Consider the following 268,701-nt stretch of genomic DNA (forward strand, 5'->3'; position numbering starts at 1 on the left):
CTGCAGGGAAGGATATGGGAGGGGCAAGGAAGCGTGAGGTGTTTACTGCGCAAGCGTCTTTTTGTTCCCCTTTCTCCCTACACTTCCCCACCTCCGGCTCTGACGGAGAATCCCGGGCAAAGGAAACTTATCTGATCCCATTAATCAGGGATTAAAACTGAGGTCAAGAGAGGTTGAATGACTTGCCCAAGTTCACACAGCTAGGTAGGTAGTGTCAGCTGGACTTAAACTATATGTTGGCTTTGAACCACTATTCAATATACAATTCCTTTTTTTTTTTCTGCAATCATAACGTCATTATACAGCTATCAAGTAAAAATTGTGAGCCTCTTCTTCACCAGACTTGGAGCTCCTCAGCAGGAAGGGGATTTGGTGCTGAAGAATGCTGATGAAAAGTATGAGGTGGGTCTGTTGTGTTTGACTCAACCACCACCCTTCAGCGCCCCAGAGACCTGCTTTGGTTGAAGGGCTTTTAGGAAGGCAAAGCATCCGGAACTGTACCGCCCCGGGCCATTGCGAAATTTGGGGCAAAGGGTACTGGAAGAATCCATTTCTGTTACCTCAGGAGCTAAACCCCACCCACGACCCTTTTCTAATCTCTAAAGCCTCGTATTCCTGGAATGATCCTTGGGGGAGTGTCCTGGCTCCTGGTAACGTCCATTCTGAGTCCTGGGGGGATGGAAATGAGGGTGAGAAGAGCCCACCTTCCAGAGTCAATGGGTCTGTCCATTTAGGTTTTCAGGAAGAGACTTTGGAAGGGACTTGGGAAAGTCCCTTCTGGATTCTAAGAGGACGGACATCGCTCAGCTGTTTTAGCAGCCAAGAGAAGCCATTCCTAAAAACGATTGGCGCGGGGCGGGGGGCTGTCTGCCCCTAAAGAACATAGAACGGCACCATTAAAAACAAAAACAACACAAAAATCATTAGGACCAGGTGTTGGAAAAAGTCCTTAGTATGAAAGATATAGTAAGCATCTCAAGGACAGAAGGAGTGCATTCGTGACATGTGAGAAAGCACTTTCTCCCTAAGGATATATATATTATATATATTTTATAAACACTATATATATATATATATATATATATATATATATATATATATATATGGTAGTAGTGGGTTTCGAATTAGTACGCTTTTTGAGGGATATGAAAAGGGACATCCAGAGTCCCAAGAACAGGAAAGGTCTGTTTCCAAAGAAGGCGGAAAAGCCATTCTGCTCCGCGCTTCAACTCTCCGCCTCCCTCTCCCCAAGCTCTTCCAACCCTTCGCACACTGCTGCCCACTTGGGACCAGATGGACTTAACTCTGGGATTTAGGTGTGGGTATGTTACAGATACAGGGGAGTCCAAAACCAAACCCCAGAGTTTGCGGCTGGGAGATAGGGAGCAGGAAGCAGCTTTCAGGATGCCCTTGCATGCCTGGGGCTAGTGGCTGGATACATTGTTGCAAAGTTCCGCTTTACTTCCAAGACTCAGGGAGATGGGAGGGATCTTGGACTGTGGGCTGGTAGGGAAGAAGCAGACAGAGCCTACGTAGGGTTCTGTGAATGGTCAGAACTGTTTGCAACACCCACTGCGTGAGAAGACAAGGGGAGAGAGGAGGCAGGGAGGAAGAGAGAAGGAGCTGCGGACATTTTGGGCTGGCTCTGGCTCTAGGAGGCTCTCTCTCTCAGGCTCTCTCTGGCCCTCACACCCTCACTCTCTGGCTCTTGTGGGCTCCCTCCATCTGGCTTGGAGCAGGGGTCTCCAGGCGGCTTTGAGAGGAGGCTCTTGCCAGACTGCTTTGAGAAGAAGAGGAGATCCATGCGGTTTGCAGGAAGAAGGCAGTTTACAAGGAGGCTGAGAATCCAGGCGGTCCTGCATTGAGAGCTGGAGGGCACCACAGTGCAGAAAGGACCTCCCCAATCAGAACTGAGTGATTGGCAGCTACGGGTAAAGCTGAACTGTGCCTAGGAAGTAGGGAAACGGTGCTTCTGACTTTCCTAAGACTGGCCAGGTCTGGGAGGGGGAGGCAGGACTTTGTGTAAATAAACAGTTCTTTTTATTTTCACCAAACTCTGATATTCAGAGTTATGATTCTGGCGGCGGGCAGTCGGACCCCTAACTAAACAGCCCGTGGGTTCTGTTTCAATCGGAGCAGCCCAGGGGTTCTGTTACAGGTATATGGGGGAACTCGGTCCTTTCCGGCCCCCTCCGGAGCCCATAAATGTGCCAAAACTTAATTTTCAAGACTGGGCCTAAGGCAAAGTCATTCTGAAACCTGGGGCTGTTTGGCCACCTACAGGAGCAGGGGGACCTTACCCCTGTTGAATCAGAGTGGCGCTTACCAATGGAAATACGGTGGGAACCCCAGACGTAATTTTCAATTTACTCCAGCGACGTTTAAAAAGAAAAAGAAAAGGTGGGCTAAATCTTAATAATCGTCGGCAGCCGTCCGTCTCGAGAGACGATGGTGTAGCTTCTCAAGAGTCTATCTGCACCGCCGAGAATGGCTGCGCAGTCCGACTCGGGAGTGACATGGTATCTGTCTCCTCCCGTGTTGAATCGACATCTTGTGATGACGCTGAAGCTACAGAGCCTGGGCAGGGTAATATGGAGGGTCTGCTGTTGCCCATGCAGCAGACCCCCCCTCTCTTCGCAGCTGAAGGGTCCAAGGGAAAGACGGAGTCAATACAGCTTGGCTTCAGGTGCGCCGCAGGAGTTGCCGGTGTTGACTACAACGTCAAACCGCCTTAGGGACTCCGGCTCCGGATTTTCTGTCGGGGTTTACTCCCTTAGCCTTTCCCCTGAAGAGGTATGCCGCAAGGCAGCGGAGGTTTTTTGGAGTCAGAGTTTTCCTTCTCTGATGTACCCTGACTGGAAGATCGAACCAGCGACACTTGGCTCGCAGGCCGACGCTCAATCCACTGAGCTAAACCAGCCAGGGCATAAATCTTAATAATATATTTTATCTAACCCAACATACCAAAATACGATCATTTCAACATATTTGACACTCTTAACGTTTCTGTCTGTGAAATCCGGTGGTGTTCACTTATACCACATCTTAGTTGTGATTTGCCACAGTGAATTTCACAGTGCTCAGTAGCTATAAGGCATTGACCGTGGCTGTGGCAGCAAGACCATTCTGGGGCTCAGGGGCTGACCCATTGCTAAGTCTTCAGACCAGACCATGAACAAATCCCTGTTTGAGGGTCTAGTGAGGTTTGGGTAAGTCCTTTTTGATTTTAAGGCAGAGCACTAAGAGGGAACCCCAGAATCCCCTTGAGGAGTTCATGGGTTGAGCCATCCAATAGCTTCTAAGACTTTGACCTGAGCAAACCAACTCTTGGTTTTATTAAAAATAAAAAAAAAAAAAAAAAAAAGATTCACCACTTCACTTCCCCTTTTTCCCATTTTTGCAAATGGGCCCTCCGTCAATCACTTAGGCACCTTGCCAGAATGCCTCCCGTCCCTCACCCCAAACCAAGGCCAGAACATCGCAGAGCTGGCCACCTCCCTCCATCGCCATTGCCTCTCCCCATGCGAGCCACCGTCACCACCATCTCTTGCCTGGAACTGTGCAGTGACACCCCTTGTTGCTCTCCCTGCTTCCATCCTAAGCCATCCACGGTCCACACACACTCAAGGTGCTTTTTACAGTATCAACCAGCTGGTTCCTTCCGCAGCTTAAACGATCCTGCCACACTGGCCTCCTCTTGACTGTCCTGGAACTCCTGACACATTCCTACACCCCAACCCCCATTCCAGCTTTCTCGGTTGCTACCCCTCATCCTTCAAGTCTCAGTTCAATGGTCTCTTGCTTTGGAAAGAACTTCACACTTAGGGATTTATTTGTTTTTTAAGATTTTATTTATTTTTAGAGAGAGGGAAAGGGAGGGAGAAAGAGAGGGAGGCACATCACTGTGTGGTTGCCTCTTGCGTGCCCTATCCGGGGACCTGGCCCACAACCCAGGCATGTGCCCTGACTGGGAATTGAACCAGCGACCCTTTGGTTCACAGGCCAGCGCTCAATCCACTGAGACACACCAGCCAGGGCCATACTTAGGGATTTAAAGTAACCCCTCCCTCTGACCTTAGACTGCACCTCCTAGGAGGCCCCAGAGCCAGCACACCTGGTGGAGAACTTCAGACCACATTGCAGCTTTATCCAACCACCTCCACAGGCGACACACTCGCGGAGTGTACGCAGTGGCTACCAGAGCCCCCCCCACTAAAGCAAGTTGTGTTCAGTGAGGTGAGTCCCTGCACAGCTAATTCTCCATGGTGGTCACAGCCAGTCCTGTAGCCCATTGGCCTGGGGGTAAATCCCTCCCACTGAGGTCCCAACAGCAATCAAGGCTCAACTACAACAGGAGGGCACACACTTGGAGTGCCCAGCTCGGCTGATCAGGGAGGCTGTGCCACTGAGCCCTACAGGACACCTACTACATTAGACAATTCTAGCAAGCCAGGGAGACATAGCAGCTCTACCTTAGAAACAAACACAGGGAGGCTGCCTAAATGATGAGACAAAGAAACATGTTCCAAATGAAAGAACAGAACAAAACTCCCGAAAAAAAAACTAAACAAAGTGGATACAAGCAATCTACAAGATGCAGAGTTCAAAACACTGGTTATGAGGATACTCAATGAATTTAGGGGAAGAGCAGAGGAACTTAGTGAGAACATAAACAAAGAGATCGGAAACTGAAAAACAGAAAAAAGAAACAGAGATGAAGAATACACTACAGGGAATCAACAATGGAGTAGATGAAGCAGAGGATCAAATCAGAGTATTGAAAGATATGGAAGCAGAAAGCACTCAATCAGAACACCAAAAAGAAAAAAGAATTTAAAAAGATAAGGATAGTATAAGGTGCATCTGGGACAACTTCAAGTATACTAACATTCATATTATGGGGGTGTCAGAAGGAGAGGAGAGAGAGGAGGAAATTGAAAACCTATATGAAAGCCCTGACTGCTGTGGCTCAGTGAATTGAGAGTCAGCCTGTGAACCAAGTGTCACTGGTTCGATTCCCAGTCAGGGCACATGCCTGGGTTGCACGTCAGGTCCCCAGTTGGGGGCGTGAGAGGCAACCACACAGTAATGTTTCTCTCCCTCTCTTTCTCCTTTCCCTTCTCTCTAAAAATAAACAAACAAATATTTTTTTTTAAAGAGAGAGAAAAAAAGAAAGAAAGAAAACCTATATGAAAAAATAATGATGGAAAAACTTCCCTAACCTAGTAAAGGAAATAGACATACCAGTCCAGGAAGCACCAAGAGTAGCAAAGAAGGTGAACCCAAAGAGGCCCATACCAAGACACACAATTAAAATGGCAAAGATTAAAGACAAAGAGAGACTCTCAAAAGCAGCAAAAGAAAAGCAGTTAGTTATCTACAAGGGAGCTCCCATAAGACAGCTGATTTTTCAACAGAAAATTTGCAGGCCAGAAGGGATTGGCAAGAAATATTCAAAGTGATGAAAAGCAAGGACCGCTGTGGCTGATGGGGCTCACTTGGTTGGAGCATCGTCCCACGAGCCAAAAGGTTGCGGGTTCAATTGCTGGTTGGGGCACATGCATAGGCTGCAGGTTTGGTCCCCATACAAGAGGTTCCTGGTTGGGGCACTTACAAGAGGCAACCAATTGATGTTTCTCTCTCAGGTCAATGTTTCTCTCTCTCTCTCTCTTCCTCCCTTCTGCTCTCTCTAAAATCAATGGGGCCCTGGCTGGTGTGGCTCAGAGGATTGAATGCTGTCCTGTGAACCAAAGGGTCACTGGTTGGATTCCCAGTCAGGGCACATGCCTGGGTTGTGGGCCAGGACCCCAGCTGGGGGCGCCAGAGAGGCAACCGCACATTGATGTCTCTCTCCCTCTCTTTTTCCCTCCCTTCCCCTCCCTCTAAAAATAAATAAATAAAATATTTAAAAATTAAAATAAAATAAATGGGCATGTCCTCGAGTGAGGATTCAAAGAAGAGAGAGGGAAAAACAAGGACCTACAACCAAGATTACTCTACCCGGTAAAACTACCACTTAGAATTAAAGGATAAAGAGCTTCCCAGACAAGAAAAAGCTACCAAACCAGTATTACAAGAAATGTTAAAGAAGAACATTTAATAAGAAAGGTTTAAGAAAAAACATGCAAACTGCTCATGTTGGCTCGCTTCAGCACTTCGGTGTTGGGGACCTTATCCTGCCAGGCGACATGCAGGACGCGTCGCAGGCACCTCATGTGGAAGCTGTTGAGTTTCCTTTCATGCCTTGCGTAGGTGGTCCACGTCTCGCTGCCATAGAGGAGAGTGCTGAGTACGCAGGCTTGGTAGATGCGCAGTCTGGTTTTCTCAGTGAGGCTGAAATTGTTCCACACTCGCCGGTTCAGTTTGGCCATAACTGTGGCTGCCCTGGCGATTCTCCGGTTGACCTCCAAGTCGACTGACAGAGAGCTCGAGATGGTGGACCCGAGGTAAGTGAAGTCGTTGACAACCTCCAGGGTGTATCCGTCGATGGTGATGCATGGGGGAGTCCCCGTGCCTTGAGCCATAACGTTCGTCTTCGTCAGGCTGATGGCTAGTCCGAACTCCTTGCATGCGTGGGAAAGGCAAGTGACTAGCTGCTGGAGTCCCTCTTCAGAGTGTGATGTCAAGGCTGCGTCGTCGGCGAAGAGCATCTCACAGATGAGCACCTCTTTGACTTTGGTCTTGGCTCGTAGACGGGCCAGGTTGTAGAGCTTGCCATCGGATCTGGTGTGAATGAAGACACCCTCGCTGCAGTCCTTAAAGGCGTATTGGAGGAGCATGGAGAAGAAGATTCCGAACAGCGTAGGCGCGAGGACGCAGCCCTGCTTTACTCCGCTGCTGACTGGGAAGGCCTCAGAGGTTGCGCCGTTGTAGGACACCGTGCTGTGCATGTTGTCGTGAAAGGACATGACCACAGCAAGCAGATGTGGTGGACAGCCAATCTTCCGTAGCAAGCTGAAGAGTCCGCTTCGACTGACCAGATCAAACGCCTTCGTGAGGTCGATAAAGGCGAGGTAGAGTGGTTTATGCTGCTCGTGACACTGCTCCTGCAGCTGGCGTAGGGAGAAGATCATGTCCACTGATGATCGGCCAGCTCTGAAGCCACACTGGGACTCTGGGTAGACGCGGGAAGCAAGGGTCTGCAGGCGGGCAAGAGCGACCCGGGTGAATACTTTGCCGACGACGCTGAGGAGAGAGATGCCCCGGTAGTTATTGCAGTCGCTGCGGTCTCCTTTGTTTTTGTACATGGTGATAATGTTGGCGTCTCTCATATCCTGGGGGATGTAACCCTCCTTCCAGCAGAGACAGAGTAGATGGTGGAGCGGCTGTAGCAGGACTGGTTTCCCGCTCTTTAGGATTTCTGGAGGGATTCCGTCGCTTCCTGGTGCTTTCCCGCAAGCGAGGCGGTCGATGGCTTTGCCGAGCTCTGCCGCAGTAGGTGGGGTGTCTAGCTCCTCCATGACTGGTAGGTCTGGGATGGCGTTAAGAGCAGTGTCTGTTACGGTGTTCCTCGTCGCGTACAGCTCGAGGTAGTGCTCAGTCCACCGCCGCATTTGCTGTTCCTGGTCAGTGATGACCTCACCTGTCTTGGACTTAAGGGGGGCGATCTTGGAGGGGATTGGGCCTGTTGCCTTCTTGATACCCTCATACATTCCTCGTGCGTTGCCTATATCGGCGGCTTCCTGGATGCTTCTGCACAGGTTTAGCCAATAGGTGTTGGCACAGTGGCGGGCGGTCTTCTGGACTTTGTTCCTGGCAGCCCGTAGAGCTTGAAGTGTACTGGGAGTGGGCGTGACCTTGTAAGCCAGTAGGGCCTTCCTCTTAGCCTCGATCACGGGTTCCATTTCTTCCCAGTGAGCCTCGTACCAGTCAGCGTTCTTCCGCTCTTTCTTCCCGTAAGCAATAATGGCGGAGTTGTATATGGCGTCGCGGAGACGTGGCCAATTGGATTCGATAATGTCATCTGCCGCCATTCCCTCGCCGAGTGCATCTTCCATCCTGTTGATGAATTGCTGGGTCTTAACTGGGTTGCTGGCACAACTGGTGTTGATGCGTGGGCGACCCTTCATCTTGGAGTGGTGCAACCTCTTCGGCATTATGCGCACCTTGCTTACCACGAGGGCATGGTCCGTGTCGCAGTCTGCACTGTGGTAGCTGCGGGTGAGGAGGGTGCTGCCAATATCCGTTCTTGTGATGACGAGGTCAAGCTGGTGCCAGTGGCGGGAGCGGGGGTGCCTCCATGACACCTGGTGGATCTCTTTGCACTTGAAGAATGTGTTTGTCACGCACAGGCCGTGGTGACACAAAAGCTCAAGCAGTCGCTGACCATTCTCATTGATCTTTCCTCTCCCAAAGTTTCCGAGGCAGGTGGGCCAGGCCATGTGGTCGGCTCCTACTCTTGCGTTGAAGTCTCCAAGGAGATAAAGAGCGTTACTTCTGGGGATCTTGGATAACGCTTCGTCCAGTGCATGGTAGAACTGTTCTTTCTCTTCAGTGGTGGCGCAGAGGGTTGGGGCATACGCGCTAAGAATGCTGACTGGGCCGAAAGTTGTTGACAATCGGAGGGTAAGTAATCTCTCTGTGCCTCCTGTGGGTGGCTCTATGGAGTTAACAAGCGTGTTCTTCACAGCGAACCCAACACCGTGCTGTCTTGGTTGGTCCGGAGACTGGCGTCGGCCATGTCAAAAGAATGGATGCAGGCCGTATTCCCAAAGACCTCCTCTACGGCGAGCTAGCAGAAGGCAAGAGGATGACAGGGCGCCCAAAACTGCGGTTCAAAGACATCTGCAAAAAGGACATGACACAATGCTCCATCAATCTCAACACATGGGAAGTTCAAGCAGACGACCGCCTAGCCTGGAGGCTCGCGGTCAGACAAGGTACGTCACGCGCAGAGGCTGCGCGCAACGAGGAGGCGGCCCAGAAAAGATCGAGGCGGAAGCAGCGTCAGCAGCAGCAACAACGGCCATCTGCCTTCACCTGTAACAAGTGCGGCAGGGATTGTCACTCCTGAGTCGGACTGCACAGCCATTCTCGGCGGTGCAGATAGACTCTCAAGAAGCTACGCCATCGTCTCTCGAGACGGACGGCTGCCGATGATGATGATGATGAAGAAAAAACATAAGAATAATAAATTGGCAATAAATACATATCTATCAACAATTACTTTAAATGCACCCAGCTCCAATAATGACCAATACAGGCCTTTGTTCCATCTATAAATCCATAACCTCCTCCATTTAATTTCTCCACCCCGACTGGATTATTTTAAAGCAAGCCTGCCTTCATCACACCATTTTATCCCCATCATCCAGTTTCTTCCCCGACATTTTATTATGAAAATGTTTAAATATTCCAAAAGGTGAAATAACCTGTACAGAACACCCATATATGCCCCCTCCCCTCAATTCTTCCATTAACATTTCTCTCCACTGGCTCTACTGCCTATTTGTCCAGCTGGTTCGATTCCATTCAGGACACACACCTGGGTTGCAGGCCAGGTCCCTAGTTGGAAGTGTTTGAGAGGAAACCAATAGATATTTCTCTCCCTCTCTTTCTCTCTCCCTCCCCCACCCCTCTGAAAATAAATAAATAAAATCTTTAAAGAAAAGAGTCAGGATATGAATGTGGGGGTCTGGGTGACCCCATGGTTACTCCCAGGGAGAGGGAAGTGGGACCCCTCTCGAGAACTGGGATCCCTCCCATCTGTTGTAAGTTCTAGACTAGAATGAATAACTCCATTGTGGTTCCAAAGGGAAGGGACATATGGGTTTAGAACTAGAATCTGGACAGGAGGAGCTCACTGAGACCCCCTGGGGGTACCTGCTGAGCCAGCACTGCCCTCCCCACCCCCTTAGTGAGGCCCAGTGGTTGGGTCCTTTGTGAGGCAGGCTTGTGGAGACAGGAACTTGAGGGCCAGTGGTCAGAATAGGTGGAGAGCCCCTGGGAGCAGGGCCCCCACACGCCATGGCCAGCGTGGTGGTGAAGACAATCTGGCAGTCCAAAGAGATCCATGAGGCGGGGGACCCCCCTGCAGGGGTCGAGAGCCGCTCCCAGACAGTCCCTGAGGCCCCTGGGGGAGTGACCAGCCCAGCCAAGGGGATCGCGAAGAAAAAAAAGGCTGTGTCTTTCCACGGGTGAGTTTGTCCCATCCTATTATGGACGGTCCTAGTGCCTAGTACTGCCGTGGGTGCTGCAGGAACGGGGAGAGGGGGGAAAGAGGAGGGGGCAGAGGAGAGGCAGGCAAGAGGGTGGTGGCAAAGGAGAAATAAAGAGAGCGAGAGTAGGAGGTAGAGTGGAAGAAGGGAGTGGGGACCAAGGGAGGGAGGTTAAAGTCAGTGGGGAAGGAAAAAGTTGGGGGTGGGGAGCGGGGAGAGAAGAAGAAAGGAGCCCTAGCCGGGCTGCTCAGTTGGTTAGAGTAGCATTCTGATAGGCCAAGGCTGCGTTGTGGGTTTGATCCCCATCAAGGCGCAAACAAGAACCCCTCAATGAACGTGTAAGTAAGCGGAACAACAAATTCATGATTCTCTCTGTCGCTCTCAAATCCATAAATACATTCTTAAAAGAAGAGGAAAAGAGACAGAGTAGGCGATGAGGTTGGAGTCAGAGAGGAGGGAAGCCACACACCCCTGAGGCTACATCTTGACCCCCCGACTGTCTCTCCTCCCCAGGGTGGAGCCTCGGATGTCCCACGAGCCCATGCACTGGTGCCTGAACCTCAAACGGTCCTCGGCCTGCACCAATGTGTCCCTGCTCAACCTGGCCGCCATGGAGCCCACTGACTCCTCCACGGCAGACTCGATCACAGACAACAGTGACTTGCTGGCACTGCCCGAGCTCCCCGCCGCCCCCACCCCGCCCTGGGCGGCAGATGACCCAGATATTGCAGAACTGCTGGTGAGGGGCCCCCAGCTGGGAAAGGCGGTCCTCGCAGGGTGGTGGGCAAATACTGAGGATGGAGGGCTGTCTTCTTGGTTCTGGTCACCCTTCAAAGCCGGGAGGAAGCGTCTCCTCCTCCCCTAACAGCCAGCCACGTATCTGGTCCACCTTTTGTGAATGCTGCTGCTGCCTGGGAGTCAGTCTTAGTTCATCTAGTCACTTCCCGATGTCCTGGGTAAGGCCAGGGTCACAGACTGGAGTCCAGCTAGGTCCCCACCCTGGAAAAGCTCCCAGTCTGATGGGGGTGACAGACACAGACTGGGGGTGATAACATTCCATAATGGAGGTAATACTGGGGATCCCCAAAATGGGATCCTCAAACAAGGCTGTGGGTATCAGGGAAAGCTTCCTGGAGGAGACAGTGTTAGAACTGGGCTTTGGCAGATGAGTAGGAGTTCTCTGAGGGGCTCACCTAAGAATCTAGGGCCAAACTAGGAGGTGAGCAAGATCTAGGAGAATTTAGAGAACTTCCCCCTGGAGCACAGAGTACTACAGCTTGGTCCCTTTAACTCTCCCTCCAACTCCCACCCCCCTGTCGGGCTTCCCCTGGGCCAGGCCCAGAACTGGGCTAATGCAGACACTGAGAATTACACCAACAATTAACCATGCTCATAACAATGCTAACAGGATTGACGAGCATTTACTGAGCACTTTCTATGTTCCAGGAGCCTCACTTTCCTCTTCTGTAAATGGAGATGCATGTGTTTGTTCTTACAACAAATCTCTCTTTTCATTTTTTGGGTTTTTTTTTTTTACAGGTTTTATTCATTTATTTTTAGACAGAGGGGAAGGGAGGGAGAAAGAGAGGGAGAGAAACAGTGTCATTGCCTCTTGAGTGTCTCCTAACCGGGGACCCAGCCTGCAACCCAGGCGTGTGCCCTGACTGGGAATCAAACCGGCAACCTTTTGGTTCACAGGCCTGCATTCAATCCACTGAGCCACACCAGCCAGGGCTGTTTGTTATTTTTGTTTTCATCTTTAAATGGGTAATGACACCACTTCCCACTTCCCTTACAGGACTTCTAAGAGAGGAAAATGAGGTCCCCGCTGTAGGGATGTGGCACAGTGCCCAGCACGTACTAGTTGCTCAGTAAATGGGAGTGAAGCCAATACCCTAAGTTGCTCCTCTCTCTCCCTTGCCCATGAACCTTTCGTGGCTCCCCATTACCCTCCGAGAACACCTACATTTCTCAGCCTGTGTGGCCTGTGCCCTGACCCCTCTCCAGCCTCATCTCTCACACACCACGCTCCAGCTGCTGGGACCATTTTGCCGTTACCCGCATTCCCTGGGATCTTTCCAAATCCTGGCCCTTTGCTAGCTGGAACACCCTGCCCTATCTTCTGCCTGGGGGACACCTTCCTTTGGGATCCAGCTTGTGTTTGGCCTTCTGTGGAAAGCCGTCCTTGACCGTGGCCGGCTGGCCCAAGGCCTCCCTTTCCAGGGCTCTCATAGTGACCTCACTGTCCTCATCAATGCAGGGTGCCCCGCCCCCTAGCCATGACCCATGACCCCTGAGCCTGGCTCCTCTGCTTACCAGCTACGGAAACTTGAGCATGCTCTTTAACCTTTGAGGGCCTCCCTGTGTTCAGCTGTGACATGGGGGTAGGTAATAATAACAGTAATAACAGCCAACACTTATTCCTGGCTGACTGCTGGCTACAGTGCTCAACAGTTTACGTGAATGAACTGCACTTCGTCGGTATGACAACAGCGTGAAGTGGGTATGGTTATATCCAGGAGTCTGCCTGGGCTAGTGCTACACCTCTGCTTCTAGACCAGTGCCTGGTACATTGGAGGTGTTTAAGAAACATTTGTTGAGCCCTGACTGGTGTGGCTCAGTGGGTTGGGCGTCATCCCACAAAGCGAAAGGTCACCGGTTCAATTCCCGGTCAGTGCACATGCCTGGGTTGCAGGCCAGGTCCCTGGGTCAGGGCATGTACAAAAGACCACTGATCCAGCTGGGGGCGTGCGAGAGGCAACCACACATTAACGTTTCTCTCCCTCTCTTTCTCTCTCCCTCCTCCTCTCTCTGAAAGTAAAATAAATAAAATCCTTTTTAAAAAATCACAAACAGGTCTACTAAGGTGGAGTGCACTCTGCACGTTGACAGAACTTGTAAGAAACAAGTAGAAGCCTTGGGGGACCGACACTAAAGCAGAAGTCCTTTCTTTCCCTGGAAGACTCTTCTGGGACTGGGCGGGAGACCTTTGAAGGGTAGAGGCTGGAGACAGGGAGGCTGGATGAGGGTCCAGGGGACGAGGACCAGATGGAGGGAAGGGAACAGGGCAGGCTGAATCCTGGGAGGAATGGCCCGGGAGACATCCCCTCCCCTGGCCAGGCTGTTCTCCCTCCCTCCCTCTCTGTATGCGCGTGGCTCAGGCTGCACGTGCAGAGGTTCACCTCCCACCAGAGCTATTTCTGAGCCACGCTGCCCAGGGGAGTGTGCTGCCTTGGGAAGAGGCCTGGGCAGCTTGGATCAAGGCCTGAGGCAGCCGCCAGCTTGCTGTGGGGCTGCAGCAGCGCATCAGCCTCCTACGGGGCTTCAGGTTCCCTCTCTGTGAAATGGAAGAAGTAATAAGAGCCGGGACCTCAGGGCACGTGCAGGAGCCATGAGAAGGCAGGGACAGTAAGACTTACTGACGTCCAGCACCTGAGCTACGTCAGGAGAGAAGGCAGAGAGTAGGGGGCAGAAACCCAGAGAGGGGCACAGAGACCCAGAGAGACGGGGCAGAGGTCCAGCAAGGGGGCACAGAGATTCAGAAAGGAAAGGGGCAGACACCAGAGAGGGCAGTGGGACAGACGGCTAGAGTGAAAGCCTAGAGAAACGGGGCACGGGGACACTCGTTGAGTGACAAGTTCAGATTGCACAGACAGTGGGAGAATAAGCAATGACATCTTTTATTGTTTTAGAGAGAGAGAGATACTGATTTGTTGTTCCATTTGTCTGTGCATTCATTGGCTGATGCTTGTGTGTGCCCTGACTGGGGATTGAACCCACAACCTCAGAGTTATTGGGATGACACTAACCAACTAACCTACCCAGCCAGCGCCAAGCTATGACATATTGATGAGGCCGAAGGATGTAACTGAAAAGGTGGCACTGCTCTTTGGGAAGGTCTATGAATCAAGGCACCGGTGGACATGTCATTTGACCCCTGCTTGGGAAGTGTCCTGCTGTGTGCAGTCTTCCCTGAGGTCCTTTCCTGGTAGCTCCCATCCTGTTGTCCTTATTTTTAACGATGCCGATACTAATCCCTGCGCTTGGCTTACTGATCATATCTGTTGACCCTTCCTCACTGCCACCTGATCCATTTTATAAGAAAGGAAACTGAAGCAGCCTTGAAGTATGGAACTGGATTGCTAAGTCACAAGGTGCATGGGTAGCCAAGGAGGACTTTGTCCCCAGGTCTCTGGCTCCCCCTGTCATGCCATTCACTTCTCGGCCAAGGATGACAGGCTCTGCCTTCACCATACGCCTCATCTGTGCTCAGTGAAGCTAAATCTTACCGCCAGGGACCCCAGCTATCGTTTTTCAAAGAAATATTGACCCAAGGGCCTTTCTGGGTCAGCCTCTGTCCCTCTCAACAGCAGCCCTGTGAAGGTAGCTTGCAATCCCATCTCCACTTTGCAGGTAGGGAAACAGGCACAGAGAGGTGAAGTCCCCTCACTGAGGCCGACAGCGAGTAAGTGAGAGAACTGAGTTTCCCAGAACAGCTCCCTGTGGGGAAATCTGAGATCTTCAGGGTCTTCAGTTTTAAAAGATTACTTTGTGTATTAGTTAGCTATTGCTGCAAACCAAATTATCCCAACATTTAGAACAACAAACCTGTAGTAGCTTAGCTGGCTGGTGCTGGCTTAGGGTTTCTCATGAGGCTGCAGTCAAGATTTCTGCAGGGGCCCAGGCTGGTGTGGCTCAGTAGGTTGAGCATCGACCTGTGAACCAAAGGGTCGCTGGTTTGATTCCCAGTCAGGGCACGTGCCTGGGTTGTGGGCCAGGTCCCCAGCTGGGGGCGCCAAAGAGGCAACCACACGTTAATGTTTTTCTCCCTCTCCTTCTCCCTTGCTTCCCCATCTCTCTAAAAATAAGCAGACAAAATCTTTTTAAAAATTAAAAAAAAAAAAAAAAAGATTTCTGAAGGGGCTGCAGTCATCTGAAGGCTTGACTGGGGCTGGACGTCTTGCTTCCAAGATGGCTCACTCACCTGGCTCTTGGTTCGTGGCCTCAGTTCCCTACCACATGGGCCTCTCCATAAGTGGGTGCTGAAGACATGGCAGCTCTTATTTTGCAGAGTAAGAGAGAGCAAACCGGAGGCCATGGTTTCTTTTAGAAACAAAGTCACATATCATCTATTCTGCCTTATTCTATTTACTAGGTATGAGTCACTAAGTCCAGCCCACACTCAAGTAAGGGGAATAAGGCTCACACTTTAAAGGAACATCAAAGAATGTATGGGAATATTTTAAACCACCACAGTTTGTTTGTTTTTTTTTTGTAGATGCCCTTCATCAGGATGAGGAAGTCCCATTCTATTTCTAGTTAGAGTGTTTGTATCATGAATGCTGGGTTTTGTCAAATGTCTTTCGATTGACATGATCATGTTTTTTCCCCTTTATTCTACTAATGTTACATATTGCATTGGTTAATTTCTCTATGTCAAACCAACCTTGCATTCCTGGGATAAACCCTACTTGATCATGCTGTGTAATCCTTTTTATATGCTGCTGGAATTGATTTTAGTCAAGATTTCAGTCAAGATTTTGTGACTGTTTTCAGAAGGGATATTGGTCTGTAGTTTTATTTTCTTGCCGATGTCTTTGGTTTGGGTATTAGGGTAGTGCTAGCCACACTGAATCAATTAGGAACTGTTCTTTTTTTTTTTTTTTTCTTTTTTTGAAGTTGAGATGGATTGGTAGCAATTCTTTTTTAATGATTCGTATAACTCATCAGTGAAACCATCTGGTACTGGGCTTTCCTTTGTGGGAAGTTTGATTATTAACTCAATCTCTTTACTTGTTATGGATCCATTCAGCTGTCCTAGTTCTTCTTGAGTCTGTTTCAGTTGTTCGCATTTTCCTAGGAATTTTCCCATTTCATCTAGGTTATCAAATTTAATGGCATGCAGTTGGTCACCATTTTCCCTTATAATCCTTTTCCTTTCCTTAGATCAGTAGTAAGTCCCCCTTTCCTTTCTAATTTTAGTAACGTGTGTCTTCTCTTTTTCACAATCAACAGATATTTGTGAAGGCTGGTTGATTTACAGTGCTGTTCAAATTTTCTATCTCCTTGCTGATCTTCTGTCTAGTTGTTCTGTCATTAAAAGTGAGGTATCGAAGCCAACAATGAATGCTGAATTGTCCATTTCTCCCTTCAGTTCTGTGAGTTTTTGTTGCGTGTGTTTTTAAGTCCTTTTAGGTACATATATATTTATAATTGTTGTATCTTCTGAATGACTTGACTGTGCATTTGAAGAGTAAGTCTGCTATACTTGTTGAGGTGTTTTTGTTTTGTTTTGTTTTTAAGATTTTATTTATTTTTAGAGAGAGGGGAAGGGAGAGAGAAAGAGAGGGAGAAAAACATCGATGTGAGAGAAACATCCATCGGTTGTCTCTTACAAGCCCTCAACTGGGGACCAAACCCGCCACCCAGGCATGTGCCCTGGCTGGGACTCAAACCGATGAACTTCCGCTTTGCAGGACTGTGCTCAACCAGCTGAGCCACATGGATCAGGGCTACTTGTTGAGATCTTATCTGAGAACAAACTATCCTCCTTAAACGGGTAATTTTGGTTTCTTTCACAATTTCTGAACTGATACACAAGAGAACAAGTTTCCTGCATTGTAAGATCGGGACAGCATCACGTTCCTTGCTTGCTTTCTGTGGAGGACATGTGTGATAAGAAATATTGTGTTAGGTGAGAGCATAATGATGGGGTCAAAAACCCCCAAACCACCCCTCCATAGAAAGAATCAAACCGGCAACCTTGCGCTTTGCATGACAACGCCCGATCCACTGAGCCTCAGGGGTCAGGGCGACCGCAAAGGCTTTTATCTCAGTGTTTGGTTGAGACCATCTTCCTTCCTCCACATGTCTGAGTGCTCCCCATAAACCCCACTTCCTCCTGGTCCTACTTATCTTTCTTCCCAACCACCAAGCAGAAACAAGTCCACCCCTGGTTTGTCGGAGCATGAATACCAAGGATCAAAGAGGCGCAGCCCTGGCCCCAAGCCACACAGCCACTCCAGGGCAGAGTCGAGGTGTAAACCGAGCACCCTCCCAGCTCTAGACTTGGTCTTGTGGTTGGAGTTTGCGCCCACACACCTATGACCCACCTGTTTCCCATTCTTCCCCAGACGGGGGTCAACAGTGGATTGGTTCGCGCCAAAGACTCCATCACCAGCTTGAAGGAAAAGGCAACCCGGGTTAATCAGCACGTGCAGACTCTGCAGGTGCGAGGACCACCCTCTCCCAACACCTGCTCTCCCTCCAGGCCGCGGCGCCCTCTTAGGCAACCTTCTCCAACTCAGTGCACCCACAGTCCAGTCGGGGAGGTAGAGGCTCAGAAAGGAAGGCGCCCTTCCCAGGCCCAGCCTCTCCTCCACACGGCGTGTCCCCTCGTGGCCCGGGCTAACCCTGCCTCTCCTTCATGCTCCAGAGTGAGTGCTCTGTGCTGAGCGAAAATCTAGAGAGAAGGCGGCAAGAGGCAGAAGAACTGGAAGGATACTGCACTCAACTCAAGGTGAGCCGCTGGTGGGAAGGGAGTGGACTTAGGGAGAGGGTTGGAGGGAAACTGGGGAGGAATGGAGTGGGGGGATGTGAGAGGGGGGAGCAGAAAAGTAGCACAGGAGAGGCTGAAGAAGAAAGCCAAGGAACCAGGCCCCTATGGAGCAGACTATGGCGGAGAAGGCAGACTCTGGGGGCAGGGGTCGGGGGTAGGGGGAGTGGGTGTGCCTTGTAGCAGGGTTGGCGCCTGTAAGGACACAGAGGGTAGGGACTAGGAGGTGGAACTGGAATGGCAAGGCAGGACCCCTGCCCTTGTGTCCTGACCCAGGAGAACTGCCGGAAGGTGACCCTGTCGGTGGAAGATGCGGAAATAAAAACCAACGTCCTGAAGCAGAACTCTGCCCTGCTGGAGGTAAGAGGGAGCAGGGTCCCACGTCTGCAAAGAGGATCGGATGCATGAAGTACTCGAGTAGACTTCAGGTGGAACTTTCCTGCCCTGCCACCACCCCATCCCTTCACATTCATGGTCATACTCCTCCATGCACAGTAATATTCACGTCCCGAAGAGGGGTTTGTGTCGGATTTCCAGTGGGAATATCTGTGGTGCCCAAATGCCCACATATTTCCCAACAAAATGTTGGAAGAGCTTCAGTTGTTCTTCGAAAACAGGGGGCGGGGGGGTGGGTACTGGAATCTGACACCTTGGAGGATGGCAGTGATGGTGGATGGCTGGATGGGGACAGCGAGGCAGGCATTAGGAGGTTAAAGTAGTTGAACCTGAAATGGGAAAAAGTCCCCAGTAACAGCAAGAGAGAGTCCATTGAGACTCCGAGGTGGACTTGTCAATACCTTATTCCCCACATCCATTTACTTTCCAATCTCGGGGACCTACTGGGTGCATCTGGGGGTGGCGGTGGTTGTGGGAGGCCAGGGGGTAGACTCAGAACCCTGCCCGCCTTCCCCACCCAGGAGAAGCTGCGCTACCTTCAGCAGCAGCTGCAGGAGGAGACGCCTCGGAGGCAGGAAGCCCAGCTGCACGAGCTGGAGCAGAAGCTGGAGGCCGGTCTCTCCCGGCAGGGCCTGAGCCTCGCTGCCGAGCCGCTGGGCTGCTCTGGCCCGCCTGGGAGCCCTGATGACCCCCCACGACAGCGTAGCCTGGCCCCAGGCGGCTGGGGACTGGGGCCCCGGGCAGGGGAAGGCCTCATCATGAGCGACCAAGAGTTGCAGAAAGTGACTGCCAGCCTTGAGGAGCTGAGGTGAGTGGGGTCCGGGGCAGGGTTGGAGCCTGGAAGACCTTAGGGGGCAGCCCCTAGGGCGTGGAGCCTTGAAGAACCCAGGATAGGGTGTTCTGGGGGTGGTGACCTAGAAAGGCAGGAGGCGGAAGAACTTCGTTTCGAGTACAACTGAGGTGGACGCGGGCTAAGTCCTTGGAGGCTCCAAGTTCAAGGGGGCAGGGATGGGGTGAGCTGTGCCTTGAGGAGGCGGTGAGCGTCTGGAGGAGCTGAAAGGCACGAGTGGCCAGGATTCCTGTTAAGAGGACAGTGGCAGGGTTCTCGAGGACATGGGAGGATTCCGAGAAATGGACAGGATGGGAGAATTTGGGGACGGGGTGGGTCTGGAGCCATAGCCGTGGTCCTGGCGGAGGGGGGTAGGTGGGGGCGAATCCAAACTTAGCCCTGACCGGTTCCTTACCTCCGCCCTTCCAGGAGGGAGGTGTCCTCCTTGACCGTCCGGTGGCATCAGGAGGAGGGGGCGGTGCAGGAGGCCCTGCGGCTGCTTGGGGGCCTGGGTGGCAGGCTCGACGGCTTCCTGGGCCAGTGGGAGCGGGCGCAGCGCGAGCAGGCGCAGACCGCGCGGGGCCTGCAGGAACTGCGGGGCCGGACCGAGGAGCTGTGCACGATGTAAGGACCGACGCTCCAGATGTGAGCAGGCAGGGCCTTAAGGGAAAGGGTAGACCAATCCGCTGGGATCAAGGGTGGGCCCCGACCATATACTGGCACGAGAAAGCTCCAATTAGAGAGTAAGAAGGGGGCTTTCCATACCTAATAAGGACTGAGGGGCGGAGCCAATTAGAGAAGGTTTTCCACACCTTAAAAGGACAAAGGGAGGAGCCAAGTAGGAACAGGGAAAGCCAATTAGAGATTAAAGAACGAGGAGGAGGGGCCAATCAGAGCAGAGAGGGTCAGGGCCTGGTGGGTTATCGCAGACTCGTGGGCTTCCACACGGCCTGGTTAGGAGAGGCGATCTCACGGCACTGGTTATTCTCACGCTTCAGGGTGGAGCGGTCGGCAGTGTCTGTGGCTTCACTGAGGAACGATCTGGAGGGGCTGGGCCCAATGAAACCGATTCTGGAGGAGCTGGGGCGGCAATTTCAGAGCTCTCGAAGAGGGTCTGACCTTGCCATGAATTTGGATCGAGCCCCCCAAGGCTCCTGCACCCGCTGTGCCAGGTAAGGGGCCCCGACCTGGCTCCGGGTGCATTCAGTGAAGACATAGTATTGAAGAAGATGGGGCATTGGCGAGAGTGGGAGGGAGGGAGTTTCATTGTGGGAGACAGGGCATCCCCATGAATGCATTGTAGGATCAGCAAGTTTGGTGCATTATGGGATCCACATGTCTTCCCTCCCCACAAGGTAGAGTCAGTGTCTGTGAAACACAAGAAAGTCTTGATATAGTTCAAGCATCCTGAATTTCTAGTGCATGGTGGGAAGGTTGGGATGTGGCTCTTGGTGGGAAGTTGGGTTTCTCATTGCATTGTGGGAAAGGTGAGACCTTGGTGTATGGGGGAGCCAAGGGATACCATGCTCGGTTCATATTAGGAAGGGAAGGACTTCCAATACAACGTGGGATTGGGTTTAACTAGTCCATTGTGGGAAATAGGAGTTTTTGATGAACTGAGGCCCATCAGGTGCATTCTGGGAGCGAGAATCCCCAAGCACTGTGGGAATTCTCACACTGTGAAAACTGAAAGACATCTCATGCACTGTAGACTGGCCCCAGTGCATGGTGGTAAGGTTGCATGGGTGCAGAGTGGAAAAGGGACCTGGGCAGAGGCTGGGCAGACAGGCATCCTGGGAATGGAGTTCCTACAAGGCCTCTTGCACCTAGTGACTACTCCTCCCCCAGCCAGGGGCAGCAGTTGTCCACAGAGTCCCTGCAGCAGCTGCTGGAGCGTGCCCTGACCCCGCTCATGGACGAAGTGAAGCAGAGGGGCCTGGCTCCTGCTTGCCCCAGCTGCCAGAGGCTACACAAGAAGATTCTGGTATCAGGGACCATGGGCCGCCATGCCCCACTTTTCTGTCAGGGCAGGGGGAGGGGAGCCCCAGGCATAAAGTACTGCTGGTGTGTGGCAGGAGGGAAAGATGTGAGTTGTGGGCAGCTGATGTTGGGAGGACACTGAGCTTTAATGCATGGGGTGGGGGGAGGGGCAAGCAGTTTGGAACCTTGAATTTGCAGACAGATTTTGGAAAAGGACATCCATTGTGGACCAGCACAGGTTCCACTGGTCAATCATTTTGGGTACTTGGGTGATGAGCATTGCCCAAAGCATGATGGGACATTGGAGAGAGGGCATTTGTGGGACGCAGGAGATAGACACATCTACAACGTCATGAAATACAAGCCTGATTTTCTGTAGACCTTAAAGAGAGGCCCTGCATTATGTGGGGTCATTGAGGTCAGACCAGGAAGCGAGCCAATGCAAGTCACATAAGCTAGTGCATTTTGGGAAGCGGAACAACAGCGCTTCATGGGGCATTGCACCGCAGACTCAAGTCCAACAGCTAATGAACTTGAGGCCAGTGCACACTGTGAAACAGAGAGATCTTAAGTATTATGGGATAGGGCTTAATGATGGAATAGATGCTGGTCTCTAGGAGATGTGAGGTCTTAGGAATTACTGGGGCCCAGACACATACCCAATGGGGGGAAATACGGTAGACATTGATGTAGTGCTTGCTGGGACATGAAAGGCCAGTGCTTTAGGGGCCAGGCAATGGGACAGACATAGATTCAGCACACAATGAAATTTGGAAGGCCAGTGCATTGGGGGATGCTAAGGTCAGACTAGAGGCATGAGAGGATACCCTGCGGGAGGAATATGGGCCCCAGGGGACCCTGCCCCTTGCCCTCCGCGATCCAGCTCCCCCTCCACCCCCAGCCCAGTCAGGCAAGCCCAGCCGCGCCTACACTCCTCTCCCCAGGAGCTGGAGCGCCAGGCCTTGGCCAAACACGTCAGGGCAGAGGCCCTGAGCTCCACCCTCCGGATGGCCCAAGACGAGGCCTTGCGGGCCAAGAACCTGCTGCTGACGGACAAGATGAAGCCGGAGTGAGGAAGGAGGCTGAGGGCATGGGAGGAGGGTGAGGTCTTGGGGCTCGGGCCTGGGTACCCCTCTCCACCGGCCCCATGGTGTCTGGGGCCACCAGCACCAACTCCCCACTCTCTGTCATTACAGGGAGAAGGTGACCTCTCTGGACTATCTGCACTTGAAGATGTGCTCCCTCCACGATCAACTCAGCAACCTGCCACTTGAAGGGTCCACAGGGGCAATGGGGGGAGGAGGGAGTGAAGGGGGAACTCCCCCAAAACGTGGGGGGCCCAACCCCTGAGCAATAAATGGCTCCTCATGCTGGCATGAATTCTGTCTCCTTTTGGGCACCCAAAGAGGGCTCGGGAAGCGGCTGCACACCGTGCGCCCCTTTGTGTGCTCACTGGGACTCAGTCCTCAGCTAACAGGCCGTCTTGATTCCAGAGAGAGGCTGACAATGGTCCAGTTCTTTGAAAGGCAGTTGGGAGTAAAAATAAGGTTCTATGGTGCAGTTTGGGCCAGTCAACCAACATTTTTTAGGGTGATTGTTAGTAGATAATTGTCTACTGCTGTGTAAAAAATTACCCCCAAAACATAGCTGCTTAAAACAATATCCATGTATTTATCTGACAATTTCTGAAGATCAGGAATCTGGGATCTGGGAGTGACTTAACTGAATGGTACTGAATGGTTTCAGTTCTGGCTCAGGGTCCTCATGCGTTTGCAAGATGCCAGCATGATGCCCGCTGGGGCTGAAGGCTTGACTAGGGCTGGAAGGTGTGCATCCAAGAAGGCTCGCTCACGTGGCTGCTGGCTGGGTGTGGATGTCTCCGTTGCTTGCTGTCCTTTAGCTGGAAGCCTCAGGGTTTTTTTGTTTTTGGAGAGAGAGGGAGGAGAGAGAAACATCAATGTGTGGTTGCCTCTCATGTGCCCCCAACTGGGGACCTGGCCCACAACCCAGGCATGTGCCCTGACTGGGAATCGAACCGGCCACCCTCTGGTTTGCAGGCCAGCACTCAATCCACTGAGCCACACCAGCTGGGGCTGAAAGCCTCGGCTTCTCACGGCAGCTAACTTCCCCCACAGCAAGCAGTCTGAGAGAACAAGCGCCTTGAATGACCTCGTCTGTCAAGGTGCATACTATCATTTCCTCCTTTTCTTTCAAAAGATTTTATTCATTTATTTTCAGAGAAAGGGGAAGGGAGGGAGAGGAACATCTATTGGTTGCCTCCTGTACACACCCATCCGGGGACAAAACCGCAATCCAGGCAAGATCCTTGACCGGGAATCGAAACTGGCGACCTTTTGCTTTGTGGGACAACGCCACCCAACCAACTGAGCCACACGGGTAGGGGCCATTTCCCCTTCTTGTATTCCTTAGAATTGAGTCCAAATCTTCCCCAAGGGGCATGTTAGAGAATTCACAAACATTTTGTAGAGAATGTCAATTTGTGGACATATTTTAAACCACCAGTAATGCTCTTTCAAGCTTTTAATTGAAGTATAATATAAACAGAAAAGTTCACACATTAAAGGCTTCATGGATTATCATAAAGTGGACATCTTCATGGAACCACCACTAATGTTTAAAATTCAGCTTAGGCCCTGGCCTGGTACTCAGCTGGTTAGAGTATCGTCCCAATACACCAAGGTTGTGGGTTCGATTCCCAGTCAGGGCACATACAAGAAATAACCAATGAATGCATCAGTAAGTGGAACAACAAATTGATCTCTCTCTCTCTCTTTCCCAAATCAATAAATAAAATTTTTAAACATTAAAAAAGTTAAAATTCCGCTTACAGCCACCCGTCACTCCCCTCTCATGTCCCCTCCCAATCACTACCCTTTTCTTCTATCCCAAAGGTAACCCCTATTCCAACTCATTGCAATAAGTTAAGAAAAGATGGAGTATAAGGATAGGGAAGAAGAAAGCTATCATTATTCTGAGATGGCATAATATGAATATAGAGAATCATAAAGAACCAAAAACCAGCTTCCAGGTATGGTACCCCATACCAAGCCCCCAACTCCACTGGGACAGAAGCTCCTTTGCCGGTCGCTATGCCTGATGTATCTCTTCATCTGGCTGTTGATTTGTATCCTTTAACATTTCCTTTGTAATAAACTGTTCATGTAGTAAGAAAAGAATCCAATAGAATAAATTATTAAAAATCAGTGAGTTTGGCAAGCAAGCTGAATAAAAAGGTGAACATCAAAATATCAATGTACTTCTGTATGCCAATGATAAAAAGTCAGAAAATGAAAAATTTTAAGGTCCTATTTCTAAAAAATTTTTCAAGAACCTTGCAAATAACATAAGAGAAGTTAAAGACCTTAGTAAATGGAGGTTATACCATATTCATGGTCTGTAAGATATTATAGGCCTGGCTGGTGTGGCTCAGTGGATTGAGCACCGCCCTGTGAGCCAAAAGGTCGCTGGTTCGATTCCCAGTCAGGGCACATGCCTGGGTTGCAGGCCAGGTCCCCAGTTGGGGGCATGTGAGAGGCAACCACACATTGTTTCTCTCCCTCCCTTCTCCTGTCCCTAAAAATAAATAAATAAAATATTTTTTCAAAAACCTATTAAAGTTCACTTAAAAAAAAAAGATATTATAAAGATGCTACTTCTTCCCAGTTGCTTTATAGACTCCAAGTTAGTGGATATAAGATTTATTTACATGGCTTCATTTGTACCCACGAGGTGATGGAACTGAGGGGAGGTGTTTAAAACCCCTCGGAGGATGAATAATCATTGTCATTTTACAGAGTGCTATGGACCATATGTTTGCATGCCCACAAAATCATATGTTGAAACCTTAATCCCAAGTTTGATGCTATTTGGAGATGGGACCATTGGGAGGCAACTGGGTTTAGATGAGTTCATGAGGGTGAGGCCCCATGATGGGATTAGTGCTCCTGTAAGGAGAGACACACACTCTTTCTCTCCCCACCATGTGAGGATAGAGCAAGAAGGCAGCCATCTGTAAACCAGGAAGCAGGCTCTTTTTAGACACCAAATCTGCCAGCACTTTGATCTTGGACTTTGATTTTGGACTTCCTGACCTCAGGAACTGTGAGAAATGCGTGTCTGTTGTTTAAGTTGCCTGGTCTGTGGTATTTTTTAAAAAGATTTTATTTATTTTTAGAGAGAAGGGAAGGGAGAGAGAAAGAGAGGAAAAGAAACATTAATGTGTGGTTGTCTCTCATGCGCCCCAAACTGGGAACCTGGCCCACAACCTAGGCATGTGCCCTGAGTGGGAATTGAACCAGAGACCATTTGGTCCACACACCGGCACTCAATCCACAGAGCCACACCAGCCAGGACTATGGTATTTTTTTATAGTAGCCCAAACTGAGACACAGAGAAAGAAATAGGTCTAGAGAGGGTAAATCATTTACATAAGGATACATATGTAATGGGTAAAGAACCAGTACTGCAACACATTCATCTCCCCTCAAGTCCCTTTTACATTCCTCCTAGAGACAATGCTTCTAGGGATAACTACTCCCATTTTCCACTTGCAAATATATCACCATTTCATTACAGCTCCAACAGATGGCCCCGACTGGTGTGTCTCAGCTGATTGGGTGTCATTCCGCAAACCTGTTTGATTCACAGTGGGCACATGCCTGGGTTGCTGGTTCGGTCCTTGGTCGGGGCACGTACGAGAGGCAACCAATCGACGTTTCTCTCTCACATCGATGTTCCTCTCTTTCTCCCTCCCTTTCCGTCCCTCTAAAAATAAATAAATAAAATCTAAAAATAAAAATAAAAAAGCTCAAACAGATGAACAACAAAACCCCAGAATCCCATCTTCAGGATCTGTTTCCCGAGGCCACTCTTGCTACCAAGAACAACTACAACAGTCAAGGCCCAACCAACAAATAAATACTTTGAACACTTAAAACAGAATTTGATGTAGGGGATTGGCTGCCTAGGTGATGGAAGACCTGAGGGGCTGAAAGTGGGTGGTGAGGGAAGCCAGAGATGAGCATCAGCAGGAAGGGTTGACCATCCCTGGGATGAAGAACAGAGCAGGGGTGATGTCGGAGTCAAGGGACTGAGTTCACCTGATGGAGTCAGAAACCACAGCAGGTCTATCAAGAGCTGCAGCCACTTCCAGCCCTGGCTGGTGTGGCTCAGTGGACTGAGCAATGGCCTGCGAACTAAAGGGTCGCTAGTTTGATTTCTAGTCAGGTCACATGCCTGGGTTGGAGGCCAGGTCCCCAGTTGGAGGCGTGTGAGAGGCATCCAATGTATGTTTCTCTTGTACATCAATGTTGCTCTCTCTAAAGGTAAATAAATAAAATTAAGTAACAGCAACAGAAAAAGCTGCTGCCACTTCCAGAGAAGCACCCTGAAATGGAGGACCCTGAAGAAGAGGCAGTGGAACAGACCCTGTCGTGTCCCTGCCACATCATTCCATCTCCAGCCCGTGTCTCAGCAAAAGCCACTGAATACCACTAACCTCATGGCCACTGTCAGTACCGTAATGGTCAACTGCAGCCACTTGATCCCCCGTCACTCACTTCAGTTGGAACTGCATCACTGTCAACATGGGTGATAATATATTGAACATAACCTGATGCCACTGTGGGTTACTACCATCCCATCTCTAGCTGGCAAGGAGCTCATCCCTGTATCTTCAGGTGACAAAAATCACACCAGTAATTTTAACAGAGATGATTTCACATGAAGAAACGCTACAGCAGTCCCCCACCCCTTTATTCATAGCGTCACTTTCCATTGTCAACCGCAAGCCAGAAACATTTAATGGAAAATTCCAGAACTGAACAATTCATTCGTTTTAACTTGGGCACCATCTCGAACGGCATGATGATATCCCCTGCGGTCCAGCTCCATCCTGCCGGGACCATGAATTATCCCTTTGTTCAGCATCTCTGCGGTTAGTCACTGAGTAGCAACTTGGCTATCAGATCGGCTGTGGTCGGATCGCAGTACTTGGTTCAATTAACCCTGTTTTATTTTATTTTATTATTTATTTATTTATTTATTTTTAATTTCTTGACCCTATGAACCCTGTTTTATTTTATAATGGCCCCAAAGCCATTCACATTGCTTTTATTACAGAACAGGTTGCGGCAAAAGTAGGTTTACAGTTGTGAGTATGCAAAGCACAAGAGTTTATTCTTGTATTATTTATTAATTATTGTATTATTTTCCATATAGACAACTGTATGCCTAGTTTTGTTCTATTAGTACTTATATTTGTTCTATTATTAATTACTGCTACTCTCTTACTGTGCCTAATTTATAAATTAAACTTTATCATAGGTATGTATAGGAAAAAACATAGTATATATAGGGTTTGGTATGTATTTGGTATTATACCTGGCATGAGGTTTCAGGCATCCACTGGGGATCTTGGAACATATTTCCCACGGATAACAAGGGACTACAGTAGGTAGGTATAAAGTGTTGGTAACTAGGTAACCAAAAAGGCAAAATGAGAGCCCTGTGGTATCACAGTATGAGTAACTACAGGAAGCAGCTATCGCCCCTGGGGCAAGAAAAACAAACTATAGACCTGACCTGACCGTGTGGCTCAGCTCGTTCGATATTGTCCAGCAAAGAGAAAGGTCGCCGGTTCGAATCCCGCTCAGGGCACATGCCTGGGTTGGGGGTTCGGTCCCTGTTCGGGGCACACAGGAGAAGCACCCAATTCATGTTTCTCTCCCTCTTTCTCCCCCCCCTTCTCTCTAAAAGGTTAAATAAAATGTATTTTTTTAATATCCAAAGGATAACATTTAGAGTTACTGAAACTAAACACTTGGATGAGGTTCCCACTGGAGATAAAACTCAGATGCTGCCCAGCGAGTGCGGGCGTGTCTGAGCTCAGAGGACCACCAGGCACTAGGGCTTTCTCAGGAAGCGTGCCGGTGAAATGGTGCGGTGCTGGCATTTCTGAGAAGGCGCAAGTTTTGAAAAAACTGCAAACTAGACTTACCAGCAGCTACAAGAAGAAACCGCCTCCGCCAGGGTGAATAAGCTGTGCTGGATGGTGCTGATGGGAACGAGAAACTGACTGGAAATAAGCATTGAGCAAAGAGGAAGGAGGAGTCCTTTTTTACTCCCCCCAGGCCCCTGCAGTCTCTTTGGTGCCCCCTACTGGCAAAGTGTAGCACAGCTGGTGGGCAAAGCGGAAGTGCGGTTCTGAATCCCAACGTCAGATTCACAAAACCCAGAAGAGGGGAATGGATTTGAAATGGAGAGATAATGGCTTAATAACTGGCACACAATAGAGCGAATCAGGGACCAGCAACGACGAGTAATCAAATTCCGTACCCCTAAGGCCCAAGTATATTTTTAAAAGGTACTTGTCTACATGAAAGTCCTTTTCTGTACAGGTAGTCTGAATGGTGTGCTGATGTTAAGTCTACCCACATGACACCTTTAATACTAATGCAATTAAAATGTCAATTAGATTATTTTTTTAATTGACTTTAGATTGAGAGAATAAAGGAAAGAAACATTGATTTTGTTGTTCCACTCATTTAGGCATTTATTGGTTGATTCCAGTATGTGCCCTGACCGGGAATTGAACCTGCAACCTTGATGTATCAGGATGATGTTCTAACCAGCTGAGCTACCCAGCCAGAGCCCCAAATTAGTTTATATTTCTTAGGATTTAACCCAATTATTTATTTCTGAAGAAAGAAAGGAAGAAGAAAAGCAAAGACTTCTTTTTTCTTTGAAGAATAAGATAGGTCTAAAGCCAATATATTAAAATATAAGGTAACACTAATCAGTGTGATCCTGAAAGATTAAAAATGATAAACATTAAAACTTCATATATAATATATTTAACAAAAGTTACCATACAGCAACAAACAATAATGAAATTACTCAAAAATATTATTTTGGGGGTAAAATTGTACAATTCAGCGTATTAATTACACTCACAATGTTGTATAATCATCCCTACTATCTCTTTCCAGAACTTTTCATCATTTCAATGAGAAACTGTGCCCGTTCAACAAAACCTCCTCGTTCTCCATTCCTCCCTCCTCCCAGCTCCTGACAGCCAGCAGGAACATCTTTTCATGTGCTTATTGGGCCATTTGTTTATCTTCTCTGGAGAAATATCTATTCCAGTCTTTGGCCCAGTTTTTAATGAGGTTGTTTTTTTGTTATTGTTGCTGCTGTTGAGTTGTAGGCTTTCTGGATATTAACACCTAGTCAGAGAAATACTTCGTAAATATTTTCTCTCATTTTGTGGGTTTTCTTTTCACTCTGTGGATTGTCTTTTGATGTACAACTTTTAATTTTGATGTAGTCCAATTTATCTATTTTTTCCTTTCACTGCCATATCCAAGAAATCATTGCCAAATTCAGTGGCATGAAGTTTTTCTCCTATGTTTTAAGAATGTCAAGTTTTAGCTCTTACATTTAGGCTTTTGATGCATTTTGAGTTCATTTTTTGTATCTAGGGCGAGGTAAGGGTCCATCTTGGCTCTTTTACATGTGGGAATCTGGTTTTCCCTGCCATTTGTGGAAAACTGTTTTTCCCCCACTGAGTGATCTTGGCATGCTTGCCAAAGTCCATCTGACCACATACACGAGGGTTGATTTCTAGGCTATTCTATTCCATTGGTCCATATGTCTCTCTTTATGCCAGGATCGCACTATTTTGCTTACAGTAACTTTCTAATAAGTTTTGAAATCAGGAAGTGTGAGATTGCCAACTTTGTTCTTTTCCAAAATTGTTTTGGCTCTTCAGAGTAGAGTGGATTTTTCTATTTCTGCCAAAAATACCACTGGGCTTTTGATAGGGACTGCACTGAATCTGTAGAACACTTTGCATAGTAGTGACATCTTAGCAATGTTAAGTTTTCCAACCCAGATTCACAGAATGTTAACAATTTTAAATTACATACATGGCTCACAGTACGGGCTTAAATATTCCCCACAACACCACATTGGTTGACTCTATCAATACTATCACGTTAATTATACAAGAATCGGTAAGTGCATTGGAGGTATTGATAAGACATGTGCCCTCCAGAGTGTGGGCAGCTGGAGCTGTGGCAGCAGGAATTGGGCTTAGAGCCTGTGGGATTGTTTAACTGGGACTGGCCTTGGATGGCTGGGCTGGCGTGACTGGAGGTGGGAATGTAGTAAACTGGGCTGGTATTAGGGGTTGTCACTGAAGCCGTGATTGCAACTGGGAATTCCTGGGTGGGCCTGGGGGTGGATGGGACCTTTGCTCGTCCTCCACCCCTGCCCAGACCAAGAGCATAGCGATACCACACACCCAGCTCACGCATCTTTATTGGACCAGAAGTGGGATTTCCTGCACCAGCCCAGCCGTAGAGACCCTCCCACTAGTTCCTGGGGAGACCAGCTCCCCATTGGCAGGGATCAAAAGTTGGTGGATGGCGTGGGTGCCCTGGAGCCCCTAGTGTGGCAAGGGAGAGATCCACACCTGCTCCCTGAGTCCTCCTGCCCTAGCCCTCTGCTCCCTCGCTTAAGACGCTGCCCCTCCTGGAACAGGGAGGCCACATCCAACAGTGCATCCTCAATGTGCTGCCCCAGCCGGTGGGAATCCTGGAAGGAGAAACACGTCACGTCCAGGGGAAGCTGGAGAGGGGCCCATGCAGGCTGAGAAACGAGAGGGCTGGGGTCCCTGATTCTTGGGTCTGAGGGAGAAAGGGCTGGGGACTGGGAATCCTGGATTGTGGGGCAGGAAGGGGCTGGGACTCTTAGGTTGTATGAGAGCAGGGAGCTAGCAGTCCCAACTCCTGGGTCCAGAGGAAAGAGGTGGCAGGGTAGTGGTGCTGTGTAGTTCAAGTTTGTCTCACCGTTTTTGCGCTTGATTTTTTGCTGGAGATGTGGAAGGTGATCATGTTATCCCCCATGAAGATGTAAGAAACACCATAACCATGGTCATCAACCTGAAAAGAGGACGGAGTGAGGGGAAAAAATTATCCCCAGGTTTCCCCCTACACCATGATGCAGGAGTGGAGGCCCCCAGCCCCCTCTTCCCTCAGGGCCCAGGGGGTTCAGGGAGCCAAGGTCCGGCCAAGACCCACTCACAGGCCCAAATCCACCACCAGAGGAAACGTAGTCGGGGTAATTGTGGACGTCAAACAGGTGGGTTTGCTGAACAGGGATCTGACTGGTGGCCAGCAACCACTGCTCCGAGTGAACCTGAGGACAGGAGACCGTCACACATGCAATAAAGACAAGCCACAAGTCCGCGCCCCCTTCGCTCAACTCCACTCCTCAGAGCCCTACCCCTTTCTGACCTCCTGCCCAGGATGCCCACTTTCACCAAATCTGCCTGCATCTGCAGCTCTGCCCTTCCCCTTTCCTGACCACACCTGCCAGCTCCCCTCCCTGAACCCCCCCTTCTCTCCTTCTCCTTCTGACCCCACCCCCTTTTCCCTCCGACCACGCCCCTCTTTTCTCCACCCACCCTCCCTCTTTGCCCCTCTCCTTCCCCGGACACGCCCCTTTCTCCATGACCACGCCCCATACCCCTCTCCTCTCCTCCAACCAGCCCCTTACGTTTTCCTATGACCACGCCCCTCTCCCCTTCTCTCCGCCCTTTTTCCGTCCCTGCCCACTCCCGTTCCTCTCCTGTCCCGGTCTCCCTAGCTCTCCGCTCTGCTGACACCTCCTTTTTCCAACATCACCCTCCTTGCCCCCTAACACCTCCTCTTCTCACGTGGTTCACCACTTCCCTGTACCCAAACCTGATCCAGAAACGGCGACTGCAAGTGGAGGAACTGGGAGACGATGTAGAGAGCGAAGAGGTGGCGGTCGACTCCCTGTCCGCTCATTGCTGCCCTCAGCAAAGCCTGGTGCTTATCCACCGCCAAGCGAAACAGGGCAAGGCACTGCGGGTCCTGGGGTCCCCGGGGAGGTCACAGGTCATGGAAAAACAGGAAGTGGGCTTACTGCTGGGGTCCGTCACACCCCTGGCCTCAGCCCAGCAAGGCACAGATAGCAGCTCTATTTTGCAGAGGGGAAACAGGCTCAGTGAGGGGGCACGACACGGGCCCAGGGAAGCCCGGCAAGGCCGAATCAGATGGGTTCCCAGGTCTGTCTGACTCTCCTGAAACTCCTTCCACTGAGCCACAGAGGCAGGGGGAGAGGGAGCAGAAGTGGCTGGGGGTTCTGAGCAGTGAGGTTATACAGGAAACATGAACAATGGTGCAAATCGAAGTCACAAGGTCACATAGAGGTTAAATCATCAAAGAGAGCTGCATATGGCAAAAGGGCTCCACTCCCTCTTGGGTGCTCCCCCAGTGTCCTGTGAGACCCCCATTAAAACATGTATCACACTATGCCGAACTATCTCTGCTTCCCCCGCCCCCCCAGTTGGTGAGCCCCTTGAGGTCAGAGGCCAGGCTTGGTTCCTCCCTGTCCTGAGCGCTCGTCATGCAGCCTTGGCCCCCAGAAGGTGCTCCATAAACATCTGCACATGTATGAGTGAGGGTGGGGAAAGGACCGAAGCCGCAAACAAGGCTCACACCCACTGTCTTCTCTTTGTCCGCCATGGCCCTCACGAAGTTGCACGCTTCCCTTGTGCAAGACCGCACTGTCTCCGTCCGGCCTTCAAGGAACAAGCGGGTCATGGTCGACTCATAAGTCAGGCAGAATTGACCCCTGTCCTGGGGGACAAAGAGAAGAGGAGCCAGTCATCCTGCCTCAGGAAGTCTTCACAGACTTGATCCTCCTCTGGACACCCTAGCCTCCTCCCGCCCGGGAATGTGTGGTTGAGAGAGAGAAATCAAGATGGCGGACCCACCATGGCCAAGAAGAGTCATGAAAGGGACTGATAAAGCTGGTCTTGGAGAACCAGGGAACCGAGGTCCTGAGAGGGGATTGGGGTCAGGGAACCCAACTGACCCGGAAGTGGGCAAGCTGCAAGGCCACCTGGATGAAGCTGTCTGAAGAGAGGTGGCAGCATTTGATGAAGCTCTTGCCAAAGTGGGAGAAGGGAAAGACGTGGCAGTCAATGTCTCCAGACAAGATCTTGGCTCCCCTCAGGGCGAGAGAGATGGAGAAATGGATCTGCCAGAGAAGGAGGGAGTGGGGAGTGGCCAGGGTTAGAGATGGGGGTGGGGTTAGAGATGGGGGTAGGGTTAGAGTTGGGAATGAGGCTGGAAGTGGCTGCGGGGAATGCAGTTAGGGTTGGGGTGGATAATGGGACAAAGAAGGGAATGAAGCTGAAGGGTTCGGTTAAAGATGGAGACAGTGATGTCACTAAAGGTCGGGATGGGGTTGCGGTTGCGGTTGGGACTGGGATGAGTTAGGGTTGGGGTTTCCGATGGATTTGGTGTGGGAAACAGGACTGAATTTAGATACGGTGATGGTGCTGGGATGGAGATGAGTCTGGGGTGAAGGTGGAGTTGGGGTAGGACTGGATGGAGAGATGGGGGTGGGGTTGAGGGTGGCTTTGGTGGTGGGGACAGGGTTAGAGCTGGGGCTGGGGATGGAGTAAGAGAGGTGGTTGATCTTGAGGTTGAGATTGGGCATGGAGATGAGTTTAGAGTCAAAGCCAGGGATTTGGGGATTTGGAGGAGAGGCCTGGAAATGCTTACTCACCTTGTCTGGAACGTCCCAGTGTAGCCGCTGGGGCTGGGGCAGTGAGGGGTCAGGATGTCCCTTGCAGTGGCCGTCCACCGAGTAGCCCAGCTGAAAGCATTCTGTGGCCAGAGTGAACTGTGTACAAATGCAGACTGTCAAAGTCCCTTCCTCTTTCTGTGGTCCAAGGGCCATCTAACCAGGGACCTTTTGGATCAGTCCCTTCTGGGCATGGGGTCAGTCCCTGAGAAGGAGAAACCCCTGATACTCACAAGTGGGTTCTCAGGTTCTAGTTCACTGAGAGCAGGACTGACACTAATACCCAGCTGGCGCTCAGTAACCCTGTCCGCCCCCAAACTGAGCACCCACTACCCTCCAGCCTCCCATCTCTCTTTATCTTACAACATCTCTTCACTTAAAGTTGATATGCAGAGACAAAATATTGACATGAAGTGTCTGAAGGGTCTGAGGTTGAACTGAATTGAGAGTTTCATTTACCAATATCATCAAAGGGAAAAAAACACTTCCAGTTTACAAACAAGAAACGGGCACATAAGGGCGGGTCTGTGCCAATCTGGGGCTGCTCCCGAGGTCTGGGAGGGGCCTCCCTTCCCCTCACACATGCCTGATCCCCACCCTGGGCCCCATGCAACCCCTCATGCTGCACCACTGGGAACCTGATGGGGGGACTGACTCCACCCCCTATGATTTAGGAGTTAATAAAATAGAGACGCAAAGGTTCTCATGACTGGACAGGACATAAAGATAAAAGAACATCCAGCCCTTTCACCTGATGAAGGGGGGAACTCAGGCTCAGAGGAGGGGAGTAACTCCCCCAACATCACATAGCCAGCCAGAGCTGAAAGATGGTTTGGATTCAGTGCGATGGGATTGAAAGGCCTCACATTCTGGTCTCAGGACATCCTAGATTCCTATTCCCACTCTGCAACTCCTGGCTCTGGGACTCGGGGCAAATCACCTCCCTTCTTTGAGCCTCATTTGTCAAAGGAAGGTTATAATCCCAAACCCCCTTCTTTGCTGGGTGGCTCCGGTCTGGTCTCTGCCTCTCTCAGCCTCTGCTTTTCCCCCGACCCTAAGTCTCTGGAGAGGAAGGTCTTTGGAAATGGGGGTGGCAGTCCCCAGGGATGGGGGTGGGCTAGCTGCCCTACCTCCCACATGTGTCCCGAGATGGGGCAGTCTGCCCAGGAGTGCTCCACGCTGAGGCCCAGCTTCCCATTGGAGAAGACAATGAGGGTGAAGGATTTGTCACACCAGCTACAGGCAGAGAGTGCAGAGCGGTCACCAAGGAGCGGAGGCCAGGAGGGAACTCGGGATGCTGAGGGACTTGTGGGGATTTCAGGGCGGGAAGATTCTTCTGGATTCAGGGCTGGTGTGGGGATCTCTAAGAGGGTGGCGTCTCCAACTGCTGGTTCCGGGTGGGCTCTGAGACATGTCTAAGGTCTGCAGAGTTGGGGGATTTCGAGAGAACGTACTGAGTAAGGTTCATGGCTTATGAGGTCCTTGGAGGCTAGGGGGACATTCCCAGGGGCCTCCGAAATCAGAGTGAGGACGGTGGGTGTCTGGGAAGTTGTCTGAAGATCTCTGGGCCTGGGGGTCCCCGGTCTGGGGTCTTGGGTTTAGGGTGCCGTGGTTCTGAGTCAGAGGTTTCCCCAGGCTTGAGGTTCTGGCTCTGGGGGTCTCTGGTTCTGATGGTCCAGGTCTGGGGTTTGGGGTCCCAGAATCTGGGGTTCTGGACCTAGGGGTTCCCTGGATCAGAGGTCCCCAGGTCTCAAGGCATTGAGTCTGGGGTTCTCAGATCAAGGGGGTCCTTGCGTCTGGAGATGCCCAGGTCTGGGGACCAGGGTCTGCTTGTCCGGTGTCCAGAGTCTTAGATCTAAATCCTGCGTTCTGGTCTCAGGGCGGGATGGGGTCGCAGGCTCACCCACCGGTCGTGGCCTTTGCCAGCCAGCAGGGCGTGGGCATACGCATCCAGCGACGCTGCAGGGTCTTCCCGGGTGAGCCCCGCAGGCTCAGAGTCCAGCGATACAAAGAAAGCGGCCCCTTCCACCGCCTCCAGGGCGTCCTCTGCCTGGCTTTTCAGGGACCTCCGCACCTGGGCCCACATGTCCCTGTTGGGGGACGTGCCTGAGCCCTTCACCCTGCCCAGGCTCCCCTGCGTTCCCAACCCTGCCCTTCCGTAACCTTGCGCTGGGCGCTGAGCCTCTGGGCCCCCAGACGTCCCGCCCACACCTGGGAGCCGCGGTCAGGGCCGCCAGGTGCTCTTCGTGAGGGCCAGCGGGTGAGGGGTCGTCCAGGATGCGCTGGAACTGCTGCTCCAGGGCCCGCGGGGACAGCAGGCCGCTTTGCGAGTGGGTCCCCACGCGGAAGAACCGGCCCCGGTGGAAGACGGCCACGTGTCGGCTGTCACGGAGGTGGCGGATGTGGTCTTGCGGAGGCGTGGGCAGGAGCGTGGAGGGCAGGAAGGTCGGAAACATTGTAAGAAAAAGAACAGCAGCCACTTATTATTCGGCGCTTCTTTGTGGCTTGCATTTCTGTAAGCGTCCATTCGTTCCTCACGCCCCGTTTCTTTATTATCCCGTTTTAGAGATGGGGAAACTGAGGCTCAGAGAGGGTAATACCTTGCTCAGGGTCACACAGCCAGGGAAAAGAGGCTGGAATTCAACCTAGGCAGGCTGGCTCCTGCGAATATCCTCAGCTACTACCTCGTTCCGCCTGTCAGTCAGGAGGGGGGCGGGGCTCACCTTTCTGGACGCCAGGAATACGCGTGGTGTTGAATATCCTTTCATACTGGGCAGAGCATAAGGGACGCATTCCCATCAGCAGAGTCTGCAGGAGACCATGGGCTCGTGAACTGCCCCCCCCCAGGACCCACGTGGCCCCACGGCCACAGGACCACGGCCTCTGTCCCCAGCCCACGGGGGCGGCCCTCTCACCGGCAGGATCTCCTGGCGGTTCAGGTGGTAGCGGTAGAGGAGGAGGGCGTGGACAGCATTTCCAGCGCGAGCAGCCTGCACTGGCGTGGGGGTGACGTACAGGAAGTCCTGGGGACCAGGCGAGGGGACAGCAAAACGCGCGGGGTCAGGTTCGCCCCAGGTGGGGACCCTGACCCCCAAACACAGGCCCGGACCCTGACCCTAACCCTCACATTCTACCCAAACATCTCAGTCCTAGACCCAGGAACGACGCACCCCGCCCCCTCCGCAGCTCCTAGCCCCCTTCTCCCCTTCTCACCATCATGTAATAGTTGCTATTCACCATCAGCGAGTTCCGGGAGCGTAGGTACACAAATTCTTCCCACCAGTCACTGACCTGGGAGTGGGGAAGAGAGACACGATGCTGAGGTGGCTGGGGCCAAGGTAGGGGGAGGGAGGCGGGAGACAGTGGGAGGGTCGAGCCACCCAAGACTTTACTGTGTCCAACAGGGAGGGTGGAGCTCAGTGAAGGAGGCCAGCAGGATCACTAACCAGCAATAAACTACAAGCTATACTTACTCTGTGGAATACTACACAGCTGGCAAAAAGACAAAGGCTCATCTATCACTAACACGGAATGAGCACCAATGCATCTGCCAAGTGTGAAAGGCTGGGCACACAAGATATGCTTATTGACACCACCAGAGATTTAAAAAAAAACAGCAACCAAGTCCCAAATGTCCATTTTCACAGATGAAGGGACCATCAAAATGTGGTCTATTCATACAATGGATTGTTAATATCAAAAGGAATGAAGTTCTGATGGGAGCTACAACATGGATGAACCCTGAGAACATTACGCAAAGTGAAATGAGTCAGACACAAAGGACAAATAGTGTCTGATTCCAGTTACACAGAAAATATAAAACAGGCAAATTCCGAGACAGAAAGTAAATCAGAGATTACCTGGGACCGGGGGGTAAGTAGGAATGGGGATGTTTTGCCAAATGGATAAAGTTTCTGTTTGGTATGATGAACACTTTCTAGAAAAAGTAGTGATGATTACATGACATCGTGAATGTACTTAACACTGAATAGCACGCTTGAAAATAGTTAAAATGGTAAAATTGTTAAAATGCTTTGTTTATTTATTTTTAGAGAGAGTGGGAGGGAGAAAGAGAGAGAAACATCGATGTGTTGCTTCTCGCACGTCCCCAACTGGGGGCCTGGCCCGCAACCCAGGCACGTGCCCTGACTGGGAACTAAACCAGAGACCTTTCAGTTCACAGGCCAGCATTCAGTTTACTGAGCCACACCAGCCAGGGCTAAAATGGTAAATTTTGTATATATTTTAACACAATAAAATTATATATTATATTTATGTTATGTATATTTTACATATTCAATATATTTTCTATATTATATATAACTACATTATATTATATAATTTTAAATTATATGTATTATATACGAATAAAAGTTATATAATATAAATTTATTACATTTATATGATATAAATTAGTTATTTTATTTATATATCTATATTTTGTCCAGAAGTTATCCAGTCATGTAATATGAAAAGGAGACATTTATTGAAGAAGATACAAGATACAAGAAACATTGCACATAGGATAATGATGCCTCAGTCTCCTTCAAAGCAGGCACCTTGGACCTCACACAGTTCTCCCAATTGCCATCAGCTGCTTCCATCGTATTTTCCTGAATCTCATCAATGTTCTGAAATCTCTTCCCTTTCAAAGGTGATTTAAGTTTTGGAAAAAGCTCGAAGTTGCAGGGTGACAAATCTGGGTTGTAGGTGGGCTAAATCACCTGGGTGATTTAATGTTTCACCAAAAAACTCTGCACGAGACGTGATGCATGAGTAGGTGCATCATCGTGATGAAGCTGCCAATCACCAGGTGCCCATAGCTGCGGCCTTCAGAATCATCTGAATAGTTTCCATGGAGGAATGTTCAAGCTTAACGCAAAATCTGATGCAGATTCATTGCTCTATTCGCTCTGTTATGTTGAATGCAACGGCCATACAGTTAACATGCTCACTCAACGTGTCTACCACCCCTACTGACTAGTACAGTGAAGTCGTCATTGTTCACGCATGCCCATTCCAGTCCACTCTTTGGTTGCCAGGTTACATTGATGTTGCACAAACCGTTCTCATTATATTAACAATGGCTGGACATTTTCCAGACAGACCTCATATATCCCTGGGAATAAATATATGTATATATATGCTCAGAAAAACTGACCAAAGTGTTTTTCACAGACGATGGTGGGAGGGACAAGAATTAAAGGGAGGTGATCAGCCCTGACTGGTGTGACTCAGTTTGTTGGGCATAATCCCACAAAGTGAAGGATTGCCGGTTGGATTCCCAGTCAGGGTACGGGCCTAGGTTGTGGGTTCAGTCCCCAGTCAGGGCATGTACCAGAAGCAACCAATCAATGTTCTTCTCTCACATCAGTGTTTCTCTCCCTCTTTCTCCCTCCTTTCCTCTCTCTCTAATAAATGAATAAGTGGATATTTTTTAAAACTAAAGAGAGGTGAAAATAAAGAGGGAACATGAATGTTTTCTAGATGTTTTCCTCTCTTCTATGTCATAGAATACCACAAAATCTATAAAGATACACATGTTTGCTTGTGCCTTAAAGTCAATGGCATCTTACATTTCCTTATACTTAGACCAGGTGGGATGGAGTTGTCATTCTCTGGGAATGTGCAACATCTTCTGGAAAAATCCAGAAGTTCCCAGTAAATGCTAGAAAAATTTTATACCTTGATCTAGGAAGCAGTTATATAGTTATATGCATACATAAAACTTTACCAAGCTGTACACTTAAGATCTGTGCATTTTACCATATTTATAACATTATAATATATGTATAACTTTAAATGTTTATTTATTTATTTATTTTTAGAGAGAAGGGAAGGGAGGGAGAAGGAGAGGGAGAGAAACATCGATGTGTGAGTTGCTTCTCACACGCCCCCAACTGAGGACCTGGCCCAAAACCCAGGCATGTGCCCTGACTGGAAATCGAACCAGCAACCTTTCAGTTCGCAGGCCAACACTCAATCTACTGAGCCACACCAGCCAGGACTATGACATAACTTTTTAAAAAGAAAACATCAAAGCTCACTGAAAGGTGTCTCTGTCTCAGAAGAAAATCCTGGAGACAACACAGGAGCAATATTTTAAGCACCAGGTACCACATGGTTGGGGGGTAAGGAGGAGGTGGTAATGAATCAATCAGACCTGGTTAGAAATTCTCCAAAGCAAATCCAAATTATGTTGATTTTACTAAAAACCACTCTAGCGCCTGCAACCAAAGGCTTTGGTTATATCACAGAATCTTTCAGGAAATGCTATATCACAAAGTTTTTGACACCGGAGAGGATGAAACTGTGTGGAAAATGGGAAAATAGGGGCACTTCTAACTCAAAACACAAGTGGAAAGAATTGGATTTTGAATATGAAAGTCTTAGGGGTGCCTTGGCCAATTTATTATATTTACAGCTTCCTTTTTAAGTTTGCTCAGGAGTGATATTTGATACAAACCTATGCCCAAGTAAGTCTAGATGCTCATTACCCACAGTAGCTATGCTCTATAACGTCCTGGGAACACTGAATTAGTGAATTCTGAACACGAACCACTGTTCCTGGGGAAGTACAGGGTTAGGTTCCTGCGAACCTCTGGTCACCACCACATTTTCATCAAGGAATCAATGCATAAAGTTGTTTTAGCCCTGGCTGGTGTGGCTCAGTGGCTTGAGTACCGACCTGAGAACCCAAAGGCCACCGGTTCGATTCCCACCAGGGCATATGCCTGGGTTGTGGGCCAGGTCCCCAGTTGAGAGCGCACGAGAGGCAACCACTAGATGTAACATATGTTTCTCTCCCTCTCTTTCTCCCACCCTTGGCCCTCTCTCTAAAAATAAATACAGCAGTCCCTCTCTATATCGCGGTTCACTTATTGCGGCCTCACTCTATCGCGGGATTTAAAAAAATATTATATTTAATTATTTATCGCGGATTTTTTGCTATAGGGTTAATAAGGGACTGGGAACGGTATATAATTGTATGGGAGGGGTTTATAAAGCCTTAAAACATATATAAACACTAAAATAAATGTAAGGTTCCTACTTTGCGGATTTTCACCTATCGCAGGGGGGTCTAGAACGTAATACCCACGATAAGTGAGGGAATAAAATCTTTGTTTTTGAAAAGGAAAGGATAGTCATAAAACATGGTAATGAAAATATTGAAAAGCTAGCTACCTTGTGTGATTAGAACATTAAAATATATATTTCTTTAAAAATTGTTGTAGGTGTGTTACTGCTTAAAGATTCCTTATTTAATATACATTGTTGATTCATTCATATTAAAGTTACGCCAACAACTCACGCCTGAAGGAAGCTCATCTAATGCATGTAAACATTTTCTCCATAAGGCCCAGCGCAGCCTCCCCCGCTTCGGAAAGCTGGCCAGCACTTCAGCGCTGTACTTGAGGGACGTAAGTGAGAAATCAACAACAGCAAGCGCATAAAAATGCGAACAACGTGAAACTAAATATCCCCAGAAAAGACGTGTTTTCAGTATGAGAGCCGCAACGAGGCCGAGCCTTATTCAACCTCAGCTGGGAAAGCCGGCCGCACCTCAAATGCCTTTCCGCTCTGCGCGCGCCCGCATCCACGAGTACCCCGGAAAGTGCCCCAGTACTGATTTGGGGGGTTACAAATAAACGTTAGCAAGTAGACAAATTTGCAAATCCAGAGTCTATGAATAAGAAGAATCTGATCTACATAAAAAGTCTAGGGGATAAAAAAGCATTGTGTTTATGACCTTGTTTTCTTTTTCCTTTGTTATACATGAGATAATCGTGTATGTTACAATTGGCAGTGCCTTAGAGGTACAATGAAACACATACATGTTATGTGTATAAGTCTTTTTAAGGGCCCTGGCCAGGTAGCATGGTCCTGATACACCAAGGTTTCTGATTTGATCCCGAGTCTGGGCACATACAAAAATCAACTAATGAATGCAAAAAATAAGTGGAGCCCTGGCTGTGGTGTGGCTCAGTGGACTGAGCGCTGGCCTGAGAAACAAAGGGTCACCGGTTTGATTCCCAGTCAGGGCACACGCCTGGGTTGCCCGCCAGGTCCCCAGCTGGGGGCGCGCGAGAGGCAACCACACATTGATGGTTCTCTCCCACTCCTTCTCTCTCTGTTCCCCTCTCTCTAAAAGTAAATAAATAAATAATATATATTTTAATACGTAGAACAACAAATTGATGTTTCTCTCTCTATCAAATTTTTTTTTTAAGTTTTAAGAGCAGAATTTGGTCCAACAGCATGAAGAGTGGGAGAAAAATGTAAAAACTGAGGTCTGCTTCCATTGCACCTCTCCACACATGGCTCAGTGCCCTCCATCCAGCTGCTCTGACTGACCCTGCCATGGTGCTGCCCCTTGGAGCTCTGTCCCAGCCCCTCTTCCATTCTCACTCTATATCAGTGGTTCTCAACCTTCCTAATGCTGCGACCCTTTAATACAGTTCCTCATGTTGTGGGGACCCCCAACCATAAGATTATTTTTCTTGTTACTTCATAACTGTAATTTTGCTACTGTTATGAATCGTAATGTAAATATCTGATATGCAGGATGTATTTTCATTGTTACAAATTGAACATAATTAAAGCATAGTGATTAATCACAAAACAATATGTAATTATATATGTGTTTTCTGATGGTCTTAGGCAACCTCTGTGAAAGAGTCGTTCGACCCCCAAAGGGGTCGCGACCCGCAGGTTGAGAACCGCTGATCTATGTCCTTGCCTCTGATATTCTCATCCAAGTCTAAAGTTTCAATTTCCTTCTGTAGCAGAGGATCACAGCCCCAGCCTGTCTCCTGAGGCCTTACCCAGTTCTCTGGGTGTCTCTCCCAGGCCGGCCAAACCTACATCCACAGAGCCCAGCGCCATAACCACTAAGCCTCTCTCCTTCTCCCCACCAATCACCAGGTGAGACCCAGGGGTGCCCTATCGCTATCTCCCTCCCCCTCCTCCCCCCAGTTTGGCAGTGCCCCGCCCCACCCGCCTGCTCTCTGACACTCTCTGCCGACTCCTGTCTGACCCCCAGCAGCCTCTCGGGCCTTGTCCCGTTCCCCTGGACCCTCACCCAAGCCTCCCAATTACCAGTGTCCCCCTCACCCCAGCCTTCCCTCCAGCCCAGAGCTGACTGTTCCCTTTCCTGCTCAGAACCCTCCCGTGGCTCCCTAGCACCCCGAGATATAAAGTCCAACGTCCTCAGCAGAGCCTAGGCCTCCCCCACCCCTCCGCCATCACCCCTCATGACCACTTCCCTTCAGTTCCTTGCTCCAGTCAGAGCAAAGCCCACTGGCTCCCAGCCCACACCCAACAACATTCCTCCTTCCGCACCTTTGCTCAAGCCGACAGGTTCAGATTCTCTTCCACCCTCAAAACAGCCCCACTACGTTCTCCTCCTGGAACCCTGATCTTCCCCTGCAGCTGCAGCCTCCTCTGACCACCCCGCAGACACTCACCCCAGCCCACCGGTCCCTTCACTGCCACCCCCACCTGCTCTCCCCGCCTGACCAGGCCTTGCGGCTGTTACTGGAGGCTTTGTAGGACTGCTTTGGGGCTCTGTGCCTCACTTTTCCAAGGACCTCAACTGACTGTGCAATCAAGGGCCCAGCTCCCGAACGCAGAATAGAATCCCAGGTGAGGACGGTGTTTTCCGGGAGACGATTCTGGGGGCGGGGCTCAGGGTGTTGGCTGACCAGGGGGCGGGGCCGAAATGTTGGACGGGTCCTGCAATTCTGGTTCACATCCTGGAGGGTTAAGGGCAGAGCTCTGGATGTGGGCGGACCCTGGAGGCGCATCTTAGATTATTGGGGAATCTGGTTTACAATGTGGGAGCACTGAAAAAATAAATATATAAATAAAGATTAAATGTAAAAAAAAAAAGGAATGTGGGAACATGGAGGGAGGGGCTCAAACTGTTGGCGGATGATGGAGTGTTCATAACACTGGAGAGTACAGGGGAGCTTGGAATATTGGAGCATCTGGGGCTTGGTTTATATTATTAGAGCGTGGGGCGGGGCTCAGAATATTGAGCAAGGGGTGGGCTCAGATTACAGAGTATTGGGTGGGTTCAGAATCGGGTGTCCAGGGTCTCCAATCGCCGCAGGGCCTGGGGTTGTGGGCGGGGCAAGGTCAGGCTAGCGGGCTCAGAACTCTTGCCTTCCCAGCGCAGGGACTCACGTAATTGGACGCCCACCAGGATTTGAGCCGTAGGTACCACTGCAGCAGCGATGCCTGCAGCCTCAGGAATTCCTGTGCTAGGACCGCAGTCCAGTCGAAGTCCTCGTCCGAAAGGACAGGCCGGATAGACTCTAGGTACTGGGGGGAGAGGCAGAGAAGAGAGTAGGTGGGTCACGTCCCCCACCTGCCTCTCTTCCCATCCCCAGGTCCCAGGCCCACCTTGCGTACGGTGTCCTGCACGGAGGGCACCGGCTGGCGCGGCAGGGAGCGCTGGTAACTGAAGAGCATTGGGTGGCGGCCGGAGAAGATGCGGACCAGGGCCTGGAGGGAAGTGGGAGTTAGTGGGTCATTAAACCCCTCACTGTGACTGGGGACCTGGGTGGGGTGTGTGTGGCAACCCAGAGAGAATGGGACAGATACTCCGCCCCCCCCAAAAAAAGGGGGGACAGAGACCCAGAGAGATCCAGAGAGAAGGGGACAGACACTCCCCCCCCCAAAAAAGGGGGGGACAGAGACCCAGAGAGATCCAGAGAGAAGAGGACAGAGAAGTGGGCCCCGGGAGGGCCTGAGCAGGGGCCCTACCCCTCACATACCAGCCAAGTCTTGGTGGGTGAGGACATGGCTCCGTGGGGTTCGAGGAGCCAGCCGTGATAGGACAGAAGCAGCCTCAGAGCCACGTGCAGTGTGAAGATCAGGGCTCCCCACAGACACGAGGCGAACAGCGCAGCAGCCAGGACCCCTCGAAGCCTGTGGTGCGGTCCGCCCCTGGGGGGAGAGGAAGAGAGGAGGGGCCTTCCTCTCCGGGCCTCAGAATCCCCTCCCCTCCAGCCTCACTCAGCCCCTGCCCTCCCTAATATTCTCCGACTCCGGTCTTTGGGCTGTGGGAGGCTTTTCCTGCAGAATTAGTCAGAGAAGTCCAGTTTCCTCATTTTGTAAAGTAGGCATGATCCTCTCTAGGCACCCTCCTCCTCCCAGGACTGTGGGGACACCAAGTCTGAAATCACTTCTCATAGAAATTGGTAGGTGCTTAATAAGTGGTATTTCTGTTAAAGGGACACTTTTCCCTCCCAGACAGCATATTAGACTCTTAGGCGTGGCCCTTGGACCAGAAACATCAGCACCCCTGGGAGGTTGCTGGACATGCAAATTCCCGGGCCCCACCCAGACCTAGTAAGACAGCCTCTTGGGATGGGGTCCAGCAATCCGTGTTTTAACAAGCCTTCCCAGGTGCTTCCAAACCAAACTCAAGTTTAGGAAACTCTGGTCTACAATAAGTCGACATGTTTGCAAAGTTGCAAACAGATGTGGGAGCAAATCCCACCTGGAGGACTTGGGGCGAGTCATTCCCCTCTGTACACTGGGTAAATCTAGCCTTCCTGGGAATTTTGACCTCCGTTCCAAGATCTGCCCTCTGGGGCTGTCTGCATAAAATTGGCGTTCCTTCCCAGGGCGACTAATCTGAGGGTTAGAACCTGCCACTTCACCGTCATCTGGCCGCCCAACTTTCCCAAAGGTGACAGCGACAACTGTCACAACCACTCCTATTGAGCAGCCTCCTGGCACTGTACCGAATATTTCACATCCATGGTTTTAGTTCTTCCAACCACCCTAAGAAGCAACTATTTTACCCCTATTCAACAGCTTAAGACCCTGACCCCTAAGTTGAAGTCTCTTGCCTGAGAGTGCACCAGAGACTGACAGTTCACTCTTGCATTAGCATACATAACCATATCTGGGCATTTTCTACTTTGTTACCATCCCTCTTTTATATTTTTTATTCTTTTTATTTTTAATTATTTATTTATTTATTGTTTTTCTATTACAGTTGTCCCACGTTTTTCCCCCCATTGATTTCCCCCCCCAGCCCACCCCCTCTCCCACAGTCAATCCCCACCCCGTTGTCCATGTCCGTGGGTTACTTATACTAGTTCCTTTACTAAACCCTTCCCCTACTTACCCTGTCACCATCCCTCTTAACAAAAAGCAGCCAGGATAGAAAATGTACACAGAGGAGAGAGGAAATCATCTCCTTTTTATTAATGCTGTACCTTGTGTAATCTGTCCCAGAATAGGTCTCAGAGGTTCCTTCTCTTTAGCAGACCTGTACAGCACACTGATAGAGAAACTTACCGGGTGAAGGGAAGGGGAGCAGGAAGGTTACTGGGCTAAAGTGGGCAGCTCACCAGTCTGGCAGCAACTCTTTAATCTTCTCTGTCAGTCCTAGGGAAGGATCCAGCTGGAGGAACCAGGCAAGCTGGAATGCACTGAAGAGGAACAGCCAGCTGAGGGGGCTGGCAGGGAACACACCCGTGAGAAAGTCATTCTGTGGGGAAGAAAGGACATCCATTCAATCCCATCCTCTAAGCACAATCCTTAGGTATTGATTGAGCACCCAGCGTATGCTGGGTCCTGAGCTGGGTGAAGTCAGGGGAATAAATAACAGAAAAGCCCAATCAGGGCCAGACCATTCTAAGATAGAAGTAAAGCAGGAAGTTGACCAGAGAATGATCCCAGACTCTCCTACAGGCTCATTTTGATTCATCAGCATATCAAAGGTCACGCCTGGAAAGGTGTTGAATAGTTTGTTGATGCCCTCCCCTGAGACCTCCCCTAAACTCCTTCTTTTATTTATTTAATTTATTTTTAGAGAGAGAGGAAGGGAGGGAGAAAGAGAGGGAGAGAAACATCAATGTGTGGTTGCCTCTCGTGCGCCCTCAACTGGGGACCTGGACCTCAACTCAGGCATGTGCCCTGACTGGGAATCGAACCAGCAACTATCTGGTTTACAGGCCAGCACTCTACCCACTGAGCCACACCAGCCAGGGAAAAATTCTCACCTTTAGACAACAGATAAAAACACTTAAGATAAAGGACCCAGTGCAAACTCTCCCTTGAGCACGCCTGCACCCCCTCTGCTCAGGCGTGTATTTTTGCTTTCTCCTGAACTCTAAGGGTTTCAGAGACTTTCACCCAGGGGAGCAGTGGGCAGTGGTAGCTCATCCTGGTCTCACCTCCTGAACCTCTCTCCAAGGCCCTCCTTTTGCTTCTGTAATTTATTTCCTGTGTCCGCACAGCCCAGCATGGCTCACTTTCTCTATCTCTGTGACTTCCTTTCCTTTGTGCAGGCAGCCCAGCCTAGGCTCACTCCCGTTGCTGTGACCTTGCCTCTTCCATCCGAAGCCCCTCCTCTGTCTCACTGTCCCCAGCTTTAATAAATGCACTCTCAAACCACCTGGACTCATATCATGAAATCTGTCCTGCACGAAGTCAAGAATCCACACATTCCAGACTGTGTCAGGGAAGACCTGCCTCGGTCCCAGTCCCTTCGTGGTAACAAAGAAACTGAGAAAGGAATTTTGAAGAACTCATCCAAGGCCACACAGCCAGGAAGTGGTGGAGCTAGGATTTGAACCGAAGTCCTCTGGCTCCAGAGTCCACTATCAACCACTCAGACCATTGGGTGCCTTGGGACCCTAATGCAACAGGATGTGCTACACATTCATTTGGGTCCTATTTCAGGGAGCACTGTGTCCCCTTGCTGATGAACTACCTGCTAAGTGCTGGATGCCATGCCACATGCTTGGCCCACTTCACACAATTCACAACAACCTCATTGACATAGGTACTGGGACTACATCCCAGAAAAGCAGCCCAGGAGAGTGGGCATCATCAGGGCTCTAGAACCAGACTGTGATTCTGGCTCTGCCTCTAGTTCTGCATCTTAACAGCTGTGTGACCTTGGGAAAGTGAAAGCACCTCTCTGGGCTTCTGTTTATTCATCTGTGAAATGGGACTAATGATGGGTCTACTTTAGAAGGCCCTAATGAGCAATAGTTTTAAAGGGCTTGGTTAGTGTAGAGCCTGGGACACACGACTCTGCAACGTGATTTTAGAAATCAGGAAGCAGCCCTGGCCCGTGTGGTTTAGTTGTATGTGGCATTGTCCTGTAAACGAAAAGTTGTGAGTTCAATCCCTGGTCCCAGTGTGTACAGGAGGCAACTTATCAATGCTTCTCTCTTGCATCAATGTTTCTCTCTCTCCTTCCTCTCTCCCTTTCTTTCTAAAAACAATGAATGTCCTTGGGAAAGGAGAAAGAAAGAAAGGAAGGAAGGAAAGGAGAAGAAAAGGAAGGAGAAAGGAACAAAGAAAAGGGGAAGCATGAGCCCAGAGAGGTTACAACATGCCAGAGGTCACGCAGCACCTACACGGCACTTAAGAATGACGACGCTGGAGTGGTCACTTCTGTGAACCAGGTCTTCTGCTTGGACAACTACACTTACAACACCTTGAGGCAGCAACTGCTAAGCTTCCCATTTTATAAATGAAACCACTGAGGCTTGGCAACGAATCTACGGAATCACAGCGCTGGTGTTGCTGCGGGTACACCCTGGGACCAAGTTCCAGGAACTACAGCTTCAGGGGGGCTCCTGGGGTCCCGGAGTAAAAGAGGAAGGACATGAGGGCTCCAAGTGACCATCAGGGAGAGAGGTGGCTATGGGGTAGAAAGGAAAGAGTGGTCATTATTAGAATGATCATTTAATACTCATGTGAAGGTCGGGTGGAGGCCATTGGCCATAGGAGACCGACTCTGAAAAGAGCCTCTGGTTCTGCCTCTTATGCAGGGGTGCTGGTCAAAATACTCAACAAGGCAATTTTAGTCAAAATCCATCTGTAAGCACAGAAAGTAGAACAGTGGGCGTAGGGGTCTGACCGGAAAGGAGCTCAAAGGAACATTCCAGAATGGTGGTAATGCCGTCTTTATGGGGAGTTGGTTACAGAAGTATTGTAACCAAGAAAATTCACTATACACTTAAAAAATCTACGTACTTTTCTGTATAAATTATATTTTAATTTAAATGTATATATGCTTATTTTTCTTCTTTTTTTTGTGACCGGATGGAGGTTGTCTGTCTTACCCCTCCCATATCCTCAGTTCCTCAGTGTAAGGCCCTGAACAAATAACTCACAGGTATTGGAATAAAGAACAATGTTATTAAGAGCTAACACTGCCCTGGCCGAGTTGTTCAATGGCTTGGAGCATCATCCCATTCAACAAAAGGTTGCAGGTTTGACCCCCAGTCAGGGCACACACCTAGGTTGCAGGTTCAATCCCTAGTCCCCTGTCGGGGAGCATGTTTCTCTCTCTTACTTTCTTTCTTCCTTCCTCTCGCTCTCAAATCAATGAACATGTCCTTGGGTGAGGATTTAAAAAACAAACAAACACCTAACACTTACTCAGCCCTGGCCATGGGCCAGGTACTTAACTCAGTGCTTACGTGTAAGATTTAATTTAATCCTTGTGACTGTCCTGTGAGGAAGGGACCGTCATTGCCCCTGTTTTGCATGTGGGGAAACTGAGGCTCAGAGAGGAGTCCTTGCCCAAGGCTAGTAAGCGGCAGAATCAGGATTCACAATCAGTGCTGGCTGACCCCACAGGTGTTCAAAGAGGAGGTAAGCAGCAGGAAGAGGCTGTATGTGCCAGAGTTCTAGAAGCAGGGACCTGGAGGCAGACTTGGCTTCTGGTTAGGCGGTGGGCATGGGCTTTCCAGAACCGGGCAGCAGGGTTTGTAGTAATGGAGAGTGCAGAATGCAGACATTGGGGGTGCACAACCTGGACCTGAGGGCTCCCCAGGATTGGGGTGCAGGCTACCCAAAATCTTGATTGGGTCTTGGGGTTCTGGAAAGGGGAGCACCCAGTTTAGAGCAGCCTGGAGATGAAAGGGTAAGATGACCAGTGCCCTACGGGAAGGAGACTGAGTTGTAGAAAATGGGATGGAAGTTGTGTTTGAGGGCACAGAAAAAGTGAGGGTGAGGCGTCCCGGAACCGGGTGCAAGAGGTAAATAGGGGTTCCCTGGAGGTGAGGTTGAGAACCCTGGAAGTGAGCCACACATCAGGAAATGGCTTTGGGAAGTCCTGGAAGCGGACAGCGGAATCGCCAGGACTGGGTGATCCCAGAAGTGGGCCCCAGGCATCCCGGGAGCAGGTAACCGGCTTCCCGGGAGGAAACCAAGCCGCAGCCTTCCTCACCCAGAAGCGGGAGAGATGCCTTTTCCAGGAGCGCAGTCCGGACAGATAGATCTCCTGCAGCACCGGGCCGCTGAGCTCCACTTCCGCGCCGTCCGACGTCAGTGAGGGTCGGAAGCCCACGGCTTGGCGCGCTTCAGCCATGCCCGCTAGACTCCTGGGAGGAGGACAGAGGGTCATTCTCTCAGTCCCCGGAGCCCTCCTCCCGCAGGCCTAGGAACATAGGACGCCAGCTCACCCTTCCTAAGCACCCGAGGGACCTTGAGGGTCCCGGCCCTACATTCCGGTGTAGGGAAGGGACCTCAGCGGGGACCTCTGTGAACGGAGGGATAACTCGTGTTAACCCCTTATGTGACTGCCGAGAATGTGATGCGGGGGCAGTGCCTCCCCTCAATACAAGACTTTCAAGATTCGGGGGTGGAGGGTGAGTTACGGGGTCTCGAAAAAAAATTAGTCCTAGACCCGTCTGAATCGAACACCTGCCGGACACTGGCACTGTCCACCTTATTTCCGTTTCCCATTCCAAGGCCAAGGGTGGGGTGGGGGTGGGGGAACTGTCCATCAATTCATCCGCGCTGGGTGGCCCACGGTCCCCTCCCCCTCAACCGGGGCTGGAGGGGATGGAGGCGGGAACACCCTACTGCGCATGCCTCGCGGCCAGGGATGCTGAGGCTGGGAGCCGAGGCAGGCTTCGAGGACGAGTGATGGAGGAGCTTGTACGCCCAACCCAAGACGCAGGCCTCCAGCCCCCGCAGCAGCTCGGGCCCCTCAGGTCCGGTACTTACTACGCTGAGTCAGGGGTCCGCCGATCGCATCCTGGGACCAAGCCCGAGCACACCTCCCTGACCCCTGATTTAGAGCTGCGGACCCGCCTCCCACTTGCCTATGTCCAGCCCGGGGCCAGGAGTCCAGGACTTGGTCTACTGGCCTCCGGAGCTCCTGCCTGGCCCGGATTATCCAACATCCAGGAACCCCGATTTGTCTCGTCTCGCGTGTGCTCCCCCGGTATTCAAGTGCCTGGTTTTGTCTCCGCCCCCTTCCAATCCCTCAGCCTTCTATTCCCGCCCCCTTCCAACCCCAGCGTCCAATCCCCTTCCTCCGTTCCACCCGAGCCTCGTCTCTTTCTACCCCGCCTGATTCTCCGTTTGGCCTCCTGCGTCCGATGCAGAATCTGTCAGCTGAGTCCCAGGTTCTTGGGCTCCCCAGTCCACTCTCTCAAAGAGCTCGCTCCTCTCCTCAGCGAATGAGGCTCAGCTGGGAACTCACACTCTACCTACGGGTGCATTTAAGTCATGCCCGTGGGGTATAGAGCTGGAGCCAGAGCGCATCTCAGTCCTACCTTCCCACGGAGGGAGGAGGGCTGCTTTGGGGTCGGACCCGCCCACAGAAACCACCTACAGAAGGGGCAGCTGCTCGGACTGAGTTGGTGCGGAGGAGCTACAAAGGACTGGATTCAAGTTAGACAGTCTAAGGGACTTCCGTGAGGGAAAACGTGCATGACAAAGGGGAAAAATACATTAGGGACCAGGCACGGAGACTGAAACACAGAATTGACCTTGTATTTGCCTCTGGACATTAATATTCTTTGTCCGTGCTGGCTCGGGTGTGCCTGAGTCCAGGCTAGTCACAATGGGGGTGGGGTGGGGAGGAAAGGAGGAGGTGATCTCTGGGTGAGCATGTGAAATAAAGGCAAAAAAAAAAAAAAAAAAAAAAAATTTAAGATCATGGCCCCAATATAAGATGGGTATACTGAGGCCAGGGGAAGTCCAGAGATGTGTCCAGTGTCACAGGGCAAGCTGGCACTGTGCTGGCCTCCTTGCTGCAGGCCAGGCTCCTGGAGGTCAAAGGCAGTAGGTAGGGCTGCAGGGGTGCTGGGCTTGTGGCCAGACTTCCGAGAGCTCCTTGGTGGAGGCAGAACGGAGCTAGTACATGATCTCCGGCAGGTAGTGCATCTGGCATGTGCCCAGGAAACAGGGGGCCCCCACAGTGCTGGGAGACCTGGTGTTAGGGCACCTGAGGAGGGAGCGTGACAACAGGGTTCAAACAGAAGCCACTGTAGAAATGGGGATCAGTAGGGCAGAGAACCCAGAACTCAGAACCTGACATGGCACAAGCTGCCTACCTCCACATTCCACCGAAATTGAAAACCCTGGGTCCCCCCACCTCCATGGCCCAGAGAAGCAACAGCTATGGGTGGTCATCATGGGGTGGGCAAGTACCAGGAAGACCTCAGGTTGTGCCAGCCCTCTGAGGTGCAGCCCCACCCCATTCTGGGCCGGATAACCCTCTTCCTCTTTGCTGTAGCTCAGGGGAGTCAGGGGCCAGTACCCACTTCCCAAAGGGTAAAATAGGCCCGTCTCCAAGGCCACACCACACCTAAGGGCAGGACTAGAGAGCCCTCATGGATATGCCGGTGGTTCTGGGGGCTATGGAACCCCCCCTCAGGAGAGGTAAGCTTTTTAGGCCTGGAGAGTGGGGTGGGACAGCTGATGCCAAGTGGTGGGTCAGCACAAGGTTCCCAGGAAAGGGGTGCAGGAGGGGAGGCTTGGGGCTCCTATGCAGGCCTGACTTCACCCCCTCCCCTGGAGAGACTCCGGAGTCTCGGAGGCCAGGGGACTTTCTGAGAGGGGCCTGGACAATGCAGGACATGTGCAGACAGACTCCTGCGAATAGGGACTAAGGGAGTCTGGGCCTTGGCATAAGCGGTGTGGACACCATCCTGGAAGAACAGGACAAGTGCAGGCAAGTGAGGTGCCCTCCAGGCTGCAGCTCCAGCTGCACGGAAGCAGGTGTGGCAATGGCTGCGGGGAAGCACGGACATGTCCTGGGGATGCAGACGCCATGCCTGCAGCAGAGGGCGGGCAGACAACTCTGGGGAGCTGTGAAGGTCAGGGGGGCCCTGGTGTCCACCTGAGGTGGGGAGGCTCTGCTGTCCTGAGATGGGACGACCTCACTGACACCCCCCCCCCCAAGGTTCCAAGCCAGGCCAGAGGTGGCAGGCACACCCCCAAGAATTTCTATCCCCTAACACTGCACCACAGCTGCTTCCCCAGCTGCAAGGGACAGAGCAGCAGTCCCTGCCAGACAGCCCTGGCGTGGCCTTTGAGGGTCACGGACAGCAGAGGAATGACATGTGCTGGGGGTGGCAGGGGGACTGCCTTCTGGGAAACTTAAGGGCCCAGCTGTACTGGAACCCACACCCCAACCCCCCACCCCAGCCTGGCAGTGCACTGGGGGGCAGAACCGTACCCATTGGGAACAAGAAGGGACATGACCCCTGGGTGCAAGAAAGAATGGGGGGACCTAGACTCCCCCCAGAGGGCTGGGGTGAAGAGGTCCTGGGAGAGAGCTAAGGGGTGAGTTGGGACAAGACTCAGAGGGACACAAGTGAGGACCAAGACCTGCAGTCACCTCCCATGTACCCCCAGCTGCTCAGGCTGGCAGCATAGCCCCCGCAGAGGGAGCCCCAACCCCACTTTGCCCCCAGGAAGCCAAGCTGCCCAGCGGAGGATTTATTGGCGTAAATGTAACCATATAAAAACATAAGTTATGAAAAACACAGTCACGATGTGCCCTCCCCCCCCACCCCCTCACCCTGGGCCCAGGCCCCTAAAGCTCCCTTCCAAGGGAGCAAGGGGCAGCCCCAAAACTGCCTAAGAAGGCCACAGCCCCTGGGCCTGTGTCGGGCCCGTCCGGCTGGGGTGGGAGAAACCAGGCGCCGTCTCAGCGCATCCGGTAGTCGGTGGAGCAGGACAGCTCACACAGCTGGCCCTTGAAGTCCAGGTCAATGGTGAAGTCCAGGTCACGCTGTGGGGAGAGGGCGGACATGAGGGGCACCGGAGACGGGGCACGGAGGGACCCAGAAGCGGCCGGGTCAGGAGGAAGCGGGGAGTGCAGGCCTCACACACGGGAGACACTCTGTGTCCCACCAGCTGTCTAAAACCCCTCCCTGGAGACCCAGCGAGGCCCTGCTTTTAGCCCATGTCCAGGAAGGAGACCCCGCACAGCTGGCTCCACCCCCGGCACCTGCCCTGAACCCTGACTCCCAGTGACAACCCCATGTAACAATGTCAAACCCACTCAGTCCCTCTGGGGTAGAGTTCAGCGGCCCTGCCTCTTGCTTCATGACTATTTCCCTACCAGAACCATTCCCATCAGCAAGTGGTTTTCTCCTTGTCTGAGAACAGAACCGTGCCCTGGCTGGTGTGGCTCAGTGGACTGAGTGCCAGCCTGCGAGCCAGGGGTCACCGGTTCGATGCCCAGTCAGGGCACGTGCCTGGGTCGTGGTTCAGGTCCCCAGCTGGGGGCGTGCAAGAGGCAATGGATGCTTCCTTCCCTTCCCCTCTCTCTAAAAATAAGTAAAATTAAAAGGAAAAAAAAAAAGATGAGAACCCCCCTCTCAAGCACAGTTCCTCTTCCTGAAAAACCTGAGAGCAAAATTCCACTGTCCCCACTTCCACTCCTCCCGAGCGTCCTGGAAGCCAGTGTAAGTCCCCAATCACCTCAACGGCCTTGTACCCCAGGCTTCTCGTTCCTCCCCCACCTCCCACCCCGCCAGGCTGTCTCTGTCTCTTTAGTTGGGTTTTCTTAGCCTTCCCACTACTGACGTTTAGGGCCCTTCTCTGTCCTGTGCACCCCCCCACCTCCACTCACCAGGCGCCAGTAGCACCCTTTCTTCAGGTTGGGAAAACCCCAATGACCCCAGGGACAAGTGTCCTCTGGGCCGCAGCAAAGCTGCCCCTGGCTGCATGTCCCTGCTTTAACAGGCGTGTCTCCTTGACTCAGAAAGTGGGTGCAACTCAGGCCACACCCCTCCCAGCTTCATCCAGCCTCACCGCCCCCCCCGCCCCCCCCCCCCGTGGATACTTCTGGCACAGACCGCTGCCCCTCACTGAGGAGTCCAGACTCTTCCTCCTCCCACCCACTGGCTGAGCAGAGCCCCTGACTTTGCCTGGGACCTGTGTCCCCTACGTCCCAGCTGACAGCAGCAGCGTCCTGCCACCTGCTCAAGAGAACAGCCGTCCTTTCTGTCCCGCAAGCCCCACGCCTAGGCTTGTAAACCCAGGTTCTCCTTCCGGCCCCTTCTCACCTGGCCCGCCCCTTCCCAGCTGGCCAGAGTCACCTCCAGGTGTCATTGACCACTTGACTATGTCCCATGTCTACCATCAGGAGGACAGGGGGTTCAACCTGATCATGGCTGGGTCCCCAGGGCCCCACTTCTGGTAGGCACTCAACATAATCCAGGCTCCACAGACACCCCGGGAGCCCCGGACAGGCAGACACTGCCCCAGTCCACCCCCCAGCTGCCCCCAAGTCTCACGTTATTCTTGGCGTTCGGTCGCATGCCAATGGTGCCAAAGATCTCCTCGCCCGTCTTCACCGTCAGGTAGTCCTCCATATAGAACACCGTCTGCTTCCAGTGCGTGTACGGGGACTCGGGGCCTGCGGAAGGAGCCTGGTCGGCTGCGCCATGGCCAGCCCACTGTTCTCTTACCGCCCCCCCCCAAATCCCAACCTTGGCCTTGCGCTTTACTCTGCCTGGCACGCACCACCCCCCTAAATGACTGTTTACTGAATGCTGACTGTGGTCAATTTGCCCATGAATCCCGTCACCCACCCCCAAGCCTCGGAGGGACCTGTCCAGGTTTGGTGGATCGGGAAACTGAGGTGCGGCATGCTCAGGTCAGCTGGCAGAGCTGGCGTGGGAACACGGTCCGCACTGTCCCCAAGAGCGGCTCCCTCTAGCCGCTCCCGTCGCCCTCCGCGTCCCGGGAACTCACTGGTGGAGAAGCCGGTCCGCTTGTGGCAGCGGGTGAACTCGATGTTGAAGTAGGCCACCAGGGCGTGCACGTAGTCGTTCCGCTTCACTTGCAGGCAAAAGGGGGACGTGAAGGTCAGGTCTTCCACCTTCACCGTGTAGATGTCCACCTCCTGCGGGACAGGCCTCGTGAGCCCCATGTGACAACACGCAGCCGGGGGTCCCAGGGCCAACAGGGGTGGGCGTGGGCATGGGGGACACACGGGGCCAGGTGTTGGGAGTCCCCGTCCCTTCTCTCCCACATCCACACCCCAAACCTGAGTTTACTTCCTGGATCTACTACTCTACCCGAAGAACTGCCCGTTTTCTTCCCGCCCCAGGCTGCCTCGGCCTTCCCACTGCAGCAGCCCCCCAATGGGACTGCCGGCTTCTGCCCCCACCCCCCCGTAACTGGACATCTCCATCAGCCAAGGTGACAATCTAAAAACGAGTCCATCAGATCCCACCCAGAACCCACTGTGGCTCTGACGCAGGCCACGGGGACTGGCCCAGCCTGGACGCCTGCCTGTCCCCACTCCCTCCGCCCCCCTCCTTCTCTGCCCAGTTTTAGCTGCCTCATGCTAGTGATGTGTGGGAGTGGGACAGGGCAGGGAGGGGCTCGAACAATCACAGCCGCAGTCCTCTTGTTGGTGTGGACGCTCGCTCCTGGCCCCGGCTTCTTGCCCTTGGTGTGGGGGGCTTAGAGGCCGGCCTCAGGAGTGCCCCACGGACTACGCGCCCCTGGGGCAAGGCCAGCCCTTCTCAGTGGGGCCTTGGCTGTCTCACAAAGCCTTTCAACGGACGCGTGGTTTCTCTGGGCCTCTAGTATCACCCTGGCTGGCAGGTCAGGCACCTAAGTCCTCAGGCCAGCACTCTGTGCCCTGATGTCCTCCCCCAAGTGGGACAGGTGCTGACCTTTCTTTGGTTCCAACCCTGGGGGGGCCTGGCCATGCCCATCCCCTCACCTTTATGAGGCAGGCGTTGGTGACCAGCTGCTTGGGGTCGACCACATCCACCAGGGGCTCCTTGATGGCCACGTCCTTGATGCAGGACATGTCGAAGCCATACACGTTCTCCCACCCTAGGGAGGAGGCAGGGAAGGGTGAGCCCACCGGGGCACCCAGGCAAGGCCGAGCCCACCGCACCCCAGGAGCTCCCTGGGCCTGAGCTCACAGTGAATCTTGTAGTCTTTGTATTGCCGGTCCTCAATGGCCGTCACATACAGTGTGGCTCGGTCTGGGAAGATGAGGCCATCGGGCGCCTGTGGAAGGGGAGGGCGAGGGCATGAAGGTTGGGTGGGCCTTGGCAACACTGCCCCCCAAACTCGCAGGCTTGGTCTCTATCCACCTCCTCTGCTCCACTCTGGTCTGGGCCACGACCCTTGCCACCTCGGCTCCTGCAGTGGCCTCAGGAGTTTCCGGACTCTGCCTTTATCCTTAAGCCTACTCCCCATATGGCCGCCAGGGGGCACCCACGAGCACCTAAGTCAGACCCTGCCCTTCACAGGCACCAAGGGATCATGAGAACCCTCCCTGGCTCCTCTGAGAGGCAAAGCAACATCTCATGAGGGTCCACAAGGCCCTCTACCCTCACCTCTAACTTCATCTCCTACAGAATCTTCCAGACCCTCATTCCACTCTAGCTTCCCTACTGCTCCTCAGCACACGGCATGCACTCTCCTGCCCCAGGACCTTTGCACTGGCCAAAATCCTCTGTCAGCCTGTTCTCCTCCTCAGACCCAGATCCTGTGCGGCTACTTCCCGTCCTTTGATCAGGTCTCGGTCACTTCTCTTGGGAGGCCTCCTCCCTCTGACCTGAGAGCCTGAAGGGACCACGCTCCCCTTTGCTCTGCTATGGTTTTCTTCCCAGCACTACCTCCTTCCTGACACTACCATCTTCTTGTCACCATCTAGGCTGCAAAGCTGTTATACTCTGTCCTGGCTGTGGGCCTTCCCATACCTGTGCTGTCAATCCCGTGTGTTAGGTCCTCTGTGTGGGGACTACTTAGCACGGCTTTTGTTTGCTGCTCAGCCCCTGGCTGACACATGCAACAAACACCCTAAGGACCCCAGATTGCTGTTCCCACCCTGCCGGGGCCTCACCAGCCACTTGTCTCGGGCATAGAGCACAGTGTTGAGCATCGACTCGTAGAAGAGACAGTAGCCCATCCACTCGCTGATGATGATGTCAACCTTCTCCACCGGAAGCTCCACCTCCTCTACCTTCCCCTTGATGATGGTCACCACTGTGGGGGCAGACAGGGGCACGTGCCATCAGCCCTGAGGGGTCCCTCCGATTGCCTCCCCTGGGGATCCAGGGCCTGGGAACCCTACTAGGAAGGCCCTTGTCTTCTAAGAAAAAGCTAGGGGCTACATTTGGGCATCTTCAAACAATACTGCAAGACGAAGCCACAACCTGTTCACTCCATTTTAAAATTCATTCACTCTAGCCCCGGCTGGTGTGGCTCAGTGTATTGCGTGCTGGCCTGCAAACCAAAAGGTTGCTGGTTCAATTTCCGGTCATGCCTGGGTTGTGGGCTGGGTTCCTAGCTGGGAGCGTACAAGGAGCAACCAATTGATGTATCGCTCTCACATCGATGCTTCTCTCCTTTTCTCCCTCTCTTCCCTTCTCTCTATAAAAACTTCATTCACTTTAGCTAGTTTTGAGGCAGAAGCATGATTTCTACATGAACTAGGTGTTAGGCGAGGTTAAGGCTTTACCACTAACAACATGTTCATTCATCTTACAGACACACACACACACGGGAGGATTTCAATGGCATCACAGTTGGAATTTGCTTCCAATCACATATTTAAAGCTGAGTAATGGATACTTGGGTTGTTAGCTAAACTAGTGTTTCAGGAAAATCAGAAACAAAGAAGTCACTTCAGTTACTAAATGCTAGGAGCCTTCTCCTCTAGAACACTCACCATCTTCCCATGTTCTCTGCCCCTCAAACTGTGCGGGTGGGAACCCAAGCGCAATCTGGCAACATCTACCCAACGTCCATCTCTGACCCACGTGATCCTACTTGTACGAACTGACCTCGCAGATATGCTAGCTGGTTTATGGGATGACATAACGCACAGGGGGATGAAAGTCTCTGAAGCTGTTAAACGCCCATCCCCAGGAGCCTGGTTAAGAAAGCCAGGCTGTGTGCACACACTGGAGTCATCAAAAGAACAAGATCCACCCTGACTGGTGCGGCTCAGTGGACTGAGCGCCGGCCTGTGAACCAAAAGGTCTTAAGTTCGAGCCCCAGTCAGGGCACATGCCTGGGTTGCCGGCCGAGAGGCAACCCATCAATGTTTCTCTCACACATTGATGTTTCTCTGCCTCTCTTTCTTTCTCCCTTCCACTGTCACTAAAAATAAGTAAATAAAATCTTTTTAAAATTAACCTTTCTTTCTTTCACGAAAAACAGAAAAAGAACAAGATCCTCTCAATGCCCCGCAACATGTCAAACCACACAATAAGCAGACAGAAAGAGCACAGGGGAAAGACTCGTAGGAATTGCCATTTGTGTAAAAATGATGACATCAACGTAAAAGCATTTACATGTGTGTGTGCTTGTAGGTACAGAGTGCTTTCTGGGCGTGTTGGCTGACCTCAGAGAAGGGCAGCTGAGCAACTCCTCACTACGGGCCCTCAGGCCTCAACCATGTGACTCTACTCACTGAAAAAGACTGCTTCCTGTCCTAACATTTTAAGAGAGAGGCACTAAGCTTGCAACTGCAACTCTCAAATTCTAAGGCAGCTGAACCCGCTAACTGGATTATGGACTCTGAGAAGGTTGTATTATTGGACTGTTGGCAGCCCAGGGCCCACGGGGCAGGAAAAGTGGAATTTGTGTTCAGTGCCCCCCATTTTGCCAAGGGCCCAGGGAAGCCGGGATTACCCGCTCCAACCCCACAAACCCATTCTCTTCCTGGGCTCACCATGGTCTAACTTGTTGGCTTTGACGATCTTCACCGCATAATCAGAGATACTGGAACACTCGATCTGGGGTCCGGGAAGAAGGGAGGGTGAGACCCCCCCCAGCCCCATCCTCAGCCCCAACCCCCTCCAGCCAAACCCTGAGCCCTGAGGGGCCCCCTTTCCGTCCCAAGGCCCAAGCCCACCCAGCCGCCCAGGACACTCACCCCGATGACCTTGCGGGCCCCGGCCTTGGCAGCAAACATGCAGAGAATCCCTGTTCCTGAGCCGACGTCCAGCACCACCTTGTCCTTGAAGAGGTGCCGGTTGTGAAACATGGAGTTGCGGTAAGTAAGGGTGCGCACCTCATCTTTCAGCATCTCCTGGGGGGAGGGGGGAGAAGGTACAAAGATATCACGAGGGGGCCTGCACTCCCAGTTGGAAAACAGGGTGCCCTGGCCTCTGATACTCGGACAGTTTTGTGAGCCAGAGTTCTGTCCTCCCACTTGCTTAGTCCCTTTGGAACAACTTATTTCCCTTCCACACACCTAAGTTTCCCTTTTTGTAAAACCGGGACTGGATAGACTAAACTCCCATCTTAGCCAGGTTCTACCACTGCTTCCTAAGGCCCAAGTGATCCTTGGCTTTAGAAAGTCCTCAGTAACTTCATCCACTAACCCATATACTTAAAAACCGTAAAGCTTGTTATGCATATTTTACCACAATTAAAAACAAAAAGAAAAGGGAAAATGTCCCCAGAACGCCATCGCAGCTGCCTTCTGGGACCTCAGCCTCCGGTGCACAGAGCAGGGAAGCCATCTGCACACCAGACAGGAGCAGCCGGGAGACAGTACCGCCGCCGGCCACTAGGGGGCGGCAGACACCGCCAGGCCCCGACCTGCTGCAGTCTCAGCCACGCATGCGCGCTCCCACCCCTGCTTCCCAGGAGCGGTCCAGGAGAGCACCAGGCTAACCTCGGTCTCCAAGGCAACCGCTGGGAGAGGAGACCCCGGGGTGAGCGCCAGGCTTGCGCAAAAGGCAGCCTGCTGACAGGAAAGGCAGTGCGCATGCGTGGGACATTAAGTTCCACTCCTCCCAAATATTAACCTCTTAATATTCAGGGGGGGGGAAAAAGACTGAGCAGTTTTAGGAGCCGTCCATACTCACCTCATGGATGCCAAAGTGAGCGTAGGAGTCAAAGTAGTAATCTTTGGACGTCATGTCCTCAGCGTTGGGCTTCTCGCTGCTTTCTGCTTGGCCACAGGAGACCTGGGAGAGGGAGGATAGGAGCATGGGTCAAATCTGGGGGCTCCCCAGGGCCTCTTAAACCTCCAGGTCCCTACTTCTCCCTGAAATAAATCCCTCAAAATCATACCATGGCAACCCTACAGCCCTCCCTGCCATCTTGCCTCCCCCAGAGCCCCCAAAGCTAAAACCCCTATTCCTATTGCAGGACCCCCCCCAAAACACCATCCAGGGGAGAACCCCGATACCTCAGCCATGCCTACCATCTCTCCAGTCTCTCTGCCCCCGTCTCTAGCTCAGCCCACAGCTGAGGAGGGGAGGGGAAGGCAGAACTGGGGCAGACACAGGGAAGGGCAAAGGGGGGCTGGAAATGGAGTTAAGGAAGCAGCCACAGTATTGGGGAAGGCCAGCTGGTGGCCACAAACCTGGAGGGAGTTGGTACTAAGTGTGTGGGGGCATGGGATAAACTGGTATGAAGCAAGAGGGATCATAGTAAGAGTCCTAGAAGGGCCTGATGTGGGGGGGCAAGGTATCTTAATGTGGGGAAGGGTCTCACAAAAGGATATTTACTTCTTCAAGAGGCGGCTGGAGGCTCATCCCATTAGCCAAGGTGGCTACAAAATTCTAGGAGAGAGTAACAGGGAAAAAGGATTAGCTACTGGGAGTGGCTAAGGGCGGCCACGCCAGGGCACCCTGGCTTTGGGGGAGGGAAGGTGTTTCCTGCAATTTTCCTTTTGCTTGGTGGGGAGTGGTGGCAGAGGGAGCAAGTAATGAGGCAGGGTTGTTTTTAAAAGGGATGGGACAAGTGGGGGGAGAAGAGAGGGGACTCTGTCTCAGCTGTGGCTGGAGAGATGGCGGACAGCTCCCAGGTTGCCCCCTCTGGCCAGGCACTTGACCATACACACCTCCCCCATTCAGCCCCGAGAAACTGGCACTCACTGGGCACATAGGCACTGCCAGCTGTCACTCCCCCTCATCATCTAATCCCCCCAGATTAGGTGACACTTCCTGACACATACCCCGTGCTGGGGTGCCACGAATAGCTGGGGGAAGGGGGGTTCTGGCAGGGTGTACCCACAGGGCATCTGCCACTTCTACAAACCAGTCTCTTTTGTGAGGATTATAGGATGGGGGTGTGGCACACAGGCACCCCCACCAGAACTGGCACCCTGACCCCTAGCACCTGCTTTGGGCTCAGGAAACCTCAAATAAAACCAGATGGAACCAATCTTTTCGCTTATTATCCTCCACCTAGGAAGGCAGAGTCCCTGGAAAGATGCCAGACTCTGGACCCTGGAGCCCATCTCCCCGCATTCAGACAGCCATCCCAGGCCTGGAAGCGACCAGGTGTGAGGCCCTGTCCTGAGGCAACCTCTGGGGAAGATGTTTCCTCCACCCATACAGGCCCTGGTCCTGGAGAGTGAGGGGGATGGGAGTCATTGGAGTGACCCTGGAGAGCGGACTTTCCACTCCAGAGAATGCCACAAGGTAAGGGTGGGAAATTTGAAGGCCCCATCAGATTACATCTCTCCCAACTGTGACCGCCCTCCAGGCTCCAAGAAGCGTGAAGTCAGGGACATGAGCCTCCCCCATTCTCCCAAGCAAGCAACAGTGCCTATATAAAGGGCGGCTGCTGAGGGGATTTCCCACTGGGGTCCATTTCTCAGTATCACTGATACAACCGCCAGACAACACAAATCGCTTGAAACACAGCGCCGGAACCAACCCCACGTGGCTGCACAAGAACCAACATCTTGAGAAATCATTTCAGGGACCCAGGCTCAGAACCCTCCAACAGGGTTTGTGGAAGGGGGAGTCCATCTCCCACCCTTCACGAATGCCGAGGGAAGGGAAATGGGGGTAAAGCTCGCAGTTTCCATCACATCCCCTTCCCAGCAGACGGACTGTCCCCCCACCCCCACCCCAGGAGAGCTCCGATGGGGAGGTGGGCTTTGGAACACGCCCCATGAAAAAGATGTCCCTCCCACACACCCAGAAATGGCCACAAGGGGGTGCCTGGCGCCTCATCGGGAAGGATCTTCAGCTAGAGGCCCCACCACCTCCCAGAGGGAGGTCACAGGGGCATGCCCCATCCCCCCAGCTCCCAAAGTCCCGGGCGGGGGAGCATCCAGGGACAGGAAACGAGGAGGCCAGGAGAGAATCAATTCTTCGTCTTCCTCCAATCCTAACTCAAAAATGCACGAAACCTGGACCAATGCCTAAGTAAACGCCCCGGTCCTGGGAAGGGGGTTATAGAGCGTCGAGAGAAACTGCCCCTCCTAAGAGATTCTTTACTTCTGGGAGGCTCCCAAGTCAATCCCATCGGAAGGTGTAGGTCGCGATCCCCCGGGAGAAAGGCTGGGGGGTCTCCGAAGAACATTGAGAACCTCCTCCCCGCCCCCCCCCCGGGGCGCCCCTCCCCCGGCCGGGGGCGGGGCCTTTGTCCCGCACGTGGAACCCGCCGGGCCACCGGGCACGGCACACCCCCTCCCCACCCACAGCGCCGCGGCCACGTGGGGGCCAGGCCGGAAGCGCCCCCCAGTCCTCCTCCACGTGGGAGGGGGCACAAGACCATCGGCTTGGCGGGATACCGCAGATCTCCGAAAGCTAGGGAACCCGCACTCAAACGGTATCCCCGAATCCAGAGCATGCGGCCTTCTCTCCGTACAGCTGGAGACCTTTAGCCCCAATCCGCCGACTCAGAGCCCCTTCTCTGTGACGGAGCCATAAAACACCGACCCTGAAAGCGACCCCCGCCTCCGGCGGCGTTCCAGACGCTCACCTCCATGATGCAGTTCGCGGCCTCGGCTGCCGCCATCTTCACCCGCACCTACTCCTCGAGCCGCCGAGGCCCCCCCCTTTCTCCGCACTCCCCCGAGACCGCCTTATACTGGAGGATCTAGGCCCGCCCACTATAACTTCGCCAGGAGATCTCATTGGCAATAGAGCCGACCCGTCTCCGACTACCTGTAAGGAATTGGACAATACAGACGCCCATCAAACTTTAGGGACCCGCCCAGTCTGGCGAGCAGAGCCCCGCCCCCTTAAGTCGACAGGGATGGGAAAGGCTGCCCGTCTATCACAAGAAACGCGACTGATGATTGAGCACAGTCAACTAGGAGTTCCCGCCCGCTCCCTTCAGCACCGCCCCAAAGTTTCCCGGCGGGCCCTGCGCTAGCGGACATTTTGAAATAGTTCTGTCCATCACCAAAATGACCCGCCTTCCATTAGCTGCTACTGGTTTACCCAAAATGTGACGTCCCCTGGTCTTTAGCTAGCTCTCCCTGAGCTGCTGGTCTCAAGAACAAGGCGACTGGCCCACGAGGAAGGAGGGCTTTATCCTCCAGCGATTGGCTCAAAATAACTGTAACTCATCATCCATTCGGTGGATTTTCCCAGCCCCAAGGGACTCTAGGAGGAACAAGGGATATTATGCCCCTTTACGTGAGGAAAAAAACTGAAGCAATTAAGAGACCCGAAGAGAGGAAGGGCTCGTCCAGGGTCCCGAACGGAGTCGGAAATAGGACCCAGGCATCAAGGCATCCAAACCCTAGCCCTGTGCTTCCAAGTTTTTTAAACCCAGCAACCCTACTCAAACCGCTTTGCCTTTACCAAGTCTCTCCCCCTACCAGGAACACCCACTTCCCTTTGTCGGCCAACTGCACGTCAATCGGCACAGCTTAGACATCACCTCCTCCAGGGAGCTTTCCTTGATCTGTAGAAAAAGTTACCAGTTGAATGAAGATGAATGCAACTTGCAGAATACATTCATCACCCCAGAAGTTTCCTTCATAACCCTTTCCAGTCAATACCTCTCCCACCCAACCCCGGAAGCAATCACTTTCTATTTTCTGTCACTATAGTGTAGCTTTTTTTTCCTTTGCTAAAGTCTTCTCTGAGTGGAATTACACAGTATGTGCTCTCTAGTGCCTTTCACTCAGCATAATGCTTTTGAGATTCATCCAACTTATTGTATATAAAGGTTGTGCAATCCTTTTTATTGCTGAGGAGTAATCCACTGTATGGATGTATTGTTAAGACAAGGGTCTCAAGATCTGGGCAGTTCTAAATGTTATTACTGTCATTCTTGCTAAATGTTAAAATGTAGCACGCAGCCCAAAAGCTCACCGGTTGGATTCCCAGTCAGGCACATGCCTGGATTGGGGGCCAGGTCCCCAGTTGGGGGCGTGCGAGAGGCAACCACACATTGATATTTCTCTCCCATTCTTTCTCCCTCCCTTTCCCTCTCTCTAAAAAAGATAAATAAATAAAATCTTAAAACATAAAATAAAATGTAGCATGCAGCTATAAACAGGATTAGCTGGACAGGAAGTCAACGTGAGTAAGAGGAGCCAACTGCAAAGAAGAAATCAACATGTAATTGACCAAATAGTGTGTATGAGCCATTTGTCTAAGTCTCCTTTGGGTAGGAAGAGCTTTGACTATGAATCCCGTCTCCTTTACTTGCTCCAAGTAAGTAAAACTACCTTGCAACAACAATGTTTCATCGTTGAGTAGAGAACACAAGCTGGAAAGCTGCGAACAGTAACAGTATCATCGTCTGTTTATCCATTTTCCTGTTGACAGACACCCGAGTAATGTCCAGACTGGGGCTATTATGAACAAAGTTGCTATGAACGTTCATGTACAAGTCTTTCTGTGGACCTGACACTTTGTTATTTCTCTTGGGTAAACCTAGGAGCAGATGGCAGGGTTGTGTGCTAGGTGTATGTTTCACTTTGTAAGAAACTGCCAAAAATGTTTTCCAGTGTGTTCTACCATTTTGCATTCCCATCAGAGATTCACGAAGAGTTGAAGTTGCTCTACATCCTGGCCAGCGCTTGAGTCTTTATTTTTCACCAGTGGGTGTAAAGAGATATCTCTCTCATTGTGGCTGTCATTTGCATTGCTCTGACCGCTGTTGTTGAGCATCTTCTCATGTGCTTACTGACTGTTTGACTACAGTATCTTCTTTTTATCAAGTGTCTACTCAAATCTTTTGCCTGTTTTTTGTTTTACAAGCAATATTTTTTCTTTGTTCACAAATTGAAAACATTTGTTACAGATTCAGATACAGGTCTCCTTGAATATTTTTCTTTCAGTCTGTGAGGTCTTTTCATTTTCTTTTAAATATTTTATTTTTAAATATATTTATTTTTAGAGAGAGGGGAAAGGGGGGAGAAAGAGAGGGAGAGAAACATCAATCGGTTGCTTCTCGCACATCCCCAATTGGGGACCTGGCTCCTAACCCAGGCACGTGCGCTGACCAGGAATTAAACTGGTGACCTTTTGATCTGCAGGCCGGCCGGCACTCAATCCACTGAGCCACGCCAGCCAGGGCTCATTTTCTTAACGTTGTCTTTTGAAGAGCAGAGATTTTAAATTTTCGTGAAGTCCAAATAATCAAATGATAAGAGCCCACATCTTGACCCCTACACTGTATACTATATGGGTCCTAAATCAGTTTTTTGTTTGTTTGTTTGTCTGTTTTTTGCTATTTTTCCCACTGTTTCAGCAAGGTGTGTTTTTTTTTTCCTGGCTTCCAAATACTGTATTTTTACCTGATCAATTTCTTCTGCTCTGCACTGCTACAAAGAACAAATTTTTATTTATTTTTACTTATTTATTTTTAGAGAGAGGGGAAAGGAGGGAGAAAAAGAGTGAAAGAAACATTAATGTGGGAAAGAAACATTGATCAGATGCCTCTCACACGCTCCCTACCTGGGACCTGGCCTGCAACCCAGGCACGTGCCCTGAATGGGAATCGAACTGGCGACCCCTTTGGTCCGTAGGCTCAGTCCACTGAGTCACACCAGCCAGGGTAAGGACAAAAATTTATAACAAACTATTTATATAACACTAGGGAATAACCTAATGTCATTGGAAAAAAAAGACGGTACTAGGCAGGGGGATACAGGAGTACAGAGTTCAGGGGAGAAGTCTGAGGCTAGAGTCAGAAACGGGGAAGTTGTCAGCATCAAATTCTGCATTTTCCACATTGGCTGCCACTCACCACATGGGGCAATTGTGTAAAGGACTGTGGCAAGTATGACCTGAGGTGTACTGTGAGTGTAAAACACACACTGGATTTGGAGGATATAACATAAAAAAGGAATGTGAGCCCTGGCTGGGTAGCTCAGTTGGGTAGAGCATCAACCGAATACGCCAAGGTTTCTGGTTTGATCCCTGGTCAGGGCACATACAAGAATCAACCAAAGAATGCATAAATAAGTGGAACAACAAATCCATGTTTCCTTCTCTTTCTAAAATTAATAAAATATTTTAAAATGTATGTCCAAGAAAAAAAGAATCTGTATTATCTCATTAATATTTTTATATGATTACATGTTGAAATAATTCTATATTTTAGATAAACAGGATTAATAAAAATTATTGTTAAAATTAATTGACCTGTTTCTTTTGACTTTGCTGTAACTGGGCAACCAGTATGTTCTAAATAACACATGTGGCTCATAGATTTCTGTTGACCAGTGCTGCAGTAGATTCCAGCCCTCAGAATGGTTGCAACTACTGGGGAGCTGTGTGATTATAACTGTGGTCAGCCCTGGCTGGTGTGGCTCAGTGGACTGAGTACCGGCCTGCGAACCAAGAGGCTGCTGGTTCAATTCCCAGTCAGGGTACAGGCCTGTGTTGTGGGTTGCATCCCCAGTTGGGGCTGCACAAGAGGCAGCCACATATATTGATGGTTCTCTCTTTCTTTTCCTCCATCCCTTCCCCTCTCTCTAAAATAAATAAATAGAATCTTGGAGAGAGAGTGGACAGGGGTTAGAGGCAGCACACAGATATCTAGCAGGTGTTCCTAACTTGAACATTCAGGCAGCCATGGGCTGGGATGATACAAACTTAATCGCTCACCAAACTGGGACTTGGTCATTCCTTCCATAAAAAATCAGGGGCCCTGGCCAGGTAGCTCAGTTGGCTAGAGCGTCTTCCCGATACACCAAGGTGGCGGGTTTGATCCCCGGTCAAGACACATACAAGAACCAACCAATGAATACATCGAGAAGTGGAACAATAAATCGATGTTCTCTCTTTAAAAAAAATAAATTCATTAAAAAAAAAAAAAGAATTTGGGCAATACATCAAAGATCCTAGGATTAGCTCCTGCATCCTGGTCCCCAGCATAAATCACAGATGCTTGTATGTCACATGACAGTTGTTACAGATACGCATATGGTGGGAAGAATTCTGAGGTGACCCCCAAGATCTCTGCCCCCTAGTGTTATACACCAGGGACTAGATTAAGTTACATGACAAAGTGTCGCTCCCTTGATTAGGTTACCTTATATGGCAAAGGTGAATTGATTTTACAGAGGTCATTAAGGCCCCAAACCAGTTAAATTCAAATCAATCAAAAGGCAGATCTTCTATGGGCAGGCCTGACTTAATCAGATGGGAGCCCTTTGAAAGGGGCTTGGGGTCTTCCCAAGGTCACAGTCATTCTCCTGCTGGTCCAGCGCCGGGAGTCCTACAGCTACAAGGACATGAATCTGCTACCAACCGCATGCAGGGGGAAGAGGACCCTGAGCCTCAGAGGAGAGGGACGCTGAGCCCTTGACCGCAACCTGAGACGACTCTGAGCAGAGCACCCAGCTAAGCCACGCCCACATCCCTGACCCACCGGAAGTGTGATTGAGAAACGTGCTCTGTGAGCCGCTACGTCTGTGATTTGTTACCGTGCAAAACAGCAGCAACTAATGCGTCTGAGAATGTCGTGCCTGCTCTACTTCGAAACAGGATTATTAGACCCATTCTAGGTCTTTTTAGTGAATGTTAATGAAGACGCAAGCCTATTTATACCATTAATTTTATATTGATATTGAAAACCTTATTTCAATATATAGTCAAGTCTTTTTTAAAAACTTTTTTGTGTGATGAGAACTTAAAAATTTTTTTATTTATTGATTTGAGAGAGAGATGGAGGGAGAGAAACATTGATCTGTTGTCCCCGCCCCCTTCCATGCATTCATTGGTTGATTGTTTCTTTTAAAGATTTTATTTATTTTTACGAAGAAGGGAAGGGAGGTAGAAAGAGAGGGAGGGAGAGAAACATCAATGTGTGATTGCCTCTTGTGTGCCCCCAACTGGGGACCTGGCTTGCGACCCAGGCATGTGCCCTGACTAGGAATTGAACAAACAACCTTTTGGTTTGCTGGCTGACCCTCAATCCACTGAGCCACACTAGCCAGGGTGGGTTGCTTCTTTTTATTTTATTTTATTTTTCTTTCTTTCTTTGGTTGCTTCCTTTATGTGCCCTGACCAGAGAGCCAACCTGTAACCTTGGCATATCAGGACTATGCTCTAACCAACTGAGCTACCCGGCCAGGGCCAGTCAATTCTTATTTGTGGTAGTTCTAGCCCAGAAAGTCCGTGTGAACAGTGACTTAACAAATACTGAGCCACTGTTCCTGGGGAAATACAGGGACAGGTTCCTGCAAAGCCGCTCCTCATAACGCGTTTGTCAACTCATCCATATATAACCTAATTTTATGTAGGATTTCTGCTCAGACTCCTTATTTAATGCATAGTTAATTAATGCGCTTTAAACCCACAGCCAAGAGCACAGTAACTCACATCAGACAAAGCTCTCCTAACTGAGGCACACGGCAGCCTTCCTGCCCTTAGGAACACTAGACAGCAATTCAGTGCTATGCTTGGGGCCCTTTTTAAAATAATAATAAAAAAAAAAGATTTTATTTATTTATTTTTAGAGAAGGGGAAAGGAGGGAGATAGAGGGAGAGAAACATCAATGTGTGGCCACAACCTCGAAAGGTTTACTTTGTTCTCACTCGGGAGAGAGGAAGGGAGAAAGAGAGGGAGGGAGAGAAATTTCAATGTGAGAGGTAAACATGGATTCGTTGGCTCCTGAACCTGCAACCCAGGCATGTGCCCTGACCAGGAATCAAACCAGCGACCTTTTGGTTCACAAGATGACGCTTCAACCAGCTGAGCCATACCAGCCAGGGACCATGAGTATTAATTTGGGCATTACACATCAATTTTAGTGCACAGGCAAGTAGAGAACTTGCAAATAATGAGGGTCGAATGTAATTGGTTTCCCTTATAATCCTGTACATTTCACTGTATGCATAATACTGTGGAAGAGGCTATCACCCAAAAAGGCGACAAATCCCAAGTCTCCAGGGAGCTGGGGAGGAGCCAGCAAAAAAGGCTCAGCAGGGGCATGGGAGGAGAAAAATGAGAAGAGGGTGCTGTTTTGGGTGCCCCATGAAGGAAGAGCATAGCCCCCTTCTGGAATTAACTGGAAAGACTCCAGAGCATCAACACAAGGGGAGCTGGAATAAATAAATCATGCCACGGCAGGGGGGGGCGGGGTATGTAAATAGCTGGAATCATATTTACAGATATCCTCAAATATGCTGTATGTTCATAACTGCTCCAAATAAGCATCTCTAGAATGAATGAATTGGCTTTTTCCTCAAGTTATAAACCAGAGAGATCTCTGAACCAAATCTTCCCTGTTTACGATGGTAGTTCTTGAAAAAAAGGACAAAGAATTAAATATTTAAAAACAAGTTTTTAATATGAAATATATTTAAACAACTTCTTTTTGGCAAAACCAGGGCGGGCAGCCACCTCCCCGCCACCCCCCACACACGCGCGCACAGTCCTGAGTAGAACAGCAAGCTTGAGACGCACACGGAGAGCCCAGGAACCTGAGTTTCAATTTTGTAGCAGCTGCTGAGGAAGATCTCAGTCCAGGGGTAAGTTCAAGTCCACGGGTGAAACTGCCAAGATGCCCTCCTGGAGGGAAAAGCAGCAGAGCCTCGTGAGCAGAGGCGTCCTCCGGTCACAGCGGCATCCGTACCAGCCCAGTGACAGCTGAGACAGGGGAGGCAAGGAACCAGACAATGGGAGAGGGAAACCCAAGAGTGGGGGGACAGAAGCCCAGGGCGAGAGGACGGAGACTCGGAGAGAGGATCAAAAACCCAGGGCTGGTTAGGGACACAGTCCTAGAGAGAAGAGGGAAGGACAGAGCCGAGTCACAGCCAGAGCACTAGAGGGGGTGGGGTGGCGGGGCTGGACAGAGACAGAGCCCCAGGGGGAGGAAGCTAGAGTGCTGGGGTTTTTTAAGGTTAAGAGCCCTGGGTCTGTGTCAAAGTTGATTCTAATCCACTGCCTGAGGGACTCCCCCCCCCCCCCCGCAGCCTCCATAAGCCCAGGATAATAACCAAATCCCGTAAGGTCCTTCTGAGATTTAAATGGGATCACCCCACTGAAGTCCTTGGTGAGCACCTGACCAAGCACACCTGTTACCATTCCTTAAAAAATACAATGGTTTTACAAATCAACAAGCTTCCAGGTTGAGCTCCAGATGCTTCTATCCTCTGTGCCCTCATCATTTTGCTTGAGGTCGGAGGGTATCTCTTGCTTAATGAGACCACTTCCGCTCATCTCTGCCTCTTCCCCAAACCTGCTTCCTCCCTGCTTCTTGGGGAGCATCAGATGTAGCCCAGCAGTTGCCCAGGCCAGCATCCTTGACTCTGGCCTGCCACTCAGTCCCCATGTCCACTCCATTAGCAAAATCTGTCAGCTCTATCTCCAAATTAAATCCAGAACCTTCCACAACCCCCACCGTGGCCTGATCCACCCTCACCTCACCTCTGGACCGGCACCGTCACCCCCTCCAAATTCCCTACTTCTGCCCTCTCCCCATACAGTGTTCCCTGTGCTGCCACCAGAGGGTGGGTGTTGACACCCAAGTCCCCTCATGTCCTTTGCCCAGAGTCCTCCAGGGATTCTAGGCTCACTAGGAATCACTGTGACCACAGGTTCCGCACAACCGGGCCACTCCTGCTGTCAACTCTTGTCCCTCTCCTTGCTCACCCGGCTTCAGCCCCTCCTCTCTGTTCCTCAAACACACCTGCCCAGCTCCTGCCAGCCTGCGAAGCATGGTTACATTCTGGAGGCTCAGCATGCCCCCTTCCCTGCCTGCGCCCCCTAAGCAACAAGGCAAGTGAGAGGGTGCCACTGGGCGGGGCAGACAAGCACTCAGGGAGGTGGCGGTGGTCGCCAAGGTCACACAGCCAGGAGGCAGCAGTGCAATGCAGCTCTGAGCCTGGCCCTGGATTGAACGACGTGAGCAAGCAAGGTAAGGCTTCCTGGTCAGGGGCAGGAGAAGACAACAGAAGGACTTAAGGGAAACCAGGTATTTCTACCACCTGTTAGAAGGTGCAGAGTGCTATGGCAGGAAGGAGAGCAGCAAAGAGGGAGGGGGAGTGTGGAGGGGGCTGTGTGTGTGTGTTTTTTAAAAGATTTTCTTTATTTTCAGAGAGAGGAGAAGGGAGGGAGAAAGGGAGAGAAACATCGATGTGTTGGAGATACACTGATTGGTTGCCTCTTGCACGTCTCCACCTGGGAACCTGGCCCGGAACTCAGGCATGTGCCCTGACTGGGAATCGAACCGGCAACCTTTTGGTCGCAGGCCGGCACTCAATCCACGGAGCCATACCAGCCAGGGCGGGGGCTGTGGTTTTAAATGGGGACCAGGGTAGGCCTCCCTGGGGGGGGGGGGAGTACCTGAGCAGAGCAGAGGAGCGGAAGCAGGGAGGCAGGGGGTTACCCAGGAAGGGCGTTCTGGCAGGCAGAGTTGCCCAGGCTGTCTCCAGATCATCGTACAAACACATGCCAATGGAGTGCCAAGTACTTAAAAGGATGATCCCATTTAATCCTCACAATAACCCACGGATCACCATGGTGCCTGGCCTGTCTGGCGTACGGTAAGTGCTCAATAAACACAGAACAGGTGAATTGGAGGGCTGGGAGAACACCTATGAAGTCTGAACAGAAACCAAACAAGACGCCTCCCCCCCCATTACAGTTAGGTAAAGTGAGGCCCAGAGAGGCTTGGGAGGCTCACCCAGCCCCCGTGGGCCTGGATCCAGGGCGTGAAGCTGTGCACGTGCTCTACGCTGAGTCCAGCCAGGGTGCCCCCGAGCCGGGCCACGCGCCGGCTCAGCTCCATGGCCAGGGCCAGGCGGGCCAGGGGGTCCGGGGAAGGCGGCGGGGGTCCGGGGCACGGCAAGGAGGGGCCTGCGCGCCTGGGACCAGGGCTGTCCTCCCGGCTGGAGAACAGCTCCACTAGGCGGGCGAAGGAGCCAGCGGAGAGGCGGGCCAGCTTGCGGTGCAGGACCGGGTCCGAGGCCAGCTGTGGGGTGGACGGGGGAAGAGGCAGCGTCCAGCCTGGTGGCCAGCCAGTAGGAGGCTGGGAGGCGTGGCTTTCCGGTTCAAGGGACTTCTAGGTACTATAGCTCTAAGCCACGCTCCTATCCATTACAGCGGCCAATCAGAAACCAGACTCCATGGTTTCTGCCAAACTACTCGCAGGACGGCGGCCAAGAACCCAAGAAGCTAAGCCACGCCCCTACCCAGGCCACGACAGCCAAGCCACCCCCCCCCAACATTAACCGAGTTTTAGAATGCTAATCTAGCCACACCCACGGTGGGGTCCCCTGAGAGCCTGGCAGGCCCGGCCAATGTCTACAACCTTACCTTCAACCATATGATTAATGTAATGGTACCACACACACTGTCATATTGCAGGACACTCACAAACCACAGCAGTCCATTTCCCCCACATTCTAAGCCATACCCTTACATAGTCAGGGCTTCGGATTTTGACAGTTTTCTTCAGACCACACCCTATTCCCACCACCATACATTCCCTTACTTTCTCAATAGGTCCCAATCTTTTTCCTAGATCTCATTTCTGATGGTCACCCCCCCCACGCCTTTAGGCCACGCCCCTCCTCTGACGAGCAACGCTAGCCTTAAACTTAGGTACTGCCTTGGCCATGCTTCTGTCACTCAGCCCTTCATTAAAGCCTTGTCCCACCCTCTCCCCACCTGACCGCCCAATAAGAATGCAGATCCAGATCCAGCTTCTGATCTCAGTGCCCAATCATAAAGCAATTCCTATTATAGCTAAGGGATGGAATAGACTAGCCATCACCTTCTGGTTGATGACTTCTGCCTCCTCTTCCAGCAAGGCCACCAGCCTCCGCAGCAGGGCTTCCTTCTCTGTGGGTGGGGGACCCTGTAACTCTAGAGGGGGGGACAGGAGAGAATTCGGATGGTGGCAGAACCCTGACAACCCTTCCACTTTCATCCTTCTCTAGGGCCCCTGTGCACATCACCTGGGCTAGGTGGGGACCTCAGCTGCTCTTGGACCAGCTGTTCCAGCCTCTGGGCCACCAGCGCATAGAAGTCTGGAGTAGCTGGGCCTGGGGTGAAGAGAGCCCATGACAGGTCTTCAGGACATCGGGAAGTTATGGATTCTCTCCTCCCAACCACCTTGCCAGGTAGCAGTGATTTCCTCTTCATAATTGGGTAAATTCAGGCCCAGTGAGCAAACCTGGCAAAAGACCCTTGTACTCTCTACGTTATGGTGCGCCCCCATATGGACTTATGGAGTGTTAGAGATGAACTGGACCTTGAAGATTATCTCATTCAAGGAAGGCAAACACGTGACACTTCAGCTATTACCCCTCTATCCATCATCCATTTCAGGCATCATCAACTGATCACAGAACGCTTCTCTCTAGCTAGGAAATCCTTTGCAAGCTAGCACTCCCAGTAGCCATTACTAGTTTGTCCAGGCTCACCTATGAGAGGAAAGCTGTTGGTCACTCTTGATCAAGTCCAATGAACCCCCATTCCTACTTTGCTCCTGGAAAAACACAGGAGCAAGGAAGAAAAGGATTTTCCAAGTCATGTGTAACCAAGTAGCTAGGGAATTGTGATTGAAAGCCACGTCTCCTGCCTCCCTACTGGATGGAAGGAGAGCAAAAACAAAGAAAGAGACCACAGAATTGACAAACAGCAATCTAACTGGGACGCGGTAGCGCACAGAATGGTGAGCGGAGGTGCTGGAGACCCCACACAGCTACCTACACCCTTAGCTGAGTGATCTAGAACTAGTTCCTTAACCTGTCTATGCTTTAAGAATCAAAGCTCCTAGCCCTGCAAGTTCATGGGTGAGCTAGGGAGATTTCTTACCAGGCTGTGAACCATAGCAGGGGCGAAGGGGCAGGGAGCAAGGCCGAGGGGACTCAGGGGGAACTGCTCCTCGACCCAAGGAGCAAGGAAGACATCTTCGAAGGCGGCTCAGGATGTCCGTGGGCTCCTCCTGGGCAGGGCTCCTGGGGAAGGGGACATCAGAGAGTGACCCCAGAGGCCCCTTGCAAGCAGTCTTTTTTTTTTTTCTCCCACTCAGGGCCTCTCACTGCCACCCCCGGGACAATAACTAGAACCAGATATAAAGAGAGGTGGAAGGAGACAGACTGAGAACAAGAGCAAGACTTAGAGACGGCCCAGACCTAATGCAGGCGCCTGAGGGAGGATAGCAACTCCTCTTACCTGGGTGGGGATGGAATGGGGGACCCGGCAGCCTCACCCTGCCTAAGGAAGGCAGCTAGGACCCTCAGCGTGTCCTCTCGGAGCCCCAATTCTTCTGAGCCTGCCATGGGGGCACCTGTGAGAGAGGCGGCTGAAGGACGGACTCTGGGGTTCAGGGGGAAGAGAAGGCTCGGGGCCCAAATTCCCAGTCCGTGAATGAGGAGGAGACCAGGACTCGGAAGTCCCCAAAGGAGGAAGGGGTTTAAGTGTTTTAGGGGAATTGAGGCCTGGAGGTCCAGGCGCGCGTTCCCAGAGGGAGAAGAAGGATGAAGACCAAGACTGCTTGATCCTGGCGGAGGAAGAGGCTGGGGAACCGGATTCTTGGGTCTAAGGGGCTGGGGATCTAAACCCTTGAGTCGGCGAGAGAAAGGGATTATGCTCAGACCTCCAGGTCCTCCAGGGAGAAGGCGGCTTGAGGTTTCGACTTCTGGATTCTGGGAGCATATGCCAAGCTACTGAAGCCGTTAGATGGAAACTACCAGTCCCAGCAGGCGTCACGGCAAACATTCGACTCGGTCCACAACCGATCGCCGCGTAGCCTGCTGGGAGGTGTAGTTCCGCTAACTACGGCTGGACTCTTGGGGACCTGGGACGCTTGTTTGTCGAAGAAGTGGGACTGGGGTACCCGCTCCTGTATCCCAGCACTCTCTTCTTCCTTCTTCACCCCAGTCCTCACTAACGCCCCACTCACCTGGTTCCGGGCCCGCCACCGCCTCCTTCTCCGAACTTGTATAAACTTTATTAGTTCAACTTTCCCGCGCCTGCGCACTGGGCCGGGTTGGTGACTGCCCAAGCGTAGAGGAGGCGGAGCGCTGGGTGCCCTCCTAATTTGCATGTGACGTTCCCAGCATGCCGGTGGCCGAAAGGCTGAAAAAGGGCAGAGGGAGGAGGGACGTCCGGGCTTTGGGTGGCGCCTCTTAGGAGTTTGTCACCGAAATAACGATAAAGGCGTTTTAATTTCAAGGAATCGGTAGAAAACAAAGCTGCACCGCTCTGAAGCTCAGCTGACGGGAAGGGGGTGTGTGCAGCTGCGAGTTCGAGAGCTACCAGACCCCAAAGTCAGGGGTGGGCACCAGCACCCTGCGCGCCCCGTCCCTCTGGGTAGGTAACACGGAAGAGCCGGGGAGTTGGTGGCGCCCAGAAGAGGATGGGTGTGCCATGATAGTGGAGAGGAGGGCTGTGTATGCTGGGGACAGTGAAGCAGTGGCCGGTGCAGAACCAAAACGGCCAGACATACAAACGCTTGGAAAAAGTAGGGGGGCGGGCGAAAGAGGGTATACTCTGCAAAGGGGAGGCAGTCCATTTTCGAAAGCGGGGAGTGTGCCCTGAGGAAGGAGGCTGTTTTCGGGGGAATTCTGGGTGGAGGTCTTCAGTGGAAATGGGGTAGATGTGGCAGGTAGAGGTCTACACCCGGGTAGTATCTGCTACCTTGGAAGTGGGGATACCTGCATTGGGTGATGGGAAGGGAGCAGTTTACAGTGGAAGAGGGAAGGGCCTGTGCTGGCGGAATTGAGGGGTCTGTGCAGAAGCTGAGGAAGTGAGGGGGAGGTGTAAATGGATTTGGGAGGGAGTCTTCGCTGAATTGGGGAGCCTCTCTGGAGGATGGGAGGAGGAGGTCGGTTTGTACCCTAAGAAAGTATGGGTGAGGGACCTGCGCTGTGGCCCCATGAGCGAGTGGTCTGGATGTGGAACTCTGGGCACGGCGGAGCCTCAGGCCGCCTGCGCCCACAAATTGCCCCCTTTATTCGCAGGTCAGACCATGGTAACCCAAAAACCACGGATCCTGCCTTGGCTGGTGTCACAGCTGGACGAGGGACATCTGGAGGGCGTGGCCTGGCTGGATCAGAGCCGCACGCGCTTCCGAATCCCCTGGAAGCACGGCTTGCGGCAGGATGCCCAACAGGGAGACTTCGGCATCTTCCAGGTGTGTGGGAGCTGAGACCCGGCACACTGGAAACTGCCCCAGGGTGGGGTGGACTCCTAGGGGCGGGGTTAGTATGGTTGACTGGTGTGGGCTAGGCAGGGTTGGAGGGGCCGGGAATAGAACCTAGAACCGGGAAAGCGGGGTAAGACCGGTTAGACCGTGCCAGGAAATGCACCCTGGGGGCTCAGGGCTTGCTGCGGCCTGGTCTTCGAACATGAGAGGCCAGACAGGGCGGAAGCTGTGGTTACTTACCACCAAAGTAGGATACACCAAGGGCCTGTAAGCCAGTCAGAGTGGCAGCGGGTGGGGTTATTACAGAGTGCGCCCTGGGGCAGGTTGGTGGCAGAGTTAGACACCCAGAGCTGGCTTAGAAAGCCAAGGTTTTTGAGTGGTGGAGGTATGGGACTTCGGGCACAGAGAATCCTCGAGTTTGGGAACAGAACCTTCCCAAGTTAGCAGTGTGCCAGGGGAGAGAGGTAGGTATTAGGAGCAGAGGTGGCAGGGTTATGACCCGGGGGGATGGGGTCTGAATCATCCTCTCCTCCAATCCTGCTACCCCGGTCCCCCAGGCCTGGGCGGAGGCCAGCGGTGCCTACACTCCTGGGAAGGATAAGCCCGACCTGCCAACCTGGAAAAGGAATTTCAGGTCTGCCCTGAACCGAAAGGAAGTGTTGCGTTTAGCTGAGGACCGGAGCAAGGACCCCCGTGACCCACACAAGATCTACGAGTTTGTGAACTCAGGTGCGCTGGAAGTGGGGCTTTTCATGGAGGGATGGGATTTTGAGAGCCCCCAGTACTCCTTCTCTGATCACCACCTCTCTCACCAGGAGCTGGGGACTTCCCTGAGCTGGAGACATCTTCAGACACTGACGGCAGATGGAGTGCCTCTGATACCCAGGTAAGAATGTGCCCAGCCCTCCTGCCCTTGGTCTCTGTCCTCTTCCCTCTCTGCATCCTCTTGGGCCTGTCCAGGCCTCATCTTTTCCCCATGGGCCATCCCCCCCAGCCTCCTCCCTGGCCTCTCTTCTCTCCCTCACCTCACCCCGAGCTGACCCCATTCCCTCTTCTGCTCACAGCCCTGCCATGGCTGCCTGCGCCCTCAGAAGAAAATTCCGTTTTCGCCAGGCACTCAGGGCTCTAACACAGCTTCCTTTGCTCCACTCACTTCCCAGCCTCTTGGGAACTCAGAAACTCCCCACCCTTCGTCTTGCTGATGTCTGTGCCAGGAAAAACCCCCTCTCAAATGCTGCCCAGACTTCTCTGCCCAGGTCCTGCTTGCATGGAGCCAGATCCTTGGGCTAGAATTAGCTGCTCCCCTTGGGGCTATCAGAGCCCCCAGTGGGGACCATAGCATTTTTTTTTTTCAAGATTTTATTTATTTACTTTTAGAGAGAGGGGAAGGGAGGGAGGAGGAGAGAGTGAGATACATCAATGTGAGAGAGAAGCATCGATGGATTGCCTCTTGTACACATCCTAACTGGGGACTGAACCCGCAACCCAGGCATGTGTCCTGACTGCGAATCGAACTGGCAACCCTTTGGTTTGCAGGCTGGCGCTCAATCCACTGAGCCACACCAGCCAGGGCCGAGCCTATCTTTTGCTGCATTTGCCCATGGTTGTTTCTCCCCTAGACTAGAAGGCCCTTGAGAGCCAAGCTCAGAACTGTCTCCTCTCTGGGTCCCCATATTGTGAGCATAAGGCCTGGTCTGTGGGAATTCTCTAGAAAATGCGGTGGAAATACCTGGAACCACCCTGACTGGTGAGGCTCAGTGGGTTGAGCGTTGTCCCACAAACTGAAAAGTTGCTGGTTCGATTCCCAGTCAGGGCATGTGCCTGGGTTGTGGGCCAGGTCCCCGGTTGGGGGCGCTCGAGAGGCAACTGATCCATATTTCCCTTGCATATTGATGTTTATCTCCCTTCTCCCTCCCTTTTCCTCTAAAAATAAATAAATAAATTTAAAAAAACGGAAAAAACCTGGAACCTTTTTCTCCCCTCTCCAGGAAGACATTCTGGAGGAGTTACTGCATGACATGGCCTTGGGCCCGATCCCAGATGGGGACCCCCCAAGCATGCCTGTAGTCCCTGAACACCTCCCTCAGCTCTTGCTGAGCCCGAGCTTAGACGTCCCTGCTCCTTGCCCAAACTTGGAACCCCCTGAAAACCCACTGAAGCGGCTCTTGGTGCCCGAGGAAGGTGAGTGCCAGCCGTGGGTGGGGACGGGCTGGGTCGGAGGTAACAGCCCCCTTATACTCTGTCCCCCTTCCTGTTGCTGCTGCCGCTGCTCAGACTGGGAGTTTGAGGTGACCGCCTTCTACCGGGGCCGCCAAGTCTTCCAGCAGACCGTCTTCTGCCCGAAGGGCCTGCGGCTGGTGGGGTCAGAAGCAGGGGACAGGACACTGACTGGGCAGCCAATAGTACTGCCGGACCCCGGGGCGTTCCTGGCAGACAGGGGCGTGGTGGGCTACGTGAGTCGTGTGCTGAGCTGCCTGGGTGGGGGGCTGGCTCTGTGGAGGGGAGGGCAGCGGCTCTGTGCCCAGAGGTTGGGGCACTGCCACACCTACTGGGCTGTGGGTGAGGAGCTCCTCCCGGACATCAGTCACGGGCCTGATGGCGAGGTCCCCAAGGACAAGGAAGGAGGCGTGTTCGACCTGGGGCCGTTTGTGACAGGTGAGTGGGGCAGGCCCTTCGGTTCCTGCTGCTCTCCTGCAGTTTACCTGAGCCTTTCTGAGGACTGTCCCTCCCCAATACGTGCCCGCAGCTGGTAGGAGATGCAGGGCTCCCTATACAGAAGGGGCTGAGGGAACTAGCTGCCAGAGCCATCCTCATTATTGCAAGTCATGGTGGAGGGACAGACACCAGGGAGAGGCCCGCAGGGCTTCGCTAGCCCATAGAGCTTTCTTTGCACAGTCCAGTAAGGTATCACTAGCCACATGCTGCCGTGTTATACTTAGCTGTGGTGAGTTTCAAACTTTATTTGTATTTTAATTAGTTGCAACTTAAATAGCCATGGTGGCTAATGGCTACGTGTCACTGTGGCCTGAGGGGGTTAAAGAGTAGTGACTGTCCACTGCTTCTGCACCTTTGGGAGAGTGGGTTCCCCTCCTGGGCCTGATTCCCCACCCTTAGTGCTGAGGCTCTGAGGGAGGTGGGAGCAGACCCTCCAGTCCTACCCTGATGGGTGGGAGGGAGAAGGAACTTTCATGTTTGTGCCGGAAGTGTGGCAACTTGACATGAAACAGCAGCCCCTGGTTTTGATGGCAGAGGTCTGTCAGGCTTTAGGTCAGAGGAGGGGGTGGGATATTACTCAAGTTTTAAGGGAAGGAGCAGGTAGAGGTCTTCCCATCCCTGACTAGGCTCTCGGGCCCCCAGATTTGATCACCTTCATTGAAGGAAGTGGACGGTCACCACGCTACACCCTCTGGTTCTGCGTGGGGGAGTCGTGGCCCCAGGACCAACCGTGGACCAAGAGGCTCGTAATGGTCAAGGTGCCTGCAGCCCTGGGCTCCTGGAGCTGAGGGGGTGGATCTTCCCAAGGGAATAGGTCGCCCACAGGAAGGCCCAAGTCCCCTGGCCTTAACCTCAGAGCCATGTGGGAGCTGGTAGACTACAAGTCCCAGCAGCCTCTGCGAGGAACCACAGCTCCCAGCAGTTCTGACACAAGCTGCTCAGCCCTCACTTCTGGGAACCCCTCTGGCCGCCCATGGCTGTGAACATGGGGAAAGTACGACCCCACTCCCCACAGCAGGCTGTGTTGAGGGCCTCCCCAGACAGTGTCGTCCCCCCTTCCCCCCCAGGTTGTTCCTACGTGCCTGAGAGCCCTGCTGGAAATGGCCCGGGCGGGGGGCGCGTCCTCACTGGAGAACACGGTGGACCTGCACATCTCCAACAGCAACCCGATCTCCCTCACGTCGGACCAGTACAAGGCCTACCTCCAGGACCTGGTCCAGGACATGGAGCTCTAGGTCATGGGGGGTTGGGGGGGTCTGGGCCCACGGCGCATGGGTGCAGGGCCCTCACCTCCACCAATAAACAAGTTCTTGCCACTGTCACCATGTGTCTGGTGTCCCCAGGCCAGGCATTATTCCTTTTTCAGGCCTCAGTTTACACAACTGTGCAAGCCACCCACAACTTGGGGGCTCCCTGCGTGAGGGTGAGGCGCTGTGTGGGGGCAGCTGACACGTGGATCTGGTGAGGAGGTGACAGTCTCCCCATTTTACAGACCAGGACAGTGAGGCTTTGAGAAGCGCAGAGGTCCCAAGTAGGAAACACCAGCCGGGTCAGAACCTGGGTGTAACTGCGAGCTGCTGCTCCGAGGAAGGCCCGGGCCTGCAGACAGCTCGGGCCAGGGTGCAGCACGCGGAGGGCTCCCTGCCTGAAATGTCCTGCTGGGGGCCTTGGGTCCCCTCCCACTCCTGCTGGGCGACCTCGGGCCCATCTTACAGGGCAGTGGGTTCCCTCCGCCTGTCCTCACGGTGCCTGGGCCCTGGGCTACAGGACTGAGGCCAGTCCCGCCTGACACACCACGTGGCCCTTGCTGTGTCTCCGTTTCCCTCTCCCTTTCCCTGTCTCAGGAGAGTGGATTAGATCACCTCAGCCTCCCAGGGCGCGTGTGCACACGTGTGTGTTTTACCACAGTCCGACTCCCTGGGGGACTGGCACTTCCAAGGCAGACAAGTAGCACCTAGGTGCCCTGAGCTTGGAAGACTGTGACCAGGTGGCCCTGGGACCCCTATGTCCCATCAATACCACTCTGTGAACAGCAGCAGCTTACTATGTCGCAGGTAGGGTTCTAAGTGCTTCACCTGCCTGGGTCTCACTTGGTCCTCACAGCAGCCACTTTCTGGACAAGGAAACTGGGCCCTGGCCGGGTGGCTCCATTGGCCAGAGGGTCATCCTGATACGCCAAGGTTGTGGGTTCTAGTCTGCGTCAGGGCGCACACAGAATGAACCAATGAGTGCATAAGAGCAGAAAAACAAAACTTGATCTTTCTCTCTCCCTTCCTGTCACTTTCTCTAAAACAATCACAGATAAGGAAACTGAGGCCCAGAGGGGAACGCACTTGCCCCAAGCCCCACAGTCTGGTGTCCCTGCTAACTCCCCGCACACTTGAGCCCAGCCTCCTGCTTGTCCCTCCCCAGCCCTTCTCCAAATTAGTCTCTTGAGAAGAAAGCTAAAATCATGGGGCTTGAGGGGGAATATTTCATGAAATCTTTAATGAAACGGGGGGAGGGACATGAACAGAGGGACGGGGCGATGGGGCCAGGCTTGGAGACGAGGGTTATGGGCGCGGGGCTGGGCAGGGGGCTCTCGTCTTCCCCACAGCAACCCTCCCCCAATCATCCCACTGACGGGGGAGGGGAGTGGGGCCGTGGAGCCATAAATATGTCCAGAATTCTGAAGAGGTGGAGGAGGGAAGTGGGGCCTGGGGTCTCAGAGAGGGGGCAGGGGCAGGCCTGGGCCACCCTTGTCAGGGGGCCCTGGCTCCTTGGATGGCCGTGGGGGCCCTGGGGGGTCCCCTGGCTTGCGGCCGTGCTTGCGGAAGTAGCGGTAGCGTTGGACGTAGGCCCGCACCAAGTTGCTCACCTTCACTGGGTTGATCTCCCCGCTTTTGCTGTGGCAGATCTGGGGAGTGAGGGGCAGCTGCGGTCACTGCCAGCCCCCAGGGACCCGTCCACCTGGACTGCTGAGCATAGCTTGGGACTAGGATCTGAGTCGCTTCCCCAAAGTCCAGGCCCACGACCCTATTTGCTCCCCAATGCCCAGGTGGGCTTGAGGAAATCTTGTCACCCTCCTACCTTCCAGACAGACCCACCATCCCTCAGTTTCCCATCTTTGCACATCTGTCTGCACACATCTGCCTCTCTGGCGTCCTCCACCAACCTCTGGGTATCTGTCCCCCTCTGGGCCCACCTTGTGGACGGCCTTCCTCAGGATGTCCTTGTACTCCTCCTTGGTGATGTCCTTCTTCTGGTAGTACGGTTTGATGGCCAGCTTCACCTCCTCCACCGCCCGTTCCTGCGTGTGCAGCTTCTTCAGATACTGGCGTGTGAGGTGACAGGTGGGGAAAAGGCACAGCAAAGGCCAGGTGAGTTCCTGTTGAACCCCGGCTCCACTCACCTGCCTGCCAGCTCAGCCTCCTGGACCATCCAGCTACCCCTGCAGGCGGAAGTCCTGCTTAGTGTCTGCCTGTGCTCCCCACGCTGTGGTCACCCTGGACCACAGGCCTGGCCTGTGCTTCTGAATGTCACTGAGCATGTCCTCAGGCTGTACTGTGGCCATCCCAGGTGGCCACAACCGGGCCATGTGTTCTGTGCCCTCACAAAGTTCAGTCTGGGAGGGAGCCAAGACATGGGCCAAGCAGCTATGGCTGTTTTAACCAGACTCAAGAAGACTTACTCCAGTCGCAGCAGGAAAGCATGACAAAGCTTTTCGGCGGGGCACTGGTAAGACCCAGCATGGGACCCGTAACACTGTCCTGGCTCCTGAGTGGACAGTGAGTGAGGGGCCCTGGAGGTCCTGGACTGGCTAGGAGCACAGGGGAGGGGGTGGGAGGTGAGCTGACAGTTCAGAGTTCAGAGTTCAGGCTGTGGAGCTGGCATGTTTGTGCCAGTCCCAGTTCTACCACCCGCAGCCTGGGCGAGGGACACAACGCTCAGTAGCTCACTTATAAGCTGCAGACAGTATCCACAGGGAGGGTGGGAGTGACCCACAAGGAGACCACGACGAGGAGTCAGTCAAGGGGCACTGTGGCTGTTCTGAGGGTGATGGTGTGGGCAAGACAGGGAGCAGCTGACAGGATCCCTGAGTCCTGCCTCAACTCCTAGTGAGGTTTTAATTTTCTTTTTTTTTTTAGATTTTATTTATTTTTAGAGGGGAAAGGAGGGAGAAAAAGAGGAAGAGAAACGTCAATGTGTGGTTGCCTCTCATGCACCCTCAACCGGGGACCTGGCCCACAACCCAGGCATGTGCCCTGACTGGGAATCGAACCGGTGGCCCTTTGGTTTGCAGGCCAGTGCTCAATCCACTGAGCCACACCAGCCAGGGCCCAGTGAGATCTTTGCAAAAGCGACAGACAGGACATTTCGAGTGGGAGAGCGAAGTCGAACCAGAGCCCATCTCTCTGTCATGGACTGCCCCAGGCATGAGGGACAGTCACCCTAAGAACCAGCCCTGCGGAGGTCGCCTCCTGAGCCAGGGCCGAGGGACAATGGAAACAGTAAACGGAAGCCTGGCGAGGGCAGGACACTCAGACTTCAGGGCCAGCATCTCAGATGAAATGACAAGGATGCGAACTGTCTGCTGAGCTCCTGGGCCGTCTGGGCAGCACCCCTGCCAGGAGGGCCGCCGCCACCGCCCTGGAGAGCTCCTCAGGCCGCCCTAGCCCAACGGGCAGTAGGTTCCTGAAGAGAAAGGGTCTGTTCCCCGCAGCAGCTCAGATGGGGCGACGGAGGCCAGCAGGCCGAGAACAGGCCAGGGCAGCTTCACGGGGTCCGCGCTGTCCCTTCCCTGCACATGGGTTGTGCACCAGTGACCAACAAGGCTGTGCCCCTGCCACTGTCTCTCCGGCGGGACTTGTGACGGGGTTTGTCTTGCTTTCCCTCTGGCCCTGCACGTGAGGCGTGTAAGGGTGGGCAACGCCACCACCTGGCAACAGGCTGCTGGACCGTAACAAAAAGCATCCTGACTGGCCAAAAAGCTAACAGCCGGGGCCCAGGAGGAGCAGCCAGATGTCATGGAATAAAACCCCGTTGGGATGTGCCCAGCATCCAGGATTCCTCCCTCTGTCTAGGGGACGCTTGCTCCTTGTCTGCCACCCTTTCTCTGAAGCAAGGAGATGGGGAAGGAGGGAAGGGTCGATATGGGCAACCAAGGGGCAGGCTACAGTGGGTATGTGTGTATGTGGGTGTGTCTCTCTCAAACACACACACAAATAAGTTTTTAAAATTCCACCCAGTACCCACTTCTTATTCATCCATTGGAACGAAAGTTTAGTTCATTACAACGTAAGGACGTCCGTTTTTTAATCTAAGGCCCCACCGCTGGCTCAGTGTCTGCTGTTCTCCCCGAGCCCCTGCATCTCAGTGTCTCCTGTCCTCTGAGACTCTGTCACCGTCAACCCCCTTCTCCCAAGCCCAGCTCACCTTGTCTGTGTCCCCTCGTCCCTCAGAGCTGCTGCTGCCCTCTCTCTTGTCAGATGCAGTAGCCAGCCCGGTGGGGGTGGGAGGGGTAGAGCCGCAGCCCCCCAGGGGGAGGCCGCCTGGGAGAAGGTAGCTGGAGGGGCCAGGAGGCAGGCCCAGAGAGGTGGGCACAGGAGCTGGTGTCCCCCCTAGACCGGAGGGTGGCTTTCGGTGGCTGAGGATCTGTGGAAGAGGTTGGGCGGTGAACAGAGGGAGGTGGAGGGGAAGAGGGAATGTGTGCCCCTATGATTCCCACCCCAATTTCCCAACAGTCCCAAGGGCAGCAGGCTCCACTTCTGGCCACTACCTTGCCCCAAGGCCTGCTGGGAGTTGTACAGCTCCTCTCCTAACCCGAGGCATAGGACGAGAGAGGGGCTGTGGGGACCTTTCCCCTGGGGAGCACACCTGGTTGGTGGCCTGGATCAGCTCCTGGGCCTTTGCTCGGCTCGCCAGGTTGGCTTCTTCCATCTTGAAGAGAAGTGCAGTCACTGCAGGAGGCGGAGAGTTGGTGACAGGGACATCGGGCGCAGAGAGGAGCTGAGACAGTGACCCTCACCTGTCCACGTGCTGCAGTCTCCTGCCCTGTGCCCCTGGTCAGGCCTTAAGGCCGCGGGCTCAGAACGCAGAAAAGGGGGCCTCGGCCGCTGAAAAAGCCACCCCACACCTGACATGGTCTTGGGACCCAAGGTGTGGGTGTGCTGCTGGGGAACGGTGGCCAGGTCACTCAGTGACAAGGTGTGAGCAGAAGTAAGGTACAATCTCCTGAGCCCCAGAGCCAGTCCTAGCCCCTCCACCTCTGTGATCTGGCGGAGGCAAATGCCACCCCCTAAGGAACACTGCCACCTGCTCACCCCATTCTTTCTGGTCCCTCCACCAAGTCTATACCAGCCCACCACGGGGAGGACCCCAGCCACGTCCTCTGCCTCCACCTCTGCAGAGCTGGCCTCTCTTCCATCACACCCAAAGATCTAGAAGCCTTCTGGATAGAGCCCGACTGGCCCTCACCCACCTGTGGCCTGCAGTCCAGGTCACTACACAGCCACCCTTTCCGAAACATCCCTACGCCTCCAATCCTGTCCCCTTATGACCTCCTCTCGCCCGACCCTTTGTGCCTGCCTCAGACTGCCCTGGCCACCCCCACAGGGGACACTCACAGGCCAGGACGCCACTGGTGGTGCAGTCCACACCAGCAGGCAGGTTCCAGGGCATGGGCGGGGGCAGCGTGGGCAGCTGGGGGACGCGGGGGGCCGGACCGTCCTCCGCCCCGGAGTCACCGGCTGTGGACCCGGCACTGGGGGCTGCGCTCGGGGCGGCTGCAGCCGTGCTGGTGGCCGTGGTGGTGGCAGGCTGCTGCTCCTCTTCCTCCTCCTCCTCCTCCTCCTCCTCTTCCTCCTCCTCCTCCTCTGCCCCACCTCGGACCCCAGCCTCCTCAGCGGCCTCTTCAGGCAAGAAGGAGACTTCAGGGGTCTTGCAGCTGCTGTCCACAGTCTGAGAGTCCGGCGTGAGCGCAGGGGGCGGGGGCGCCGCCTTGGGGGGCGGGGTGCTGGGGGCCTTGGCGGCCCGCTCCTCCCCAGACCAGGAGGTCTCCTCGGAGCCCTTGGCCCCCGCCGCCTGACTGCAGCTATCGGCCTTGGACTTCTTCAGTGTCACAGGGCCGCCGGTGCCCCCACCGGCGCCCCCGCCGCGGACCTTTTTCCTCGTCTTGGATGGCTTGGTCTTTCCCTTGGTCCCCTTGGCTTTCTTGGCCCCAGCCTTGGCCTTAACCTTGGTCTTTTTGGGCTTGGTGCTGCCCGGAGCTGCTTTGGCCACCTCCGCAGGGGCCCGCTCGTCCGGCTTGAGGAAGGGGGAGCGGCTCTCCCGGTCGCGGCTGAACTTGACTCCGATGGAGCCCAGACTGGCCGACGCGGCCTCCTTGGCCGGCGTGGTGCTGCTGACGCCCTCCCGGATCAGCACTGCCACCTTGGACTGCAGCTTCACCTTCCGGGAGGACGAGGACGAAGACGAGGATGAGGAGCCGGAACCGCTGCTGACCGGTGGCTTGGGCGGGGGCCCGGAGGGGGGCCCTGGCTCCTTCGGAGGCCGGGCCTTCTTGGATGACCTGTCCCTGTCCCTCTCTCTGTCCCTGTCCCGGTCCCGATCCCCCCCATCCAGCGCCTTCCGCCGGGACCCCTTTTCCCGGGCGGAGGCGGAGGAGGCCGCGGCTGCAGAGCGGCGCCGGTCCTTCTCGCTGCTCTTGCCACCCCGCTCCTCGGGGCTCAGTCCCTCTGAGTCGTACAAGACCTCGCGCTTGGGCGACAAGGCCGGGGCCGGGGAGGGGCCTCGGGGCTCAGCCTTGTCCGGCCGGCCCACGGTGATGGTCCGCTTGATGGCGAAGAGGTCGTGGTCCGTGAGGTCCTGGATGGAGGGCGGCACCGCCCCCCGGCGGCGGCTGTCACGCTCCCCGCCCAGGGCAGCGGAGCCGGAGGGCGGCTGGGCCGGCACCAGGGCTTTCTCGCTGTCCGCTGCCCGCTTCTCGCCCCTGGACCGAGACCGCTTCTTCTTCTTCTTGCTGCTGCCGCCCTCCCGGTGCTTGCCTCGGTGCCGCTCGCGCCTCGAGGACGATGACGAGGAGGTGGCCGGGGGCGGGGAGGCCGAGCGCCGCCTCCGCCGCCGCTTCTCCCGGGACCTGGACCTGCGGCTGCCCCCGCGGCGGCGCTCAGGGCTGCGCGAGCGGCGGCGGGCTGAGCGGGAGCGGGAGCGGCGGCGGGTGGACGACGAGGCGTGGGAGCCCGGCTTGCGGTCCCGGGAGCGGTGCTTCTTGGAGTCCCAGGGGGAGGCGGGGGCGGGCTGGGCCGGCGGCGCCCCCGACGAGGAAGAGGCGGCCTCCTTGGCCTCGCCGCTGCGCTTGCGCTCCCTCCGGGATTTCTTGCGGGCGGGCGGGCCGGCGGGGGCGGCGGCGGCCGGGGAGGCCGAGCGCTGGCGGTACCGCTCCCGCCGCTGCGTCAGGATCTTGCGGCGGAGGTCCAGGCCGCCCCAGCGCGCGTCGGCGGGGGGCGGCGCGGGGGCCGGCTCGCCCAGGTCCACCTGCAGGGCGCCCTCGCCGTCCGACTCGGCGTGCAGGGACAAGAAGTCGTCGCCCTCCGGCGCTCGGGGGGCGGGCGGCGGGGGCGGGGGCTGGGCCGTGGGGGGCGCTGGGGCCGCGGGAGGAGGGCGGGCCGCCCGGCCGCTGGCCCGGAACAGGGACAGTGCCATCCGCGGTTCCTCCTCGGGCTGCACGATCTCGCCCTCCTCAATCTCTGAGTCACCAGGGGGCAGCAAGGGGGGCGGCAGGGCAGCTCCACTGGCGGTCACCACCTCCACGGAGACCTTGCCTTCCCGACAGGCCTCCGCCTCGGCCCCCACCACGAAGACTCGCCGGCGGGGGGCTCCGTCCACCCGGGTGGAGTCTGCCTGCGGCGGCGTGCCGGGGGCTACAGTTGACTGCGGGGGCTGGGGGTCCGGGTGGGGGCTCTCGTCACCTGGGAAGTCCTGGCTCAGACTATTGTCATCATAGATGCCCGCCAGGGTCTCGGAGATGCGGCTGATGCTCTGGGACAGGCCTTCCTCCTCCTCTTCCTCTTCTTCCTCCTCCTCTTCCTCTTCCTCCTCCTCTTCCTCCTCAGGTGATGGGGTCCCAGCTGATGAGCTGGGATTGGAGCCGGTGGGCTCAAAGGGGTCGTACTTCTGCTCCGGAGCAGGCGGTGGGGAATAGGCCTCGTCGGTGGGGTGGAAGGGGTCGTAGATGTCAAACCGGGGGGCAGGTGGGGCTGGGGGAGCTGGGGGTGGTGGGGGGGGAGGAGGGGAGGGGGAGGATGATGAGGGGGAAGGGGAAGGCGAGGAGGATGCAGAGGAGGGGGCAGGAGGGGGGGCAGGGCCCCCATCTCCAGTGCCCAAGGTGAGGAGATGGCGGGCACAGGTGGGTCGAGAATGAGACTGAGGAGAAACTGCAAAGGAATGGGGGGACAGAGAGCTGCGGTCGGGGCGTGTCCCCCTTCCCTGTCCCCCCGCAGAGGTAGCTGTAGACCGACCGCCCCCATCCATGCTCCCGCATCCCCTGCTCAGCACTCACTGCACCTGCAGGCACTGCCCCCAGTGCTTCACATGTCAGCTCAGAGGATGTTCCTAACAACTCCACACCAGACACGGGGACCCAAGGTTCCCAGGAGGAAACTGAGGCACAGAGAGTTGCAGGAGCTTCCCCAGGGGCAGACAGTGGGGAGGAGTCAGGGTGCAAACCTGGTCTGGCCCCCAGCCTGCACCCCAAGACCACCCTGACCACTGAGGGTGGCAATGTTACCATGGAGGCGTGGGCTGGGGCGGGAGAGCAGGGTCAAACCTCGGACCACCAGCACAGCCAAGCTCAGGCCTGAGCCAGCTGCTCTCACAGGTGGTTACCCCCGTTTCCTAAGAGAATACTGGGAGCCTGAAAAGGTGAAGTTCTCTCTACAGGGCCAGGAAGAGGCACAGCCAGGGAGCCCTGGCAGCCTGAGCCCCACTCCGAACCCTTCACTCTGCAACAGGCCCCCTGCAAGGGGCTACATCTGCTCAGGACTCATGGAGACCACACTGGTGACAGGGACGAGCAGTGCCCACTCCTTCCTATGGGCCATCACGCTTTCCTGCGTCACCTCGTTCGTACCCGAGACCCTGCTTTCTAAGCACAAGCCTCAGTGCCACAGGTCCTGCACCTCAGGCGGGCGTCCAGGCCGGGACTCATACACACACGTCAAGAGTCCAGAGGCCCCCCTGTCAAGTACATGTTACCTGCAGGGACCTACCCCGGCAAGGATGCCAGCAGGGCCAGTGGACAGTCGCAGGGAAGCGCAGCAGCTTCAGAGCCCCCTCCTCATCTGGATCCCAGGCTCTAGCCCTCCCTCATGACCTGACCGTGGGCAAGTCGCTCAACCTCTGTCTGCCTCAGTTTCCTCATCTATGAAGCGGGGGTTCGTGCATTCATTCAACACATTTTTATCCATCACCTATTTGTGCCAGGTGCTGCTCTGGGGACAGGGATAGAATGGTGAACAAAACAGACAAAAATTCCTGCCTTCAAGAAGCTCACATTCGAGCAGGGAGAGAAATATCAACAGGCCAAGCGTAGAGTCCACCAGCTGCTGAGAGCTCTGGAGGAAAATAAAGCAGGGGGTGATGGTGGGCGCATTCAGACCTCACATGGACAAGAGCACCATGGGAAGCTGGGACTGCACCCGACATTGCGAGGACTTGCTGGGGGGGGCGGGGGGGGGGCGGGCCTAGGACCCTGCTTATTATCACCGCGACCTTAAGTGTATTAAAAAACAGCGCACAGACTGGAGCGGTCTGGAAGCACAAGCCATCTATTTCTTTATAAAATTTTTACATAGGATAGAAATAAGTGAGTTTTCTCTTTTTTGTGAGTTCTTAGTATTTCCCAAATGGAGGCCCAAAAAACAACTACTGGGTTCTATATATATATATCTAATGCTACTTATGGCCCAGGAGCCAAGTCCTGCCCGCCATCTGTTTTTGCAAATAAAGTTTTATTGGAACACTGTCCCGCCTAGTTGTTCATTTATCTTCTATGGTATCTGATTTTAAAAGAAGTGAAACTACTTTTGTGGGCCCCTGAGAGTGTGGTGGGCCCTCGGCACCATGTCCCCTGAGCCTAATAGACAAATAAAACTGCAGCTGTGAAAAAAGGACAAGGAAACTGTGAACTGGCCCCCAGATGAGCAAGCCACAGTGGCTTGAGGCTGACCTACGGCTGGACCTGCGCCTTTCTCTCCTCTCTGTCCCTCTCCAAACATGCACAGACCAGCAAAAGGGAAGTTTGAACCCGGGGTCCCATCGGGGTCCTGGGGAACAGCAGCAACACAGCATCACCAGGGACTGGTTAGAAATGCAGACTCCAGGGCCCCTCCCACACCTGCGAATCAGAATCCCTGAGGGTGGGCCTAGCAACCTGCGTATCAAGACATCGTCCTGGTGATTCTGAGGCCTGCTCGTGTTTAAAAACCTCTGCTCTACCCTGCTCGCGGGCACACAGGCTCACCACTGCATGGGGGGGGGGTGGCTTTCCCTTTGGCGGGCACACACCACAAATGTCAACAACTTGGGCTTTATTCTCAGACACTCCTGGGCTCGGGGCTCAAGATCACCACTAAACAACTGTGTGCCACTCTGGGCAAATGATTCCCTTCTCTCAGCCTCTGTCCTCTGGCACAGGGGTCACCAACCCCCAGGCGGGTCAGTAGCCTGTTAGGAACAGGGCCGCACAGCAGGAGGTGAGCGGTGGGCAAGTGAGCGCTCACATTACCACCTAGGCTCTGCCGCCTCTCACCCCCACCCCTCACCCCTGGTCCATGGAAAAACTGTCTTCCATGAAACTGGTGCCAACAAGGTTGGGGACTGCTGCTTTGGAAGAGGAGATGTGCAGAGTGCCCCTTCCTGGGAAGAGAAGTGGCCGTGGATTTATCCTGACCTGCAGAACCCTGGACACCGAGGGCCTCCCACGTGCTCACTGCTCCCACGTGGTAGCCATCACAACAACATGTACTTTACCCACATCTGTTTGTATATCAGCCTTTACTACAGCATAATAGGAAAAAAGACGTTAAGATAAAGATTCTGTCTAATTCATGTGATCTTCACAGCTATGACTTCTAATGAGAACTGACTCACACAAGGCCAAGGCCGGCACCCTGCCCGGCTCTGCCCTGGCCACACATACCCGTTTTGCCCGTCCTCCAGGCCCTGAGACGAGGCAGTAGGCTGGGCACCGGCAAAGGGATCGGATCCCTGTCCCCAATGCGGACCTCGGCTACCAGCTCCAGCATGTCCTCGCCTCTGCGAGGAAAGAAGGACTGAGTGAGCCTTAGGGGTACTCCCAACTCCCCCACCAAGGCCCCTCCCACCCCCAGCTGCCCAACTACTCACTCGCCAGGCCGCAGGTCTAGGTGGCTGGGGACCCAGGTGTCTGGGGGATCCAGGATGCTCACCAACCCTGCCAGGAAGCTGTCCGCAGCCATGTCTAACACCTGGAAGAGGGAGGAGAGGCTCCGTCCTGACCCTGATCATGTGAGGTCCCACAAGTCCCATTTCCCCAGTCCCTAACCTCTCAAGAACCCAGACAATGGAGACCCCAAGAAAGTGAAAGGAGTCTACTAACTCCCTCATCCTGACTGCCTTCAGGACCCAAGGCCTGGGCCCAGCCACTGATCAGCACCCCAGCCCCAGGAGTCGGGATCCGCACCCACCCACTTCAGGGGCCTGGGCCCAGGCCCATCTCCCTGCCCCCTCCTTACTCACAGCAGCAGTGTCAGCGCCCCCTGACTCCTGGGGGCGGGCCTCTGACCGCGGGCTCCGGCAGCACCTCCATCGAAGGCCGTGACACCGAGAGCCATCTGGAGAGAGATTGTGCAGGGGGGTTTGGGGACAGAGGACTGGAGGCAGAGACCTTGTGGGGCAGAGGAAAGAGGAGCCCGTCCTCCCTGTTGACAAGGGAACCAAGTTCCTCCCTGCTCTCCCAGCCTCCCAGCCTGGGTCCCAGAAGGACGCCCCCAGCACCCTTCTGCAGCTCCAACTCTCCCACCCATTCTTCCCCCCAGCTGCCCTCAGGATGACGCCCAGACAAGCCAGCTCGCCCTTCGAGCCAGGCTATGACCCCGTCCCCATGAACCTCTGCTGCCTCTCCTCCCACCCGCTGCCCACCAGCCCCTACGAACTGCAGCTCAGACTGCGACGAGCCCCTGTGCTGTGCCCCTGCTGCTGCTGCTACGCTATCGGCTTCCTTTCTCACCAGACAACTCCCATGTGTCCTTAGACCCAGTTCACCTGTCACCCCCTCTAGGAAGCCTTCCTGGACCCTGTCTCCTCCATGCCAGCTTAGCTGGGCCTCCGGCCCTCCCAGGGGACTACAGGCTACTTCTGTGCTGTGACTGCCTCCCCTCCACCAGACTGTGAGCCCCTCCAAGGCAGCTGTGGGGGTGGGGGGGGACTGACCCATCTTTAGTTCCCGTGCCAGCACAAGGGCGGTACCTAGGAGGCCTCAGAAAAGTATGGGAATGAAGTTGGGATAAAGGATGCAGAGACAGGGCAGGGAGCTAAGAGGGAGCAGAACCTGTCATACCTTTATCAGTTGCCAGATCCCCCTGGAGGGAACTTCCCACAGCCTGCTGAATGGCCCGCTAAAGAAAAGGGGGGTGGAGGGAGAGAGGGTAGCAGTCAGGGGGCTCCTGCAAATGGTCACAAAGCTCTGCTCCTGAGACACAGGAATTCTAGACACTGTACAACCAGGCGCAAACCCTTCGGAGGGGCCAAAGGTCCAGGCCTGCAGCCCCGCCTCCCACTAGGGCCCGAGTCGAATCCAGACCCTCAGCCGCTCCCTCCCTGGGCCCCAGGTGGCTCGCAGCCTCACCAGAATAAAGGCAGTAGGAGAAAACGTGGGGTCTCTGTCCGGCGGACCATCGGCCCGATCCTCACCCGACTCCTCTGTCTTCCCTCGGGACTCATCTTCCTCCATGGTCTCCTGGAGGTGGAAAGGGGGGAGTTTGGAGTACAGGCCAGCAGGGTCAGGGGGTGTGTACTTGTACCGCGTGGGGGAGGGGTAAGGGCAGAAAATGGTCAGGAAGACATCAAGGGCTTCCAGCGTTGCCTCAATCCTTCTCTGCCCGACTGCATCCCAGTCCTTGGGAGCGCACCAGGTCCAGGGCAGATGCCAGAGGGCGAGGGGCGATTCTCGTCCCTTGTCTGAATTTCAGCCGCCTCCTCTGCTGAAGGGAGGCCTTCCCAGCCTCCAATTTCAACACCTTGCTCCCCACTTCCCGCAGCTTTCCCCACCAGTCAACTTAGGACCTCATGGCTCACCCTCATGGGATCAACCCAACGCCAAGCTTTTTTCTGCTGAGTTGTGATTTCAAATAGCGCGCTCCATCGGCTCGTGGGCACAACGTTCCCCAAATGAGGTATGTGCCGGAGTGCTGGGTACACCCCAAACACAAAGGAACTTCCTAAAGTATCGCTTTTCCTTGATGGTGAGGGACCGAAACTATTTATACACATGATATAAGGCAGAACTATGACAGTGTGATTTACAAAACCTGTGTGCCACTTTTGAAATGAAAACACTAATTTCAGAAAGGCATGCTGTCCACCAGACCCCACGGGGACATCGCTCACAGCCTAGCTGCCCACTGCACCAAAGCATGGCTGACGCTTTTGCGACGTCGCAAAAACTCTTAGGTTATACTGAGGTGAAAAGATCATCCTTCAGCCTGGCAGGTGTCTTAATTAGGGCTTCAGAAAAGAGGAGTATTTCAGCTGTCCCTCCAAATGTCAGATCTGCTCCTCTGAAACAATACCCAGTCTCAAAGTTCCCAGAAAGCTTCGAACCTCCAACCCCCAATTTGGGGTGCTTATCTGCACATGGCACAATCAGAGTATCTACTTCAGATAACAGCATGAGACCTGAAAGGAGACACTTCTGCCAAAGCGTTAGCTCAACCCAGTGCTCAATATAGGGTGACAATAATTATCATGATTATTGGCCTTCAGGGCCCAGGTTTCCCCATGTTTGTCCACCGCCCTCCCCACCCCACTACCTGCAAAGAAAAGACCTCTGTCGTGATCTCCTTCCTACTAGGTTTTCAGGCTTTGCCAGTACTCCCCCCACGCAGCTGCTCAGCTCTCGAAGAGCCTGGAGCTCCTTCCCTAACTCCCAGTGACACCCCACCCTGATAAGGCCCTAAGGACACATCCCAGCCCTGGAACTGCTCCTCCAGCACGTCCAGGGGAAAGCACAAGGTATAGTGACTGTCACAGAACAGCAGCTTAATCAAGATGTGCTGACTTCACAGCTACACACATAGATCCCAGCTACACACATAGATCCCGGACCCTCTGTGGGCACGAACACGCTCTCTTGCCCATTCGGACATGCCCCAGGCTCTGCAGACACACGGACCAACAACTCCTTAGGTGTTGATGACATGAACAGGCTCTGCAGACATGGCTAGGTCCCTCTAGATCAGTGAGTGATTCCCACTAATAGTAGTAGAGTGCTTCACAAAGAGTTTGTTATAAAAAGTAAATCGAACACAGTGGGAAACTTCACGGTACATCACAAGTAGTAAGTGGGAACACTAATGAGACATGGGTATTAGTTAAATATATACATCAATAGGTACTGGGTCTCAGTGAAGAGTATTTCTTACTGTAGATCAAGGTCAAAAGTTTGAAAAGCACTGCACGAGATGTCTAGGTGATCCTATAGACTTTCCCAGACTGATGGACTAATTCTAACTCTCTCTATAACCCCGGGACAATGCAAACTTTTAAAACATGTTTCATTTGAATTACCTTCTAAAGTGCAAGTACATTTGAGCTCCGCAAATTTTCCAATACTCTCCTTTGTCTTATTCTCCATCTGATTATCTGGCCTCAAAAGGCACACGTATTTGCTCCAGGCATAGAAACTGCATTCTTGCAGGCACACTCAAAGCCACCGAGATGGTTCCAGGTCCTTCTAACTGCCCTCAGTCTCCTGTCAGTCAGATTAGACACTCCCCAGACGTTGGAGACCCATCCAGGCCTTTCGGCACATCTCAATACTTGTCTCCCTCCCTTGGTGGGCATATCCCACCCCTAAACGACTTTCTAATGCAGGAACAGTTCTTTCAGGCCTGCTAAACGGCCCCAGGCCCATGTAGGTGAGTGGCATCCTCAGGTCAGCCCATGCAGACACTTCCCAGCCCAAACCGACATACCCCAGAGCTACAGATGGCTCCGCAGATACTCCTCAGCTCTCGCAGACCTCCTTCACCCCTGGGACATGTCTCAAGATCTCACGATGGCCCCAGAACCCTCTAAACAGACCCTAGCCTCCGGCCAGCCCATAAAGACGATCAACAGCGCCTAAAGAAATGATCCAAGGCGGCTATATGATGGAGGACAGGTGCCAGTCTAGGTCCAGGCCCTGTGGACGTCCCCAGTTCTCACGGGGACGCCCCGTAGATCTCCCCTGCACCCACAGATGCGTCCCGGGGCCTTCAGAAGGCCCCCCCTCGGCGCCAGACTTCACCGTCGCTGCCGGGCCGGAGGCCACCCCACTAAGTCCTTCAGGCCCCGCGGAGCGTGGGGAGGACCGCAGGGCTCCTAGCGACCCGACTCCGCCCCGCCCACCCCAATAGGCCCGAGCCCCGCGGTCCGGACCACCGCCGCCATCTTACCCCGCCGCTCGGGCTGCGGCTCCGGCCCCGGCGCGGGGCGGGGCGGACTGGGGAGGTTCGCGAGCAAAGAGAGGACAGGGGTGGAGCTAAAACGCCGCCAAGCTTGCCGGGACTTCAAGTACCATGCACGGTGCCGTGAAGGCTGGTGGGAAGGCTTTGGACTCAGTTTCCCAACAGCCAACGGGACACCTGAGCAGGGGTGCGCGCGATGCACGCCGGGAGGAGTAGTCCGCACGTCCCCTCCGTCACGCGGCGACAGCAAGCGGGTGAGAGGTGAAGTGGGCGGGGTTGCGGTGGCCCGCGATGAAGCCCCACAACGCCCTGCGCGCGCGGGGAAAGAGCTGAGGAACTGGAAGTGGCGTAAAGAGCACGTAGCGGGGCAGGTGCAAGGGAATTGTAGTTCTGTGGAGCGGGCAGTAGAAAAAAAGCTGGATTGCCTGCGAGCGGCCCCGCCCACATTCTAGGGAGTCCAGAATCCCGGTCGCCCAGACTCCTCCAAATTTAGAACCAAAAAGGCCGGCCCTACAGCCTCCTTTTTTGGGATAGAAAAGTCCAAAATCTTATTCCTCTCGGCAGGGAAGTCTCCCATTTCCTTCCTCTCTGGGACTTAAGAGTGCGAGTCCTCCTCCTCCTTCAGATCCAGGAGTCGGGCCCTCCGGCCTTTGCCTCCCTCAGACCATTCTGGTCTCAGACTCGTATCTTAAACGAACACAAGTGTTCCGGTTCCCCACCCCAAGTCCCTCGGGATCAAGAATTTGGGTTCCCAGCCCCTCCAACCCTTGGACCCGAGTCTGGGCCCTCAGCTTTCTCCTTTACGAGACATGGGTAGTCTTAATGACTCCCAGATCCCCTCCTCCCTGGGATACAGGAATCCAGGCCTCCAGCCCCATTCTCTCCTAGGGACCCAGGAGTCTGGGCCCTCAATTTCCTCCTTCTTCAAAGACCCAGAAATCCTGGCTCTAGGCCCTTCATGACCCAGGCGTCCCAGCTTAGATGAACTGGCTCATGTATTAGGAATGCAGTGATTTCACAGCCCCTCCCTGCCCCGTTACTCGGCTGTCCTCCTCCAGGGCCCCAAATCCCCTCCCAGTCTTTCTTCCGCTTGGTTAGGACAGCGGGAACCGGAAGCCTGGGTCCCTTAGCGGGCGGAGAGTCTGCCATCCAGCCCAGACGCCCGAGTCGGGAGTTTGGCTAGGATCCCAAGACGGAGGTGGAGCTTCCCCTCAGGATCTGCTCCTTCCTCCGAGCGCGGCTATATACGGCCGCGCGCGAGCCAGCGAGCCCCGCCTACTAGAAAAAGGCCTCGGGGAGGGTACCCTGAGAAGAGGCGTCACAGGGCTCCTTATTTGCATAGCCCCTCCCGGAACGATCTTTCCGACCCGTCTGCCGAAAGAATAAGGGCTCATATTAGCATATCCCCGCCCCCTAGACGGCCCTCCAGCCTTGAGCGCGTGGCGCCGCTCAGGGTAAACCCAGTTTTTATATTAGCATGTCCCCGCCTCCCCGGAATTCCCCTTCACAACGAACGTCGTTCCCCAGCCCTTATTAGCATAGCTCCTCCTTTTCGCTAGCCTTACCTCCTCCTTAAGTGTTCCGAGATTTGCGTCCTTCTTGCAGGAGCTCATGATTATGCAGTAGACTTATTAGCGTGGCCCGCCCCTAGGCCACGCCCGGTTCCCCCCAGGCGGTAGCGGCGGCGGCGGCAGCGGACGCGACATGAGCAGCGGGGCGGCGTCCGGGACGGGGCGGGGGCGGCCCCGGGGCGGGGGACCTGGACCCGGGGACCCCCCACCCAGCGAGACACACAAGCTGGTGGTCGTGGGCGGCGGCGGCGTGGGCAAGAGTGCGCTGACCATCCAGTTCATCCAGGTAGTGGGCCCTCACCCGGGGGGTGTCCCCGGACCCAGAACGTAGCCCTTGGGAGGGTACCTGAGACCCCGATTTCCCCTCGATCCACCACTGAGACCCTCCTATGAGGCCCTCTGATCTTAAAAATTCCTCTCAGAATGTGACCCGAGGGACCTACCTCCTATACTCACACGCTGAAACTCACCGCCCCTCTTCCCAAGACCCAAGTTCCCCCATCCCTGTTGACCTGACCCTGAGCACCTCCTGGAGGCACTTTAAGTCCATGAGTCGCCCCATTCAGACCCTAAGCCCTCTCCTGTGCCCCTACCTCTGTAGATGCCATTTCCCCTCACCCTGAGCCCCATCTCCTTCAAGTCTCAGACCCCAGCTTCCCCCCTGTGCTACTCAGAGCCTAAATGGGAGAATGCCTGTAACCAAACTCCTTGAGATGCCCCCAGACTGGATGCTTAGCCCGTTCAGGGACAACCCCCAGAATCTAGAAATTATGCTGACTCTGCCCCTGAGGCCTCTCAGAACCAAGGGAGTTCAAAAAGATCCTGCCCCTTGGTCGTTCCTGAAAATTCTAAGACCCCAAGTCCTGGGGCTCCCCCATCTGACTAGACCCAGACCTCCACTCTCCCTAAGGAAAACCAGCCACTCCTCCATGTTGTTTCCACTCCGACTCCCTGAGCCCCTCTCAGAAACCCTGGCTAGCCCCCAAATTGTCTCCATGGTAGAAGCCCCCAGATTCTTGACACCCCAGAAATATCTATTCGTGCGGAGCGTCTTCGACCCCATAAGTGCATGTCAGGATCGCTAAGACTAGACACGCACCTGTCTTCTACGACAAATCTCCCAAATGCACCCACACTACCTTGGGGCTTTCCCCCAGTTCTCATCCCTGAGCTCCTGCAGTGCACTGGAGACACCCCCTAACCCCCCAAGGCCTGGTCCCTAAACCCTCCCTCCAGGACAAGCCCTTACCAACCACCTCCCCTAGCAGGTAAGATGCAGCCCTGAGACCCCAGCTGCCAGATCACCCCTTCTCTGCTGAAAATCCACCCCTGCCTACGAAACCTCCACCCCATTCCCAAAGGGAAACCCGCCTGCCTCAGAGAAACCCTGGAAAGGTGTCTGCTCCTGAGATGATACTGCAGAGGCCCCTGGGGCCCCACGACTCCTCAAGAGACCCTAGCCAGCACCTGCCTGAGAGTCCCTGCCTTTGTAGAGAAAGGCCCCCCAGCAAGGGCCCCTTGCCTCAGGGGCAGACCCAAAGCAGTCAAAGGCCTGGCTACAGGCAGGCAGGACCCAGGCAGGAAGGGAGGGGCTCAGCCTACAGGCGGGGCAGTTTATCCGCAGCTGGATTGGAACCCGGACCTTCCCCTGGGAGGAGACACTAAGCCGCCCAAGGAGGAGGAGGAGTGAGAGGAGAAAAAAAAAAGAGGAGGAGGGAAAGATAAACAGGCAGATATTCTGGACAACACAGCTCCTAATAACTGGGCACTTGCTCTGTCCAGATGATGTGTTAAATGCTTAGATGTTAAATGGATTTTCCCTGAATCTCGCAAACACTGGATTAAGTGGAGGGCTATTTTTACCCTCATTTTCTAAATGAGGAAACTGAGGTTGTGGCAGGGGAAGTGATTTGTTCAATGCCACACAGACAGGAGGGGACCGTGATGTGGTAGATGTACTTCATACCAGACAGAGAGGTCCAGCAGAGCCTCAGAGACGAGACTGGGGGCGGGCGGGGGGGCGGCAGAGAGGCACAGAGGACCCAGAAGAGGGAGATGGAGCCAAAGACAGGGGGGCAGAGAAAGGCAGGCCCCAGGGACAGGGCTATATCATCTCTGCCAGGGCAAAGAGTAACAGTGTCCTCTCCTCACCCCACCAGTCCTACTTTGTGTGTGACTACGACCCCACCATCGAAGACTCCTATACAAAGATCTGCACTGTGGATGGCGTCCCTGCCCGGCTGGACAGTAAGGGCGGCAGAGTGGAGGGGGGAGGGAGAGTGGCAAAGCTGAGGACCCATGGGGATGGCTAGGGGGAGCCTCGTCCACATGGTGACGGACCCTCTCCCCCTCTCTGCAGTCCTGGACACTGCGGGCCAGGAGGAGTTTGGCGCCATGAGGGAGCAGTATATGCGCGCGGGGCACGGTTTCCTGCTGGTGTTTGCCATTAACGATCGGCAGAGGTGAGAGGAGCAAGGAGGTGGTGGAACCGGGCGGGGGCGAGGGCGGTTGACGGGCTGAGCGGCTGGACCTCACCCTTCTGGTCCTTCATCTGCAGTTTCAATGAGGTGGGCAAGCTCTTCACGCAGATCCTCCGAGTCAAGGACCGAGACGACTTCCCCATTGTATTGGTTGGGAACAAGGCAGACCTGGAGACCCAGCGCCAGGTCTGGCACCCCCGGGGTGGCGGGGGGCAATGCCATCTCAGTCTGAGAGGCACTGCCTGCCTCTTTTCACATCCGCATGGCACACAGGAGTTCCCCAGAGAGAAGGCTGGATGGAAAAAGGGTTCCATCCCTGCCTCTTGTTCCCACCTGCAGCCTCACCGCCGCCGCAGCCTCCTGTTGCTCCCTTCCAGTCCACCTCCCACGCGGTCCCGTGGCCCCGCCCCCTCCCCTGCTCCCGCTCCCAACCCTCCATGGCTCCCCATTGCCCCATGGGGAAAAAATGCAACTCTTCCACCTGGCGCTGGATGCCCACCAGGGTCTCGTCCCTTCCTTTCTGTGGTCTCACCACTTCCCTCTACACACACACACACAGACTGTGGGATGTTCTTACAGAACACATCTTGTAGAGTAAGCCTTTGGGGATTTCCAACCCTGGGAGTCTGGCTCAGGTCTCTGCCGGAACACCCCGACTTCTTTGCCCAATGAACTCTTGTCTGCAGCTCAGGACAGCAAACCTCCGTCCAGCCTCCCCGGATTCCTTAGCTGACGCCCAGTCCCCTGGGCACCTCCCACTGTGATGTCTGTACCTTGCCCTCTCCACTTCAAATCCCCCATTCCAGCACACAGGGTGTCTTCCTGACCCCCTCCCACTGAGACCTGACTCCTCCCTGTGTGCCCCCCCCAGGTGCCCCGATCTGAAGCCTCCGCCTTCAGTGCCTCCCACCACGTGGCCTACTTCGAGGCCTCGGCCAAACTGCGTCTCAATGTGGACGAGGCCTTCGAGCAGCTGGTGCGGGCTGTCCGGTGAGGACCCCCTCATCCTGTCATCCCTGTCCCCAACCTCTGGGGCCCAGACTCACCAGCCTCTTCCCACAGGAAGTACCAGGAACAGGAGCTCCCGCCGAGCCCGCCCAGCGCCCCCAGGAAGAAGGACGGGGGCTGCCCCTGCGTCCTCCTGTAGCCCAGATGTGAGAGGACCTACCAGCACAAGTTCTAGGGACCAGCTGCCTCTGCCAGGCCTCAGTTTCCCTCTCTGGGTCTCACAGGATACACTACACCCCCACCCGTAATTCCTGGCCTAAGGGCCAATGCCACTGTGTGCCTTCTGCCAACACCTCCTTTCCCCACCTGAGCCCCTGGGAGGGGGGAGGGGCTCCCGGGCATCCGGGTCACTGCTGTATATAACCCCGCCCCAGAGTAATAAATGTCACTGCCAATGTCAGGAAGTGCTTTTGTAAAAGGGGAAAGGGCTAGGGGAGGGAGGTGAACTCAGGGCACACACCCTGAACCCTTGGCCCACCTAGAACCATCAGATTGAGAACCCTCTGTTTGGGGGTGGTCAGGGGCCATAGAGAACAAGATGAGTCAGGCATCTGGACTCCCCCCCCCCCACACTTACCCTTCAACAGGGCCATTCTACCCTTTTGTGTCTCGTGGAGCATTTGTTGGGATGAGGTTTCATGTTTTAAAAAATTTTTCTGGAACATTCTAGAACTGTACTGTTTCATATGGTAGCCAGAAGCTATGTGTGACTGTTTCAGATTACAAAATTGGCTCCTCAGTGACACTGGCCACATGTGGAGAATTCACTATTCACATGTGGCTAGCAGCTACCCTAATGGACGGGGCAAACCTGCCACATTCCCACCACTGCAGAAAGGACTGCTGGGTAGTTGTGTTCTGGAAGTTTCCAGATCTTGGAGACAGGCAACAACTTCTACAAACCCTGCCTGCCCCCCTGCCCCCTCCAATGCATATTTTAAAAGGCCTCTTGGCTGGAGGAGAAGGGGACAGGTGGACTGATTCGTGTCTGAGCAGCCAGCTGGCAAGTTCTCAGTTCCAGAAAGTTCCCAGTTGGGCTGCCGTCTGAGTCTAAACCCTGGATCCAACGTCAGGCCAGCGTGGACACACCCATCTGAGCCTCTCTCCTGGGAGGCGTCGAGGCGTGGGGTGAAGGAGCTGCCAACACTCTTCAGTCTGGAAGCCTTCGATTCCCCCACCTTCAACCCAGAACCCCTAAGCCTGTGCTGTTTGCGGAGCTGGGAGGCTGGAGCCACACTTGCAGACCACCGCTCACCCACCTCCCAAGCCCATCTGATGGGCATCTTTGAACCCCAACACCTACTCAACACACCAGGCCAGACACCTCAACCAGATGTCCCCAGGCCCTGGAACTTTGACCTCCACCACCTGATTCACTGTCACGAGTCTATGATCTGCTGCCCTTCCCTCCATCTCCAAGTGTCTACAGAATCTCAGCCCCAAAATGCTTCTCTCACATCCGCGCAGAGCCCACCTCCAGGACCTAGGGTACCCTATGGGCCTGTGTGGCCCTGGCAGCAGACTGCTTGGGTTCAAATACAGCTCTGCCAGCTCCGTGGGGTGCCTCCGTCTTCTCACCTGTAAAATGTGGGTGACCCCGGAGCTACTCCCCGCAATGTGCACACAGAGGATGAGCACAGAGCCCGGGCCACACTAAGGGCTCCGTCTCAATGACCAAGTCCCCACTGTTCTCCTGCCCCAGAACCATGAATGTCCCTCTGTAGTCCCGATGAGAACAATGATTAGCCGACTATCCCTTTCCGGGTTTCATTATCGCAGAATCCTTGGCCCGAGTTCAATCTTCCGCCCTGGGAGTAAGCGTGGCTCAGATGTATTATACAAGCTCACTCCCTCTCCCACAGAGCCTCCGCTCACCAGAGCCCCACCTCTGCGGGCCAGGGAGGGTATGGTAGGGGGATGTTTCTAGCACTTTCCAGACAAGATCTGAAACCGCCACCCAAGTGCCAGCCAGGGCTGAGGTGCTCCCCCAGAGCAAGGCCTCAGAGTTCTTTCTGCATTGCCTAACACGGCTGAGTTCTCGGCCAGGACATCCTGCTTCTAGATGCCCTTGGAAAAGCTATTGAATGCTACCATTTGCCCCCAAGAAAGAAGCACACGTACAAACGCACACAACCGGCAGGCCATTTTTGGAAGGTTCACGGCCACTGCCATCCCAAAGCTCGTCAGAAGACAGCGAGGAGGCTGGGATGACCTAGTTGGCATCTCGCTGGGCACGTGCGCGCGCCCGTGAGCGCCTCCATGCACTGCCCTCCCCTGGACTCGGGCAGGCCCTGCCAACGAGTGTCTCTCCGGGTTCCGATGTCCCTCTCTCTACCCATCTTTGTCGTCCTGTCTCTCCACCCATCTCTTGGACGCCCGACAAACCTCGTGAAGTCTCCTGCTACAGGCGGTAGTAGCAGCGCGCCCAGCAGTGCTGCATGCTTGCTCGGTTAGTGCTAGAGCTGGGACTCAGTTGGGGCAGTTGAATGACAAAAGTCAACCACAGGGTTATTCTAACCCCACTGTCCACCTTCTGACCTCTACATCCACTTTCTAGCCCAGGGCTCTGACCTGGGACAACGCTCTCCTGGGAAGTTTGGTCCCATTTTGACATCCAATTCAGGACCCTGAATGTGCCACTCCTGGAGGCCGTACTTCCAACATCCCACAGGCTACAGTTCAAGGACACTAAAAGGCCATCCTCAGGAATGCTCTTAAATGATTAAGATCATTCTAGAAAAGTCCAGAGTCCACCACTGACTCTCCCATTATGGTTCTCAAATGTTACTAGCCATTCTGTAACACCAGGGCTCTATGATCAATAGCATGGTGACAGTCTAGACAACCTCCAAGGTTCTAGAGCAGTGGGGGTTCTCCCTCAATTTCTCCTGGGAGTCTACAATGGTGATGACCTACCCCTAAACCTCACAGGGTCTCTGCCCACTGACCAGCCGCCCTCCATGCTGACACCAGGATTTTAGAACAGCAAGAGCTCATCTTTGATGACAAGCATCTGGGTTCTAGACTGGGTTACTCACTGCTTTATAGGCTGGGTTCTAGAACACTGCCAGATGAACTCCAGGTTTTAGGTTCTGGTTCTAGAACAATGCTCCTCACACTTGAATGTGCATTAGAACCCTCCCAGGGGTTTATTAAAATGTGGGTTCTGATTCTGTAGATCTGAGAAAGAGCCCCAGAGTCTCCATTCCTAGCAATCCTGAGTCACCACGAGGCTTGAAGAGTCTAGAATCTACCCCCACCTATGGGTGCCAGCCTCTAAACTGCCAGTGCACTTGAGATCTTGTAGTTTTAGGGTTCGAGGACAGAGAACCCTCCCAGGTCTACATTATGGAGCCAAGCAACTCCTGACACCCATCACTGCCAGGATTGGCTTAAAAGCACATCACCCCGGACAGTGTGGCTCAATTGGTTGGAGCATCGTCCCATAGACCAAAGGGTCATGGGGTTGATTCCAGTCAGGGTGCATGTCCAGGTTGCGGGTTCAGTCTCTGGTCTGGGCTCGTATGAGAGGCAACCAATGGATGTTTCTCTCCCTCTCCCCTCTCTCTAAAAATAAGTAAAATAAAAAGAGATAATGACATGGGAGAGAAACATCGATCGGTTGCCTCTTGCACGCCCCCAACTGGGAACCTGGCCTGAAACTCAGGCACATGCCCTGACCGGGCATGGAACCAGCAACCTTTGGGTTCACAGGCTGGCGCTCAATCCAGAGTCGCACCAGCCAGGGCACAGCATCATCATCATCATCATTTTTCTCTCTCTCAAAACATGGCAAGTGTCCTCAGGTGAGGATAAGAAGTTAAAAATACATCAAATAACTCATACTTCTCCCTTCCCTGCCTGTGCGCTGGGCTCATTTATGACTCTCCTCTAACGACCAGGTGGCAGAAGCCAGTGTGTGGTGACATAAGTCTCGTGGACCCCTCCTGCTCTCTCCCTCCTGTCGCTCCCTCTGGGGGAAGCCAGTTGCCACATCATGAAGACGCTTAAGCTGCCCTGTGGGAATGGTCTCCGTGGCAAGGAACAGAGGCCTCCAACCAAGAGCCATGCTAGGGAGCCGCCTTCAAAGTAGATACTGGAACGTTCTCATGCCAGACCCTGGGCAGGTCCCACCCAGCTAACCCGCCCCTCAACTCCTGACCCTCAGAAACCATACAGGGATAAATGTTTCTTGCTTTAAGTCACTAAATTGCGGGGTGGGCTATTTGTTACACATCCAGACATCACACATACAATGTCCCCAACCCAGCCACCTCCCAGGGCTCCAGAAAAGCCACATTCCAGTTCCAGACCCCCTGCCCGGGCCCCCCAACCCCTCCCCCCAGGGCCACCGGACGCCGCAGGACAGAGCCACTCCAGCCTACCGATAAAGTGTTTGCCGTTGGGTTTCGTTTGGCTGGTTGTGTGTACACAGTGTATACAAGTTGAGTTGTACAGAAGCCCAAGAAAGAGCAAGACAACGGGTGGGGTGGGGGGCAGAAGGGTCAGAGAGAGGTAAGAGGGGAGGAGAGGCCGATAAAAAATAGAACCACATCCAGACGACAGTGGGATGGGGGTGGTGTGTGTGTTGGGGGGGAAGACACAGACAAATCGCAGTAGAAAAGGAGTGGGAGGGGCCAAGGGAGGGGACCCTTCTCCCCGCTCCGCCTCCCCAGCCCCCCGCCCCAGGTATGTACAATAAATAAGATTAAAAATAATTAACAAGATGCGTTTTCCCCCTCCCACGGGACACTGAATGCCCTGAGGAGGGAATGGCCTTTAGCAAAGATCTTGGCCTGTAAGGGAGGACTTGGGGGTGAGGGGTCCCCCAGCTCTCTAAAGCCGCCCCACCCCCCTCAACCATACATAGATTTTTCCTATACATTATGTACAAGGTGGAGGGGGTGGGGGCTATGGCCGTGGAGGGGGGAGGGGGGCAAGGGGGAAGAGGGAAACCGTTACTAAATAGACATTTATACATATATATAAATAATTTCTCTGTACACCGGACAGTGGGAGGAATGGGGGGAGAGTGGAGAGGGCTTGGGAGGGGGGTGAGTCAGACTCTGAACCCTGCCCTGTGGGGGCAGCACAGACACACCCTGACCAGTGAGTCCCCCGTCCCTGGCAGCGGGGCCTGGGGGGTAGCGCCTGAGGACACAGTTCTGTCCCAGTTCTTGGTTCGGGTTGGAGGTGTGCCCCCCAGGCCGGGCGGGTCACCCACAGCGGCTGTGGGCCTGTGCTTGGGCCAGCAGGTCACTGAAGGAGTCGAAGAGCTGCTCTAGCCACGGCTGGTTCCGCATGCACTGCTGGACCACCTCCTCCTGGCCCAGGTCCTCAGCGCCGCCCTCGATGGCCAGGGTCTGCGGGGGTTTGAACGTGGAGCTGTGGCAGGTGGCCACCGGGGCCTGGGGTGGGGGCGGTGGGGGCCGAGGGATGAGTGTCCCAGGGAGAGAGGTGGGCTGGGAGCTGGACCCCTGGGTCTGTGGGAGGAGGGGCCGGGGGCCCGGACCCCTGGGTCTGAGGGAGGAGGGGCCGGGGTCCCAGATTCCCGGGTCTGAGGGAGGAGGGGCCGGGGGTCCCAGATTCCCGGGTCTGAGGGAGGAGGGGCCGGGGGCCCGGACCCCTGGGTCTGAGGGAGGAGGGGCCGGGGGCCCGGACCCCTGGGTCTGAGGGAGGAGGGGCCGGGGTCCCAGATCCTGGGTCCGAGGGAGGAGGCGCCGGGGTCCTAGATCCTGGGTCTGAGGGAGGAGGGGCTGGGGTCCTAGATCCTGGGTCTGAGGGAGGAGGGGCTGGGGTCCTAGATCCTGGGTCTGAGGGAGGTGGGGCCGGGGTCCTAGATCCTGGGTCCGAGGGAGGAGGGGCCGGGGTCCCAGATTCCCGGGTCTGAGGGAGGAGGGTCCGGGGGTCCGGACTCCAGGTCTGAGGGAGGTGGGGCCGGGGTCCTAGATCCTGGGTCCGAGGGAGGAGGGGCCGGGGTCCCAGATTCCTGGGTCTGAGGGAGGAGGGCCCGGGGGCCCGGACCCCTGGGTCTGAGGGAGGAGGGTCCGGACTCCGGGTCTGAGGGAGGAGGGGCCGGGGGCCTGGACCCCTGGGTCTGAGGGAGGAGGGGCCGGGGTCCCAGATTCCCGGGTCTGTGGGAGGAGGGGCCAAGGCCCCGGACTCCCGGGTCTGAGGGCAAGGGCCTAAGGTCCAGGCCCCCGGGGCCATGGAAGACCATGAAGGGCAGACGCCAGGGCAGCGCGCTCTGTGGACGGACTCACCTGGTCCCGGCAGCGCAGGAAGGTGTGGTACTTATAGTGGTGGAGTGAGTGGTAGAGCGTGTAGTACCCCGACTTGTCCAGCTCAACCTTGAACTCCTAGGCAGATGGGGCAGAGAAGCCTCAGCACCGCGCTGACTAGACAGCCCTTCTCCCTGGCACCCCCCAACCCTGCCCCCCTCCTCCCTGCCCCCACCTGTGCCCGGACCACGCTCCTCTTGAGCTTGCTGAGCGTCTTGCGGTTGTAGGGTTCCCCGGCCGGCCGCAGCCGCACGGCCCCCTCTTCAGGGGAGCCCTCCCCGCTCTGCTCCACTTGCAGCTGGGGGAACGTGTGCAGGGCGTCCTGCGGGAGGAGGACGGGTCAGTGGGGCACCTCCCTGGACCCCCACGCCACAGACCCACCACCCACTTCTCAGGCTCCCCACGGCGTCAGATGCCTCGGTTTCCCCAGGTTGTAGATCAGGAGAGGCCATTGGGAGTCCTGCTCCCTTCACAGGACCGAGGAGCCTAGGCCTGCCGGTGGCCTTCACGTGCTTTGTGGCCCTGCGCGCGATCCTCAGACCCCCACGTTCCACGAAGAATTCTCAGAGCTCCCTCAATACCCTACTCAACAGTCTAAGAGTCGGTCTACAATCCAGAGTCCCCGGAGCCAGGCTAACACTCCAGCCCGTGACCCTCCGCCCTGTCCTGTTGCTGGTACACGCTGCAGACACTGCGGGCAGTTCCAGACCACTGGCCGCAACGGAGCGAGCGCCGCAATAAAGCGAGTCACAAAACGTTCATTTTCCCCGTGCCTATGAACGTCCTGTTGACGCTCTACTATGCAGTCCATTCAGTGCGTAACAACATTCTTTCTAAAAAGAAAATGGATGTAACTTCATTACAAAATACTTTATTGCTAAAAAATGCTGACCGTCATCTGAGCCTTTGCAAGTTATAAGCTTTTTTGCTGGTGGAGGGTCTTACCTTCAATTGGTAAAAAAAAAAAAAAAAAGAAAATGCAAGTATCTGTGAATCACAGTAAGATGAGGTATGCCTATATTCCATAATGGCTTTCCTTTTTTTTTTTTTTTTTTAATTTTAAAAAATATATTGGATTTCTTAACCCTAGCATGATATCCTACCCACTCTCCTCAGAGCCTAACAATCACTCCCAGAATTCTCAGTCCTCCTGACCTCCCACCCAGGGTCCCAGAACCAGATCAACATGTGCACCCCTGTTTTCTGAAGCAGACAAACATCACGTCCAGAAGTTTCAGAGCCAGCCTAAATCCCATCCAAGAATTCACAGAACTAGACAAACATCCCTCCAGAACTTGCAGGGTGGACTAACATTCCATCCCAGGAATCCGAGTTGCCCTAACATTCTACCCCCAAATTCTCGGCGTGACACGAACGTCCCGTCCCCATCAGAAATCTCGGACCCAGGTTTACGCTCTATCCCAGAATTCCCCGGTCCGCCCGGACAGCCTGTCCCGGAACCCTAGGTCATGCCAGAGGGAGGTGATGCCGATGATTTGCTGCTGGAGCCCGAGACTCTCTAAGAACCTGCACGAGGTTGCTGGAGAAGCCACCATAGTCCGCGGGAGCCCTTGGTGCAGGCCCCACGCTACCTTCTGTCCCCAGACTTGTGTTCCACCACTACACTCTGCTGGGCCTTCCAGAAGTCCACCCCAGACCCCCACACCACGCCAGCTCCCCTCCCTCTGGGCCTGTAGGGCTCCTAGGAACCCAGAAACCCCTCCTGCCAGCCTTGCTCTCCACTCCTGTCCAAGCCCGACTCTTCCAGTGATTGCCCCCTCCTTGTGCCCTGGGGACCACCGCAGTGGCCGCCACATCCATGTGTCCTCCATGTCTGATCTCCGGGCCCCAGACACCTCCTGCCCAGGCCCCCAAGCACCTGCAGGGCCGGGCTCAGCGACAGCCGCTTCAGGACTTTCTTCTTGTGCTCATTCAGGAGGCCGTCGATCTTCCGCATGGGTGGGAGGTACAGCTCGTCTGGAAGACGAGGAGGGGGTGTGAGAGGAGCCGCAGCCGCACAGTGCGTGGGGGCAAGGGGGGGCGGAGGTCTGGTCCCCAGCTCCCTCCCGCCAGGCCGCAGCTCACCGTGCGTGTCCTCCAGGGCCTGGATCATGTCCGGGTCCAGCGCTGTGCTCACCAGCATCTCCACGTAGCTCCGGTACATCTCCCGCATCGCCCGCGTCTTCAGCAGCCGCCCGGGCACTGCCCGCTCTGGGGGGAAAGCGTGGGATATGAGCTCATTATTTCAACTTGCTCTGATGCTACCTGTGTGGCAGGCAGGATTTTTTTCTTTTTCTTAAAACATTAATTTGGCCCTGGCTGGTGTGGCTCAGTGGATTGAAGGCTGGCTTGCAAACCGGAGGGTCGCCAGTTCAGTTCCCAGTCAGGGAACATGCCTGGGGTACGGGCCGGGTTCCTACTTGGGGGCATGCGAAAGGCAACCACACCTTGATGTTTCTCTCCCTCTTTCTCCCTCCCTTCTCTAAAAATAAAATAAAATAAAGAATTTAAAAAACAAAACATTAATTTGGTGTTCTGATTTTTTTTTTAAAGTTTATTTTTAGAGAGAGAAAGGGAGAAAGAGAAACATCAATGTGTGGTTGCTTCTCATGCACCCCCAATTGGGGGCCTGGTCTGCAACCCAGACATGTGCCCCCACCAGGAATTGAACCAGCGATCCTTCAGCTCCCAGGCCGGCGCTCAATCTACTCTCACACCAGCCAGGCCTGTTGGTCTATTTACTTACACATTCATTGTTTGAGTTTTGTATGTGCCCTGACCTGGGATCGAACCCACAACCTTGGTGTATCGGGATGATGCTCTAACCAACTGAGCTGCCCTGGCTAGGGTGTGGCAGGTGGTGTCCTGAGCACCGGGGACCAGGAGAGAGGTTCCTGCTCTCAGGGAGGCCCAAGCTGGCTGGGGAGGACTGACAGGAAGCAGGGCCACACACGCTCATGGCGGAACCACAGGCACTGTGACCAGCTCAGCCTGGCGAGCCAGAGAAGGGTTGTTCCAGGTCACCTTAGCTCTGAGTCCAGAGTGATAGGGAAGAGCATTCCAGGCCGGTAACCTTCATGTTTGACTAGTTCAGCAGAGCTTCAACAAAGTCTGAAGCAGCAGCATAGTTGGTTTCCAAACCGGTGAATCAAGTCAGAGATCAGATCTCAGAGGGCATGATTGAAGGAGATAGCAGCACGCGGCACGTTATCAGCAGAAGCCAGACCATGCGGGGCCACCAGCAGGACCCCAAAGGGTAAGAGCTTTTCCTGTGTGGGGGACTAGGTAGCCGTGTGAGAGCTGAGCAGGGGAGGGGTGAGAATAAGCGTATACAGACCCCTCTGAGGCCCTGTGGGGAACGGGTTGGAGCGGGGAGACCAGAGCTTAGGGCAATAGACCAGGCCTGAAAGGAAGAGGCTGGAGCAGGGCGGTAGAAACAGGCTTTAGCGATCTGGGTCGGGGACAGAGGCAGGAGGGCCAGGGCTGTGGGAAACGCAGAGGGGGATGGGCAGTCAGGGCAGGAAGAATGAGGCTGGGGATTTCTCAAATGTGGACGTGGGCGAGTAAACATGGTGCCCAGAGGGTCTGGCCCGGTGAATGGGCAGCCTGGGGAACCGTCCGAGATGGGAACCTAGAACCAGGAGCTCAGTGGGAGTTGGAGGGCGGGGGCTTGGGGGACGTCTGGAGGGTGTCCAGGGGGAGGAAACGAATCTATGGCTTACTGAAAATTTGTGGGTGTCTGCCAGGAAATGGACAGAGAATGAGGAGCAATAAGGCCAAGGCTAAGACCTGAGGGACACTCAGGAGAAACCCTGGGAGGAGTGCTGGGGAGCAAAGACAAGCCAGAGGGCCATGAGAAGCCCTGAAATACCCCTTGGAAGAAGCATGAGAAATGCCCACTTGATTTACCCACACTGAGGGTCCCCAGTTGTCACTGTGTCAAGGATCTGCAGTGACCCTTTGGCAGGGGTGTCAGACCCATCAGGCCTCGGCCCAAACCCACCCATAGCTCCCGTCTTGCTTGAGGTAAAGTCCTGCTCGTGGAGCCACAAAGCCCCAAGCCCCTTGTCCCCCCAAGATCTGGTCCTGTGCCTTCTCTGCCCTCAATTTTCACCCTCTTCTCCTGCTTGCTCCAGCCACTGGCCTCCTTCCTGATCCTGACACACCCAGCCTGGAATGTTTTCTCCCCCAAAGTCACATGACCCAGCTGCGTTCGGATCTCTGCTCCAATTAATGTCATTTCCAGGAGCTTTCCCCGACTCTCACCCTTTCCCGAAAGCAACACCCAGCAGGCCGCCTGGATCCTCTTTTTACCAGATTCACTTTTTTTTTAACAGCTTTACTCCTCCCCAACTTTACAATGATGGTTTCTCAGTGGTTTGTATTCTATTACATAACATATTTATCTGATGAACTCCCAGCCTGAGCTCCCATGGGGACCCATACTTTTGTCTCTTCTGTTCGCAACTGGAACCCCAGCTGTGGTGCACAGCAGGTGCTCAATAAACACCTTCAGAAAGGGGCTGAGGAAGCTGGATGGTAGTGGACTAAAGGAAAAGGAAAGAAAGACATCGGCGCAGGCTTTCTAGGACTTTCACTGGGAATACAAGAGAGCATCAGCTTCCAGGATATGGAGGGTGGCTGATCTCGAACAAGCAAGAGTTGGGCCCTGGCTGGTGTGGCTCAGTGGACTGAGTGCTGGCCTGTGAACTGAAAGGTCACCAGTTTGATTCCCACTCACGGCACATGCCTGGGTTGCAGGCCAGGTCCCCAGTTGCTGGCGTGTGAGAGGCAACCAACTGATGTGTCTCTTCACATGGACGTTTCTCTCCCTTTCTTCCACTCTTTCGAAAAACAAATTTAAAAAATGTTTTTTAAAAGAAGAGGGAGAGTTGGTTCTGTGGCCTCCTGGGCCGGGCAAAACCTTTAGGGTATCCAGACATGGGTCAAGCCCATCCTTCCCATGGAGGGTCCCCTGGTCGAATGGAGTGAGGGGAGACTGACTCAGACCCAGAGAAAGACACTGACCGTTGGAACGGGAACTGTTCCCCTAAGAGTACAGAGTTCAATTCCCCCCATTTCCCAGGCTTATAAAATTCAGACTGACCATGTGTGTTCACAGACAGCATCAGCCAAACAGTGGAAACAACCCAAATGTCCACCAACCGGTGCCTGGACAAATGGAACATACTAGGTCCACACAATGGAATATTATTCAGCCATAAAAAGGAATGAAGCACCAATATATGGGTGAACCTCAGACATATTACGCTAAATGAAAGAAGCCAGACACAAAAGGCCATGTATTGTATGATTCCACTCACACGAAATGTCCAGAATAGGCGAACCTATAGAGAGTACATGACTGGATGCTTCACGCTGAGGGAGGGAAGGGGAGTGACAGCCAAAGGGTGCAGGGTTGCTTTCTGGGCTGATGCCAATGTTTAAAACTGATTGCCAAGTTGAGTAACTCTATGACTATAGTAAGAGCCAATGAATCATATGTTTTAAATAGGTGAACTAAGCCCTGACTAGCGTGGCTCAGTGGGTTGGCTGTCATTCAGCAAAGCAAAGGGTCGCCAGTTCAATTCTTGGTCAGGGCACATGCCTGGATGGCCGGCCAGGTCCCGATTGGGGGCGCGCAACCCCAGCTGGAGGTATGCAACTGATGGGTGCCTCTCTTTCTCCCCCTTTCCCCTCTCTCTAAAGATAAATAAAATCTTTTAAAAAATAAATAAAATTAAATAAAATCTTTAAAAATAAATAAAAGGGTAAACTACATGGTATATGCATTAGATATATAAACTTGTTTGCGACACACAAAAAATTGAGGGCCAGTGAAGGAAAGACCTGCCTATCTAGGCCTGTGGTAACCTCCTCCCTTGCTGAATCTTCCAGTCCCTGGCCTGAGTCAGCACAGCTGAACCAGTTCATAGACTACCCTTTCCAGGCTCCCTTGCAGCTAGCTGCGGCCATGTAACTAGCAACGGCCAATAGGATAAGATAGGATGTGGGCCACGCCCACTCACATCTATCCTTAGGAGGAAGGGGGAGCCACGCCCTACATGCTTGTGTTCCTTTCTCCCAGCAGGGCTACTGGGCAGCCTTTGACCATGTGGTGTCTGGGACCCTAGACAACCTTCAGAGGAGTCTCTTATTCCCCATGACCCTCCCACCTATATCAGGGCTTTGATGGGAAGACAATTCCATCTCTTATTGGACTAGCTGTATGTTTAGTCCCTGTTAAAACAGCTACCCCTGCACTATACCCAAAAGAGCGTGACCTCGAACAAGTCAGGTCACCTCCCAGCACCTCGGAGTCTTCTCATCTTTAAAACTGAGGCTAATTCTACAGCATCTGCACCTCCCACGGTTTATGTAAAGATAAAATGAACCACGTGCTTAAAATGATGCCTTGCACCTGGCTAGTTATTTTACATATGTGTACACATGTTTTTGTGGTTGCTACTGTCATCCTACACCAGACGTCTTTCTAAGCAACGGAGCTCCCACCTGGTACCTACTCTAGGCAAATACCCTCCTCTGTGCTTTATCGATTAACCCGTTTTACAGGTGAGATCCCTAAGGCACAAAGCGGGGACGCCTCTTCTCTGGGGCCACCCAGCAAGGCACAGGGAACACCACTCTCTCTGGACCTCTGGGATCAGTGCTGGTCCCCTTCAGCCCTCAGAACCGTATCTGAGACAAAAGACCGCAGCGGTGAAGGCTGGAACCTGAGGCTCCACTGGCTGCGTTCCAGCTCAGGTGGGACATGACATCCCAGCCGTGTTACGCTCTGGTGCCTCCGTTTCCTCATCTGTCTCTGAGGGTAGCAGTAGTATCTACGTTCAGGACTGGTGTGCAAATTATGCCAGTTAATGTCCGCAAAGAGCTCAGAAGACAGCCTATCGTGTAGTTGGGTGTTGTGTCGTCGTTAGCCATTGCTAGGATTTTTAATTTACTTATTATTGGGACCGTCCTGGATTACTGATGCTACCTGGAGGCCTCCAGACAGCCCTCACCCGTGACTCCTTCTGCAGGTTCGGGAGTCACCTCCCCAAGCCTCCCCACCAGCCTTGTGGCTGCCCAGGGCCTCACCATCCTCGCTGGGCGCTCCAGGGGACGACTCGGAGTCCGAGGAGCTGCCCGGCGGAGCCCCGCCCGCCGACGCGTTGCCCGCCACCTCCTTCAGCCACTTCTTCCTCTTCTTGGGGGGCGGCTCAGCCTTCACCTTGGTGGGCCGGGCCTTGGGCAGCCGCGAGGGGGCGGGCTGTCCCGCGGTGAGGCTCCGCTCCGGCCGCGTCTGCCGCCCGCCGGTGCCCCGCTCCCCGCGCAGTGGCCGCTCGCCACGGGTCACCCGCTCCTTCTCCTTTTCCTTCTCGACAGGCCGAGGTGGGGATGGCTTCTCAGGGGCGGGGGGCTCAGACACGACCGTCTCGGGTGTCTGCTCTGGGGGCTTCTCAGATGTTGTCTTGTCAGGGGTGTCAGGCTTAGGAGGTGGTGCTGGGGCCTTGGGAGGAGGGGCAGAGCTGCCCCCAGAAGAAGCGGGGCCCTTGGCCTGCGCGGAGCGTCTGGAAGGGGACATAGAAGGGACTGCAGTCAGCAGCCCCCAATAAACCCAAATTCTCGCCCTTGGGGGGACCCCCCTGCCTAGTCCACAGTTCTAAGCATAGAAGCATCTTTCCCCTGGAAACAGATGAGGTGCCATTTCCTCTCTCTCGGGGTCTCTGTCCCCTCCCCTTGACTCTATTTCCTCTGTTACATGTCCCATCCCCTTGCCTGCCAGCCCTGCCCGCCACTCATCCCTCAGGCCCCATGGTACCTCACAGGTGCTGGGGGCCGATGCCAGGGTTTCCGAGCACAGACCCTCACGTAATCCTTCTTGTTGACATTTTCCAGAAACTTGACGTAAAGGCGCTGGTACCGGTTTTTCGCGTCCCCAAAATACCCCAAATACTATGAAGGGAAAGAGGCACAAGATGAACTCCTTCACCCACCCCTTCCAGGCAGCCGGGCACCCCACCCAGGGCCCCGCACCCTCACTGCCCTCCGCAGGCTTACATTGCTGGTGGCGCAGAACTGCCGCTGCCCGTCCTTGATCTCCGGGGTGAATTTCTGCAGCAGGGCCTTCTGGACACGCCAGATGGGTGGGGGCTCGCGGCCAGTCTGCAATGCCAGCTAGGAGGGCGGGGGCACAGTGAGGCCGGGTCAGCCCCCATTCCTGCGCCATGCCCCCCAATTCTCGGCCCCCTGACCTCCCTCAATATCCGCTTACAGAAAAGGCACTGTGGTCAACAAGGATCCACAAACATCCAACGACAGGTGTCTTTTGACTTTGTGATATGCTCAGCCCTGGGGATGAAGCTGGAGTCTCACCCTGTCCTATAGCGGATCCAATACTCTCAATCCAGCCGTTCACTGTTGGGCTACGAGGCTTCACCGTTATCGCTCTACGGTGTAACGGTACACGCTTCCCGCGTGACTCAATGCAAAGACAAAACCCGAGCACCCACCCACCCACCCACCACTCTAAGATCGACAAAGCCTTTTATGGGGTCTTCATTACAGAGGTAACAGGACAGACAAGCAAATACACAAAGCAGGGCATGGCTGTGGCCTGCGCCAAGAGCAGGCAGGTGCCAGGTTACCTGAGACCATTTATTTCATCAGCTTATCCCCAACAGGGCAGGACACAGTGGTGGAAGGGTTCTCCCATCTCCACTCCCCCAGCACCCCCAGATCCTCACCCACACGTCAAGGCTTGTGTGTCCGAGTGGGCACTGGAACTGACCGATATAAGTCCAACCTAGTATCTCATCTTGGGGAATGAGGGGGGCAGCAGGGGACCCAGACACACATATACATACACAAAATAAGAGCACATGCAACAAATGTGTTCATGGTGGATGCCCCTAAAGCCTAGAAGAAAGAACTCAATCTAGATCCAAGAATGCTTCCTGGAAGAAGTGACACCTAAATGAGTCCTGGAAGGACATGTCCCTGTCCATGAAGGGGCTGGGTGATGACCAGGGACTGCCAGGGAAGTGTGTGACAGCTGTGGCTCCAGAAAAGAGCAACTGGCAGGTACAGATAAAGAAGTAAAAAACAAGAGAAGCCCTGGCTGGTGTGGCTCAGTGGATTGTGCACCGGCCTGCGAACCAAAGGGTCACTGGTTCGATTCCCAGTCAGGGCACATGCTGGGTTGTGGGCCAGGTTCATAGTTGGGCAACCAATCTAGGTCTTTCTCACACATCAATGTTTCTCTCCCTTCCTCTCCCTCTCTCTAAAAATAAATAAATACAATCTTAAGGGGAAAAAAAGAACATAGTGGGAAACGTGCACTTAAACACTGTGATAACCCAGAGGTGACTCCAGGGCAGTTCCTGCATTCAAAGACTCCCCAGTCAAGTGATACAACAGCGTTCAGCTGGTAACTCCCACTGACGGGCTGTGGCCGCCCTGAGCCCCAGCAGGAACGAGGGCTGCGATCAATGAATAATGTCTGCCGCTGGCAGCAGCTGCCACACTCTACGCTGCGTGCCAGGTATTGGCTACCTACTCACTGCTGTCACATCCACCATCTTTCACGTCCCCTAGATGAACCAGGGGACACAGAGAAAGGGTGACAATAAGCTGATGAAAATGAGATCAGGAAGGCCCTTGCCTGAAGGCATCCCGACTCGAAGTTTCCTCCAGGAAACCGCGGTTCTCAGTCCTCCCTCCCGGCTCTGCAGGGAGCCAGGCTAGAGGCCCGAGGACAGAAAAGTCCATTTCCATCCTACCCTGCTCCAACACCATCCAGGGCCTCCCAAGCAGATTCCATAGGCTGGCAGGAAGAGACTGGCTTCGGTTTCCCATCCCTTCTCCTGCCCCTGCCCGGGATGCCATGCAGACCCCTCGAAGCTCAGCAGACAAGCCCCAGACTTTCTGAACATATGCAGGGTCCCCCAGCAGGGCTCCTTTCCCCTCAGCATGTGAATACGATGTGCCCTGTTCTAATTCTCAGAAGCCTTTGAGAAATCCAACCTCCCCCCGCCCCTCCACCGCCTGCCCAGCCAGAAAGCGCCATTCCCTCCTCACAGCCTCTTCCCGTTGTCCATCTGCCTTCTCTAAGCAGCGAGTGGATTCTCTAGCTGGATGCAAGTCCCTGGCTCACCACATCCCAGCTGAACTTGGCGTCTTCCTCCAAACCACTGTTCCTCCCAGAATCCCCACCACAGCACCCAGTCATTGGACCCAATCACATGGCAATCATTCTTGCCTGCTCCTCAACCAGCGCCAGTAAGTCCCAAAGCCATGGCCTTCCTGCCTCTCCTCATGTCAATCAATTACCAACCCCGCCCACTTCTATTACATACTAGGGAAGCTGCCCCACCCTCAGCCCCCAAATGCTGATCTGGACCAATCAGATTCTCTTCTGGGAATTTGAACTGACAAGCTGAGTCAAGTGCAGCAAGCAGCAGGATGTGAGTAAGCTAGAAGCATTCAGCCTGGTGTTAAGGAGAAAGCTGCAGGGTCCATTAGCAAGCGAGTCACTGTCACAGAACTGATGTGGTAGGCAGACTTTCAGCAGAACTGGACACCGCCCCCAGCCACCTCCCTGCAGACTAGGGATCCTAGCAGAGGCTGGACAACCCAGAGCAGATTCTCCCATTGATCCCAGCCTCAGTGTTCACTGTCCAGCCACTCAACCTCTTGTATCCTTGTACAACAGAACCACTCTATGCTTGACATCACCACAGGGCCTTTGCACAGACTGTTCTCACTGGCAACACTGCCCTCCCCACACTTTTCTCCATCTGACAAACCATTACATGCTCAGTTTATATCCTGCTAAATCTTCAACGTCCCCAAGAACTGAGAGTTAGTATGATCACACCCACATTACAGATGAAGCAGAGAGGGGGCTAACCCCACACTCTCCAGTTCGGCAGCCCCTCCCCACACGTGTCACTGGAGCACTTGAAATGCAGTTGATCCGAATGTTCTATGAGTATAAAATACACACTGGGTTTCAAAAACTTGGTATAAAAAATTTTTTTAAAAACCATAAAACGTCAAGTTTTTCTATATTCATGACATGCTGAAATGCTATTGTAGATATGCTGGGTTAAAGAAAATACATTCCTGTGGCTAATCTCATCCATCTTTTAACTTCTTAAAAATGTGGATCCAAGAAAGTTTCAAAGATGTATATGACTCATGATATTTCTATTGGACTTATTGTTCTAGGAAAAAACTATGGCCCGTGGCCCATTTTTATAGACCTAAGAGCTGAGAATGGTTTCTACATTTTTAAAAAAATTGTAACACTGGCCAGTGTGGCTCAGTTGGTCGGAGCATCGTCCTGTAGACCAAAAGGTCATGGGTTCAAACCCCAGTTGGGGCATCAGAAGGCAACCAATTATTTCTCTATCACATACAGGTTTCCCTCCCCTAGCCCCTTCACTTCCCTTCTCTCTAAAAGCACTGAAAAAATGTACCTAGGTGAAGAGTACAAGAAATTTGTAAAAAGAAAAAGTTAAGAATAAAGTCACAGAGCCCTAAGCAGCCTGCAAAGCCCAAAATATTTCCATCCGGCCTCCAGAAAAACTTGGTCACGCTCTGCATCGGGGTTGTACCCAAGATCACCAAGATGAACAGCAGAAGCAAAGCCCACAGGACACCTCATTGTGCCACCCACGGTCAGAGCACAGGACAAGCCGTAATTCCCGAGTCCTCACACTGCGTGACCAGCCCTGTTTTACGGATGAAGAAACTGAGGCTTGGGAATGTTCAATACCAATCAAACTAAGAAGCGGCAGAGACTGTGTTCGCTTCAGCAGCACATATACTGAAGTGGACAAGATTTGTGCCAGGCAGGGTAAGCCGAAGCTGGGCTCTCAATAACCACCTCGCCAGCCTGCCCTAACTCCAGGCACACGAACATGTCCCCAACACGCGACTGGTGGTTCAGTCCTGGGGCTGTGCCCCCCCCCCCCCATGAGAACTCACACTCACATTGTATTTTAAGCATCTGAGTCCTTGCCCGGTCCCCTCCCCTGCCCTATGCCACCCGGGAGGTGGTATCAGATGGCCCTGGCTCCAATCCCGGCTCAGCACTCACCAACCAAATGATTCCCTCTCTCTGATCATGAGCTTCCTCATCTGTACATTGGGGGTCATGGTCCCTGCCCCAGAGCCGGTTCACGTGCCCCAGTGCTAGATGCCCAGCGGCACTGGCTGCTGTCATGGTCTGTGTTTGATAGAATCACACACAAAACGGCTGAATCTGGTGCGCACAGCAGAAGTTCCCAGGGAGCAGCAGAGCTGCGCGCAGGTCCCAGGTGCAACAGCCTGGGAAGGCTATTTTACTGTTTTGAGCCTCAGTTTCCTTCCCTGTAAAATGGGGATAGTAATCCCTATAAAGGAGATTATAAAGAAAAACTTGAGGCCTGGCTGGTGTGGCTCAGTGGACTGAGCGCCAGCCTGGGAACCAAAGGGTCGCCAGTTCGATTCCTGGTCAGGACACGTGCCTGGGTTGAGGGCCAGGTCTCTGGTTGGGGGCACGTGAGAGGCCACCACACCTTGATGTTTCCCTCCCTCTCTTTCTCCCTCCTTTCTCCTCTAAAGATAAATAAATAAAATCTTAAAAAAAACAACTTTGAAGACAGTTTGATTGTAAAGACAAAACTTGAGCCCTGGCTGGTGCAGCTCAGTGGGTTGAGCACCAGCCTGACAACTGAAGGGTCGCCGGTTCAATTCCCAGTCAGGGCACATGCCTAGGTTGCGAGCCAGGTCCCCAGTTGGGGGCGTGCGAGTGACAACCAATTGATGCATTTCTCCCTTCCTCCCTCTCTACCCCTTTCTCTAAAAATAATTAAATAAGATCTTTTAAAAAAAGTAACAAATAAGACTTGAAGACAGTTTTGCACCAACAATGTGAATATACTTGATGCCACTGATCGGTACACTTAGAAATGGACGAAAAGATCAATTTCGTGGTCCACACAGATTACCACAATTAAAGTGGGAAAAAAAAGGTCAAACTAAACTCTGACTGTGACAGGCCCTAAATCCTGTCCAGTTCCGATCACGGTGTATGGTCATCATCTTCCTCACCTGTCCCATGCTGAGTGGCCAACAAATTGGCTTCAGCAGTTGTGAAGGTAAAATGAAATGGTGTGCGCAGGGCACTATGGGAATGAGTACGGCTGTAGGGGGCGCAGGAGTACTGGCCAGGAAGGGAGCTACACCTGAGACAGGAGGCGCTGGCTATGTCTGAATGCTGACTGGGTAGTGTCGAGACACAGGTGTTCATCTTAGCATTCTGCTCTGTAACTTACAAATCTCTTATGACCGTTCTTTTGTATGGATCAAATCTTATGCTAAAAAGATAACAGATCTGGCTGGTGTAGCTCAGTGGATAGAGCGCCGGCCTATGAACCGAATGGTCACCGGTTCGATTCCCAGTCAGGGCACACGCCTGGGTTGTGGGCCAGGTCCCCAGTTGGGGGCGCGCGAGAGGCAACCTATGGATGTATCTCTTGCACATCAATGTTTCTTTCCCTCTCTCCCTCCCTTCCTCCATTTAAAAATAAAGTCTTTAAAAGAAGCCACCAATAACAGGCAATGGGCTGGATTTGGCCCATGGGGGCTGGAGTTTGCTGGCGTGGAATAGCTGGAAGTAGTCAAACGACTGGTCTGCATTAAACGCCTAGATATGCTTGACATGTAAGCATTCCCAGCCCATTGCCTGTTGTCTTCCAAGGCGGTATGTGTGTGTTCACAGCTGTGTTATTTCCATGCCCGATGCTTTCACCATTACCGGACAAGTCACAGACGGGTCTCTAGGTTGTGCTATGAAACCAGAATATCCGGAAGACCCGACCCTCACCTGCTGCGCCCCTTACTGTAGCCCTCAGGGTAACTAATGAACGGCTAACTATAGGTAACATACGCACAAAATCACATCGCGGCGTGGGCTCCGCACCCCCAGCGGCCACGTCTATCAGCCCAGGGGGGAGGGGGGCGGCGGGGGGGCTGCGAACTCCCAAGTGCCCCAGCCATAACCGCCCCTGCAGCCCCTGGCCCGTCACCCAGCAGGGGCTCAACCACCGCTCCAGTGGCCAAATCCAGGGCCCGCTGGGGACTCACCTTGAGGGACGGAATGTCCTCGGCACGGATGACGAACTCGTCCCGCTCGCGGAAGATGCCCTCCCCGCCGCTCTCACCGGCTTCCTCGTCTGTCTCCCCGCACACGGCCGCCGTCTCCTGCTTCTTGGCCAAGTGCAGGGGCCGGGCGTCGGGCGGCTCAGGGTCTTCGGGGGACGGGGCAGAGGGGGCAGACGGCTCTTCGGGCGGGGGGGCAGCGGCGGGCGGGGGCGGCGGGGCGGGCGGCGAAGGCAGGGCTGGTGGCGGCGGCGGAGGCGGCGAGCTGGATGCAGGGGCTGGAGCCACCAACGGGGGTGGCGAGGGCAGGGCTGGTGGTGGGGGCGGCGGCTGGGGCGTTGGGGCAGGTGGCGGAGAGGGCGGGGGCTTCTCCTCCAGCAGCGGGGGCTCTGGGGGGGTGAGAAGGGCTGTCAGGGCTGGAGCGTCTGCACCCCCACCTCCCAGAGCTTCAATCTGCTACCACCAACGGTCTGTGCGTGTCGCTCAAGTCCCTACTCTTCCTCGTTTCTGCTGTCATTGAAGGCGCTTCCAGCCTTTTCCTAGCCTCCTTTACGGGTGCCAACGCCGTCCATCCTGAACCCCAACATCCCTCCTGACGCAACGGAGTTCTTCAGCTACCACCTGTCTCTGCCCTCACCCCACCTTCACCTCTCCTTCTGTTGCCCGGCTTCTCCTTCCAAGCTTCTGCGGGATGCTGCTCACCTACCCCATCCCCTGCCCTGCCCCCCCCACTACCCACCCAGACACCCCACAGGAAGCTCAGGTGCCTGTACCTTCTCCCTCTGATGTCCTGTTCGCTCTTCCTATCCAGGTTGTCCCTTGCCATTTCTCCCTGGCCTCCAAGCGCCCTGCCTTCGTGTAGTTCCGGGTCCCCGCCCCACTCCGCCATGCCCACTCTCCTCGTTAAAACACCCCCTCACGCAACGGCCCCCCGCCCCACCCCTCTCCCCCCAGCCTAGTCTGACATATCTCCTGGTTCCCAAATGCCATTCCTAGAACCTCTTCGTTCACCCTCAAATCGGAATGTCCCTTCCTGTGACGCCGCCTCTGCCCCTATGGCCACGCGGGTCCCCCCGTAGCGCTCCGCCACGCCAGAGTCCCTCCCTGAGACCCCTTCTCAGCCCCGCGCTATCCTGAGCTCCTGAAACACCCCCCCCATGCCTGTTTTAATCCCGAATGTCACTTTGTGGCCTCAGTGCCCTTACGTGGCTCTGCTCCACATTCCTTCCTGCTCCTGTCAATTCTGAAATCATCCCCCCAGGCCTCTACCTCCTCGCTCCAGCTCGGCGGTCTCTTCCGCCTCCATTTTCGGAATAGTTACAGCCCTCCTCCTTAATGCTAACACCCCACGAATTTTTCTAACATCGCCCTCAGCTCTCAAGCCCCCTCGTTAGCTGCCCCAAATGCCCCGTTCTCCACACCCACAACGCCTGTTCCCCTCATCAAAGGCCCTTAAGTTCCGTCCAAAGCATCTCAGAAGAGAACCCCATCCAGACCCAACCATAGCACCTCAGCCTTCCCCTCCCGCCCCCCACAAGACCTGACTAGTCAGCGTCCCTGTGTCTTTTCAAATGACCCGCCCCACGTCTGTCTGTCCCACAGACACATTTCTGTCTTTTATCAGACGTCACCAACTCCAGAGCCCTTCTCAAGCCCCGGACCCCCTGCAAGTTTTAAAAGGTTGCCGAATACCCCATTAACCGAACCATTCCCATAACTTATAACCTGCCCTGCACCGCGAGTTCTCCAGTGCCCTCCTTGGGGCCCCTGATAGTCCACTTAGCATATGCGGGCAGATGAGGGAAAAAAAATATATATATATCCTTTTCTCAGAACACTTATTTGCCCTCATTAGAAAGTTACCTCCATTAATACGCAAATACGCATCATCTACCAGTGTCCCTTAAACAACAGTGAGTAGTCCACACAGCCGTATCCAGTGTCCCAGATAACAGGGAACCCCTGCTCCACCCCGGGACCATTTTTCCAGAGCTCACCAGGCGTGCCGCTGCCGCCGGCACTGGGGAGCCCTGGGAGAGGGGGCGGCCCTGGGACGGCGGCCTCGGTAGCCAAGGGAGGCTCCTCCGGGGTGGAGGGGTCCTTAGGCCCAGCGAGGGGAGGGTCATCGAGGGCAGAGATGGCCGAGGAAATGCTCTCCTGCAGGTCCCGGTTCTTGGCGACAGAGTCTTCCTCGTCCGAGGAGAAGGAGGGCAGTGTCTCAAGGTTCCGTTTCAGCTCCTCGTCCAGCCGCTTACAAGGCGAGGGGCAGCCCAGCCCCAGCCCCTCACTCTCGGCAGCCTCCAGCGCGCCCCCCAGCCCGAAGGCGCCAGTGGGTGGGGGGTGTGGCACAGTGGGGCCCGTGGGAGGCTGGGGCTGCAGGCCTCGGGTGGGCACAGAGGGCGGTACGCTCTTGGGGGGGCTGAGTGGAGGTGTCATGCCTGCCTGGTAGAGCGGTGGGTGGCGCTTGCCTGACTTGAGAAAGTCCAGGAAGGAGGCCATGAAGCCAGACTTCATCTCAGGCTGCTTCTCCTCCACCTCCTTGATCTTGGCCTCGATCTTCTCGCGTGTTAGGCTTGAGTCCAGGCTGTTGTGGTCAGTGCCCGATAGGATGTCGCCCGACGAGGCTCCCAGACCCTCACCAGCCTTGGGCACAGACAGCTTGATCTAGACACAGGAGTGGTGGGGAGTCAGGGCTCCAGTGCCCTCCCCCTCAGACCCAGGAGCCCCAAACCCCAGCCCCCTCCACACTTCAGACCCTAAAGTTTAAGTCCCAGACTCAGCCAGAAGAACACTGCAATTCAAGGACACAGACCCCTTCTCTGATTCCTGAAGGCTAGGACTTAATTCCATCTCTTTATCACTCACTGACCTCTCCTTACTCAGTCGAGCCCAGGGCTCCCTCCAAATACCAAGACTCAGGAATCTAGGCTCCCTGATTGCTAAGAACCCAAGCTCCAATGCCCTGCCTCCCTCTGAAATACAAGTTTCAATTCTCAGATCTCCCCAACAGTGGAATCATGAAATTTCACCTCAGATTCATTTCCTCACAGGCTTTAGAAATATAAACCAGCCCTGGCTGGTGTGGCTTAATGGATTGAGCACTGGCCTGCAAACCAAAGGGTTGCCGGTTCGATTCCCAGTCAGGCCACATGCCTGGGTTGTGGGCCAGGTTCCCAATTGGAGGCTCACAAAAGGCAACCACACATTGATGTTTCTCTCCCTCTCTTTCTCCTCATACCCAAGAACCTCAAACATCAAACGCGGCCCTGATACTTTCTCTAAGACTCAGGTATTGACTCAGGAATTGGGGACCCACTTGCCCTCACCTTAAGTGGCTTTAAGGGCTCCAGTCGAGTGCCCCCTGCTTCCTCGGCCTTCCTGCCCCGGCCGCGGCCCCGACCCCGGGGTTTCTTGGCCCCATCGGTGGGTGTGGAGGCCGAGGCCAGCCCAGTGGTGGTGGGGACCTCCAGCGGGCGGATCCGAGGCCTACCCCGGGGTCGGGGCGGGCCATCGCGTTTGGCCTTGGTGGGCTTGCGGCCGCGGCGCCGGGGACCATCAGGGCCGGGGTTGGGTGGACAGAAGTCAATGTCACCCAGCGGTGAGAGGGCCGGGCGGGATCGGCAGCTGGACACCAGGTCAGGCAGGCGCCGGGGATTGAGGCGGATGTCGGCAGGCACGTCAGCCTTGTCCTCGTCTGCCTCGAACTCATACTCCTGCGCATAGAGCTTCTTGGGCGTCTGGAAGGGAGGGTCGCGGCGCCGCAGCAGGTGGAAAGAGGAGGTCTTGAGCAGCTTCTTTGGCTTGGTAGAGCAGAAGATAGGCGAGGTCAGGCCTCCCTTGGGCTCTGAGGCAGGAGGGGGCGGAGGAGGCGGAGGGGGCGGCGGGGCCGCCTGGTGTGGTCCGCTCTGGATCAAGCCCAGAGGCTCCGCGTTGACCGTGGAGGGCAGCTCAGGCGGCTTGCTGGGGTCCAGGCCCAGGCCCGAAGTCTCGGGCCCCGCTCCCGACGCGCGGCCTGGGCAGTAGGGCCCATAGGGATCGTAGGCGGGGGGGCCGGGAGGGGGCCCGGTGCCTGCCTTGGGGTCACCTTCGTCCTCGGGCGGCCCAGCCTTGCCGTAGTCATCCGCTGCCCCTCCGCCGAACATCTCCTCCATGGTGGGGAAGAAGCTGCGCTCCTCGTCTTGAAGCAAGGCGTCAGGGAAGCAGATGGAGGTGAGCGGCACAAAGCGGGGGGCCTTGGTGCCCTGCGGGCTGGGGCTGCGGTAGGCCCCTGAAGGATCCTTGCCCTCCGTGTTAGGTGGGCCCACACCGGTGTCACCGGGCCCAGGGGGCAGCGGTTCCAGGGCCCCGAGCAATTCCTGCATGGTGCCTGGTGGCTCCAGGCTCTCCTCCGGTCGCAGGCGGGGACTGGGGGCACCAGGCTCCAGCCCGTGGCTGCGGAGATGAGCCTCGAGCTGGAGAGGCATGGGTGGCGGAGGTGGGGGAGGCGGCGGGGGAGGCTGGGGTGCCCCATCACGAGTGGCTGGTTCGAGGAGATGGACGCCGACTTTGGGGTTGCTGGAAGAGGGGCTGGGGGTGTGGCTGAGGACTGAGGGAAGCAGCTGGGGAGGTGGAGGAGGCAGCACCAATGGGAGGTCAGGACCCCCAGCCTCCAGGAGGAGGCCATGGGGTGTAGGCTGGGTGGGCGGGGCCGTGGGAGGTGGGGGTGGCGGGCTCTTTTGGAGGAAGGCCCCCAGCTCCTTGGCAGCTGCCCCATAATGGACAACAGAAGTGGCCAGCCCCTCGGGGGTCTCGCCACCCCGTTCTGGCCCTTTCTTCTTTTCCTTCAGCCTCCCCAGGCCTAGCTCCAGGGCCGCTGTGGCACCCTCATCAAGGCTGGCACTGGTGCGGATGACGCTCTGCAGATGGTACCTCTGGGGATCTTCCTTGGCCAGCTCATAGGGTGTGCCCGGGGGACCCCCAGCCCCGCCGCTCCCTCCAAGTCCTTTGGAGGCATCTGCCGCCCCATCTTCGCCCACCAAGCCATCGGCCCCTGAGGTCCTTGGGGGGCTGGGCGCCTGTAGGAGGTGCTGGATGAGGAATTCCTCATCCTCTGTGCGCTCAGCAGGAGGTCCCCCGGGGCCTGCTAGCAGCTCTGAGCCATCTCCCTTGCCTTTGTAGCCACCCGCTCCGCCTGCATAGCTGCTGGCTCCTGGGGGCGCCAGGAAGGAGGCCGAGGCCAGCACGGAGCTCAGGTACTTGCCAGGGGCTCCTGGAGAGCCAACCCCAGGCGGGCGACCAGAGGCAGGTGGCGACTGTAGCGGGCGGATGATATGAGAAGGGCTGGCCTCTCCGCCGCCACCCAAGGAGCTGGGACCCCAGCCACCGCCATGGCCCGAGAGTGCTGGGGAATGGCCAGTACTATAGCTGAGCGAGGGGCTGGCTGTGGGCAGCCCCTGGGAGTGGGCAGCTGGCCCTGGGTACGGCTCACCCTGCACCCCATACAGCTGCCCCTGCAGCTGGTCGGGGGAATAGCTCTGACACGTTGCTAGGCCAGGAGGTGGGGGGCCACTGGGGGGCTGCGGAGGCCCTCCTGAGTAGCTAGGGCCTTTGCTCAAGTCCTGGGCTTGACCCCCTCCAAACCCTTGCCCATAGGCCTGGGGTCCTAGGAGCCCCTGGGGCTGACCAGGAGAGTAAGCCTGGCCTCCCGCCCCGCCAGCCCCAGAGGCCTTCCCAGTGGCATAGGCCGCTCCTGGCCCACCCAGGCTCTGGCATTTGGGGGTTGCAGTTGAACGAGGTGGTGGGGGTCTGTTGGCACCACCCGCAGCTGCTCCATAACCACCTTTGCCTGTCTTGTAACCAGGTGACTGAATGATGGGGCGGTAACCTCCGCCACCACCCCCTGTCCCACCTCCTCCGGCTGCCTCAGGGCCCGCACCCCGGCCTGATGCCCCGGCTGCGGCGCCACTCGGCCCAGCCTTGCTAGGCTCCCCAGCGCCTGGGGAGGGCTCCCCACCACCCAGGGGGCTGCAGGCCAGGTTGGCCCGATGGCCCATGGAAGGGTAGCTGCCTCCACAGCTCAGGTAGTGCTGAAGGGCATGGGCTGGTGGTGGGGGTGGTGGGGGCTGGGAACTGGCTGGCCGCTGGTAGTGCTTAATGACAGTGTCCTGGCGGGGGAGGGCCCGCTCGGGGGGTGGGGGGCCTGGGGCAGCACCCGAAAAGTTGTAGAGCTGTGGGGAGGATTGTTCGGCGGCGGCAGCAGCAGAAGAGGAAGCCAGCAGGTTGAACTGAGTTGGGAGGTGCCGGGGAGGTGGAGGTGGGTCTGGGGGACCAGGGCGGTAAGGAGGAGTCTGGGCTGGGCCAAGACCAGCGGGCCCCAGGACACCACCCCCCGCCAGGCGCTCAAAGCCTAGCGAGGAGGGCACCGTGGGTGCCTGCGAGGGCTTCAGGTGCAGCACATCATGAGGGGACAGGAGCCCATTAGCTGGGGGGCTGAATGGGGGGTCCTGGAGGCTGAGGGACGAGGGCACTGGGAAGGGGCGGCTGCCGAAGGAAGCCGGGTGCTGGTAGGCCGACAGGGCAGAGGAGGATGGAAAGGTGCTGGAACCTGGCAGGGCGCCTGAGATGAAGAGCTCCGTGGGGCCCGGCGTGTGCATGGCTGGGGATGATGGAGGAGACCGTAGGTCAGGGTGGACCACAAGCCAGCCCCACCCTGGCCCTCCTGAGTTGGCAGTGGACTTACCTGTTTGCCAAGAAGGACTGCGGAACTGGGAGAGGAGAGAGGAGGCAGAGGGGCCTGGCTGAGGGCCCCGGGACTCCAGGGCCGAGATGAGGTTCATGACGGAGGCGTCGGGCCCTGCTGAGCCCGCGTGGTGAAGGCCAGTGTCGAAGAGTCCAGAGAGGCCTGGCCAGAAACAGGGAGTAGAGTCAGCTAGGTAGGGACTAGGGCAGGGTTGAAAGGGAAGAGGCGAAAGGCAAGTTGGGTCAGGGAAAGGGATTAGAGGGAAGGAAAGGGGAGAAAACTAAGGAGACATTAAGGAGAATGGTGTGCAATGCGACCATTAGGGTGGGGAGCCCAGGAAGAGAAAGGTAGACAAAGGAATAGAAAAATCTAGAAGTGAAGGAAGTGATGACAAAAGGACAGGGAGTGAGGCAAAAGTAATGGGGCAAATCCAGCAAGGGTAAGGGATGGGATGCCTGGAACCACTGGGAAGAACTGAAGGACAAGTCAAAAGAGGTTGAATCAAACAGAGAAGATTCAGGGAAAAAAAGGGGAAGGGGGATGGAAAAAAGGAGCCAACCAGGAGGGTCACGGATCAAATTGGACCACACAATCTCACTGCTACTCCACCAAGGAAGAAGGGCAACTGGATCAAAAGAAGGGGGCGGCCAATCAGAAGCCTTAGAGGCAGAGGGCTACTGGCGGAAAACAAGGTAGTGGGCAAATCTAAAGACAAAGGGGGAGGTCCAAAGAATCAGAGCCAATCCGGAAGAATCAGAATCAGAAAAAAAGAATTCAGAGAACCAGGCCCTGGCCAGACAGCTCAGTTGATTAGATTGTCTTCCCGATATGCCAAGGTTAAGGGTTCGATCCCTACTCAGGGAAGGTACAAGAATCAACCAAAAAAAATGCATAAATGGAACAACAAATCAATATTTCTCTCTCTCCCCCCTTCCTCTCTCTCTAAAACCAATAAATTAATTTAAAAAATTTTTCAGAGAACCGAGGAGCCAAAAAAATGGACAAACCCAGAGAGAAGTGAACGGGTGGGCTGCAGAGGCGGAAAAGCCTGGAAGAGAAGGTGGGATTTGGGGGCTTGGGGATGGGGCCAATTGGAGCCAAATAGGCGGGGCCATAGACAGAGGCGGACGAATCCGGTGTGAAATTAAGCAGCCTCATATCGACCAATCAGAGGAAGGAGATCAAGGGGCGGGCCAGGATGCACGGCAAGGCCAATTAGGAGGGGTGGAACTTTCATCAGCCAATCAGCTGCCTCCGAGGGAGGGCCAGCCCAGGCGGGGTGGGACGGGGGCCGTACCTGCAGGGTGGTGGTTGGTGGCATAGCTTTGCAGTGGGTGGGGGGCTGCGTAGGCCTGGCGGTGTAAGATGTCCGTCTCGGGGTGCGAGGTCCTGGAGCTGCCATAGACCAAGCTGGGGGGAAGGGGGAGATGTTAGGGTATCCTCCGAAGCTGCCCTCGGAGAAGGGAACTCGGCAAATCCCCTGGGGAGTTGGGGGAAATCTTCCAGCTGTATGGGGATTATCCTAAGGAACCTTGGGCCCTAAAGGAAAGAAAACAAGGGAATCGGGGTGCCACACTAAAGAGCCATAGAAATGGTCCCCACTTGAGCCCCAGCAGCAGTAAGGTGCCCTGAGTTCCAGTAAATAGAGCCCATATAGTCTCACGTTTACAAACAGAAACATGCACAGGTATGAGACAAACACAGAGAGGGTGAAGTCAGAGAAAGTACCTCGAGTTGAAAACGTGGACCTCCTACCACACACAGACCCCCACCCAGATGATGACACAAGATCCTGGGGTCAAACCCAGAGCTGTGCATAGACGCCCCCTCTTCTGCAGACACGTGGGAACACACAGGCCCTGAACCTGCTGGGGTGGTGCAAAGCCAGTCGGGAGCAGGAGGCAGATGGTTCCCCAAATAGCAGGGATGTGGGATGAGGAGGGGACAGTAAAGTACCAGACACAAGTGCGAGCGCGAACACTCTCCAGCCACTGGGGTTGAGGTTCAAATGCATGGGACCGTGCGAAATATATGTGCAAAGAGTATCCAACTCATCCGTGGGGAAAGAAAGATACAGAGCGAAGAGTCCCACATGGAACTAACACACGTGTGGTCATGCCCAGCCATGCTGGAAAACCCAGGTGTTTTGAGGAAGGGAGGTGGTTTGGGGCAGGTAAAGAGTGAGGGCACAACACAAACAGTAGGTAAGGTAAGGGGCAGATTCGCAAGCGAACAGATTGCCAGCTACACACGCACAGGATCCACACTCACGCACACAACCACACACCCGAATCTTCCCATGCGATAAATGGCCCCAATCCATGGCCCAGACTCAAGGAGGTCGAACACTCCACTTCTCGCCATCAACTAGAATTCCCTGCCTTTGGGGGTGGGAAGTTAAAGGGGGCGTGTCTCAGGTACCAGGACCCCCCCATTACACACACGGAACCCCAGCTTAGGAAGGGGGCGGGGCCCCGTGCCCATTCTGCGCGCGGAATTTTGGGGGGGGCCCCGAGTGGCGCGGCTTCGCGCAGTCCCGGAACAATGGGACTTGGGACGGGGGGCGCGCCCCCCAGGTCTGCATTCTAATTCTCCTTTCCTTCCTACCTTTGCAAGAACAGAACCTGGGACGCGGGGGGGGAGGGGTCAGCAAGCCGGGAATCCAAGGATGGGGGAAATCCAGGCCTTGCTTCGCCAGTCCCTCCCACCTTCCCAAGGCCTTTCCGTCCGAAATTGTTTTGCATCCCCGTTTTCCCGCTGCATCTCTCCCTTTGCATGCCGGAGCTAGCTTTGGCGGAGTTTGCAATTTGCAAACTGGGGCGGCGGCGTTGTTGCAAACCGAGTAAGGCCGCTCCCTCGCAAGCCGGAGGGGAGTTTGCGATGCACGCGTCGCCAGGCGGGCCTGCCCCGGCTCGGCTTGGCCCCCACCCCTAGGACCCTTCCTCCAGGCCACCCTCGGCTCCTTACCTAGCTTTCGCTGACCTCTCGTAACTCCATCCCGCCCCGGCGCCGAGCGGGTCCCCGAAGCCGGCGCTGGGGTAGTTCCTGTCCATGAATTGGCCGCGGTGGAAATTGGGGGGAGGGGGAGGGGGGAGGGAAGGAGGGGGCGCGCGCGCGCTCTCCTCCGCCGCCGCTCCCTCCGCTGCTGCTTTTTTCCCCCCTTCTCTCTCTCTCTCTCTCTCTCTCTCTTTTTCTTTGCTGCCGCCGAAGGCCCGGGAAGGCCCCGGGCGGAGGAGGGAGGGAACAGGGGCGGAGTGGCGGAGGGGCGGGCAAGGGAGGGGGTGCAGCCGCCGAGCCAAGGAGGGGGGAAGGGGGGTTCCCCCTTGAGGGAAAGGGGGGAGGAGGGACCCCGCTGTCTCCGCCTTTGCCCTGGCGCTTGCAAGAGAGAAGAGGGGAGCGCGCGCTCAGGAGGGGGCGTCCCGGGCGGCCCCGGGGTGGGTGCGGGCGCTGGGTGCTCGCTCTCTCTCCGCCGCCGCCGCCGCCTCCTCCTCCGCTGCGCTCACGGTGCAGCCATCTTTGCACAAGGCGGCTGGGGGAGGGGGGAGGGGAAGGGGGGGCGGGCGGCGGGGTGTCTGGCTGCGCTCCGCTTCCTCCCACAATCCCGTGCAAATGCAAAAAAAAAAAAAAAAAAAAAAAAAAAGAGAGAGAGGGATAGAGAACCAGGGACGGACAGCGCAAGCAGGGCCTGGGGGTGTAGGGCGAAACATTTCTACAGAAAACCAGCTCCACTACGCGAAGACGCGCCTGAGATCGCGGTTCTTTATTATTTTTGCATTGTTTCACTTTTTATGATTTCTTTTCCAAAGGGTTTTTATTTAGTGAAAGAGCTCAACTTCAACCCTTGGTTGCAATGCGAGTCTGTCCCCTCAACGAGCACGGTTGCAAATATGCCCCCACCCTCTCCCTGGGTTGCGAAGCGCCCCTGTACGCGCACGGAGAGCGCACGAAGACATGCGTGTGCACGGGCGGGGCTCTCGAGTGTGTGGCCCGTGGCACTGGCGGGAGATGGCAGTGTTAAACCTCACACGCTAGTCTGCACACCTGGCCTGCGCGCCTGGGTCAGAGTTTCCGCGGCAAGCCTACCCCGGGGGCGGGGTTGGCGGGTACCCCCAAGGTCAAGAGAGCGTGGGGACCCGCGAGGTGCCGGAACATGGGAACACTTTCGTCGGGGATTTGCGTGTATCCGTACGCGGCGGAAACACGTGTGCCAGGGTAGGCCTCGGGCCGGACGACCCCTACTCCCACCCCACCTCCCTCCAAGCTCAGCTCCGCAGTTTAAGAGGCCTGAGGGCTTCCGGAATCCGATGTGAATCTGGGGCACAGTTCGGGGAACCCCGGTTCCGAAGCAGCTCTTCAGCGAGGCCTCCGGAGGCTGCATGGGGAGGGGCACAGTGGGGAGTCAAAGACCCGGCTGTTTTTCCTTTTCACCCACAACCAAGACCATTCCGACCCGCCCTGGGCGTCTTAGCCAATCCCAGGCCCTCTGGGCACTAGCCCCACCCTCCTCAAATGCTCCACACTCACAACGCTGGGCCACGCCCCCAGACAATTGCACAAGGCCCCGCCCCCGCGCTCAAACCTCGCCCGGAATAATAAGCTCAAAATTCCAAGTCCCGCCCCTGACCCCACGCCCCTCCTCCAGCATTGCCCTCCCTCTGCGCCCCGCCCCCGGGCAGAGGCCCCGCCCCGTACCTGGAGTAGGGGGGTGGAGGTGCGTCGTGCACCCCAGAGGCCGCCAGAGCCTGTTCATAGGTGGGAAGGCCTGGGGGTTGGGGTGGTGGCAGAGGTGTTGGCGGGCCCGGAGAGCTCAGGGGACTCAGAGGGCTGATAAGCTCGGCCCTGGGTACAGAAGGTGCACAGTTAGCAGGGGAAACCTACAAGATAGGACTTGGGAGAAGAAGGGAGAACTTAGGGAGACAGAGACTCTAAAAGTGGTAGGGAACAGGTGGACGGGAGATGGACCGAGGAGAAAGAGGGTCATCTTCAATCTGACCAGCACCAAAGTACCTCAAAACGCACAGGGATAGGCAGACCCAGAAATCAACAACTGCTAAGAGAGATTCTTATTAACAGACACACAGGTACTCCAGATACAGGCAGAATAACGGAGAAAAAGACAGCCTTCCACAGAGGCAGGTGAACACTCACAGAAACAGACACAACACAGAGATACTCATTTACAACAAACTCTTAAAAGTCCCCAGATCCACTAGACTTCCAAGACTGACACTCAAGTACCTTCTTAGACCCTGCCACTGGGAAAGACACACCTAGACAACTCCTACAGGCACACATGAACATCTGCTACACCCTTTATCAAGGAAACTGACATGCCACGGACACCCACAGGTACAATAGTCACAGAGTGATAACCACACAGAAACCTGGTACAGTCTCTCTCTATATCGTGGTTCACTTATGGCAGCCTCACTGTATCGCGGGATTTTTAAAAATATTATATTTAATTATTTATCGCGGATTTTTCGCTATGTTGTGGGATTTTGTGGTACTGTATACATATGTTGTTAAGAGTGTAGAATAAATGTAAGGTTCCTACTTCGCGGGAGGCATCTAGAATGTAATACCCGCGATAAGTGAGGGAATACTGCAAACACAGGCAGCAAAAATGCTGACTGAGCTCCTGCTGTGCGCCAGGTACTGAGGATATAGTCAGACAGACAGACAGATGCCACAACTAGTTACAATCTCACAAACTCATGATCCACATGACTGTCCCATCAGATTTTTCATCAGCACCCACCTGCCCCCAATCCTTGGCCCACCCATCTCCTTAGGTTGACCCTTCCTCCCCTGCTTGCCCTTCTCTCCAGCCCCTCCCCCCAGCCCCTCCTCCGTGAAGCCCCCTTACTCTTGAGGACTGGGCTGCTGGCCTCGGCCACGTTGCCAATGCAGATACCAAAAGGCTCCCAGGCCGGCCAGCACAATGAGCAGGATGCCGGACGTCAGCCCCACAACCAGGCCCGCTATGTCCACTCGTCCTCGCCCTGTGGAAGAGGGGGGAGGAAGGGAGCCACTGCCTCAGGGGCTGCCAGCCACCCCAACATCCAAATGCCTTTCCCCTGAGGGAAGAATTCGGCCAAGCAGCAAGGCAGAGCTGGGGCGACTTCCTAGCCCTGTGACCTCAGACAGCCCACCTCACACATTTCCCTAAGCTTCCATTTCCTGCTCTGTGAAATGGGACCATAACCCCTCTCTGCCACGCTGCAAAACTTCAACGAGATTAAATACAGCAAAGGCCTAGGATACCATCCTCTGCTGTTAGCAGCTGTGTTCCCATGACGTCAGAGGCCCCTCCCTGGACATGGGGTAGTTCAAGACCCTCCTAAGCAATCCATCTGCTAAGATTGGAGGTGACACACTACAGGCAGAGTAGGAAAGTCATGAAGCCAACCCCCAAGGTCCCCCCACTGAGGGGGTGGAGGTGGGGTACCTGTATTTTATCTGGCAACCCTGCTCCCTCTGGAATGCAGCCCCTTTTACCAACCAGGCTACTAAAGGACACGGTCTCAACTCTGAAGGAACAGCAGAACCCACAGGAAGGCTTTGCAATTAACCAGAAGGCTAGAAAAATTTCATTCATCAATGGAGGACTTCAGGGTGTCCAGAACTCATGGGGCCCCTTCCTAAGGTGCAGCCCCTTTAGCAATCCAAGGCTTTCTGTCTGAGGAAAAGTGGGGCGGGGGCTGCAAGGAGGCCTCCAGCTTCACTAGGTCTTGCTGCTGGGGAGACCAAATTTAACAGTTGGTGGGGGGCTTTCCTTAAGCAGTAAACCCCAGTCTTTTAGCCATCTTAGCAAACGGCTGCACTGAAGAGACAGGCCCTCTCACATGTTTCAGGTGGATTCAAGGAGCCACCAGGCATCCAAAGGCCTGTAGAAATGCAGTCACCTCCCCTAGCAACCGGGCTCCAATGTGAGGACTCCAGCCCAGACCTAGGGCCTGTTGCTAAGGTACATCCACCCCTAGCAACCAGGCCACAAGGGGGTGGGACATCTGCTGCCTGGAGGGGGGTCCTCTGGTGGGCAGGAGGCCTGGGGTCCTGAGCCTGGCTAGGTGTGGTTGCTAGGGAGAAGGCCTCCTTAGCAACCAGGCCCAGGCTGGGATGGGGCTGTGGGGGAGGGGAAGCCAGCCAGGTAGTGAGTGCTGCAGGCTTCCTAGGCCCTGTTGCTAAGGAGCAGCACCCCCCCACCCAACCCCCGTAGCAGCAAGGTTGCAGCCATGACAGGGCCTCAGAACTCAGAGGAGGGTTTGAGGGTTGGCAGACTGGTCAGGTGAGAAGGCATAGGCTTCCACAGACTGGTCAGGCCCAGTTGCTAGGGAACAGCCCCCCTAGAAACCAAGTCGCCGAAGGGCCTGGGGCTCTGGACTCCAAAGAGGGGCTCGAGTGGGCCAGCAACTCTGAACTGGAGGCCTGAGGGGTCCCAGGCTGTACCTCCTCTGTCCATCCTCACTTCCCGCTTTCCGGGAACATGGGACCTTCTGGATTGAGATGTGGTGGCTTCCTCAGACCCCAGCTAGTCTCAAAAGAGAGGAAGCTTCTAACAACCAGCTCCAGGAACTCAGGAACCAGAGAATTTGGGGTGGGAGTGTTGGTTCAGCCTTCCTGGGAAGGGGTTGCCTTAGCTGCACAGAACAAGAGGGCCTGGCCTCCCACTCACCTGCTTTGCCATTGTAGATATAGGACTCCCAGAAGCGTTCCTGGAAGGGGTGGGCGTAGGGGAGGGGGAAAGACAGCTGTCAACTGGGAGAGTGTATGCACCCCCAACCAGCCCACCCAGATTTCTGAGGCCAGAGGGTAGAAGTTGTTGAAGACCGGGACCCTTCCCCGCACCGCCCCCTGCCCCCGACCACGGCCCAGAGAAAACAGGGACTCCAGGACTCCCAGACCCTCACCGTCCTAATATTGTCCTCAAAGAACTCCCGGGCCTCTTCCCAGGAACACTTCTCCTCGTAGCACTCGCGGTCCAGGTTCCCTGGCGTGAACAGCTCCAGATCCCAGTGATTGGCTCGAGGAATCCGTCTACGGCTACCCAGGAAGCTCTGGGCCTCTGGGGAGTCCAGGAGGAGTTCTGGGTCCGAAGGACATGACAGACAGAAAAATGGAGGACTGGAGACATAGAGGAACCTGAACCCAAAGGGAGGAAAGCTGGGAGGCCCTGGGGCAGCGGGGGGACTACAGGCAAGGGGTCCAGAGTCCCGGGAAGGCAGACGTCAGAGCCTGGACACCAGCTCTTCCCCCAAATACTCACCTTGGTCTTGCTCCCCGCTGGATGAGGTATCCAGGCAAGTGGTCAACCCCAGGTATAGCAGCAGCAGAGAGGGGTGGCCCCTGCCCCTCATATTTCGTGGACACCTGGAACGAGGTGTGGTATAGATGACAAGTGCTTCAGCCCCTGAATGTCTCCCTGCCTGGACTCTGTGGCCCAAGAATTATAACAATAATAGCAGACACTGCCATAGCCTGTATTCTGGGCCAGACGCTGTTCAAGGTAGTTATATCAACTCCGTTTAATTTTCACAACAATGCTATTATTATCCCCGTTTTATAGCTGAGGAAACTGAGGCACAGAGCGGTCAAAGAACTTGCCGAAGGTCTTACAGTTTGCAAGATTCAGAAGCAGGATTTGAGCGAAGACAGCGTGTGCCTCCAGAGACTGGAGCAGGAAGCTTATCTTTTTCCTCCTCTGTGTTTTCAGCCCCCAGTACAGATTTGGTACATAGTAGGTGCTCATAAACATGTCCATTGGTGATGAGGATTCCTTCCTTCCTGGTCATTCCCACATATACCAGCCTGTCTCTCTGCTCATTGCCACATCCAGCAACAGAGATCAAAGGTCACAGGAGAGGCAAGAACAAGGGTCTAAATTCTTGGGTCCGGGGCCCTGGACTCCTGGGCTTGGGGGTCCTGAATTTTGGGACCCAGAGGGGCAAGGAGCCAGGAAGCCAAGGTCCCTAAGACAGGCTCTGCCTCTAAGGACATTCACTTACCTGCCCAGACTTGTGAGCACTATCCCCTCCCTCCTCCTTAATCGGGCCTCCTAGGCCAGTTGCGGCCAGCTGTGAAGAGGGGAAGGGGAGAAGGGAGGGAAGAGAAAGGAGGGGCTCCCCCTCGGCTCCAGCTCCCTGTAATCCTCTTCGATCGCAGTTTCTGGCCGGGGGGCGGGGTTTGCGACTACCTGCCCTGGGCGGGACTCAGGTAAGGGACAAAGTATTTAAAGGGACCTTATGATGAAGGGCCTAAGGTTCAGAACCCCATAGGGAAGCCAGGTTCTCTAACACCGTTGTACACTTAGGGAACTGGATAGGCGCCTCCTCCGGTCCTCCCGTACCCCCAATGGGAGCTCTCCCAGATGAGTAAGGGAAATAAACGTCTAGGTCTCCAGATATCTAGATATCTAGAAACTAGCAGGAACTGTATGCCTTGGTCCCTAGGGGTAGGTGGGTATGACGTAGTAAATTCCTGTTTCCTGGGGTGATTTGAACGGCTTCGACTTGAGATTTCTCCATTGCTCCATTTATAAAATAGGACAGAGGACTAGTCCCCTTTCAATTGTCTTTCCAATTACAAGAAGAAAAGTGGATATACTTCAGGAAGTGGGTTCCCAGTCTCTGAGGGAAGTGATTAGTACTCAAATTCTGACTTGGAAAGACGCAAAGCTGTGGGTACAAGCAGAAAACCGCCTGCCCCTGTAAATTCCTGGTAGATACTAAGCGTGCCACCAATCCATGCTAGCTTCACTAGCCGGAACCTTCGATCTGTCGCTCACGTTTCCGGAGGGAGGAAGAAAAAAAGAGAGGACTTACCAAGTCGGATGAGGTACCTCCGCGACTAGGGGCAGATCTATTTCCGGTGTCTTTCTCCTCGCGGAAGTGGGCGGAACTAAGAGGGAAAACAGAGCTCCTTTCCGGGTTAAAGCGCAGTTGAAGAATCAACGTAGGAACAAGGAGTCGCTTTTGAGGTGAGTTCCAGGTGGTGGAGGGATAATGTTGCTGAGATCGCCTTCCCGCGGGCTACAGGCCCGCGGTCCTGAGATAGGGACAGGATTTAGATAATCTAGTCGTCTCTCAATGCCTCTTAAATTTCACTTAATTTAGAACGGTCTCCCCTCCACTCCACTCATGATGTAATTGATTAATTGAAGAAACTGGGTCACTCTGTTGATCATCCCATCATCTGGATTTGTCTTTGGCTTCTTTGTAATCTCATTTCACTCATTCCTCTATGCCACGGGTCAGCAAACCAAACCCAAATCCTGCTGGCCTCCCTTTTTTTAAAAATCAGCTTTATTGGAATATAACTCACCTAACATATAGTTCACCCATTTAAAGTGTACAATTCAGTGGTTTTCTTGGTATATTCAGAGTTATGCAGGTTTCTAAAAAAAATATTTTTTTAATTTATTTATTTATAGAGAGAGAAGGGAAGGATAGAGGGAGAGAAACATAAATGTGTGGTTACTTGCACACCCCCAACTGGGGACCTCGCATGCAACCCAGGGATGTGTCTTGACCGGGAATCAAACCAGTGACCCTCTGGTTTGCAGGCCGGCACTCAATCCACTGAGTCACACCAGCCAGGGAACCATTGTCAGTTTTAGGATATTTTCATCACTCATAAAGAAACCCAGTACCCATTAGCTGTAACTCCCCATTTTACACCCCCTCCCAGCCCCTGGCAACCACACCTTTACTTTTTGTCTATGGATTGACCTAATCTGGACATTTCACATAAATGGGATCATTTTTCTGAGTTCTTTCACTTAGCGTAATGTTTCCAAGGTTCTTCCATTTTGTAGCATGTATTAATACTTCTTTCTTTTTATGGATGAATAACGTTCCTTTGTATGAGATGTATATCGTTTTGTTTATCCATTCATCAATTGATGAACATTTGGGTTGTTTCCACTTTGGGGCTATGATGAATAATGCTGTATGAACATTTGTGTACAAGTGTTTGTGTGAACATGTTTTCATTTCCATTGGAAGTGGAATTGAAATGGTAACTGTTGAACCTTTTGAGGAACTGTCAGACTTCCAATATTATTTTAGTCATTCTAAATGGGTATCAACTGGTGTCTTATTGTGGTTTTGATCGCATTTTCTCAAAAATTAGTGATGTAGAGTATTTTTTTAATGTGTTCCCCTCTCCCAAAGGTTTTATTGATTTTTAGAGAGAGGGGAAAGAAGGGAATCGAACTGGCAACCTTTTGGTCCGCAGGTCAGCGCTCAATCCACTGAGCCACACCAGCCAGGGCTCATGTGCTTCTTGACCATTTGTATATCCTCTTTGGAGAAATGCCTATTCCAAGAATTTGCTCCTTTTTTTTTATGATTTTATTTATTATTTATTTATTCTTTTTAGAGAGAGGGGGAGGGAGAAAGAGAGAGAAACATCGATGTGAGAGAGAAAAGAAGACTTAATATTTTATGCCTTGCAACAATTATGTGTGATTCAGATGTCAATGTGCATAAAAAAAGTTTTATTGGAACACAGCCATGCCCAATCATTTACATAATATCCATAGCTGCTTTGGCCATACAAGGACAGAGTCGAGTAGTTGTGAACCAATGTGGCCCACAGAGTTGAAAATCTTTCTTATCTGGCCCTTTTTGGTTGATAACCCCTGCTACATTTTCTGACTTCCTAGAAATAGGAAATTAAATCTAAAGGCTTGCTTACTCCCCCTGGGTGGGTAGCTCAGAGCTTGCAGCATCGGCCAGATATGCCAAGGTTGCAGGTTCGATCCCCAGTCAGGACACATACAAGAATCAACCTATGAATGCATCAATGAGTGGAACAACAAATTGATGTTTTTCTCTCTCCCTCTCTCATCAATAAATTTTTAAAAATAAATAAAAATAAAGGCTTGATTAAATTTGGGTTCAGCCATTTTGACCCGAATACTTCAGAATTGGTAGCTTCTTGTTGCATAATGCCTGGTTGTCCCACTTTTGGGATGGTGAGATTGTTGGGGGGCTTCAGGTGGTGTTTATGGACTTAATGTTTGTCCCCTCCCCCCAAATTCATGTGTTGAAGCCCAACCTCCTGCCAGCATGACTTTTTGGAGATCGGACCTTTATGGGAGTAGTTAAAGTTATATGAGGTCATTAAGAATGGGGCCCTAATCCATGGGGTTGGATCATTTTAAGAAGAGGAGCTTCCAGAGAGCGCCCTTTCCACCATGTGAGGACACAGTAAGAAGGTGGCCGGCCATCTGCAAGCCCAGAAGATAGTTGTCCCCAGAACCCAATCCTGATCTCAGACTTCCAGCTTTCAGAACAGGGAGAAAATAAGCATCTGTCATTTAAACCACCCAGGCGATGGTATTTTGTTCTGGCAGCCCTCACTGGCTGATACAGATAGGAACAATGCAGACCCGCCATTGTAAAGCTACGGTTTTCTCTGTTCTTCTAGCAAGTTGTAGCGCCCTGAGAATATCTAGTTCCCGTTAGTTCTTCTGTCAGTAATCGCTTCCTGGATCAACTATGTCATCAGAGGTTACAAAATGACGGTTTTCCAGTTCTCTCATTCCGCCTACTTTTTAAAATCTGAGCAGTTTGGTTTTTGTCTTGAGCCAAGTTCAAGAAACAGTTGAAGGGAGTGACTTAAAGGTTGTTTTGAAATGCTCACTGGGGCAGTTTTCTTTTTAAAAAATTTTTCTATTTTTATTGATTTTACAAAGAGAGAGAGAAACATTGATTTGTAAATCTCTTTATTTATGTATTCATTGGTTGATTCTTATATGTGCCCTGAGGAGGAATCGAAACCACAACCCTGTAGTATCAGGACGCCACTCTAACCAGCTGAGCTACCTGGCCAGGGCTGGGCATCTGTTTTCTTACCTACAAACTGTGGAGACCTTCTCTCGGAGGGCGTCATGAGGACTGAGTGCGTTCAGACATGGCGAGTGCTTTGCGTAGGACTGGCTACATAACTGTCAAAGGATATGATGATCATCTCTATTAGTGTTTTTGTGATAAATGTTTTGGTTGGGTGGGTGATCAGTTCATTGGTTACTCACTTCCCCTGGCATTGGAGGTGGTGGAAGTGTTTAAATGATCCCATTGTGACATCTCTGAGCCCCCTGCCCCTCATCCCCCAGGTGTCAGGCAATACTGTCACTCAGGCAGGAGTAAGACCCGAGCCTCCTTCTAGGGGCTCTGGTCCAGAGGAGGAAATACGGAGGGGTGATGGCTATAATGGAGGTAACTCAAGGTATCATCAGAGCTCAAGGAAACACCTAATGCAGCCGGGAGAATCAGGCCTCCCATGGAGCCTGGGAGGAGGAAGGAAATAGGATTTCCGGGGGGGAAGGACCAGGCACACTAGCCGTCCGGTTCCACGCTGCGAGTCCCCTACAGTGCCCCGGGCTGCCGGCAGCCAGATGGTACAGTGATGGTCAAGGCCAGACTTGGATACCCGGGTCCAACCCCCTCTACGCGACCTTGGGCACCTTCTCTGTGCCTCCGTTTCCTTGTCTGTAGCAACCGTTTGTGTTTGTTGTGGAATTTGGTGGAGATAATATGTGTAAAGCGCTTAGAACAGAACCAGGTTCACCAAACCTCTTAAATAAATACCAGCCATTATTCAGAAAATCTCAGAGGCTTGCATTTGCTCTTTGGGAATTCTCTCCTGCTTTCAACAGGTCCTGTTTCTGTCTGTGATTTTCTTCAGCGTAATTAGGCCTCTGGGTTTCTCTCTTTTCTTTTTTTTTTTAAAGATTTTATTTATTTTTAGAGAGAGGGGAAGGGAAGGAGACAGAGAGGGACAGAAACATTGCTGTCTGAGAGACTGGTTGCCTCTCACGCGCCTCCGAACGGGGACCTGGCCTGCCACCCAGGCAAGTGCCCCAACTGGGAATCGAACTGGCAACCCTTTGGTTCACAGGCCGGTGCTCAATCCACATCAGCCAGGGCAGGCCTCTGGGTTTCCTTAATGCAGAGGCCTCTGCACCCCCTGGAATAGCCGTCTAGGGAGAGAGACTTGTAGCACCTTTAGGGTCTCAAAGGAATCGCTGACCCCGCCAAGAGTGTAAGGGCCACGGGTTCAGGATTCAAACCAACCAACTGCAAAAACAACACACTTGGGAGAACATTGGGGGAATTTGAACGCCAGCCGGATAGTAGATGATGTTAAGGAATTGTTAATGTGCTAATGGTGTTGTGGTCGTGTTTTTTAAAGCCTATAAGTCTTAGCACTGTGCTGTTCCCACTCCAATACAGTAGCCGCTAATCCCAAGAGGCTATGGAGCGCTTTGATATGTGACGAGTGCCACTGAGGGACTGACTTTTAAAATTCGTTCATTTTACTTCATTTTAATTTAAGCACCGATACCTGATTCAGTTATTGGAGAACTTAAGTATGGAACAGCTGGAGTACGTGAATGTACGTTTGCACTGGCACTGTTTTTTGTTGTTGTTTTTTAAAGATTTTATATATTGATTTTCAGAGAGGGGAAGGGAGGGAGAAAGAGAGGGAAAGAAACATCAACGTGTGATTGCTTCTCGTGTGCCCCCAACTGGGGACGTGGTCCGCAACCCAGGCAAGTGCCCTGACTGGGAATCAAACTGGCGACCCTTTGGTTCGCAGACTGGTGCTCAATCCACTGAGCCGCACCAGCCAGGGTAAAATTCACCCATTTAAAGTGTACCATTCAGTGGTGTTTAGTGCATTCACTCTTCCGTGCCCCTATCAGTACTTTCTGATTGCAGAACATTGTCATCACCCCCAAAATAAACCCCACACCCCTTGGCACTCAGTACTCCCCATTCCCAGACTGTGCCAGCCACCCATCTGCTTCCTGTCTCTATGGATTTGCCAACTCTGGACATTTCATATGAAAGGGATCAACAATGTATGGCTTTTGTGCCTGGTTTCTTTCATTTATGATAACAACACGTTTTTAAAACCCAAGATTGCCCAAGCACGTGTTGGTTAGCTTCAGAGCGGTAATGTCCTCACACATCACACAGCCACGGGAAAACGCCACCCAACACTCATTGCAGAATAAGAGCGACAGAGGCGACTTTGTTTTGTTTTAGAGTCATGGAAATGGTTTTCTGGACCCCCCTAAAAGTATTTTAGGGACCTCTGAGAACCAGTGCCCTAGGCAAATGGCTTCACTTCTAAGCCTCAGTTTGCCTGTCTGCAAAGTGAAGAGGGGGATGGGACAGACCCAAGGGTGCTTGAGGTTGGATGATGCGTGGGGTGGGGTGGGGGCGTGAAGAGTTGGCACGTGGTCAGGGTTCAAGCGCGTTCCTTATTGCTGAGCAGGTTAAAAAAAAAGAAAAGAAAAAAGCTCCCTCTCTAGCTGTTCCTCTGTCCCCGAGGAAAAATGTTGTCCTGGTCTCTGAGGCCAAAGACGTAGAAATACACTGTTCTTGGCCACAAGACAAGCAGCTCGGTGCCAAATACCGCAGAGGGTCAAGGCAGTTGACAACTAAGAATAGAGTGGGGAATTTGTCTGTGAGGAGGTCAACTTGACCTTCATGAGTGGTAGTTGGGGGGGCTGGGCGGAAGCCAGGGGGCCCGGGCAGAGGAGCGGGTGGCAGGAGGAGCCGAGGTGGGGCAGCAGGTGCTGGACACTTGCTCAAAAGCTTGGGAGTGAGCGGAAGTTGGAGGAGCGGGGTGTGGGTTCAGTTGGGGTGCTTCACCAAGGTGAGCTTCTCTGCAAGCAGCTCTGTGGCCACTTCCGGGGTGACAACGACCCCCTGTATCTATCGGCGTGGTGGTTACAAAGGGGCAGAGGTTTGTCGAAACGCACCAGGCTGCATCCTTAAGGTCTGTGCATCTATTCTATATAAAGAACCCTAAAAACAAATTGGCTCCCGGGAGGAAGATGCCAGTAGGGGGAGAGCGCGATCCGTAGCTCAGAGACAGGTTTGCGTTTCAAGTTTCAAGTCTTGAAAAGTGAAAAGCAAGTTTCTGAAAGTAACGAGAAGAAGAAAATAAAGATAACGTTGCTTTTGACATTTTGGGAGCCCTTGGTTATGCCCCCCCATACCCCCCCATTCCAACCCCTCTTCATCTCTGGTTCCTCCTTAAAACTACGGAGCCAGAGAGAATGTTTCCTGAACACCCTCTTATTAGTCCTCACAGCAATCCAGTCCTGTAGCTAGGTCCCCTGGTTGTCCCCATTTTTTACTAAAGGAAACTGAGACTCAGAAAAGAGACCAACCCCCACCCCCCCGGCTGAGTGGCTCCGTTGAGCATCGTTCTGTGCATCAAAAGGTTGCGGGTTCAATCCCCAGTCGGAGCACTTACAAGAAGCAACTCCTCGATGTTTCTCTCCCTCCCTTTTCCTCTCTCTAGAATCAAGGGGCATGTCCTCGGGTGAGGATAAAAAAATAAAATAATTTAAAAATCAATAAAAAGGAGATGACCAATCCAAAGTCACACATGAGTGCGGGGCCATCCTTAGACTGAAGCCCAGGAAGGTCATACTGCTTAACTCTCCACACATTGATCCATAGAATCCCCTCCGTGTTTCATCTCTATTCTTGCTTATCCCCTGGCTAGTGCTCTCCCCTACATGGGCAGCCATTTTAATCTTTGCGATTCTTTTGTTTGTAGTGTTCTTTAAAATGTATCATTTTGGCCCTGGCTGGTGTGTCTCAGTGGATTGAGCAGCAGCCTGCAAACCAAAGGGCCGCAGGTTCGATTCCATGACTCGTTGTACACACTCAGTTGCATCTCACAGCTGGGTGGCCTCCATGACAGACCATCACTGTCAGTTCTCCCAGGGAGGGAGGGACATTCAGTTGCCCTTGACTCCTCTTCAGTGTAAGTAACACAGCTGTGAACTTGCTCCCTGGTGGATGGACGTGTCTGGGGCACATACACCCTAACACCCTAATGCAGAGGTGCCTATACTCACTTGGCTGAAGTACCGGCGGCCTGTTCCAGGATGGCTGACCCTGTCCACTCTTCCCTCAGCATCCCCCGAGGGTTCCCATGACCAACCCATGCCCCCCAAGCCTTGGTTAACCTCGCTTTCAAAATGTTGCCCACCAGCCTGATGACAGTATAAAATGGTATCTCATTGTGGGTTTTCCTTTTAGGAGAATTTGAGCTTCTCCTATTGGGGAGCTAGTTTTTTATTTTAATCCTCACCCGAAGATATGTTTATTGATTTGAGAGAGAGAGGGAAACATCGATGTGAGAGAAACATGGTTCGGTTGCCTCATACACGCCTGACCGGGGATCGAACCCGCAGCCTTTCGGTGTACAGGATGATGCTCCAACCAAGTGAGCCACCTGGCCAGGACAGCAGTTTTTCCACGTTGATTTGCCAGTTCCACGTACACTCAGTTCTACCCTGATGCTTCTTTGGAAAGTGGGAATTGACTCCAGTGCGATTGATACATTGGGGATCGATGTGAGCGCGAAACCGGTTTCACATTTGCTTACATGTGAATCCATCCACGAGAAAGACTAGGTGAACCCGGAAATTAGCACTCAGTTGAACTGAGCGTGTAAGCCAAGAAAACACGCGCGCGCATGCGCCCTGAACGTCAACCCGGCGCCTCAGGACCGCGCGTGCACATGCGCGGGGCCGCACCTGGCCGCACCTGGCCGCACCTGGCCGCACGGGGTGCTAGAGAACTTTGCGTCCGATCGGCGGACTCCTTCCACCGCCTCACAGTAGTCATCAGGCACTCTCCCCTGCCAGCACCGCTCCTACGAGCGAACTTCGGGTCTTTTTCTGGGGCAAGTGTAGGGACTTCTTACTCATTTAACGGGTGTAATACTGTCTTCCCCTTCCCCTCTGGGGCACAGATCGGCTCCTCCGGCCACCGCAGCCCTCCAACTGTCCCCCCTCCCCCCAGGATGACTCGGCATGGCAAGAACTGCACGGCGGGGGCCGTCTACACCTACCATGAGAAGAAAAAGGACACAGGTATTGCATTGGGAGGGGGCCACATATGCCCTGAAGTCAGCCCCTCACTTGGCACCTCTGTGCGGCCTCTTCCCCAGCTGATGGTCATGACCACCTAAGCGACAGCCTTCATGGTCCAGCAACCCTGTCCCCCCACTCTTGTGTGATGGGCACTGCATTAGGGGCCTCTGTCCTGAACGCCCGTGGCCACATCTAACCCTCCGTGGAAGGCATCACAGTCGTCATAGCAATATTCCCAAGGAAGAAATGGAGGCCCAGAGAGGCTCAGACTCCTGAGCTCAGTCACAGAGCCAGAAGGGCTTCAGGGAGTCTGTCGCTTGCTCTCTGGGGATTAACACCGTCCTGTGCATTATGCAGCCCCTGCCCCCAACTCAGAGACCCACAGACACGCAGCCCACTCCTGACTGCCTTTCTCTCTCAAAGCTTGAGAGAGGCAGTCTCTCATCTCTCCAGCCCTTTTCTTGTCTCTGTCCCCAGCGGCCTCAGGCTATGGGACCCAGAACATTCGACTGAGCCGGGATGCTGTCAAGGACTTTGACTGCTGCTGCCTCTCTCTGCAGCCCTGCCACGACCCTGTTGTCACGTGAGCTGGGGGACAGGGGTGGCGAGGGCAAGGGGACCACAGGGAGGGGTCTACAGGCGTTGGTCTGGCCACCTGCACAGCCGGGGTGCCGTGGGCAAGCTGTTAACCTCTCAGATTCCCAGTGTCCTCTTATGATGCAGCAAAGGCTTCAGTGAGATCTTAAGTATGAGGTTCTTAGTCCAGTGACGGAATGTGGGCTCGATTACAGGTCTATTTTATAGAGGTAGTGATGAGAGTAGACTGTGGTTCAGGGTCCCTGCGGCCACCTTCAGGTTCATCGATTCCCTAGAAGGGCTCATAGAACTCTGGGAGACAGGCAGGCATGGTTCAAAAGACTTTGACGAAAACGGGAACCTGGGTCTTAACAGGCTGGTTTTTGTCTTTCATGCTTGCTATGAATCCTACCCTCCTGGGGGTTTTAAAGGTAAATAGAAATTCAAAGTGGCTTTTAAGGAAAAGGGAACCTGCTCTGTTTTTTTCTGAATAGCCTCAAATCCTTGTCAGTAGAATGTGTAAAACAGAACGACTAAGAGGGAATGTTTTTGAACTTTTGTAAAATACCTGGGCGTTTCAACACTGTATTGATCTGCATTTCCCTTTCTTATTACTCCCAACCATTTAGTGAAGGGCTGCATGTTTTTCTTATGCATTTTCCATGTAGAAAGTATATAAAAACCCTGGCTAATAAAGAAACGGGGATGATTTTCCTCAGGAAAAAACCCCTCCCTTCCTTTCTCAGATGGTGAGTATCTAAGTAGTTTCTTTATCTATTCCGAGGGACCCAGAGTCTCTCTCAGAACTCAGCAAAGCTATTACACTCACAGTTGATAGTTTGTTGTAGTGAAAGGATACAGATTAAAGCTAGCAGTGGGGCCCAGGGTGGTGTGGCCCAGGGTGATGTGGCTCAGTGGATTGAGTACCAGCCCGCAAACCAAAGGGTCGTTGGTTCGATTCCCAGTCAGGGCACACGCCTGGGTTGTGGGTCACATCTCCCCAGTTGGGGGCAAGAGGCAACTGCACATTGAAGTTTCTCTCCCTCTTTCTCCCTCCCTTCCCCTTTCTCTAAAAATAAGTAAAATTTAAAAAAAATAAAAAAACAGCAATGGGGAGAAGACACATGGGACAGAGTCCAGGAGACACCAGATATGAGCTTCTGGTTGTGTGATGTGTGACAGCTCACGTGGAGTGTCACCCACCAGCGGAGATCGCCTGTGCCTTGGGGTCCAGGAGCTTGGTCATGGAGACATGACTGGCCGTCATGTAGCTGATCTTGGTCTCCCGCCCTGCCAGAGATCATGTTGATACCATATGGCCCTAACCACCCCACCAAGGTGGACAAAGACACCCTTTCAGGCAGGACACTCCAAGGACTTAGAGGCTCCCTCCAAGGGCCTGTCCTTCGGAATGTGCGGGGTTTGGACAGCCCAGGCCTGCTGAGTAACCCTTCACCACATATGAGTCTTCCTGCACGTCACAGCGCATTCCAAAGCGGGGAGAGTTAGTAAGCTGAGCACTGAGGGGGCTGCTGCCTGTGAGGTGGGCAGTGGGTGCCCAGGGCAGGGAGCCAGTGTTTGGCTTGTGCTTGGTAACCCCTGGCTGAGTGGCCTGGGCCGGACCCACGTTTTCTCATCCCGTCCTCTCTTTGCAGCCCAGATGGCTACCTGTATGAGCGGGAGGCAATCCTGGAGTACATTTTGCACCAGAAGAAGGAGATTGCCCGGCAGATGAAGGTGATGGGGATGAGAGAAGTTTGAAAAATGCTCACAATAAAACACGAGGACAGCCCCGGCTGGTGTGGCTCAGTGGACTGAGCACCAGCTTGCGAATCAAGGGATCGCTGGTTCGATTCCCAGGCAGGACACATGCCTGGGTTGTGGGCCAGGTCCCCAGTTGGGGGCGCACGAGACGCAACCACACATCGATGTTTCTCTCCCTCTCTTTCTCTCTACCTCCCCCTCTCTCTAAAAGTAAATCAATAAAATCTTAAAAAAAAAACAAACAAAAAAAAAAAAACACTAAACTAAAAAACAGGGACACAGGACTTCAGCAGCAAAACGAGGTATCCACAAATCTGCAGAGCCGGGCGCGCAGCCAACCAGGGACATGTGCACTGAAGCAGAAAAAGCAAACTGGTTTTATCCTAATGCTAGTAGCCGTCCCCCTTTTCTCCATTAACTAGATACTCCCGAGTTACAATTTAACACAATTAACTAAGGGTGATCTGATTATAGGTCTGTCTCCAGCTCTCCCTGGAAGATTCCCTAACTTGTTTCCCTGTGTTTGGTGATGAATATCCTCCCCCCTTTGCTCTCAGAGACATTTGTGATTAGTGGCGGGATGTCATTTCCTGACTTGTATACTGATATTCTCCCTCCGTTTTACTGTTGACCGACCCCTGACTCAAGATTCAGTCACAGTTGGCCTGAGCTGTTAGTTATTTCCTGCCGGCGTGAGAGTCAGCAGTTTCTCTGCCCCTTACAGAAGGGAGCGCAGGGCGTGTGGGCAGTGTTGGTGCCGAGCCCCGCCCGCCTCTGCCCAGCTCACGTCTCCCTGCTGCCCGCAGGCCTACGAGAAGCAGCGGAGCGCCCGGCGGGAGGAGCAGAAAGAGCTGCAGCGGGCAGCGTCGCAGGACCAGGTGCGGGGCTTCCTGGAGAAGGAGGCGGCCATCGTGAGCCGGCCCCTCAACCCATTCACGCCCAAGACCGCCTCTGGGAATGGCTCAGGTGAGGGGGAGCGGGCTTGCAGGTGGGTGGGGCACCCGCAGGGCCAGGTACTTACCTAGGTGCAGCGTCAGAACCCCTGTGCCCCCTGTAGATGATGCCCAACCCAGTCCCAGTGCGGGCCCCGCAGGCAAGGACAAGGACAAAGACAAGGACAAAATGCTGCCCAGCTTCTGGATCCCATCGTTAACGCCCGAGGCCAAAGCCACCAAGCTGGAGAAGCCGGTGAGCACCTCCTGCCGACAAGCGCCTCTGCGCCCACTTCGCCTGTGTCCCGAGGGCACCCTCTCCTCCCTCACAGGGACGCCCGCCCCTGTCCACCCCGCACCTGGCCAGCCCTGCCTCTCTCCCGCTCTCCCAGTCGCGCACCGTGACCTGCCCCATGTCCGGGAAGCCTCTGCGCATGTCTGACCTGACGCCTGTGCGGTTCACGCCTCTGGACGGCTCCGTGGACCGCGTGGGGCTCATCACCCGCAGTGAGCGCTACATGTGCGCTGTGACCCGCGACAGCCTGAGCAACGCCACACCTTGCGCTGTGTTGCGGCCCTCGTGAGTCACCTTTGCGAGGGGGACCCACGGAGGGACCAGCGGCGCGGGGTGAGGGTGGGGGGCGCGAGGGCTGGGCAGGCCAGGGGGTGCGGCTCTCTGACCAGCGTCCCCACCCTCCCCTGCATCTCACCTCAGTGGGGCCGTGGTCACCGTTGAATGCGTGGAGAAGCTGATTCGGAAGGACATGGTGGATCCAGTGAACGGGGAGAAGCTCACAGACCGCGACATAATCGTGCTGCAGCGGGTGAGCAGGGCCCCCGTCCTCAGTGCCCTCCTCCGGGTCCCCTCTCCAAGGCTCTCCCCACTCACCGTCCCATGCACCCACTCCTACCCCAGGACTCCGCCCTTCTCCCGGGAGACCGCCCCCTCTAGGACAGACCCCGCCCCATTGCCCCAGGCCCCGCCGCCACCCTTCCTATCCCGGGGTCCTTTTGGTCTCACCTTGCTGGCTTAGGACGCCGGCACCTGCACCCCGCAGCCTACCCTCACCTCTGCTTTCCCCCTCCCCCAGGGCGGCACGGGCTTTGCGGGCTCCGGAGTGAAGCTGCAGGCAGAGAAGTCGCGGCCCGTGATGCAGGCCTGAGAGCCGGGAGACCAAATAAAGGGCTTGGAAGCCACTGGCACTTCGCTGCCTTCATTTGCCGCCGGAGCCCCGGGACCTGTGGGCCGGAGAGGGGGGCTCACCAGTGGCAGCAGGCCTGCTGGAATGGCTCGAGTTTGAAAGCGTGGGCTGAGAGTGTTTAATGTGGTCACAAGTTAAGAGTAGAACTGAAACCAGAAAAGCCAGCATTCATGCTGCCTGTCACCTACCAGACCCAACAAGCAGAGACAGGGATGGAATCTCTGGGCGCTTTATTCAGATGGTCGGCGATCTGATAAGACAGTGGGTTTGTACCCTAACAGACTGTCCTAAGTTCCATTATAAACAGGCCCTTTTTATAAGGAGGAGAAAAGTATAGGTAAGGGGTTTGGGACTCAGAGAAAAGGTTAATTGGATAAAAGCTGCAGCACTCTGTCATCTGTGTCCTGGGCTATGGTCCTTGTGCTCTGCACGGTGGTCACCTCACCCTGGGCACAATGGCTCAGATACCGTCTTGATGGCCTGCAGGCCTCCTGAGGCTCACAGGTGGGATTGCTTATGGTTACCTGGAATCAAGGTGGGTCAGACCTCCAGCTCCTGAAACAGTAGCTTTTTACATACATTGGTTACTAGCTTATTAGCTGTTACCCGAAACTAACATTTTCCAGCATCTGAGTCCCCCATCACAAGCATGCGGAGGGCTTGGGGTGGGGTGGGGAGTCCGAGGCCCGAGCCTGCTAGACCTGTGTGGAGTCCTGGCTTTACTAGCACAGCAGGCGCAGCCCTTAAAGCTTCCATAGCCATTGGATCATAAAGGTGTCCCTGGGAAGCGTGGGAAACTAGAACATACAGTCCAGCGAAGATTAAAACAACAAAGACTTAACATTCCTGCCTCCCTGAGTGATCCCCGGTCCTGTACTTCCGGGTCTTTCTCTGCGTGCGCACACACGGTTTCAACCGAAGTGAGATCTCGATGCTCATACAATCTACCTGTCATTTCGGTAAAGGTTTCTCATCTAATGTCCGGATGTGAGTCAAAGGACCAGGAAGGGTCCTTGACTGCTGTTTGGTCAAGCCCCCCACCCCCCACCCCCGTACAGGACTGGGTGGTGCATCTGGCTGCAGGGCAATGTTTTGGTAGGAGAGAGGGTGGGATCATCGTTACACCCTTGGAAGCCCCCCAACCCAGTGTTTGCTCCCCTAGACACTTCTAGAACCATTCCTTGGTCCCTAAGGGCCCCACACCCCACTCTTGGGCGTCCAGTCCCTGTAAACTGGCCCAGTTGCCCGACATTCAAGGAGCCGTTGCCGCCTGGACATGTCAGTCTATAGTTCCCTTGAATCCTTGCCACTGTCCTGCGACAGGGTTGCCTGCGCACATAACCCAGGACAACCCACTGAGGCTGAGAAGACAACTTGCCCAAACTCACACTGCCCAAGGCCCTCGCAGGAGCCAAGTTCACCCAGACGTCTGCCACCTACAGAGACGCCCCCACCGCTTACCCCATCCTTTGGACACTCACCACCCCCCATTCCCACAGTTTCACTGCCACAGACCTCTCCACCTTCATACCTAGAGTGCTTCAAATTCTCCCTCCTTCCCTAAACAACCCCAGTCTGCCTCCTCCTTCCCAAGCACCCTCAACCACCCTGAGTCCTTCTAGTTCTTTCTCTCAGATCCTCAAGGACTGACTCTAATCTTTATGTGGCACAGACCCCTCCCCCCACCGAACAACTTCAAGGATTTCCCTCTTGCACCTTGGTTTCTACAAGGAACCGAAATTCAGGTCTTCTATTCACACGCCAGGCCCTTTGCAGGAAAGGGCTGGGGTGTGCGTCAAGATCCTCACTCCAAGTAATAGGTTTCCTGTTAAGTTTCAAAGGTAAGAAGAAGAGGAAGCAAGAGTGGTACCAGAGAAGAGAGACAGGAAGTGGAAACAAATCTTGCCTTTTCTCAGCAGAGGTCCCTGAGACACTGAAGTTCAGAGCAGAAGTGGGCGTGCTGGGGCTTAGCCTGAGCGGGGCGTGCCTGCTGGGGGTTGCAGCCTCAAAACGGCCCCCTACCCCCCTGCGCCCACCAGCAGCACTTTAAGATCTTTGGCAATGACTGCCCTGGCTCAGCCGTGGAAGCATCGTCCTGTGGACCAAAGGGTCACGGGTTTGATTCCAGTCAGGGCACATGCCCCAGCTGCCAGTGGGATCCCTGTTTGGGGTGATACGGGAAGGCAACCGATCGATGTTTCTCTCTCACATCAATGTTTCTCTCCCTCTAAAAAGCAATGAAAAAATGTCCTCAGGTGAAGATAAGAAATAAAAAAGACCTTTGCAAAAAAACCGACTTGTTAAGATTTTGAATAGGGAGATTTATTTTTGAAAAAGAAAACCCAAGTGGACAGGGAGCAAATCTTTGGTTGCCAGGGGAGAGGGAGGGGTTTGACTACCAAGGCTGCATTGGCATGTGGATCTGCGGAGCTGATGGAACTGTTCTGTATCTTCATCATGGCGGTGGCCACGTGACCTGTGCTAGCACCTTCTGTGCAGCATCATTTATAAGAGAAAAAATGAGAAACAACCTAAATGTTGGTCAGGAGAGAACTGGTTAAATAATCTATCTAGGGGAGTATTACTCAGCTGTTAAAAAAAAAAAAAGACAAAGAAAATGAAGACGTTCTTTGTGGACTGGATTGAAATAGTCTTCATAACGGGAGACTCTGGGTCCCTCGGAATGGATGAAGAAACTACTCAGACGCTCACCACCTGAGGAAGGAAGGGAGGGGGTTTTCTCTGAGGAAAATCGCCCCAGTTTCTTTATTAGCCAGGGTTTTTATCCACTTTCCACACAAGGAAATGCATAAGGAAAACATGCAGCCCTTCCCCAAATGGTAGGGACTGAAAGGAAAATACAGATCAATACAGGATTGACAGGCCCAGGTATTTTACACAAGTTCAAAAACATTTCCTCCTACTTAATCGTTCTGTTCTTCACATTCTACTGACAAGGATTGAGACTATTCAGAGAAAAACAGAGCAGGTTCCCTTTTCCTTAAAAGCCACTTTGTATTTCTATTCTATCTTTAAAATCCCCCGAGGGTGGGATTCTGAGCGTGCAAGAAAGACAAGAAACCTGCTGGTTAAGTCCCACATTCCCGTTTTTGGGTGAGCTCCACACAGCGGTCCTCAGAGTCTTTCAAACCACACCTGCCTGTCTCCCACAGAAATGTATTCTTAATTATCTCAATAAAAAAAAAAAGTAAATTTAAAATCAGAGGATTCTTCCCTGGGCTGGGTGGCTCAGTTGGTTGGAACATCATCCCATACACCAAAAGGCTGCAGGTTGAAATCCTGGTCAAGGTGCATCCCTGGGTTTTTAATTTGATTCCCGGGCAGAGTGTGTACAGGAGGCCACTGATCAATGTTTCTATCTCACATTGATGTTTCTCTCCCTCTCTTTCTCCCTCCCTTCTCCTCTCTAAGTAAACAAAATCTTTTAAAAAGAAAACAAGAGAGGTAAAAATACTGTCAACCAGCCACTGTCATTTCTATTAAAAGAAGAAGAATTGGTATATATTTACTTAAATTGTAGAGTCTGGAAAGAAACATTGACTACCTGTGAACTTGATGGGAGGAAGACTTCATTTTTTAATATTTTATTTTTGATTTAGAGAGAGGGGAAGGGAGGGAGAAAGAGAGCATGAGAAACATTGATGTGAGAGAGAAATACCGACTGGCTGCCTTCTGCAAGTGCCCAGGGGACCGAATCTGCTACCCAGGCGAACTTTTGGTTCATGGGAGGATGCCCAACCAACTGAGCAACACTGGCTGGGGCGGAAGACTTAATTTTTAGTATATAGCATCTTATATATTTAGAATTTTGTATTCCATGAGTATAATGCCAAAAATATTTTAAAGATTGCATTTATTATTTTTTCAGTTTTTTTTTAGTATATTTTATTGATTATACTGTTACAGTAGTCCCAATTTCTTTTCCCTTTGCTCTTCTCTTTCCAGTACCCCACTTCCCTCCAGCAAACTCACCCCCCTTTAGTTCATGTCCATGAGTTGTGCAGATAAGTTCTTTGGTTTCACCCTTTCCTGTATTATTCTTAACTTCCCACTATCTATTTTGTAAAAACCAATTATGCTTCTTAGTCCCTGCACTATTTCCCATTTCTCCCCCTCCCAGCTGATAGCCCTCCAAATGATTTTATTCCTATTCTGTTTGCCTGGGGTTTTATTTTGTTTTTGTTTTGCTTTTTTTCAATTCTGTTGTTGATAGTTGTGACTTTGTTGACATTTTAATGTTCATTATTTTGATCCTCTTTTTCTTAAGTAAGTCATTTTAACATTTCAAATAATAATGGCTTGGTGATAATGAACTCCTTTAGCTTTACCTTGTCTGGGAAGCACTTTATCTGCCCTTCCATTATAAATGCTAGCTTTGCTGAGTAGAGTAATATTGATTGTAGGTCCTTGCTTTTCATCACTATGAATATTTCTTGCCAGTTCCTTCTTGCCTGCAAAGTTTCTTTTGAGAAATCGGCTGATAGTCTTATAGGTACCCCTTTGTAGGTAACTCTCTGCTTTTCTCTTGCTGCTTTTAAGATTCTCTCTTTATCTTTAACATTGGTATTTTAATTATGATGTGTCTTGGTGTGGTCCTCTTTGGATCTAACTTGTTTGGGACTCTCTGTGCTTCCTGGACTTATATTTCTATTTCTTTCACCGAATTTGGGAAGTTTTACTTCATTATTTTTTCATATAAGCTTTCAACTTCTTGCTCTTTCTCTTCTCCTTCTGGCATTCTTATGATTTGGATGTTGGCATGTTTAAAGTGGTCCCAGCGGTTCCTAAGCCTCTCCTCATTTTTTGCAATTCTTGTTTCCTCATTCTGTACTGGTTGACTGTTTATTCCTTCCTTATGTTCCAAATCATTGATTTGAACCCCGGTTTCCTTTCCTTCACCATTGGTTTTGTGTGGATTTTTCTTCATTTCATTTAGCATAGCCTTCACTCCTTCCATTATGTGTTTCTCATACGTAAGCATATCTGTCAAGCCTGTGAGCATCTTTATCACCAGTGTTTTGAACGCTGTTAGGTTGGCTATCTCCTTGTCTGTTAGGTTGACTATCTCCTCATCGCTTAGTTCTCCCACTGGAACCTTGATCTGTTCCCTCTTCTGGGCCATACCTCTCTGTCTCCTAATCTTTTTTTTTAAGATGCTTTATTGATTATGCTGTTACAGTTGTCCCAATTTCTTTTTCCCTTTGTTCCCTTCCACCCTCTGTCTCCTAATCTTGACAGGCTCCCGTGTTTGTTTGCCTCTGTGTCTTAGGCAGAACTATCGCACCTGTTTCATTGTGAGGGGTGGAGCCTTAGGTACTTGTCAGTACAGGCGACCTGTTTCACCACATTGTGGTGCTGTCTGTGGGGGAGGGGTCTGAGAGGGAACAATGCTGCTTGCCAGCACTCGCCCCTTTTCCAGGCATTTCTCCCACTTCCCATATGGGACCGGCACCTCTCTAGCTGTTTGTCCTGGTTGTGGTTCCCAGAGTGGGTATGTCTGCGGATATTCTACGACTATGGGGGTCCTTTAAACAAGCAGACTCTGCTGAAAGACCAGCAGTTTCTTCCTCTGCCCCAACCCCCACTGGTTGTCACAGTCAGAAACAACGAGGCTTTATTTTCCCTGGTGCTGGAACCATGAGCTGTGCAGTCTGGTCTGGTGCTGGGAGCGCTCCCCAGGTGTCCCTCCCTACTTTCTAAAATGTGTGACTTCGATTTCCACCAGCTGGCTGCTGATGCTGAGGCTGCCACCACGCCACTTCCTCACCGCCCCAGCTCCACCCCTCCTACCTGTCTGGAGGATTATTTCTTCTTTATATCTTTGTTTGTTGGACTTCTGGTTGTCTCCAGTTTTGAGGTAGTTGTATCCCTTCTTAGCTGTGGAGGGAGACGCAGGGAACTTGGCTGGAAGTTCCTACTTATTTATTTTTAAAGGGAGAGGAAGGGAGGGAGAAAGAGAGGGAGAGAAACATCAGTGTGTGGTTGCCTCTTGTACAGCCCCAGCTGGGGACCTGGCTTGCAACCCAGGCACGTGCCCTGACCGGGAATCGAACCAGCAACCCTTTGGTTTACAGGCCCGCACTCAATCTACTGAGCCACACTAGCCAGAGTCCACAATTTTTAATAACTAAAATGTGCAAAAGATTTTTAAAATACTTCTGGGGAGAATCCCTAAGGTGATAAGGTGCTAAGCGCATGCTTTCATGTTACTGAACAGCAATTGGGATCAGGCTGCCTGGTGCTACCCTCTAGGCAAAATTCCAGAGGCAAAGGTTTGGTGATAAAAGAATGGAATCTTGATTCGAAAGCAGTCACTTAAGCCTACCAAGTCACAGTTTTAATCATTTCAACCTATCAATGAAGGCTAAACTCTAACACCTGGCTTCTCCTATCATTTCTCCCTTGTAGTTTTTAGTTATTTTATTTTTATAGAATTAGTTTACAAACTAAAACAACATAAGATACAAAAGCTAAACAATTCTGGAAGAATGGCAGGTTTCTTCCTCAGAGCCTCTTCCCTCTAGAACACCCAAAGAATAAACCTGCCACCCTCTGCCAGGCCAGCCTGGTCCTAGGCTGTGGCCAGAGTTTCTTCCCATCCAAAATGCCGTCCATTGGGAAACGCAGGCAGCTGCAGCACAACCATCCAGGTATCCTTGAGGAAGAACAGAGAGCCTGACAGTCACAGCCAGCCACCCCAGGAGCCAGAGAGCCAGAGCCAGAGTCAGAGCCTGAGAACGAGCCAGCCCAGGAGCAGAAAAAGCTCATGAGCCAAAGAGCCAGCCCACCTTTCATTTCCATTGGCTCTACACGCTTCAGCTTCTCAGCCAATCCCATCCTAGGCTGCTTTCCCTTGCCTCAGCAAACTCCTCCTATGGCCCCTCCTACTCCTCCCCAGTGATCTTAATCAGATCTCGCTGTCACTCATAAGTTGTTCTGTACAAGTAATTTGTTATTTTGAATATTTTAATTTTTTTTTTAATCTACACATTTGCCCTACCTCTTCATAAACCCCTTCTCCTCCAGCCACTAGGAGACAGTACATTATTATAACTAAAAGCTTGAGGCGGACACACTTGGATTCAAATTCCAATTCTTGCGTGGATAAGTTACAAACTCTGGATAAAACAGAAAACAATGAACTAAACAATTAACTGGAAATGGAAGGGAAACAGGCAGAAACTGGATGGGAATCAAAACTCAGAAAAAGGAAGGGCAGTGGGTGAGTTTCTCATCTGTACAGCTTAGCTTTCAGCCACAGGCAGGTTCTCGTCCACGCCCCGAGGGGCAGCTGAACACCCAGGGGAAACCCCACAGGCTTCCTGGAGTGAAGCACCACAACCACAGGGAAGTGAGGCATAAATCTGGAAGAGAGAGAGCCAGAGAGGGTTTATCCCCAATATTTGATGGAAACTCTGCTCAAATATCTAGCTGACCCTGAACCAGATGCATGGGGTACACTTCAAGAAGACCAGCTAAACCTAAAAACAGTGAACTGAAGTGTAAGCTAAAATTTCACAGGAGAGACATGACAGCCTTGGTTCCCACGCTGTCCCCCTTACCCCTGCCTGCTTGCAGTTGCCTGGGAGTTTCCCAGGGTAGTGGGTGCCTCATCCCGAGCTCCGTTTGGCCTTGATCAGCCCTCAGACTCACAGCTGCGAGATAAATGACTGAATTCAATAGTTCCTTTTTGTCTTCCCCTATACAACAACCCCCTCCTTCCCTAGGAGGTGGGAGTCGGAACCATTCTCTCAGGGCACGGCTCCCAGCCTGCTTGCTAATTCCCTCAATAAACTTCCTTTTTTCCACTCACTGCACCCTCATGGTTCTCTGAACGACTCTGTTCTTACAAGACAGAGATTACAGTTTGAGTCCAGCCAAAAGATTTGTATTTTTATATTCTAGAAGCAAGAAATTGGAATGTCAAAGTAAAAAACAATTTTATTTACAACAGCATAAACACACTTAGAGTTCAATTTAACAAAAGATATAAGGCCTTCACTCTGAAACCTACAGAACATTGCTGAGAATTTCAATACGGAAATCAATGGGGAGATGTACTATGTTCATGGATTGGGAGACTTAACATTAAGATGTCTGTTCTCACCCTGGCTGGTGTGGCTCAATGGACTGAGCACTGGCTTGTGAAACAAAGGGTCGCTGGTTCGATTCCCAGTCAGGACACATGCCTGGGTTGCAGGCCGTGTCTCCAGTTGGGGGTGCTTTAGAGGCAACCCCACATTTATATTTCTCTCCCTCTCTTGAAAAAACAAACAAACAAAGATGTCCATCTCAGCCTTGCAGACGCTGCTGCCGCCCTGGGTATTCCCGCATCCAGCCATGCTCAACCCCATTGTGTTTTTTGGCATCGCTGCCAAAAGTGAGCCCCTGGGCTGCGTCTCCTTTGAGATGTGGGCAGACAAAGTTCCAAAGACAGCAGGAAACTTTCGTGCTCTGAGCACTGGGGAGAAAAGATATGGTTATAAAGATTCCTGCTTTCATAGAATTACTCTGGGATTTACATGCCAGGGTGGTGACCCCACACCCTATAATGACACAGGCGGCAAGTCCATCTACAGAGAGAAATTTGATGATGAGTTTCATCCTGAAGCACACAGGTCCTGGCACCTTGTCCATGGCAAATGCTGGACCCAACACAAATGCTTTTTCATCGGCACTGCCAAAAAGAGTGGCTGGAGGGTAAGCATGTTGATGTCAGCCAGGTGAAAGATGTCATGGACATTGTGACAGCCGTGGAGCGCTAGGGGTCTGGGACAGCAAGACGAACAAAAAAGCTCATCATTACTGACTGTGGGCAACTAATACATTTGACTTGTGCTTTATCTTAAACCCCAGACCATTCCTTCTGTAGCTCAGGAGAGCACCCCTTCACCCCTATCTGCTTGGAATGCTCTATAATCTTCATGCTCTCACCACAGTTCATGGGGTTCCATATTTTCCTTACCCCTTCCAAGTCTTGCTGGATTACAGAGTTAAGTTTATGATTATGAATAAAAACTAAACAAACAAACAAAAAAGCCCATTCTCCTGACACTGGTCTATAGCAGCAATTTTCAACATTTTTCATCTCATGGCACATATAAACTAATTACTAAAATTCTGGGGCATGCCGTTTGAAAATCGCTGGTCTATAGGTTTACAATCTCACCCTATGATATTTCCATTTCTTTCCCTCCCAGAAGGAAAACAAAAATCTTCAAATATGGGGGAATCTATGACTTAACATATAAAGTAGATTTCATTTTCTATTTGTTCGTCGTGCTCTTAGTGAGCTTTATTTATTTATTTACATTTATTTAGAGGGAAGGCGAGAAGGAGAGAAACATCAATGTGGGGTTGCCTCTCACACGCCCCCAACTAGGGACCTGGCCCACAACCCAGGCCTGTGCCCTGACTGGGAGTTGAATCAGCGACCCTTTGGTTCGCAGACCAGCATTCAATCCACTGAGCCACATGAGCCAGAGCAGGGGGACTTTTTGAAGGCAAACTTTGAAGTGTACCATGCATAACAGTGGACACATCATGGACAGCTGGGTGAATTTTTACACCCCTAGGGAATTTCCCGGAACAAGCTCAGCCCCCCCACAACCTGCCTGAGGTCCACTGCAGCCCTCCCAAAAAGGGAGCAGCAGCCTGACTTCTGATCCCTAGGTTAGTTTCACCTGTTCTTGAATTTCCTATTCATGGAATCACGTGGTGCACAATCCTCCAAGTCCAGCTCTTTCTGCTCAGCATGATGTTTCTGACTGTCCTCCATGACATAGGGGGCAATGAGACCCCCCTTCCCCCTACTCCTTGCTGTGCTACTCCCTGGCCGAAGGCCCCTCCGTGCCACTTACCACTTCTGTGGGTAAGTAGGTGTGTCCAGTTTGGGACAATTATAATTCAAGTTGCTGCAAACTTTATTTTGTTGACATTCTTTTATTTCCACTCGGGAGCTAGCAGGAGTGGGATCGCTGGGACAGACTAAGGCATATTCGACTTTAGAGAATTTAACTGGGGGGGGTGTCTCATGGGACTGCAGGAGGAATACACGCCTGTCACATGCTCATCCTTTGCCCCTGCCTCAACTCAGCAGCAGACTGTTGTAACCAAAGTCAGTTCAAATCCATCCTCTGCTGAGGACCCTCCAGGGGCCCCCAGCTCGCTGAGAGTCCATTCTGTTCCACTATTTCTGGGTCTCTGCCCCTATCTTGTCTCATCAACCTAGGACCATGGTAAACTGATCCTGGTTCCCTCTGCCCTCCCCTTCCACCTTTCCTCCACTCCAGCCACAGGAACCTCCTTGCCAATCCTCACATGCCATGCCCACTACCACCTCAGGGCCTTTGCACATGCTGTTCCCTCTGCCTGGACTGCTCTCCAGCACAGCTCGCTCCCTCACTCCGTGGGGTGCTTCCTGGCAATGTGATTAACAGATGGCTGCCATCACTTGCTACACAGAAGGCAGAGTTCTCTGGCTTGGTCACTGCTGGGTCCAGGCTGCTAGTTCCATTTTTCAACCCCAGAAACATCCTCGAACCCTATCAACATCCAGAACCCCCTTTTCAAATGCCCAGTCCCCTCCTCAGCCCACAGTCCCCCCAACTCCCAGCATGTCCCTCTCCCAGTCACAGCCCTCAATTCCTCCCCAAGGTACCCAGCACCCCCTCAGAGACACACAGAGGTGAGGCCCCAGCACTGGATTTTATTGCCTCCCTGGCAGAGAGGAGGCCTGCATCATGGGGGTGGTGACTTTGGGCAAGTTCAGGGGCAGGGGCCGGGGCGGGGCGGGGCAGGATGGGGGCGGCAGCGGGGAGTGCTTCCTGACTGATGTGAGGCTCAGATATGGAGCAGTGGGGTTTGTGGAGGCTGTTGGAGGCTGAGCGTGGTGTGGGGAGCCACGGACTGAGCTGGGAGGTTCTGCCAGGGAGAAATGGGTGGTCCCTCACTCTTCAGGTCTGAGAGCCCCTGGAGTGGGGGGGGGGGGGGTGAGGGCTGAGAGGGGCTGAGGTGTCTCACGGAGAGAGAACGTGACCAGGTAGGACCTCAGAGCCCAGGGGCAGTGGGACACCATGGGCTGTGTCCACATCCTGCAGGGCAGGACATGGAGGGGGGAACTGGCCAATGGGGCCCCTCCCCAGAGCATCCCATGGGGCCACAAGGCTGTGGTGGGCACGTGGAGGCTCAGAGCTCGTCGTGGTGACGCGTCAGGTCCTCGCCATAGTTGGTGGCCTGGCTGCCCACGAACATGTTCCAGTTGCCGAGGATCTCTGCCTTACTCAGACGCCCGTCCTGGACAGAAGGTCAGAGGTCAGCAGGACAACTGTCCCCTGGATGGGAAACCCATCTCTGAACCTAAGCATGGCCCTCCAGGGCCCTGTCCCCCCATCTGGGTCCCTGCCCCTTCTTCCCTTGGGTGTCTGTCCATCCCTTTCTCCAGGCGCAGATCTCGGTCTTGCGCCACCAGGCCACGTCCCCCCGCCCCAGCGCCGGCTGCGCGGCCCCATGGGCACCTTGTCCGTGTCACTCTCGTGCAGCAAGTGGTTGGCCTCCACCAGCGGCTGGTCCTGGGCCGGGGGCAGCACCCAGTGGCCGACCTCACTGCCATCCAGCCGCCCGTCCTTGTTCAGGTCCCGGAAGTCCCGGAACTGCTCGCGCTCGGTCTGCACCCAGGCCGGCTCCTCCTCCCCGGGCTCCGCCGAGTACAGGTCCGCTGGGGCCAGGGCGAGAGGCGGACTCAGGCTGGTGCGCGGGCCCGCGGGGCCGACTTGGGCTCCCGTCCGGCTCTGACGCGTCCTCAATGGAGAGACCCCAGTCACCCCTTCTCCTCTCTCCTTAGCCTCAATGTCTTGTGTTTAAATGTGATTAATAACAACCGCTGACTTATGGGTGATTATTATGCTACATGTGAAATTGACATGATCGACCCGCTCTGGGATGGACTGAACAATCAATCAGTTTGACTGACATTTCATGATATTCACATGAAACACTGTGCTCATTGTGTGGCTCAGTGCCTGGCATGTAGCAGGTGCTCCATATGAAGGAAGGACGGGGTACACGTGTCTCTGGAGAGGGAACAAGGAGATACTATCAAGCTCACCTCACCCTAAGGACCTCCCTGGAGATTGTTGGAGCTTCTCCTTGGTTCCAATTATTTGTAAATGTTTGCAAAACTCTTTTGTCCCCAGGCTACCTTAGAGGAAGTATACCCCACAGATGGATTTCCCAGACATCATAACCAGAAAAGCCTTTTCTACCAGACACACAGCCGTGATAATGAGCACCGAATGCCTTCCTTCCCATGGGGACCAGGCCAGGGAGCTCTCTGAGGAGGTCCCCTAGAATAGAGCCACCCCCTGCCCGGCACTGTCAGCCTCCAGGGGCAGCGAGCACAGCTTTTTTTCTCCTAGGGTCCTAAGTCATCAGTTCTTATAGGAAATGGCCATGGGAGATGCAAGAGTTGTGTGTGTGTTTTCATTTTGTGGTAAAATGCACACAACAGCCCTAGCTGGTGTGGCTCAGAGGACTGAGTGTCAGCCTGCGGACCCAAAGGTCGCAGGTTCGATTCCCAGCTGTGGGGCAGGTCCCTAGTTGGGGGTATGCGACAGGCAACCAATCACACATCGATGTTTCTCTCCCTCCCTTCTCCTCTCTCTAAAAATAAATATATATATATATATATATATATATATATAAAATATATATAAAAAGCACACAACATAAAACTCACCATTTGAGATCTAGTACATTTCACAATGTTACACAACTAGGACAGGAGAGTAAGAAGCTAGGAAAATTCTTTAGCACGTGGAACAGGAAAACTGAGACAGAGAGCTGAACAAACTGGCCCAGCAATTTACATCCAGATACAGAAGCTCCCCTCCCTAGAGATAACATCTAGGCCTCCGAGGAATCTCTGCCCCAGGCCCAGAAAAGCAGCAGAACCAGGCGCCTGACGCCAGGACCAGCTGCAGTGACTGATGACCCCCCCTGCCCTGGCCAATCAGTGGAAACCACGACCCTGAAAGGGCACACCTGGGGAACTGATGAACATTCTGACGAAACCCTCCCCTGTGACCTCCCTAAGATTCCTGCCTGCAAGAGAGATAAAAGCCTCAAGATAAAGCCTCTGGAGAGCAGCCCAGGCCATTCCCTTCCCCCTCTGTTTCCCCCACAGGCACGCGTCTCCTAAACTCTCAGGGACCCCGAGACTTGCAACCAGGGGAGCGGTGGGCAGCGGCAGCTCATCTCAGGCTCATCCCCTGAACCTGCCCCCAAGGCCCCCTTTTCTTTGACCTCCCAGGGAGCTAAGGCAGCCCAGCCTGGGCTCCCCTGTTGCTTCCCCTGTGCTAAGCCCTTCCCTGTTTCACCGTCCCAGCTTCAATAAACATCCTCTCACACTCACTTGGGCTGGTGTTGTAAAATCTTTTCTACAAAGTCAAGAACCCACACACTACCGGCTGGCCCAAGGCAGACCCGCTCAGGGCCAGGTCCCCTGTCTGGTAACACAACCTCCATTCAGAACATTCTCATCACCCCAGAAAGACATGACACTTCTTCCCTATTAAGCAGTAACTCCCTAGTCTTATTCCCTCTGTAAGGGATAAAGAAGGCAGTGACTCTCAGACCAGTAGGAGATAATTAACAGATGAATCATGGAAAAGGGGTGAGAAAATGACATTCTGCAGCTCCTCACACATATCTCTGGGATCAAAAGGAGGAAGATTGCCATCACCAAACACAGAGAAATGGGAAGATGTAGCTGGACAACTTTGCAAATAAGTTGGAGATAGACCTATAACTAGAGTACCCTCAATTAATCACACCCTGAGTTAAGTAGTTAATCGCGTTAGATTGTGAGCCTGATTTAACCAGTAATGGAGAAACTGAGGAGAAGAAGAGGAGAGGGGAGGCTAACCACCTTAGGAAGGGGGAACTAATTGCGTTAGGGAGGGGGAGCTAATCACCTTAGGTAGAGCCCCCAGCTGGCTGAGGGTGCACCCGACTCTGCAGACTCGTGAATAAACGCCTCACTTTGCTGTGCAAGTCCTGCGTCCCGGTGTTTTATTGAGAGCGTTTCTCACACCTCCAGCCCCTGGCAACCACTGACCTTTCTTTCTCAATGCATTTTCCTATTCTGCACACTTCCTATAAATGGAATCATACAATATTGTGGCCTTCCACTTAGCACAATATTTTCAAGCTTCACCCACGTTGTAGGATAAATCAGTACTTCATTCCTTTTTATGGCCAAAAAATATTCTCTTGCCTGGACCTACCCCTTTTGTTTATCCATGAATCCATTGATGGAGATTTGTGTTGACTATATGTAGTCGTGTGTGTGAGGGTGGGGGGTTACTCTATCACCCCCATTTACAGATGGGGAAACTGAGGCTCAGAGGAGGTGAGGGACTTTTTACCATCACACGGCTGGGAGGTGGCAGGTGGGTACCAGCCAGACTGGCTCTGCAGCCTGTACCCTTAAGCACAGGGCACGCCTCTCTCTCCCATCTCCCCTAATAGCCATGCCCCCAACCCGGGTGGGGGCCTGCAATGGCCCCTCAGTACTCCTCGTCCATGCCTTTCCCTGAACCATTCAACAGTGCAAAATTACATTTCTTTGGAGGATTCTGGGGTTCTGTCCATGTCTCTGTCCCCGGAGTCCCACAGGGACCCCACAGCTGGGGTATCAGGGCGGAAACCTTGGGCCTGCCTACCTGGACTCAAGTCCTGCTCCGCCTGAGTAGTAGGTGACCTCAGTCAGGTACTCTTCCCTCTGGGCCTCAGCTTCCTTTCTCTATAAAGTGGGGCAAGGATACCCATATGCAGGGGTTGCCAGGGGGATCGAGTGAATTTATGTACAAGATGTGACCACAGTCACCACAGACTTGGTGTCAGCTACTGTTATGATTCAACTGGGACACTTGAGTTCTTTCTTGCAAAGAAATAAATGCTTAAATACAAATGCCCTGCCTGCAGGTTTGTTCCATAAACACATTCTGTAGGCACATGTGTTCAAACTTCTAACAATTCCATCCTTAATACCTTTCCCCTCAACTATTTCTTTGCCCTCTGAGAGCAAGGACAGAGGCGGGGCCACGAGGCCTTTGGAGGTGTCATAGGGCTCCCCTACATCCCAAGTAATAGGTGACATTTACATTTTGCTGTGTAAATGCGAGTTCAGGACAAGTCCTCTCACTTCCTAGCCCAAGCAAACGCAGTCCCTGAGCCCTGATTGTGTAGAAAATTCAGGCCGTCCAGGAAGGGCCCTGGGCCCTGACAGTCTCAGCTGTATCCCCAGACACTAACACGATCAATAAATGTTTCTTGGTGCTGGCACACAGCAGGTACTTGATAAATGCCTTTTCGGTCTGACACACAGAGGGCATTCAATAAATGTTTCCTGGGCCCAGCCCACAGTGGATGTTTGATAAAGATTTGTTGGGCCCTGGCTGGTGTGGATCAGTGGATTGAGCACTGGCCTGTGAACTGAAAGGTTGATGGTTCGATTCCCAGTCAGGGCACAGGCCTGGATTTCAGGCCAGGTCCACATCCACAACTGGGGGAATGTGAGAGGCAACCAATGGATGTTTCTCTCACACACTGAGGTTTCTCTCCCTCTCTTTCTTCCTCCCTTCCCCTCTCTCTAAAAGTAAATAAATAAAATCTTTAAAAAAAAATTTGCTGGGCCAAATACACAGTGCGTGATGGATCAATGCTTTGGGGGCCTAGCACATAGTAGGTGCTCAATAAATGCTTGGTGGCTGCATGAACACATTGCCCCGCCCCCTCATGTCAAAGAGCCTTTGCTTTATAATGCACTGGGCTGCCACTTGGGCAGCTTGGATGGGGACAGGTGTCCTCAGGAAGGGATTCAGGTCCCACTCACCGATGTACTCGTCCACTTGGATGTAGCCGTCTTTGTTCTTGTCCAGGTCCTCCAGGGTTTCCTGGGGAGAAAGAGGCATTGGGGCTGGCTCCCAGGGGGAAGTGGACTCCTGGGGTCAGGACCTAGGTTCTCTGCAGGCATCTCATTCTGGGGTGTCTATGGGGCCAGACACTGGAGCAGTCTCAAAAAAGGCATGACTGTCCCCAGGGGCATGTGGGAAATATGGGGGCTTTCTGGGATGCTCTAATGATGTGGGCCCTACCTGCACTTAATGGGTGGAGCCACAGAACCCAGGGGTCCTGGCACACAGGTTGGTTTACACAAAGAGAGCTGTCCTGCAATCCAGACAACTTGCTCACGCCCCAGCCCACTCCCCAAGGGCAGAAGCCTCTTTCTCTTTAAAAGGCAGAGCCTAGACCCTAACTCCTATTTGCTTATGAGAACTAACTACTTGGTGGAGCATGTTGACATTTTAGGGTTGACAGATAAAATACAGGATTCTCCATTACATTCGACTTTCAGATGAACAACAAATAATTCTTTAGAATAAGTCTGTCCCACACAATATTGGGGACATACTTAGCATACAGGATGCTGAGTTACTTCAATTTCAGATAATTTTTTTAGTAAAAGTATGTCCTCAATATTGTGTGGGACATACTTATACTAACCCCCAAAACACTGTGTGGGATATACTTAAACTAAAAAAGATTATGGCCCTGGCTGGTGTGGCTCAGTGGATTGAGTGCCAGCCTGCAAACCAAAGGGTCACCGGCTCAATTCCCAGTCAGGCCATATACCTGGGTTGGGGGCCAGGTCCCCAGTTTGGGGTGTGCAAAAGGCAACCACACATTGAGGTTTCTGTCCCTTTCTTTCTTCCTCCCTCCCACTCCTTCTAAAAATAAATAAGTAAAATCTTTTTTTTAAAGTATGTGTTGTTACAGATCCAAGTGTAATTCCATATCCTATGTTAATTGCTAAACCTGGTAACTCTACGACACCTACATATTGAAATTCCTGTTATTTATTGTAAGTGACTTTCCCTTAGTTTCTCTTTTATAGTCGCATTTGGGCTAATGGTCATGTCCTGAAATCCTGTGTGGGGGGCGGTTAAGCTCACTATCCAAGAATCTGAGTGATGACAGCAGAGCATAGACCAGGGCTCGGCAAACTTTTCCCATGAAGGCCAGATAGTAAGTATTTTCGTCTTTGCCTGCTGTACAGTCTCCATTAAACTGACTCCACTTTGCAGTTGTAGCGTATGTAAGCAAATGGGACTGACCGTGTTACAATAAAACTTTATTTGCAAGAACATTCTGTGGGCTGGATTTGGCCACAGGTTTTAGTTTGCCAACCCCTGGCTGAGACCATGGATTCAACTATCTTGGTTCAAAGCCAGGCTGTGCCACTTCTCATCTGGGTGGTCTTGGGAAAGTCACCTCTTTGTGGCTAGGTGTCCTTATCTGTAAAATGAAGATGACAGGCCACTGCCATAGGGGTCACAGGACAATTAAATTGAGGTGTTAGAAGGGTGCCTGGCACACAGAACATGCTCAACCAGGTTTGTTAATTCATTAATTAATTTTGGGGTAGAGTAAAGATTTTATTCACTCTCCAAGAAAGGAGAAGGGCGTGATGTAGGGAGGTACAGCAGCCTGTTAAATAATCTTAACTCAGGAGAATAGAGAGGTGTTACAACATTATCTGTTCTAAAATGGGGACGTTGGGCCTGCAGGATGGGAAGTGTGAAGGGTTCCAGAAGCATAGGTTAATGATATCTCTCCTCTGTGACCCCCATTAATCCAGCGATTCTTGTCCTGTAGCTGTTTGACACATGTGTGTAAATGACATAATGACCAAAAAATAAAAATAAATAAAATAAAATGACATAATGACCATTTACCCCAGGCCAGTTTTACAGTTTTACATGTATCTGGTCCCTATAACTGCCTTCCAGTACCATCATTTTATAGATAATGCAATTCAGGTCCAGAGAGGTTAAATAACTTGCCCAAGGTTCCCACAGCCAGGAAGCAGCAGGACTGGGATTTGAACCCAGGCCTTCTGGCCTCAGCACCCTTGATCCTAAGTCCTGCCATAAACCCTCAAAGCAGCTTTGGAAATGGAGACACAGAACGAGGTTACCTGTGAGGACCAGACCAAAGGGGACAGGGTGGGGACACAGGAGGAAAAAAAGATTGTTCACCTTTTTGCATCTTTTGGGGGTTTGACTACATCAGTTGGTGAAGAGTTAAACATGCTACAAGTGGGTATAAATCATTCCACTAATAGTGACACAGAGGGAACCAGGTGGGATGAGAGATGCCATCCTCCATTGACTGACATTTGTGGCCTGAGTTTCCTGGGGAAGGTGCCAGAGGAGCAGGTGACTGGAACCCCTAAGGTGAGTGCTGGAAGGCTGGCCCTCACTCACGGCAACCACGATGTCCCGCATGTACGGGAACTCTTCCGGGTGCAAGAAGGCTGTCAGCTCCTCCCGGGTAGCCTTCAAATCCCCATCCTGGTCAGCCACCCGGAAACGCCGCTCATCCCGAGCCAGCATCTTCTTGTAGGTCTCCGAGTCTTCCACATCGTGAAATTCCTCACCTAGGAAAGAAGGGAGCGCGGTGAGACGAGCTTTCACGGAGATGTCACCAGGCATGTTGAGAGAAAGATAAAGGGATCTAACTCAGGGGGGCCAGGGCAGGAAGACCTCCACTCAGTTAATCGCACATAATATATACTCATCATTTGCGCATATTTGCTGCCTTGTAGTGAGAGCTTATTATATACTAAGCTCTTTCCCTACAGTGCATTTAACCCTCACAAAAAGCAAGCGGAGTTCTTTGGTTTATTCTCACTTTATGAATGAGAAACTGACTCTCAGAGAGGAATTAACTCGCCCAGTGATGGGCTTTGAGATAACACTGGCCATTGGGGCCCCCAGTCATGCTCTGATGCAGGAGGTTATTCTGCCCCAGGTTGCTGGACAGAGTGAAGGGGAAGGGCATTTTCAACAGAGGGAACAATATGTGCAGAATGTAGAGGCTTGAAGAATGTGGTGAGTTTGGGGAAATGGCAGAATATCTATTCAACAGGGGAAGAAAATGCAGAAAAACAAAGCCGAAGGAGGCCTGAGGAGCTGGGACTCTCTCCTGGGGACCTGGGGGAGTCATGGGGGGCTCTGAGCAGCAGAGAATCAGAGTAAGCTCTGGATGTGGAAAGACCCGTTGGGGGATATATTAGGGACAGGCTTGGGTGAGGGTACAGGAAGGAGAGAACAAGAGCTGCAGGGGCCCAGGGCTGGGGCGTGGGGATGGGGAGGAGGGAACCCAGGGAATCAGCAGGCAGGGAACATGGCTTTGGAGTTCTCAGATGAAAGGTCAGGGGCATGGAAGGTAGATGTCCCTGGTCAAGAATCTGAAGCCTCTGGTCCCAGGATTATAGAGGTTGTAGATACTAGAATGAGAAGCCAGAAAGCAGAGATTGGTGGCTTCAGGGTGATGAGGTCTTAGAAGTGGGTAGACCCTGGTCAGAGGTCAAGGTCAGGGATTCTGACAATGGGCTAAAGGTTCTCAGGATGAGGGGTCAAAAAGGTCAGGGTCAGTGTGAGCATGAGGAGCAGGAGTCAGGGTCTCGCCGCATACCAGGCGCGTAGTAGCCATAGGTGGCGTTGCGCAGCTCCTCCCAACCCACATGCCCGTCGCGGTCCGTGTCGTACGTGTCCCAGGCCGCGCTCACCGAGTCCCGTATGTGCCGTTGCTGTGTGTGTGCAATCCACGCGCGGAGCTCGGCTAGCGAAACCCAGCCGTCTCCGTCACCTGCGCGGTCCATGCGGTCCACTATGCGCCTGTGAGCCGGGGCGGAGCACAGTTCTGACTCAGGGCCCGTCCACCGGAGTCCCGCCCCCGCCCAGACTCCGCCCCTCACGAGGAGCCACGCCCCTCACTTGAGGTGCACCTCTTACAGGCTAAAAATGCTGTTTAACAGGCGCCCACAAACTAGGGGAGGCACATGTCAATCCCGAGATCGCGCCCACCGCAGGGTTCGGCTCCCAGAGGCTATCACGCCCTTCCGAGACCCAGCAGGCCTATGGGGGGCGCTGTGATCCGCGACACGCCTGGGTGGGCTAAGAACCTAAAACAATCCAAGGCCACACCCTCCGCTCTGGCCCCGCCCCTCGACTCTGCAGACGCTCCATCTCCCGCTGGTCCTCCGAGTCGGAGTAGGGACAGGGAGAGGAGTGTGTCACACTGCGTCCCTGGACTGCAGGGTTCCTGTCTCAAGGCTGCCTCTGAACTACAACTGCCATGGCCACACACATCTCGCCGTCTCAGGTCCGGCCCATGTCTGGCCCCCTCTTCCCTGGCTCGGCCAGTTTTAGGATCTCCCTTCTAACCCTCCTCTAGCGCCTCCTGCTCTGCAGCCTACCTGGATGTGCTGGTCAATTTCAGGCCCATTACCATCCAGCCCTGCTTCACGCTGCGTTCCCCCACCTTTCCCCAGACGTTAACAGGCCTTGACCCAGGACTATCACTTACAATCCAGCGGGTGAGGGCCCACCTCAACACTCCTTCTCTCAGGTCTTGCCTGTAGGCTCCCAAATCCCTTCCTGCTCCCTGGCCACATCCGGCCACTGGTTTGGGTCCTCGCCCAACTGAGTGCCCAAGGAGCCTTATCTGTCACTGTCCCTAAGCCCTTGCAACCCAGTCGCCAGGGTCGAATCTGAGTCAGCCTTGCTGCCCCCTCCCAAGCTAGGTGTCTCTGCTAGGATGGGTTGGAGACAGGCTCTGTCCCCAGGGATCCACACTCTACCCTTAGGTATTGCTAAGAGCTAGAGGTTCCACAACCAGATATTCTAGGTTCAAATTCTGCAGCCTCTTCTTACTGTCTGTGTGACTGTGGGCAGGTCACTTAACCCCTCTGTGCCTCAGTTCCCCACTCTGTAAAATGGGGATAAATAGTAGAACGTGGTTGTGGGAAATAAATATGTTAGTTAACCCTTGGAAAGCACTTAGAACAGTGCCTGGCGTTGCAATAAGTGCTATGCCAAGTATGTTAGCCTCTCACTGTGTTTCCTCTCCCAGCTCTCCCTCCCACATCCCACCCATGCACACTCTCCCAGCCAGAGACCTGGCCACCACAGCTGTCTTCACCGTGGTCTAGGCACCATTGTCTCTTGTCTCCCACAGGGACCACTGCAGTCACTTCTTCAATGGGCTTCTTGCTCTAGCTAAGCTGTTCCCCAAATGGCAACCAGAGGGATTCTGTTAAAACCAAAGTCAGCTCGCATCATCCTTCTAAAGCCCTCCCATGGCTCCTGCCTCACTCAGAGAAAAGCTTAAAGCCACTTTGTTCCCTCCCCCTTTACTCATGGGGTTCCAGCCACATGTAACTCACTGTTCCTCGAACACATCAGGCCTACTCCTGCCTCAGGGCCTTTGCACTTATATTCCCCTCTGCCTGGCATGCTATTCCCACACATAATCACATGGCCCAAATAGTACCTTCTCACCGAGGCCTCCCCTAACCTCCCTGTTTTTAATTACAACCCTGAATCTTCCAGCCCCCATCTTTCTCCTACCCCAGACGGGCTTGGCTTTCCTCTGGGCTAAGTTGGTCGAATTCCTTGGCCACCTCCTGTCCCAGGAAAGCCTCATGGTCATACTGGAAGTTCCCGTGGGCATCATCATGAGGGGCCTCGCTCAGGGGAGTCTGCTGGTGCACTCTCCCAGAGCCATGAGGGCCGCCCTCAGGGGAGGGCTTCCCCTGGGCTCCGTGCCTGAGCAGCAAGAGCAGCAGCAGAAGTGATGGTCGCGGCGTCATCAGTCCCTGGGCAGTGGCGGAGACTAGGAGTCAGGGGTCACAGGGAAAAGGACAGAGACTGAACAGGAGGATAGGGGGAGGGGAGACCTGGAACAGGACAGCGAGAGAGATGGTAGCCGGCCGCAAAGTTTTGGGCTCAAGAAGGGCGGGGATTGGAGGGGAGGGCTGGGTTCTTAGAGAGTAAAACCAGCTTTGGGGATTGAATCTTTTGAGGGAGTTCCAGAGGGGTCCCAGAGCCGCAAGTGGGGGGATTCAAACAGGAGACGTGGCGTACTTCCCACGCAAAGTGTGGGGCAGGGTCGTGGTTAAAAGAAGAAATCATGCAAGGTCCCGGGTGTCGTTTCCAGCCTCAGCTCTAATCCTCCACCCGAGCGGACCTGAACAGTCCAACCTGCGCCGGCTACCCACCCTCGCCTCCGTTTACCGGGTTATCCAGCCCCACTGCGTTCTCCACGCTCGGCTCTACGTTCTCCAAAAAGATGCCCAATTTGGCTGCTCACCAGTCAGTCCCCGCCTCCGGCTGGGCAGAGGCCCCACCCCCCAACCAATGCGCTCAGGAGGACCCCACAGGGCGGAGCCGAAGGGGCGGGCGGGCTGGGACGCCCCTCGCCACGTCCACAAAGGAAAGCTTGGCGCGCGAGGATCGGCCTCGCCCCTTCCCAGGCCGGGCAACGCGGGAGCGATGCAACCAGGAACTACAATTCCCGGCAGGCTTCGGGGCGCCATGCCTCACAACCTCCAGATGTTCTAACTCTAAAGGCTCATGGGAGATTTGTTTTTATCTTTTCTCCTTTGTCAGCATGGTTTAAGCAAGAAGGGAACCCAGGGGCCAGAGGAGCCATCCCCTTCCCGGATGGAGGGAACCACTCTTCCGCTCCACCAAGCAGTCACGTCAGACTCCAGCCAAGACTTCCTCTAAATGCCTGGCACAGTGTAGGCATTCAGTAAATACTTGTGAAATTTATGAATAAAAAATATATGACTTGGCATATAAAATTGGCAGATTCCACCATTGCAACCTGTTAGCCTCAGGAGAGATTTGCAGCCCAGAGCGTACACCATTTATTCCTCCCACTCATTCCCTTACCTTCCCCACTGAAAAAGTTGAAATGATGAGAACACAATGATTCTGGCCCAAATTCTTGTTATATGTGGAGATGGAAAAGAGCCATATACATTAGGAGGGGAAACTGAGGCAGACCACAGGAGGACAAATCCAGAGGGAGGACCCTGGGCCCAGGACTCCTTCTGTAGGCTCAGAAATACCAGGATTCCAGGATGTCTCACAGCATGAAAGGGACCTGACTACTAGCAGCAGCCAGGATGGGGGAGGATCAGGCAGTTGCTGAGAATGCTTTTATATCCTACGAGTCAGCATCCTTGGGCAGGCCGGGAGCGGGCAGGAGGGCCCCTCCATCGTCCCCACGGAGAGAGATCCAAGGGACTGGAGAGGGAAAGGGGCAAGTCATCAGAATCTCTGAGATGCTCTGGGTCTCCGCCCCTCCCCCCACGTGTGTGTGTGGGTGTGTGTGTGTCTGAGTCTGTCTGCTACTCCGTGGGTTTCTGTCCTCCTGAGTCTCTTTCCCCTTTCCCGATCTCTGTCCCCATCTCCCTCTGTCTAGATCTCTGCCTCCCCCCTTTTGGGGTCTCTGTCCCTCTCTCTGAGCCTCTTCCCTCTTGCTGCCCCACACCTGGAAGCCCCTTTCTCATCCTCCTCCACAGTATAGCTCCGCCTGCAGCCACTGCCATGAGTAGTAGGAGGCCGATGACAATTCCAACCACTGGCACCGAGGACTTGGGTGGTGATTCTGCAGCCGGAGAAATGCTGTCAGATGTCGAATGAATGGACCCTCTGCCCTATCTGAACCAGGGCAGGGGGCTTGGAGTTCTCAGTCCCTCCCAATCTCAGAGATCCCAACACCAAGTTTTGGGGAGTGGGTGTGGGTAGGCAAAAGGTCAGTCAGCTGATGTTCTGGGTCTGGGTAGAACGTTTCCAGGTCAGATACAAGAACCAGCCATCACAAGAGCAGTCTCAGTCATGCTGGCCAAGGGTCCTGCAGAAGCCGGAAGGTGGCATTAGAACTCGGGAGAGCAGGGGAAGGCACAGAGCAGGTCAGACTCCGAACAGTAAATCATCATTCTTGGCGAGGACTGGCAGCAGCAGACGGCAATGGTCAGACTCCATGACGATGAGCGGCAGCAGGACAGATGGTGGTCAGACTTAGCAAGGACTGTCTGTGGTAGTTAATAGCGGGCTAGATTTAATGAGGCCAGCAGCAGCAGCAGCAGGGAAGGCCAGGGAGGATAAGCAACTGGGGACAGAAGGTTGTCAGGCTTTGGGAGAATTGGCAGGAATGGGGCACAAGGCAGGCAGGCAGACTCAAAGCAGACTGGCAGGTAGTTAAGACTCAGAAAGGATTGCTACCAGACAAAGGAGTGATCCTGGCCCCAGGGGACCTCACCCAGGTACACAGTGAGCGGCTGTGACAGCCCCACGTGCTGCACCACACAGCTATAGTGGTGTTCGTCGCCACTTTTGACCGTTAGCGATGACCAGGCATGGAAGGAGCCGTCACCGTTGGGGCCAAACTTGATTTCACCAGTGCCCACGGCGAGCTCGTTCCTTAGGAATCGCAGCTGCAGCTCGGGTGGGAAGAAGGAGAAGGCGCTGCAGGTGAGCACAGAGAAGCCAGGGCTTTCTGGGCGGGCCTTCAGGCGCATGGAGGGTGGCTCTGCAGACAAGACAGGCAGACAGCCTAAGCCCCTGGCCCACGAATCCCCTGGGCCAGGCCCAGTGCAGGGCCAGGGACACAGCGAGGCCTGCAATCCTTCCACTCGCAGCAGGCACCCCCATGTGCCCTGCACTGTACTACGCCTGGAGAATACAATGGTAAAAGGAGAAGGACCTTCCCAGAGAGGACATAGACCCATCTTGTATCCACCATCAGGGTATCCAGCACTCATCCATTCCTTCCTACAACTGATATCTACCGAGCATCTATTATTCCTGACCTTCTTCCAAGCGCTGGGCACACAGCAGTGAACAGGAGAGACCAAAGTCCCTATCCTTGTGGAGCGTATGCTCTCAGGAGGGGAGAGAGACAAATATCTGTGTACAAACAAATGAAAGGACAATAGACTCGGAAAGTGTAATGAAGAGAGGAAGCGAGACAGACCCTACACTCATTGAAAAGAATAAGAGGATATTAGGAAATATTTCATGCCAGCACGTTTGAAATTTGAATAAACTGGGAAAATCCCTATGAAATACAACCTTCCAACAACTGATACAAGAGAAAATTAAACACTTGAGTAGTACTACAAATATTTTAAAAATTTAATCCAGCTCTAGCCAGGTGGCTCAGTTGGTTGAGCATCATCCCATGCACCAAAAAGTTGCAGGTTTGATCCCTGATCAGGGCACGTATGTGGGTTGACGGTTCGATCCATGGTCAAGGAGTGTATGAGAAGCAACTGATTGATGTTCCTCTCTCACATGGATGTTTCTCGCTCCCTCTCCCTTCCTCTCTCTCTAAAAATGAATAAACATATCCTTAGGTGAAAATTTTTTAAAAAATTAATCCATAATTTAAAACTTCTCAACAAATAAAACTCCAGGCCCAGACAACATCATTAGTGAATTCTTCAAAACAACTAAGAAAGAAATACTACTACTCTTGCCCTGACTGGTGTGTGGCTCAGTTGGTTGGGCATCGTCCCGCAAAACAAAAGGTCACCAGTTTGAATCCTGGTCAGGGCACAAGCCTGGGTTGCGGGCCAGGTCCCCAGTTAGGGGCGTGTGAGAGGCAACCACACATTGGTGGTTATCTTCCTCATTTCTGCCTCCCTTCCCCTCTCTCTAAAATAAATAAAATCTTTAAAAACAAAAAACAAATAAAACTATCACTAACATAATACTTGGTAAAATGCTGATGCTCTCTCTGTGAGTTTGAGAATACAAGATGTTCATTATCACCACTCTGTTCAACATTGTATTGGTGATTCTGGCCAGTGTAATAAGATAAGAAAAAGAAATAAAAGATATTGCCCTGATCCATGTGGCTCAATTGGTTGTACGTCATCCCACAAGGCAAAAGGTCTCAAGTTGGATTCCCAGTCAGGGCACATGCCTGGGTTGCAAGTTTGGTCCCTGGACAGGGTGTGTGCAAGAGGCAATGCTTCTCTCTCACGTCAGTGTTTCTCTCCCTTTCTTTCTCCCTCCCTTTCCTTCTCTCTAAAAATAAATAAATAACAATCTTTAAAATAAATAAATAAATAAATGACAATGGGCAAAAGACCCAAACAGCCACTCCACCAAGAGCAGACACCCAACTGGCCAATAATTTGAAAACATACTCAACATGGCAAGTCATCAAATCATGTATCTGATAATAACAAATGAATTCACAGCGAGATACTACTACACACCCACTAGAATTGTTAGCATGAAAGACGGTATCAAATTCTGGCAAACGTGTGGAACAACTGGAATTAACATACACAGCAGGTGGGCGTATGAAACCGGTTCAACCACTTTGAGGAAATATACAGCACCACCTACTAAACCTAATCCTATATGAAGGCTATGACTCAACCATTCCACTCATGGGTAGTAAGTCAAAATAAATGAAAATACATTTATTTAGCAAAAGACATGTATAAGAATGCTCATAGAAACTTCTCATAATAGCCCCAGTCTGGGAAAAAAAAAAATTTCTTGATAAACTGTGGTATGAACCATGTAACGAAATAGTACTCACCAACTTTTTTAAAAAAAGGACTAAAAAAAAAAAAAGAGCAAGCCTTAGCTGGTGTGGCTCAGTAGACTGAGCACCGACCTGTGAACCAAGAGGTTGCCTGTTCGATTCCCAGTCAGGGCACATGCCTGGGTTGTGGGCCAGGTCCCCAGTTGGGGGCACGAGTGAGAGTCAACCACACAGTGATGTTTCTCTCCCTCTCTTTCTCCTTTCCCCTCTCTCTAAAAATAAATAAATAAACAAAGAAACAAACAAAAAAAGACACAGATTTAGTTAAAAACAAACAAATGAACAAACAAAAAGCTGTCCAAATTAGCTTCCCATTAGTCTTAGACTAAAATTCCAACTCTACGCTGTGGCCCATAAGCCCCATGTGGTCTGGCTGTTTTATGTCGCTTTGACTTCACAACATCCCTGCTCCACTGGCCATCTTCCTGTCCTCCAACATGTCTGATTCTTTCCCTCCTCAGGACCTTTGCACCTGCTGTTCCCTCTGCTTACAGTTCTCTTCCTGGAGGTCCTGCCAGAACTGGGTCCTTCTCATGCTTTCTTTGATCTCGGGTGTCCACTCTTCAGCGAGGCCATTCCCGACCAACCGCCCTGGCTCAAGCACGCCCCCATCCCGCTGCCGGGAATCGAACCAGCGACACTTGGCTCGCAGGCCGATGCTCAATCCACTGAGCCACAGCAGCCAGGGCTATCTCTGTCCTTTTTTAAAGTTATTTTTTTTAAAATTGATTGATTTGAGAAAGAGACAGAAGGGACAAAGACAGGGAGACAATGATTTGCTGTTCCACTTATTGATGCATTCACTGATTGATTCTTGTATGTGCCCTGACCATGGCGGGCTGAGGGGCTTGAGCTCTGTCCTGAGGGCTCTGGGAGTCACAGGAGAGCCATGTGCAGGAGAGGGGCAGGGTCAACTCTAGGGCGGGGAGGCAGAGATACCCTCTGGGATGAGTGGGGGAGGGGTTGTAGGGGGAGACTGGAGGCTGGAAGGCCATGGAGGAGGATGTGGGAACAGGAAAGGGTCTCAGGCGGGGCTGAGGGCATGGAGAGATCCCCGGGATCCGAGGTTCCCCAAGGTAGCTCACCCTTCCACTCCAGGTTCCCGCGGCCCCTCTCCAGGTGGTTCAGCAGCCGCTGGGGGCAGGAGGACAGCAGGAAGGTCTTCTCCTTGCTCACGGCCTCCGCGTCTTGCCTCCACTTCAAGCTGATGGTCCGGGCCTCCGGCCAGTCTCCATCCCAGATGCCCGTCTTGGGGTCGAACGTCATGAACTCCTCGCCATTCAGGGCAAACGTGGCCACCGGCACGGAGCCGTTGTCAGGCCCCAGCTCACAGCCCAGGAGGCCCTGCAGGGTGTAGGGCTCTGGGGAACCTACAGACAGGTGAGCCTGGGGGCCCAGCATTCAGGACCCCCACCCCCTCCTCCCTCCCACCGCGGAGCCCGTCTCACCTCCTGCCGTCAGAGCTTCGAGAGCTTCCAGGAAGAGCTTCTGCTTGTTCCTCAGGTCCACCGTCTCCTTCTCCCAGTACAAGGACACCTGGTTCTCCCAGATCCAAGGCCCGCACGGCTCAGCTTGGCGCCGCAGGTCGTTGTAGCTCAGGTACTGCTGTGGCCCCAGCCAGCCCGACACCCAGAAGGCAGGAGCGCCCTCGGCCGGGGCGGACACGGCGGTGAAGTGGTACAGCAGGGAGCGGTGGCTGTCTGCGGGGACAGAGGTGGAGGCGGCGCGTGGGGGCGGGGGCCCCAGGCTGGCAGCGGGACCGACACCCCGACAGAGGAAAGGCTCGACCCCAGGGAGAGCGGACAGACCGTGAGCCAGGGAGACAGACCCACAGGTGGGGAGAAAGACCCTGAGGGCGGGAGGGGGGGGACAGAGACCGGAGCCAGGGAGCCAGGTGGCACCCAGACGCGCCGCGCCAAGGCGGAGAACGAGGTCAACAAAGTGAAATGCGGAGAAGGAGGAAATGCCTGGCTCCGGAGAAAAGTCCGATTTTGCTTCGTCCGCTCTTTTCCCGGCCCGTGGCCTCCCTCCACCCGACAGCCCCGGCCGGCCGAGCGCCCCTCACCTGCGCGCAGGGTCCCGGGCTGGAGGAAGAGCAGGAAACAGAGCCCCCAGGGCTGAGGCCGGGGGACCCGCATCCTGAGAGGCAGACCTGGGGCGGGAGGGGGCGCGTCACTCACCGGGACCCCCGCCCCGCCCCCACCGCCCCTGCTCCACCGGGCTCGGCAACCGCGCGGCGCCCACGCGTGCGGACTCGGGGCTCCGTCCAGGACCCGTCACAACACTGCCCTGCGCCTCCACGAACTTTCACCCCTTAATTTGATCCCTGTTGGTTAATTAATTACAGAGCTTGGATTGGCTGAGATTTCATTCTCAGAGCGGAGCCCCGCCTCCTCCTCCGCCCCCCGGCCTCGGAGTCCGGCCCCCAGCCCCCTCCCCACCTGGACCCAGGGGTCCCGGCCCGCGGCCCCTCCTCCTCCTCCGAACCCAGGAGTCTGGGTCCCCAGCTCCTTCTTCTGACCGGGGGCCCGGACCCGCAAACCTTCTTCGGACTCAGAAGTCCGGGCCCCCAGCGCGTCCTCCCGCGGACCCAGGAGTCCAGCTCCCCGGCGCGTCCTCCCGCGGACCCAGGGATCCGGGCCCCCGACCCCCTCCTCCCGCGGACCAAGGAGTCCGGGCCCCCGGCGCCTTCTCCCGTGGCCCCGGAGCCCCCGACCCTAGCCCGTCCTCCCTCGGTCTGGGGCCCAGCTCTGCTCACGGCAGCCACGATCCCTTCCCGCCTGCAGTCTCAGCTGGCTCCCGTGACTGGAGACCCCAGTTCCTCTCTCACATCCTGTCCGGAGACTGCTCCCCACTCCAACTCCAGGAATATCCAACCCCGCCCCCCGCTGCAGGGCACACCCCAGGCCCTGGGCCCTGACTCTCAAGCGTTTGCTTGTCTGGAAACTTTTGTTCTTTTGTGTTTTTCAGTCTCTTTTTCGGTTGCCCTCTTTTTTTTTTTTCACTTTGAGGGTATCAGCCAGCCCGCAATTTCATGTCCAAGTTGACAGTAGACTCAACGCTATTGGAGTCCGAAGTCTTGGGTCTCTAGGGGCCCCTTCTTACCTCATTTACCCTCCAGGCCTCCACCAGCTCCTGCTACAGCGGGCTGTCTCCACACACTAGTTCCTCCTTGGGACCCCTCCCCCCAAGTGTCACTTAAAGTGCCCCTGCACTTCTTTTTTTTTAGAACAATATTTTTGTTTTAGAAAAAGGTTCTGTTAGTAAAATAAAAACTTTGTATAAAAGCATTACAGATCAAAAGCTCTATTTATATTCATTGCTTCAATGTCCAATTATACATCAAACACTGAATGGGCACAGCGCATGCAAAGCAAAATGGACAGCCCTGGCTGTAGTGGCTCAGTGGATTGAGCGCTGGCCTGTGAACCAAAGGGTCAACGGGTTCGATTCCCAGTCAGGGCACATGGCTGGGTTGTGGGCCACGTGCACATCATCGATGTTTCTCTCCGTTTCTCTGCTCCTCTCTCTAAAAAAAAAAAAAAAAAACCAAAAAATGGATCAACACTTAGATTCCACCTCTGCCAGATGATTCCATTAATGCAAAAAAATGGGTGGGGGTAACGACACACGAAATCCGCCCAGAACCTCAACTGGCAGAGATGATAACCAACTGAAAAATCACCCATCAGCAAAAAGGCACTTCTCGTTCTGAAAGTGCTTAAAACCTGGACATGAACCCTGTGCCCAACTTACCATTTCTGCAGAAAGCAAAAACTGCAAAGACGTGTAGACTAGTATTTGTACCGGTTTTCCCTGAAAAATGATCAAGAATTCATTTGAAATACCTTCCAAGATGAACCCAAGATGAACTGAAATAAACTTAGCCAATGACCATGACACTGACGTCTTATACCAGGAGCTCGCCCTGGGCACCTCCGTTGCTTAGAGCGTCATGCCCAAATGTCAAGGTTTTTCGTTCATCTCCAGTGAGGGCACATGTAGGAAACAACCAACGAGTTCATGGATGGGTGAGGCAGATCAATGTTTCTCTCTCTCTCTCAAATCAACTTAAAAAATAAAATAAAATAAAAGCCCTGCCCTGGCTGCTGTGGCTCAGTGGACTGAGTGCCGGCCCATGAAACTAAAGGTCACCAGTTCAATTCCCAGTCAGGGCATGTGCCTGGGTTGTGGGCCAGGTCCCCAGTTGGGGGCATGTGAGAGGCAACTGATCAATGTTTCTCTCCCTCCCTTTCCCTCTCTAAAAATAAATAAATACATTCTTTAAAATAAAATACCCTGACTGGTGTGGCTCAAATGGTTGGGCGTAGTGCTGCAAAGCTAAGATCCATCAGTTCCATTCCTGGTTGAGGCACATGCCTGGGTTGCAGTTTCGGCCCCTGGTGGGTCTCTGGTGGGGGCACCTGTGAGAGGCAACCGATCAACATTTCTCTCCTTCTCTTTCTCCCTCCCTTCCCCTCTCTCTAAAAATAAATTAAATGTTTTAAAAAGTTAAAAAATGGAGTACCTCTACCATGAGTTCATATTGACCTGTTTCTCTTTTTAACTTAGTGTGTCTTTTATTAAGACATATATTTACATTTTGCCGATATAAACAGGCATCCAGTAAACATACCCAGAACAAAAAAATATTCAACCTATTTCTGAAGCCTTGTGACGTCTTTTCTAGTGATTTCAAGTATAGTGTTGTCCACAGACCTCCGGGTCTCTCTTTTTTTTTTTTGTTTACAATTTTATTTAGGTTTTTTTTTTTTTTTTAGAGAGAGGATGGAAGGGAGGGAGAAAGAGAGGGAGAGAAACATGGACCTGCAAGAGAAACACTGATCAGGATCAGTTGTCTCTTGCACGCCCCCAACGAGGTACCTGACCAGCAACACAGGCATTCGCTCTGACCCGAATGGAATTGGCGACCTTTCAGTTGGCGGGACGGCGCCCACTGAGCCACACCAGTCGGGGCAAACAGTTGGCTCTTTAGTATCTTCTGATAGGACCTCAAAAGCACACAGTCCCAATACACGTTACTATACCCTTTTATATAAGGGACACGAGCATCCTGGACTTTGGTATCTGAAGGGCGTCCCAGAACCAATCCCCTCCCCCACACCGAAGCACACCGATGTTCTGTCCGAGCTCATAGGCCCTCCCCAGCCACCCACCCCCACCCAGCCCACACTCCTGCTAGAATGCTTCCATTCATTTGTTTCATTGTAAATGCACCAACGTCACATTGACTCTTTAATGGAACTTCTTGTGCATGTGGGCTCTCTGACTCTCCTGTTTGTGGAGTTCCCATGCATAGGTATGTATTAAATTTGATTATTTTATGTTACAAAAAAAAAGAGACTATTTCGTGACATTTCCTGCATTCACAATCTTGTGAACCACCACCACTATCTACTTCCAGAGCTTTCTCATCACCCCCCAAAAGAAACCTTCTACAAGTAGCCTTTCTCCCTGCCAACCATGAATCTGCTTTCTGTCCCTATGAGTTTCCCCGTCCTGGACATTTCATGTAAATGGGATCTTACAATATCGTAGCCTATTGTGTCTGGCTTTGCTAGCTTAGCATAGTGTTTGCGAGGTTCATCCACGCTGTAGCAGGGATCCGAACTCCATTCCTTTCTATGGCTGAAAAATAATATTCCATGGTGTAGATCTATCTCCTTTTGTTTATCCATCTATCCAAGGATGGATGTCTGGGCTGTTTCCACTTTCTAGCTGTTATAAATAATGCTGCTATGCACCATAGATACACACACGTTCTTTTTTAACAGCTCTTTGCAATTCTTTTGGGTATATACCCAGACATGGAATTGCTAGGTCATGTGATGTATGAGTCAGTGTTTTCCATAGAGACAGAACCAACAGGGTGTGTATATAATACACAGAAAGGGACTTACTTCAAGGAATTGGCCTCACATGATCCTGGAGGCTTGCTGAGTCTAAAATCTGATCGGGGCGGTGGGAAGGCTGGGGACTCAGCAAAGAGTGTCCGCTGACAAATCCAAAAGCAGGCGGGCTGGAGAACCAGGAAAAGCTGATCTAGCAAACGAAATCCAAAGGTGTCTACTGACCCTGGCCATGTGGGTCAGTTGGTTAGAGTATCCTCCTGATACGCCAAGGTTGCGGGTTTGATCTCCGGTCAGGGCACCTACAAGAATCAACCAAAAAAATCCATAAATAAGTGGAAAAACAAATTGATGTTTCTCTCTGTGTGTCTCTCTCAAATCAGTAAACGAAAAACAAATAAAGCCCTGGCCAGTGTGGCCCAGTTGGTTGGGTATCATCCCACAAAGCGAAGGGTCGTCGGTCCAATTCCTGGGTAGGAAACATGCCTGGGTCATGGGCCAGGTCCAGATCCCACTAAAAAGGGGCACTGAGGTCCTGTTCCATGGCTGTGTGTCCCCTTTAGATGCCCTGGGTCCTTCTCTAATGGTTAGAACACCCCCTAGGATTCCGCTCCATTGCTAAAGACCCTAAAATAAGAGCAGGGGTCCTGAGGACAAGTCCTCAGGTTCCTGCCCCCGAGCAGCCAGGATCCCAGTGCACTGTCCTGGGCCTTTCCGGTGGCCCCAGGTCCTGCTACAACACTCACATCTTGCTCAACTGCCCTTCAGGTCCCGCTTTACCCATCTCTGGGTTCTCGCCTGTGTCCTCAGTGCTGCTACAATGTCCTATCAGCTGTCCCTTCAACACCTCTCAGCACCTGGGTCTTGTGAAAAAGTCCTTTGGCTCCTGCTAAGACGTCCCCAGCTCCCTGAGCACTCACAAAGTCCCATGGGTCCTGCTAAGATGGGTGCAGCCTTCCCTCATGTAGCCTTGAGGGTCACCAAATGGCCTCAGGGTGTCCCCTCTAACCCTTTGGATACTGCCCTACCATGAAGTCTTTAGGGTCCTGATAAAACAGTCCAGGGGCCTGCTAGTCCATGTCCCCGGAACCATCAAAGCATCTTATGGGCTTCTGGGAAAATCCTCTGCAGACTTTCACGCATCAGAGTCCCCGCCGGGATCCCGTCTCAGCGGCCATCCAGCCACAGGGCCCTGGATCAGTGCATTCGTGTCCTGTGGCTGCTGTAACCCAGCGCCCTAAACCAGGTGGTTTAAAACAAATACAGCTGTACTATTGTTACCAGGACCTGGCCCTGAGCGGGTCTGCCTTGGGCCAGCCGGTAGTGTGTGGGTTCTTGACTTTGTAGGAAAGATTTTACAACACCAGCCCAGGTGAGTGTGAGAGGATGTTTATTGAAGCTGGGACGGTGAAACAGGGAAGGGCTTAGCACAGGGGAAGCAACAGGGGAGCCCAGGCTGGGCTGCCTTAGCTCCCTGGGAGGTCAAAGAAAAGGGGGCCTTGCGGGCAGGTTCAGGGGGTTAGCCTGGGATGAGCTGCCGCTGCCCACCGCTCCCCTGGTTGCAAGTCTCGGGGTCCCTGAGAGTTTAGGAGACACGTGCCTGTGGGGGAAGGAGATGGGGAAGGGAATGGCCTGGGCTGCTCTCCAGATGCTTTATCTTGAGGCTTTTATCTCTCTTGCAGGCAGGAATCTTAGGGAGGTCACAGGGGAGGGTTTCGGCAGAATGTTCATCAGTTCCCCAGGTGTGCCCTTTCAGGGTCGTGGTCCCCACTGATTGGCCAGGGCAGGGGGGGTCATCAGTCACTGCAGCTGGTCCTGGCGTCAGGCGCCTGGTTCTGCTGCTTTTCTGGGCCTGGGGCAGAGATTCCTCGGAGGCCTAGATGTTATCTCTAGGGAGGGGAGCTTCTGTATCTGGATGTAAATTGCTGGACTTGTGTGTTCAGCTCTCTGTTTCAATTTTCCTGTTCTACTACATGCCAAGGAATTTTCTTAGCTTCTTACTATCCTGCCTCATTATCTTTCAGTTCTGGAGCCCAGAAGTCTAACATGGTCCACAGGGCTGGTTCTAGCTGGCAGCTGCAGGGGAGAATCCTTTTATCTTTTCCAGCTGCTTGAGGCCCCTGCATTCCTTGGCTTGTGGCACCTCCCTCCACCTTCAATACCAGCATCTTCTCTCCTCTCTGGCGCCTGTGTCCATCCTTATCTCTCTCTCTGATCCTCCTGCCTTCTCCTTATAAGGAGACCCTGGTCTCACCAGGATACCCAGAATTCTCTTCCCACCTCAGGGCTCTGAACTTGATGACATCAACAAAATCCTTTCTAGCATGTCTCATATTCACAGGTTTTGGGGGATTAGGGCAGAGACATCTTTGGGGGACCCTTATCCAGCCTACCATGGTCATGGTCACCAAGGAGCCCTTCCTTGCCCCCATGAGAATATCCCCATTCTGATCTCCTCTCTCCAGTGACAATGGCTCCAGGGTTTTCCCCAAAACTTTCCCCATAAATTCCCTCCTTCCTGCTATTCAATTAAAAAACAAAACACTGGGAAGGGAAAAAAAAGAACCACAAACCTCTCTCACCATCCCTCAGTGCCCACTGGGAGTCCCTTCTAGGTGCCCTGCTAGGTCCTCAGGGGCCATTTACAGCAGCCACTGGCTGTTTCCCATGGTGTCCCCAGGGATCCTCTTAGCATATCCCAATGGGCCAATAGAAAGCAATCGAAAGTCTGTGGCAGAACCAGTTACTAACCTGCTGGGCCCCATGTGAAACCAAAATGTGGGGCCCCTTGTTCTAATTTCAAGACGGTGTAAGCAGGGCATTCAACCAAACTGCACAGCTGCTCAGCCGCCTGGGCCCCTGGGGCTGTGTACCATGAATGGCCCCAGGCAGCTCTGAGCTGGCTTCCTGAATCTCCGCCTTGACACCGACCCCTCCCCTCTGCGCCTACACTCTAGTGCCCCCTACTGACCCCAAGGAGCAATCACATCTGAATTCAAAATCAAATCCTGCTTCTTCCAGGTGGGTTTCTCCAAGCCTTGATCTCTTTTATCTGCAAAAGGGAGGTAATTGTACCCACCTCAGAAGACAGGGCACAGGGCGAAACCATAACATCTGTTCCCCTAAACTCCCCCCCAACCCTAGGTTTCTGTTAAGGTCCCCAGGGTTGCAGCGGATTGACTGTAGGCTCTCAGACACCAGGCCCTGGATCTGTCTTGCTCACTCTTGCATCCCAGCGGCCAGCACAGTAGATAGTTGTAGAATGAATGAAGGCAATAATGAACAACTGGCTGGTTGGCTATGCCCCTGAGATTCTTCTAGAATGGTGTCAGTGTCCTGTTAGAACAGCGGTTCTCAACCTGTGGGTCGCGACCCCTTTGGGGGTCGAACGACCCTTTCACAGGGGTCGCCTAAGACCATCGGAAAACACATAGATAATTACATATCGTTTTTGTGATTAATCACTATGCTTTAGTTATGGCTGGGGGTCACCACATGAGGAAGTGTATTCAAGAGTCGCGACATTAGGAAGGTTGAGAACCACTGTGTTAGAATGTTCCAGCAGAATCTACACCCGGCCCTGAGACAATCTGTAGATCTCTTGTTATAACAGGCAATAAAGCTGGGACCTACTATAATGCTAGACCGCGGAGTTCCCCCACGATGGTCTCCAGGCGGCACTAAGAGACATACACAGAAGCCGCTCCGGCTCAATTCGCCCGGCCGCTCAATGCCCTCGGGACCCGTTAAGTGAAGGCAGGTGCCTGCTACACAAGTAATACCCTTGGGCCTGCTCCCATGTCAGCTGGGTCCTGCTCTCTCAGGGACCGCAGCACTGTTGGCCGATGTGGCTGAGGCAGAATTCCCGCGCCAGGCGCGGGGTCTGCTAAGCCAGGCGCGGGGCCACGATGCATTACTATACACCCGATACACCTTGTTTTCACATAAAAGGCCTGATACCTGCTGTCCTCATAAACCCAGGGCTCTGCTATGAACCTGTGCCTGGAGCTATTTTCCCTGTTACTGGGGCCTCCTAGAAGAGGCATGCAACAGAACATTCCAGAAGCATACTAAAATAGACTCAGATCCCGTGACACACCAGCAGGGCTTCCTATAATACACCCAGGATTCCACACACCACGGGATACCTCTGGGGCCACCTGCCCAAGGCGCCTGTTGTTCTGGGGCCTGCCCAAAGGAATGGAGGGACGCGGGGCCTGCTATACCGAGTACCACAGGGCCCTCCTCCAACCAGGCTCAGGGCTTGGGTGTAGTTACTTCCTTAATCACTTAACAGAACCAGTTCTACCCTGTTAACACACGTGAGCACATTTCAGCCTCCCAACAGGGGCAGGGAGGTGAAGAACCCATTTTACAGACTAGGCAACTGAGGCTCTGTGGTTGGGGCTGGGGGTCGCCTGCCCAAGGTCAGGCGGCGAATGAGAGGCAAGGCTAGAAATCAGAACAGAGCCTGCGGGTCTTATTGTTGATGCTGGGAGGTTTCTGCCCAGGGTCACTGCTTCCGGTTATTGTGTCTTGTCAAACTCACCCCGTGAGAACATGGGGCCTTCACTTTAGAATTCATTCCTTCACTCAACTCAGCGTGTTATGAAGCACTTACAGCTTGTTCAAGGGACGCAGCGCCCCGTCCTCCCGGAGCGCGGATGCCGGGGCTCAGCAGGTAAATAAATACGCGCTGTGGTACAGAATGTGTACAATAAATCACAGATGTATCACAAACAGATCTTACCTGCGCACGCAGAGAAAGCAGGGAAGGGTCGGAGGCATTGCTGAGTGGGAAGGCTAGCGAGCTTCAGAGACGAAGCGGGGAGGGACGGAGGGAGCCAGGTGGAGCCTGGGTAGTTCCAGGTACCAGGCACAGCCAGTGCCAAGGCTCAGAGGCAGGTGTGGTGGGCACAGGTAGGCGGAGGGAGGGGGAGAGCGGTGGGCAGAAGGCAGAGGGGAGAAGCACCCGGATTGTGAACCCGGCATGGGACTTGTCTCTTTTGCTGCCGCAGGGCTGTTGCAGGTACAGTCCCCCTTCTCACGCAGCACTGTCGGCAGCCTGACCCGATGGGGTGCCACAGAGACGCCCCAACGACTGCAGGGAGGAAACAGGGGCGCTGGGCTGTTGTTGTTGTCAACAGGGCGCCCCACCCTGAACGGGAAGCACCTGCAGCGATGGGGGGGCGCTGGGGCGGCCTCAGCTCCCTCGGGGTCCCGGGCCCCCTCCCTCGGCGTCTCTAGCCCTCTAGCCCCGGGTGGGGCGGGCTCGCAGGCTGAAATCCGGGCGGTGCCCCCTCCTGACCTGTCCCTGCCCCTTCCTGCCCTCTTTGATGTGGCCCCACTTCCTCTGGCAGGAACCCCCGCCCTCGCTGGGTAAAAAGGAGCTACCGGGCTGATCCCGAGGCGGCTTCCCTGGAGGAGCGGCAGCTCCCCTCTCCTCAGGGCCCTGTCTCCCAACCCTTGTACTAGTGGTGTGTGTGCCAGTCCCTGGTACAGGCCTGGGGGGCAGGGACCTGGGGATCCCAGCCCCAGCCCCAAGGGGCGAAGCCAGCGGGGAGACTCCAGCACGTCCGTTCTGCCTCCGTCTCTGCTCGGGTGAGGGTCTCCCCTTCACACCCACAAGTCCCTGTCGCCCTCTCCCTGTACTTTGACTTTCTCCTCTCGCCTTTGCCCCCCGTTTCTGAAATCCGAGTCTGTCCTCATCTGTGGTCTGTTCCTGTTGTGTCCAGCTGAACCTTATCTGAGAATGACACTCAAGGTCCCTGTCCCTTTTCCTTTTTTTTTTTTGCTTCTAACAGATTGCCTTCTGCTGCTACCAACCGTCAGCCCCTCCCCATCTCCTGCTGTCACTGTCTGGCCTTGTCAGCAATCTTTCCATTTGCCTGACCCTGCCTCCATGTCCCTCCATCTCCTATTTCCTCCCCCAAACCCCCTGCCTGGCCCGTCCCTCTCCATCAGCCCACCTCCAAGGACTTCCCACCCATTTCTGAGCAGCTGGGGACCCCGCTCTGCTGAGCTGTACTCCATCCTGGCCTCACTACGCAACTTGCCGTCAAGGCCAATTTCCTACTTGGACGTTGAGGCAAAGGAAACTTCCAGAATCTGAGACCTGGAGCTCAGGTACTCACTGGAATTCCAAGCAAAGAGCTCGCCCCACTCAGCTGAGTTTGCTCATCTGCAAATGGGCATGGTGGTCACTTGGGGAAGGGGACTCACATCAGGGTGAGCCCCTGCCGGCTTCCCTGCCCTACTTCCCCACTTTGCTGTCAGGAGAGAAGAAGGCAAAATCAAGGTCAAGGCCCTCAGTTCAGAGCCAGGCAGCTGTGACCTCAAGCCCCCCACCCCCCCAGAGCGCGGCTGCTTCTTCCTCCCTCTCCCCAGGAGGCCAGAAAGGGCCCAAGAACCCAGGAGCCTCCGCCCTCACTCACTTCCTCCCCACAGACTGGGAGGGGGTGGGGGGGGAGACAGTAGCTCAATGCCAGGTAGAAGGTGACAAGGACCAAAAGGAGACAGAGAGGTGCAGCATCTTTAATCCATGTTGTCTTCCCCCAGGCACTAGAGGGCAGGAGGCAGGACTGGCCCATTCCCAGCCCTGCAATCCAGAGTAAAAGAAAAAAATCCTCCTGTCAGCCCTGCTCAACTCCCAGAGACAATACCTCCCTGCAGTGAGGTCACAGACAAAAGGAGCCTGGCCCGTGACTGAGAAAATAACTTTATTTCCTTTGGGGGAGTGAACAGGTATCCAGTCTCAGAACTTCTGGAACTGCTTCTTGGTGCCAGCAGCCTTGGTGACCTTGAGTACATTGAAGCGCACGGTCTTGCTCAGGGGCCGGCACTCACCCACGGTGACAATGTCGCCAATCTGGACATCTCTGTGGATAGGGGCAGCATCTGTGTTATATTGAGGGAGTGGTGCACGCACGAGGCTGCCCCAAGCAGCCCCTAGGGTCCCCTTCATGGTCACCAGGCTGAGGCCCCAACCTAGCTCCAGTGTCCAGTTCCAGCTGCCCCCTCGTCATTATTGAGCACAAGTTAGATGCAAGGCGCCAGGCTCAACACTACAGAGGCCGCTCCAGCCGCCACCTCCGTGACTCCCAAGGCCCGCGGCTCGCTCACACCGGCCTCCGCACCCCCCCAGCTTACTGCCTCCGCAGGCACCCAGGGTGTCCCTGTTAACACGCAGGTCAGGTCCCTGGTCGCTCAGACTTGAGTGTGGCCCACCCACTCCCCTGTGACTGAAAGGGGGGGCTGGCCTGGGTAGCCCGGCATCCCCTGTGCTTACCTGAAGCAGGGGGACAGGTGCACTGACATGTTCTTGTGGCGCTTCTCGAAGCGGTTGTACTTTCGGATGTAGTGGAGGTAGTCTCGGCGGATAACGATGGTCCTCTGCATCTTCATCTTGGTCACCACGCCTTGGGGGAGGGGACAGATAGTAGGTCAGGCTCCATGGGAAAAGGGAGCCACCGGCAGCCCAGGGCATGCTGGAAGCTGCCGCCGAGCAGGGTTCTCAAGAATCTGCCCTTCTGGCATCAGGTGTGCCCAGTGGCTTTCTCAGCAGTGCCTGTGGCAAGCACCTGAAAACCATCGTGAAAACAGACATCACCTGCCAGGGCCCCTGGAACGAGAAGCCTGAGTGTCCCCAGACCCTCCTCCCTCGACCCAGAGATCTGAACCCAGGCCCCCAGACAGCCCCACTTACCAGACAAGATGCGCCCTCGGATGGAGACATTACCGGTAAAGGGGCATTTCTTGTCAATGTAGGTGCCCTCAATAGCCTGAAAAAATAAGGAAGAGAAACAAAACTTGAACAGGTAGTTCCAGAATAGAACAGGGGGCGTGGCCCCAGAGAAAAACTACAACTCCCAGCAGCCCTCGGAGCAGACACCCAGACGTGGGCCGAGCAACCTGGCTGGGACACACGTGCAAAGACAAGGGTCTCCTCCTTTCTCCTGAGGGTTCCCGTACCTCCTTGGGCGTCTTGAAACCCAGACCGATGTTCTTGTAGTATCGGGGCAGCTTCTCTTTACCAGTTTCTCCCAGCAGAACCCTCTTCTTGTTTTGAAAGATGGTGGGCTGCTTTTGGTAGGCCCGCTCCGTCTGCAGGGAGAGGAACCTGGTGAGTCTGGAGCGGGATGCAACCGGGCTTGGAAACCTTCCCAGAAACCCCCGGGGCCCCTCCTCGCCAACGCCGGCCTCCAAGACCTACTGCCCCAGAGTGACCTCCGAAAATACACGCTTACCCCAAATTTACCTTTCATTGAGACTCAATGCTAAATCCCAGGTTACTTCATAATTATACTCTAAAACACGGCCCCTCACCTGCAGAACTCACTCCTTAAAACCCGGAGAGACACAATCATCCCTCAAACATCCCGGACACCTTTCAACAACTGCTATTCTCTAAGACACACAGACGTCCACCCAGGATTCACTTCCCATACAATGTATACGACTTCCAAGTGCGGAGCCGCCAGGATTTAAGGCGCTAATCTAGGCAGCGCAGACACGCGCCCTCTGCCCGAACGAATCCCTGGGAAATCAAGGACGCCCGGAATTAACCCCCTAACTGGGGCGCGGGGTCCCGCTCTCTAGGACACGCCCCTGAGGCCCGGAAGGGGACCTGCCACCACGGTGCCGGCCCCGTGCTCATACCTGAATGTCCGCCATCTTCGCGGCCGCCTGGGAAAAAGAAAGCCGCTGTGGCGTCCGGGTTTCCTTATCGACTGCGCAGGGGCTAGAGAGGAAGTGACGAATGGGTGATAGACGGACCGCACAATTTGGGGTGGTGCCTTGGGCACAACTCTGATTGACGGACGGCCCTGACGAAGCAGGCGATTGGGAGACTGCACGGACGCCGCCATGATGGCGGAGGGCAGAGGGGCGGGAGGTGGTGGACGTTGTCTCGCGATAATCTAGGCATCAATGCCCGGGGCTCGCTAGTTCAGTTAGGGAGGCGCGGCCCGCCCTTAGCTGTCCTACGGTATCGCGAGAGCTATAGGGAGGTGGTCACGTTTCTGCGGGTTGTAAGATCACGTGGGCAATGGGGACCGCGTGGCTGTATCCGTACAGAATTCAAACGCGGTGCGGTAGCTGCCATCTTTCTGCGGGGTGGGGACCGTGAAATCTCAAAATCCCGCGCGGCGGCGGCGCCATTTTTGTGAGGGGCGGCTGCTGCCCTTGAGCTTTTTGGAGTTCAGTGAAAGTTTTCTTCTGTCCCATTTTATCCCCAGACAATGGAATATAAAAAAAAGGCCCTTCTGCTGGTTTTCCGCTATAAATGTAAATGTCTCTGCCTATTCGGTACTACGCCGTAGCCACGGAGAACCTGAATATTTAACAAGTTTTATTAGCTTTAAAATTACGTAGCCACATGGGGCTAACGTCTTCTGCGTGGGGCAGTGCAGAATATGTAAAATATAAATGCTACAAATTATTTGAAAGTTTAATTATTTAAGTTTCTTTTACACTTACTAGTTTTGTAGATTTTGAATGCTACATTTTTAATTGTAGATGTTTCAGCCCCTCTGCGGATGGCATTAACGGGGACTTTTTCTTTTTTAGAACCTTCTGTACTACTTTGTATTTTATTTTTTGAAGGAAAAAGTAATTTCTGGAACTTCTGAACGACTTGGAAAGGATTCATGCTATTAGTTTTTATTAAAAAGGCGGGACCACAGTTGTTACCTACAATGTGTGCGAAGCTAGGTGTAAGTTATTTAGGGGGGAAAGCCTGGAAGAAAAAACGTGCCCCAGTGGTTTACATCTCCAGGAGGTGAGATTAGGTGTGATTTTCTCTCTGGGCTTTAAAATGCTCAGTATTTTGCAAATGGTTCAGAGCAGCTGGTGAGATTTTGGTGATAAGGGGAAAGAAAGACTGGTTCACTTTGAAAGGGTGGGGCAATTGAGAGCTGTTTAGGTCCTTAGCTTTTTAATCACAGCCCACAATAGTAAAGAACATTCTACATTTTGATCACACATTTCTCTCTCCCCAGGTCTCTTTGTCTCCTTCTTCCTCCAGGCCTTCCTTTCCCTTTCTAACTTTTAACACTTTCCTTTCCTTCCTGCAATACACTGATTTTTTTTTCTCTTTTCATTTGTATTACATTTTACTTATTTTATGGCTGGATTGATTTTTTGACCTGCATTGTGACCCGCCTTGGTGTGCAATCATAAACTTCAGCCCATTCTAGTATTTCATAATAGAAATGCAAGTACTAGTAGACCTGGGGACATCCCCAGTGAGCACAGAAATGCCCTAGTAACAAGACCCTCTCTAATGGCACTCCCACGGACTGGGCGGGTATGCCCAAGTGCTTCGGTGGTGCAGAACTGAGGCAAGATGGAATTGGAGCTTTGAACATGTTCCTGCTCCTGGCGGAGGCTCTGATTACCCGAATTTGTCCTCCATGAAGGATGAAGTGTTTGTCCACCCAGAGATTCCCTTGGCATTCTCGAATGTTGAATAATGTTGAGTATCTCACGTGCTTATTGGCCATTTGTATATCTTCTTTGGTGACATGTCTTATTCAAATTTTGCCTAATTTTTACTTGGTTTGTGTCCTTATTACTGAATTTTAAGATACAAGTCCTTCAAAAGAGAAACAATTTGCAAGTCTTTTCTCAGTCTGTGGCTTGTTCTCCATCTCAATGGTGTCTTTTTGAAGGGTTTTGTTTTCATAAAGCCAGATGTCTTTTTAATGGATCATGCTTTTGGTGGGATTATCGTGTGTTCTGCTTTCACACGCAGTTTCACCAAATTTTAGAATTATGCTCTGTGTCTTCAATTTCAGGAGCCCCGGGAGGGGTGGAAACTTCATGTTAGAGTGAGGAGAACTAAGCCATCCATGTCTTGGATCTTTTGGAAAGATGAAGCATGATAGAAAGGCATGGGGTGGAGTTTTGCCTGTGAACTATCCTCAACTTGCTCCTTGTGTGCCAAGTAAGGTCAAGCATTTGAATATTGAAGTAAAGTAGAAAATTGTTTCTAATTCTTGCACACCAGTCCCAGGGGCAGCATGAGCTCAGCTTCTTTTCCTGGACAGATCTGCCTGTTAAACCAGAGGGCTTTGTGTGGGATTCTCCATCTGGCACCTATTAGGTGACTTCACCTAAACGGGGATAGGTTCTGATGGGGGTGATCAAAGGTGACCTGAAGTGCTTGCTCTCTGCAAAACATTTCTTGCTCATTAAAAAAACCCCATCATCTGAGGATATATTCATTGACTTTAGAGGGAGAAACGGTACAGAAACTGATCGGTCGCCTCCCACACATGCCCTGGGGATTGAACTCGTAACCTCTTAGTATACTGGACAACGTTCCAACTGAGCCAACGGGTCAGGACCCCATTTCCTTACACAAGTCATGGCCACCCTGCGGTGGCAAAGGACTGGAATAGACCACATCCCAGGAAGGGGGAATGGCTTTGAAACACTGGCAATTCCATACTTCGCAGAGACAGCTTTATGCTAACTGGGCGACACCAGGGACCACAGGCAGTGGTTTTGAGAAATACATAGCCTTCTGATGGACACGGCGGGCAGGTAAATCCCTGATGTTAATTCTCCCGTGAATGACAGGTGAGAAACCAACATCCAGGCACTTTATCTGTGGACAGACTCCAGCATCATAGCCTGTTTGATTTTCCAAGTCCCCTTTTCTTGCCAAGGGCCTGCCTCCACTGCAGACACACACTGCAAAGACGCCAAATTTCTTTAAAAATAATTTATTCACTTCTGATCACAAGGTACAAGAACACGTAAGGGGAACACCTGTGGCGCCTTGGCTGGCAGCCCCAGCCCACGCGTTTGTAAGGGCCCTTGTCCAACAGCTGGCCCATCCTGCCCCCAAGTGTCTGCACATGTCCTAACAGCTACATCATACTTGACCACGTGAGAAATTTAAACTTGAGTGTTCTAACTTATTTATAACTATGGAAAGGAAAGGGTTGATCTCCCAAAACTTGCATGAATAAGTCACAGGCAAATAATGCTGTACAGCCCGTAAGAGCCATATATGCTTTTTAAAAGGCATTTCTTGAACAGTAGTGACTAAGGCCCCTTCCGTGTTCCCAGCCTCCTAAGGCCCAGGGTGCCTGTGGCCCCAGAACAACAGCCCCTGGGGGTCCCCCGCATCCTAGGGCGGCGATGGAGGAAGGGCAGGCCAGGCCAAGCATGAAGAATTAACAGTCAATTTTATTGGGCTCATACCAGGAGTCCATGAGTCTTGAGAACCTCTGTGAATTTGTCAATTTTCTTCTCCACGTTCTTTTCGGCCTGTTTCCGTAGCCTCTGTGGGGTTAGGACAGATCCTCGTCAGTGGCTCTGCCCGGGGCTCCCCTCATCCCAGGACACAAACCCCACTGTCAAGCAGAACTGGGGGCGGGGGGGTCGGGACAGGGACAAGACAGATCACCCCCCAGGAATGTGGTGCCCCGTATTCCCAGCCCCTGCCCTCACCATGAGCTGCTTTTTCTTCCGGTAATGGATCTTGGCCTTCTCCTTCCTCTTCTCCTCCAGAGTGGCGGTGACTGCCTGGTACTTCCAGCCAACCTCGTGGGCTAGGCGCCCTAGATAGGCGAACTGTGGGGGGTGGGGGATGAAATTGTTAAGAAATGAGAACGTGGGTTGGGGAGAGGAGTTGATGCACTTTCTCTCCAAGGATCCTGGGAATTTAACAATCCACCTTTTCTGAAGAGTTCAAATATGGAGAGACACCCACCCCCTGGAAGGGGCTCCTCCTGGCATCAGCCAAGCCATTGGCATTATCGGCAGCGCCCAGTGGCATCCGCAGACCATCGTGAGAAAAAGCCATCATCTGCCAGTCCTGGGGCCCTCGAGCTCACCCCGCAGTGGGACCCCCGTGTTAGCCCACTGAACAGAACCCAGAGCTCACCTTCCGTGTGGGCTTCAGACGCACCACCTTGAGGGCCGCAGGAACCACCATTCGCTTTTTCTGTTGGAGAAGGAGAGGGGCTTAGAGACCTGGAATGAGGGACAGACGGGGAGAGGCTGGCTGGGGCAGGCGTCTCAGCCAGGGCTGTTCTCACGAGGATCAAACAATGTAGGTAATGTGGCTCATCACGGACACCGGACACCGCCAGACCCACAGACACTGCGGCGGGGCCTGGCCCAGCTCACCTTGTCATAGGGCGGCGGGATCCCATCAAACACCTTGAGGCGGTCCAGGGCGGCCTGGCCTCGCTTGGTCTTGTGGGGCAGCATGCCTGCGGGCAGAGGGGCAGCAACCCTGCTCAGTGTGGCTCTCGGAGCCCCCCGCCCAGGCGGGCAGGCGGGCGGGCGGCCTCAGATGGTAGTGCATGTGGGGTCATCTCACGGTCGGGAAACTCGAACCTGAGTGGGAGACGTCCTCATCACTGGCCACCCACCTGCTGCCCCCGGGCCCACAGGCCCCGCTCACCTCGCACGGTCCGCCAGAAGATGCGGCTGGGGGCTCGGAAGTGGTACGGGCCGCGGGATGGGTTGGTGTTCATGCGCTTGCGGAGGAAGGCCAGGTACTTCACTGAGGAGAGGGGAAGAGCGTGAGGCCTTCTAGTCTCCAGGCACACGCCCCTGTTCCCCCAGGGCCTGTTCTGAAACTCCAGCTAGCTCCTCCAGTGCTAGTGAGGTCCCTTTCCAAGTCTAGGGGTTCCAAGCACCTCGGAGGGCCCGTGCCTTAACTTACACTTGTTTCTGTAGAAATTGCCAGAAATGTTGATGCCCTCACAGCGCACAACCACCACCTTCCGGCCTGGAGGGAGAGAGACGTGAGGGGGCCTAGGAGGCACAGGCCAGGAGGGCGCCCAAGGGCTCTTTCGACACCCGCCCGCCCAGTTACTGTAGGGTGACTGGAAAGGCAAGGAACCGACCACACCGCCCAGAAAGCCACGAGCCAGCAGGGGAGCGTCTTGCCCCAAGGCACCGAGTGGTAACTGGCACAGCTAGGTTTAGGCTTAAATGAAGTACCAGCCTAACAGAAAAAAATGCTTGACCCCAGAGCCCCCCACCCCAGGGGAGGGAGTGGGTGGCAGGTCTCAGAGCGGTGCATGGGGTTGATCTCATGGTCTTGAGACTCAAACGAAAGATGGTGATTGTTGCTCATCACTGACCTCCGGCTGGGGCTCGCGTCTGGGGGGCTGCGGGCAGGGGGCACACTTACCCAGCAGCACCTGCTTGGCCACGATGGCTGCCAGGCGGCCCAGGAGATGGCCTCGGCCATCGAGCACTAGGACCTGTTGAGGACAAGAGCGAGGGATCAGCGTCGCCCAGAGTTCTGATTCCCCACAGCACGCAACCACGGCTTTTCGAATTGTTTCTGTTTCACCCCGTCCCCCGGGGTACCTCCTGTCCAGGCACCAAACCTCGGAGCTAGGACCTGTGGCTCACTTTACAGACGAGGCCAAAAAAAGGAAATAGTTGACTCGATTTCTCAATGAACAGGTTTAAGAACGCCTCTCACGTCTCGGCTGCTGGAAGGGCAGGAACTTTTATGCCCAGGTTATAGCTTCTTCACCAAGAGACCAAGGCCCCACTCTATCGAGTGCTGGTTAGATACGCTGCGATTGTGGCAAGGCAGAAAGGCACAGAACCTAAGGCCAGGCTTCCTGACAACGGGACTCGGGGCAAAGGGCTGCCGTTCTCCGCGCTTCCACCTCCTGGCCTGGAAGATGAGGATGACAGCATCTGCCTCAGAACACCGTTGCCGTGTTCTGTTACGGGAAACGCGCGACGCACGCGGTGCCAGGCTCGCAGCACCGGCAGGGGCCGCCGGAGAACCCCAGCACTGGCCTCCCCACTGGGCTTTCCTCCCAGAGCCACAGCCCCGCTGAGGGGAGCCCACAGGGACCCTCCCCCCGCCAATGCCAGTGTCTCCCCGTCACAGGGAACGTCACGAGGAGCCGGGGCGCTCCCAGGTCAGTCGCTGCCGCCTTCGCCGAAGGCCAAGTGTTTAAGGACCAAGGCAGCCTGTCCCGGGGCCATGGGGCCTTTTCTCTCAGTCCTTGGCTTCCAGCAGCGACGGTACTTCAAAGCACACATCAAACCCAAGGCAAAGAAAAAACCCCATTTCTTCCTGAAAGCCTCGGAGGCAGGAGCTCGTTCGACCCGCTGCGTGAGGTTTCGTGCCAGACCGCCCAGACACGCAGGAGGCCTGGTCAGCATTCCGGGAGGGGACGGCAAGGCTGCTCGGGCCGAGGGGAATACCCTCCATGTTGGCCAGCCCTTGGCCTCCACGTGCTTCCCCCATCGCTAGCAACACAGGGGCCAGAGCGGCCAAGCACCGGCCCAGAGCAAGGTAAACGAGGCCTGGTCTTTAAAATCGCTTTCTGGGCTTAAAGGCCCCATCGTTGCGCCTCGGGGACGAACGAAGCCGCATTTAACCAGCCCTGGGCCCAAAGTCACAATTATCACCTCTATTCGCTCGTTACAGAAATTTCTCAACCCTTTTCCTCTTAGTTTTGGTCAACTATCGAGCTTAAGTTCCACTACACACGGACGAAGGGAAGATGGGTCCAACCCCGTTCCAGCCTGGATTCCACCCGCTCCCTCGCCGCCCCGGCCGGCGCACAGCCCCACCTGCCCCTCCGCCATCTTCGGCAGCCGCTTGGAAAAGGAGGAAGCCTTGGCGCAGGGTTTCTTATCCCTTGTAACAGGGGCGGAGGACGTAACGTCACACTGTCCACGTGACAGATTTCTGTCGTTTCATTGGCCAGTGTTGTACGCGTGTGTATGGAGGTCCCACAGGAAGGCGGGTCATCTTCGGATCGTCCAATCCAGGGATCGCTCCCCACGGACCTTGGCCGCCATGATTGTGCGGGGCGAGAGATCACGTGGGGATCGGAGCGGGGCTCCGCTGAGGCGGGGCTGTCCGGCCTTGGACGCCATATTTTGGAGGGACTGCTAATCTCCCTCCTGCGAACTGCGGGACGTGGTGGAGAAGCGGCTATACCACCTCCAGCGACAGCGGGCTTTCAGGCACGTGGCGGCCCGCTGGCTGTGTCAGGTGCCTCTGACGGGTTCCCACAGCGCTACTACCCCCATCAGAGCGCTTATCATCCTGAATTGAGGCTGGCTGTGCCCCATGTCTCCCCCACCGAGCAGCACCCTGAGAGGGCTGGGCTGGTTGTGACGCGGAGGGCCATCGTCGCCCTGCACTGTCCCGGGGCCCCCGGCGGCCTCGGAAAACAGGCGCATGAAACGCTGCAAGAACTGAAAAACCGAGACTCCAACCCATCCACAGACAGGCCCGACCAGCGCTGGTAGAAAAAGACGGTTTATATACAACCTCCGGGGGACACGGGCTTTGTACAGACGCGAGCAGGAGGGGCTGGGGCCGGCGCGGGGTGCTGGTGTTGCCTCCGCCCTGGGGGGACAGCGGTGCCGCCGAGGAAGGGACCGGTCTCCAGCTGGCTTCCGCCGAGTCCCGGCTCTGTGTCGTCGGGCAGGTGACGCCTCTCTCCGGGCCTCGGTGTCCTCTGTAAAATGGGGTGACAGACGTGTCCGTCTCCCTGGGCTGCGTGAGGACCCGGGGGCAGAGGACGGGGGAAGCGGCGAGCCCAGGGCCCTCACAGACAGCGCCGGGAACAGCTCCGCGCCCGGCCAGCCCTCCCGGGCCCGCGCCGCCCCGTCGAAGAGAATTCGCTGAACTCGCTGCTAAACTTTGGGGATCCGAGAGCCCCCACCCCAGCCGCGACACGGCTGAGCCCCTGAGCCCCTGGGATGTGGCCACTGCACTTGAATTTTAAATTCCACCTAATTTTTAAAAAGGTTTTATTTACTTTTAGAGAGCGGAAGGGAGAAAGAGGGAGAGAAACATCAATGTGGGGTTACCTCTCGTGCGCCCCCAACTGGGGACCTGGCCCGCAACCCAGGGGTGTGCCCTGACTGGGCATCGAGCCAGCGACACTGGTTTCGTTTGTAGGCCGGGCGCAAGCCACTGAGCCACACCAGCCAGCGTAAATTTTGCCCAATTTTAACTAAATAGTATGGTTATTGGGAAAATGGAAAAACAGGTGGACAGGCACAAGCCGGAAAGAAAATGTCCCGATATGGGTATTACTTCTCAGGAAAAATTGTAGCCCTGGCAGGGTGCCTCAGTTGGTTAGTGTGGTCCCGTACACCAAAAGGTTGCTGGTTCAATCCCCGAGTGTGTGAGTGGGGGGGGGGGTGTATGGGAGGCAACCGACTGATGTTTCTCCCTCTCTCTCTTTAGTCAATAAATATTCTTCAGGTGAGGATTAAAAAAAGAAAGAAAAATTGTAATGAAGTCCTATTCTGGATACAAGTGCTGAAATTAAAAACCATTAACTTTAGAAACTGATCCTCCACCAGTTATTGGAAGAACCATGTTTCAAACAACTTGAGCAGGTGAATCTACTCTTGCTGCTATACGCCTCATGAAGTCTTAAGTACAGGTCAAGCATTTCTGATAAAACACAAAAGTGTCTGAATTGAGATGTGCTATGACGGTGGGATACACACTGGATTCGGAAGACTTGGTATGAAAAAGGGATGTAAAATATACCATTAAAAAACTATTGATTATGCCCTGGCCGGGTGGCTAAATTCATTAGGCATTGTCCTGTACATTAAAAGGTTGTGGGTTCGATTCCCAGTTTGGGCACATATCTAGGTTGTGGGTTCGGTCCCTGTGCGGGAGGCTACTGATCGATGTTTCTCTTTTACATCCATTTTTTTTTTCTCTCCCTTCCTCTATCTAAAATCAATAAACATATTCTCAGAGAGGATTGAAAAAAAGTATATTGATTACAGGTTGAAATAATATTTTGGATACAGAGGGTGAAATAAAATACACTATTTAAAGTAACCAGTTTCTTTCAACTTTTTTAAAAATGTGGCTATTAGAAAATTTAAAATCAGTCCTGGCTGGTGTGGCTCAGCAGATTGAGCGCTGGCCTGCAAACCAAAGGGTCGCTGGTGCGATTCCCAGTCAGAGCCCATGCCTGGGTTGCAGGCCAGGTTCCCAGTTGGGCGCATGTGAAAGGCAACCACACGTGGATGTTTCTCTCTGTCTCTCTACCTCCCTTCCCCTCTCTCTAAAAATAAAGTCTTGCCCTGGCTGCTGTGGCTCAGTGGATTGAGCATTGGCCTTCGAGCCAAGTGTCGCTGGTTCGATTCCCAGCCAGGGCACATGACTAGGTTGCATGTCAGGTCCCCAGTAGGGGACGCGAGTGAGAGGCAACCACACAGTGATGTTTCTCTCCCTCTCTTTCTCCTTTTCCCTCTCTCTAAAAATAAATAAGCAAACAAAATAAATTATTAAAGATAAATAAAGTCTTTAAAAAAATTTAAATCATATGTGGCTTGTGTTCTGTTTCCATTGGATAGTACTGCTCCAGGGCTTTACATATGTTACTTCAATTTCCCTCTGCACAACTCTGTGGTAGAAAGATTATTGTTAGTCTTCTGTACATATAAGGAAACTGAGGCAGAAGAGTAAAAGGCACAGAAGCCAGAACCAAGCAGCCCAGAGTTGAATCTTGGCTTTGCTGCTCACGAGCTGTGTGACGTTTGGCTGACTACCTCTCTGTGCCTTGGTTTCAGCCTCTGCAGAATGGGACTAATAATGGCACCTGCTTCTCAATGAAGTGAGGGAATTTGCGAAAAGCCTAGGCACAAGGCCTGTGTCCCCGAGGCCCTGGTGTGCAAGCAATTACTGCAAAGTGTTTCTGTTGGATCCCTCTGGGACCATCCAGAACCCACTGGAGCCTCCCTTTCTCCTCCCCTCCGACCCCCGTGCCTCCTTCCCCCACATCTGGTCCCAGGTTCTTTCTTCCATCACCCTGCTGCCTTGGGCAGGCAGACTCGGCTCTCTTGCCTGACACTGGAGGCCTAGATTTTCCTGGGGCGATCTTCAGACCCCGACTCACACTGGCCCCAGGCTGACCAGAGTCACGAGAACACCCTGAGTTTTTTTCACACCTGGCGGGCTGTGCACAGGTGGTCCCCTCCCCATGTTCCAGGAAGCCACTGTCCCCTGGCTTGCAGATTTCTGCATCCAGTATCTCCCTGGTCCCCAGGTCCCCAGTGAGTTCATTGTCTTTCCCTAACCTCCCTCCTTCCCCAGGTTCCCCCCTGTAGGCCCTGTCACTGGGCCAGACCCAGGGTCATCTCTGCCACCGCCAGAGCCTGTCAACCTCCAGCCCTGTCCCTCCTGATCCCTGACTCTGCCCTCCCTTTTCTCCATCCCCTTCTCAGCCCTTGTCCTTTCTCTCTGGACCCTCATGCAATCTCCTCTAGCCTCTCTCTTCCAGTCTGTCCAGCATCCAGAGCTGACCCCCCTCCCCCACTCCTAGCCCTAAACACACACACACACACACACACACACACACACACACACACACGAAGTCCAGGGTACTCAGTTTGGTGAAGATTCAGCAAGGTAAGTCGATGCTCCTCAGGACTGGAGATGGGGCCACCTGCGGCCCCCAGGGGTCAGCCTCAGCCAGGCAACTGGGGCCTCCAGCCACCCCTCCATCCTCCCCAGCCCCTCTGATCACCCTGCTGGCTCACCTGCTCCCCAGGGTAAGGCGTCCTCCGCCTTCTCCTCCGCCAGTCCAGGCACCAGACAGCGACCACCAGCAGGAGGGCCAGGGGCAGCAGCAGCAGCAGCAGCAGCGGGGCCTGAGCGGCTGGCAGGGCTGTGGCCTCCAAGGCCCTGGGACTCCTTGAGGGCAGCAGAGTGGAGGAATCTATGGGGAGAGAGGAGCCTGGTTGACCAAGGAGGGTCAGGCCAGAGAAAGGCCCTCCTGGTGCTGGCTGTGTGACCTCGGGTGGGCTGCTGGCCTCTCTGTGCCTATCTCCTGATCTGTAAAGTGAGGACAATCCTTATACCTGCGTCCTAAGGTTGTCACAGAAATTAAATGAGTGTATATAGAGCAGCGGTTCTCAACCTGTGGGTTGTAACCCCTTTGGGGGTCGAATTACCCTTTCACAGGGGTTGCCTAAGTGCTTCTGGGTTGATTTGTTTATTCTTCTTCCCCTAATATTCTGTGAGCTGCATGTGGGTGACAGGCTCTTATCTGTCTGTTTTTTTTTTAAGTTAAGAAAAATTTTAGCCCTGGTTTGTGTGGTTCAGTGGATTGAGCGCCAGCCTGTGAACCAAAGGTCACCAGTTCGTTTCCCACTCAGGGCACAGGCCTGGGTTGCGGGCCAGGTCCCAGCTGGGGGCACACAAGAGGCAACCACACACTGATGTTTCTCTCCCTCTCTTTCTCCCTCCCTTCCCCTCTCTCTAAAAATAAATAAAAAATCATAATTTTTAAATGATTCTTAGAGAGAGAAAGAGAAAGAGAAAGATCAAGTTGTTGTTCCACTTACTTATGTACCCATTGGTTGGTTCTTTGTGCCCTGACCAGGGATCAAACCCGCAACCTTGGTGTCACTCTTACCAACTGACCTACCCAACCAGGGCTTATCTGTCTTATTTATCCCCAGAACGTACTACTTACTGCGCACTAAATAATATTATGAGTTTAATTTACGTAAGTTATATATTTGAATGAACAAATAGATAATAATGAAAGATACAATGTATGAAGTTCTGATGGCTTACAAGGCCACGCAATCTGGTCCCCTTTGTTCCCTCTGTCCCCTTTTCTCCCACTCTCTCTCCCTCTCTGGCTCCAGCCAACCAGGCCTCATCCCTATAGGCAGGTTCTGCCTCAGGGCCTTTGCACTGGCTGCTCCCTTGTTCCCATTTTTCAGTGACTTCCCAGCCAGCCCGTTCAGACTGTGAGTCCTCTGTTAAGCGCCTGTGCAGGGCTCCACATAATCAGACATCTTCCTGTTTATTTGATTGTTCTCATGTTTGTTATCTATCTCCTGAGTAGGGTGTCCACCCCACATGGGCATGGACCTTGATTCTTGTTCTGGACTGTGTCCCCAGTGCCAGGCACCAAGTAGATGGTCAATAAAACTTGGCTGAGTAATGAACGGTCATATGCATAAAATAAAAATGACAAGGCTAAATGTGGGTGAGAAAGACTGGAAATGTGGGGAGAAATTGAGAAAGATCTACTCAGGGTGAGAGTTTTTTTTAATATCCCTCTCAGAACTGGACAGATCTAGTAGACACACTTCACAAGGACAGAAGGACTCTGAATAACACCATGATAAGGCGGACAGAATATTAAAATCCTGAATAAGAGCAAATTTACCTTTTTTTTTTTTAACTTTTAAAAAATGTCTACTAGAGCCCTGGCTGGTGTGACTCAGTGGATGAGCGCTGGCCTGTGAACCAAAGTCAGGACACATGCCTGGGTTGCGGGCCAGGTCCCCAGGTGGGGGTGCATGAGAGGCAACCACACACTGAGGTTACTAAATAAACAAACAAAATGGCTACTAGAAAGTATACACCTAAACAAGCCACTTTGCATAAACTGCATTTCTATGGCACAGGCAGGGACTGTCGTCCCTTCTCAGAGACGGGAAAACTGAGATCTGGACAGGAGCGTGAACTTGGGGGACCCAAGTCACACAGCCCACAGGGACAGGTGGGGTCTGAGACGCTGGGTGCGGAGGGGGGCGGGGCTGTGAGGGTTGGGGGCGGGGAGCGGCTAGGCGCCTTTACCCAGCTGACACCGCAGCTCCAGGCACCCAGAGAAATTCCAGCGGGTGATCCAGGGCTTCAGGGCCACCAACTGCTCGGAGGTGTCCTGCAGGAGGTGGGAGATGTTGGTCTGGACGAAGCGAAGACAGCTGGGGATGGGCTGGGGGCAGGGGAGGGAGACGTCACCACCGCATCGCCCCCTGCGTCTCCGCAGGCCCGGGCCTTCCCTGCCCAGCAACCGGGCCCAGGGAGGCCAGGGTCTCAGAGGGAGAGTTTGGACCACTGCTCCCCCCGGTTGCTAGGGGGAAGCATCCTTAGCAACACCCAGCAACAAGGCCCAGGGAGGCCCGGGTCCAGAGGGCATTTAGAGCACCTCCTTGTCCTGGTTGCTAGGGAAGAGACCCCCTTAGCAACACCCTGAAACAGCTCCTGAGAAATAAACTCGGCATTGGTGGACGGGCCCAGACCCTTCACCACCCTCTGGTGCGTATTCCCCAGCAACGGGCAGTGAGCCTGGATCTCCAGCTGCGCCTCCCGTGAGGTCCTCCGGCCCAAAGAAATCTGCAGTAAGGCCGAGCTGAGAGGGCCTCGTTTCCCATTCCCTAGGAGTGCCCCTCACTTGTCCCCCAAGTTCAGGGCTGACCTGGAGGGCACATAAGGTGACAAAGTGTATCTCGGTGTTGACATGCTCCAGCAGCTGCTGCAGCTGGGACCCAGCCACTTTCTGGAGCTGTCCCATCCAGCGCTGGGCCAGGACCAGGCGCCAGAAGGCCCCGCAGAGCTCGTCCTGGGGAGAGACAGCCTTAGCTCCGGATCCCTCCGGCAGAGCGGCGGGCTCCTGGGTCTGAGGGAGGCGGGGCTGTGGGGCCTGGGTCCCTGGGTCTGAGGTGGGAGGGGCTGGGGGCCTGGACCCCTGGGTCTGAGGGAGGAGGGGTTGTGGGCCCGGACCCCTGGGTCTGAGGTGGGAGGGGCTGGGGGGCTGGCCCCCTGGGTCTGAGGGAGGAGGGGCCGGGGGCTGGACCCCTGGGTCTGAGGGAGGAGGGGCCGGGGGCTGGACCCCTGGGTCTGAGGTGGGAGGGGCCGGGGGCCCGGACCCCTGGGTCTGAGGTGGGCGGGGCTGGGGGCCTGAACCCCTGAGTCTGAAGTGGGAGGGGCTGGGGGGCTGGACCCCTGGGTCTGAGGGAGGAGGGACTGGGGGCCTGGATCCCTGGGTCTCAGGTGGGAGGGGTCGGGGGCCCGGACCCCTGGGTCTGAGGTGGGAGGGGCTGGGGGCCTGGATCCCTGGGTCTGAGGTGGGAGGGGTCGGGGGCCCGGACCCCTGGGTCTGAGGTGGGAGGGGCTGGGGGCCTGGACCCCTGGGTCTGAGGTGGGAGGGGTCGGGGGCCCGGACCCCTGGGTCTGAGGTGGGAGGGGCTGGGGGCCTGGACCCCTGGGTCTGAGGTGGGAGGGGTCGGGGGCCCGGACCCCTGGGTCTGAGGTGGGAGGGGCTGGGGGCCTGGACCCCTGGGTCTGAGGTGGGCGTGGCTGGGGGCCTGGACCCCTGGGTCTGAGGTGGGAGGGGGGGGCCCGGACCCCTGGGTCTGAGGTGGGAGGGGCTGGGGGCCTGGACCCCTGGGTCTGAGGGAGGCGGGGCTGGGGCCTGGACCCCTGGGTCTGAGGTGGGCGGGGCTGGGGGCCTGGACCCCTGGGTCTGAGGGAGGCGGGGCTGGGGCCTGGACCCCTGGGTCTGAGGGAGGAGGGGCTGGGGGCCTGGACCCCTGGGTCTGAGGGAGGCGGGGCTGAGGGCCCGGACCCCTGGGTCTGAGGTGGGAGGGGCTGGGGGCCTGGACCCCTGGGTCTGAGGGAGGAGGGACTGGGGGCCTGGACCCCTGGGTCTGAGGGAGGCGTGGCTGGGGGCCTGGGTCCCTGGGTCTGAGGGAGGAGGGGCTGTGGGGCTGGACCCCTGGGTCTGAGGGAGGCGGGGCTGGGGTCCTGGGTCCCTGGGTCTGAGGGAGGAGGGGCTGTGGGGCTGGGCCCCTGGGTCTGAGGGAGGAGGGAACCAGGTGGGCAAACTAGGCTGGTCCCCTGAGGGACGGTGCCTGTAGGGTGTCTTTCCCAAGTCCATCCCCGCGCTACCCCCTCAACTGTGACTCACGTCCTGCAGGTTGGAGGCCACAGTGACTGGGTAATCTTGAAGCAGGTAATCCGACTGCAGAGGAAAATGGATTCAGGTTGGGCCGGAGACAGAAGGAAACAGATCTATGGAGAGGGACCCAGGGAGAAAGGGACAGGGAGCCGCAAACACAGGGACCCAAAGGGGGGGAACTCAGACTCCGCGCCAGAGGCACAGAAAGGCCAGCAGCAGAGGGGAGAGCAGGGCGCTCACCAGCTTACGAATGGTGTCAGCGAAGGTGGAGGAGATGGGGCTGTGGGGGAAGGAACAGTCTGGGGTCCCACCCAGAGCGGTGCTGAGCAGCAACAGTAGCAGCAGGGAGGTCTGTGGGGAAAGGGGGCACCTCTGTTGGCTCCACACCCTACCCCTAGGCTTCCCCCCGCCCCTATTCTCTTCCCTTTCTCCTTTCCCGGGCTCCGTCGACCTCTTCAGTCCCCAGACCCTCCTCGATCTGGCTCACAGCTGCCCACCTCTGGCCTCTGGCCTGGTCTCTCTGCTTCTGCCCCACACTGCCCAGTCCTGTCCCCTTTGCCCCAGCCCATAAGCTTGGCCCCTTGACCTCGGGGTCTGCTGGCTCTGCCCTAAATCTGCTCTGCTCCGTCTACCCCTCTGCCCTCCCACTGCTCCTGCCGTCGGGTCCCCTCTGCCCTGTTTGCACTCACCTCCCTCTGTTTCTTCTCCCATCCTGTTGTCTCTCCTACCTGTTCATCTCCCCCGCCTCTGTCCACCGCTCCAACCCCTGCCTGTCTCCCTGCACCCCTGCCTGTCTCCCTGCACCCCTGCCCGTCTCCCTGCACCCTTGTCCAAATCACTGCACCCCTATCCATCCATATCCCTCCACCTCTGTCCATCTCCTCTTCACCCCTGCCTGTCTCCCTGCACCCATCCATCTCCCCCCACCCCACCCATCTCTCCCACCCCTGTCCGTCTTCCCTCCACCTCTCTGCATCTTCCCACCTGTCTGCCAGTCCTGACACAGCCCTCCTCTTCCCCGCCTTGTCCCTCAGATATACGCACAGTAGGGCTCCAGGCTGGTGCCAACACTACCATCTCCGCCGGAGGCCCCTCATGCCTGTAGCCAGATCTTGGAAGGGACAGAAGAGTAGGTCTTGGTCCCCCACACCCCAGCCCTTTCCTCATCCACCCCTCCACCTCCCCGCCCCTCCCCTGGCCCTTGATGTGGCTAAGTTTCCGCCTCCTTCTCCCTCGGGTTTCCTGCATGTGCCCCAGTTATGGTGACAACTCATCTCCCCTTCTAAGAACCCTGACGTCCGATCCCTGGAACTCTCCCCAGGCAGGGGCCCAGGGACCTGACCCCCACTCCTCCTTCCGCAGCCCCAGGAGGGGCACCCCTGCCCCGCCCCTCGGGGACCCGGAGCCCATTTTTCCTCCCGCACCAGGCTTGCCCCTGCCGGGTGTGGAAGGGGCTGGGCCGGGTGACAGCAGGAGAGCGAAAGTGAAAGAGCATTTTGGAGGGGAGAGTGAATTGGGGTGGCTGTCTGAAGCCTGGGGCGCCGCCTGGTGGTGACAGGTGGCCGCTCACGCCCCAAAGGGCGCTGGCCCAGGAGGGCTGGGGGTGGGCTGGTTCTCCTGGGCAGGAAAGACTGAATGAGGAGCTGGGTCTGGAACCCGCCAGTGTCTCTAACTAGAACCACATTATGCAGGTTGGGAGGACATCACCCTGAGCCTTCATCCTTGCCTGGAACCTTAACCCCCACCCCCGTCTTCTGTATACAGATGCTGAGGCCCGAGCCTTGGCATGGACTTGTGGCTCTTGGCCTCTCACTGCCCACACCATCCAAGATGTCAGGAAATCTGTTGGCTGACTGTCAAAATGTATCCAGAGTCTGTCCAATCACTTCTCACCACCACCCACCACCATCTCCTGGGGTCTGCCACCACCATCTCCCACCTGAAGTCCATTGTGGCCTCCTCTCCCGGCCTTGGCCCTCACTGCATCTCCTCCCCCAATCCCATAGGTTCCTGTGAGACCTAAATCAGCTTTCATTCCTCCTCCACCTCCTGCCACTCGAATTCAGAAACCAAGTCCTCACTGTGGCCCACACAGACCTGCAAGATCTAGCCTGGTTCCCTCTCTGCCTGGCTTCCTGGGGCAAGCACACTTCTGCCCCAGGGCCTTTGCACTCACTGGCAGATCCCTCAGCCTGCATGCCCTCCCTCCATATACCCTCATGGCTCCTCCCCCATTTTATTCTTTAGGCTTTTGCTTAAACGCAGGGGCAAAGTCTTCCCTGATCACCCCTTCTCAAATTGCACCCCTGCTTTGCTCTTTCCCTCACCACGTCATCTCTGGCACACCATGCACTTTACTTATCGTCTTCCTTGTTGGTTGGCCCCACAGGACTTCCGCTCCAGGCCCATGGTGAGTGTCTGTTCACCTGCTGGATCTCCAGCACCTACAGCTGCACTTGGATCAGAGCAGGGGCTCAATCAGTATTTGTTAAATAAGCAAACGAATCCTGGCCTCCTTCCTTCTTCATTATTGTTGTATGAGAGAAGGCATCCGGTCTACGTCTGAGGTTCCTGGGAGACAACCTCTAAGTCCTTGGGAATTTCCCAGATAAGTGATAGGAGTGTCTTTGTTACTCATGAGGGCCCCCTGACCTCACCTGAGCTTATGCTAATGAGAGGACTGGAGATGGGGGGCTCGTCAGCCCAGAAAGACCAATCACATGATTAGACGGTTGGGGTTTTGAGACACAGGATATCAGCCTAACTTGCCAACCTCCCCACCTCCAACCTGGGGGGAGGGGCAGTGGGAGGAGAACACGGGAGGGGAGCTAGACACTGGGCACATGGCTTTGCCCTCTTCTGTCTCCTGTATGGACACCTGTCATTAGATTTAGGGCCCATGTGGATGGACCAGGATGATCTCATCTCAAGATCCTTAACTGCATTATATCTGCCTGGACTGTTTTTTCCAAATAAGGTCACAAACATAGGTTCCAGGGATGAGGATGTGGGCATACCCTTTGGGGTTCACTATTCCACTCACTCCAGCTCCCCCAAAGCTGTTGCTCACTTATGGGCCTTGGCACATGCTGTTCCTTCTGCCTGGGATGCTCTCTGCCATTTTTATTTTATTTTTTGAGATTTAAAAAAAAAATTATTTATTTTTAGAGAGAGGGGAAGAGAGGAAGAAGGAGAGAAACATCAATGTGTGGTTGCCTCTCGCATGCCCCCAACTGGGGGCCTGGCTCTCAACCCAGGCATGTACCCTGGCTGGGAATTGAACTGGTGAGCCTTTGGTTTGCAGGCTGGCGCTCAATCCGCTGAACCACACCAGCCAGGGCTTTTTCTAAGATTTTATAAGCGGTTGAACCAAAACTGATAACTGCTGGGAAGCAAGACCTCCAATGCTCCTCGGCCACTTTCTAGCCTAATCAGATTCCACTGCACCTTCAGACTCAAGGCAATCAATCACTCATCATCAGGGAAATGTAAGTCAAAGCCACAGTAATAAGTCACTTCACACTGTCAGAACGGCCACTATCAAGAAGACAAAGAGATCGATGTTGGCGAGGATGCGGATGCTGGATGTGGAGGGAACCCTCACGCACTGTTGGTGGGAATATAAGTTGGCGCAGCCACTGTGAAAACAGTATGGAGGTTTCTAAAAAATTAAAAATAGAGCCTTAAGCTGCTTTGTGGTAATTTCTCACAGCAGGCGGCAGGAAACAAATACACCTTTCACCCACGAGAAACCCGGCTCCACGAGGCCAGGCTGGCTTGTCCATGGCTGTCTCCCCAGCGCCCAGCCCTCACTCCCAGTACACGCGCACTATATTTGTTGACTGACAGCGCAGCTGCACCAACCAGGAGCTCCCACCCCCTGGGCTGACGTGATTGGCCCAGAAGTGAAAACTGACCCACGTTGGCCAATCAGATGTCCCCTCCTGCTAATGTGGCGCGGAGCATGGCCAGGGGTCTCGGCTGGTGGTCTGCCGACCTGCCCACAGTGGGCTTCTGCTGGCAAGTATCCGAATGAATAGGAAGGACACTGAGGCAGCCCGTGGAATCTGGGAGGGAGCTGTCAAACCAGATGGAACGATAGAACCTTCCAGGGACTTTCCTCCGACCCTCGCATTCCCGTGTCTCTTCTGTCCAAACATCCACAACCTGGGACCGGTAATCCGCTCGGCCCCGCCTCAGTGAAACGCTGAAAAGGTGCCCTTTCTCGTTTGCTCCAAGGCCAAGATCAACCTCTAACAGCTGGCATTCATTACGCACGTCCTGTGTACTCCTCACTGAGTCCACCCAACCGGTTGTAACTATTAGCTCCGTTTTACAGGTGAGGAAAGGGAAGCTCACAGTAGCCAAGCAGCTTTCCTGAAGTCACATGGCTACGAATATTTGAAATGGAGCGGAGAAGCAGATACAAGTCCTGAGATTATGTGGCCCACAGAAAGCACCTGCCCTGGTTCCGTACCCACATTCAGGTTGTCAGGACCTGGGACGTCCAGATGTGTGTCTTGTCCTGTCTTCTCTAAGCCTTCCAGAAAATTTCATTGTATCCTAAGCTAGTGTGAGTTTTTTGCATCAAAAAGAATTCTAAAACAGTGGTATGCTGGAGCAGCTCCTGGAAGCTTTTAAAATTCAGGAATTCTGTCAGCTGATTGTTCAATCATCTGGAACTTGACAGCTGACGTGGTGGGAGCATTTACACCATGGAAATTGGCACAAGTACCTCACCAGAGCTACTGTTTTGTTTTTTAATTTATTGATTTTAAAGAAAGAGGAAAGGAGAGAGAGAAAGAAACATTGATTTGTTCTTCCACTTATTGATACATTCATCGGTTGCTTCTTTAATGTGCCCTGACCAGGGATCGAACTCGCAATATTGGCGTATGGGGAAAATGCTCTAACCAACTGAGCTACCTCGCCAGGACTACTGTGTTTTATTTTATACCAGCACACCACGGATTCCGAGGCAGTGCATAGGCAGAGAAGGTCCAAGAGCAGGAGGTACCTGACGGAGAAGACCAGAAGAAACAAGAGGCCCTGCTGGCCTGTCCCTGGGCTTCTCAGAGTCCCCTTTATTTGTTTCGCAAACTCTGCTGTACAGGAGCCAGCCCCCTAGGCCGCTGAGTCACAGAACGAAATTGGCTTCAAATGGACCGAAAGTTACTGCCCGTTCCCTCCCTCTGAAGTCCAGCTGACGTTGGTCAGAGTTCATTTCAGGGCATGGAAACCAAAGTAAGCATAACGTTCCAGACATCTGGAGTCTGTTGGGGTCCAGCTCTTCTCCATCCAAGATGGCATGGGTGACACGCAGGCGTCAGTCGCCCATGGGCAGCCACAGGGCCTTGGTTCGTGCTGCCCGAAGTCCTAGCTCTGGGCCTGCCCCTGCGGCTTCCTGCTCCCAGGCTCGTGGGCAGCCCCTGTTCACCCACACGGGCTTCAGGTTTCCCGCAGAGGCCCATTCCACAAACTGGGAACCCTGGCATGGAGATGGGGGGTGGGGGGTCAGCGTTTCCTCTAGCTCATTTGATGAGCAGCTGCTTCCTTGGCAACAAGGACTATTATTGAGCAGGGGAATGAAGGCTTGACCCTGTTGCTCTATTGCTCAGCTGCTGGAAAGCAAACCTCCTAGATGCTGAGGGAAACAGCGTTGACCTTTGTGGCTAGGGAACTTCCTCTCAGTTAGCAGCCCAGGTTCAAACGGGGCCTGAGGTTTCTGTTGACAAGGAGTTCCCATCAGGACTACGGGCTTCTAACTCTGTTGCTAGGGCGTGGTCTGTAGCAATGGGTTGTCCAATAAGATTAGGTCTTTGGGACAGGCAAGATCTCAAGCCTTTGTTGCTAAGCACAACTTCTTCCTTAGCAACTAGGGGTCCAATGGGCAGGCCCTCAGAACCAGGTTGCCAAGGAGTTTCTCCCCCTATAGCAGCGGGAGTTTTAAGGGGGCAGAGACATGTTCACAGAAAAGGAAGAGCCTATTGTGAAGTTTAAGATATAGACATAGCAAAACAAAGGGTACCTGGGCAGATCCGAAATACCATAGGGCCTGCACGTCCTGGTGTAAGGCCAGGCAGCGGGTCAGGTGGTCCCGGTCTCCTGTCACTACGTTCACCACGCCCGCTGGCAACAAGGTGGCCATATCCTAAGGGACAGAGAATGGGCCACTGGGGTTAAGAGGGAAAGAGTCTGAGGCCCCAAGGGCAATGGGGGTAGGGGAGTGAGCACCTAGGGGAGTATAATGGGGCTCCCAGAGGAATAGGACTGGGGTTACCATGGTTACTAAGGGGCGAGGGTGAGAGCTGAGTTCCGTGTAGGCCTTGGGGCATCTTTCATTTGTCTGTTGCCCCAGGGGCTGCTGGGAGCAGCAGCAGGCAGGCGACTGTACCTGGCAGACCTCCAAGGCGGGGATAGGACAGGTCCCGCTGGGCACTAAGACCACAGTGTTGCCATGGGCCAAGGCAGGGGCCAGCAGGGACACAAAGGCAAGCAGGGGCCACTTGTCTGGGCACACAATAGCCAGCACTCCCAGCGGCTCCCGTAGTCGGAGCACAGGACCTCTCAGCTCAGCTACCTGCAGAGACAGGTGGGCGGTCAAAGGCGGAAATGCAGGGATACCTGACTACCCTCCCACGGCCATCTTCATCACCTGCCCTCTTCCTCCTCACATCCTCATCTTTACTTCTCCATAATATCTCCAATAATAATATAACCAGGTGATAGTTCAGAGCCAGATGGTCTAGTTTCAAGTTCTAGCTCCACCGATCATCAGCGGTGTGACCGTAAGCGAGTTACTTAACCTCTCTGGGTCTTAGTTTCCCATATTTCAAATTACGATAATAATAGTACCTACCTCAGACATTTGCTGTTAAAATGAAATAAGCTGCCCTGGCAGGGTAGCTCAGTTGGTTAGAGCATCTTCCAATACGCCAAAGTTGTGGGTTTGATCTCCGGTCAGGGCACATACAAGAATCAACCAGTAAATGCATAAATAAGTGGAACAACAAATCGATGTTTCTCTCTCTCCAAAAAATAAAAATAAATAAAATGAGATGAGCTAATGTGTGCAGAGGGCTCAGAACCTGGCCCATGGGTTTGTTTGTGTGTGTACATTAAAAAAACAAACAAACAAACATTATAATTGGCCCTGGACAGTGGCTCAGTTGGTTGGAGCATCATCCTGTACACCAAAAGATTGTGGGTTCGATTCCCAGTCAGGGGACCTACCTAGGTTATGGGTTCACACCCCAGTTGGGGCACGTGTGGGAGGCAACCAATAATGTTTCGCTCTCTTCCTTCCTCTCTCTCTCAAATCAATAAACATATCTTGGGTAAGGATTTAAAAGAAAACCTTTCTACTGACATTCACTCAACTACACACATTTTAAAGAGTACATTTAGGTAAGTTTTGACATGTGCATACACTCATGAAATCATCCCCGCAATCGAGATCAACTTCACCCCCCAAATTTCCTTGCGCCCCTTTGTGATCCTTCCCTCTAACCCCTACTTGAACCCTCTCTGTCCCAGACAACCGTTGACCTGCTTTCACTCACTATAAATTAGTTTGTATTTTCTACAATTTTCTAGATATGGAATCACAGTTTATACTCTTGTAATCTGACATTTAAAAAAATAAATTTAATTTACTTTATTTTTAGAGAGAGGAGATGGGAGGAGAAAGAGTAGGAGAGAAACATCAATCGGTTGCCTCTTGTACTTGCTGTGACCGAGGTCCAAACCCGCCACCCAGGCACACGCCCTGGCTAGGAATCCAATCAGCTATTTTCCGCTTTGCAGAATGACACCCAAGCAACTGAGCCACACCAGCCAGGGCTGTAACCCGACTTTTCACTCAGTATAGTCATTTGGAGGTTCAGTCCCTCTGACTGCCAAGTGGGATTCCATTGCAAGCATGTACCATATTGCACCTCGTAACCTACTGAGGGACACGTGGGTGCTTCGAGTTTTGGGCTACAATGAAAAATGTCGGTCTAAGTCTGTGTGGACACATGCTTTCACTTCTCTCGGGTTAAAACCTAAAAATCAAGTTGATCAAGGTAAACACCTAGGAATCGCGGCTGGGTTAACAGTATCGCTTTTCACTTTTGAGGAACTTGTCAAACTGTTTTCCAGAATGATTTCTCCCCAGTCACATTCCCACCAGCAGGGTAAGAGTTCTGGTGCGTCCACCCTCTCACGTGGCGATTGAGAATCAATCTGGAGGGAAATCTCAGCTGCAGAGGTCCCCCCCAACCCCCAAGGAGGAAAGGGTTCCCCAGTTCAGAGCACCAGAACCAGGAATAGGAGCCTACATAACGTGACTATGAAAATCAGGGGGGGCCCTGGCTGGTCAGTGGATTGAGCACTGGCCTGAGGTCTGAAAGGTCGCCAGTTCAATTCCCAGTGAGGGCACGTGCCTGGGTTGTGGGCCAGGTCCCCAGTTGGGGGTGTGAGAGAGGCAACTGATTCCTGTTTCTCTCTCACATCAATGTTTCTCTTTCTCTCTTTCCTCCTCCCTTCCCCTCTCACCGAAAATAAAAACTTAAGGAAAAAAAAAAAAAGATAAAGACAGAATTCTGGTGCTTGGAAGAAGCTTTTCAAGTAGATAAGGTATATTTGAACATGTGACAGTTGATACATGCAAAATAGTGGTTTTTGCTTTGTCCCTTTCATGGTAAGAGCAGGGGTGAGTTTTGAGGTGCCAACTATCTGTAAGACATATGTCTACCTCACAGGGAATTTCCATGGAATTCAATTCCATTATTTAAAGCTTCTCTACCAACCAGCCCCAGTCTGCAGCTTGGCAGTTACTAGGTTAGCTGTTCTATATCTATCTTAGGACAACTTTGTCAACTGTGCTTTCATTTGCAAGGTTACTTTAAAACCCCATTCTTTTGACTATTATAAATATTATTTATCTGGCTGGTGTGGCTCATTGGATTGACCACTGGCCTGTGAAAGAAAAGGTTGCCGGTTCGATTCCCAGTCAGGGCACATGCCTCGGTTGTGGGCCAGGTCCCCGATTAGGGGTATGTGAGAGGCAACTGAATGATATTTCTCTCCCTCTTTCTCCCTCCCTTCCTCTCTCCCTAGAAATGAATAAATAAAACCTTTAAAATAAAAATAATGTTGTAAGAACTACGTATGGTGCCAGGTGGGTACCTGAATTATAGGACAGATCACTATACATTTTATAATGGTCTAACCACTATGCTGTACACCTGAAACTAATATAAAATAATAATAATAAAGACAAGAAAATGACAAAGCCAAGGCAATAGAGAAGATATTTGCAAAACACATATATATATATTTTTTCCATCACTGTGTGGTTGCCTCTCACTCTCGCCCTGAACTGGGGACCTGACGAGCAACCTAGTCATGTGCCCTGACTGGGAATCGAACCAGCAACACTTGGCTTTCAGGCCGACGCTCAATCCACTGAGCCACAGCAACCAGGGCAAAACACATATTTCATTAAGGACTCAGACTCAGAATGCATAAAGAGCTCTTCAACTCAACAATAAAACTAATTTTAAGGGTTAAAATTAGTCACTTCATCAAAGAGACGTGAATGGCAAACAGGCACACAGAAGATGCCCGGCCCACTGAAGGTTAATCATTAGGGACAGGCCAACTAAAGCCACAATGAGGTGTAACTACGTGCCCATGAAAAACAGCTACAGTTTTATCCTCACCACAGGATATTCTTTTTCATTGCTTCTAGAGAGAGAGGAAGGGGGGCGGGGGAGAAAGACAGAGAGAGAGACATCCGTGTGAGAGAGAAATACCAATTGACTGCCTCCAATATGTGCCCCAGCTGGGGATCAAATCTACAACCCAGGTATGTGCCCTGACCAGGGATCGAAATGGCAACCTTTCAGTTTATAGGACAACGCTCCAACCAACTGAGCCACACCAGTCAAGGCAGAAAAATGGCTAAAATTTTATATAAAAATTGGTAATTCTAAATCATTGGTGAGGATGTATAGAAACTTAAATACATACATTGCTGGTGGGAGAGTAAAATGGTCCAGCACTTTGAAAAACTGTTTTGCAGTTTCTCATAAAATTAAATATGCACCTATCACACCATCTAGCAACCTGATTCCTACATATTAACCCAGGAGCAATAAAAACTTACATTCACACAAAGGCATACATGCACATCACTTACTCTTAATAGCCAGAGGCTGGAAATACCCAACATTCTAGCAACTGTCAATGCAGGAACAAACATGGTGCACACGTAAGAGACTACTTTGCAGCATTAAAAAGGAAAGTACTGATCTGTACAATATGGATGAACCTTAAAAGCAAAGGAAGAGCCCTGGCTGGTGTGGCTCTGTGGGTTGGGCGTCGTCCCACAAATGAAAAGGTCACCCAGTCAGGGCACATACCTGGGTTGTGAGTCAGCCATGTCCTTGGCTGGGGCGCGCGAGAGGCAACTGATCGATGTTTCCTTCCCTTTCTCCCTCCCTTCCCTTCTCTCTAAAAATAAATAAATCTTTAAAAACACACACACAAAAACAGCAATGAAAGAAACCAGAGACAAAACACTACACAGTACAAATCTATTTATGATCTTCAAGAAGAAAACTAAAAGGACAGAAAGTTGAGTGGTTGCCAAGCACTGGGAGTCAGGGGAAGAGGACTAGTCACAAAGGGAGGGAGAAAGCGTTTGGGGTGATGAAATGTTTTGTATTGATTGTGACTGTACAATTGTATGCATATGTCAAACTTCACCTGATCGGAGACCTAAGAAGGTCCAGTTTACTATGTGTATATTATACCTCAATTAAAACCAAACTTTCAGAACTGTCATACAGCCCTGGCCAGGTAGCTCAGTTGGTTAGAGCATCCTCCCAATACACTAAGGTTGTGGGTTCAACCTCTGGTCAGGGCACATACAAGAATCAACCACTGGCCTTGACTGGTGTGGCTTAGTGGATTGAGCGCTGGCCTGCGAACCACAGGGTGGCCGGTTCGATTCCCAGTCAGGGCACATGCCTGGGTTGTGGGCCAGGTCCCTGGTTGGAGGCGTGCCAGAGGCAACCACACATTGATGTTTCTCTCCCTTTCTTTCTCCCTCCCTTCCCCTCTCTCTAAAAATAAATAAAATATTCTTAAGTAAGTAAATAATTTAAAAAGGAAAAAGAATCAACCAATGAGTAAATAAGTGGAAAAAAAAATCGATGTCTTTCTCTCTCTTAAAAAGCAATAAATAAAAGTGTTTTGTCTTTAAAGGAAGAAAGTCATGGCTGTAATGCACTAAATTGATTTCATGACCCAGTAATGAATGGGTCAGTAACTATCTGGAACACTAACCTGCGGCATGCCTATTATACAGATGAAGAAACCAAGGCACAAAGAGGAAAGGTTACTCGCTGGCGATCACAACTTCGGCCCCAGATCTGGCTCATTTTGGAGCCTCGCTCTGACCCCACTCCAGGCTGCCCGCAGACCCCTCTCACCTGCAGGCTGCAGCTCTGGGCCTGGGTGCGGGCCCCCCACGCCCGGAGCCGCCTCACGCTCAGCTCCACCTCTGCCTTGGCGGCCTTGAGCTCCACTCCGTGCCTCTCCAGCCTCAAGGCCAGCGTGGGCTCCCGGCGCTCCAGGGCGGCTGCCAGCGCCCACAGCAGGGCTGCCCGAGCCCCCGGGGCCTGGCCCACCCAGCTGTGGGTGGACAGTGCACAGTGGGGGTTGGTATCCTGGTCCTGGCTCTTCCCAGGTGCCCCTCCTCTGCCCACAGCCCCTACCCGGGGAGTCCAGGCCCATGGCTCACCCGCCCAAGGAAGAGAGTGACAGACCAGACCCCTATCCCGTCTGCCCTGGGAGCTCTGACTCCACAGCCTGCCAGCCCTCGAGATCCAGACCCCACAGCCCATGAGCCCATGGGGGTCCCAGACTACCCTCTCTGACGCTTCACCACCCCTGGGTTTTCCTGTGTGGCCCCACTCACCCAGGGGCAGCCTGGTGAGCCGCCTCCACAGCACCTCGGATATCCTTGGCTCCGCCCTCGGCCACATAGCCATGGAGTTTGCCCTGCGAATCCTGGATGGGCCTGGAGCTCCGGGCCCCAGGAGCCTGGAAACGGCCCCCCACGAAGAGCCCATACGGGGGTGCTGGGCTGGAGCAGGGTGAGGAGTGAGGGGACCAGTCCCGGGGCATAGGTCTGCTCAGAGCCCACGCGCCACCCCACTGGATGCACCCCTCCAGCTCCCAGGAGCCTCTGGGTGAGCCCGAATTCTGGGCCCGTGAGAGTCTGGGCAACCACAGACCTTCACTGAGCAGAAGTGAGGCTCTCAGCAGGTCTGGGTGGTGGGTGTGATGCCATAAGACGCACAATGCAATTTTCAGTGGGACTTGGGGACCCCTCGGTGGCTCTTATGAACTCCCCTTCAGTCCATAGTCCATGAGGAACCTGCCACAACTTCCCTTTGCCCCTTCACACCCGCCCCCCGACCAGGGATTCTGGGAGATGTGGCCCCTGGAACAGCTCACCTGGGACCTGTTTCGGGCCCAGCCGGTAGGGCTGAGGGGACAGCAAGGCCAAAGGTGTCATAGTTCAGATTCTCAGAAACGTAGAGCAGCCGGGCAGGGGCCCCCGAGGGTCGCAGGTACTCATACAGACCCTGTGAGAGGGGCAGGGTCAAGGGGACGAGAGGCGGGCACAAGGCTGATGAAGGGGCAGTGACGGCGGGGGGTGCGGGGGGCTGGGAGGGCACTCACATCTAGGCCCCCATGCCAGGACGACCCACTCTCCCTGCAGCCACCTGTGGGCACTGCAGGGTCTCTGAGGCCATGGGCGTTGATCCAGACTGTGCCCACCCGGAGCCTGCGGGGAGAGGGGGACATCAGCGAGAGAACAGGAAGCCGAGGGGGAGGGGAGTCGGAGAGAGACCCAGAGAGGGACGGAGACACAAAGACGGAGCCCGGGCCACCCCAACAGGCTGCTTTTGGGCCCCGGGGGCGCCGACGGACCCGTAGCCCAGCTCCAGCGCCTGCCCCAGCCGCTCGCTCCACACGCTGGCGCTGCCTCCCCGGGGCGTCCCGCTGGCTACGGCCAGCGCCTCCTTGGCGGTGCGGAAGGGGGCGGCCACGACCAGGGGCCATGGCACCTGGAAGGGGGAGCAGTGAGTTCAGGCAGCCTGGTTAGCCCCTGCCTCCGACACCCCACTTCTCAGGGGACCAGCGTCCAGCAGTCAGCGGCCCCAGACGGAGGCCAAAGGGTTACACAGGGGCCTCGCTGCTGCCTCAGGTTGGGGGGATGGGACAGGATCCCCGGGACCCTAAAGGGCGCACCTCTGCCTGGGTACACGGGGAGGCTGGGGGCAGGTCAGAGACCAAGGTTGGGGGGAAGAATGGGCTGTCTGAGGGCACATCGCCAGCCTGGAACACCTGGGGAGAAAGAAATGGATCTGGAACTCGGCTCCCAGGTGTTTCCTCCCCAAGAACCCGGAAGGCCAGGCCCCTCCTTCCCCAGCCCCCTGGGGCCTGCACCGCCCGGCTCACCTGCGCACCCTGGCTCTGGGCCTCTCGCACAAAGCGCTGGGCCAGCTCACGTGCAGCGGCGCCCCGGGCCCCCATGTCCACGGCCCCATCCAGCCCTCGGCCTGCCCGAAGCCGCCCCATCCGCGCCTGGAGCCGCCTTAGTGCCTCATCCCACACAGACTCCTGGATGAGAAGCCTGAGGCCCCCCTGTTGGGAAAAGGGATATCAGGGTGGGCCAACTCAGGGCCCATGTCAGGGAGACAGGTCCCCACAGAGGGCTGAGACTTGGGGACACAGATGCAGAGATCAAAGGAGGGCCAGGGAGAAGTGGCCAGGGACCCTGGTGACTCTCCGAGGCCCCAGATCCCAGGCAGGAGGTGGAGTTACAGAAAGCTGGCGATTCAGAGTAAAGATGGAGGTTAGAAAACCAGGAACATCAGCACTCAGAACAAGGAGGAATCCTACAGAGCCAGAGACACAGGCCGCGCCCCTGAAAGACCAGGAGAGAGGGGGAGGTTCGGAAATCAGAGGTGACAAGAAGTCCCTCGCAGGTGATGGTGTAAAGATAGCTTTGGGACACCAAGAACTAAATATTGAGTGAACAGAGCCCTGGCTGGTGTGGCTCAGTGGACTGAATGCTGGCCTGTGATCCAAAGGGTCGCAGGTTCGATTCCTAGTCAGGGCATGTGCCTGGGTTGCGGGCCAGGTCCCCAGTTCAGGGCGCACGAGAGGCAACCACACATTGATGTATCTCTCCCTTGCTTTCTCCCTCCCTTTCCTTCTCTCTAAAAATAAATAAAATCTTTAAAACAATAAAATAAAATAAAATGAACAGAGACATGGGGTCCCCAAGATCTGAAGCCAGACTACCTCAGCCGCCAGGACATTGGGGGACACTGGCTCCCAGGTCTCACCAGGCTGCGGTCGGACCAGGCTGCATCCACGACACCCTCCACGGCCGAGTCTATATCCGCAGTGTCTGTCAGCAGCAGCAGCGATTCGGCGCCCAGTGCCAGGCCCAGCTCAGGCCCCATGCCTGCCAGGGTCCGCCGAAGGACACGTCCTTCCTGAGGGACAGCCCTCCCCAGGTTTCAGTTTCGGGAACAGCCTTCTGGCCCCCCCGCCATGTCCTGTCACCCTCCTAGCCCTGAAGATACCTCAACTGATCCACAGAAGGCCACCTTCTGGACTCCAGGCTGGCTGGCCAGGACAGGCCCCAGGGAGGCAGGGCCACTGATCACGTTGAGGATTCCTGGGAATGGGCCTAGTTCTCCTGCCAGCTGGGCCAGGAGGAGGGGCGTCGGGGAGGCAGGGGGCACGAGGACCACCACAGTGCAGCCTGCGGGAGTCGGGCAGCTCAAGGACCCAGGAGTCAGGCCCCTGGGCCCTCCTCCCTCAGACCCGGGTGCCCAGGCCCCCGGCCCCACCTCCCTCAGACCCAGGGGTCAGGCCCCTGGCCCCTCCTCCCTCAGACCCAGGGGTCCAGGCCCCCGGCCCCTCCTCCCTCAGACCCAGGGGTCAGGCCCCCGGCCCCTCCTCCCTCAGACCCAGGGGTCCAGACCCCTAGCCCATCACTTACCTACAGCCAGGGCAGGGCAAACCCTCCACATCATTTCCAGGAAGGAAAATGTGGGTGGCAAGATGAGACCAATCACTCCTGCAAGAACAAATGAGGCAGCTGGAATAGGCCCTGCTGGGTCCTGACAGAGGAGGGGGCTGGGGACCGGGACTCCTGCTTCTCACCCATGGGCTCCCAGCCGGCCAGCGCCTCCTCCTGGGCGTGTGCCTGAATTGCATGGTACTGGAGCAGCTGCAGGGCCAGTGGGACATCCCTGTCTCGAACCTCTCGGACAGCCCGCCCGGTAACCAGGGACTCGAGGGTCCACAGCAGCCGCTGGTGTTTCTGGATCATCTTGGCCAGCCTGCGGAGAAAGAAATGCGGATGGTCATTGCCCGGTACCCCTTAGTCTGATAATGGTCTTGGAACACATCCCATATGCCTGGCCTACAATAATACCTATGAACCCCTGGGACATCCCTGCCACTTACCAGGGGTGAAGGACACTAGAGATTTATGGGAAATGTAGTCCAGGAAGCAAAACCTGAGGCTGCTGTGTGAAGATTTTGGACACCTTTAACCCCCAGAGGTACTGACGCTTAACTCTAATCTCAATTACATTTTGGGGAATGGCATCTTTGTCTCTAGCTGCCCCAGGAGGGTGCTGGAAAATGGGATGTGAGGCTTCACCAGCCCCAATGAGCTGCTGAGAAATGGAGCCCCAATGAGCCCCAAGGATATTCTGGAAAATCGAGGCTTTGTTATTACTAGTCCCAATGAATAGTGAGAAGTGTATGTTTTAGTCACTAAAGGCCCCAAGGCATTCTGGGAATATGAGCCTCTGTGGCCAATGAATTCCTTGGGATGTTGGGAACTAGCCTTTTTTTTCTTAAGTCCTTTCCCACCTCCTGGGGTCCCCACCTCAGCTGCATCACCTGTTCAGATGCTGGGCCCGAGAGGATCCAGGGAGTCTGCTCCAGTTCTTCAACGCGGTTCCAGCTGCCTCTGCGGCTGCCGCCACATCCTCGGGCTGTGCCTGGAGGCAACTGGCCAAGTACTCTCCTAGGGAGACCAATGGAGGATTCAGATCAAAGCGGGAGAGGCTGTGTCAGCACTGGAGGGGGCTGAGATTTCTGGAGACTGGGAGCAGGCAGTAAAGCTGGTCCCCAGCCTTGCTGAGGGCCTCGGTTTTATCACCTGACCAATGGGAATAAACCTACTGGTCATGCCCTGGCTGCAGTGGCTCAGTGGATTGAGCACTGGCCTGTGAACCAAAGGGTTGACAGTTCGATTCCCAGTCAGAGCACGTGCCTGGGTTGCAGGCCAGGTCCCCAGTTGGGGGCGCTCGACAGGCAACCACACACTGATGTTTCTCTCCCTCCCTTCCCCCCTCTCTAAAAATAAATAAATCTTTTAAAAAAGAAACACTGTAATTGATTAAAAAAAAAACACCAAAAAACAAAAACTACTACTGGTCATTGCTCTGCCTGCCTTCTGCAAGCAAGGAAGGGATTTCAGTAGATGGTGACCCCGAAAGTGTCCGCAGGGACTTGGGATCATATTAGAATAATTATTATCAGGAGGAACCAGAACTCTCAGCCTCCCCCCGCCCCATCAGCCTTGAGCAAAGTGAATGGGGTGTCTTTGGTGGGGTGGCTGGGGGCATGGGTGCCTCTCCCTCCCCTAATGACTGGGGGATACCTCATACCTGTGACAGGATCCTGGCAGGGCACTGAATTCCTGTGTTCCGGCTTTAGCCACTTTCCATTTACATAGTGACCCAAGCACTGGTCCTGGGTGTCCAACCAGGCCTGGAAGGGGGCGGGGGAGGAAACAGTTGGGAAGGGGGTCTGGGTGGCAGCTGGCAGAGCTGACCCCTTTCCAGTGTCCTCTGGGAGGGGAACACCTGCCCCCATTTGCCCATCAGCTAATTCTTTTCCTGTGTAAGTGTAAATACACATAAACATTAGAGACGTGTAACGTAAATTCACTAAAGCATACAATTTGGGGACGTTTAGTTACATTCACAAAGTCATGCAACCATCACCCCTAATTCCAGAACATTTCATCACCCCAAAAGACAACTCTGTACCCATAGGGCGCTCATTCTCCCTTCCCATTGTCCCCAACCCCTGGTAACGACTGATCTGCTTTCCTGTTCTGTGGATTTGCCTATTCTGGGCCTTTCCCAGAAACAGAATCCTATACTATGTGGCTTCTTTCACTTGGCATGGTGTTTGTGACATTCACCCATGTTGTAGGCTGTATCAACATGTCTTTTTATGGCTGTACGATATTCACTATCTGGATAGACCACATTTTGTTTATCCATTTGTCAGCTGATGGGTATTTGGGCCATTTCTGCTTTTGGCTATTGGGAACTGTGCTGGTAGAAAATGTTCATGTGCAAGTTTTTGTTTGTACACCTGTGACCCTTGCCAGAGCCCTGGAAACAAGGCCCATGAGATCATGTGGCTTCTAAGCCAGGTGCCCCCCCCCCCCCCACCTGTGGCATGGTGGTCCCTCCCATCTCAGCTGTCATCACTTGGGGAGCGGGCATGGACCCTCACTGAAGACGGGCTGGATGCTGCCCTGCCAGTGCGGCTTGTTAGGCTGTGACATGGCTAACTGAGCCCACAGCGTAGCACATGGGATTTGCAGAGGGGCAGCCTAGTGTGGGGACCCTGGAGGGAGGGGCCACACAGCCAGGGTTTGAATCCTGGCTCTGGGACTTACTGATTGTGCAGCCTAAACAGACCTTATAACACACTGACTTCTGCTAAGCCATCTGGAAGATGGGGACGAGAGTCCCCCCAACCCCCCACTTCACAAGGCCGTGGTAAGGATTAAATGAATCATGCCTATTACATAGTCAGAACAGCACTAGTTAAGACTTTCTATTAATTTTATTGCTTCTCTCCCTCCACATTGGCTTCATGATTCTTCCTGTCCCTGGTCCTGTCTTCTCCAAAGCCTTGCTAAATCCAAGACACTTCCCACTTTGTCCTTCTTCAAACTCTTCTTTTAGCATCCCTGATGCCACAGTGTCCTGATTTTTCTCTTCCCCTTCCTCCTCTCATTTTGCTTTAAAGTCAAATGGTCGGCCACAAGTTCCTAATTCAAACCCCACCCCACCAGGGGAGACACTTTTGAAACAGTTGAGGGTATATGAACCCAAGCTAGGCATTAACTGATATTAAAGAATGACTAGTCATGTTAAGTGTGAAGATGGCATGGTGGTTATGTTACATAACGGGTCCTTATATGTTAGAAATGAGGAATCAGCCCTGGCTGGTATGGCTCATGAATTGAGTGCTGGCCTGCAAACCAAAGGGTCGCTGGTTCAATTCCCAGTCAGGGCACATGCCTGGGTGGTGGGAAAGGACCCCAGTCGGAGGTGCGTGAGAGGCAACCACACATTGATGTTTCTCTCCCTGTCTCCTTCCCTTCCCCTCTCTCTAAAAATAAATAAATACACTCTTTTAAAAAAAATGAAAAGAGGAATCAAATATTTATGGGAAAATAACATGACAGCTGGGATTTAGGTCACTCCAGAAAAGGAGAACACAAAGGGATACAACGTTGAACCAAATGTTGATGATCACTGAAGCACACGGATGCTCATCATATTAAGTACTTGGAGGAATTTTGCAAAATTTCCCCCCAAAGACAAACAAAACCCTAAAAGAATGTCCACAGGGTCCCAGCAGACCACGTTTGTGTGATAAGAGGGCCTGGTGGAGACTGGGAACTCACGACTCGTCTAGGAAGACTGCCGCTAATGGATCCAGATGACTTTTGTCAGGGAACATGGCCCAAAGGTTGCCAAATTTTGGAATTTTATTTTCAACAGAAGTTGGAATCCCGGATGTTTACATGGAATTCGTTGTCTATTAATTGACATTTTTACAAATAAAGTTGAGGCCAAAGAAAACATGTTTGTGGGCCGAGTCTGGGCAACAGACTATAAGGTTGAGACCTTTGTTTGGGGAGAGGTGGGGGTACCACGGGCTCTGGAATCTGAAGGCTCTGGTTCAAGTCTCAGCTTCCTCTTTTAAGCTGCTGACTATGGGCAGATTCCTTACCTTGTCCAGCCTCTGTGGGCTATCACTAAAATAATGACAACAGTCCCCTCTCACAGGGGTTCTGGGGATACTCACTGCAATTATGATGAGCGGCCAATAAATACAAGCTTATATTACATACTATTTCATGATATTCCACTTCTAACCTTGGGAACCATCTGTACATTGTCCCAGTCCCTTTTACCCGAGTCTACATTGTATCTAGATAATCTTGTCACTCCCGTGGTTCATTCATCTTTCTACTTTGGTGCCTCCCAGGTCCCGGTCTCCAGACCTGAGGCTCAAAGTAGTATTTGACTCCTGCAGAGGGCTCACGCCTGTCCCCAGGTCCCTCACACTCTTTAACATGTGATAACTCGGCTCAGATCTTTTTCCAAAAGCCAGCTCCTCCAGGGTTCACCATGAGGGAAGAGGAGGGACAGCCACCCAGTAACAGGGCCAGACCCCAAAAATTGTCCTCGCCCTCTCTGTCCCCCAAACCCTTTCCTACTGCACTGCTGCGTCATCCCCTCCTTTCCAGACCCACAGCCTGTGCAGGCTCTGGTCTCATCTTCTTCCGCTTGGACTATTATTCTAGCCTCCTCTTGCCCTCAAGAGAAGCCCAAGTTTCTCAAGCTTGGGTGCTGGAGGACCCTGCGAGATGACCATAGCCTCATGGGGGAATTCTGAGGGACCTGGGTAATTAAGACAATTCGAGGTAACTTACTCATCTACAGGAACCCCGAAAACGTTGTGGGAAACCCTGAGGGATCACAGGAGTCCTAGGGAATTTCTTAATTGCGAGGGTCACGGGAGAATCATCAAGATTTTGAGGCCCTGAGGACTCATGGGGGCCCACAGGACATTCCGAGAGGTAGGGAGGGATCACGGAGGGCCTCATGAGGGTATTCTGAGGGGTAGTCTAAGTTCTGATGTGTTCTGGGGTCCTGAGAGTTCCCAAGATCAAAGACGCCCCGCAAATACTGAGGGAGCCCTAAGAAATCACAGTGACTCCACGGAGGGTCCGGGTGATTAAGGGAGCCCCGCAAGAATTCTGGGGGGTGCCCTGGAGGACCACGGGAAGCACAGGACGTTCTGACGAATCACAGGCAGTCTACGGGGGTTCAGAGGTTTGTTGAGGGATCATGGGAGCACTCCGGGATTCTGAGTCCCGGGGAACCACGGGAGGTTCTGAAAGAGCTCTGAAGGATCACTGGAACCCCGCGGGGGGTTGGGGGCGTGCCTGAAAAATCGGGGAACACCGCCGTGAGTTCCGGGCCGTGCAGCACGAGAACTACTAGAGATAAGAACAGACTAAAGGGTTAAGAGGCAGCAATCGGCAAGACTCTTGGAAACGTCCTCCGGGAGCTGATTCTAAAAGATGGCGGGAATCACCGGAGCCGAGGGGGGCGGAGTCACTGAGCTGGCGCGGTGGGTCATGGGAGTCCGCGCGCAAAACGGCGCCGGAATACTTGGGAGGGGGATGGGCAGCGCCGGCCAGGCAGGCCCTCACCAGCACGCATGCGTGGCTCTCCGGCACCGGTCCGTACTCCAGCGTGGTGAAGATCTCTCGGGCCCGGGGCTCTGCGCGCGTGGCAGCCATCACCCGTCCAGACCACTTTCCACCGACTGCCGGGCGCTCTGCCCAAGGAAACCTTGAGGTCCAAAGGGTGGAACCGCCCCCTCCAGCGCAAAGGGCGGGCTACAGGAGCTAGGGCGTTACTCAACCTTAGGACCCGACGACCCCGCCCACGCGCCAGCACTGGGGAAAACGTAGTTGGAGCATGCGCAGTCCTCAGAGTGGGGGGGGGCCGAGAGGAGAAAAGAAAGAGTGGGTCCCTTGCAAATATTTAAAATTGCAGATTTAGAAGGGTGGTCGTATTGGTATGTCTTTCCACTACTACCCTGTTCACAAAAGTGCAGCTTTTGGTGCGAAATATATTTACTACAGTTGAATCTAGCTCTGGGACGAAGCGATAGTTCAGATAAGGGAATCTCAGGTTTTGCGTAATGTGCCACCGTAAACGTTCCGTAACCTGGCCAGGTACTATTTTCGGGAAGGAGGGGAAGTGTGGTACGGAGTGATCATTCTCAATTTAATTTTGATTGGTTGAGGTGAAAGGCGTGGCCTCATGTTTATGCTACGATTGGCCGGTAACGGAATGTGGTTGCTAGTTAATGAATGAGCTCAAATTTCTGGTTACACAGAGGCTGGAAGAGTGGCTGTCATTTGCACACGTGGCGCGTAGTACCTAGAGAGCATCTAGAGATATTTACTCCCAACAGATTTGACGACGGTATTTGAACTGAGTAGAATTATTGTCTCCGGCCAGATTCTTAGATTTTCGTATAGAATAGTGGGTGTGTCTGAGTCTGTTGAGGGACCGGGGAAGTAGACCCCAGAGTTCAGATCCCAGCAAAAGTTCCCCCACGTAGAGGTTGCTGAGGACGCCTAGGCCTCTTCCCCAGGACCATGGTGGACTCGAAGCTTCTGATGCCGGAGCTAAACGAGGCAGAGGCAATGGGCGCTGAGACGGCACGTTTCGAGGAGCTGCTGTTGCAGGTGCGGATTGACCAGAACTACTGTGTCCCTGGGTATTTGGGGGGATTCCCCCTCTCCCCCCTGAGATGGGATTACAGTTCTCAGAATGCACTAGAGAGGGAACAGGGTCAATGGGAATTGGAGTTGTTTAACTCCAAGTTTATTAGGCTCTGTAATAAATAGGAATGGGATTGGGGTTATTCTTTGGGTTCCTCAAAGGAGGAAGGGGACATAATATGTCTTATTCCCTGCATGGCTCATATTCATAAACATTGCTCAATAAACATTTGAGGCACAAATGAGGGGTCTGAGAGCACAGACACCAAGCCTGAAGTCATTTTCCTTCACACAGGCCTCCAAGGAGCTCCAGCAAGCCCAGACAAGCATATCAGAATCAACACAGATCCAACCTCAACCCGGTGAGAAAGGAAGAAACCCAAGTAAAGTGAGATAGATTCCCAGAGAGAGGTGGAAAGACGAGGAGCAGCGGGGACACAGGGGGAAGGAAAGAGACACAATAATGGAGTTTAGAGGCCTTGGTAGGGAAGTGAACAGAGACCCAGAAGGAGATCCAAAGAGAGGATCCCAGGAGTGGGGAGGGGAACAGAACCAGAATGTGAAGGCCTGAGGTCAAAGAGGGGACAGATCAAAAGAAGGGCACACAGAGGAGAGGATGAATGGAAATCAGAACCAACCCATTCCCACCAGGCTTCTGCATAAAGACCAAGTCATCCCAAGGGAAGGTCTTCATCAACATCTGTCACTCTCCTTCCATCCCTCCTCCGGTGGATGTAACCGAGGATGAGCTACTTCAGATGCTGGAGGAAGACCAAGCCGGGTTTCGCATCCCCATGAGTCTGGGAGAGCCCCATGCTGAACTGGATGCAAGTCAGTGCCCTTGAAGGGCCCAGGACTCTAGCCCCATGGGACCCTTCTTCCCTAGGATCCCAGAATCCAGGGCCCAGGATCCTCCTGCCGGACCTAGAAATCCAGAGCCCCTGATCTGATCCTTTCCCGGTGGCATGTCACTAGCCTGCTGGGCCTCCAACACCGGCTGCATGGGGCAGACCTGATTCTGCCCACCTGCCCGGGTTGGCACTTTTCTTTGCCCCACTCCAGGACGAGTGAGGGCTGGGCAGGTGCTTCATTAGCTAATCTGGCTATAGTCCTGGGCCAGCTCCCGCTCTCATCTCTGTTTTCTCCTTTGCTCTCTCCCGTCTCTGTCTCTCTGCCTTGTCTCATTTCTCTCTCTGTTGCATTTCTCTCCTTGTTTTTTCAATTCACATATGTCCCCTGAAGCCTCCTGGGCCAAGCTTTGGGTGGTGCCCTGGGGGGTAGGGACTTATCAAACCTAGAACCTGTTATTTCAATATTGTGTGAGTCTTGCTGCCCTGGAAGGGTCGCTTTGCCCACTCTGAGCAGTCAGGAAAGGCTTCCTGGAGGAGGAGATGTCAGACCTCAGACTAGAAGGAGCCGTAGGAGTACAGACAGAGAAGAGGATTCTGGGCAGAAGGGACAGAGGGATCCAGAGGCCAAAAAGAATGATTGAACTGGATTGCTTAGTAACAGAGGGATGGGAGAAACTTACAGGAGGAGGTCTTAAGTAGTGAGCTTTCTTCTGTCCACGTGGGAGGGGCAGACTACTCAGGGCCTCCACTCTAGGATGAAATACTGAGACCTTCGCCCGAGTGTGCCAGGGAGCCGAGGGAGGGCTGTGAGCAGGGGAGAGGCAGGTCAGCTCTGGGACATAGTGGGGAAGGACCAGAGAAGAGACTGAAGGCTGGTATGAGACCAGACTGGTAAGTGCATGTCTTGAGTCCTCACTTCCTCCTTATCTCCGGGTCTCTCCGATTCCTGTGGCTGCTATCCTTTCTTGTTTTTTTCCTTGCCTGTGTTTGGTTGGTGGGGGGCCTCACCCCCTTTCTCTCCCTGCAGAAGGCCAGGGCTGTACCGCCTACGATGTAGCTGTCAACAGCGACTTCTACCGGAGGCTGCAGGTTGGAGGCGTGGCTGTGGGTGAGGCTGGGTGCGGGGCCTCTCCCTTTATCCCTGGAGTCCTCTTGCATCCCTGTCCCCCCACCCCTCCTAGAACAGCGATTTCCTGCGAGAGCTCGTGATCACCATCTCCAGGGAGGGCCTAGAGGACAAATACAACCTGCAGCTGGATCCAGGTCGGGGGCGGGCAGAGCCTGAAGCAGTTTGGGGGCTATCCTTGGTAGAGATGGGGCTAGTGTGGGCTATTTTCTTAGCCCCTAGGGTGCAGATTGTGGGGAGAGGGTGAGGATCCCCAAGGTAAACTGAGGGGAGTAGTGTTTGGGAGGGCGGGACCAGGACCAGGATTCCAGGTGACGGGCGGGGTCTGGATAGGCGGGAGCAGCGGAGCCTGGAGCATCTCCAGGGGTCAGATTTTACTAGGGAATACCCTGGGAAGGGCGTGGGGTTCAGGTGGGCGGGCTTCCTAAAGCCAGGCATGGGGGTGTGGTCAGACCCCTCACCACCTCTGCCCCTCCCAGGAATCTTTCTGTGCAAGCGCCACCCCCACTCAGCAAAGGGAACCCTGACCCATGTGACCTTTGACCCTGCCCTCCCTCCCCGCAGAGTGTCGCATATTGAAGAACCGGCCTTTCATGGGCTCCATCTCCCAGCAAAACATCCGCTCCCAGCAAAGGCCTCGGATTCAGGAGCTGGAGAACCTGTACACGGCTGACTCCTTGAGGCCTAAGGAAGGGTCTGCTTTTGATGCTCTTGCAGTCCCTCTCCCCATACGGGTGGCGTCCTGGGGCCCTGAGAACCCCCAGATGGTAGAAGCTGAACGCCCACTGGGAAGGCTCCCCTAAGCAACATGGCTGGTGGGAGCTAGAAAGGAAGGGAGCCGCATGCCAGGCAGAGAAAACAGCCCAGCAGGGGACCTGGATGCTCTTCTCAGTTCTTGCGCTCGTTCCTCCCCAGCCCTGAGAAGCCTCCCCTGAACCTTTGGCTGGAAGCCCCTGACCTCCTCTTGGCGGAAATCGACCTCCCCAAACTGGTGAGTGTGCCCTCGACCAGAGCTAGAGAATGAGATTGGGGTGTTCTGGGGAAAGTGACGCGGGCTTGTAGCCAGGCATGGAGGAGCCTGGTTAGTGCTGCCCTCTTGAGTATGGCGGCCTCCTGTCCCCTGGGGCCCTCAGCCCACTTCTGGTGCCACCCCAAAGATGCCCAGGGCATTGTAAGTGATCAGATATGGAGAACTGTAATTACCACACCCCGCTTTTTCCCTGGAATGTTAGACCCTTTAATATGGTATCCCAACTCTTGAATCTTCTCTCCCTGGTCCTTGTTCTTATCCTGCATCCTGTTGCCAAGAAGCGAAGGGTGGGCTGATTCCACTGTATCCCCAGGATGGAGCTCTAGGGCTGTCGCTGGAGATTGGGGAGAACCGTCTGGTGATGGGGGACACCCAGCGGCTGTACCATCTAGATGCTTACATCCCCCTGCGGATCAACTCTGATGAGAGCAAGGCGGCCTTCCATCGGAAGAGAAGGGTACCTGGGTGGGGTGGATGATGGTGCAGAGAAGTGGAGACCTTGGGGAGCCGGGACTCCTGGGTCTGAGGGAGGAGGGACTGGGGGCCTCGACTCCTGGGTCTAAGCGGGGAGGGGTTGGCGGCTGGACTCCTGGTTCCTGAGTCCTCGCCCTTTTCTCTCCTCAGCAACTGATGGTGGCGATGCCCCTTCTGTCTGTGCCTTCGTGACCCATTGTGTCCCTGTGCTTCCAAGTGGGCAGAAGAAGGCAGTAGCTTCTCTAAGATTGAAATAAAAGATTTTTGCCCTTGTTCTGTGTCTAGCTAGGAATACATGGGGAGTGGGAAAGAGGAGGGGCATTGGACTGTAGCCTTGGTGTCCCGAAGGGGTCACTGCCACAACTCTGACCTCGTCCTCTCCCTACTCCTGGCCCTCAGTCTCTCCCCTCACCAGCCTCCCACAGGGTGCCAGAGCTGACTCTGCCGCTCTCCTGTTCACAATCTGTCCTTGGCTCCCCTTCGCCCCAAGGAGAAGGTCCAAGCCCCTGAACCTGGCACTCCAGGCTTTGTGGTCTGGTCTCCTTCATGCTTCAGTCTGGCCTCTTCCTCACTCTCACTGTCTAGTCACACTGAAGACCGTCCTGACCACACTGCTTGTTGCACCTTCTTAGTTTCTGCTGGCCCCTCGACTTGGCACCTCCTCTCCATTACACCTGGGAACTTGCTAATTGTCTCGCCCTCGTGGGACATTGCTGGAGCCCTTTGGTGACCCGATGCATACCACCATCTCTAGCCTCTCCTGCCCCTCGTCCTGACGAAGTGCGCTCTCTGGAATTGTGCTTCATGTCACAGTCACTGTTTCCCACTTCCCAATTCAAGTACTGCCTCCCCTGAGGTGGGTACTCCCCACCACCATCCTTACCTGCCTCATCCAGTCATCCCTTTCTGAGCTTTCCTTGAACGGTTGTCTCTTACACAGCTCCAAGAGGGGCCCGAACCCACAACCCGTGCGTATTCCCTGACCGGAAATTGAACCGGAGACCAAACTGGCAACCTCTCACTCAGTGGGAAGACACCCAAGCAACTGATCCACATGGGTCAGGGCTCCTTGGGAAGCTTTTCAACCTTCAAGTTTTCTTTAATTTAGCCTGGCTGAATTAGAGGCCTCTTCCGGGAGTCTCCAATATCCAGTGTTAGTCTTAGAGCTATATCCCCTACGGGGGGGGGAGGGGGGACAGTGCCAGACACATATAACTCAAATATTTGTTGAATTAAGATTGCCAACACCCTCTCCTTTTTCCATAGTCTTAGGTGCATAAGTAAATGGAAGAGACTCGGGGGTAAGTTGAAAGAGCAGCAAGGAGGCCAGTGTGACTGGAACGGAGTTGAATTGATGGGTAGAGGACTAGGCGAGCAGGTGGGGAAAAGGTGGGTACGGCTACGCGTCGCGTCTATGGGCATCCGAAGGCGCGAACGTGAGCACCGTTTCCACCAGAGGGCGCAAGGTAGTCTCCGTACATTGTCTCAGAACTACAACTCCCAGCGTCCCTCGCAGTACGCGGTCCTTCTGAAGCAAACGGTGTGGTTCAGGGGTCGCTGGGACTTGTAGTTCTCATGGGGACCTTTCGTGAGACTGAAGAACTCATTTTTAGGTCCCGAAAAGTGTGGGGCTGGGTCTTTCCTGCCTTCCTCGGTCTCCATGGTGATGGTTCCGGCGAAGGCATAGCATTTGGCAGCGGCCGAGCTCTCTTCCCACTCCCTCCTCTTCACCATCTGCTCCACCTTCACACCTGGCCCGGAGCCGCGGCCGCCGCCTCCACACCCAGGCCGAGGATTCTGCCGCCACAGGGTGGCGCGTGTGGACGGCTCTGCAGGCTACTCCCTCCCTGCTCAGACCCAAGGGTCCGAGCCCCAGCTGCCTCGTCCGTCAGACACCGGAGTCCAGCCTCCAACCCCCTCCTCCCCGGGGACCCTGGCGTTTCTCAAACTCAGGCAAAACTGTGAGACCCAGAAACCCATCGAGAGGCCGCGGAGGGGGCAGTGGCTGCCGGGCCACTCAGCCCGTGGCGCCCGTCCGCCTCGCCGGCTGCGCCTCCCACCCCCTGGCGGGCCTGTGCCACATCATGAAAATTTAATCCCAAATGCATTTGCGGCCCGACGCAGAGAGGCGGTGGTGAAAGGAGCACCCTCCTGGGGCCTGGATCTGGATGGAGGTGGACTTGGCGTCGGGGACAGGGGCTGCTCTGGAGAAAGGAGCAGGGCAGACAGAGGAAAAGTCCCGTTTCAACCCCAGAGGGGCGGGGCTGGACTAGTGGGTGGAGTAAACATTTAGGGGCGGGGACAGACCCCAGTGGGCAGGGACAGAAGGGGATGGAGACAGAACCCAGAGAGTGGACAGATCCCAGGGATGGGACAAAACTGTTTGAGTCGGAACTGGTGACTGAGGGGAGCAGTATAACTATCGGGGGTGAAACTCAGAGGGGAAAGAAACTGGGGGTCAAGGAATTGGGAGGGAGTTGTGCCCAAAGGGGAAACAGACAGGAAGGGTATGGAATTCAAAAGGGGAAAGATGGAAACAAGTGAATGGAAGTCAAGCGGGAAGAAACTGGGTGAGGGAAGAACTAGAGGGGACAGTGGGTGAATGGAAATGGGGAAAGAACTCCCGGAATAAGAAAAGAACCTTCTGAATGAGAGTCGGGGATGATGACGCGGGATGGGGATGAAATTCGGGGGGCGGGATGTGGAACTGGAGGGCGCAGAAATTAGGAGGGATAAGACTGAGAGGATGAAACGCAGGAGGAGACTCAGAGCAAGATGGAACGGAAAGAGACGACAATGCAGGGATGAAATTAAGGGAACTGAAGTCGAGGGGACAAATCTCAGATTGGGAAGAGAAAATCTGGATAGAAGGAGCTGGGGAGGATTGAATGAAGGAGACTAACTGCGGGGAACGGACAAAAATGAGGCGATGGAACTCAGGAGTAAATTCAGAACCCAGAGGTGTGGTCTAGAAGGGAAAGTGTGGGAGCACAGACCGTGATGCCCCCAAAGGAGCGCCAGTCTATAATGCAAGGGGCGGGGTCTAGCGAGGTGGGCGGGACCTCTCCCCGCCCCGCCCCCGACGCTGAGTTCAGTGACAGCCCCCAGGCAGCCCGCACTCGCAGCCTCCTTCCCCCCGAGCGGAGCTGCGGGGCCGGCCGGGCCGGGGCAGACCCCGGGAACCCGGACGCGGCCGCCCGCGCCCGCGGGCGGGGGGGATCGCTAGGGGGGTACCGGCCGCAAGGGCAGCCACCATGGAGTTCCGCCAGGAGGAGTTTCGGAAGCTAGCGGGCCGCACCCTCGGGAGGCTGCACCGGTGAGTGGGGTGGGGGTCCTGGGCGGGGGTCTGAGGAGGGCGCTCCTTCACACCTGGGCGAAGACCGTTAGGCGGACCGGCGATGATACCAGTGGATGGGGTGGGGGTCCACCCATATGCCCAGGTTTCTCCCTCTGCCTCCGACGGCACCGCTCTCCCTGGTTCGATCGTGCTCATCATCTCGTTTAATTTTCTTCGCTCCACCCCACTCCAGGTTCTGCCCTTTTCTCTGGGACTGTGTGCCCCTCTCTCTGGGTCTCTGAAGCCCTGTCCCACTTCTGGGACGCTTCACCTATCTTCTCTCGGCGTCCTTTCTCCGGACCTCTGTACCCCTTTCTCTGGGTCTCTATTCCCTTTATCTCTGAGTCTCTGTCCTCTCTCCGATTCTCTGGCCACTGCTCTCACTAGATCTCTATCAACCCCTCTCTCTGGGTCTCTGTCCCCCTTTCTGGGGGTCTCTGACTCTCTCCTTTGGGGTCTCTGTCCTCTCTCTTTGGGCTTTTATCCCTCTGCCCTGGGTCTCTTCATCACTCTGTCTTTCTCAGTTTCCGTTACTCCATGCGTTTAATCTAAAGCTAAAGCGGATTGGGCCCATTGGTTCTTGTCCTTGAGGAGAGTTAAGCTGGGAGGAGGAAGCCAGGGTGTCCTGGGTCTCTGGCGGAGAAAGGAATTGCAGGTCAAAAATTAGGCCTCCCGAAGGATGTAAGCTAGAGCTAAGAGGGACTTCCAGGGAGATGACCCCAGTGACCTGGGTGTCCTCAGGGCAGTCTGAACACCTCCCTCCGGTCTTTCACCCCCAACCCCAGTCTTGGCTGCAAGTCAGAGAAATTACTCATCTTCGAAGAGGCCTAAAAATACCTGGCCACAGTGCAGGGCGGAGATAGCCTGGTCAGTTCCCTCAGACCCTGTCTCCAAGGCCCACAGCCCTGACCCCAACTTTAGTTGACCCTTCGTCCATCTCACTAGGCCATGCAAGTCCTTCTCTAAGTCTAACACTAGTCCTGCTTGCTGCAGTTCACCTCCTAGCTCCACCGTTATCCCACCCTCTCGTAACAGGAGAGATGGAAATAAGGCAGGACAGGAGGGAGGGAGCAGGAGGATGGCACAGTGGTGGGGAAGCTGAGATAACATCACTCCTGCTCTTCCCAATCTCCCAGCCCCTCCCCACCCTTTTTCTCACCTCCTTTCACGAATGTCTCAAAATACATCAGTGATAAGTCAGGAGACAGAGAGAGATGTGCTAACGAAGGGGGCTGGGGTGGGGGTGCAGTGCAGGAGGGATGTGTTCCTTAGGCCCCCTCCCTTAGTCTCTGGTTCTCCGCTTCTCATCTGGGTCTGGGTTTCTCCTGGTCTGCCTGTGCCTTGCCCTCACCTCTGGGAGCTGCCTCCCAGGCCCTTAGAAACCCCAGAGCTCATAGCCCACACCAGGACAGTCACCAAGGAGGTTGAGTGGAGAAGAGTATTGCCTCTGAATCCTGGGGTTCACTGTCATGGTGGGAGACAGGTGGCGACTCTGCAGTGGACACCACACCCTGATTCCACTTAATCCTCTAGGTCCAGCTGGGGAAACTGAGGCTCAGTGTGAGAAGAGAGAGAAATTGGTGGGTGAGCAGAAGTGCCATCCTTCAAACCCAGGTCAGCCCCTCCCCAACCTGGGGCGGAGGCTGCAGATTTTCCTCGAGATGAGTGATGCTAGAGTGGGTGGAGAACTCCCTCAGACCAGGAAACAGACGGTAAACTAGGCGACTTGGGACAAGGACATGGAGGGAGGGAGAATGGAGGGGCCAAAGCGCCTCCTCTCGGAGTGCCAGGCCTCAGGCAGGGCAATGCTGGTCCCAGGAGGTGATCAGGCCCCATCATTCTTCTGGTGGGTGACCTTGGACATGCTATGTTCATTCCCCGAGCCTCACTTTCCTTAGTCGTACAATGGGAAGAGAAGAGAGACAAAAAGGGACATGAGGGGACAGAGATCTGGGAGACGGGACAGAGAACCCAAGAGAAGCAGTGACAGAGATGCAGAGATCGAGATGCTTTTATTTTGGCTGACTGCGGGCTGCAATCACATCTTGAGTTTCAGGGTCAAATAGCATCTGATATCGACCTAGGCCAAAGTCTACTCTCATTGGCTGACAATGTTCTGATGGGAGGGGGAATCCCTACCACCCCGTACTAGTCATTCTGGGGGCTTCCATCCTTCTCTCTCTGTCTCTCTGTTCCTCTGTCTCAGGGTCTCATTCCTCATCCCTCTGGGTTCAGTCCACTCCCCCACTCTGCCCCCCCATCCTGTTTCTTAAGGTTTCTCCCCCTCCTTAAATTTCTAGGATGGGGAGGGTGATTGTGTTCTCTCATCTCTTCCACCGCCTCCTCCCAGACCGTCTGGCTGTTCTTTCCTCCCCCGTCCCAGTCTCCCTCGCTTCCATCTGTTCTAGCCCCTTCCTGGGATCCAGCCCGATCCTCTGGCTGCTTCCCTGCCTAGAAAGGAACTGCACCTCACAAATCACGTCCCCAGCCTGTCTCCTTGGTCTCCCAGCCTCTTCATCTTTCAATGCTCTGGGTCTCTGTATCTATGTCCTCTCTCCCAGGTTTCTATCCCCTGTCTTTGGATCTCTGTCCCCTCCCTCTCTGGTCACTGTCCTGTTGCCCCTTCTTCTGGGGTCTCTGCCCCTACCTTATCCTTTCCTGTTTCTCTGGGTCTCTGTCCCCTTCTCTCTGGATTTTTCTATTCCTTCTGTATCTCTGACCCCCTTTCTTGGCCTCTGCCCCCTCTCCACCCCCACCCTCCTTTTGGGTCTTTCCACACCTCTGGACACCTCTCCCTGCAGTCTCTCTCGGGATTTGAGGTGGCCGGGCCCTCCAAGTATCCTATCCGTCATCACAGACTCAATCCCTGATCCAGAATGGGCGGGGGCGAGAGCCTCGCTGGGGACTGAGCCAATCCCCCTACCAGGGCCATCTGTCCCTTGCCAGGACACCACCCGCCAGTCCTCCTCCCTACCCCCTAGGCTGACAGCCTGAACTCAATGTTCCCCAGGGATGCCCTGCTGGGCTGCTGGATTCCAGGGCCCTGGAATTCTCCCCACCCCCAGACCCTAGAAATGGGCTTCTGGTGGCTGACGGGAATCAGCTGATGTCAGCCCCACACCTGGGGCCTGGAAGCAGGGAAGGGCATGCCGTAGGGGGCAAGGGAGGAGGGGCGCTGGTATATATAGCAGACGTGGCTGAGAAGCATCTGTTCTTTTGACACCTTTGCTGAAGCATCTCCTTAGCACCTTTTGCTTGCTCAAATAGACTCATATCTGAGGGAGGGGGCTAGAGAGAGTCTCTGGGCCTTGGGGTGGGGGCTGGGAGCACAGGCTTTTGGATTGCAAAAGGTAGTGTGGGGTCTAAAACCCCTGAGTTGAGAGATGACAGGGTTGGGAGAGAAGGGAATTGGGGACCTCGAAACCGAAGTCGGGGCGGGGCAGGAGGAGGCTCGAGACTGGGGGTCCAGATTTCTAGACCCTGTGGAGAGAAGGGGCTGGCTCTTGGGGAAGGAAGGAGGGAATACGGGCTTAGGTAGAATCCTGGGTCTTTTTCAAGCAGGAGGTTTTGCCCTGGACTCCTGTGTCACAGGGAGGAGGGGGCTGGGGCCCTGGACGTCCCGAGTCTTTGACTCTTGCTGCTCCGCAGCCTGCTGGAGAAGCGGCAGGAAGGTGCAGAGACTCTGGAGCTGAGCGCTGACGGGCGCCCCGTCACGACGCAGACGCGGGACCCGCCGGTGGTGGACTGCACCTGCTTCGGCCTCCCTCGCCGCTACATTATCGCCATCATGAGCGGTCTGGGATTCTGCATCAGCTTTGGCATCCGCTGCAACCTGGGCGTGGCCATCGTCTCCATGGTCAACAACAGCACGACCCATCGCGGGGGCCACCTGGTGGTGCAGGTAGCTCAGGGTCGAAGCCGCGGTACTGCCACGCCCCGATGACGTCACATTCGACCGGGCGCAACTCCAGGCCACGCCCTTCAAACCAAAGTCTGAATGGCCCCGCCCATCTGCACCGCCCCCTCAACCCAGCCAGCACCTCCGGGGCTTTTCATTCCTAAGCCCCGCCCCTATTGATTTCAGGTCCCTAATTTAAAAATATAGACTCTGCCCCAGAATTAGGCTCCCTAAGTGTTGCTCCTTCTCCATTTTGGGCCTCCTAGCCACTTTTGCTCCACCTGTGCACTACACCTGTCCCGTTGTCACATCTACTTTATCCCAGTCCCATCACAGGCTCCCCACTGAATTTTAATCCCTGTTTTTCTGAAGTTCCGCTGTGGCTAAATCCTGCTTCGTCTGCTCTGGCTGTTCCCTAAATCCCGCCTCACATCAGATTTTTTCTATTTTTTAAAAAAGATTTTATTTATTTTTAGAGAGAGGGGAAGGGAGGGAGAAAGAGGGAGAGAAACATGGACGTGCAAGAGGAACACTGATCAGGATCGGTTCCCTCTCACACACCCCCAACCGGGGACCCGGCCCGCATCACAGGCGTGTGTCCCGACGGAGAATCAAATCTGCGACTCTTCTGTATGCAGGCCAGCTCTCGATCCACTGAACCACACCAGCCAGAGCTCTCCCTAATTAAAAAGTCTTTTTTTTTTAAATTGATTTTCGAGAGAGAGAAAGACAGACAGAGAGAGACAGAGAAACATTGAGCTGTTGTTTCACTTATTTATGCATTGATTGGTTGATTTTTGTATGTGTCCTGACCCGGGATAGAACCCACAATCTTGACATCTCGATGACACTAACTAGGGACACTAACCTGGCCACGGTCTCTCCCTATTTTAATTTCAGTGTGGGCCGTGCCTCTCTCTATCTTAGAAAACAAAGTTCTGATCAGGACTGTGGCCTACCGCGCCTCTAGCTCCCTTCCAATCAGATCCGCTTCGTTAGCTACTTCTTGTCCCTGACTAAAACTCATCCAAGTTACTCCTCAAATTGTTCCTAAGTTTGTTACAAGTAGAGAAAGAATTCCCACCCCGTATATGGGCCCCTAGATATTCAGAGAAGGGGCATTGGAGCAGGAAACAGGCAGAGTGAGGCGTCTAGGCAGCAACAGACCATGTTGCTAAGATAGTACTGGCCCTAGCAACGTGGAGAAACCTAGTCTGGGACGGACCGAGGGATGGCTTGAGCTCTGATTGGCAGGGGTTTGGGCGAGGATCCTTGTTGCTGATTGGCCAAGGGACTAAGTTTGTGGGTGCTGATTGGTGGAGGGGCAGAGCTTGAGGCTGATGTGCTTTTTGGCCCACAGAAAGCTCAATTCAACTGGGATCCAGAGACTGTTGGCCTCATACACGGCTCCTTTTTCTGGGGCTACATTGTCACCCAAATTCCCGGGGGATTTATCTGCCAAAAATTCGCAGCCAACAGGTACGGGGGCGGGGGTAATCTTAAAGTGGGCGGGGACTACAGTTGCGTGGGTGGAGACAGTGAGGCCGGGTATTTGAGGGCTGACTCTGGGGGAAATGGGAGGGGCCTGGGGCGGGGTCTTAGAGAAAGGCGGGGCTTATGATTGTGGAAGGTTGGAGTCACAGAGGAGGTGGGCCCTGGGGTTCTGGGAAACCGGGTTCTCTTGTGGACAAGAAAGAGCAGAATCCTTGGCATGGTGGGAGAGCTGAACCCCTTTCTTGGACCACGAACTTTTTCTACCAGGGTCTTCGGCTTTGCTATTGTTGCTACATCCACTCTAAACATGTTGATCCCCTCGGCTGCCCGAGTCCACTATGGCTGTGTCATCTTCGTGAGGATCCTGCAGGGGTTGGTAGAGGTAAAGCCCCGCCTCACACGACCCCGCCCCTGTCTCACTCCACCTCTTTTCTGACTTCGGCTTTCTTCTCCTTAGGGGGTCACGTATCCCGCCTGCCACGGGATCTGGAGCAAATGGGCCCCTCCCTTAGAGCGGAGTCGCCTGGCGACCACAGCCTTTTGCGGTGAGAGGAAGGGTCTGGGATCTAGATTTGTGGGTCTGAGAGCAGAGAGGGTTGGACACCTGGACCGGTGTATCTGTCGGAGGCGGGGCTGTGACTTCTGTGTTTCGGGAAGACGGGGGCTGGGGGCCCGCACTCCTGGATCGTGAGAGTAGACAGGCCTTTGCTCTCTCCCGCGTTATTCCCTTAGGTTCCTACGCCGGGGCCGTGGTCGCGATGCCTCTCGCCGGGGTCCTGGTGCAGTACTCGGGATGGAGCTCTGTGTTCTACGTCTACGGTGAGGGGCCCAGAAGCCTGGGTCCGGGTGACTTTGGGGCGGAGCGAGGCTGGTGGTCACCTCGCTTTCATCCCCCTGCTGACCCCCTCAGGCAGCTTCGGGATCTTCTGGTACCTGTTCTGGCTGATCGTCTCTTATGAGTCCCCCGCGCTGCACCCTAGCATTTCGGAGGAGGAGCGCAAGTACATCGAAGAAGCCATCGGCGAGAGCGCCAAACTCATGAACCCCGTCACGGTCTGGGCTCAGGCCTGCGGGGCGGGGGCGCTGTGGGGCGAGGAGAGATATCCAGGCGGGGAGGCAGGGGAAGAGGGGGCTTCGAACCCTCATGGCGTGTAGATCGTCGTGGGTTCCAGTAGACTCAGAGGAGACTGGACGGGAAAGTCCAGTGGGCGGGGCCAGAACCTAGGAGGGGGAGGACCACTTAGCACGTGCTGAGGACAGGCCTAGGTTGCCAGGTGGGCGGCAACCACTCTGGGGCGTGGTTAAACCAGCAGAGGCGGGATTAAACATGGGGGTTTTGCCTAGACCTTGGGGTGGGTGAGGCTAGATTTAGGAGTCGCAATTGAATCGAAAGAGATTCCTGGGCCCAGTTATGGGTCCCCGAGGATCATCGTCGAGTCCGGACACATGCGAAACGGAGGGGCCACTGTACAGTCAGGAGCCCGTCATCCCTGAAGTATCAGTAAGGCGAGGGTGCCAGGGTCCCCACAATAGCTGGTGTCCCTGGGTACCTGGAGGTTTTAGTGAAGTCGAGAAACCAGGGTGTCTGTGGGACTCTAGTGAGGTCCCTAAAGGGACACGGAGAGCGCCTGGCCCTGGTTTCTGTCTTAGCGTCCCCTCGTCTCGCCCCACACAGAAGTTTAACACACCCTGGCGGCGCTTCTTCACGTCCATGCCCGTCTACGCCATCATCGTGGCCAACTTCTGCCGCAGCTGGACGTTCTACCTGCTCCTTATTTCCCAGCCTGCCTACTTCGAAGAAGTGTTCGGCTTCGAGATCAGCAAGGTTGGGTCCGGGAGGGGAGGGCAGGGGGCGCAGCGGTGTTGAGGGAGGAGTGAGGCCTGGGTCCCAAGGGGTTGGAATGAGGGACAGGGAGGGGCCAATGGTGCAGGAACCGGGTGGAGACGCCCGGCGGGAGGCCCCTGAACCCCTGCGCTGTCCTTCCACCGAGCGCAGGTGGGCCTGGTGTCAGCGTTGCCCCACTTGGTCATGACCATCATCGTGCCCATCGGCGGCCAGATCGCTGACTTCCTGAGGAGCCGCCATATCATGTCCACCACCAACGTGCGCAAATTGATGAACTGCGGGGGTGAGTGGGGCGGAGCCTAGACCTGGTCTGGGACAGCCTGTGTAGGCAGAGCGCGGCGGGGCGCATCCAGGGGGCGGGGCCGCGGGAGAATGGTGTGGAGTCAGAGGGAGGGGTCAGTGTCCAGGGGTGTGTGTCCAAAAAGGCGCAGTCGGGTGAAGCTGGGCCTGGATGGAGCAGAATCTCAGGTGGCAGTCTTAGGCGTTGGGGCAAGGGGTGGCGTTTGTGTGAGTCCCCAGGTGGAGCCGCGGCGAGATCTAGTTGGGTCTGGAAGAGCCGGGCCTACACGGGACAGGGCCGAGTGGGTGATGAGTGGGGAACCTGGAGAGACAGGGGTCTGGGCGGTGTACTGCCTAAGGAGTGTAGACAGAGACAGAAGGCCTGAAGCTGCACGGGTGAAGCTGGAACCCTGCGTCTTCAGAGTGGCCTAGTCAGGGGGTGGGGCCATGGAGGGCCCAGCTGGGGCGCTGGAGCCTGCGCAGGCAGGTGGTCCAGGGGCTTAGGGCTGGCGCTGGTAGAATGAGGGGCAAAGCCAGGGACAGGCGTGCAAGGCGAGATTAGGTCTGGAGAGACGGTGAGATGAGGCTGGAGCTCAGAAGAGGGGGCCCTCCACAGGCTTTGGCATGGAAGCCACTCTGCTGCTGGTGGTCGGCTACTCGCACTCCAAGGGCGTGGCCATCTCCTTCCTGGTCCTCGCCGTGGGCTTCAGCGGCTTCGCCATCTCTGGTGAGAACCGGGAATCCGCAGCTTGTGCAAATCAGGGCAGCGTTGTGGGAACCTCCTGGCTCGGGAAGGGGACCTCCCAGCCACGCCGAAGGTGGACTAGAAAAAGCCCCAGGGAGGGGGGAGGTAGGAGAGGGAGAAGGGGCGGAGGAGGAGTCACTGGAGGGAGATTCAGGTGTGACGCCTCCTGGCTCATCTTGCCAGGGTTCAATGTGAACCACCTGGACATCGCCCCGCGCTATGCCAGCATCCTCATGGGCATCTCCAATGGCGTGGGCACCTTGTCGGGCATGGTGTGCCCCATCATCGTGGGCGCCATGACCAAGCACAAGGTCGGTGCACGCGCCCTGGCCCACTCGCTCTCCCCTTCTGCGCATGGTACCTCCCTGAGGCGGGGCACGCTCCCTGGGCTCCATCCCTGCCCCTCTAGGTGCCTTTCAGCTTCTCTCTGGATCCGTCTCCCTTTCTCCGGGTCTCCCTTCCGCCTCTCAGGCTCTCTCTTCACCTTCTCTTTCTCTGGGCTCTGACCGACCCCACCTCCCTTTTGCCCCCACACAGACTCGGGAGGAGTGGCAATACGTATTCCTAATCGCCTCGCTGGTGCACTATGGGGGTGTTATCTTCTACGGAATCTTTGCTTCTGGAGAGAAGCAGCCGTGGGCAGAGCCTGAGGAGATGAGCGAGGAGAAGTGCGGCTTTGTGGGCCATGACCAGCTGGCTGGCAGTGATGAAAGCGAAATGGAGGATGAAGCTGAGCCCCCTGGGGCACCCCCTGCTCCCCCTCCCTCCTATGGGGCCACACACAGCACAATTCAGCCCCCAAGACCCCCACCCCCTGTCCGGGACTACTGACCTCGTGCCTCCCACTGAATGGCAGTTTCCAGGACCTCCATTCCACACATCTCGGGCCCAGGTGGCAGTGTCAAGGATCCCTAGTCCTCTGTCCTGCCTCAGGCCTAAGAAGCACTCTCCCTTGTTCCTAGTGCTGTCAGATCCTCTCCCTTTCCCATTGCCTCTCAGGGGTAGTGAAGCTGCAGACTGACAGTTTCAAGGATACCCAAGTTCCCCTAAAGGCTCCCTTCTCCACTTGTTCTGCCTCAGTGGTTTCAAATCTCTCCTTTCAGGGTTTTATTTGAATGGACAGTTCAATCTCTCACTTTCTCTCTTGTGGTTTTGAGGCCCCTCCCCCTTTTCCTTTAACCCCAGGGACCCTGAGATTACTCAGCCCCCCTTCTCCCTTCAGAAAAACTCAAGGCCTTCCTCTAGAAGTTTCAAATCTCTCCTAACTGTATTCTGCGTTTTCCAGATTGGTTTCATCAATCACCCATCCCCACCGTTTCAGAGATTGATTCTCACCAGCGTTTCTGAGGGAAATGGCAGTTTCAAGACACCTTCCCCAACCTCGTCCCTCCTCCCTCCACCAGCAGGTTGTGCTGAAACACCACATTCCCCAGGATCTTTCACCTAGCTTAGCACAATTTCCAGGGAAACAACCAAAACGGCAGGCATATCAGTAGGCCTCACTCCACCCCTACGCACATTTTCTGACACAGTTTTCAGGTCTACATAGTGGCTGCTCAAGTTCATTAATGGATCGAGGCCACCACCATTGAACTTCCCCATGGTGGTTTCGACATGTCCCTCTTGCCCCCAGCTCCTTGCACTTTATTCTCCTGGGTGGTTTCGAACTACCCTCATTTTCTCAGTGGCCATTTGTTGCGTCCCTCAGGGGTTAATGACTCAAAGTCTGGGAGGCTGCCCCCTCTCAGACACCTCTCTTCCGGCTTAGAATTTGGGGGGACATGTAGAATATGGGGAACATATGAAGTCACAGAATCCCAGAAAGGGAACGGGGCTGGGGCAAGGGGTGTTTTTCCCGGGGGCAGGGTGTGTCTTTGTGTCTCTGTGTCTGTGACTGTAAATCCTGCCCCACCCACTCCCAATAAAACGCTTTGGTGTACACACCTCGCTGCCATCCTTGGCTCAGTGGCCATGGGAGTCACAGGTGTTTCAGCCCCCAGTCCCCTCCTTCCTCAGACCCAGGACTCCCAGTTCTCAGCCCTCGCCTCCTGCAGACCCGGTAAATATTCTAGTTCCCCAGCCACCCGCCTCCTTCCGGAGTGAGGCCAGAGAGGGTGTCTGCTGGAGGGAGCACGTGATTTATTCGGCTTCAGCCGGTGTTATCCGGTCACAGCGAAAGCATCTCTATGTGGGACTCTGTCTGAGAGTACCGCTATGCAGCAAAGCATGCCAGGAGGGCAGGGTCTGTGGGTCCTTCCGGGAATGGCGCAGGTCTGGCGGGACCCAGCGGGGCTCACGCAAAATTGTTGCGGAGCGTGGCGGGGCAGAGAGGCTCCAGGCGCTGGGGGCGGCCCCCGCGGGGCGGCGGGGGCAGCTTGGGCGGCAGCGGAGGAGTGGGCGGCGGCTGCTTGGTGGCGATGTGTGAAGGGACCCAAGCGTCCGGAGCATAAAAGTAAAGATCGTAGGGCTCCTTCCGAGGATCCAAATGCATAACTATGGGAGCAAAGGGGTGAGGTCATCCCCAGGCTGACAAGGGGCCTGTCCTGACTGCTGCACCGCTAGCCGAAGAAGACGCGGGAGAGGAGGCTGACGGTCCTTGGAGCTGGGTTTTCAAATCAAATCAAAGGGCGAGGGCCCTTGAGTAGATAAGGGGGCGTGGCGTCCGCGCATGGGGGCGGGGCCTGAAGTGAAGTGGGCGGGGATTACATTGCTCCTGGAGGGGAAGGGGCAGGGCCTGTTAGGGACCTGTGGGTCCCAGCCTGCAGCCATTCCCACCCAGCTGGCCTGGGGGAGACACTGCATATGTGTGTGAAACTTCTGAGAATTGGGGGACAGGACCTGACCATGGAGGGGTCAAGGCTTCTGTTGACCTTGGACGGGGGAACCTGTACTTCTTGGCGGGTATTGCCCTGAAGGGCCAGGAGAAACTAGGTTAAGAAGAGGGGCAGGCAGTTCAGGGCGGGGCGCTGTAAGGGAGGCTCACCCGGCTCATCGCCGTCGTTCGGAAGCCGGTGATGTGCAAAGGGCCGGCGTCGAGCGCCCCGGCGGTAGAGACACCACAGCAGCAGCAAAATGCCGATCAGCAGCCCGGTCCCGGCGAAGAAGAGGCACAGGGCCCCGCCTGCCGCGCCACGGGGGCGCCCCACCACTGTCACCCCTGAAGGAAGAAGCGGGGGAATGCGCAATCTAAACTCCCAGCTCCCTCCTCCCTCAGGCCCAGGAATCTGGTCCTCACCGGTCTCCTCCACTCGTTCCAACACGATGATAGTGTTGACTCTCTCACTTCGGTTGCGCCGCTGGGGGTCCCGCAGAGTGGCCGGGGCCGGCTGATTGGGGGGCCCCGGAGGAGCAGGAGCATCTGCAAACTGGGATGAGAAAGAAGGGGCATCTGGCCCTTTAGGGTGAGAGTCCAGGGAGGTCTTGGTCTCAACGGTTCCAGGAAAATCTGAAGTGGACAATTTAAGGGAGTTGGGCTGGGTGGCAGTAAGTGTTTCTGGTTCGATATTCAGGGACAATTCATTTAGGGCAGCAGTTTGGTCCTTGAAGGGCGCAGGCGTTTCTGGATGAAGACTGGTGGGAATTTCGGGGTCAGATTCCACGGGGATCTCTGTTGCATCTTGGTAGTGAGTTGTGGGGAGTTTTGATTGGGGAATTTCAGAGGGGCCAGAGTTGTGGGTTACATAGGATTCTGGGAGGGGGGTATTGGCAGGGTCAGGGTCAAGAGTCTGAAGGAAATCAGAGTTTGGGGTTTCAGTGGTGTTGGGGTCATGGGTTTCTGAAGTTCCAGGGTGAAAGATTTTGGTGGGGTCAGGATCAGGGGCTTCTGAGTGTGAAATTTCAGTGGAGTTAAGTTTGGGAACCCCTGGGAATTCTTGGTGTGGAGTTTGGGGAGGGTCAGGGTTTGGGGCCCCAGGAGATTCTGGGTGTGAAGTTTTGAAAGAATTAGATTTGGGGGTCTCAGGGGATTCTGGGTGTGGAATTTCAGTCGGGTCATGCGTGGGAATCTCAGAAGGCTCTGGATGTGTCATTTGGGAGGAGTTAATTGGGGGGGTCTCCAGTGGTTCTGATATGGAGGTGTTGAGTGAGTTAGGTTTGAGGGTCTCAAGAGATTCTGTGTGTGGGGGTTCTCGAAGGTCCGGGTTGGGTGTCTCAGTGGAGCCATGGGGAGAGGGCTCAGGAGGAGCAATCCCAGGGGGTTCTGGTTTAGGATGGTCCCGCGTGGAATTTTCAGAAGCATGAGGGAAGGTTTCGGAGGGGTGGCCCATCCTTTCGAAGTCGGCGCTCACAGTCGGTGAGATGGAAGGTGAGGCCTTGGAACCCAGCTCAGCGAGGAGGAGGAGGAAGAGGAAGAGGATGGGGCTGAAGGGTTTCATTGCTCTGGGAGACGCCAGTAGTTGCGGGGGAAAGGGAAGAAAGAAGTTAAGGCAGAAAGTTGTCCGGGAGTCCCCGCCCACTTCTTAGGCCACGCCCACTCCCCCGGAGGCCTCGCCCTCCGTCCCAGGTGAACCACACCCCCCACGCAGCTTGGCACCAGGGAAAGCAGGAGAACCCTACTGCAAGTGCCTGAAGGCTGGGGCGCTGGCCGCCGTAGCTAAGAGACAATGAGGCGCCGGGCTTCTTGGGAGTCGTAGTTTCCTCACCTGTTTCCCCAAGGGCGTCCTAGAAAAATTGGGAAAAAGTAACACCTCTTGAAGTCCCCAGTTGTCCTCAACTTCAACTTCGGAGGGTGTAGATCTCCGAATGGACAGCGGATCTCTTCCTCTCTGAAGGCCTCCAGGGACACCTTGACTCAACAGTTGTTTATGCTAGAGGAGGATCAGAAGGAACACCTGGGGGCTTCAGGTCTCAATGCCTGGATCCGAGGGAGGAGGGAGACTCCTGGGTCCCGGGCTAGAAGGTTTCTGGGGGGTTAGACTTCCCGTTCCCAGAGGGGTCTACATTCCTGGTTCTTTAGAGAGGAGAACCCTGAAGGTTCAGGTGCCTAGAAATTTGAGGAAGCCAAGCTTGGGGGTGGGGAGTTGGAATACAGAGGAGAAAGGAAATGGGAGGGTTGAACCCTTGGGTTCTGAGTGAAAAGGAGATTGGGAACTCGTAGTCTTGAGTCTTCGGGAGATAAGAATGTAGGGATTCCTTAGCCTGCAGGAGTGTTGTAGGGTCTCTGGTCTCTGTTCATGGAGGATGCAGCTTAGATCTCAGGCTCTCACGGGGTGGTCTGGGGCAGAGATGCTGGGGTCTGTGGTCATGCGGAGGTAGGGGTGGCAGACACCTGGATGGGACAGGGTCATTTGGGGCCCTGGGGTCTCCTACCTGTTTAGTAGGGTCCAAGGTAACAGTGGGTGAGCAGAGCTGGATGCAGAGATCAGTGAATGTTGCAGAACAGCTCCGGGTGGAGCAGCAGGAGGTATGGTCCCAGGGGCGCAGGTGATGCACCTGACCCCCTCCCTGGGGATCTTGGGAGCCTAGCGACAAGCTTGGGCTCTTAAAGGGACAAAGGACATTGTCTCAAGTGGGGAAGGGAGTTAGGGACCCGATTATCTGGTGGAGGGATGTGGCCCAACTAAGCTATTTTCCCTTTGGAAGCAGGGCTGCATCCTATCCCACATCCAGCCCGAGTCCAACTCCTTCGTGCCCTTCTACGTCAAGACACAGGAATCAAGCCCCTCAGCCTCTTTCCCTACGACCAGAAATAGATCCCCCAGCCTCTCCTCCACCAGAATCCAGGAGTCTGTTCCTTGTCTCCTTCATTCCTAAACCAGGAGCCCCGGCCCAGGCCCTGTTCCCCGCCTCTCTGGTGAACTAGGAGTCTTGCCAGATTGCTACTGCCTTTGGGACTTCTCAGCCTCTGCTTACCTCCCCACTGGGTAGAGGGCACCCTCTGAAGAGCCAGGGTGGGTGAGGATTGGGGCTTATCTTCATAACACCCCCAGGCTTCTCCATGAGAAGGGTTAGGCACATCCACAGGGTGGCTCCCAGTCCTGTCTGTCCTTTTTCTCTCTTTGCTGGTGCTCCGACTTTCCTGATTTTTCCTGTCACTTTACCTGCCCTCACACCTCCTGCCACACAGACCCTTTGTCTTCTCTTGCCTTCACCCCTTCCCTGTCTCATACTTTCTCTCTCTGGTTCTCTCCCTCCCCCGGAGTTATCTCTGGGTGTCTCTGTCCAAGGTGGCTGTCCTCCCATTTCCTTCTGTCTGAGACCTCCTTTCCCTCCTCTCTAGCTGGCCCTCTTTGTCAATTTTCTCCCCCCCACCTCGTTCTCTCTTTTCTTTTCTTTCTTCCTCTTTTCTCTTTCCTCGGTCACTGTTTCTGTCCTTCCTTCTCATGGTTACTTCATCTCTTTGTGTCTCTGCTTCTCCCCATTAGTCCCTCCGCTGTGGCTTTTCCAGCGTCTTTCTCTCTGTGTGTGTCTGGCTTCTGCTCTGATGGTCCCTCTGCCAGTCTCTATTTTTATCCCTCTGACACACCCCCTGTGTCCACCTCTCTGTCTGTCTGTCTCTCCCCCTCCCACTTTTCCTCAGGTCCCAGATCCTGGTCCCAATTAGTTGGTTGCCGTCAAGGCAGCAGCAGTGGCCCCCCCTTCTGCTCCTCATTACAGCTGGCGGCTCCTAATGAGCCTGGGGGGAGGCTGACCCCGCGCCCCCAGCCCCCAGCCCCCTGGTCTGCGTCACTGCCCGCTGCGGGGGCTGTGGAAGGGATGCATATAAGGGGGCTGTCAGCCTCACTGCGGGAGCCCACTGTGCGGTAGGGGACCCTGCGATCGGGCTGCGGGGGAAGGGTAAACTCTCCGGTTCCGGGCCAAGACACGAGTCTCCTCGAGCCCTTCCCTGTCTCTCCACAGGTGATGGAGACTCGCCAGGTGCCCAGGAGCTCCCTGGTGCAGCTTCTGCTGCTGCTCCTGCTGCTTGTGCCCTGGGGCGTTGGCACGGCCTCGGGCGTTGCTCTGCCCCCCAGGGGGGTCTTCAGGTAGGTGCGATGCTCGGGGCTCCCGGGAAGGGATGGGGACTCAGAGAGGTGGGTAGAGACCCAAGGAGATAGGGGAACAGAGACTCAGAGAGGGCGACAGAGACCAAGAAAGGACAGAGACTAGGGTGAGGAGAGACGCGGCTGGACAGGGAATCGGCAAGAGAAAGAGAGAGATACAAAAAGATAAATTCTGAGAAAGGCCTCGAGAGACTTAGAAGGAGTCAAAGCAGAAACGGATTCGTTCCTAGAACAAGGATTATTGGGTTCTTGGGGTGTGCCAGGCCGTGCGCTGAGTGCAGAGGCGGGCCAGCGCAGCAGAGTCTCCGAACTCAAGGAGCTCCGAACCTGGCAAACAGAGAGACAGAGACCTACACTGAGAAAGAGGGTCAGAGGGACACCAGTCTCTCCACAGACGGCGCAGTAACAGGGCTCCGAGTTAGACCGCGAGAAAGACGAGTGGCAGCCGGCGAGGGGCCTGGATGCACAGTAACCGCGTCTCTCGGTCTTCCCGCAGCCTCCGCTCCCCCGGACGGGCCTGGGCGGGCCCGGCCACCCCCGTGTCGCGGCGGAGCCTGGCGCTGGCGGACGACGCGGCCTTCCGGGAGCGCGCACGGATGCTGGCCGCCCTGGAGCGCCGCCACTGGCTGAATTCGTACATGCACAAGCTGCTGGTGCTGGACGCGCGCTGAGCGCCCAGCCGCTGGCACGTTAATAAAGACCCTGCTGTGCATCGGGACTGCGCCTCCTTGTGTGTGTGTGTGTGTGTGTGTGTGTAGGCGGGTGGGGAGGGGGGCGGGGGCTGCGCAGCATCGGTCTCACCCCTCAGTCCCCTTTTCTCTCCTTAAAAAAGAAAAAATTCTTCCCTCCATCATTCATGCATACCTCTACCTCTCGATCTCTGCTCTGCCCTCGCCCCCACCCGGCTCTGTCCCCACCTCTCACTCCGTGCCTCTGTCCCCCCGCCCCGGGTCTCTGCTTCCACCCCAACCCTGAGTCTTTGCCCCCTTCTCTGGGTCTCTGTCGCTCTCTAGGTGTCTGTCCTCTTTTCTCTGAGTCTCTGTACTTCTCTCTCTCTCAACTCTCCTGGAAATCTGTATCTCCACTCTACTCTTCTTGCTGCCTCTAAAACGCTTCCTTCCAGTCTTAATCACTCCCCCCGCCCTCTGCCCAACTCCTCCGTGTCTTCATTTTTTTCTTCCTTTGGGTCTCCCTCTCACTTTCTTCTGGCTCTCAGTTTTCTCCAAATTTCACCGTTCCTGCTCCCTTATCCTGACTTCTCTCTGGGCGCAGCAGGAAGATCAGAGACTCTGGTGTGAGATGCACCTGCCACTGAAGACCAGGTTCCCCAAACCTAGCCGTGTGGTATTGGAAAGGGCTTAACCTCTGAGCATCCTTTTCCTCATCTGAGGATTAAACCAGATACACTATGAGAGGACATCAACACAGAATCCAGTATAAAGCAAACGCTTTTTTAAGAAGAGGGTTTCCCCCTTTCTGTCAGCAGCCTCGAGCAGCTTCTTCAGGGGTTTCTCCTAGGAGACCATCGGAGCAGCAGGTTGGGGCAGGCAGAGAAGAGTGGGAAGACCAGGAGTCAGACTTCTGGAAGCACGGGGCGCGGGCGGGGGCAGGGAGACGCCTGGGCTAATGAAAGCAGCCAATCAGAATCAAACCCCCCTTTCGGCCAGCCCTTCAGCCCCGCCCCTCAATGGTGACTATGGCAACCTACTCCTTAGCCCAACGCTGAGGGCTCTGAACCAAAAGCCTTGGGCTCCGCTCCTGCGGACCGCGCTCTGATTGGTAAACGGTAGAGGGTGGAGCTGGGCGCGGCCGCCAGCGGGGAAGGGGGCGGGGCGGGCTCTTGGGATTTGACGAGCTCTCCCATAATTCGCATTTCCGTTAGGCCATGAGGTAGGCCCGTTTCTACGTTATTGAAATACTGAATAACGAATAGCTGTAGTCCTCAAAATCACCCACAATTGGCCAAATTTTACAAATAAAGACACAAGACTGAAAGGAACAATTTCCCCAAGTTGCCAGAGCTAGAAAAGGACAGGAGGATAATTGGAAACCAAAATCTGTGCAACGTTTCCACTACTCTGATGGAAAAACAGAACTAAAGTCTCAGGAGCAGTCACCATATGCCAGGGGCTCTTCTAGGCACTGTTCTGGAGGGTGGTAGCTGAGTCTTGGCCTGTACCCTTCCCATACTCTACCACCTCCCTAGATCTCCATGGCTGTTGCACTCAGACTCCCATTTCCAGACGAAGGGCTCAGCCCTCAGGGCTCCAGCCACCTCTCGGAAGCCAGACACTCACCCCAACACAAATGAACCCCATCTCATGGGTTCCCCATCTTGGGAATGGCTCCACCATCTTCCAGTCACTAGGGCAGGCACTGTCTGTGGTTGTCCATCTTCATCCTCCTCCACAGCCTGTGAGTCCCTGACTCTGTCCTTCCTGCTCTTTCCACCCACATGCCGGCCCAGCTCAGACCTCGTCTTCACCCACCTGGACCACAGCCCCAGCCTTCTCCCCACCTCCTGCCTCAGCTGCTCTCCAGTGTTCATGCCCTCTGCAGGCTCAGAAGGTCTCTTTCCCACTCCGAGTTGATTCTGTGCCTTCTCTGCTCCCAGCCCCTTCTCAGGAACTTAGGAGTCAAGTTCAATCTGGTGTTCAAAACCCTTCACGGACTCATGCACAACCCTGCATTTGAGTTTTCACTACTCTGTGGCCTCAGATCCTTCCATGGCCCCACAAGCTTTTGTTTATTTATTTAATCCTAGCAACATGGTGCTGCCTATGACTCTCCACACACACAGAGACTCCTTCCTACTCCCTGGCCTTCACACATACTTTGTTTCCTCCCTGTGACGTCCTCCTCAGCCCCTGCTCACTATAACCAACCTTAGCCATCTTTCAAGACTAAACACAGATGTCACTTATCTGGGAAGAAATCTGTAGTCTCCCACGCTGAATTAGGTGTCTTTTAGGGGCTCCCACAGAGCCTGCAGCTACCTCTATCACTATCTGTCTTTGGAAGGATAGGTGTGACCCTGTCCTTACTTTTTTCAAAACTCTCCCAAGGCAGGCTCTGAGGTGCTGAAACTGTTCTCTATGTTGACCTGGGTTGGGTTTTGGTTTCATGAGTGTACACATATGAGGGGGTACCCCCCGAATGGAATTATTGTTTGGAGGGCAGGCCCCTTGTTGTACAGGCTTCCCCCGTGAGGTGAGTGTTCTAGGAACCCATCCGCATCAGTGTACCAGCTGGTGTTGTTGTGAGAGGCTGCATCCGGCTTCAGTGAAATTTGTTTTGAAGACTTCCAATGCGCTTGCCCATTTCATGATGAGGGATTTAGGAGCACATCTATCCACACCATACTCAGTGCTCAGCAGTTGTTGACCAAAAAATGGCATGATCACTGTGCCCCACCGTCCCCATTGACCCGATCTCACCCCAAGAGAATTTTTTTTTGTTCCCTGGATTGAAAATGCCCTCCGAGGGAAACATTTTGCTGATGTGGAAGAGGTGAAACAAAAAGCACTAGACGGCATCAACATCAATGAGTTCAAAAAACTTCTGAGTAGCGGAAAAAATGTCTTGATAGGTGTATCGCATCAAATGGAGAATACTTTGAAGGTGACTGAAGTTTAAACATGTAAGAATAAATATACAATTTTTAATAAATAAATTCCGGGTTTTTTGGGTTCCCCCTCATATGCAAAAATTCATCCACCTGATACTTAAGATTTTTCCATTTATTTGTATGTAAGTTATACCTCAATTAAAATGCAAATAACCAAAAACAAGCAATAAAGCTTCTCAGAGCTCTGATGAGATCGTCCTTGGGGAAAACTAATACTCCTCAGCCTGGCATTGGAGGGCTTGTTTTGCTACAGCTTTATCTTTTAAGGTCTAGCTGTGGCAGAGATGACCACTAAGTGCTTGCGGAGTGAGCATATGGCACACTGGCCACTTCCTGTGGGCTGCTTGCACTCCGGTGACCACCTGGGCTGTGTGACGGGCCCACATCTCGTTCTCCCTCTTTCTGTCAGGAGAGGCACTTGGTCTCCCTTGCTGTTGGGAGTGGTGCCACCATAGAGTCTGGTGAACAAGACTTTAACACAGGCCTGCTGCTGGCTCTGGGAAAACTACTGCTTTATGAAAAAGAAGAGACACGCCCATCCCATTCTCCCTGCAGATAAGACGTATGAAGCTACAATGCCTGCCATCCCCTGGGCAGGAGGGAAGGGCCAAGAGGATCACAGAGAATCACAGCACGCTGGCCCTGAGGCTGCGGAGACGCAGTGGCGAGCCCACCGCTGTTCTCCAGGCTTGTTCTGTGAAGGATATAAACCCCTAGCACTTACTCCATTATTGGGTGTGTTTTGCTATTGTTAAGAAATGTAGTTGCTGCCCTGGCCGGGTAGATCAGTTGGTTAGTGTCATCTCCATATGCCAAGGTTGTGGGTTCAATTACCGGTCAGGGCACATACAAAAACCAACCAATGAGTGCATAAATAAATGAAACAAATGTATGTTTCAGTCTCTCTCTTTCCTTTTCTCCCTCTCTAAAATTAATAAATAAAATTTTGGAAAAAAAGACAGAAAAATGAAACGTAATCGCCAACATTAAAGAAACGAAGAGACGTCACATCAAGACACCATACAGAGGTGTGAATCCTGAAGTGCTGTATCTGGGGTCCCGGTACTGGGGTAACGCCAGACAACAGTGGCACAACAATAGGAATAACAGTACCATGAGCCCGAGGAACTCACTGAACTAGACATTGCTCTGAGGGCGGGCGGGGAGCCTGGCTCTCACACTGGAGGTGGCCGGAGGTAGCAGAGCTGGAGGTGGGGCCAGGTGGGGGGTGGGGACTGGCCCAGCAGCAGGAGGGAGAGCAGCAGCAGCAGCAGGAGGCCCAGGACAGGTGCCGGGGTCAGTGGGGGCCGAGTGACCCTGAGGGGGAGATAGGGCAGTGCTCAGGGTGGGACCCAGGGGCCTGTGCGCCCCGCTGTCTGACCACTGCCTTCTTTCTGGTGATGGCTTGGGGCTCACCTGAGTCGCGGGGGGTGCACGGGGCACAGGCAGAGCTGGCCCCAGACCGGCCTCCTGACAGGGACCAGCTTCTTGTCCACAGGCACCAGGGCTTGCTGCAGGTCCAGCTGGGCAGGGCTGCTGGAGAGAAAGGGGGCAGGGCGATCACGCTGGACTTTGTCCCCAAGTTCCCACCCAGGCCCTGGGGGCCCTGCTACCTCTCAGGATGACTTCTTGGAATGTCTCCAGGGTGAGGATCTCCCAGAGGGATGGAGAGACCAGTCTGGAAGGACAAAGGAGATGACAAACTTGAGACACTGGGTCCTGGAGAGAAGGGATCCCATGGAAGGGGGTGGAACATAGTGAGTGGCTCAGGGCAGGGGCTTCCCCGAAACACACTGCCTGGGTTGGGGGTCCCAGCTCTGCCAGCTTCTGTTTGTGTGTCCTTGGCATGCCACCCACCTCTCCATGCTGCCTCTTCCCCACCTGGTGGACAGGGACGGTGACAGTACCCAGCTCACAGGCCTGAAGTGGAGACTGACTGAGTGAATGCAGGTAAAAACCGAAGAATTGGGCGGGGGGGCGGCGCTCAGGACAGTGGCGGGCACATGGTGAGTGCTCAGTATCTGTGTAAGCTACTCAATGTGATTATTTCCGTTTCCATCGGATTCTGGAAGTACCCAGTGGCAATAAAAATACAATAATAAATAAAGAATAATAAGCCCCGGCTGGTGTGGCTCAGTGGACTGAGCACCAGCCTGTGAACCAAAGGGCCGCCGGTTTGATTCCTGGTCGGGGCACGTGTCTGGGTTGCGGGCCAGGTCCCCAACTGAGTGCGTGCGAGAGGCAACCAGTTAATGTATCTCTCATACATGGATGTTTCTCTCTCTCTCTCTGTTTCTCCTTCCTTTCCCATCTCTCTAAAACAAAACAAAAGAACTCTCTAAATAAACCTTGAAAAACAACAACAAAAAAACAGGACACCGGTCTGAGTCACCACCTTCGTCACTGCCACCTACTGTGTGCCTGTTCCGTGTCAGGCCTCGAGCCGGCCCCTTTAGGACATGACCCTTAACCCTCACCCCCACTGGATGAAGGTCATCATGACACAAGTGCGAGGGAACAGAAGTGGGGCCCGGTGTTCGTGGAGGGGCGGCAGGAAGGAGGTGGGCTATGGGTTGAGGTTGCTCAGAGGCCATCCTGGGTGGCGTGGCCCCTGAAGGGCCCCAGGCGCCCCGAGCAGAGCCTGGCACACGCACGGGCTCCACGTCCTCCTCCGAGGACTGCATTTTCTCTCCTCCCTGTCTGTGCCTGAGATGGGGGTTGTCACCTGCCTCTCAGAGGGGCAAAGGAGCCGTTTGCCTGGTGCTGGGCAAGGGGGTGCTACACCCGGAGAAGGTCTGAGGCTGGCTGGGGAGGGCCTGGCCCCTTCCTGTGTGTGGGCGCGTGTGCGTGTGCATTTTCGCAATTCGGGGGTGTAGCCACGTCTGCGAGGCTGGTGGTGTGGCGGCTGTAGCCCGGTGTGTGCCTGGGGGGGGGGTCCCCTGGGAACATTCTGGCTGCCCACTGGCCTTCAGGCCACGCCCCCGCAGCGCTCTCCGCTCTCATTAGCTACAGCGAGGGCCTCGTTATTTCTTGGCCAAACGATTTTCTTGCCTGCGCAGGGGAAGGGGTGTGGGTGGGAGCTGGCGAGGGCTTGATGACATCAGTCCCCTCCAAGGGCCTGGAGTGGATGGGGACTGGGGACGGGCGCTGGACTGCCTACCGTGACCAGGATCTCTGCGTCCTCCTCGTCCTCTCTTCTGGGCAACCTGGGGCAACAACAATGTCTCTGAGAGCACCTGGCTCCCTTCGCCCGCTGAGGGGCTCGGGAGACCTCTAAAGCTGGGGTCTTAAAGAGGAACGGGCCCCGTGGGCAGACGGCACAAACGGTGAGGGGGTCTCTTCATGCCGCTGGCTTTCTCAGCTGCTACTTTTCTAGTTGATGCAGCCAGGAGCCCACCAGGCTTCCAGGTCTCACGCCCCAAACACAGACGCAGACCAGGGCCCGCGGAGGCCCCGCCGCCGCTGCATCCTGCCTGCTGGGCTGCACCATTTTCAGCGAGTCTGTCTTCCTGGGTCTTTTTTCAGGACTCAGACCGCAGAATCCAACTGTGTGAGCCCCACTCGCACCCAAAATCATTTCTCTTAAGGGTGTGGGCCCCCGGCCTCTGCCCGTCCTGGGGTCACGGCTGCCTGAGTCCCCGAAATGCCCAGCCAGATGCCCCTTGGAGACCCAGATGTCCACACTCACTGGGGACAAGGGCTTCAGTCCTCCAGTTTCAGACCAAACACCCTCGGGGTATATCTGTTTTCTCAAATAGTACCCCGAAAGGCATCCAGACCCTCTCAAGGCTGCCTTGACCCCCAGCCACTTCTAGAGCCACAGGACTTCACTGCCTCCATCACTCCCGGCTTTCCAACATGTGGATCACCCTGCACCTGTCCCTGGCACTCAGGTGCCCTGCTCTGCCCCGTCTGCTGCTCAGCCCCTTCTCCCTTCTGTTTCTGGGTGGCTGAGGGGAGATCCCAGCTCTGGAGCCCCCACGCCATCACATCTCAGCCTTCCCAGACAGGTCCAATTAGAGCTGTGGCAGGCAGCCTCATTAGTTGCTACAGCAGGAGTTGGGGAGGAGAGAGGGCGGCGCCACAGGAAGCAAAAGGCCCCCAGGCCGGGGCCCAAGGCGGGCTGACACAGACACCTGGTGCTTTCCCCACCCTCCAAGGCGGGCACAGGCCTCACACCCATCACAGGGCGGCAGCTCCATCGCATCATGCGGTGCTCCCACCACCTCTGTCCCAAAGGGCCTGAGCTGGGATTTAAATCCCAGGTGTCTTATTCCAGAGCTCTCCCTATCTCCCAACTGCCTGGGTGCTCTCAGGCACCCAGTCTGGGGCTCAGTTATCCCTGAGGCCTTGGAGAGGTGTGTTTGGTGAGCATGACCAAGTGACTGAGCTGTCCCATCTGCCTGACAATGGTCTTCTTTTATCTAAGAGTCTCCTACACAAATACCACTCTCACAGGACCCCATTCGGGCACTGCCACCCCAGGAAGCCCTCCTTCCATCCCAGGTGGGGTCAGGTGCTCAATGTCCTCCTGGAATTATCTGGATCAGGGCTGTTTCCCCCTAGGCCAGGGCAGGGCTGGGTCTGACTCATCATGGTCTGAAGACCCAGGTTTGCCTCAACATGAATGAATGAATGAGTGAATGAATGAATGAATGAATGAGTGAATGAATGAATGAGTGAGTGAGTGAATGAATGAGTGAGTGCTGTGAAGTTCCATCAGGGCTCTTCCAGGTCCTGTACCCCATCCTGCTGAGAATCGGGTGTCACCCTGAGGAAGAGGGTTGGCTCTGGGAGGAACAGACTTCTTACCACATTGACAGCTCCTTCCTTTCTTCAGGAGGGTATGCTGGCTCTCCCTGGAAGTTTCTCTGTTGGGGGGAAAAAAGTTAGGTCTCTGGGCTGCAATACCTCAAGAATTCACCATCTCCCTGGCTGGTGTGGCTCGGTAGATTGAGCACAGGCCTGTGAACCAAAGGGTCGCCAGTTCAATTCCCAGTCAGGGCACATGCCTGGGTTGCGGGCCAGGTCCCCAGCTGGAGGGGTACGAGAGGCAACAACACACTGATGTTTCTCTCCCTCTTTCTCCTTCCCTTCCCCTCTCTCTAAAAAGAAAAAAAATTCACCATCTTCTTCAAAAACCTCCTTTCCTCTTAGGCCCCTCCTCGGGGGCAGCTCTATCACTCCCCCGGAAGTAGACGACAGAAACAGAAGCCCTGTTCTGGGCCCCACCAAGCCCCTTTCTTTCAGGACCCAGGAGTCCAGGTCCCCCAAGCTTCTCACTTGGGCCCAAAAGGGGCTCAGCATTCCCCCTTCAAACCCCATTCTCCCCCCAGGTTCCCAATCTTTGGACAACTTGGCTCTCTGCTCTGCCTCAGGACCAAGGTCCCTCCCTGTTTTCTCCAGAGACATCTCACCCTACAGCTTCAATCAACTGGACACTATTTTCTCAATACACCCCTGAGCTCCACCTTTGTGTACCCACTGCCCCTGGGCTGCCCTCTCCCCCACCACATGCTTCACCTCATAACATCACAAAATAAGTTCAGCATTTCCCCTCTTCCATCCCCTTTCCATCCCCTGAACACCAGCCCACCTGCCTGCAGCTCCATCTTCCCCATCCCCGTTTTCCTTGCCCATCTCCTTTCCTCCAGTCAAAGGTCCTGGCCTGGCTCCGGCTTCCTCTTCCCACTCTGGACCACTCATCAGCCTCCTGCCTGGGGCCCCTCCTCAGTCCCCCTGTCCTGGCCCCAGAGGGATCCCTCTACATCCGGAGTGGCCCCTGCCCCTCCCTGCTCAGAGCCCTCCTGCAGCTCGATGGAGAAAAGCACCATCTCTTGGCTTGATTGCCAGGGAATTCCTCTCATGCCCTGGCCCCAGCCTCACCTCTCATTGGTCACCCCAGCTGCCCTCTGCTCCCCAAGCACGTGAGGCAGTTTCATGCTTCCACCTACACTGCCCCCACTGCCTGGAAGGCCGTGCTTGCCTCACCCGCTCGGCTTCTCTCTTCTTTTCTTTCAAATAAACTCCAAGATCAGTTTCCCTGTGATATCCCCTCCAATGTCCCCCCTGACGCAGGTACCGTCTTCTCCCTGCTCCCCCTGACCCCTGCCCGCCTGGCACACTGACCCTGACCCTCCGGCACTGGGATGGCCTGTTAGTGTGGTCTCCTCACCAGGCCTTGAGTGCTAAGGGGCCTGGGGCCCAAGTGACTCCACTCTGTCCTCCCAGGACCCACCTATGTGACGTTGGACACGTGGTCTCTCCCTGAGCCTCAGTCTCTCATGAGGAGAATGGTGAGGGACGAGGAAGCCGCCTCACAGAGGATCTGGGGAAGCTGAGTGAGACATCAGGCGCTCCCGTGTCAAAGAAAAACACAGAAGCTTCTCTCACCCCAGGGAAAAGGGGAGCGGAACAGCAAACAGCTCTAAAGAGGTGTAGATTTCAAGACAATACAGAGTTGGTTACAGCGCCATTAGCCGAATTTTCTTGAAAAAAAAAACTCTTCTGGCACTAACAATAAAATCTCATTTTTTAGTGTGGACATTAAAGCTGAGTTTTTTCAGTTATTTCAAATGGTGTAATATTATTGTTCAGATAATTACAGAAGTCATAAAACAACGGCTATTGGTGAGTTCAAGGTTTCAGAGCGGGTTTGCTAAGGTGAATGCTTAACACATGTTTACGGTGTCAGGAAGAAGAGTTCACTTCCCACGGTAGTATCATTCTATTTATTTTATTTTATTTTCACTTTTTAAGGATTTAGCCATGTCATTTAAAATTTTTTTCAATTAGTTTACTTTCAATATTATTTTAAAAGATCTTATTTATTTATGTTTACAGAGAGGGGGAGGGAGGGAGAGAAAGAGGGAGAGAAGCACCGGTGTGAGAGAGAAACAGCGATCGGTTGCCCCTTGCATGCGCCCCGACCAGGGACTGAATCCCCAGCCCAGGCCTGTGCCTTCACTGGGAACTGCACCTGTGACCTTTGGCTTTGCGAGATGATGCCTCCACCCACTGAGGCCCACTGGTCAGGGCACTTTCAATATTACTTTGTGTTGGTTTCAGGTGCACAGCATAGCGGTTAGACGATCATATACTTTAGAAAGTGTTTCCCCCAATATTTCCAGCACCCACCTGGCACCACACAGTATTATAATATTATTGACTATTCCTTAGCTGTACTTTACATCCCCGTGACTGTTTCTAACTGTATGCAGTACCACTTTAAGGAAGATTTCTGCAGTGTTTCCTAAACAACCACCACGAAGGACGTGTGTGTTTGCTTTCCTCACTCCTGGCTGCCACACTAGTAGGCCAGTCCCCGGAGGGCAGGGATGCTGTCCTGTCTGGCCCGGGCTCCGCGTCCCTGGGCGAACGTGTGCCTGCGGAATGAGGAGCAGCGCAGGCCCACGGAGCCCCAGGCCCGCTCCCCACCTCTGGACCCCATGGCCTCAGCGCCCATCCGCACGCGCTCACCTGGGCCTCCTCCGCGGCTTCAGCAGGAAGCTCAGCTGCCTCATCGCTGTCCTCCTCCCTCGGCCACACCCCACACAGAGGGCTGGAGAGATCAGTGGCTGCCTCTTCTTCTTTCTGGGAGAGAAGTCAAGAAGGGTCAGACTAAGGCCGAAGACTGGTCAGGGACGGGTACGGAGATGTGCCAAGGAGCACAGATGGGAGCCGGTATGAGGCAGGACCGGATCGCGTGGAGGCAGGCCCAGACCAAGAATGGGGTGAGGGATGATGTTAGGACGGACGGTCCTGAGGAGAGACAGGGTAGGGGGGCGTCAGGGCTGGGTCAGGTTGGGGTGCTCCAGTGGGGCCCAGGCCCACCTGCCAGATGGCCTGGATCTCCACGCCCAGTGATGGGGGCAGCAGCGTGGTCCAGCTCGCTCTTCTCGCCTGAGCCCCGTTGGGCAGCCTGGTCACACAGTCAGGAGGGGGAGGCCTGTGTGTGTGCCCACCACCTGTGGGTCGGCCTGCGCTGGGGTTGCCACCCTGCCCACCTTGGGGCTGGAGGCTGGGGGTCCCTGCTCTTGGGCTCTCCTCCTGCCTCCTCCACCCCCCTCACGTTCCACTCACTCATCTGGGCCCTTATGGATCTGACTCAGCTGCTGCTCCAGGTGTGAGACTTCTAGCCTCAGTTCCTGCAAAGGAGAGAGGCTTTCCATTCTTTCCCAACCCCATCCCCACACTCCTCTTCCAAGGTCAGTTCCATTCCCCTGACTTCTTTCTTTCTTTCTTTTTAGAGAGGAGAAGGGAGGGAGAAAGAGAAGGAGAGAAACATCAATGTGTGGTGGACATGCCCCCAGCCGGGGACCTGGCCCACAGCCCGGGCAGGTGCCCTGACTGGGAATCAAACCAGCGATCCCTTGGTTTGCAGGCCGGCGCTCAGTCCACTGAGCCACACGAGCCAGGGTACCCGACTTCTTTAGGCTCCTTAAGGTACATATTGCCAAGGGACGTGGGGAAGAAACTTAGGAGACCAAAGAGAGACAGAGCAGCAGAAACCCAGAGGGTAACCTACCAACCAGGAAAATTAAGCAAAGGAAGGCAGAGACAGAGGCACGCGGGACAAAACATGGACGGACACGTTCACAGAGACGAGAGACACACGAGGTATAAGAGGCTCCTACACACCAGGGACGGAGAGCAGCGTCACCCTAGATCCAGAGAGGAGCGAAGACAGGAACCTAAGTCAGCCCCACAGACACACACAGAAATAAGGAAGGGAGATGTGGGAGAAGACGCCCACAGAGAATGGAAAACAGACACATTGAGAGACACAGTGCAGCAGAAAAGGTGAAAAGGCAGAAAGACGGAAAGAGAGAGCGACACACAGTCCAACAGTGAAGATGGAGGGGAGTTGAGGACACTTGGGACAAGACTGACAGACGCAGAAAGAGGCAGTAAATCTTGGAGGTGGCAAAGAGAAGCGAGGAGCCCGAGGCCGGGCCAGGCAGGGGTCACCGAGGCTGGGGCGGGAGCCGGCTTACCTGAGTGGTGGCTCTGTACTCTTCCAGGGTCTTGGCCAGACTCTCTGCGTGGCAAGTGCGCTGGGAAAGCCCAAAGCCTACTGAGCCGGGGTCCAGCCCCACAGAGACCCTGAGGCTGGGAGTGGGAGTGTGGGGGGTGTGGGTGTGGGGCAGGGTGCGCTCAGGGGAAGGGCTAAGGCCTGTGGGACAGCACTGGGTTTCCAGATCCTGCAGGTCATGCTTCGACCTCAGGGGAACCCTCTGACCTCTCCGGCTGCTTGCTTATCCAAGGATCAGAGCCCGGCGGGAGACAGGCAGGTGCATACCCCAGCCCCCTCACCTCAGAGAGGTCGGCGTCTCGTTGGCAAATGAGGTGTTCACACTCACAAAGCTGCCACTGCCAAGGAAGGAGCCTGCCCATCAGCCCCGCCCTCCCAGGTCGCCCACTCCCGAACCCCCTCCTCAGCCTCCCTCTGGGTCTCTGGACAGCAGCCATCCAGGCAGGGGTTTCGGCCGCACTGCCTCGCAGCCCTGGGAGCCTGGAGGCCTGAGGGAAGCTCCCGGCTCTCACCAGGCCTCAGGGGCTGGAATTGGAGCTGGTAAAAATGGCCCTGGGGGTGGTGGAAAGCTGTCAAGGCATTAGGGCGGGGTGGCACCTTCAGAGCATCCTTCTCCATGGCCAGCTCCTCAGTCCTCCTCGTCACTCGATCCCGCTCAGCCAGCAGCTTCCCATTCTGGAAGGAGGAAAGGCCAGTCATGTTCACGTCAGCAAACGGTGATGCTAGCACCGGCTGGTGTGGCTCAGTGGATGGGGCGCCGGAGTGCGAGCCAAAGGGTTTCAGGTTTGATTCCCAGTCAGGGCACGTGCCTGGGTTGTGGGCCAGGTCCCCAGTTGGGGGGGGGTGTGTGTGTGTGAGAGGCAACCACACACTGATATTTCTCTCCCTCTCTTTAAAAATATATAAAATCTTTATTAAAAAAAAATGGTGATGCTAATGCTCATAGCGGACATTTGCTGACACTCAATGTGCAGTGGGCCTCATGCTAAGCACTGTATGTTTTAGCCCATGTAATCCCTCTGACCAACCTATAGAATTCCAGCTTTGATTACTCTGTGCATCAGTCAATCTGTCCGCTGTCCATAAAAGTGGACATAGGACTTGCTTCATGGGTTTGTTGTGAGGATCAAATGAGCTAATTGCTAACATTTACTGAGCACCTTGCATGTGTTAACTCATTTCTTATAGCCTATTTAATTGTATCACTTTTTATCTCCTATTTTAAAGATAAAAGCAACTCAGACACAGAAAGGCTGAGTGACTTGCCCCAAGTCTATAGGTGGGAATTAGTGCAAATACATGTTATTAGCACAAAGCATGTAGAATAGTGCCTGACGTAAGCCAAATGTTTGAGAAATGCTATGCTGAAGTATTTTTATGTGGAATCTAAATAACAATACAAACAAACACAACAGAAACAGACTCACAGATCCAGAGAACACACTGATGGTTGCCAGAGAGGAGGGAGGTGAAGGGAGTGAGAAGTACAGATGGGCAGTTTCAGAATAGTCACAGGGACGCAAAGTCCAGCCTAGGAAGCATCGTCAATAATATTGTAGGAATTATGTATGGGGCCAGATGGGTGCTGGAAATATCAGCGGGAACACTTTGTAAAGTATATGATCGACTGACCATTAAGCTATATACCTGGAACTAACACAAAATAATATTAAATATAACCTGTAATTGAAAAAAATTTAAAAATTTTTTAAAACATTGGATTATGAATTTTAAACACAGACAAAAGTAAAAATCACTGGTTTCAATAATTATAGTTTCCCAGTTTGTTTCTTCTCTGGCTTCCAGGTTTTTTGTTTTGTTTGGGGTGTAACCAGATTTTGTTTTAAATTAACTAGATTATTTTAAAGCAAATCCCAGGCATCATATTATTTCACATGTAACTACTCCAGTATTATAATCTACTTAAGGGCCTTCCCCTCAGCCCTGGCTGGTGTGGCTCAGTGGATTGAGCGCCAGCCTGTTGAACCAAAGGGTCACTGGTTCGATGCCCAGTCACAGCACATGCCTGGGTTGTGGGCCAGGTCCCCAGTTGGGGGTGTGCAAGAGGGAACCGCACATTGATGCTTCTCTCCCCCTCTTTCTCTCTCCCTAAAAATAAATAAATAAAACCTAAAAAAAAAGAAAGGGCTTTCCCTTCACCAAAACCACAATACTTACCCTTACCACACTTAACAAAATTAATAATTCCTTAATATCATCTCACAAATTCATATTTTTTGTTTTGGCTGTCTCACAAATGTTTCACATTTACTTTATTTGAATGAGGATCCACAGGCTTCTGGTTGAAATGTCTCAATTCTTTTTATCTGACAGTGATTCCCACACCTTCCAACCCTGGCACTTTATTGGGCCCTTCTTTTGTGGAAGAAACCAGGTTGTCTTGTTGAACTGGTGCGTTTGGATTTGGTTTATAGTGTTCTCCTTCCCTGTGGTGACATTGACCATATCCCTGCATCTTCATTACTTCCTGTAAACTGGTGGGTAGATCCAGGGCCTTTTCCAGACTCTTGCTCAATTTTTTGGCAGGCAGATTTCACAGGATGCTGCTGTACGAGGTCTTTCCAGAAGGTATCCAGCCATGTAATATGAAAAATTTAGACATTTATTGAAGAAGACACAAGAAACATTGTACATAGGACAATGGCGTCACAGTCCCTTTCAAAGTAGGCACCTTGGGACCTCATGCAGTTCTCCCAAGCGCCATCAACTGCCCCGTCGTTTTTTCCTGAATCTCATCGATTGTCTGAAATCTCTTCCCTTTCAAAGGTGATTTTAGTTTTGGGAAAAGCCAGAAATTGCAGGTGCCAAATCTGGGCTGTAGGGAGCTGAGTCATCTGGGTGATTTGATGCTTCACCAAAAATTCTGCACGAGATGTGATGCATGAGCAGGTGCATCGTCGTGATGAAGCTGCCAATCACCAGGTGCCCATAGCTGCGGCCTTCTGAGTCATCTGAATAGTTTCTGTGGAGGAATGTTCAAGCTTAACGCAAAATGTGATGCAGATTTGTTGCTCTACTTGCTCAGTCATTGTGAATGTGACGGCCACACAGTACACGTGCTCACTGAATAGCATCTACCGCCCCCACTGACTGGTGCAGTGAAGTCATCATTGTTCACAAATGCACATTCCAGTCCCCTCTCCTTGGCTGCCAGGTTACATTGATGTTGCACACACCATTCTCCTTATATTAACAATGGCTGGATTCTTTCCACACAGACCTTGTACATGTCATATTGCACCATTCAGGAAGAACATAATGTCTGGCTGTCCTGACAATGCCCTTACTGCCATCATCCCCTATGTTATAGAGGAAACTGAGGATCAGAGAGGTTAAGAAACTTGGCCAAAGTCACGTGGTAAGTGGATTCAAACCCAAATCTGATTCCAAATCCTGTGCTTATAACCTCCAGACTCTCTTCTGACCCAGATGAAGCCTGAGGTGAGAACAGGGAACCAGCTTCGTCCCTCGGCCCAGGCTCATCACTGAAGGTGGAGACCAATGCAGAAACTGATGATAACTAACTAGGGCCTGGGCTCTCTGGGAACCCTGATGTGGAGCTTCCGGAGGACAGGGGGCTGGGGCGGAATCCTCAAGAGTGAGAATTCTTGGGAAAAACAAGGGGGCCAGGGGCCCAGAAGAGGGCAGTGGGCAGGGCCAGCTACAAAATAGGACTGAGACTAAAATGGGTCCAATTCCATTCTAGAGTTTCTGAGCACCAGAAACCTAGTGAGTTGCACTGTTTAGATGTGAGGCAGTCATGGGGGAAAGCATTTCTGGGCATGGAGGCAGTCGGCTTCCTTTGCCACAACCTGGTGCCCTTGGGGATCCAAGGCCAGCTCCTCCTTTCCTCCAGCTCTGGGGCTGCAAGGCCCCCACCAGCTGCGCTCCCTCCCTCAGCCTCAGCAGGCCTGGGCAGCCAGGTGAAGGGCGGAGGAAGGACGGGTCAGGAATGCTGTGTCAACATCTGTCCACCTGGTCAGGGTTTGCAGGCTGGATCCTGGGCCACTCGGCAGGGAACCTGGTTACTCAGCCACTTCTGCCCCCTTCTGCAGTAACCTGAGCCCTGCTCCGTAGGTTCTCCGTAGGAAAGCTGAGTGTCCGAGTGTCCCTTACTCCAGCATTATTCTACTGTAACTTGAGAACTCGATCTATAGATGCTCTGTAGGCAGCTGCCAGTGAGGGGAAAGGTGGGGGGGAGGGATCCAAGAATAGCTCCAGTTATCGAGCGCCTAGGATGTCCCAGGCGCAGCTCAAGGCACTTGACCTGGCAGCAGGCCTTCTGGGCTGGGAAGAAGCAGAGACCACTGCTTATTCCTTCTGCTTTCATTGGGGGTCCTTCCTCACATGCGTAGGTGGGTCCCAAGCCCCAGCCCTGGGGGTGAATCAAGATGGAAATCTCAGTAGAATCAGGAGACCAGACAGGTTAGCTAACCCAGCAGCCATGCTTCCACTCCAGAGGCTGAGGATATTCTCACAGCCTTCCTGGCAGCTGGGGTGGGGGGGCTGTCACGTGATCCGGTTCCACCGTGAGCTGTAAGAGTGATCTGATGATGAGAGTCCTGAGCCCTGGCTGGTGTGGCTCAGTGGATTGGGCGCAGGCCTGTGAACCAAGGGGTTGCCGGGAAGGTCTCCAGTTAGGGGCACGCAAGAGGCAACCACACATTGATGTTTCTCTTTCTCTCTTTCTCCCTCCCTTCCCTTCTCTCTAAACGTAAATAAATAAAATCTTTAAAAAACAAAAGAAAAAGAAGGGGCTGAGCAAGAGCCCAACGGCCTTTTTGGGGCCACCACCAGCAGATGCCGTGAGAACTGTATGTCTGGAGACCAGAAGGCAATGCCAGCCTCCCAGTGGGTGCCAGCATGTAGTAGTGACTAAGGTCCAGGACCAGATGGGACTACGAACATCAATCCTGCGGCCAGCAGAGAGAGCAGATGTTGAGCGAGGACTGCCGGTTCCTGGAGCACTAAGGTGCTGCCTGAGTCTCCAGCAACTTAGATGCCACCTTGTGGGGGGACAGGGACAAATTACATCATCAAGTGATGAGT

The 268,701-nt window shown here is 53.9% G+C and overlaps 21 protein-coding genes, 2 long non-coding RNA genes and 5 other non-coding genes across 47 annotated transcripts in view; 7 read left to right on the forward strand and 21 right to left on the reverse strand.

Moving 5' to 3' along the window:
* The first annotated feature begins 9,966 nt into the window (after nt 1–9,966).
* On the forward strand, nt 9,967–22,279 carry TSKS (testis specific serine kinase substrate). The gene is made up of 11 exons (XM_090260139.1): nt 9,967–10,136; nt 10,671–10,896; nt 17,291–17,386; nt 17,593–17,676; nt 17,989–18,072; nt 18,630–18,916; nt 19,367–19,561; nt 19,936–20,109; nt 20,786–20,921; nt 21,862–21,986; nt 22,114–22,279. Exons 1-11 carry the CDS (start codon nt 9,967–9,969, stop codon nt 22,265–22,267), a joined length of 1,731 nt encoding a protein of 576 aa, XP_090116265.1. The 3' UTR covers nt 22,268–22,279.
* A 286-nt stretch (nt 22,280–22,565) lies between these two features.
* Nucleotides 22,566–28,058, reverse strand: LOC149994807 (uncharacterized). The gene is made up of 2 exons (XR_016507612.1): nt 27,936–28,058; nt 22,566–22,825 (listed from the first exon to the last, which is right to left on the reverse strand). It is a non-coding gene; the product is annotated as an uncharacterized LOC149994807 (long non-coding RNA).
* Nucleotides 28,059–29,522: 1,464 nt separating this feature from the next.
* On the reverse strand, nt 29,523–50,783 carry CPT1C (carnitine palmitoyltransferase 1C). The gene is made up of 19 exons (XM_090259300.1): nt 50,561–50,783; nt 49,779–49,932; nt 45,934–46,073; nt 44,344–44,515; nt 43,970–44,071; nt 43,751–43,888; nt 36,776–36,853; nt 36,478–36,585; nt 36,286–36,370; nt 35,774–35,969; nt 35,470–35,652; nt 34,693–34,798; nt 33,545–33,661; nt 32,846–33,010; nt 32,473–32,607; nt 31,687–31,839; nt 31,025–31,138; nt 30,790–30,882; nt 29,523–30,535 (listed from the first exon to the last, which is right to left on the reverse strand). Exons 2-19 carry the CDS (start codon nt 49,917–49,919, stop codon nt 30,350–30,352), a joined length of 2,412 nt encoding a protein of 803 aa, XP_090115426.1. The 5' UTR covers nt 49,920–49,932; nt 50,561–50,783; the 3' UTR covers nt 29,523–30,349.
* A 2,553-nt stretch (nt 50,784–53,336) lies between these two features.
* PRMT1 (protein arginine methyltransferase 1) lies at nt 53,337–63,602 on the reverse strand. Of its 3 annotated transcripts, XM_090259789.1 has the most exons (11): nt 63,515–63,602; nt 61,303–61,356; nt 60,655–60,756; nt 59,715–59,870; nt 59,511–59,574; nt 57,675–57,817; nt 56,746–56,833; nt 56,538–56,653; nt 55,556–55,706; nt 55,096–55,217; nt 53,337–53,582 (listed from the first exon to the last, which is right to left on the reverse strand). In XM_090259789.1, the coding sequence occupies exons 1-11, from the start codon at nt 63,548–63,550 to the stop codon at nt 53,499–53,501; spliced, it is 1,116 nt and encodes a 371-aa protein (XP_090115915.1). In that variant the 5' UTR covers nt 63,551–63,602; the 3' UTR covers nt 53,337–53,498. The 3 variants fall into 3 exon arrangements, with proteins under 3 accessions (XP_090115915.1, XP_090115916.1, XP_090115917.1); XM_090259790.1 differs by lacking the exon at nt 61,303–61,356; XM_090259791.1 differs by lacking the exons at nt 61,303–61,356; nt 63,515–63,602 and adding an exon at nt 60,996–61,076.
* Nucleotides 63,603–70,272: 6,670 nt separating this feature from the next.
* On the reverse strand, nt 70,273–75,928 carry BCL2L12 (BCL2 like 12). 2 transcript variants are annotated; one of them, XM_090259645.1, is made up of 7 exons: nt 75,864–75,928; nt 75,134–75,248; nt 74,774–74,916; nt 73,912–73,998; nt 73,728–73,819; nt 72,636–72,923; nt 70,273–70,519 (listed from the first exon to the last, which is right to left on the reverse strand). In XM_090259645.1, the coding sequence occupies exons 2-7, from the start codon at nt 75,238–75,240 to the stop codon at nt 70,469–70,471; spliced, it is 768 nt and encodes a 255-aa protein (XP_090115771.1). In that variant the 5' UTR covers nt 75,241–75,248; nt 75,864–75,928; the 3' UTR covers nt 70,273–70,468. The 2 variants fall into 2 exon arrangements, with proteins under 2 accessions (XP_090115771.1, XP_090115772.1); XM_090259646.1 differs by lacking the exon at nt 75,864–75,928 and adding an exon at nt 75,558–75,714.
* Nucleotides 75,929–76,916: 988 nt separating this feature from the next.
* On the forward strand, nt 76,917–81,145 carry IRF3 (interferon regulatory factor 3). Its single transcript, XM_090259647.1, has 7 exons — nt 76,917–77,096; nt 77,666–77,837; nt 77,924–77,994; nt 79,097–79,289; nt 79,383–79,763; nt 80,466–80,581; nt 80,891–81,145. Exons 1-7 carry the CDS (start codon nt 76,932–76,934, stop codon nt 81,056–81,058), a joined length of 1,266 nt encoding a protein of 421 aa, XP_090115773.1. The 5' UTR covers nt 76,917–76,931; the 3' UTR covers nt 81,059–81,145.
* A 1,145-nt stretch (nt 81,146–82,290) lies between these two features.
* On the reverse strand, nt 82,291–96,575 carry SCAF1 (SR-related CTD associated factor 1). 3 transcript variants are annotated; one of them, XM_090260808.1, is made up of 11 exons: nt 96,497–96,575; nt 93,688–93,798; nt 93,400–93,457; nt 92,580–92,674; nt 92,208–92,308; nt 92,002–92,117; nt 86,429–89,236; nt 85,680–85,762; nt 85,239–85,457; nt 83,008–83,136; nt 82,291–82,719 (listed from the first exon to the last, which is right to left on the reverse strand). In XM_090260808.1, the coding sequence occupies exons 2-11, from the start codon at nt 93,790–93,792 to the stop codon at nt 82,528–82,530; spliced, it is 3,906 nt and encodes a 1,301-aa protein (XP_090116934.1). In that variant the 5' UTR covers nt 93,793–93,798; nt 96,497–96,575; the 3' UTR covers nt 82,291–82,527. The 3 variants fall into 3 exon arrangements, with proteins under 3 accessions (XP_090116934.1, XP_090116935.1, XP_090116936.1); XM_090260809.1 differs by lacking the exon at nt 96,497–96,575 and adding an exon at nt 96,035–96,456; XM_090260810.1 differs by lacking the exon at nt 96,497–96,575 and adding an exon at nt 95,628–96,024.
* Nucleotides 96,576–98,165: 1,590 nt separating this feature from the next.
* On the forward strand, nt 98,166–101,967 carry RRAS (RAS related). Its single transcript, XM_090260811.1, has 6 exons — nt 98,166–98,365; nt 100,239–100,326; nt 100,439–100,541; nt 100,637–100,745; nt 101,431–101,549; nt 101,622–101,967. The coding sequence occupies exons 1-6, from the start codon at nt 98,213–98,215 to the stop codon at nt 101,704–101,706; spliced, it is 657 nt and encodes a 218-aa protein (XP_090116937.1). The 5' UTR covers nt 98,166–98,212; the 3' UTR covers nt 101,707–101,967.
* A 3,988-nt stretch (nt 101,968–105,955) lies between these two features.
* PRR12 (proline rich 12) lies at nt 105,956–132,227 on the reverse strand. The gene is made up of 14 exons (XM_090260840.1): nt 131,685–132,227; nt 130,015–130,127; nt 128,718–128,879; nt 125,326–128,633; nt 123,997–124,663; nt 121,985–122,388; nt 115,910–116,026; nt 115,671–115,804; nt 114,947–115,419; nt 109,934–110,059; nt 109,728–109,825; nt 108,024–108,170; nt 107,831–107,926; nt 105,956–106,930 (listed from the first exon to the last, which is right to left on the reverse strand). Exons 1-14 carry the CDS (start codon nt 131,768–131,770, stop codon nt 106,784–106,786), a joined length of 6,078 nt encoding a protein of 2,025 aa, XP_090116966.1. The 5' UTR covers nt 131,771–132,227; the 3' UTR covers nt 105,956–106,783.
* Nucleotides 132,228–132,462: 235 nt separating this feature from the next.
* PRRG2 (proline rich and Gla domain 2) lies at nt 132,463–138,579 on the reverse strand. Of its 2 annotated transcripts, none has more exons than XM_090259384.1 (7): nt 138,542–138,579; nt 136,987–137,090; nt 136,631–136,806; nt 136,396–136,435; nt 134,587–134,722; nt 133,410–133,556; nt 132,463–133,089 (listed from the first exon to the last, which is right to left on the reverse strand). In XM_090259384.1, exons 2-7 carry the CDS (start codon nt 137,075–137,077, stop codon nt 133,071–133,073), a joined length of 609 nt encoding a protein of 202 aa, XP_090115510.1. In that variant the 5' UTR covers nt 137,078–137,090; nt 138,542–138,579; the 3' UTR covers nt 132,463–133,070. The 2 variants fall into 2 exon arrangements, with proteins under 2 accessions (XP_090115510.1, XP_090115509.1); XM_090259383.1 differs by lacking the exon at nt 138,542–138,579 and adding an exon at nt 137,726–137,946.
* A 26-nt stretch (nt 138,580–138,605) lies between these two features.
* Nucleotides 138,606–151,112, forward strand: NOSIP (nitric oxide synthase interacting protein). Of its 2 annotated transcripts, none has more exons than XM_090259382.1 (9): nt 138,606–138,696; nt 146,517–146,637; nt 147,115–147,220; nt 148,869–148,950; nt 149,784–149,943; nt 150,035–150,165; nt 150,302–150,489; nt 150,625–150,733; nt 151,001–151,112. In XM_090259382.1, the coding sequence occupies exons 2-9, from the start codon at nt 146,568–146,570 to the stop codon at nt 151,070–151,072; spliced, it is 918 nt and encodes a 305-aa protein (XP_090115508.1). In that variant the 5' UTR covers nt 138,606–138,696; nt 146,517–146,567; the 3' UTR covers nt 151,073–151,112. The 2 variants fall into 2 exon arrangements, with proteins under 2 accessions (XP_090115508.1, XP_090115507.1); XM_090259381.1 differs by having other exon boundaries at nt 138,607–138,696; nt 146,567–146,637.
* An 11,004-nt stretch (nt 151,113–162,116) lies between these two features.
* Nucleotides 162,117–173,390, reverse strand: RCN3 (reticulocalbin 3). Of its 4 annotated transcripts, none has more exons than XM_090260492.1 (7): nt 173,262–173,390; nt 172,612–172,876; nt 170,675–170,877; nt 169,462–169,634; nt 167,028–167,088; nt 162,649–162,848; nt 162,117–162,427 (listed from the first exon to the last, which is right to left on the reverse strand). In XM_090260492.1, exons 2-7 carry the CDS (start codon nt 172,851–172,853, stop codon nt 162,320–162,322), a joined length of 987 nt encoding a protein of 328 aa, XP_090116618.1. In that variant the 5' UTR covers nt 172,854–172,876; nt 173,262–173,390; the 3' UTR covers nt 162,117–162,319. The 4 variants fall into 4 exon arrangements, with proteins under 4 accessions (XP_090116618.1, XP_090116619.1, XP_090116617.1 ...); XM_090260493.1 differs by having other exon boundaries at nt 172,612–172,859; nt 173,278–173,389; XM_090260491.1 differs by having other exon boundaries at nt 173,278–173,389.
* Nucleotides 173,391–173,980: 590 nt separating this feature from the next.
* FCGRT (Fc gamma receptor and transporter) lies at nt 173,981–180,802 on the reverse strand. 4 transcript variants are annotated; one of them, XM_090260844.1, is made up of 7 exons: nt 180,725–180,801; nt 179,685–179,771; nt 179,068–179,319; nt 178,705–178,980; nt 175,316–175,585; nt 174,545–174,661; nt 173,981–174,297 (listed from the first exon to the last, which is right to left on the reverse strand). In XM_090260844.1, exons 2-7 carry the CDS (start codon nt 179,755–179,757, stop codon nt 174,218–174,220), a joined length of 1,068 nt encoding a protein of 355 aa, XP_090116970.1. In that variant the 5' UTR covers nt 179,758–179,771; nt 180,725–180,801; the 3' UTR covers nt 173,981–174,217. The 4 variants fall into 4 exon arrangements, with proteins under 4 accessions (XP_090116970.1, XP_090116967.1, XP_090116969.1 ...); XM_090260841.1 differs by having other exon boundaries at nt 178,705–178,989; XM_090260843.1 differs by lacking the exon at nt 180,725–180,801 and adding an exon at nt 180,378–180,472 and having other exon boundaries at nt 178,705–178,989.
* A 566-nt stretch (nt 180,803–181,368) lies between these two features.
* LOC149994819 (uncharacterized) lies at nt 181,369–188,413 on the reverse strand. Of its 2 annotated transcripts, none has more exons than XR_016507813.1 (3): nt 188,240–188,413; nt 183,541–183,791; nt 181,369–181,435 (listed from the first exon to the last, which is right to left on the reverse strand). It is a non-coding gene; the product is annotated as an uncharacterized LOC149994819 (long non-coding RNA). The 2 variants fall into 2 exon arrangements; XR_016507814.1 differs by lacking the exon at nt 188,240–188,413 and adding an exon at nt 186,241–186,357.
* Nucleotides 188,414–190,195: 1,782 nt separating this feature from the next.
* On the reverse strand, nt 190,196–192,234 carry RPS11 (ribosomal protein S11). Its single transcript, XM_090260419.1, has 5 exons — nt 192,148–192,234; nt 191,461–191,592; nt 191,195–191,270; nt 190,778–190,907; nt 190,196–190,367 (listed from the first exon to the last, which is right to left on the reverse strand). The coding sequence occupies exons 1-5, from the start codon at nt 192,160–192,162 to the stop codon at nt 190,244–190,246; spliced, it is 477 nt and encodes a 158-aa protein (XP_090116545.1). The 5' UTR covers nt 192,163–192,234; the 3' UTR covers nt 190,196–190,243.
* Nucleotides 191,016–191,103, reverse strand: LOC149994821 (small nucleolar RNA SNORD35). The gene has a single exon (XR_016507924.1). It is a non-coding gene; the product is annotated as a small nucleolar RNA SNORD35 (small nucleolar RNA).
* Nucleotides 192,235–195,669: 3,435 nt separating the features above from the next.
* RPL13A (ribosomal protein L13a) lies at nt 195,670–199,144 on the reverse strand. The gene is made up of 8 exons (XM_090261107.1): nt 199,066–199,144; nt 197,651–197,723; nt 197,177–197,242; nt 196,913–197,014; nt 196,633–196,718; nt 196,388–196,447; nt 195,952–196,074; nt 195,670–195,783 (listed from the first exon to the last, which is right to left on the reverse strand). Exons 1-8 carry the CDS (start codon nt 199,078–199,080, stop codon nt 195,697–195,699), a joined length of 612 nt encoding a protein of 203 aa, XP_090117233.1. The 5' UTR covers nt 199,081–199,144; the 3' UTR covers nt 195,670–195,696.
* Nucleotides 196,230–196,314, reverse strand: LOC149994823 (small nucleolar RNA SNORD35). Its single transcript, XR_016507923.1, has one exon. It is a non-coding gene; the product is annotated as a small nucleolar RNA SNORD35 (small nucleolar RNA).
* Nucleotides 196,515–196,584, reverse strand: LOC149994824 (small nucleolar RNA SNORD34). Its single transcript, XR_016507917.1, has one exon. It is a non-coding gene; the product is annotated as a small nucleolar RNA SNORD34 (small nucleolar RNA).
* Nucleotides 196,792–196,876, reverse strand: LOC149994825 (small nucleolar RNA Z195/SNORD33/SNORD32 family). The gene has a single exon (XR_016507964.1). It is a non-coding gene; the product is annotated as a small nucleolar RNA Z195/SNORD33/SNORD32 family (small nucleolar RNA).
* On the reverse strand, nt 197,520–197,603 carry LOC149994826 (small nucleolar RNA Z195/SNORD33/SNORD32 family). Its single transcript, XR_016507965.1, has one exon. It is a non-coding gene; the product is annotated as a small nucleolar RNA Z195/SNORD33/SNORD32 family (small nucleolar RNA).
* Nucleotides 199,145–199,746: 602 nt separating the features above from the next.
* On the reverse strand, nt 199,747–208,603 carry FLT3LG (fms related receptor tyrosine kinase 3 ligand). Its single transcript, XM_090261109.1, has 7 exons — nt 208,230–208,603; nt 207,426–207,536; nt 207,195–207,248; nt 205,704–205,847; nt 205,082–205,220; nt 203,023–203,201; nt 199,747–199,964 (listed from the first exon to the last, which is right to left on the reverse strand). The coding sequence occupies exons 1-7, from the start codon at nt 208,431–208,433 to the stop codon at nt 199,764–199,766; spliced, it is 1,032 nt and encodes a 343-aa protein (XP_090117235.1). The 5' UTR covers nt 208,434–208,603; the 3' UTR covers nt 199,747–199,763.
* Nucleotides 208,604–212,238: 3,635 nt separating this feature from the next.
* ALDH16A1 (aldehyde dehydrogenase 16 family member A1) lies at nt 212,239–228,065 on the reverse strand. Its single transcript, XM_090261335.1, has 17 exons — nt 227,824–228,065; nt 223,955–224,057; nt 223,182–223,308; nt 222,432–222,610; nt 222,268–222,345; nt 221,846–222,027; nt 221,603–221,755; nt 220,710–220,895; nt 220,500–220,595; nt 220,179–220,315; nt 219,927–220,032; nt 219,699–219,829; nt 219,157–219,324; nt 218,669–218,870; nt 213,580–213,765; nt 213,214–213,336; nt 212,239–212,673 (listed from the first exon to the last, which is right to left on the reverse strand). Exons 1-17 carry the CDS (start codon nt 227,911–227,913, stop codon nt 212,512–212,514), a joined length of 2,409 nt encoding a protein of 802 aa, XP_090117461.1. The 5' UTR covers nt 227,914–228,065; the 3' UTR covers nt 212,239–212,511.
* Nucleotides 227,802–232,662, forward strand: PIH1D1 (PIH1 domain containing 1). Of its 3 annotated transcripts, none has more exons than XM_090261333.1 (10): nt 227,802–227,980; nt 228,747–228,873; nt 229,205–229,271; nt 229,561–229,740; nt 230,788–230,849; nt 230,942–231,023; nt 231,451–231,580; nt 231,802–231,877; nt 232,230–232,373; nt 232,541–232,662. In XM_090261333.1, exons 2-10 carry the CDS (start codon nt 228,784–228,786, stop codon nt 232,580–232,582), a joined length of 873 nt encoding a protein of 290 aa, XP_090117459.1. In that variant the 5' UTR covers nt 227,802–227,980; nt 228,747–228,783; the 3' UTR covers nt 232,583–232,662. The 3 variants fall into 3 exon arrangements, with proteins under 3 accessions (XP_090117459.1, XP_090117460.1, XP_090117458.1); XM_090261334.1 differs by having other exon boundaries at nt 228,780–228,873; XM_090261332.1 differs by having other exon boundaries at nt 227,802–227,971.
* Nucleotides 232,663–235,490: 2,828 nt separating this feature from the next.
* On the forward strand, nt 235,491–245,930 carry SLC17A7 (solute carrier family 17 member 7). 2 transcript variants are annotated; one of them, XM_090260050.1, is made up of 13 exons: nt 235,655–235,706; nt 237,261–237,439; nt 239,376–239,628; nt 240,986–241,104; nt 241,387–241,501; nt 241,577–241,664; nt 241,852–241,938; nt 242,030–242,172; nt 242,795–242,944; nt 243,116–243,248; nt 243,861–243,971; nt 244,173–244,300; nt 244,527–245,930. In XM_090260050.1, the coding sequence occupies exons 2-13, from the start codon at nt 237,396–237,398 to the stop codon at nt 244,818–244,820; spliced, it is 1,665 nt and encodes a 554-aa protein (XP_090116176.1). In that variant the 5' UTR covers nt 235,655–235,706; nt 237,261–237,395; the 3' UTR covers nt 244,821–245,930. The 2 variants fall into 2 exon arrangements, with proteins under 2 accessions (XP_090116175.1, XP_090116176.1); XM_090260049.1 differs by lacking the exon at nt 237,261–237,439 and having other exon boundaries at nt 235,491–235,706.
* A 352-nt stretch (nt 245,931–246,282) lies between these two features.
* On the reverse strand, nt 246,283–248,362 carry GFY (golgi associated olfactory signaling regulator). The gene is made up of 3 exons (XM_090259088.1): nt 247,225–248,362; nt 246,973–247,146; nt 246,283–246,482 (listed from the first exon to the last, which is right to left on the reverse strand). Exons 1-3 carry the CDS (start codon nt 248,360–248,362, stop codon nt 246,283–246,285), a joined length of 1,512 nt encoding a protein of 503 aa, XP_090115214.1.
* Nucleotides 248,363–250,730: 2,368 nt separating this feature from the next.
* Nucleotides 250,731–251,679, forward strand: PTH2 (parathyroid hormone 2). Its single transcript, XM_090260996.1, has 2 exons — nt 250,731–250,951; nt 251,466–251,679. Exons 1-2 carry the CDS (start codon nt 250,830–250,832, stop codon nt 251,638–251,640), a joined length of 297 nt encoding a protein of 98 aa, XP_090117122.1. The 5' UTR covers nt 250,731–250,829; the 3' UTR covers nt 251,641–251,679.
* A 3,812-nt stretch (nt 251,680–255,491) lies between these two features.
* The window catches only part of KASH5 (KASH domain containing 5), a 21,106-nt gene continuing 7,896 nt past the window's right edge, over nt 255,492–268,701 (reverse strand). Inside the window, exons 9-19 of one of the 3 annotated variants that reach the window (XM_090261337.1) lie at nt 264,229–264,306; nt 263,913–263,969; nt 263,594–263,653; nt 262,680–262,744; nt 262,431–262,518; nt 262,077–262,190; nt 259,410–259,468; nt 257,758–257,803; nt 256,211–256,275; nt 256,014–256,130; nt 255,492–255,914 (exon numbers count right to left, since the gene is read on the reverse strand). In XM_090261337.1, the coding sequence (XP_090117463.1) occupies nt 255,773–255,914; nt 256,014–256,130; nt 256,211–256,275; nt 257,758–257,803; nt 259,410–259,468; nt 262,077–262,190; nt 262,431–262,518; nt 262,680–262,744; nt 263,594–263,653; nt 263,913–263,969; nt 264,229–264,306 (891 nt within the window). In that variant the 3' untranslated portion in view covers nt 255,492–255,772. Of the gene's footprint in view, nt 255,915–256,013; nt 256,134–256,210; nt 256,276–257,757; nt 257,804–259,409; nt 259,469–262,076; nt 262,191–262,430; nt 262,519–262,679; nt 262,745–263,593; nt 263,654–263,912; nt 263,970–264,228; nt 264,307–268,701 lie in introns of all 3 variants that reach the window. The other 2 variants (XM_090261336.1, XM_090261338.1) reach the window with 2 other exon arrangements.

Source organism: Furipterus horrens, unplaced genomic scaffold, assembly GCF_987537825.1.
Source record: "Furipterus horrens unplaced genomic scaffold, mFurHor1.1.pri manual_scaffold_13, whole genome shotgun sequence".
NCBI lineage: Eukaryota > Metazoa > Chordata > Mammalia > Chiroptera > Furipteridae > Furipterus > Furipterus horrens.

Coding starts and splice junctions, on each gene's coding strand:
- BCL2L12 (XM_090259645.1), bottom strand. CDS start 75,240: ATGGCAGGCTCAGAAGAATTGGGGCTCCGAGAGGACACGCTGAGGGTC. Junction 72,924..73,727: donor CAGAAGTCATCAACCAGAAG/GTGATGGCTAGT, acceptor TCCACCCCACAG/CTGGCCTCGGACCCGGTCCT. Junction 70,520..72,635: donor TCCAGGCCCACGGGGGCTGG/GTGAGCCTCCCA, acceptor TTTTCCCTCCAG/GAGGGCATCTTGGCAGTTTC.
- PRMT1 (XM_090259789.1), bottom strand. CDS start 63,550: ATGGCGGCAGCCGAGGCCGCGAACTGCATCATGGAG. Junction 57,818..59,510: donor AGCCAACAAGTTAGACCATG/GTGAGCCCAGGA, acceptor CTGCCCCCACAG/TGGTGACCATCATCAAGGGG. Junction 56,654..56,745: donor CAAAGACTACAAGATTCACT/GTGAGCTCAGGC, acceptor CCTCCTCCCTAG/GGTGGGAGAACGTGTATGGC.
- SCAF1 (XM_090260808.1), bottom strand. CDS start 93,792: ATGGAGGAAGATGAGTCCCGAGGGAAGACAGAGGAGTCGGGTGAGGAT. Junction 85,763..86,428: donor CACCAGTGGCGTCCTGGCCT/GTGAGTGTCCCC, acceptor CGCCTCCTGCAG/TGACTGCACTTCTCTTCAAG. Junction 83,137..85,238: donor GACGAGGGGACACAGACAAG/GTGAGCTGGGCT, acceptor CTCACACGCCAG/TATCTGAAGAAGCTGCACAC.
- GFY (XM_090259088.1), bottom strand. CDS start 248,362: ATGAAACCCTTCAGCCCCATCCTCTTCCTCTTCCTCCTCCTCCTCGCT. Junction 247,147..247,224: donor GGAACGAGTGGAGGAGACCG/GTGAGGACCAGA, acceptor TTCTTCCTTCAG/GGGTGACAGTGGTGGGGCGC. Junction 246,483..246,972: donor GAACGACGGCGATGAGCCGG/GTGAGCCTCCCT, acceptor TTGCTCCCATAG/TTATGCATTTGGATCCTCGG.
- ALDH16A1 (XM_090261335.1), bottom strand. CDS start 227,913: ATGGCTGCCACGCGCGCAGAGCCCCGGGCCCGAGAGATCTTCACCACG. Junction 220,316..220,499: donor CCCCGTGTACCCAGGCAGAG/GTGCGCCCTTTA, acceptor TCCCCCTTCCAG/GTGCCATGGCCCCTGGTCGT. Junction 213,337..213,579: donor CCGCCTTGGAGGTCTGCCAG/GTACAGTCGCCT, acceptor TCTGTCCCTTAG/GATATGGCCACCTTGTTGCC.
- NOSIP (XM_090259382.1), top strand. CDS start 146,568: ATGACTCGGCATGGCAAGAACTGCACGGCGGGGGCCGTCTACACCTAC. Junction 147,221..148,868: donor TGCCACGACCCTGTTGTCAC/GTGAGCTGGGGG, acceptor CTCTCTTTGCAG/CCCAGATGGCTACCTGTATG. Junction 148,951..149,783: donor AGATTGCCCGGCAGATGAAG/GTGATGGGGATG, acceptor TGCTGCCCGCAG/GCCTACGAGAAGCAGCGGAG.
- RRAS (XM_090260811.1), top strand. CDS start 98,213: ATGAGCAGCGGGGCGGCGTCCGGGACGGGGCGGGGGCGGCCCCGGGGC. Junction 98,366..100,238: donor TGACCATCCAGTTCATCCAG/GTAGTGGGCCCT, acceptor TCACCCCACCAG/TCCTACTTTGTGTGTGACTA. Junction 100,542..100,636: donor GCCATTAACGATCGGCAGAG/GTGAGAGGAGCA, acceptor CTTCATCTGCAG/TTTCAATGAGGTGGGCAAGC.
- TSKS (XM_090260139.1), top strand. CDS start 9,967: ATGGCCAGCGTGGTGGTGAAGACAATCTGGCAGTCCAAAGAGATCCAT. Junction 10,137..10,670: donor AAGGCTGTGTCTTTCCACGG/GTGAGTTTGTCC, acceptor TCTCCTCCCCAG/GGTGGAGCCTCGGATGTCCC. Junction 18,917..19,366: donor GCCAGCCTTGAGGAGCTGAG/GTGAGTGGGGTC, acceptor CCGCCCTTCCAG/GAGGGAGGTGTCCTCCTTGA.
- PTH2 (XM_090260996.1), top strand. CDS start 250,830: ATGGAGACTCGCCAGGTGCCCAGGAGCTCCCTGGTGCAGCTTCTGCTG. Junction 250,952..251,465: donor CCCCCCAGGGGGGTCTTCAG/GTAGGTGCGATG, acceptor GTCTTCCCGCAG/CCTCCGCTCCCCCGGACGGG.
- RCN3 (XM_090260492.1), bottom strand. CDS start 172,853: ATGACGCCGCGACCATCACTTCTGCTGCTGCTCTTGCTGCTCAGGCAC. Junction 170,878..172,611: donor GAAAGCCAAGCCCGTCTGGG/GTAGGAGAAAGA, acceptor CCCGGCTCACAG/GCGCATAGTGGACCGCATGG. Junction 162,849..167,027: donor CCAAGTGGACGAGTACATCG/GTGAGTGGGACC, acceptor CCCTGGCCCCAG/CGGACCTGTACTCGGCGGAG.
- PRRG2 (XM_090259384.1), bottom strand. CDS start 137,077: ATGAGGGGCAGGGGCCACCCCTCTCTGCTGCTGCTATACCTGGGGTTG. Junction 134,723..136,395: donor TATCTACAATGGCAAAGCAG/GTGAGTGGGAGG, acceptor CCTCTTCCACAG/GGCGAGGACGAGTGGACATA. Junction 133,557..134,586: donor CAGCAGCCCAGTCCTCAAGA/GTAAGGGGGCTT, acceptor TTCTGTACCCAG/GGCCGAGCTTATCAGCCCTC.
- FLT3LG (XM_090261109.1), bottom strand. CDS start 208,433: ATGCAGGAAACCCGAGGGAGAAGGAGGCGGAAACTTAGCCACATCAAG. Junction 203,202..205,081: donor GGAGCTGCGGTGTCAGCTGG/GTAAAGGCGCCT, acceptor CTCTCCCCATAG/ATTCCTCCACTCTGCTGCCC. Junction 199,965..203,022: donor CGCCTTACCCTGGGGAGCAG/GTGAGCCAGCAG, acceptor CCCATTTTACAG/AGGACACCGAGGCCCGGAGA.
- PRR12 (XM_090260840.1), bottom strand. CDS start 131,770: ATGGACAGGAACTACCCCAGCGCCGGCTTCGGGGACCCGCTCGGCGCC. Junction 130,128..131,684: donor GAGAGGTCAGCGAAAGCTAG/GTAAGGAGCCGA, acceptor CCTTCCCCCCAG/CTTGGTCTATGGCAGCTCCA. Junction 110,060..114,946: donor TGGAGCGCCCAGCGAGGATG/GTGAGGCCCTGG, acceptor CTTTCCCCCCAG/AGCGGGCAGTGCCCGGGCGG.
- IRF3 (XM_090259647.1), top strand. CDS start 76,932: ATGGTAACCCAAAAACCACGGATCCTGCCTTGGCTGGTGTCACAGCTG. Junction 77,097..77,665: donor GAGACTTCGGCATCTTCCAG/GTGTGTGGGAGC, acceptor CCGGTCCCCCAG/GCCTGGGCGGAGGCCAGCGG. Junction 80,582..80,890: donor AGAGGCTCGTAATGGTCAAG/GTGCCTGCAGCC, acceptor CTTCCCCCCCAG/GTTGTTCCTACGTGCCTGAG.
- PIH1D1 (XM_090261333.1), top strand. CDS start 228,784: ATGGTGGACTCGAAGCTTCTGATGCCGGAGCTAAACGAGGCAGAGGCA. Junction 229,272..229,560: donor ACAGATCCAACCTCAACCCG/GTGAGAAAGGAA, acceptor CATTCCCACCAG/GCTTCTGCATAAAGACCAAG. Junction 229,741..230,787: donor CCATGCTGAACTGGATGCAA/GTCAGTGCCCTT, acceptor CTCTCCCTGCAG/AAGGCCAGGGCTGTACCGCC.
- RPS11 (XM_090260419.1), bottom strand. Junction 191,271..191,460: donor GTTTCAAGACGCCCAAGGAG/GTACGGGAACCC, acceptor TTATTTTTTCAG/GCTATTGAGGGCACCTACAT. Junction 190,908..191,194: donor CCGAGGGCGCATCTTGTCTG/GTAAGTGGGGCT, acceptor CCCTCCCCCAAG/GCGTGGTGACCAAGATGAAG.
- RPL13A (XM_090261107.1), bottom strand. Junction 196,719..196,912: donor CTTCTGGCGGACCGTGCGAG/GTGAGCGGGGCC, acceptor CTCTGCCCGCAG/GCATGCTGCCCCACAAGACC. Junction 196,448..196,632: donor TCCCGCCGCCCTATGACAAG/GTGAGCTGGGCC, acceptor CTTCTCCAACAG/AAAAAGCGAATGGTGGTTCC.
- CPT1C (XM_090259300.1), bottom strand. CDS start 49,919: ATGGCTGAAGCGCGCCAAGCCGTGGGCTTCCGACCCTCACTGACGTCG. Junction 36,854..43,750: donor CCTGGTGGGCGTCCAATTAC/GTGAGTCCCTGC, acceptor CCCCACTCCCAG/GTCAGTGACTGGTGGGAAGA. Junction 30,536..30,789: donor AAAAATCAAGCGCAAAAACG/GTGAGACAAACT, acceptor TTCTCCTTCCAG/GATTCCCACCGGCTGGGGCA.
- SLC17A7 (XM_090260049.1), top strand. CDS start 235,645: ATGGAGTTCCGCCAGGAGGAGTTTCGGAAGCTAGCGGGCCGCACCCTC. Junction 235,707..239,375: donor ACCCTCGGGAGGCTGCACCG/GTGAGTGGGGTG, acceptor GCTGCTCCGCAG/CCTGCTGGAGAAGCGGCAGG. Junction 244,301..244,526: donor GCGCCATGACCAAGCACAAG/GTCGGTGCACGC, acceptor GCCCCCACACAG/ACTCGGGAGGAGTGGCAATA.
- FCGRT (XM_090260841.1), bottom strand. CDS start 179,757: ATGCGGGTCCCCCGGCCTCAGCCCTGGGGGCTCTGTTTCCTGCTCTTC. Junction 179,320..179,684: donor GCCCGGGACCCTGCGCGCAG/GTGAGGGGCGCT, acceptor CTGTCCCCGCAG/ACAGCCACCGCTCCCTGCTG. Junction 175,586..178,704: donor CGGGAACCTGGAGTGGAAGG/GTGAGCTACCTT, acceptor TCTTGTCTGCAG/AGCCACCCTCCATGCGCCTG.